Below are 222,001 nucleotides of genomic sequence, written 5' to 3' on the forward strand. Positions count from 1 at the left end.
CTGCTAGAGGCTGCATAGACTTGAAACTGGGGCACAAGTTCATCTTCCTGTATGACAACAACATCAAGCACACAACCACGGCTACGATGGAACAGTTTAAATCAAAGCATCTTGACGTTTTAAAATTCTTCAGTAAAAGTGTGGCGAGACTTCAAAGTTGTCTATCTATCCCTTACTATCTACCCAATCTTATTGAACTTGGGCTATTTCACAGAGAATAAGGAACATTTTAAATTACTAGACATGAAAAGCTTACAGTTATCCCCTCAATGACTTGCAAGTATAATTTCACCAAAATACATTTCTAAAAAAGTATTGAGTGAGAGGAGTACCTACATACTCTGAACTTTCCAGATTGGTTATTGACATCAAACATTCAAAAAAGGCATCTTCCCCATGAAGTCCCAGTAACTGACACTAACATTTCTAGTTTTAACAGTTAGCTCCAGGAGTACTTAAAAGCTACAGTAAATGTTTTTCCTAGAAAATGGACCAAAAACCTAAAATTACAAAAGTACACATAAAAATATTAAGAAAATAACAGCCTAAATGAAAAAAAAATATATATAACAAGTATTTAATGAAATACAGAGAAATTATACATGCATTGAAGTTTTAACCTTCTTGTACTCCTTATATTTACAGTTTTTCTGGCATTACTATTTTCGAATACTTGAGTTTGGCTTGCAGTACCTTCTCCCGGCCAACAGGATGCAGTGTCGGCGGGATGGGGACGTTTTCAACCTCCGGCATCCTACTGGTGTTCATTAAAAAAAGAAGGGAGGCTTTCCTGTTGAAGTGTACACATCATCTTCAGATGATAAGTGGAAAAAAACTGGTTTAAAGGCGGATATTCAGGGAGCAGAGACACAGATCCCAACATTTTAAAACATCTCGTCCTATCCGACCGGAGCGGCTTCATGCTGCGTGACCGCGAAGACGTTTGAAAGCTGCTGCCGGGTGTGGGGCCACTGAGAGTCGGGGGGAAAATGCCTTCTTTCTCATGGAGGTAACCTCTTTTTTATTTCAGCCGTGCAGGACCTGCGGAGGTGTGTTTCAGGTGTGGATAAGTTGAGCTGTCTCAACATAAGACTCTGTTTTTCAAAAACAAATATGAATAAATAAGGAAGCGTCGTAACATGTACGCTGTTTAACGATGTTGTGCATATTTGCGGTTAAATACTTTATCATAAATTACTGTATTTATGATGTTCGAGGTAATAGATGTTGCTTAGGTGAATGTCGGAGCCTCCAAATATGTGGGAAAACATTTACACACATTGATAAGCTTGAACTTGCAAATGAAAAACGTGAAGACAAAAACAAAAAACGTATTAAAGATATTATTCAGCTTTTTTGTGTTTTTCTCACTAACAAGTGTACACTGACAATAAATTCACAGCTAAGCAATTAAGTATGGCTTTCCACTGCAGGGTTTGGCAAAGTGTTAACTTTTTCCAAGCAGAAACATGCAAAATCTTTTATTCGTCTATTTGGGTCGATGACATCACAAGAGGCCCAATAATTGAGCTGCTCAATTAGCTTTAGCTAAAGTTATGCATAATTTAGCAATTTTAATAGATTGTGGCAAAAATTATGAAGTATTTGAGTCGCAAGGGGTCCCATTAGGGGTTTTTCCACGTTATATTTTTATGGAAACTATAACGTTAAGATAAAATCCAAGATTTCAAGGCATCATACAGGCTGCACATTATGTAATTGTGAAAATCTTGCTGAAAATTGCAATGACTAACCTGAATTTTGTGACATCTTGTGTGCTTTACTGCTACACAATTTGCCAACCAGTCATTGTGAGTTATATTATCACAGCTCTCTGAAATATTAAGTATAAACAACAAGAGGAGTTAGTAAATTCTACTATAATATCCTATCAAATTCTGATCCCAAGTAATCTTTTCCGATTTCTATGTTGGGCAGCAGTTCAACATCGAACATCAACAACTTCCTTATTAAGTACATCAGTCAGACTATACGAGTTTTAGCACAACTTGACCTAAATAAATTGCTGCAAATCTTCAATAAGAAAATCAGGTCATTGCAGTCTGCTCGGCTTCTGTGTTTTATTGGTGCCAAATTTTTCTGTGATCCATCTGGTGTTCCCACATTCAGCTCAGATGTTTTTCTGCAGCCATGCAGATCTCAAGTAAACGCCTAAGATAGGGGTAATTTAATTTTCAACAGGCAAATAGATGAAAAATACAAACAGATGTAGTCAAAAGAGCTCCAATCATTTGCCTTGTGCAGTGTGTGATTTCTCCGGAGGTGTACGGAAACATATTTTCCAAAAGTTTTATATTCATGAAATAATGATTTACATTGGGGGCGGGGGGAATGTAGATGTTGCTCTAAATGTGTGAAACTCTCTTTATTTCACAGAAAATCCCTTTAATTCGTCTCCCTCGGGAGCCAAGAAATCAGAGTTGTGTCTCGCATCACGTCTCCTGTCGCGCGTCCCTCACAGGACACATTTAACGCTCCTTCCCCTCTCAGGTGAAATTCGGCTGTGTTTTCTCTGGAGTGCAGCAGCTTGTGAGCTGCATTCCTCCATGTAATGGACTTCTTGTTCAGAGGCCGGGTCCTGGTGCAGTGGGCTGTTGGTTGACCAGAGCACAGCACACAAAGAGATCCTGTGTTCAGGTCAAGCCCCTGGGAGGCGAGGGCCCGCCTCTTTCTGAAGAGGATACTCTACACTCAGCAGCGAGAGGATCCACCTTTATGGGGGACGGAGCTGTTTTCTCTCGTGACTAGCTTGACAGCTCAATGATATTCTGATCAAACAGACTATAGCGTAGTCGGCCTACACACACACACACACACACGCCAAGTGTGGTTTTGCCTCATTCCGCCGCAGCTGTGAATTACAGCGTACACAGAAAGGAGGTTTTTGACGCAGCGAGTTGCGTCAACAACAAATCCAGAGGTTGAAGTTGAGGTGAAGACGTATCATTTCCTAGAGCTCAGTGCTGCTTCCTGTTACCAGTGCATCTAAAATTAGTTCTGCTTTTCCACCAAAACTGTGAATGCTTTTCTCATTGCCTTGTTAAATGTCGAGGTTGTTATTTCTATGATTATTGGCTCTTTGTAGTTTGCAGTTATCAGTGAGGAAAGTTAAAATACACGCAACAAGGGCATGTACTTAATTTAATTTAGTTTAAATTTCTTGGCAGAATTTTTAAATTGTTTCAAATTACTTCCTTTCCTTACAGGATCCTGGTTTTTATTTGTAGACTAGATATTTTCAGCACTTTAACTTGCTATCATTCCAGAAGCTTAATGTCAGCCATCTTTGTCCATCTGATACCTGTTTGTGATCACTGTCGATTAGGACACCTAGTTAGGTGTTGATTTGTACAATCCGGTAGTATCTCACTTTGAAATAGCCCCACAACATAATACTGCCACCACTGTGCTGGACAGTTGGTAAGATGAGCTGGTAAACTGCAACTTGTTCTCCCAGGGAATGAAACAAACGGAATGCTTACATGTTCATTTTAAAATCTGACGTATATTTTACAAATGGTCAGTCACACGGTTGATGTTTGGTATAATATATTCTTCTTTTAAAACATGACACTTTCCTTCACCCCCTTTTAGGGTTTGGCCTGCACTTGTGCACCTGTTGTTCCCCTGCGCAGTAATTGCAGAAGATCCCTCGTTGCTGAACAGCTGGCACGATGTCTGGTTCTTCCGTTTCCTCGTCAACATGCTGGGATACGCCACCATCATCGTCCCGGGATATTTCCTCATTAGCTACTTCAAACGCTCCAATTACCTGGACAGAGGTTTGAGACGTTTAGTTTCTCTGAACGGACTGTTTCTCACCTAATTCCTTCCTTGAAATATGTCTTTCTTTTTTTCTCTCCCTTAACGTCCAGGTAGTGGGCTTTGCTATCCGCTCATAAAGACCTGCGTGTTTGGCGGCGAGGACAAGAGCAGCCTGTTGGACGACGTGCCTGTCTCCAGCAGGAACGAGCCTGATTCAGGCTCAACAGTCAAACAGGCTTTAAAGTTAATGTTTTGCGCAGCCGGACTTCAGGTAGGGGGATCCTCCCAGAACCAACAGTCACTGTAAACATGGAGCTAACAATGAAACTACGTCATATTTCTTCTCGCACAGTGTACGGGCAAGAAATGGATTCACAGACTTAATTCTAAGCTGCACTTTGTGAAAAATAATTCTTAATCACTAAAACTAAATTGTCCAAACAATCAGAGCACTTTTCAGACTAAATATTAATTCAAGTTTTATTAGGCCAAGCTTCAAATTCGCCACACTTATCTATTCATTTTCTAATTAACATTTGGGTCTAGGTCTGATGAGCTAAAGTTTGCCATCTTCTTCTTAGGCTTCTTATCTGACGTGGGGAGTCCTCCAGGAGAGAGTGATGACTCGCTCCTACGGAGCCGTAGCTCCAGACCATGACGGCGAGAAGTTCAAGGATTCCCAGTTTTTAGTCTTCATGAACCGCATCCTGGCGCTGACCGTGTCTGGACTCTGGTGCATGTTGTTCAAGCAGCCCCGCCACGGCGCGCCCATGTACAAGTACTCTTTCGCTTCGCTCTCCAACATCCTGAGCAGCTGGTGTCAGTACGAGGCCCTGAAGTTCATCAGCTTCCCCACGCAAGTCCTGGCCAAGGCCTCCAAGGTCATTCCTGTCATGCTCATGGGGAAGCTCATTTCTCGTAAGAGCTACGAGTACTGGGAGTACTTCACCGCCGTGCTAATCTCCGTCGGCGTCAGCATGTTCCTGCTGTCCAGCACGACGAGCAAGCACCCATCCACCGTCACCACGTTCAGCGGCGTCGTCATCCTCATCGGCTACATCGTCTTCGACAGCTTCACGTCCAACTGGCAGGACAATCTGTTCAAGTACAAGATGTCGTCCGTGCAGATGATGTTCGGGGTCAACCTGTTCTCCTGCCTCTTCACCGTCGGCTCGCTGCTGGAGCAGGGTGCCTTCTTCGAGTCGCTGGCCTTCATGACGCGCCACTCGGAGTTTGCGTTCCACGCCGTGCTGCTGTCCGTGTGCTCGGCGTGCGGACAGCTCTTCATCTTCTACACCATCAGCCAGTTCGGCGCTGCCGTCTTCACCATCATCATGACGCTGCGCCAGGCCTTCGCCATCCTTCTCTCCTGTTTCCTCTACGGCCACTCCGTCACCATTGTCGGGGGCTTCGGCGTCGCTGTGGTTTTCGTCGCGCTTTTCCTGCGGGTGTACGCACGCAGCCGCATGAAGTCGAGCCGGCAGTCGTCACTGCCGCAGAAGGTGTAGCGCTCCGGAGGCGCGCCAAACTACGAAGTACGACCACGTTTTCTGTGGTGCTGTTTGTTTGTTTTGCATTTTGTTTCCTAGTTCTTTTAATGCTTTTACTTTGGATGGTTTGTTTTGCTTTTGTTGATATTGGTACAAAAAACGGGAGTTTTGACTGTCACAGATGCCCCTAAGGGGCCAACATAGCATAATTGGTCAGAGGTTTCGAGTGCCTATATGATTGTCTTGCATTTTAAACTCCAAACAGCCTCTGGAGCTCTGTCCCTCTTGAATTATGTCTTTGTTTTTGTACTTTTAACCACCATATGTGGCTTTTGCAGCCAATTTAAGGTAACTGTATGCCTCAGCATTAATCAACGCTATCCAAAAAACACAATAAAAGGGTTAACTTTTTCTTAAAGATGCTTTATTTATCTCTGGGCCACAGAAATACCATATAAACGGTTTAATGCTGAGAATAAACGTCTGTGACTTTATGTAGAATTTTATATTTTAAAACTGAAATCACAGTTTTGTAAACGCATTAGATGCATTTCTGTTAACTTGTCAAATATTTCAGCAGCCTCCGTTATCATATTTCGGGGGAAATAACAAATGGACTGTAAAAAGTACATAATTTTAATTAGACATCATAGTACCGATTGCATTTTTAATTTTAGTTTGGTTTTAAGTTTAAAAGACCTGGTCAAGAAAACAAAAAAAAAACATGTAAATATGTCCCTTATTTTCTTTCCAATGATCTTCTCTGTTTTTTTTTCTTTTCTAAAGGACTCACTGGTTTGTTTTTACGTGACTGTTTGGATGAACACTGTCACAAAGCTGTGAGCTTACTGTAGTTTTCAGATCAGAATGCACACAAGGGAAATGCAATGTTAGTGGTACTTGGTTTTTATCATTCTACTACTTTTCTTTGGTAAATGGATTAATAATAAAAACCTGTTAAATTAACGTGGCATTATCTGGTGAAGGTTTTTTTTTTTTTTTTTTTAAAGGGAACACACCGCTTACTGATGCAGAGCCTCGCAAAAGTATTCAGATCCCTTTTACTAATGAAAACCAACAATTACTGTCAGAAGTCTGTGATGGTGCAGTTGGGCCATTGTTGATGGGAGAAAAAAGAAGTACATATTCCAGAAAAAAAAAAACTCAAAAATTTTGAGTACTATCAGAAATTTTCTAGGAAAAAAAATAGGACATTTCTGATCTTAAGAAGTTGAAAATTTGATAGAAAAACTGTGAAAATTTTTAGACTTTCCAAGTTTTCTCCTCTTCCAGTCTTTGTTTTTAGATAAAGAGGATACAATGTGTTTTTCTGAAATACATTTTAGTATAAAATATATATATTTTTGGCTGGCAACCACTGTTGACTTTTATTCCCCAAAGACAAAAATGGTTAGACACATGAGACTAAATTTCAATTTCTTGTCTGAACACACCAGATCTACAGTAAAACATGGTGGCAGGATCATACTTTTCTTCAAGCGCAGCAGGAAGAGAACCTGGTTGAGGCTGTTAAGACTTGAGATGTCATTGAACACGTGCAAGCTAACATTTTGAGACGATTTCCCCTTCATACAGATGACCTGTGTGACGAGAAAAGGGCAATGTTTGGCACTGTAAAAGTCTCTGTATGCGCTGTCGTGATGTGGTGGGAGTTTAGTTTGCAGGGGTTGGATGGTCACACCAAATCAATGCAAAGCCCCTCAGATTGGTCAGCTTTAACTTTATGATTTGTTGGTGACTTTCTCTCCCAACAAGCATCACTGTAGTCTCAACCAGATGACGAACTGCTAGCTTAAACCCATAATCAAAGGTACAATTCATCTATTGGCGACTCAACACTTTCATTAAACACTTCATTTGTATTTTGACTTCAGGACACTTTAAATTAGTAATTTACTTATTTTTCCACATGCCAATTATTTTTTTTGTACTCATTTCCACTCTTTCTCATTCGGAGCGACGCCAACCAGAGCTGTTTTCGAAATACGTCTGAAGTGCTCTTTGCATGTTGCACGGATGCATTAACCAATCCATTCTTATGATTCACCGAAAATCAAACTGAAGACCGGGTTTGACTGTGAAGTGTGAGAAAACGTTTCCCCCTTGTTCATTAATCTGAAGATGCTAGCGGGGAATTCCCCTCCGGCTCCTCTTGTCTCAGAAGGTTTAATGTAACGCTGCTTCATCGTCACAGCATTTCCAGTGCTCTTTTCAATAATTCAAATGAGTTACCAAAAGACAAGAAAGGTCAGATGGAAGAGAAACCACAGACACATTGCCCTCTGATTTCAGCCCCTGGTGGACCAGTCACTTTGAACTCTGGCTTTGACTGCAGGGACAACCAAACCAAGAACTCTGACTCTTCATTGGCCACCATGAATTATACAGCTGTTTTAAATTAATCCGGAGATTCCCAAAATAATCTTTACATCTTCAACAGCACCTGCTCTGGAGGAGAGGTTAGAGGTCATACATCATCATCTTCACCACTTTCCCCTTTCAGTTGTCGCCAGGCTTGCATCTGAAGATAGTTACATTCATTTCCGTTTCTGAAAGTTGAAAATGATGTAAAAAAAAAAAAAAGTCACTGAAGAGTGGTATTATGTAGAGAGAGAGGTTGTTTGAAAGCAGTAGCGTGGAGACCAAATGGCACCCTACCTAGGGATTCAAAAGCCCTCCCTGCTGAGCCCAGTCAGCCTTTAATTTACTGTGCAGCCAAATGACTGGAAAAATAATAAAATTCAAGCACAATGCAGCTGATCGTCATACTTTTCTGTCTGGTCTGAGCAGCATTGCTACTTTGATTTAACTATCCAGTACCTATCCAGTTTCTCTCGCCACAACACTTCACTTTCGCCTTGCTGTGCTTGCATAAAAAATAAGCAACAGTGACTAGAATAAGCTGAAAATTGGATATTTTAAGGGCCCTATGGAATAATTTGTCCCCTAAACGTCATTCTGAGGACCCTGTCAGAATATTCTGACTGGCAGTCCAGTCAAACCAGCCAATCTGTGAATCCGTCTTTTCTTCCACTGTACCTTTTCCTCCTAAAATGCCCTAATCCTGTTTAGAACAAAGTAAAGGCAATGATGCACAAACTGTTGACACTGAAAAACCAATCCCAAGCACTGAAGCAGCTAATAAAAGTGGAACATTTACAAATAGGAGGTATAACCCCTTATACTTTAGCCTTGTGGACAGAAGAAAAATGAAATGTAAGAAACCCTTTTCATTCCACCAAGAATATTACAAACAAGATGACTTCCATTAAGCGTTTGCGCTAATTTCCTGGAAGTCTTTGCACCACCGTGAAGAAAATTTGTATAATTTCGCCACATTAGAGGGTTTCAAGCATAAACGACATATTTAAGATCACACCACTGCTTCTCAATTGTATTTAAAATCCATACTTTGACTGGGCTGTAGGAATCTTCGTAATGTTTTTGGTAATTATGAGACAAGCTTTTGTTTTCTTATTGGTCAGCTGTGCAACTGCACTTCATTTCTGCCCAGGTTTTTGTTGTATTGTTGGGTTATAACCGAGACAAGTGAGGCATGCAGTGCGTTAGATGTTATCCTTGGTTCTTTTGTTATGCTTGGTTCTGTTTTCTCCATTTGTAGATAATGGCTCTCACTGTGGTTCATTGGAGTCCCTCAGCCTTAGAAATCAGTTTCCAACCTTTTCCAGACCGATAGATGCCAGCGACTTTGTTTCTCTGCCCAGATATTGGGCCGGGGTGTGGATTGTGAAAGGAAACCAGTCCAAAATTGTGGTTAATTACAAGTTAATTCATGATTTAATAAGACTGGTTAATAGTTTTCACATATGGAGAATTTGGTTTGGATACACTTTCTTCCTCTTTGATGACAAAATCATAGTTTCACAACTTTTTTTTCTTAATGTACTCAGAACATTCTTGCTTGTCTTCTGATTTTAAAATGTGTTTGATTCTCTATAACATTTCAGTTATACAAACAAAAGTCAAAACAGATGAAATCTGTAGTTTTTCGCTGCTGTACATGGTAGTGAATGTTTTGTTTCAGACGGGTGCGGCTTTAAAGGCTATTTCTGTGCATTTTAAAATATTTTATCTGCTTTAAGAGCAATAAAAAGACTGTTGTGGTTTGACTGTATTTCACAATTTCAGGAAATCTGCCCTCTAAGGCTTTTGTAAGGCCACAGTCACAAAGAGCAACCTAAATTAATCAGGAATTTATTTTAGTCATCTGCTACATGAAAAGAAACCCAATTTGAGTGCTAAACAAAAAAATGTTCATTCACACAGTTTGAGTTATGTGTGTCTACGGACTTTTAAACCAGTTGGACCAGTTTCCAGTTTTGTTGAAATTCTTCTTGCTCACTGAATGTGTGGAAAGGAATCAAGTTGGTCTTGTTTTTTAATGACTGAGCCGTCAATGCACAGTTTTAAAAATGATCAACAAACATAAACTGTGCACAATGGCTAAATATGTACAGAACATCACACTCAAGGGTTAAAACTTTAGTCTTAAACAAAATACTGTGACAAAATAGATGTGTACATTTAACATATTTTTCTTTTTCTATGATATAATATACTGTGTTTTTAATTTGTAATATATTTAATATGCTTCAACACAACAACTAAGATAAATTACTGTGAATTGTACATATTTACAATAATGTAATTACTTCTTAAATCAGACATGATTTGCTCCAGGGTGTCTGCACATCCTTAAAAAGTCTTAAATTAATAAAATTCAGGTCTTAAACTATTTTCAATTAATTTAAAAATAAGTTAGCTTTTGTTACGTTCATTGTACGTCTTATTTTTTGTCTGGCAGGACTATTTAATCTAGTCTTTTTTTTCTCGCTGGATTTTATTATTACATGAAAGTCACCTGTGACTGGAGGCGGTTGCCGCTAGCGCTAGCTAACTGCTAAGATACCCTTGCTAGCTAGCTAGTTTTTTACTTCCATAATTGGTAAGAACGTTTAGTTTTTTCACCAACTAGCTGGACAATGTTCATCTTTGCCATTGGCTCACTTAACTACAGTTATCAGGACTCTCTGCTGTTGAACTTCTGTCATTCATGAAAATGTTTATAAGATGCAAATCTCACTTTTTCACATCAGGATTATTCCCATCATTCGCAGACAACTGCAAAACTTAAATAAGCAACTGAGAAAATAACATGGAATTAAATAAACAAATGACTCAAATGATTAGTTTTTACATTTTGTCAGACTTCTTTATTTTTCTGTTGAATTGTACATGTGTGCCACACTATATTTGGGAAACATTTTGTGATACTTTTTTCTGGTTTCATGTTTTCTGTTTTGCAAATACCTGGCATTTCAACAAGGGTGTGTAGAGTTTTCATATCCACTGTAGTTTCGTTGTTGTCGGGTAAAGTCTTTGAACCAGCCATTTTTGAATATTTCACACCAGTGCTAGCAGGTGTGTTACCCCACTCGTAATGGTGCTACTTTCCATTTTTGATATTGCACAGTGATTTTCTCACTTCCACATGTGTAACTTTTCTCCCCACATGGAAAGTGGAAGTGTTATTGGTCGTGAATGCTGAAAAATTCCTACACACTGGTTCTTTTAGCAGCAGTTGAACCACAGCATTTCCAACACCGCCACACAATGCTGTAGAGTGAGAGTGGAGAATAAACACTGAGTGACAGACCACATGTGATTGTTCGCTCCCTTTTAGCTCATCGTAAAGGTTACTGTGGGTGTTTGCATCTTATACCTCATGGGCTCAAATTCTCTTCTGCAGGCCATTTTTTTATCATCTCATCTAGCTTCCTTTCTTCTTGATGTGGGCGTCAACGCTGTTCCTGTCGAGTGTTTACGAGGTTCAGTCAAACCCACCACCCCCTGACGTAGCAGAAATGTTTCAGATCATGAGTAGTAGTTCTGTGTTTACGCTCACATTGAGCCTTTTAAATGTCAGTGAAACCTGATAGCACGCTGGCATGCCGGATATAATGTCAAATTTCACCTTATCTTCTTGAGACTGTATTTGTAACTCTGCTCATGACTGTAACTCTCTGCGGTCATCTGTTATCGTTGATTGTGAAACAGAGGTAACTAGTAATCGATGGCACCATGACACATGCCAAAGGCACACAGATGCGCTAAGCAAAATATGTCAGTTATTAATCATAGATACTGAAAGACTCGCCAACGAGAGGCATTTAGTTTGATGGTTGCCACATTTAAAGGTGATTTAGCTGCATTACCAGACACGTAGAGCTGCAAAGGTCACCAGATGCATTCATACCTCAAAGCCCACTGACACACCAGGACCCCCCACTCTGAAATATTTCAATTTGCATTTGTGGTTGAGAACAGATTTACACAAGAGACTCGAATATTTCCACAGGAAGCCTTTTGTTTTGAAAGGAGGAAAAAAAAAATCAGGTCTGAGCATTTCACCTTTGAACTGAATGAAAATGGAAGTACACGCTGACTCGTGATGACTTTCACTGGGATTGTTTCCAGTAGCACTCGAGAGATTTGATAAAACGTCCCTTTCATGTTGCGTGATTCATCGTTTTCAATCTTGACCCACTGCCAAGAACAGAAAGATTTCTTCACATTTGTCACCAAGCAAAAACTGATAACGTGAGATGCAATGATTTGAGAAATTCTCCACTGATCTGGTTTTTTTTTTTTTTTTTTTCCAGAAATGTTGAGACCACATATACGGACAGATACCAATAAAACCTTCACTGTGTGTCATCAGCTTGTATTGATTTTAAACCTGTTAAAGTTCAAAGCACAGGTTTAAATGAGTGTTGCTTATATGTCATCCAGTAAGCCGCCCGTTTTTTCAAAAAAGTAGGTTACTTTAAAGCTCATTTCCTGTAAAAGAAAACATTCAGGTAATGATACATACATGTTTCCCCTGAGATCTTAGATTTAGCAGCCTTCAAAGAACTTTCTGTAAAGTTGTTTGTTACATGCAGTGTTGGGAAAGCTTCACAGAAAGTACTGTAAAGGTTCCCAAATGCCTAGTTTGTAAAACCCTAGGACTTCCAGCTAACCTGGAAGCTTTTGGGAATTTCTTTAATTAGATATCTGGAAATAGAACCCATTCGGATAAATTGTGGGGACATTCCTCAATAGTTACCGGAAGGACACTGAGTAAAATCTTTAGAGAAATTGAGAGGCATTTTTATTAAAGTGGGTCTCTCCCCAGGGTGGGGAACAACTATTTGCAGGAGCCTTTTCACTTTTAATCTGTAAAATCAGATTTAATATTTCATAACGTCATCAGACAAACTAAAAATATAAATTGATGCTCAAATTCTGTTTTGATTAATTAATACTAATAACATTTTTGGTTTGTTCTTCATTCAGCGAAGTTACTCACAGTAGGTAGAGTATCCAGAAATTATACTCAAATAGGCTTAATGATGCTTCATAATAATATTACTAAAGCAACAGTAAAAAGTAAGGTGCAGTAAAACTACTAGTAAGAGTACTTACTCAGGTAAATGTAACTAGTTACAAAGTAAATGTAGTTACTAACCACCTCTGGTGTTAACATTATACTCAGGAACATTTTAAATGGAAATTTAATTGATAGAAAAGAACAAAACAAAGTAATGCACAACTGTAAAATGGAAGAAAATCATGGACTATTATGAACTTTTAAAAGAACAACTATTTGTTTTTGGTAACCTCTAAAGTGTTGCCTACATTTATATTCAGTTGCTGTGAATCAATACTGTGTAACATTTTTGCTGCAGTTACCGCTGCACGTCTTTCCAGAGCTATGCACATCTAGACACTGGAATATTTTTCAGGTATTCAAAAACCGGCTCAGTCTCAAACAGGTTGAGGAAAATTATAAGCATCGCTGCTAATTCTTGGCAGGATGGAGATCTGGACTTTGACTGGGCCATTCTGATTGATTTAATCTAAAACACTATAAAGTGTAAACTTTGAATATTATTTTGGATTTTAAGCCTGTTTTTAACTTTTCCTTAACTTTATCCATGAGCTATCTTCTTTGTTTCTCAGTCTTCTATGGCGAACCTCTGAAGGCTTCACAGAGGAGATCTAATTTTCAAATTAAACTCAAGAGGATTAGAGAGTTTTCTTTTTGCATCACTGCAGCTGCACATTAACGGTTTTTTTAATAGGCTCCAACATATTTTCCCCAATAGTCTTTTAAAACAATAGCTGTGAAATTTAATGTCAGTCACATGCAGCAAAAATCTTAGCTTGAGGAAGTGTAAAAATAGTCCTTTTTTTTTTTCTTTTAAATGACACAGATGAAGTTCCCCGCAGCTACTCTGACTGTGGCACATGTGAGCGTCAGTGTTGAGGAGGGAGAGACACCTACATGTCAGTTTTACTGACAATAGCAGAAAAGCTGCCGGTGCCACCCCCTCATACATTTGTAAGCACATGACTTCCAGGAAACCTGTACGTGATACATTTCCCCCTCAGCAGCGTAGCTTATGGCTCATACTTTCAAGATATCTGTGCTCTTGGTATACCTTTTTATGCTTTGCTTTTTCAGATTTCTCTAAAATCATAACTGATATTCCCTCCCCCCCCATTATAAGGTCAAGAGAAATGGTGCCATGTTATAAGAGTACAAAGGGGTGAAAATAAGCTAACCAGTGCATTTATTTATTTACAAATTTGCTAGTATTGTTTGCTACCAGAAAGAATTCACACCCTTTAACTTCCTTTCAGTTACAAATTTGCTAGTATTGTTTGCTACCAGAAAGAATTCACACCCTTTAACTTCCTTTCAAACAGTTACAAAGCAGATCTTAATGAATTTTCTTCTACAAAAAAAAAAGAAAAGAAAAATACAGTTGGGGTTGTCCTGCTGCATAACAACTGTGATTGAGGTTAAACTGGTCTTTTTATCTTAGATTTTATGTGCAAGTATAATTCATGGTTCCAATTGCACATCATCCAGGTCCCAAAGCAGTTAAGAAACCATAGCAAACACCATGTTAGAATGTGGGTATGCTGTTCTCAAATTTGTATAAAGTTAACAGGGCACAACTTCCACCCAGTACACAGTACTGGAAGGATTTTTAGCAGATAATCTTGTGGGGGATTTTGGTCAGTCACCTTTCCCCAATTCAGTTAAAAGAACAACTGATGAGAACTGAGGAAAGATGGGCTTGGGGTCTAGATATTGCACTTTTCAGCAAGTTGATATTTGTCAAACATTTGTTGGACTTGAGATAGAAACACATAAGGGGGGAAAAAAAATACAAGTCACTTCAATTTCTGTATAAAATCTTCACTCAATATCTGAGCAGTTTCCTCTTAGATGTGCAAGATGCTATGGAAACAGCTTTTGTAAACAGCTGAAGAGGTGGGACCAGCTGAGATGTACATCCTAGAGCTGCATCTCCCCCTAGTGGAGAGATGTGGGGTTAACAGTCAATATAGCCAAATAAGAATTTATAGTTTCAAAGTAAGTGCATGAAGCAATGCACCTTACCAATGAAGGAAGAGATACAAAGTAAGGTATTACATCTTTATTTTTTTTTGCAAAAAAAACAAGACTTGGAATACAGTCGAACCTGCAGTCGGGCAAAGGAATCATACAGTCTTCTCTCCATGCAGCATTGCACATAACATTACCCCTCCCCAAGAGACTCTGGACTTTGATCATGGAATGCAACAGTCCTATATTAGAACATTTACCATTAACATTTAAGTTGGAACATTACTTTAAAAAAAACAAAGGTCACCTTAAACTTTCACAGCAAAAATGAAAACTGCTTCTCTTTAAAGGTCTTGCAGTGTTTGGCTCCAGTAACGCCGGACCTACACTACAGGAATGTTTAATAATTTGCAGTTACTGCACTTTAAAAGGATGAACAACGGCAAAAGTGGGGCTAAAGTGTTTGGAATCTGAGTGAAGGGTCGGCTTAATCAACTTCTTCCATGCGTGAAGCATCGTCGTCTCCTTCTAGAGGCGGCATCTCTTCTGGGACAGATGTGGAGGTGGCCTCCTCTGTGGGAATATCCTCATCGTCGATACCTAGAAGACGAGTAGTTGTTGAATCATCTTTGAAGTACAAGAGATAAACGAAGCTAGATAAATTAATTTAAGTGTGCCCTTACCCAGGCCAAGTTTGATCATTCTGTAGATTCTGTTGGAGTGGGTCTGTGGATCATCCAGAGAGAATCCAGAGGACAGCAGGGCCGTTTCAAACAGCAGAACCACGAGGTCTTTGACAGCTTTGTCGTTCTTGTCAGCCTCGGCCTTCTGCCTCAGGGTCTCCATGATTGGGTGGTCTGGGTTGATCTCCAGGTGCTTCTTGGCCATCATGTAGCCCATGGTGGAGTTGTCCCTGAGCGCCTGGGCCTTCATGATCCTCTCCATGTTTGCCGTCCAGCCGTAGGTGCTTGTGACGATGCAGCAGGGGGACGACACCAACCTGTTGGACACGGTGACCTAAAGAAGGTGGGATGGAGCGTTAGAGGATGAAGTTAAACAATCCCAACACATTCAGTCTAGCCAAGCCTTCAAGTCGCCAAACCTTCTCCACTTTCTTGTCAAGGATCTCCTTCATGAGCTTGCACAAGTTCTCGTATTTGGCCTTGTCCTCCTCCATCTTTTTCTTCTCCTCCTCATCCTCCGGCAGCTCCAGACCCTCTTTGGTAACGGAGACCAAAGTCTTTCCGTCAAACTCCTTCAGCTGCTGCACGCAGTACTCGTCGATGGGCTCGGTCATGTACAGCACCTCGAAGCCACGCTTGCGGACGCGCTCAACGAAAGCAGAGTTTGCTACCTGATCTTTGCTCTCGCCTGGAAGACGGAATCCAGACATAATCAGCTGAGACATTTTTAAAACAAAGCCTAAACATCAAAGACTTTGTTCATGACTGAAGTTTACCTGTGATGTAGTAAATTGACTTTTGGTTCTCCTTCATGCGGGTGAGGTACTCTGTCAAGGAGGTCATCTCATCTCCAGACTGGGAGCTGTGGTAGCGCAGCAGCTCTGAAAGCTTCTTGCGGTTCTGGGAGTCTTCGTGGATTCCCAGCTACACAAAGGTGTGGAAAAAAATTAATTATTATTAGCTCCCTCGACTATCTAAACATGAAATACCAAGTATTGTTTGCAGAGTCTAGAAGTCATTTTTGTTGCAGTGTTGGGTACCTTGATGTTCTTGGAGAAGCCCTCGTAGAACTTCTTGTAGTTTTCTTTGTCCTCTGCCAGTTCTCCGAACAGCTCCAGACATTTCTTCACAATGTTCTTGCGAATGACCTTCAGGATTTTGCTCTGCTGCAGCATTTCTCTGGAGATGTTTAGGGGCAGGTCCTCAGAGTCCACCACACCACGGACGAAGTCTGATGGGACAAAAGTAATAGCTCTATCATTTTGTACTTTAATGTCATCACTGCTTTGGTTTACAGCCAGGACTATTCCAGAGTAAAGGAGACCTATAACTTACTCAGGTACTCTGGGATGAGCTCCTCGCAGTTGTCCATGATGAAGACTCTCCTCACATACAGCTTGATGTTATTTTTCTTTTTCTTGTTCTCAAAGAGGTCAAAAGGTGCACGGCGGGGAATGAAGAGCAGGGCCCGGAACTCCAGCTGGCCTTCCACTGAGAAGTGCTGTAAGAGAGTCAAAGTTCATTTTCACTCCAATTTAGTCTCTGATTCAGAGTCTGCCATCTTCAAGAGGTTCTACATACCTTGACAGCCAGATGATCCTCCCAGTCGTTGGTCAGACTCTTGTAGAACTCGCCGTATTCCTCATTTGTGATGTCGTCGGGGTTTCTGGTCCAGATGGGTTTGGTCTTGTTCAGCTCCTCCTGATCTATGTACTTCTCCTTGATCTTCTTTTTCTTCTTCTTGTCCTTGTCTTTGGAATCCTCTTCATCATCTGACCCTACGTCCTCGATCTTGGGCTTGTCCTCGCCTTCTTCCTTCTCCTCCTTCTCGGCTTTTTCCTCCTCTGCCTCGTCGTCGCTGATCTCCTTGTCACGTTCCTTCTCCACCTGCAATACGCAAAGTCTGTTTAAAACGTTTGCCAGTTAACAGTTTCCACCAATCAGAGGGGAGCACTTTCAGCGCTTACAAACAGGGTGATGGGGTAGCCGATGAACTGAGAGTGCTTCTTGACGATCTCCTTGACCCTCTTTTCTTCGATGTACTCAGTCTGGTCCTCCTTCAGGTACAGGATGATCTTTGTTCCACGGCCAATGGGCTCACCTGGAAAAGCACATATTTATTAAGAGGGGGAAACAAAAAAGCATCTGCAGATTTTAAGACTACAAAACCTTATTCAGGACACACACCGGTGTCAACCTTGACTGTGAAGGAACCTCCAGCAGACGACTCCCAGGCATACTGCTCATCATCATTGTGCTTTGTAATGACGACCACTTTCTCAGCAACAAGATAGGCAGAGTAGAAACCCACACCAAACTGTCCGATCATGGAGATGTCAGCACCAGCCTAGGAAAAAAGAAATAAAAATTCAGAATTAGTTATATCATTTACACCCATCAGGTTTTAAATAAAATTTAACAGCTAGGCTTTGTTTGAGTACCTGCAGGGCCTCCATGAAGGCCTTTGTTCCTGACTTTGCGATCGTTCCCAGGTTGTTAATGAGGTCGGCCTTGGTCATACCAATTCCAGTGTCGACCAGGGTCAGGGTTCGATCCGCTTTGTTTGGGATGATGTCGATTTTCAGATCCTTGCCACTGTCCAGCTTTGTCGGGTCGGTCAAGCTTTCATAGCGGATTTTGTCCAGAGCCTGCGGATGCAGAAAGTCAGATTTGTTATGCAAGGTGTGTATACTGCACATTCACTGACCTAAAAAGCTGGTACTCTCACTCAAGGTTGTACAGTGAGAACAGAAGACCTTGCTCACTCACATCAGATGAGTTAGAGATCAACTCCCTGAGGAAGATCTCTTTGTTGGAATAGAAGGTGTTGATGATCAGGGACATCAGCTGAGCAATCTCTGCCTGGAAGGCAAAGGTCTCAACCTCCTCCTCTTGGTGCATTTCTTCAGGCATCTGCACAGAATATTGAGATGTGAGAAATTCAAATAATTGCAAATGGACTCTGATTTAGTGAAGGTTACTAGTGATGTACCACAAGTATCTGAGTTGGGTGATAAAATTCATGATTAATCATGCATAAGTGACTGGGGGGGAGGGATTAATGAACAATCTTCATTAATGATTGCAATATATCTAGAACAGGACCCGAGTACAGTGAGGATGGAGCAAACTGTCAACAGTAAGTTAGGATGAAAAACAAGACTTCTTATTGGAAGATTCAAATTGAAAAACAGATTTTTGGGAGTCAGAGTTGTGTTCAGGGCCTCAGATATACAAAGTAAAATGCAAATTTGTATCAGCAAACTTTAAGCCCTTTGCTACTCTTCAATACCACCACAGTTATGCCGAGGCAACAAGTAATTCTATGAAACTCAATTTTTTTGGAGTAGAAAAACAAGATCAACTACTTTTAGGTGCTTCAGAAGACAATACTCCTAAGAAAGTCATTAAATTTCCACCTTTAAAATTCTATGATGTAGAATAGCTTAATAATGCACCGATTATGTGCTTAAAGTCTACAACTGTTTCAAAATCAGATCAAAAATGAACTTTGAAGAAAAACAAAAAAGCAAAACAATGTATTCCACAAGACCAAATTTATATAAAAAGTGTATATTTTAAAGGTGTAAACATTTGGAATACCTAATGGTTTTGGAACGTTTAACAGTAAGGATGGATAACCACATGATTCCTCCCAAATCATACCATATTGAATTTATTCAATTTGAAACTTTAAAGCTAAAACTAAATTTATAAAACTACATGGTCTATCATCCTTAACATGGCACATCAATTTCTTGAAGGAAAAGATAAGTAAAGCCGATCGCAGATTATAGTGTGTTTTTTATAACCGTCCCAACTTTATCAAGTTGGGACCGTTTCCAGCATTAGTTACTACACATTAGCGGAAGTGTCCATTAACAAACATGGCGTCTGTGCCTAGACAATGAAACCGAAAACACGTGCTTAGGAGCGGCAAAACGGCCAAGTTATTCCACTTTATTGTAGAAACGGAGTCGGGACTGCCTGAAACAACCCAACGCAACTCCATAAACATAATGACTAAAATCGGGACCCATCAACTCGGACAGCAAGAGCTCCCAAATCCCAACGGTTGGCGTAACAATCGACAGTTTGATAAACGGCCGTTTCAAAAACCGTTGGTACGCTCAACGTTTGATAAGTTTCCAGCACAAAATCTACGTCGAGTCTTCAATCACCTCATTTGTCCACTAGCTATTAAAGTAATTTAAAATTTAAGAAAACTGTAGTGTAGTTTAAGCTTGAATCACGGTCTGTGTTCAAAACGTATTCTTCGATTACATAACTGAAATTTACGTGTGCCTCGTAACTGAAATTTTCGTATTAATAAATTTAACGTAGAATCTCCCCCTTCCCAGTTTTGTGACCACATCCAGACATTGTGACCGTTAATAGTTTAACTGCAAGCCCACTGAAGTCCATTAATTCAGAGACGTAACCGCCACCCCACCTGCCTGACATCACAGTGCAGCAGTGCCGCATTCACGTTGCCCAGCATCACCGCTCAACAGACTGCATGTTTACAGGACAAATACGGGTATAAGCGAATTAAACATCGCTCATCAACTCCATGGGTATACAGTTAGCTCATACGAAGGCCTATAGCGGCTTCCAACGAAAAACTGCGTTTAACGGTTGACATGACTCATGAACTCTTAATCAGCGATGTATTACTACAAAACTACATAGATAGTTTAAAAAATATTTACATATATATTGTCTGCGTTAAAATTCGGAAACACTGGTGTGCGTACCTTGTTAATTTAGTTGACTTTTCTTGAATAAAATGCAACAAAAGCGTAGTCCCCTGCGCTCACTGATGGGAGAAAAAGGAAAGGAACTTTATGTTACAGCACAGGGAGTCTTTATACACGTGGGTTCCAGTGTATCCATCCGCGGCACCTCTTTTACTGCAGCCAGGCTTTCAAGTAAAGGCAAATGTAAATACAGCTGGAAATGGAATTAAATTTACTTTATACTTAAAGTAAGATTAACTGGGATTTTAAAATGATGAAAATTTACATTATTAATATTTTTTTAACTATATAGTTTACAATGAGTTGAGTGAGTTCAGTTAGCTGTAGTGAAATTATCTTGCTGAAGTACGAACAACAACAAAAACACACTCATTAACAACCAAACCTCCAAACGTTCTAATAAACAAAGTGTGCTTTAATAATTCAGTAAATTAAATCTTCTCATCTCGGCGTGCAATTATCTCCATCATGTGGCAGTTTGAGGAACAGCTAAACATTAAAAGAGACGACATTTCTGGACATTAAAGATTATGTCTTAAAATAGAACTGCAAAGCAATCTGCATATGACAAAAGAGGTCACAAAGTCGAAATTCAGAGTACGCCATTGCTTACTGTGTAATTTGACAAAGAACACAGATCTTTTTAATGTGATGGATGGATATTTCGAAACACGGAGGGTGTGCTTCGTTTGTTCTAGCGCTTTCCATCAAAAACCCGCCCGTGAGTGACGTCACGAAGTTGCGAAGGGGAAACGGAAATGAGTAACAGGAATTTATTATTATTATTATTATTATTATTATTATTATTATTATTATTATACCACATATCTAGCACTAATAATAATAATTAACAACAATTATTATTATTAGTGTTAGATATGTGGTCTTCTTCACTTGATGATTTATATTATTTCTTATTTTAAAATATTTGCTACGTTTTGTCTGGAAATAAAGTGAATATGTTATTACCGACATCTGGAATAAAAGATTATAGGACTTTCCTGTTTGTTAATAAGGGGCGAAACACTAGTATATTCAAAAGTTCTGACTCTGAACGTTTGTCTGTAAAAATAAAACAAGGCAGATTAATGAAAACCAGATCGTTTATTAATTAATTTAGATTTCTAAAGCTGAAGTTTGAAAATAAAAATACTTTTTATTCGCTAAGTCAGTAAGGTCAACGCTTGAGCAGAAAGAATGGAAATAGAAAATGTGACATTTTCCCACCATGATCTGAGATGAATATATATCACAAGCGACAGTTCACACACATTCTGTTTGATATCTCAAGATATAGCATGTGCTGCAAAGATTTTTTTATTTGGAACGTAAACAAATGCTTGCCAAATTAGTTGCCTCTGATAACCAGTCCTTTATTTAACAGCATTTTATTGTTATATGAAATTATTTGGAATGTATTGGATCAGAGTCTGATGGTTTGGATTGTATTGGAATTAATTTTACTGACTTTAAATGAACTTGGGATTCTATTATTTTTGAGATTTTTGACATTTTTATGCGTTGCGTGCTGAGGGACAAGAAGGGTTGGGACCGCTGCTTTGTAAGTGTCTTCCGCTGTGAATTCGTGTAATTTGGTAAGCTCTCCTTGTAAAACTGTTTGTTAAAAAATACAGTCCAATTAAATGTGTGGGTGACCTTTTGATGACTTTACCAAGCTGGAAACAAAATGTTGTCCACCACGGTGGATGTGGAATACCCTCCGCCTGAACAGCCACATCCTGATACACAAAACAAACGCACTTACCCCGGTGCGCAGAGCGCATGCGCGAAAGTGTTATTTGAAGGCCGCGGCTAGCAGCAGTGCTAATCTAACGTCCTAAACGTTGGCGGAATTATCACCGTAATTAAACTCTGTATAGTGGATTTTATCTTACTGCGCGCCACTTGGTTTTGTGGTATGTATACATTTACATTTGAGTTTTTTAAAACGTATTTTTAGCCGATTAAAAGCCAGTATTGTAAATTAGATAAGGGCGACTGAGGCTAATGTCAAGTTAGCATTATTTAGTTGTGCCGGGTGTAGGAACGTGCTCAGTGCTAGCTTTAGCCAACTTAGCTGCTTGTTTTTAGTTGTCACGCTCAAATTTACTTAGCAGTTTATGAAGCTTTGGACTTCACAGCATTAAATTAGTTGATACCCTCCAGATAAACTTACCTATTTTTAAGTAATTTTCCAATTGAGTCGAATAAAATTCATTGCCGATTTCTGGTTAAACATTGAAGATAATGTAGCAGGAAGTGTTTCTTCTTGTGTGCCCTAAACGTTAGAAACTAATGTAGACACAATTACTGTATAATATTGATATATTTATATATAAAGTCTAAATAATCACAATTGATAACATGATTAAAGGTGTTTGTTTGTGCTTATCAGGTCATAACCACATTCAGAATGTCATTCCTCCCTCATTTAAACCGGCCGCTGTTGCCCCCTCCTGGGATACCTCATCAGTATGCTGGCTTCCCCTCAGGTAATCAGCTACATTTATGTATGCAACGTTGATTTTTGTGTAATTCTTTTAAAACGAGTACAATAGATTGGTGCTACTGGAAAACGCAAAAAATAGTAATCGACCTCCTCTCGATATGGTACAAATAACAAACAAAAATTTTTATTAAGCCAGTTATTTTCATTTTTGCTTAGTTGAATCACAATGGTCACCCCTGATAAAATATTGTTCCTTAACCAACTTATAACTCAACCATGTGCCTTTCTACTTCCAGTTTATAGCAGTGTACTTACACTTAAGTATCTAAATTTATTTTTCTGTAGGAACAATGGAGTTAAATTGTCTTGAAACGGTTCTTCCTCGTTTTCACCAATCTCATGTATTACTAGTTGTCACATAACAGTTTCATTTCCTTACAGTAGACTAGAGCAAATTACTTAAAATCTTCAAATGACAGAAACTACAAGGCTGTTGTAAAGGAACAAAATGATCAGCAGCCAATTAATTTTTTTCAATTTATTGGGAAGGTTATCAAATAAACAATAAGAATATAAGTTTTACATGTTAGGATAACTATGGGGCTCTCCATTCAGACTAATTTAAAATTTTACCTACCTTTAAAGCAGGGGTGTCAAACTCCAGTCCTCGAGGGCCGATGTCCTGCAACTTTTAGATGTGCTTCTGCTGCACCACACCTGAATAGAATAATTAGGTCATTAGCAAGGCTCCGGAGAACATATCCACACACACACACACACACACACACACACACACACACACACACACACACACACACACACAATAATTTAAGAAATATAACAGTTTTAAAAAGCAATTAAAAATTTGCATTTTGTGTGTAGTTATGAGTCTGAGTTTCCAAATGTTATAATACAGATTTGTTTTTTGTTTAAACAGAGTTTTATCATGGAATGAATTGTTTTACTGCCCTTGCTGATAGCAAAAAAACTTGCATCCTGGTGGGTGTTGTAGGATTTGCATGTTCTCATGACCTTTCTTAAGATACATTTTGTTCTTGCAGCTTTGTTTCTGCTTTATTTATGCATTTCCTCTGCCTGTTTTAGGAACTCCAATGATCCCAGTTCACATGGGCATCATGGCCCCGGCCCCTGCAGTTATGGTTCCTTCTGTTCCGGTCGTCAGTAAGCCTCCTGTTCCAAAGAAAGACCTTTCTGCGATGCGAGCCAAGGACGAGGAGAGCAGCGGGCCCACAACCACAGTGTTTGTAGGGAACATATCGGAGAAAGCTTCAGACATGCTGATCAGGCAGTTGTTGGCGGTAAGACGAAGAAAAGAAATGAAACATTTAAGATGAGCTCAGCTTTTTATTCAATCTATCAGATAAATAGTAGTATTTATAAATATACAATATTTCTTATTTTGTGATACGGATTTTTCCTTTTGTCCCACTTTTGCAGAAATGTGGTATTGTTTTGAGCTGGAAACGAGTTCAAGGAGCTTCTGGAAAACTTCAAGGTAATTCAAGCATCATTATGTCTTGGAAAAGTAATTTTTTTGTTGTTGTTGTTGTTGTTGAGTAGTTCAGCCTTATTTTCTCGTACTGTGTATAACATGCCTGTAAGATATACATGTTCTCCAAGTCCAAATTCCAATTCTACTTTTAGCAACACAAAATGTGAATATTTAGTTCTCAGATGCCCAAAAGATATCCTAGAAACTTGATCCTAGATAAATATAAAATCTGGCAAAGATCTGTTGGAACTGTGGGTTAAACTGTTGCTTGTTGTAGTTTACAACATGTATTCCTGGTCACCTGGTTGTCCCAAACCTGCTCAGGTTCCCAAAGGAGTTTTACACCAGAAACAGTAAATTAGTAAAAAAGTACTGCAACCAGTTTAGGTTCAGTACAATTAACATTAAAATCCGTAGTTAATGGCTTTCTTTATAGAACGTCTTTGTTTCCTGAACACATTTTTACGACAGTACAACTAACCTGCCTTTGGTGTTGCTCGTTTCTTTGTTAGGATTTTGCTTTCAACCCCTAAACCTCTGTGTCTGTTCAGGCTTTCACGTCTCGTTTCATTAACTTATCTGTTGCAGCGTTTGGTTTTTGTGAATACAAAGAGCCGGAGTCCACCTTGCGAGCTCTGCGGCTGCTTCATGACCTGCAGATTGGAGACAAAAACCTGCTGGTGAAGGTGGACGCAAAGACTAAAGCTCAGCTGGATGAGTGGAAAGCCAAGAAGAAGACAGCAAATGGGGTGTGAATTAGTTGTGACATGTTAATAATAATAATAATAATAATAATAATAGCCATTCTTTACTCCAAGAATGTATCATGCACATGACTTCATATTTAACTTTTAAATGCATGCATACACGCTCAAAATAAAATAGTCTGTTGTAGTGTCTTAATTGGAGGGGGCCTCGATAATAAAGCTTGGATGATTTTGTGTTTCAGCAAAATAAAAAGGAAGAAGAAGAAGGAGGTGATGATGTGGAGGTTCTTGATGAGGAGACGAAGAAAAGAGATCAGGTAGTGAAAGACGCCATCGATGGATTGATGCGGGAATACGCCGCAGAACTCAACGCGCCTTCGCAGGATGACGACGCTCAGAGGCGAAAGAGAAAAAAGGAAAAGAAAGAAGAGGTAAACCCAAACTCTGTTCTGTTTGGCATGGGTTTTGAAATTAATTAATGAATCAGTTTAGGAATTGAGACTTTGTTTTTTTTTCCCCCCTCCTTCCGATAGGACGACATTAACACCATCGACATTGAGGAGGACAAGCGGGACCTGATTTCCAGAGAGATTAGTAAATTTCGCGACACTCACAAGGTAAAGTGGCTTCATTTATTTTGCAATTGACATTACAGGTTTTGGACAACAGTTTCTCACGTAGTTCACTTCTAGAGTTGGCATATTTTAATTAGAACTGATGTCTGTAACCCGCATCCACAAATTGGCTCCACCAAACATTTACACCATATGCATTACTGCACATTTAGCTTAGCAAAAAAATCCTTAGTGAAATTCTTAGGTGTGACCTTTTCTAGATCCATTTCTTCATTCATCACACAAAATGCATGGAGACGATGTAAAGTTACATTAAAGCTAATCTATTCATTAAACCCCACCATTATGATAGTGATCATATGGTGACTAAAGCAAGATGAATCTCAGAGCTTTGGAAAAAGTTGCCAGGATAGGATGTAAGTATCAGCCTTCTTTTCCTTTATACATATACTGGGCGTCCCCCTCTTGAGGACTTGCATTGGGGCAACTGCACACTTCCTTTGCGACCAGGGCTAAAATGGTTGAATTTAGTCTATCACGGCAATACAGATGACATATTGGCTACGTAATCATGAATGCATTGGCAGGTCCCTGGAAATGTCCAGAGTCAGTGAACCTGTGCAAGTTCTCCATAAATGATGGTCTGTCTTAATGGTGTTCATGTTGAAGCACAAGGACTCAGTAACCACTGCAGTGACTTTTGCTGTAACCTTTATTATGCTCGTGTGAGGTGGGGGCGCCCTCTCCACAGCAGTATGATGATCTGAAGACTGACGAGGTACGTGCTCTATGTGTGTGAGAGTGAGTGAGTGAGTGTGTGTGTCAAGAAATCTCTTCTTTCTCTCACCTACTCATCATATAAGGAAATAAATATAGCATTTATTTCCTTATACCAAATAAATGTTAGATTTATGAGCAAAGGGTTAAAAGAAGCACATGGTTCTTCATATAAATGAAAAATAAAAGCTCTTTAATTATAGCATGATCTCATCGATAGAAGTTAAAGAATATTTTTTCAACTATAATGTTTATGTAATGAAACAAAAACAAAAGACCTGGACATCAGTGTACTTCTTACAGAGGTAAGTAAGAAAAACAGGCTTTTATTGTGGAACATGGCATTGTTGAGCTTTTGTCTCCCTAAAGAGGAATAACAGTTAGTGTCATTAGTTAAAAAAGAAATACAAAAAACCTCAACACTGCAATAAGTTTTTCAAATTTTCCTGAAAAACATTCTTTTAAATATTATTTTACCTCTTCCTTTTGTTCAGTATTTAGTTAGATGAGTGATGTTGCATTTGGAATAGTTAGTAGTTGTTCTAGTTTGGTGAAAATAGGCCAGATGGCAAATGTTTTTGCTAATCTATGACTGGAGATGCACTGACCAGAGATGGTTTCTGTGGCTGATTTTGGTTCACAGATTCTTTTTTCCTTTAGTTTGCTATTTCAATTTATCTTTAAATTGAAATAACACAAATAACTTTTATGTTATTTGTACTTTTACAAATAGCATAAAAATACCTTTCTCTCCCCCGGCCCACAACTACTGGATAAATTGAACAGTCTTCACAACAATGCTTATTGTAAAATATAACAGGTTTCAGAGATGCTTCTCTTCATCGCTTAAAATCTGCAAATAGAGTCTTCCAGGTTTTGCCACAGAGGTATCTATAAATAAAACCCAACTAAAAATGGCTACAATAACTTTGTCTTGCTTAATATTATTTTTAGGAAAATGCTCACAATTTCTGGTGTTAAGTTTTTAGTCATTTCTAGTAAGATCGGAGGCAAAATAATGTGCATATGAGACATAGATGGTGAGCAGTCAACATTACACAGCTACGCAGCTCAACAAGTTTTAACTAATGTTTCCGAATAAAGAGGGCATAAGTTGAAATTTTATGTAGCCCGTCATCTTATGAGTAGGATTAGAGTAACCAGCCAATTTCTCTGTGCGTCTTTCGTCATGACTTTTTTTTTTTTTTGCTGTTATCTGGCAGGAATGCGAGAATCATTTAGGACCTTATGTCTTTTTTAAGGATTATGGAGACATGACTGTGTATTGCTGTAGGTAGGGGTGTTTGGGAAGCACCAAAGCTGGACAGAGACATCCAGAAAGTCATGGTTCTTTGGTAACAAATTTTGTATATAGAATAGACCAGTCTCATGTCTGGATGGAGAGTAGAGCACAGGACAAGTCAATGAAAGATGCAAATTAATGTCAGGATAGTAAAGTAATGCACTTTAAAAACAACACCTTTAGATGTTAAGGTCACAACTTTGTCACGTTTTCTTTTTCAACTTGTATTACACCCAAGGCTTTCTGTTAGTCTATTTGCTGCAGTTTGTCAGTTTCCTTTCTATAACAGCACAAAGTAAGATAAATGTTTTTTTTTTCCTGAAGTGCCTTCAAAGCCTTGTGTGTAATTCAGCTAAATTGTATGGTTGGTGTGTGTGTGTGTGTGTGAATAGTCAAGAAGAGCAGCTGAAGACTTCTGCAGGGGTAAGACTGCTTCTACAATTTCATATATCTGTGCAGAAATGTAACTAATGTTCATTTGTTGATGTAGAGTTACTCCAAATGCGGTGTTAGCCACTAAATGAAAGGCTATTGTTGATGATTATGTTGATGCTTAAGCAAGACAAAAATCCCATAATGTTTTTCCCTTATATACCGTGTGACCTGCTTTCCTCCCAGGCCTAACTTAAAAGGCTTGTAGGGGCAGCGAAGGCCTGAGTCCGTAGTTCAACACCTGTAAGTCACAAACAACTAGTTCAACCAAAGACTGATGCCTGTTTCTTGTTTTTTTTTTTGTTTTGTTTTCCTTTTTTTCCTGAAAGAAGGGATCTTAAGGAAGAAAAAGTATTTTTCATTTGCTGCATTTTGTTGTTACGAATGCCAAAAGTCAAATGTGTTCCACAGATCCTGCTATTTGAGTGGTTTCCAGTTACATTCTTGCTAAAATCTAGTTTTATCCTTCACCTTTTGAAGCAACAGAGCACACCATGTTGCTTTAGATACAGAAAGTCTCTCTGTGAGTGGGAGTCTTCTGTGCCATCAGATAGGATTGTGGCTTCATAGTTATTAGGGCATGTTTCTTGGAAACCTCTCAAACTCTGGAAACCACTTGATCTGTGTACATATGAGAGCTTACAGCAGATTCCTCCTGGATGTCAAGTGGCAAATCCTGAGCCTGTGTGTGTTTTGCTCTGCAGAAACTCGAAGAGGAGAAAGACAAGCGGGAGAAGGAGCGGCTGGAGTTCGAGCGCGAAAGGAGGGAGCGAGAAAAAGAGCGAGAGCGGGAAAGAGAGCGGCGGGATCGCGAAAGGGAGAAGGAGCGCGAGAGAGAAAGGAAGAGGGAACGGGAACAGGAGAGGGAGAGAGACCGCGACAAAGAGCGTGACCGCAGGAACAGGGAGATAGAACGAGAGCGAGACTGGGACAGAGACCGCAGCCGTGACCGGAGCACCAAGCGCAGCCGATCAAGGTGACGTAGATAGATGCACACCTGTTACAGCCAAGGACACTTTTGTGAAGTAAAACGTTCAGTATGAACCTTGAATACGTTGAGATTCTTATTTGAAGTAGTCTGATTTGTAGTCTGCATCTAAAAGTCTAATTATTTGTGTAAATGTGTTTTGTGCCATTTTAAAGTGTTGCTGTGTTGCTGCTTAAACTTGCCTATTACAGTATTTAATGGCTTTTATCAGTTTCTATTTATAGAACACATTTTGTACAGTTTTATCAGAGTTGATGGACAAAGAAACTATCAAGTAAATCATTAAGTCAGTGCAGACAATTCATTTTCTGAAGATTTTAACTTTTTTAACTTGTTTATTACACATGTTCATCTAAGGGGATATTAAAATCTAATGTATCGAAACCTTTTTTCTTTTTTTTTTTAAGGGAATTGAGCCGAGACAGAGAGAAGGAGAGAGAAAGAGAACGGGAGAGGGACAAGAAGCGTGACCAAGAAAATGAAGAGGACGCTTACGAACGTAGGAAGCTGGAACGAAAACTCAGAGACAAGGAGGCGGCATATCAGGAGGTAAAAAAAAAAAATGCATGATTAAAGGTTGTATATCAAAAGGTGTTCGATCTGTTAAGATATAATTTCTTTTTTTGACTGTAATTACATCAAAATCTAGTGACCCGCAAAAGGACCACTACAAAAAAGTTGTTTTTTTTTCCCAGTAAAATTGAAATGTCTTTACCTATAGTTTTTTCTAAAATATCAAATTTCTTGTGTCTGTATTTAACCCTAATTGTTTGTTGTAGCGTCTGAAAAACTGGGAGCTGAGGGAGCGGAAAAAGGCTCGGGATTATGCCAAGGAGTCGGAAAGAGAAGATGAGCGCAGACGAGAAATGGTGAGAGCAGGGTGAACATGTGCAGAACTCTCCGACTCTGAATTAATTTTTCAGGATTAAAATTCTGACTTTTTTCACTTGCGAAGTCAATTAGCACTTGATTATCCAACAAAGTATTCATTAACTTTAAAAATGCATCTCTTGTTACAGGAAATGTGTATATTACGCGTACATAAATCATAGTTTCTGCATTTTTCTAATTAGGTAAAAGAAGGCAAACGACTGAAGGAGTTTCTTGAAGACTACGATGATGACAGAGATGACCCCAAATACTACAGGTGAGCGAGAACATCAGAGCAAAGCTGCAGATGTCTGAACATAAGAGAGATTATACAGAAATGATTGCACAAATATTAACGTTAATGACCTGAAAATTTCCAGCTGGTAACAAATATAGATGAACCTTTAGCTTGTCACCTAATTATTCTGCATGGCTCCTATTTTCTAACCCTGGTTTGGACAAGTATGTGGGGGAAAAGACATGAGATATATCTATCTTCAGCATCCTCTGTTTCTGTTTGTCCTCACTTGTACTTTCTTCAGTTTAAGTCTTTTTCTCCCTTCAGCATTCCTTGTTTTTCTTATTTTTCCACCATCTGTCCTTCATTGTCTTTCTTTCATTCATTGCTGGTCTCTTCTTTCCTTTTATCTACTCCTTCTTACCTCTTCTTTTTGTCTTTCCTTCATCAGTTTCGTCCTTGTTCCAAATTTTCTTGTTCTTAGTGTGATTCTGTCCTTGCTTCAATTCCTTGTCATTTTTTTGTCCTTCTTGTCCTTATTCACTTTGTGTTTTGTTTTTCTTCCTGTCTTCTTTCTATTCTGACCTTCCTTGTCATTCCTTCCTCACTTTCATCCTTGGTATTCTTCCTTTTGTCATTCCTTCTCTGTGAGATGTGGTATCAAATTTAAGGCCCATTTACCAGAAATATATCTCTCTCTCGCTCTTTTCATGTCTATTAAAATGAGGGAACATGATTGAAAACAGTTTTTATAACATGAAAAACATGTAGAAAATCTGAGCATGTGTGACCCAGATCTACCTCAACCAATCATGCAATACTGCAGCTGTGGTCATTGTTCTGAGAGCTGCTGTTTTTCACTGCGACCACTAGGGGGAGTGCGCTGCAGAAGCGTCTCAGAGACAGAGAGAAGGAGATGGAGGCGGACGAGCGTGACAGGAAGAGGGAGAAGGAGGAGCTGGAGGAGATCAGACAGAGGCTGTTGGACGAGGGACATCCAGACCCGGACGCAGAGCTGCGCAGGGTATCGTTGTCTCTTTAACTCAGGTTCACTGTGTTTCTGTGGAGCGGTGGTGAGGAGGCATGCTGTCTGTTGTTGAAGGTCACTTTCTCCTCGAGAGTCTCTCTCTGCACATTAGCTTTCATATTCAGCTTTCCTTGTTTATTCTGCCATTGGTTGCGGCTTTCCTCTTACCTGCTTCTGATTGGTCTAGATGGAAGAAGAGGAGGAGGAGCGTCTGAGGCAGCCCCCCATCATCCAAGAGCCCGAACCCGAGGAGCAGCGTGAACGCCACAGAGGGTCTAGAGACCACAGGGAACGTAGACAAGAGCCGGAAAAGGCTAAACCCAGCGCACGGCCTCATCCTCATCCGCATCCTCATCACTCTGACCAGGAGGTAGAGGAAGGCGAGGAGGAAGATTATGACAATGATGAAGACAACGTTGAAGCAAAACCACAGCTGAAGCCCATGATGCGGCCCATCACAGCCGCTCCTTCGGTATCGTCGGCGAGCGGCAATGTGTCTCCCAACACCCCCGGAGAGGAGTCGCCGTGTGGCATCATCATCCCGCACGAAAACTCACCACCGGACGCTCTGCCGCAGGACGAGAACCGGCCCAAGATCGGCCTCAGCCTAAAACTGGGTGAGTGGAAAACATGTTTCTTTTGCTTTAGCGTGAATAAGCCTCAACTGATGAATGGAAACTAATGACCTTACTGCAACAACAAACAGTTAATCGACTTGCGGTTGTCAATTAATGGTTTATAAGATTAAAATTAGTTCAAAACGATTAATGTGTTGTTTGGCCTCCATCCAGAAGAGGGTGCGGCTGGTCATCCTTAAGCGGAGCCAGTTGATACAGAAACAAATATGGCGGGGCCATTCTAGAACGAGATAGAAAAACAGTCAAAACAGAGTCCGGTGTGAGATGCTTAAAAAACTCAAGCTTTTAAGAAAATGGCTGCTCATCAGTTGTTAGTCAGTCGATAAGATCAATCAACTTTAGATTAACTCAATCAATGATTTACATTTCAAGTTCATATAGCTGATTTGTTCAGATAAACCTCTAAACAGAAAAAAAAAAAATGAGATGGTGACAGATTTCCAGATTGTCCCACAGTAACCAGAACCAGATGTTTTCAGCTGGAGGGACTCAGTGATTAACCTGTGTCCACACCAGGTGCTACTGGGAGCCCCAGCCAGCATAATGCCGTCAAGAGGAAGAAGCTTCCAGTGGACAGCGTCTTCAACAAGTTCGACGATGAGGAGGCAGATGAACAGCCACGCAAGCGGAAGCTGGTGCCCCTGGATTACGACGACGACAAGAGCCTGGGCGTCGACGGCGCCGGACTGTCTAGCATAAAAGGAGCAAACACCGAGGAGAAACGCAAGCACATCAAGAGTCTGATAGAGAAGATACCGACAGCCAAACCAGAACTGTTCTCCTACCCTCTGGACTGGTCCATGGTTGACACGGTAACAAAGCTTTTCTTTACATTTTCTTTTCTTCCGATGACCTTTTGTTTTACTTTGGTAAATGGCATGGTGTGTTCACATCTTAATCCAGTTCCTGTGTTGTGATCTTGTTTCGCAGACGTTAATGGAGCGACGTGTTCGACCCTGGATCAATAAAAAAATCATTGAATACATCGGCGAGGAAGAGCCGACATTAGTGGACTTTGTGTGCTCAAAGGTAACAATGTAAAAAAAAAAAAGAAAATGTTTATGATTTTTGAGAAAAAGTGAAGTGATACGAAAAGGTTCGTACGAGTGAAAAATACCTTTCAATGTTTGGAAAGTGTGATGTAACATTTGGAAAGAGTTATTTGTAGTTGAAATCAGGTATTTAAATTAATAAAAATTATTTTTTTCCATCACAATCTGAAGTTAAACAAGACCAAACATTTCTTGTTTTAGGCTAATTGGAATCACCAAAATTATTTATATTTGCCAAATCCTAGAAAACCTGGGGAGAACATGTTTTAGATATTTTTGTAACTTTCTTAGATCAATCAACTGTATAGGGTGTAAGAGAAACCTTTCAAAATATAATATTTTAGTTTACCTTGTTGCTGCTGTAGAATTCCACTACAATGAATATCATAATTGGTTATGTATAATAGTTTTCTTTAGTTTATTTGTATTGTTTTTAACTACAGAGTCTGGTGCTGGAAATGCCCATGTACTGATATTTGTGTCTGCTCTCAGGTGATGGCTCACAGTATGCCCCAAAGCATCTTGGATGATGTTGCCATGGTGAGCAATATTCTCTTCACGTTGATACGTTTAATCCAAGTTTACCATTAAAACCAATGTTTTTTCCTCTCCTGCTCAGGTGCTTGATGAAGAGGCTGAAGTCTTCATTGTGAAAATGTGGCGGTTGCTCATTTATGAAACTGAAGCAAAGAAAATTGGACTGGTGAAGTAAGAAACAACCACTGAATGAAGATATTTCCTCCCCAAACCCCAAACTGTTTATACAAGTGTTGTGAAATCGTGTCATTCAGAACAAACTGCAACATTGACAAGAAATGTTTGTTTTTCCCTGTAAAACACACTCGGGCTCCGTGCAGCTGCTGACGTCCATGTTGCTTCTGTATATATAGAATCATTTGGCTGTAATGAAAGACTCCATAGAGTCGAGTCCTACACGGTCTCCATTGGTCCTGTGCTTTTACTTCCATACATGCAGTTAAGCTACAATTTTCCAATTTTAAGTTGAGGAAAATGGCTTGTTTGCATACCTGGACTTTGATGTATGCGTTCTTCAAAGAGTGCACTTTTTTTTTTTTACAGGGGTGTATTTATTAGGAGATTGATGCAACTTGAGCCTTTTTCTGTTTTACCACATTCCTGATAATTAGTTTCTCAACAAACCACCTCAGCAGGACAGAATTATGGGTGGCAACAATCTTGAGGAAAAAGCACATGTCACAACCACTATAAGAAATGGAGCTAAGAACAGGAAAAATTTCTTTTTGGAGTTGTGAAAATTTATTTTTTGTAATGGTGAACATTTGATTAAAACTTTTTTTTTTTTAATGCATGTGCAGTTTTCATTTTCACCCGAATTATGGTAATTACAGGTTATAAGTATGTTTAGTTTTAAATGATTTAATCCAAATGTTTGTTTGGGATTGGTCTCCTTGATTAAAGCATTTAGATCTAATTAAGACATAAGATTTTTAAAGACACATTAGCCAATAGGCACTATATTTACTCTTACCCACCAGATGCAAAAAGCTAGCCAGCTAGCAAAGATGTTAGCAGTAGCCTTATCAAAGAAGAAACTTTTGCCTGACAGAAAAAAGATACAAAAAATTTGAGAATAAGCAGTCCTGTCAAGATTGGGCTTTTCACTGAACAAGACTCATTGAGAAGAAAATTTCCAGAACTTTATTGATGTCATGTGAGCTACACACAGAGCAGATCTTGCTGGTAAAACACCTTGGAGCTGGAAGATAATATCACAACTGAATGCGGTCGATAGATGAGCTTCTTCTGTCCCTTCGGTCAGTCTCGTTCACTGACCACTCGGAGATTTGGAGCCATGGATACTGAAGAGGCTGAGCTCTGAAGCAAAAGGTAAGTGAAGGCCACTGAGCAGCTTCTGTTTATTCAGACTGAAACTATCCTGCTGTTAAACTTGCTTAGCCATCCTTGTGTTCACGTGGGGGTTGAGAAGATCCTTTGCTTTTGCCAATCGAGTAATAAAATGACTTAAATGTTTGCAACCTGAAAAGTTGAAACCGACTACCAGGCCTGTCCACAACTTCTTTGATTCTTCGTCTCTTTAGTCCTCAGTTTTGGCCTCCATCTCTTCAGCATCGTCGTCTCCGTCCACCTCAGCGTTCTCCCTTTCTAACCTCTCCAGCTGCCGGGCGAGCTCAGTCTCATCCGTGTCAGTCACCACCTTGGGCTGTCGGGAACAAAAATAATAAAGTCTTATTTAAGTGCACATCATGTAAACTTTTGAACATGTGACAACATTAAATAGGAGGAAAAAGGCAGTTTGGTTCAGAAAAAAAATTGATACAAAGCCTGATTTTTTTTTTCCACAGGTACTTCTACTATTAATGGGACAAAACAAATTTAATTCGCAGCAATACAAAAGTTGTGCAGAGCATGTCTGTAAAAAACAATAAAATTCAATCTGCTCAGCCACATCTTTAGAAATGTCCAGATGTCATGGACAATAAAAACCCATATGATTGGAGTTAATAATTTAGTCCAATCAGGGGATCCTTACAGGTCCACAAACCTCTAGTATTTTTTATTTATTACTTAGTGTAATGGACCAAGGCAAAGTAACATGTTATTGGGAAGTTGAAAGAAAGGGATTTTACAAAAATAAAGATCTGGTAAGTGCAGTGTGCATTTATATTCATCACCCTTTCTGCTGATGCCTCAGAAGGAATCAGAGATTTATTAGAAAACACAAAGAGCACAGCAGACGGACAAAGCCAGCCAGTAGATCATTAATCAGAGAAGCAGTCAAGAGGCCCATGGTAACTATGCAGGGTTGGTTGTCAAGGACAAGAGTTAATCATGTTTTCGCCTTACTTTACGGAAGTAAGGCGAGAAAAAAAAAAAAGCCTTAAAAGATCATTTTTTTCTAGTTTAAGCTGGGTAGGGGGGACACAGCAAACGTGGAACAAGATGATATTGTCAAATGAACTTTATGCCCTACATGTAAACCTTTGCTGAGGGAAAAAAAATTTTCAGTAGCAAAACCAAAGATTGTCAAGCTTTATGGGGGGGAATGGAGCCAATTACAAGGCAATTCAACGAGAAAACCATTTCGAGTCTCCAAAAACTACTTAGAACAGAGATTTATCTTCCAGCAGGACAAAAGTCACAACACTAGAAACAAGCTATTCATGTGCTAGAATGGCCTAGTCAAAGCCCAAGAAACTGTTGCCAGACTAGAAATTGATGTTCTATAGATGCTCTCCATCAAAGCTAACTCAGGTTGAGCTTCATTCGCAACAAAAATGTATAATTTAGTCTCAAGGTGTTTAAACTGGGTACAGATATCCGCTAAAAGACTTGCTGGATGTCTCTACCAAATGTATGTAAATTCATCTTGAATTTCCTACAATCTGCTGTTTTGATCACATTTCTTTACAAGGGTGAATTATCTGCTTTAGAGAAAAATCAAAGGTAGCATTTTTGCCTCCAAACTGCAGCAACTTAAAGAGAACATTGTGGAAACTTTGATAAATATTTGGTTCCTAAACGCAGCGGGAATTCCTCACCTCCATCTGGATGTTAAAGACGCCTCTCTTCTCTTCTATCTTCTCCTTGATCGCAGCCATGGCCTGGTTGAGGACAGACAGGCCTTCTGTCCGCTCCAGGGTGGTCGTGGTCATCACGTATCGAGGGGGGGCGATCAGGTTGATCTAAACCAAACAGAAACCACAGTTAGCCACGGTGGCGGTAATTAAACATTAATAACAGACAAGATGGAGGAGGTGGAGGCATCACCTTGATGGGCATGACCTCTGTGGAGCAGGCGAGTCCGGCCCTCAGAGCTTCTTTCACTGCATCGATGCCCTCGTAGCCGTAGCATGCAACCTCAATATCTGCAGAGGAAAACAAACTGATCATCCGTTCGTCTTCGTCCTGCGCGATTCATCCGAGAAATAACAAACCTGCTCTGATTTTGACAGCCTGCGGCGTTAGCCGCCTGTTGATGTTGTCGATCAGCACGCTGCGCTCCTCCTCCGTTAAATCCAAACCGTCCAGGATGGTGGGATCTCTGTCAAAATGGAGCATTTGCAGTTAAAAACAAAAACCAACAGGAAGCTGATCGAATTCAGACTCTGGGTGGAATCTTGCATGGGACTCACGACACGGCCTGTTTGAAGACGTCGTAAGCGCCGTATCCTGGCCGCTTGTATTTCTCGTCGAAGACCCAGGCGGTGCGCTGGTACAAGCTTTCTAGCTGCTCGTCCTTGGTGTACTCCAGAACCTCCGCCACGTGCCGCAGGATGCTGTAAACCTGCAGGAATCGGCGCAGTGCAAAGCGTCAGCCGACTCCCTACTTCTCCTCCTCCTCACATAAGTGAAGAAACAACTTAAAGCAGGAAAACGAGGATAAATTACACAACTCACAGTTTTAGATTTGGTAAATTTATCTTCGCACTTGATGGCCTCCTCTGGTGAAACTCTTCTTTTTGATAAGTCGATGTATCCTGGAGGGGAAAAGTTGATATGGTCATTCTGACGGAGAAACTTCATTTTCATAGAGCAAATCTTCTAAAACTTTGAAGTGATTTATTAGTGTGCATAAACTGTAGAAACCAGTAGCAATAGTTGAAAAGTAAATACATAAACAACATTCAGTTTAGTGAAGCCAGAGCTGGAGTTTCACATTTCCTGTTCTCTAGTTCCTGTTAACAGACCAACAGCAGGATGTGAATGGACGACTGATCTAAACCGACATAAATTTCAACCTGCAGGCTTAAAGGCAAACAACCAAAATTAATAGGATTAATTAAATGGTCAGTTGATGATGTCAAAGGTCAGATGTGCGTACAATTAGCATCCACGTGATTATTTGTAGATTTAAAATGCTGTTCATTTTCATTTCTCACCTTTCTCTTTGTCGACTCGGATCACGACGACGCACTCGTTGCGGCCGATGCGGATGAGCTTGTTGATGGAGCGGATACGTCGCCGCGACAACTCGCTCAGGAGGATCATGCCCTCGATGTTGTTGTACTCCAGGAGGCTGACGTAGGCCCCCATCTCGGCGATTGACCGCACGTTCACCATGACGACGTCCTCCACCTCTGGGAACCGGTGCTGGTAAAACCTACAGCTTAGACCCGGCATCGCTGCGAGGAAACAAACGGAAGAAATGCTTACAATTAGGTTACTGATGCAAAAAAAAAAAAGAACAGCAGGCAGTTTATCTAAATGGAAGCACAAAGGAGTTAAAGGCGGCAGTAATTCTTATCTAAGCTGAGCAGTTGCTTAGAAAAAAACAGGAAAAGACAACTTAGGCTCCATCTTCTTGATATTTAAAAGTTAACTGTGTCAAAAGCAAGGTACATACAAGCAGGTATGGGGATTAAATTAGCTTAAAGATATAATCACACTTGTGCAGGGATCTTGCTGATTTCAGCATCCAGTTTAAACTGTTTATAAGTTTCTTGGTTGCGCCACCAGACTGGTCAAAACTTTTGCACCTTTAAAAAGCCGCGTTAGTGGAGACATCTTTGGAACAAAACACACCTTTATTCATTGGCTTAAAATTCTAGTTTAGTACTACAATTTACCATTTATTTTCAATTAGGTTACCTGGGCATAAGTTAAGTTAAGTTGTTGACTTAATTACTGCTTCATTTGAGCTATAAAAATAAGTGGAGAGAGCCAGTAACCAATACCTTACAGAAAGATGTTTTCTAGTGTGACACAGCAAAAAGCCACATATATTAGTAGATTTGCATTAAACAACAAAAAAGAAGTGTGTATTTGACCCTACAATAAGAAATACTATAAAATATACTCCAAAATTCACGGGGGGCGTATGGAGGAAGTATGGAACCAATATTTGTGGCTACAGAAGACAGTCATCTCTACAATCTAACATAGAGAAAAAATATCCCTCATCTCTCAACCGTTTAGTGATGCGTTCACATGTAAAGACGGTAATCGGAATAATTGACTATTCTGATGCTCAGGCTCAAGTATTTTATTTTATACGTAGTTTTGTGTTTGAATGGGATGATGCAACGCTGGCAATTTTTTTTTTAAAGAAACTGACATGAACATTTACTGAGACGAAAAATAGCATTTCAAAACGATTCTATCAATCCCGGGGAGAGTTCACTCAAGCAGATTTTGTGATTAAAAAGTGGGAAAAGAACACCGGTGGCTCACTAAAGTGGAAAAAACGGCTACTTTAACATCTGTTAGCGGCGATGCTAACAACCCGGTTTCCAAATCACATGCGCCTCCTGCCCCTGCTAGCTGTTAGCAGCACACGTCTCCGAACGGCTCCGAACATCTTAGCCATCAATAGAAACTCACCTGTGTCATGTGGTTACACGACGATAAACTGGGAATTTCTGCGCTGGACGCGTTCAAATGTGCCGCTGAAGACGACTTCTTATGTTCTTAAGATGACAAATCGGGCCCGCTAGCTCACGTACATGGGTGTGCTTAGCTTCTTGCGACCCGGAAAGGATTCGAGGAGCTTCTCGACGCGCGCATGTGCAGAGCGAGTTGTGGTGTAGTCACATGACCAGAGGCCAGCTGATCATCACGGACGGACAAGATCACGACCATTAGCTTCATTTGTGCACTTATTCTTACATGAATGCGTTTTTGTCATAATTTACTAGTAGAATTGTGAATAGATACTAAAAGTATCTCGACAGGATCGAGTTCAAACCGAGGAAGTAAACAGAAGACAGCTGTAGTCGACTAAAAGACGAGAAGATGTCTGGAAAGGACAGGATCGACATATTCCCCTCCAGAATGTAAGCTCTCCGTCTCGTAGCTAGTCATTATAACATAAACTAAATAATTTCATTCTTTGTTTTTGCTTCTGCTCCACCGAGATCGGTGACTAAATGCACGTTTCTCCCAAAACGGGAGGACATTTTGTTTTTGCACTGTGACTCAAATGCAGTCATAGTTTATATACGAGCCAGATTGCTGTTTGAAAGAGGAAGAGTCCTTCTGTGGTCATGTGATGTTTCTAACATCACGTCTAAGTGTGAAGTGTCCATCTGAGATTTCCATCTGGACTGCGGTGTCGCCCTGCGGCTTCAGACGTCAATGTATTTTATATGAAAGACCAACACGGATCAGCACATAACTGTCTTTCTGTTCCATATTTTCATTTCACCCCGACTCTGGTGCTGAGCTGTGGAGTTGTGCACCTACTCCAGAGTTATCTTAAATAAATAAATAAGTATGACGCTTTGGATTTTTATGTGTAAAAAGAGAGAAAAAAATGAGACCCACCTTTTCCTTTCACTCCACAATTATGCATAAAATACACTGAAGGCTGTTACTGTCATGTGACAAATGTGGACAAGTTTAAGACACAAATACTTTAGCAAGACATTGTAATACTGAGGATAAATTTAAAGTTTAAATTGGCACATTTGATTCAGCACGGGAGTGTTGGTGTTCTCTCCAAAGAGCTTTGTAAGATTTCAAGAAAAAAAGAGCAAATCTTAAAACCGCTGGAAGACGTATCTCAATTCTTGGATGGATGATCATCAGACTTTCTTCTAAGACCCGTAGGAGTCCATGTTTAATTAATGTTGTCTGTAGATATGGACCACTAATCTCTGTTCATATTTGGACTGTTTAATCTTACCCTCCCTCAGAAAAGAAGGCAAATATATGTAATAACTTAAATGTTTAGGTGTGTTTTAAGAAGTGCTACAAGGCCTGTCATGTTAGCAAATTTTGCTGGATGATAAATTAATCATTACGATAAACCATAGTATTGTTATTTTTGAGACAATTTTCGAGTAATATATATATATAAAGGCAGAATTCTGCTAATTTGCCCTCTCAGAGACCAATAAACTTTAATTTTGCAAAGAAAACTTAACACTGGAACTGAAAGACATTTTAAATATCCAAAATCAAACACATAAAGCGGGGGGCGGGACTCATAACCACAACCATAAATGAAATTGATTATGGTGTCTCGATAAAAATTGCCCTTCAAAAAAAGATTAATCTTTAGAAATGATCGAGCTCATTTTTAATTTATCATAGCACATGGTTGAATGGTTTATTGCGACATCTGAAGGGCTATACAAAGCTTCAACAATGTTAATATCTCAGAAGACTTTCTGGAAACTACGTTCCAGGTTGTATGGATTCACACTAAAATACATTTTTATTTAGACTTCAAACAAGTAGAGAAAACCCAGAAGGATGAGACTGCAAAAACTACTTAAAATCCAAACTAAACTTTCTGTTCTCATCCTAGTTTTCCATCAAAATGTTGTTAGAAATCTGTGGGGAAAAATTACGAAATGACTCAAAATAGGAAGTGATTGAGCTACATTGAACATGGCATCAGTCTGGTATAAATTTGACAAGGAAACCATTCCTCTTCAGCAGCTGTAGTTGCTAAATTGAGCTATACGTCAGCCAGTCCATCATTATAGGTGTGTGTTGTCGTGGTGTGTGCAGGGCTCAGACCATCATGAAGGCCCGGCTGAAAGGAGCGCAGACCGGCCGCAGCCTGCTCAAGAAGAAATCCGACGCCCTCTCCATGCGCTTCCGTCAGATCCTCCGCAAAATTATCGAAGTGGGTCGAGTCTTGGATTCCGGTATCTCTGCTTCTTTCGGGTGAAGAGCCTCCAGTTCCTAAAATTCTTTTTGTCGCTTAGACCAAAACCAAGATGGGAGAGGTGATGAGAGAGGCGGCTTTCTCTTTGGCTGAGGCCAAATTTACAGCTGGAGACTTCAGGTAAGGATTGCGACGAGATTTCACGGTTGTGCTCAGTTCGGAGCAGATGTGTTGAGAAAGTGTCGCCTGTTCGCAGCACAACCGTCATCCAGAACGTCAACAAAGCCCAGGTGAAGGTGCGAGCCAAAAAGGACAACGTGGCAGGTCAGCTTCAGGAATGTTTCATTAAAATCGCCGCTGTGAGCGGGGACACACTCATCCATTCCGATTTCAATCCTTCCAGGTGTCACCCTCCCTGTTTTTGAACACTACCAAGAAGGCGGAGACAGTAAGTGGAGTCCGCTTTGTCAGTTCGGGTTTGTCACGATCAGCTTTCGGACGCTGATCCTTCCTGTGTGTCTCTGTCAGGTTATGAACTCACCGGTCTGGCCAGGGGAGGAGAGCAGCTGTCCAGGCTGAAGAGGAACTACGCCAGAGCGGTGGAGCTGCTGGTGGAGTTAGCATCCTTACAGGTAGAGGGCACTGTTGCAAATATAGAATCATATTGCCTCGGTTTCCTCCCCCCCCCATTTCTGTAATTGAAAAATTCCAGCTGCATTTTAAGAATGTTGATATTTGTGTTTGCAGACATCGTTTGTCACCCTGGATGAAGCCATAAAGATCACCAACCGCCGTGTGAATGCTATCGAGCACGGTAAGCTCAAACCCAATGTTCGCATCAGGGACGTTAGAAGAATATTAGATTATTTATTTGCTTTGTGTGACTTTACTTCCCACTCTGCAGTGATCATTCCGAGGATCGACCGCACTCTCACTTACATCATCACAGAGCTGGATGAGCGAGAAAGAGAGGAGTTCTACAGGTGAAACCATGTCATGTTTTTAAATATTCATTAAAGCATTTCAGAAGTGGAAAATCAGTTTGGTCAGACCTGAGGCACGCAAACTGTTCACGTCTCTTGAAACCTTCAAATATCATTATGTTGGAACCACAAACATGAACGTGTTTTATTGAGATTTTATGTAATAAAATAACACAAAGTAGTGGATCATTAAGTGGAAGCAAAACGATACATGGTTTCCAAAAGCATTAAAAATAAAAACCTGAAAAGTATGCCGTGGATTTGCATTCATACTTTGTCTACATTTCATAGCTGCCAGTGTTATGGGGCAAGTCTACTAAATTTTTTACCCCATATTCTCACCAAATATTTTATTTTGAAAACCATGTATCCCTTTCTTTCAGTTCACAGTTATCCACTCCTTTGTTAGTCTATCAGATGAATACATTAACGTTTGTGGTGGTTGTGTTGCCAGGTATTTCCCTTTTTCTATAAGATTTGTCCCCCAGCTTCCTACCAACCTGCACCTGATTCTAATTACCCGACAGGCTGAAGAAAATCCAAGAGAAGAAGAAGCAGCTGAGGGAAAGGACGGAGCTGGAGATCGCCGCCCGGCTGGCCGCCCTCGGACCCATCGCCGAGCCCGCCAACATGCTGACGGAGGAGACAGACGAGGACCTGCTGTTCGAGTGAATCCCCCATCCTCCCACTCCGCCCTGCAGTCCGACACTCATCATCATGCTATTTATTCTGTGCCTCTCTGGCTGTGTTTATGTCTTCTCAGAGAAGTGATGAAAGTATTTTTTTTTGTGTGTGTGTTCACATCTGTGATTATATGTTCCGCTGTTTTTGTGTTGGAAAATATGAGAAGTTTCCAAGCGTGTCTCTGTACAGGAGCCCTAGTGTTGCCCCTCCTCCTCCTCCTAAAAAAAAAAAATCCTTATCCACCAGAGAGTCCAACAACCGAAGCAAATATCATTAAGTATGTTTACATGAGGCAAGAAGCAACTGGACTGGATCAGCTGTAGATATGTTTTGAACCGCTGCATGCCGTAAGTCTTGTGGTGGTTGAAGGTTTCAGAGTGTCAGACTCTGTGTTGAGCTCCTGACCTCACGTCAGGGTGTTTATCATCACACAACGGATTCTCTGTAATGTAACACTGTAAAACATGCGTGTGTGTGTGTGTGTGAGTCAGCAAAGCCAGGCACTTCATATAATTAAAGATGTTGTAAACGGTCCAACGGTGTTCTGCACATTTCGCTTAGTAGAATAAAAATACAACAAAATATCTTTTCAAATCTTAATTTATTAACACTTTTAAAAAGTTGTGCTTAAGAATTACTCAATTTTTTTTAAAAGATTCAATAATATTAAGTCACGATTGTACAATACTGATGAAGAGCATCTCAACAATAATACCCAGCATTACACAGATAATGCAGTTGGGCACTATTAAAAGTATATGGTGCCATGCAAATGCATTTATACTAATTCAACTTTATATTTTGTCACGTTACCACACACATCAATGTATTTCACTGAGATCTTATGCATCACAAGGGGAACTCTTGTTTTAAAGCGTTCCCTTTAGGATTGAGACGACTTTTCTCTGGTCAGCTCAGACCAAAACAGAAGTTTTTGGGCTACAGAGAAATTGCTGCGTCTGGTAGAAAACTATCACCACACACTGTTGTTATGGAAAGCATGAGTGTGGCAGCATTATGATGTGGGAGTGATTTTATTTAGCTGGACCAGCCGCTAAATAGAACTCGGTCCCGAAGGACAACCCGGTACAGGCTGAGGAGCAGGTTCACCTTCCAAGAGGGGAAAAAAAGCTTAAAACATGCAGTCAAAGATACCACAGAATGTTTGATTAGGGATGAACCCATTAATCGGAATAATTGTGATGAATCGTTTACCAAAATAATAGTCAACTAATTTAGTAATTGATTACTTGTTTAATATACAAACTTAAAAAAATGCTATTAACTGGAAAAAAGAGAGCAGTAATTAAGCCAAAATTATATAAAAGAAATATAGATTTAGCAATTAAGATAAAAAAAATCCAGAACTCTTTGAATGGCATAGTCTTAGTTTCACCCGGTTCACATTCTCTGAAGGAATGCTGCATTTTAGGCAATAAAACGTTTATTTTCTTATTCTAAAAATTAGTTGAAATCTTAGGGGTTTTTTGGGGGGGGGTTTTTGCAGTAAAATGTCTAATATTGTATTAAAAGGTTTAAGTGGTTACATGGAAAATCGGCAGAATATGCCAATTTTTTTATTAGATTTATCGTCAGCATAATCGATAGAATAATCAATTACTAAAATAACTGTTAGTTGCAGCCTTACTTTAATCTAACGTATGCAGACCCAAATACAATTGAGAATCTGCGGCAAGACTTTAAAATTCATATTCACAGAGAATTAGATTTTTTTTTTGGCAAATGATAAATATCCCTTTTCATCTAACTCATGGTTATTTTCTAATCCGTGTTAATCTGTCTCATGAAATCCAAGGAAGTTACTTGACATTTAACGTGAAATGTGACAAGATGATAAAAAGCTCAAGAAGTATAAGTACCTTTGTAAGGCATGTGAGACACAATACTGATACTGAGACATCAACAGCAGGTGGGAGACTTCACACTAAATCCAATGAATCTGTTTCTACTCAGTTCTTTGCCTGATGATGTTTTGGCTCGATGTTTCACCAGAATGCCTTTAAAAACGTGTCAAATGTGCAATTTCTGGCGTAACAGTAAAATATTTCATCTCTCTGTCTAAAGAATATATATTTACAATTATAAATAAGTCAAAGAAATAGCACAGAAATGTATCTATCTGGAAAACAAAAGATTTTGCATAAAACTAAGACCTTGAACAGCCATCAGAAAAATAGAAGAAAACAATCTACAAAAGACAAACATCACATAGAACAGTGTCGTCTCTGCAGCATCCCGTAACAATAAAGCTCCAAAAATGGAAAAAAAAATGTGCAAGTGAAAATTCAGTGTCACTGTAATACTGTCCGTCTCCTCTTTACCTTCTCGTTCCCTGAGACTCTTCGTGTCTGAGACTCGTCATCTTAGCAGAGCCAAGACGACGGCACCCACTGCGGCTCGGTGTCCAGTTTGTCCACTAATCTCAGGAGCTCCTGGAACGCCTGGTCTGGATCAAAGTTAACGACGGTCACGTCGAAGAAGTGGCTATAATTCAGCTCCATCTCGCGGGCTTTTTCAGTGACCTCCTTCAACTCCTCCGGCTGGGAAAAGATGTCAGAAGTGACACTTCAAACGACTGGCGCGAACGTTGAAAGTGTGCATGAGATTTTCACTTTTTCTGCTCTGATAATGGTCTCCAGAGGCAACCAGGCATAAGTGTGTGAAGGTCAGCTTACTTTTAGTGTTTTCCCCTCTGTGGCCAGCAGGGTGCGTAGTCGCTCTTGAGAAGGAGGAGCAATGAAGACGACGTATGGCTTGAGGTTGGACGACCTCAGTACTCGCAAAGACTGGGAGGGAAAATTAAGGCAGAGAATATTAGATTAGATCTTACTAAAACACACAGATTTGAAATATATGAAGCTATCGCGACACTCAACAGTGATTGCTACATTAGAAACAAATATTCACCCTTGTGTGAAGGCAGAGCAGACAGATGCGTCCGGAGTTGACGACGTGTCGGACGGAGTCGGTGCTGGTGCCGTACAGGTTCTTCTCGTACTCCCCTGATTCGATGAACTTCCCTGCCGCCAAATCGGCCTCGAAGGACGAGCGACTGACAAAGTGGTACTCGCGTCCATTACGCTCATGTATCCTCGGGCTTCTGGTTGTGTCTAAGAGTTAAAAAAGTGAGAGATGTGTTAAAATTAAAAGTGGTTCCGGACTTTTCCAGGCTCAGCTTTTCAGATCTCTGTCCTAAGAAAAGAATTAAGAAGGATACAAAGAAAGAAAGGAGATAGAAAGAGTGAAGGAAGGAAAGAAGCAAGGAGGATGAGCGGAAACAAAACCCAGGAAGGGAATAAATAGGTAGTAAAGACGTATTTTCTTTTTTTTCTTCATACCTATCCAGACCTGGAAAATACTGAAATCTAATCCCATGCATTCCAGACGTTTTCCAAACTTTGTAGGAACACAATAAGCTTCGACACTAAATCTTGTTTTTGTTTAGTTTTTTTTCTTGCATGTGCGTTGCGTTTATCCTCTGAAATCAGAGAAAACTGTCCGTCTGAGCGTGGACTTACGTGGAACAGCAACGGCAAACTTGTCCGGCTCGAGGGACAAAAGTCTCCGCCGCAGCTCGTCGTGGCCGCTGTTGGCCGGGCCGACCAGAGCTACGGGGCGTTTCCGATTAGCGGGCTGGTGGTACAGGGACATTTCCTCGTAGGTCAGGACATCATCGTAGTCTGGGGAGACATTTCAGGAAGGCTTACAGAAGCACCACTGACCCAACATGCACCTTGTGCTTCTAACCCCCTTCTGCTCTGCAGCTACTTTCAACCTTGACCCTCTTTGCTGATGGCGGGAAAAACACAACAGAGTAAAGGTAAACAAAAAAAAAAGAAAAACGATCACATTGTTTACAATATTGTTATTCAATGAAAGTGTTCTATTTAAAGATGAGCAACTTCAGGTGTGTGTGTGTGTGTGTGTGTTTCCTTGTTTTAAAAGGTGTCTCTGCTGTGTGTGTGAACCCTAAAACTGCACGTCCCTCGAAGCCATTTAAGCTCCCACTGATCCGGTCTGTGAAGGCAAGTCTAATCTGACTTGTGACACGACAAGTCTGGACAAGATGCTGTAAGAAAGACGAGGTGTGTCAACTTCAGCTTATGTGTGGGCGTAATGCTAACAGCGGTGGATGTTTGGCTGCTGCCCAGAGCTGAAACCCTCTTTTATACGCGCTTAATGAGGACTGATAGTGAGCTAAGTGTGCAGATAGCGCTCGGTCCCAAGCGAGCTCACGCCTCAAACCGCTGAAAGAAATAAAGGACGTCTTACCAGTGTTTCTGGTCAAGGTCGATGTGTTCCTTCTTCTCAGTTTCTTGCTTTTCTTTGAACACCAAATCTTCCCTAACGCGGATAAGAACACACATTTTCGTTTCACATTGTTGGATTGCTGGAAATGTTTACGTTTGCAGTTGTTACCTTGAGGCTCTCGACTTTTGTCTGGCGTCGTTTTCTTTAAACTCTCTCTCTGTTGCTGGAAACTTTTACCTGAAGTAAGACGAGAAAGGAATCCACAGAAACTAAATATCCAATGAATTTGGAAAAGTTATTCATATATCTTGAATTTTTCCCACATCCTCGCAAAGGCCACAAACCTTTATTGTTTTTGTTTTATTTCGTAAACCAACACAGAGCTTTGCATAATTGTGACATGGAAGGAGAAAGGTTTATGTTTTCCTTTTTTTTTTTGCCAAAAATTTAAAACATATCTCTACCAGCTTTAACTGTCTGGAAAGTGAAGCTTCTGCTAGAAAAAATTACCCTCAAACTGGACATACATTGAGCATTAATCAAGTCCTGTAAATCTGTAAACTTTAAGGTTGTTGATGGTGAAGTGTTGCCCAGTCCCAAGCTTATTGCAACCTCTAACAGAGTTTCTAATAGGATTGCCCATCTTCCCATCAGCTTCCACGTTTCTGCTGAAGATAAACAACCCCACATCATGATGCTGAGACCACTGTTTACTACAGTCATATTGTTTTTAAATTTTCTACCCAAAGCTCCTCAAGTGGCATAGTTTTAGCTTCACCTGGTTCAAATTCACTAAAGGAATGTTACTTTATTGCATTTTAGGCATTAAAATGTGTATTTTCTTATTTTAAAAAGCAACTGAATTATTTGTTTTAACACATTTCTAATGGTAAGATGGTAAAAGAAAAATCTGAAGAAAAATCTTCAGAAATTTGCAACCAATAAAAAAGAAATCATATTAATCGATATAATAATTGAATACTAAAATAACTGTTAGGTGCAGCAACAAACAGTGCCATGTTTTATATTTTGAACAATGAACATTCCTCTTTCCCTTCACAATTACGCACAAAGTTTATTCTAGTCTGGTACATAAAATCCCAATAAAAGTTTGCGACTGTAATGTGAAAAACTGAAGGGGTATGAATAACTTTGGAAAACACTGCACTGAAAGTGAACAAGCTAACATTACAAGTTGTCTGGAAGGCTCCAGTTTGTACTGTCTAAACGTCCAAGTAAAGAAACAAAAACAAAAGATGGTGAACTTTCCATTTTTAGCACTGAACTTTGTTTACTTAGACCCCCAACAGTGTCTGGGTCAGAGTGCAATTACAATTAATTCCTAGGTGTTTATTTTAATCTGCTGGATGCGACAGATGGTAGACAAATCTTTCCAGGAAAGAAGAGCCAGGTTAACCATTTGTCTCTCATTTGGAGTGAATAACCAATACTCTAAAACAATCTGTCATTTGCAGCTCATGTATTGAGCTATTAGAATGTATATGTAGATATTATATCTATTTTATTTCAAGTAATAAATTGTGGTACTTTAGAAATCGACCACTTAAGTACAACTTTTAAAAGGCAAGTTTACTCCAGTAATTTGTACCAGTACTTTACAAACTAACCAACATGTTTCCCCGACAAAAAGGCAAAAACCAGTTTTTCACTGAACACATTATCCTGTGTTGCTAAAGGTGCCCTAAGTTAACATCTTGTCTTTACACGCCTACAGACAGAGAGATCTCCACTATCCTATTAGGTTCACAGCAAACCACCTGTGCGACACTGATCTAATAAAAGCTAATCATGTTTCATGTATTTCTCCCTGCTAAACACACTCTCTTGAACGTTCTCTGTTTTTCCCTCTGAGCTTTATTAGCATATTTACACGAGCAGGAGGATAAATATGAAGACATGCGGAAATGTACAGCCTACCAGCATCCAAAAGAGCTTTTATCGGTACCCTAGTTTACTACGCGAGAGTTAGATGTGATGTTATTCCTCTTTTTACTTTGGCACTAGCGTCAAGCTAACTTGTCATAATTCCATACAACCGTTTCATCATCTGGTCGGAGGATCAAGGTCAAAGCAGCACTCACACTGCCAGGTGATTGTCATGATTGTCAAGCACTCTCCATTGCAAAAAAAAAAACAACAGAAATTTTATTTTATTTTTTATACCAAGTACCAAGTATTTTTGGTCTAGTTTCTAGTGCAAATATCTTAGTACACTTGAAGGAAGACAAAACTTATAAATAACTTTGGTTTTTTTAAGTAAATAATTTCTCAATATTCATAAAGTTCTAGTTCCACTGTCAGATTATAGAACTTGTAACTTGGGAAAAATATCTTGCTATACATAAACTTCCAGTGGAACTAATACTTTTTCACCAATATCATGGAATTATTCAATCCTGAGAATTTAAATTTGTTATTATTGAAATACTAAGCAATGAATATGACCTTGTTAACTAAAAAAAAACAAAAAACATGTTTATTTCTGTTGTTTTTTTTCCATTATTATTTTTTATAAAGAATGCCAGAGAGAGATTACCAGGGATGAGGCCAGCCAGAGGCTGGTTGTCCTCGTCTCCATCCCTGTAGGCCTGCCACCAGTTGGGGTCATCCTGGCTAATGACATGGAGTATATCTCCTTTCTGGAAGGACAGACCCAGCTCCCGACATGGCACGAAGGGGTCATCAGAGGGATCGTAGTCAAAGTAAGAGCGCACATGCAGCTGAGGAGATGGTTTACAACAACAAGTTTAGTGTTTGTTTGCATGCCAGCGACAGTTCTCACGCACTCTCTCTCATCTTAATAGACTTACCACAGTTTGTCTGTGGGGAGCAGGTTTATTGTGAGAGCTCGGGATGAGGAGGAAGGTCAGAGTTCCCTGCATTTCTTGCTGTTGAGAGCATGAAGATGATTGAGTGATGCACAACTTTATAGTATTCACGCCCATAAAATGTCTCACATTTGTCATGTTGATATCATGGAGAGGTTAGTGGTTGTATTTTTTTTAGGTGGGTTAAAACATGGCATTGTAATGTGTGAATGATATGGGTGTAGTGATGGACTCAGACTTGAACTTTCAAAGACACATAAAGACAATTACAAAGTCAGTCTTCCATCACTTGAAGAACATTTCCAGAATTAAAGGACTAGTGTCTTATAAAGATATAGAAAAACTCATCCATTTGTTTATCTTTAGTCATCTTGTTGCCGAAATGTGCTAAATGAATAAACTGGACTTGACTTGCGAGTGCTTTTAATGATTCCATGGACTGAAGTAGGTGAAAAGTGCTTGTTACTTGACGTCAGTCTGACAGTAATGGTTACCAGTAAGTCGTGCACTTCGTTGATGTGTTTTCCACGAATAGGAATGCCGTTGATCTCCAGGATCTCGTCTCCCTCACTGAGGAGTCCGCTCCGTTCTGCTGCGCCGCCTTTCACTACACGACTCACCACCACGTTGTCCATGTCATTACGCACTGTTGCACCCTGACAGCAACACATCCGATCACAAAACTGCTGTTAGAGGACACTAATTGATTACTCCGTTCTAAACAGAACGGACGCACAGCAAACGTTTGACAGATACAGTACAGGGCACTAAGGAAATAAAAGCTCAAAAGCCAGACAGTAACAGGAACTCAAACACATCATGTCTCACCAGTGGAGTGTCTCTGGCCTTCTGCAGCCGCACTAATTTAACTGTCTCTCCGAGGTACTGGGTCACGCTTTCCTCTGCGATTTCCTGCACCGCTACGCTGTCATGAGCTTGCATCAGTGCCTGCCATACGAACACACAGACAGACAATGAAAGGTTCCCTTTAAAATATAAGAAAAGTCAGAAGCCAGCTTTAAAAGCAGTCGTCACACAAGCTGCAGGGAGTTTAAAGGAGTGATTCAATTCAACCTCAACCCTCGCCATCCTTTTTATACAAAGCTCTCCAAGCCAAGATCGGGACAGAGATTGCGCTTTTAGGTTATTTAATGTGACACACTTTTTTGTGCAGCACAATTAATACACGTCACAGAAAATTACGCAGTTTCTTTGTCTTGCAGCAGAGGGACACAGAGAGAGCAGCTGCAGGTTAAGTTTAGGCGTACGCACAATCCGTCTTAATCACCCTCAGCATAGGAGTCAAAAGGCAACACCACACATCAGTGAACACCGGTGATTTCATATGCTTAAAAACGAGGTGCTTCAGGTTTAGAAACCAAAGGAAAGAAGAGAAGTGGAAGGGGTAGTGGAGAACCTCCATCCTCCACTACATGGCTAAACTATTTTAGACGTGACGTTGTTCATGAAATTTTCTGCTTCCTGAAGAAACTGACATAATGCGTTCTAATTTCAACGCCATGAGAGGGTTTCACACCTCACCAGAGCGCCCTGCTGGCTGTGTGTTTCTGACTCAGTGGACAGGTTTATGGGACACTGGGAGGTTGGCAGTTCACACGGTCACATGGGTCAAATATCTGTCCTCTGGTGCTTCACTGGCTGAGCCTAAACATTACACCTGCGGACTTTCCTCACCTGGCTGTCTAACGGATGACGGTTGTTTTAAAATGGTACTTTATTTTCCCTACACAGGGATTGCCAAAGCCAAATACAGAATCTGAAGAAATACAATTCAAGCATCTGTTTAATTTTTTTTAGGTGCAAACAACTTTTAACAACATAACTCCTCAAACAAATTAGCTTTTAGCATTTTTAAGCATGGATAACATAAGTATGGAAGGAGAAAAACATTTCTGATTCTTCACAATGTTGTATTTTGTAGAATTAAAAACATTTTAGGTAACCAGGTTATCATGTAGTAGTTCTTGAGCATCACCCAGTTTTATTGTCCTTTATTCTCACAATGACCCTTTGGGATACTTCTATTAGTTTGAGATAATAAACTGATGGAAAATCAACCCAACAAAATAAAAAGAAAATGTTAAGCCAAGGAATTGGTTATTATTGAGATATGAGCTCAAATTTGTATATTTTAAAATAATATAATAAAACCAATGAAACAATTCAAAGTTGCATTCTTGTTTTTGCAATGCTGACAATATGTGCTTGAGATATAACTTTGAGACAACTGGTCATTCGGGCTCAATAATACGGATTTCTCTCTGCACATTTCTTGTCTGAATACAGCGAATAAAAGAAAATAGTGCCACAAAAATTGTAAAAATATATATTGTTATATAGCTCACAACATACTGAAATGAGAAATACAATCAACAAGATTAAGTCATCTTGCTACAAAGATGTGATCAAACTGCTGTCACAACATAAATTTTAGATTTTATTGTCTTAATGTAATGAGGCAGCATAACTACCATCACAACAAACAATCTCTAGCTCAGTTTAGTTTGAAATAATGACAAAAAATGTTTTTTTTGATATTGTTATCACGACTTGGTTAAGTTAAGGCTATAGAATAATGAAACTATTATGGCAAAATGAGTTCAATATCTCAATTTCAAAAGGTAGTAAGCAATATCTATATAATATAACTTTATATAAATAACATCTATGGATTACATTTTGGTTTATTAGTTACTGCCTGGAAACTCAGAAGGTGCAGAGATACATGCAGTTTTCATGTTTTGTGTGTAGTTTTGAAGCTTATTCTGCTGTGAATCCACTACAAAACGTCAAATACTATTTGAAATTAACAAAATTACAAGGGAAGTCCGAAAAGAAAAAAAAATGTGTGGCAACTCTGTGATCAATGCCAAACGTTTAATTGCACTAATGCAGCAAGTTGCATCAAGAGTAGAAATTTATTTCTCCATAGTTTTGCAAATAACAAAAGACATTTCACTGTGGATTCTTTACTAAACAGATAGCAGCAAAGTTAAAGCTCTTAATGTTCAACTTCAGGCACGTCCTGACGAGTAGGTAAAACGAAGTAAATCCAGTCCTCATGCAGATAAGCTATAACAACGCAAACTGCACACACCTGGGCACTTCTCTCAAGTGAAGATGAGGAAGTAGGACACAGATACTTTATAAACAGCTACAAAATATTGCCATAAATCTGGTTATCATAGTATTGTAATTCAAAATATAATACTATAACATGCAACACATACTTAACAAAGAATAACGAACAATTTAAATTAATATAAAAAAAAACACCCCTTTCTTGAAAAGCTACATCTGGGGGATGGATACGGTTTTGCGAAGATAAAAAAAAAAAAAAAAAAAAAGGTTGCATTTTCGTTTTGTAGTAGGAAAAACTTAGCAAAACATCTTTTGCAGAACTTGCCTTTTCTAAAACTAACTACAATCAACTCTCAAGCAAAATAATTTATGAGTGACAAAAGAAATCAAACAGTACAAATCAAATATACAAAATAATTATCCCGTATCTTTAAATGTTCTGGAGCACATGAATGAATTTCATCCTAACGATGATAAGCAGTATTACCTCATCACTGAACTTGTCAAGAACAAGAAGGGAGAGGACATTTAAAACTTCACAGCTGCCTTTCAGGCATCAAGACGTTAAATTGCGAAACCCTGACCTCTGCCTTCCCAGTGGAAGGTGCAGGAGAAACAATTACCCTTTTGGAGACAGCCACGTATAACATTAATTATATTTCCAGCAGTCTAATTACTAGAATATTAAGTAAATAAATGAGCTGGCCTACGAGGCTCTGCAGACGAGTGAGACACACTTATGTTGCCTTTTAATCGTATTATATGTCAAGAAAGGGCTGCTGATCTCTGACCTGGAGATGGGGATTGGTAAGCAGCGCGCTGAGCTCCAAACCCTCCTTTTGTTGACTTGTCTGGAGGATCTTTTGGACCTGAGCAAAGACACAGTACAGTGAGATAAATCTGCCACTGCCACTTTTTTAAGCATAAATTCATTTATTCTCTTTAATATTTCCTCTTTGCATTTTCTCCCCTTCTTCTGTTTTCGACGTTGTCCTTTTTTTTTTAGCAATAAAATGGATAATAAATGTAGCAATGTAAAATTAATACTGTTGAGTATGATAAACAAATACTAATTAATGCCTCAATGTACAATCAAATAAGTTGGGCAAATTATTTTATTTGGATAGAATATCTGACACATTAGTTATTTTATCAACTGTTACTTATTGCCAATTTTGGCAGGAGAAGTCTTCCGTACACCCCGCCTAAATATTTTTTTTTCACCAACTATTGATCTCACATCATTCGTTTAATTTGATTGGTCCTACCTAACATTCTTTATTCAATTTACAAATATTCAAAATTAAAAAGAAAAAATAATAACATCCATTCCTAGCCATTTTAGCCGTGTGCCGGTAACGCTTGTGGGAAACAGGTCTGTCTCACTGCTTTGTAAGAACATGTGCAGTCACAGATTATTCACTTGGCTACACTCTAACAGTTCACAGTAGAATTTCCACATTCCAGCTGCACCATAGCTGGATCTTTCTCTTGAATAAACAAAACAAACAAAAAAGATGTATCAATTCTTCTTGTTCATGTTTGTTCATGTATGAATGCTGCAAATATTAATGTTACAATCCCTTCTGAATTATATTATTTACCATTTTTAGCTTTAGATGTGTGTCCAGTGGATCTGGGATGTTTTTTATTTGTCCACTGTGCTGCGTGTTTCTATTTTAGATCACACGGTTCTTGTGTTGTCAGGCAAATTGGTCTTTTCTTACTCTGCCCTTCGGCCTCTTCATCTCTTGTTCAGAGCTTAGTTCATCCATTACACTAATCAAAGCTCTCACTAACAAGGTGACGCACTTCCCCCTCCCCCAGCAGCAGAGCTGCACCTCAGCCCGGCCTGCTGTAAGCTGCTGGAGTTTCTTTTTCTGGCTGCGCAGATCCTGGCCCTCATCCTGCGGTGTGCTCCACTGCTCAGCCAGCACAGAGGGCTGCTGGGAGATTAGTTTATGAAATGGCCAATGTGAGTATCACAGAACGCAGGCAGTTAGTTTAGTTTCACTGCAGCTGAAACACTCTGTGTCTGATGTGTGAGTTCATGCTTAGCCTCTGCATGTGTGTGTAAGCTGTTTGTCTTGAAATCAGTCCTGTGATGACTGAGCTAACAGTCATCTACCACTGCTGACTGCTCTGGATGACAGACTGTTTAGTCAAAACTACTACAAGTCTAGCTGGAAGCTGGAGATAAACTCCAACCAAGCTGGCTGTGTTGAAGACTCCGAATTATTATCATTCATATTTTTCATGTCAAGATGCCACACTTTTCCTCCAGACTTACAAGTGCCGTCTATGGATCACTTTTAAATTTTATTCAGCAATGGCAGCCGACGGGACTCTCACAAAATCATAACACGACGAACAAAGCTAATAGACAGAAAGAAAGTAGTGTCGTTTTGTAAAGCATTGACAGCAACGTCCTGTAGAGAAGTTTGTTTGGATGTGAAGTTAGAATCGGGAGTGGCGCAAATGTAACGTGATGTGGCTCAGTGGAACAGACGTCATTCATAATTCCATAATTATGGAATTGTTTACACCCGATCTGGATTCTCCTGGTGCAAAATTATGATACATGTCTCACGTCAATGACGTAAAAGTCAAATAAAACTTGATATGACTGTTCAGACTGCAGACTCTTTGAAAACAATCGGACACGTATCAGTTTTAGCATCACATAGTATTTTTTCGGGGTGAAAAAAAATATGAATTGGGAAGTTCCGATTGCCATAAATTAAGCATATGGACAAAACAAAAAATCTGATTTGTTTGGCACTGGCCTGCTGTGTCAACATAGCCATACGTAGCTGGAGCATAACATGGATCTGCTGTGTTACTCCTAACAACTCACATCATAATTTCTGTTTTTCAACAATAACTGTGCTGTGGTTATTTTTGAACATCTCCCATACAGCATGGCTCACTTCGCTGTCATTTTCTGTGCTAATGATGGAATCCGAAAAGAAAACGGCAACTGACAGCAATCGCAGTGAAACATATCTTCGTTCTTGCCATGTGGCTCCAATTTTCTTCCTATTTTCCTTCTTTTGCGTCACTTTTTCGCTAGTAGACACACTCACAAAAAAAAGCATCAAAGTCAAAGGTCCTAGACCAGATGCAGAATCGTTTCATCAGCTGAGACCCAGAACTTTTTAGAATCTACAAAACTGACAAGACAGAAATATAACATATTGTGATTTAATATTTTGAACCTAGTTACATTGAATTGCAAAGCCTAAATAAATCTGCAACATGGATAGTTGAATACCTCCTGGCAGAGATCCTGTGCTTGCACTGTCAGAGGTGAGGTGGGACTGATCCTGTTTGTCTGCTGGGACAGGACGCTGTAGATTGTGTAGGCATTCCTGAATTCCTCCTTAGCAAGGAGTTGCGTTACCGCCTCCACATCCTGCTGGCTCTGAGAGTCACTCAAGCTGTGCTGGACCCACTTCAGAACCTGTAATAGTTCCTCCAGTTCTGACAAACAGGTACAGAGAAAGGAACCAGATGATGTTTGGAGAAACAGAATAATAACAAAAAAAATCAGAAATAACGAGGTGTCTATACAAATATTTTCTACAAGTAAAATAATAATGACATCCAAGCTAACATTTCTCACATGTTTTCTGATAAAGCTTTAGTGCAAAATTAACAAACTTTAGCTTTAAAATTAGCTACTTTAGGAGCAAAGCAAGTTTATTTGAGTTTGCTTTAAGAGTCAGAGCAAATTAAAACTGCCAATGAATTGATCAATCAGCTTAAGATAGAAATTAGCCAGTTCTCTCCTATTTCAGTTTGAGCAATCAAATGAGCATGTGTCATTGTTATTCAATTTGAGGCAACTAGAAACTTCCCCCATTTTCAGTCTACAAGGGCATCAATTATCAGCATTTACTTTTTCCAGTTTAATAAAAAGTAGAAAAAAGTAATAAACAAACACAGGCAGTGTTCCTTCTGGATTTAAAAGTAGAATCTCTATGACAGAACCTGCAGCGGACTTGTTACTTTTATGGGTTAATGTCGTTGGGACCAAAAAACTGAGATTTTTCAAAATTTTGAGTAGCACGTTAGAAAAGCCTGTAAATCAGTAAAAGACAGGAGAAAAAAAAACTCATCTGTGTATCTCCAAAGAAAAGGGTTTTCTAGAAAGTAAGACGGTTATGTCATTATTTTCCAGTTCAGAAGCTCAAAAGACTTTACACCAGTGGTGCCCAAAGTCGATCCTCGAGGTCCGACATGCTGCATGTTTTGTTCTCTCCCTGGTTTAACGCACCTGGATCAAATGATGGCTCATTAGAAGCCCTAAGAAGAACACTGACAAGCTGAAAAGGTTGTTACTACCACCAGGGAGAGAACTAAAACGTGTGTAACGTCATGCAGGAAGCCGGCCGCTGAGGACTGACTTTGGGCACCACTGCTTTACACAGTTGAATATATGTTGAATGTTCTTCCAGTAAGTTTTTAGAATAAATTTTAGAATTTACACCAGATTCTGTCAAAACTTTTTTTTTAATTAACTAAATTGAAAAACAAACAAACACAAGTTTAGCTGTTAAATGACTTGATTATTCAGTGGGAATCTAAGCTGTTTCTCATCAAATTATCGCCTTATTAAAGAGACATTCATGAAAAAAAAGCATTGGAGTGGCTCAGCCTAAAAGGTTATTCCTAAATATATGACTCCTCCATCCTTGATTGTCCTAGAACAATGTAGTTTAAAAAAAAGGGTGGGATAGCCAATAAAACACACACCCCTCCCCCGCCTCCGCTCTGCCTTTTCACTGGTTATTGTTTTTGACTCCTTTTGTTTTCACCGATTTTTTTGTAAAGCCTCTATTCTTCCCTGACCTGCATGACTCTTTTCCTTTCAACCCTTCCTTCCTTCCTCCATTTAACCTCTACAACCCTCTCAAAAACATCTCAACAATCACTGCTGCAACTAGAGCAGCAGTGATAGAGCAGTGTGGGGGGTCGGTACTCACCCACCACAGGATCTAGGCAGGTCACTTTATTGGTAGCCTTTTCCTTCCCCTCGAAGGTGGGATTGTCAATGCCGATCTTTGGGTTCTGTGACAGCTTCTTGAGCCTCAGCGAAGCGTTGGGATCGATGTCATGCCTCCCCTTGCCCTCCTCCTCCCGCCGCTTCCTCAGCTCCTCCTGGTAATGCTGGATCCTCTCCATGTGGGAGCTGCAGTGTGGGGATTTGTTGAGGCTGCCTTCCTGCCCCGGACAGTCCACAGCCCGCTCCCTGTGGCTCACGGCCGGAGCGGAGGCCTCTTGCACATAACCATTCGTACGGGATGCAATCATCCCTGTTGCACCAGGGTACAGTTCAAACCACCCCAGCCTTTCCTGACGTCTGCTGGAGCTTTATGAGGAACTACTGCTGAACTTAAGAGTCACAAGACCCCCATTGTGGGATATTGTCCCTTGTTCTGTTCCTGGGATACAAACACAAAAAAAGATTTTCGCTTGAACACAGTTTACACAAAACACTCAGACCGAAACTTCAGGAATGCATTACTAAGTAAGTAACTAAGGTTTATTTGTAAAAGGCTGCGGCAACATCCTCTCTCCTCCTTAACCCCTAGAACCCGACGGACCCACCGGTGGGTCCAGCTGCCGGGACCTCGGCTCGCTCTGTAAACAAAGGCTCCACGTGCCTTTAAATTTTTTTTATTTTTTATTATCCGCTAAAAGAGGCTTTGATCTTTCAAAAACTATTCCGCAGAAAGGTTTTGCCCAAAATGTTAAGTTTAAATTTATTTATACCCACTGAGGGTGTAAGAGATATTGAAAACTTTTAGAAACAGGAATGGTTGGGCAGATATCGACTGTGTTTGAAGAGGATTCAATGTTTTCTAGAATGCTGTTGATGTCCTAAAAAGGGCACGTGTTAATTTTGATTAAATTTTAACACGTCATTTTTTTAAATGCAATAAATCACATTTTTATATACCTGCAAAAGTCTCGAGCCAAATCTTTGCATTCACGTGTTCATAGTACGCCTGTGGCGCACAAGCAACGTCCACAACAGCAATAAACAAAAATGATGCTCCTTTTGGTGCTGCAGGGGTTAAATTACAGACCCTCCAATTAACTTGATCAAAAATTTGAATAAAGTCCCACAACTAATTAAGATCAAGTATTACTCCTGTTTACTCTTATTTGTCCAGTAATCATGGTAAGAACAGACAGTACTTTCTGGCCTCCATCACATGTAACTCTCTCCTATGTAGCCTTATACAGTCATTTGTTTTGCCATGCTTGTTCCCAACTTTCCACCACATTGTAGTTATCACTACTTGGCTGACCACTGTTGTGGCTTTTATAGATTAGGGCCTATTTTGAGGGACACTACACACAAATCTGGATTTGAGAGTCTGACTAAGGCACTTTGATGTGAGGCGTCCGTTAGGTCAATTTGTGCAAAGAAGAAGAAAACAGAATTATCTTGTGATTGGTTAGCTTGTGTGCCAAAATTACTGACATTCCCCAAAATTAAATGGCCTTATTTTACACCACGTCTTTAGAGCTAATAACGTCGGGTACGTCTGTCACAGCGTCTACTAAACCCCTCCCCTACGGAGGCATTTAGCAGTATTTAGCGTGGCCAGGTACTGCTGACAAACAGCAGAGACTGCCAGGAGGCCATCTGTTCTCGTGGGCTTAATTAAGCTTGGGATTTCGGTGGCCACAGAAGGCCTGGGAGGGATGCTGTAAAGGGAGAGAGAGAGAGAGAGAGAGAGATCCACCAAGGTAGAAGAGTAGCACATGTGACACCGACATAAACACACACTGCGAAGAAAAATTTGGGCCAAAAGCAATGAGTCCTGTGCAGAATTTCAGAAATTACAATAATAAATGTTTGTGAAATATAATAAGAAATTGCTATGCTGTATAGTGAGTGGCCAAATAGTATCAAAAGGTGTATGGGATGAAATAACAAAAGCTAACAAAAATGTAAATAAAATTTGTTTGCATGACCTCATGCAAGACTACATATTTCAATCTTGTATGAGACTAAAATATCATATCAAGGCACGTTTCCCACATGCCTTTGGCATCAGGCATGTGGGAAACACGGCAAAACACATGGGAAAAGGTGCTCTCATTATCTGAGACCAGAATCAAATGACAAACATTTAAATTCCTAAATTAATTCAGTTTATATTCACCTTATTTACATGCACAAGAACAGCAAAAATGTCAAAACAAGCTATTTAGCTATTTATAGGTACTTAATTTGATCATATTTGTGATTACTTTAGATTATTTTGGAATTGTTACCCTTACTCTTTTTATAAATTTTTTTTAGAATACTAATTTCCAATGTTTTCCTCCTAAAATACAGATCTGTATACTCATCTGTTTTATGTTAATGTCTTTTTTTTGTTTAATCATCTCCAGTTTTTCTTTCCGTCTGCTTTCAATCTCTGTAAAACACTGTTACACGTTTTAATTGATTTAGTAAATAATGTTAATCTCATAGTAAAACATAAAGTAAATAAGAAACAGAATGACATACCAGCAGAGAGGTTAGAAATTAAAATCGATGGAGAAAATAATAGTTATAAAAAGATAACTGACATCACCTATAATATTATTAATTATATTAAAAAGTAGGCTGTTTAAACAATCATCACTATGAGAGAAGAAACTAAACTTTGACATCACAATAATTTTCAGTTTTTTATACTCTTTTATGCCCTTCCAGTTCTTGTGACAAACTTTCTGTTCTTGTAATATTGCTTCTTCTGAAATTGTTCTGTGATTTAAAAACTAGTTGCTTGTTGGAGTAATTGTTATAAAATACGACCTGAGGTAAACTTATGTTTTGGGGAGCATATAAAAAGCCTTTTTGAAAGAAGCTGAAAATAAGCTGTTTGTCTTAAGCGTATCTTTAGATTTATTTTTACTTTTCTGCGCCAACGTGGGACCTAGCATAGCGGAGGAGACTTAGCATTGTCCCGCTAACTCTGCACGACAGGACGGCAGTTGTCCCGTAAAGATGTTTTAAGATTGGGTTACTCACCTCCTGAATATCAGCGAACTTCTTGAGCTTGCAGTAAGACAAAGTCGTTGTTTAATTGTCCAGCTTTATTCATGCAGAGATAAACTGAAAAACTTCCTCAACTTCCTACTCGGTCTGAACGAGACGCGTCCGACAACTACGAGTACAAACAGGACATTTGTGACTGCTGCTGCCGTTGGTGGATCTGCGCCGGTTGTTGTGAGTCGTTTCCTTGGCAACAACCATAGCACCACAGCGCCTCCTCCAGGTCAACCACGTAATAACCCCGCTTTGTTAAAAAAAATGAATTGATATTACAATTTAAATGACAAATACGTCATACCATAACATTTCGCTTTTGAAAAATATAAGAAAATTAAACATAAACAAAAATAAATAATATGGTAGTTATATTGCAAATGCTTAGATAAAGCAAACACTCCTGAATATATAATATAATACATGGCATGGCACAGTTTTTATTAAAAGTGAATATATACATATATTCACTGAGGAAATATTTCACCAGTTAGATTAATTTCCTCAGGCCTGCTTTAACTAGTCACATCACTTCATTTATCTTTTTATCTCAATTGCTCAGTATATTCAAGAATATTAGACACACATGGTTTCCTTTAATACATAAAGACTTGGTTCACTTGGTAGTGTAAAAGTATTACTCTTCATTTCTGACTGTCATCATCTTATTGAACCTCTTGCATTTACCCCATTTTTATTCATCATCATAGTATGACATTAACAATCTCCACCTAATGGGATGTGCCGTCATTTAATCTTGCAAGGAAGAGGTGAGGTGAAATAGTCTAATCTTAGGCCACTTCTTGTGAAAAAAAAAAAGGAAGACGACCAGAGCTGCCTTTTCCCTAAGTTGCATTTTGTTGTTAGGATAATCTTTTCTGACAGCTCTGCTTTCAAGCTCTTTTCCTTGTGAGACTCATTCTTGCCAGTTTTTGATTCTTAAATACTTTCTTTTCTGAAAAGAAAGGTTCATGTGGTTTATAGCTATTGATTTCAGTGCAGCTCAATTATCTACTATCCAGCAAAAAAAAAAAAAAAAAAAAAGAGACAAAAATGTAATTTAGTCAATGTTTAAGAAAATGACTTTCAAAATTATTCACAGAACCTCTTAAGGTTGGCATCAGGCATGTGGAAAACACATCAAAACACATGGGAAAAGGTGCTGTCATTATCTGAGACCAAAATCAAATGTTCTGGCTAACATTACTTGTAGATGAAAGCCAAGACTGCATAGCAGTAATCAAAACTATAGCAAAATGTGGAGACCCTACAAGGAGCAAAGAGCTTGGTCCGAGTAGATGGGAGAATGCATCCAGAAAATACAGTACAGTTCTGAGAGAACAGCTGTCGAAGACTTCAGATTGGAGGAGAGGTTCACCTTCCAGCAAGACACCAACCATAAACAACACTGAACGGACAAACTTATCTACAGTGAGAATTTAATTACATAGAAAGCTCAATACAATTGGCTAGACTTCCTTTAATAGAATTTTTTTTACAAAATGGCATTATAAATAGAAATTTATAGAATTAAAAGGAACAGTCCACCAACTATTGACTTAAAAAGATGCATAATTTTCTTTTTACTAAACAATTATGAACTACTTTTGTGGGTGGTTTGCTGTTGGAAGGTCTAAGATGGTCCCTAGTATTAATTTCCACAGTTCCATTCCTTATGGTCAATATAGGTTTGCTCTTACTGGCTTCCAATTAAATCCTCTTCTGCAAAGTCGGCAGTACAATGTTTCTCAAGAAGCTGATACGAGACACACGGGCTTGCTGCATGTTCATTACCTTTGACAGACCCTTTCCACGTACAGGTGGTAACCCGTCTGATCCTGCCAGTACCATTAACTTGTCTTAAAAAGTAAGCCATTCAGTTCTAAGAACACATAATTGGGACAGTGAAGCTCCAAATGACAGTTTGTGGGCCATCTGATGACTATGTTCTTACTTCAACAACTATTACTGCTTACAATCTAGAGCTGACCTCATGTTATGGGTGGAGTCTGAATCAGACTGAAAACTGTGTGTGAACCTTCACTTTTTGCTGACTTTAAAAAGCCTTGAAACTAATCCTGGCCCTCATTTGTATGCCTTCCTTATTAATATGTATGTTACATGCCTGCCAAAGTAACAGATGGCATCAGGGTTTAATTCTGATAAGGCAGCCTTCAAAACAACAAACACTTTAATGGCAGGCACATAAAACATCATCCCGTCTCGGGGAGCAGTGACGGAAAATGTCCCTTTCACACACATTCCTTCACACAGCCACAACTTGCTCACACCAGGATCAACACTCTAGTATTATCTCAGCTTAAGAGTTTAGCCAAAGAGGATTCTTATCTTAACGTAAAAAGGTTTACATCTGGTTTAAGTATTGGGTGATACTTCAAGCTAAGAGGTTGTATGTTCTCACTACAAGGATGTTTTCCTGGCGCTTTGACGTCTTCTGGCAGTTCAAAAACAGATATCAACACTCCTCTCTCAAACCACCGTGTGCATTGCTGTCTTCAGACTAGTTAAAATGCACTGGGATATTATGCTTAGAAGGTAATCTTAATTTCTCAGATACTGCAGCCACTCAGTATTTCATTTCTCCATCTGTGGACTGAGTTGAGTGTTTTCTTGAAATTCAGGATGGCTTCAGTTAGGATCTCCACAGGTTTGATGTGCTTTCTGATGCATTTGTGTGCCCTGCCCTTCGCTTATGTCCCTTGGGGACCTGTTCGGTTTCATGCTGAATTCTGCAACATGGAAGCAAAAAGGTCCCTGCAGGAATATGGGCTTTAGCCAATGAATGAACGATGTCTCCCGTTAAGTCTATGCTCTTTTCTCTTGTCCAACCATGGGAAGTAGTTTGGGCCAAGGGTTTCTAAACTGTCTCACTTTCTTGAAAGGAATCATTGGTCAAGCTTCCACATAGAAAGTACTCTGTATCCAGTGTCACTATGGTTAACGTTACTCTTTCCTGGATGTTCTCTTAACTAGGTGCTTCTGTGTTTAGCTGCGTTTCTTTCTGGGATGGAGTCACGTCATGTTCTTTGTTTTTCTTTCAAAGAAAAAAGAAAAGAAAGTACTTTTGGTCCAGTAGCAGCTTTCCTGGTTGTGGTTATAGATGTATTTATTCATACTACATTTTCTTGGCATTTCTTTTTTATATAAAGTAGCCAAGACTCAATGCTTTGGTGCACAACTGTGTATGAGAATAGAGTCATTGATCAAGTTATTGATGCCATTATCACTGTGTTCTGTTTGCTTTTCTATCCTATGGAAAGTACTCCTAGCCAGTGGTTTTGCATCTCTTTCTTGGAATCATTGACCGAGCTGTTCATGTCATTAACTATGCGTTATCTTTGGTTTTAATTTCCCATTGAAAGTACTCCTTGCATGTTGCTCTATCTTCTTTGATAGAGCAACATGAAGGATTGCTTCAAAATCAACCACTTATTGCAGTCACATATGCTTTCTCAGATATATACCTTTTTACAAGTTTCATTAAAGATCAATTGCATCTTTGTTAGACTCTCCCTGTTGGATAACCCAAAGCGCATCAGCTGGAAAACCTTCGGCACCAATGACAAAAACCTCCCACATTTTCCAGAGATATATTTTATTAAAAAACGAAAGCCAACAAGAACCCTTTTTTACATAATGATCAAGGATTTTTATTATCTTAGTCTCTTTCATCAGTTTCATATCATTACAGAAAATGTTATTGTACAGCGTTGATCAATGTCTCCTCATTGCTTAATAATTTCCTTAGGAGTGCTGGTCACATATATCTGTACAATATGGTTATTTTTCTTTTTTCTGTACATTTCTTGTGAAGTTGGTTAAAAAGGCTGTCAGCACTTAAAGAAGCTGTTTCTTTTCTTTAATCTTTTTTTCTTAAATAGTTGATCAAAAAGAAAAAGAAAAAGAAAAACAAAAATGATAATTTCTCCCCGGTTCAGCTTGTCACCTTGGTGGGGGTTTGGAGTTTAAGTGAATATAAGGAAGCTTCAGGGTCTGGGCCTGGCTGGCGTGGGTGTGCCCCTAATACCCCCAAACCCACCCTCCACCCTCCTACCCACCCCACACACACACCTCACCCTCCCGATATCGCCTCCTTCCTGTCCAGGCATTTGGCACTGCGCACATAAACAAGACTCACAAGATAAACAACAAGCAAAGCTCTTTGTGAAGCCATTATGATGCATACTAATGAGGGAAAAAACAGAAGTGTCACCTTGATGGGCCCCCAGAGGAGGAGGTGGCCTTGATATGCAGCCTCTTTCCTCTAAACTGAGCACCGTAGGAAATCTGGAGCTTTCCATGTTTTCTTCACTTTCAAAAAACTGATTTTTTTTTTCCACTAAAGATGAGAAAATAATAATTTTATTTTTTTTGTCCTGGCAGGCACCTACAGCGGTCTATTAAAATGCTACTGCTATAGATAAGGTCTAGCATTGAACACACAAAGCAATTGCAATGAAAGGAACAAAGTTGCCTTAATATAATAATGATAAGAATAATGATAATAATAAGAATAATAATCATAATAATATATTACAGAATAAATCTCTTTATAATTAGATTTTTTTTCATTAAAAGTTATATTTTCTTTGTTTGAAATACTATAATCTTTTTAAATTATTTTTTTTTTTTAAATATGTATCTAGGTTGTGATCAAGATGTTGACTATACCTCAACGTTATCCAAATCAATAAAAACTAGCTGTGCCGTTGCATATTACAGAATAGTCAATGATATGTGGACATGCACCGTGAACCACCCATTCCAACGCTCGCTATATGTGACGTCGTCCGGCGTCCCCCTCTGATGACATCATAGCCGTCCGATGACCATGACATCGACCACCTCGCCCTTGTGCAGCTCCACGTATTGCTCTGTTTTTGGAGGTAGCATCAGGAGCCCGTTGGCACTGCGCATGCTCATCAGTCTGCTGCTCACCTGGTTCCCTGGGAGGAGATCACAAACGGAGAGCTTGTACTTATTTACATTTAGTTGTTTACACTGGTCGAGAAGGAAGCCATTGTTGAAGGAAAGCAAAAAAAGATGCACAGTTTGAGTTTGCCTTGGCTTTTTCCTTCACTTAACTTTACTTTTACTTTACTTGTTAGTACTTTAAGCCCTGGCAAGGTAGTTTCTCTGTTTCCGAAACGTTTCTGTCGCTCTTCAAAATAAATTTTTTGCTGCTTTACGTTGTTGTACCTGTGCTCTGTGCCCAAGGCAGAGGCTCCTGGTGATGCCACGTCAAAATGCAGCGGTGATATTCAGGACGAGGGTCCAGCTTCACATCACACGACAACTAAATAGTAAACAAACATATAATAAAGTTAAAGCTTTATTAAACCCCTCCAAACAGATACTTGTAGCGCATAATTTAAAATTCCTCTCTATTTTTCTTAAAGTGCTTTCTATTTTATCTTATGGAATGTATTTTTTAGGCAGTTTGCTAGAATCCAATGCTTTCATTCAATGCTCAAGCTTTATGACGCAGACAAAAAATAAAATGTCGGGATTTAGTGCAAATCCACCAGTGTGAATTGTCTCAATTTTTAACTGTCACAGATTAATTAACCAGCTAATATTAAATTGTTATACTTGTGTTGCTGAGTAAAGAGCACAGTGATAAATATTCTGCACAATAAAACCTTGACAATGACTGTTTATTCTAAAGTCCATATCAACATTAAAATAAAGCATAATTGCACCAATAAGAATCAATGTATTCTAAAAATTTTGGAGCAGTTTCTATTTAAGAAAGACCAATTACGTCATATATTCTTGTTTTAATTTTCTGTGCAAAAACAATATTGATATATTTTTATTATGATTAAAGATATATTTTTTTTGTTATTTGTGTCTTATTATGCCAGAGGAATCTCATCCTGGCTCATTAAAAAAATATATATATCCCTAAAATGTCATCTACAAGGTGTCTTGGCCAAGACAAGAACAGCTGAAGACGGCACTAAAATATGCCACATGGAGAAAAAACAGACCAGAGGTCAATAAAATATAGTTGCCTCGTTGAGTCTGTTTTGCAAGGGTAAAGATTTAATCTAAATCTGATGCTATCTGCTTGGGAAAATTGCCCGAGTGCAACTATGCTTTAAGACCATTAATTTCTTTACAAAGTGGCACTAATATATTCAACTTCATTTCTAACTGCGTTATAATTGCAATTGATGTAGAGGTGCATGCTGGATGGCGCCCATAATGGCAGGAAACCAAATCCTTTACTTGTTAATGCTTGATGGGGGGACATAAGCTTAGCCTGCTCTGGGTGCATGATATTCTAGTGATTTCTTTTACCCACTCTGTGGTTATGAATATTCAAGACAGAGGATCACGGCTTGGGGTTGCTGGTGTCTTTGCCAAGTCACAGCAAAATGTTGTGGTCATAAATATGCATCCAGAGGATGATGAAAACACAATTACTTGATGATTTAAGATGCAGCAAGGCTTGAGTAGTTTTGTGCAAACATTGATTTTTATTTCTTTCTTTCTTGTTTTTTTTTTTTCTTTTTTTTTTACAGTTTGATGCCTGTGGACTGAAAGCACAGCAATAAACCCAAGAGATTTTTTTTTTTTTTTGGCTTCCCTTATACGCTTTGTGAGTCCTACCCTCGCTTTGATGATGGTGGGCCTGGGGTCCAAAATACCCTGCATCTTCCTCAAAGCAGGGATGACAAACAGATTACAGGTGACAACAGCGGACACGGGATTTCCTAGGACAGACGGGCGGGACAGAGGGAGGAGGACGAGAGGAGAGAGCACAAAGAAAAATATCTGAGTAACGAGTCTGTGCGCATGGCTGGTAGAATCGCTCTTTCTCTCAACTTCACACACTACCTGGGAGGGCAAAGATTAGTTTGCGAGCACCGTCTATGTCCAAGGTGGCAAATGTTGTTGGGAGACTGAAAAAAAACAAAAAAACAACGAATAGTACAATAAAACAACAAATGTCATTGCAGAAAAATTAATTACAAAGAACACAAATGATTTAAGCAGTCTCAATAATTAATGACATTCTGTTTGCTTTACCCTGGTTTCATGAAAACACGACCAAAATGGATCTGAGCATGAAGATCAATATCCAACACCTGCTTGAGGTAATCCTGAAAAATACAATTGAAAGGCAAAATTATAAAATGCCCATTTCTTAAACTGAAAAATGACATTGAAATCCAATGTCATTCTCTGTGCTTTAAAAATAAAAAATGTCCAACCACTACTGAAATTTAATTTTTTTCTGCTATCTCGCCATCTACCACTAGGTGTCAGTAAAACAGCATTATTACCCCCTCATGTAACTGTACCTTCTCTCCCATGGACACTCCTCCTGAGGTGATGATGACATCAGCACGGCTGATGCCTTCATTCAGAGCGTTCAAAAGGTCATCTGGGCTGCAAGGCATAAAACAGAGAAACAAAACATACACAAAAGCATTAACTACCAATTTATTTCAGAGAAAAGAAATAAAGTTACATGGAAAAAAAAATCTGTAATGCATATTACTTTTATATTTCATTATGTTACAGCATTACTGCAGAATATTTTTATGTTCTAAACTATGTAGTAGAAGATAGGAGGTTTAGATAACTAGACATGTCGCTATTTATGTTGTCTTATCGCATTTTGTCTTCCTTTAACTTCACAATTATATGCATCTTTTTGCTGGTCTATCACACAGGATCAAAATTAAATATTTGCTTACATAAATTGACAAAATCTGGAAAAGTTTAAGGGGTATTTTATGAAAGAAGGCCTGGCACAGACTTAATGTGAACCTTACTTGTCCCCAACGATTCCCAGATTGATAGTGGGGTAGCCATGTTCCTGGATCGTGGCAAGCAGGGTGGAACGATTGCTGTCCCTAATTTTCCCAGGATGGAGGTCATCCTCTGGGTTCAGCAGCTACCAAGAAGCAATGCAGCACAACATGACAGGGATCATGTTTTGTAATGGAAATTAACAAAGTGGATAAAGAAGCAAGTAGTTAAGAGGGGGAGTATTTAACGACCCTTGCCGCGAATCCTTTTTGGTTACAAACATAAAGGCATGTTTTAGTATTTGCAATGTGTGAAAGATAATTAGGTTCTGACTGAATAAAATGCCACAGCTGGTGAAAAATGTCTCACATAAAACTATAATACCATGTTTGCAATGGTCATATGTCACGGGATAACGAGAATTACTCTACACTCTAGTCATAGAGTTGCAAGTCTTGTTGGGACACACACATTAGCTGCAGATAACATAATTTGGTTCTGATATGATGAAACATGGAAAGTTAGACACAGAAAAAGAACATTTATCTTTTTTTATGTAGAACACGGTGTCTGTTTCGATTAGATCAGCAAGACCCTTGTATGATATTTAATCAGTTAAAGTTTTCCCGTTTTAACACAATAAGGATGACCGAAATGTAATAAATGAAAAAGTGTACATATTGCTCTCTTCAAATTCAGAAATTAAAAAAATAAATTCTATTGTATTTTGCAGAATTACCTTTTAAACTGTATTACAGGGCCAAACATTTTGGGCATTCTTACTGGACATTTGGCCCATTCCTCCTCAAACCTGGGGTAACTGGATTAGATCTGTATGCCGGCTTTGCCAACAGAGTTTCTATGGAACTGAGATCAGAGTTTTGTGACGTCCACTCCAAAACCTTAAGACACATCGTAACTATTTTGGCAGTATGATTAGGCCGACTGTCTATTTGGAAGATCCATTTGGGCTAAATGTCTTGAAACGTTGCTTCAGTGTTTCCACTTAATGCTCTTTCTTCATGGTACAATCTATTTGTGAGAAGTGCACCAGTCCCTCCTGCAGAAACACCCACATAACATGTCGCACGTAGGGCTTTAAAAATAGGATGGCGTTTCAAGCTGCCTCTCTTATAATCTTTAATGTCTTAATCTGACATTAAGCAAATATAAATCATTTTAGTATTCCTAACTGACCTGAAACAAGAAAAGTTTAATCGGATTTAATGATAAATAGTGAGGAGGGGGAAAAAAAGCTATGTACCTCTTCATGCAGTGTGTCTATAAATATCAGCTTCACACGTCAGAATTAATTTTACTGCATTAATATTCAAGAATGTACTCAAAATATTGGTTGTAAAATTAGAATCGTTTTGTGAGTGAGTGCTGCAGAATAACATTAAATCTGAGCTCAACTTAATCCTCTTTTCTAACAGATAATCTGATGGGAAAAGCTGGTGAAGGAAATATGAAATCCATTTGCATAAAAATGTCAACATGGTTGTTTAATACCTGCTGATTTAAACCCAGAATGTGATTTTCTGTGAAGGTTGAAGGGCACACAAACTCTGGTCATAACTGAAACACCGATTATGCAGTTTTACCTCATTTCCCGTGGACATGACCGCCACAACAGGAAATTTCTGCACTTCCACCTCCGTGACCCCAACAGTGGCCAACAGGCCAATTTCAGAGGGCCCCATATGGGTGCCCTTCGCCAGCACGCACTCCCCACGCTTGATGTCGTGACCGATAGGCCTATGGAGATGCAAACACCGAATTAAAAAAAGCTGCAAAATCCCTGAATGATGTTGTAAGGCTGTTCTTACATTCTGTTAGAGACACGCTGTGCATTTTAAGCATTTCTTTGGCCTCTGGCCGTAATTAGAATTAATGGATGTAAAGTAACAAGCTAGCAAAATGAACAGAAATCTGAGTGGGACAAATTCAGAAAGAGTTTTCTATGTTACCAAGCACTGTTGAGGTGAAAATCACCCCGAGTAATGTTTATTAATATTCTGCGCAGAAGATGAGAATTTACGAAGTGAGACACTTTTGAACAGGTCAAAGTAGAGAAATCATAAACACTGAAAAATGTGTGCGACTGTCTGGGTCTTTGCTCCACCAGAAGTTATTTCTCCAGGGGAAAAATCTTGAGTGTTTCAGCTGACAAGTTTCCTCAATTAGACTTCATTCCCTATTTGATTATGATAAAGTCCAGGTTACATAATAATTACACTGTAAATCTTGTTTATTAGGGTGCACCTTAAGGTTGATAGGAATTCATTTTTTGTCGCATAGGCTTTTCTGTTTTAGGCAAACCCATAAATAAACAGCAAATGCAATCAGAACTTGAATTTTTTTCTGATTTTAACCAACCTGATGTCCTGTCCTGGACGGGCTTGTACTAGAATTCGAACCTCCAACTCCTCTGTTCCCTAAATAACAAATAAAATATCAGAAAAAAAATATACTGTTAAGCTACTGAAGCAGTAATGGGCACCACGGTTTTCTGCCCAAGAACTGTCACTCACTGCCTGTAAAACCAAAATCATCTCTAGGCTTGGTAACATCTAGTTCTACATTTCACTGTTGTTGGCCTTTAACTTTACGCTTACATCCTCAGACTCGCGGAGGAGCTCGGTGTCTTCCACCTGGACGACAGCATCAGCACCGCAGGGGATAGGGGCGCCCGTCGTCACCCTCATCACCTGCCCAGGCATCACTGTGTGGGTGGGCTTCACATGCAAAGAGAAAGCAAATGAAATCACAACATGGGCAAGCAGAAGAACTGGACAACGGACAGAAAAGAACTTCTGAATTCCAAAAATTGGCAAATCTTTATATCATATACATCACTACCGTCAACAGTTGCTAACACACAGTAAAAAAAAACAAAAAACATGAACTTTCCTTTTGATTACACCCTAAAACTTGTATTTTGAGTTATTTTACTCTGAGGAAAAAAAAGAAAAGAAAAAAAACTTTCACCCCAAGATAATAACTTTTTTTTTTTTTTTTTTTATAAATAAAAGCACCTAAAAACTGTTAATTAGTGATCTATTAGCACGGGCTCATTCAGGGAACCATTCACACAATAATTGCTCATGTTTGTATGCTTAAAATGTAATTTTACAGAGGAAAAGATTAGTGTGAAGTCTAGGAGTTTTAAAGTTTAAAGTGGTGGTATTTAATGCGACACCTAGCATGGAGAGCAAAATAGACAAGTTTCGAAAAAGAACACTCCTTGATTATGGAGAAAACAGATTATTTTAACCTGCTTTTATCCACTGATCACAAAAGTCTAAAATGCTGTCTAGTCTTAAAAATAAATATTAGAATGTGGAATACAGTTTTTGTTACTTTCATAAAAATGTGTGAGTGAAGCCATGAGGAGTCAACAAAAAGGTGCGACTGCTTTCATACTCTTATGAAGCTATTACTGTCACATTTGTTGTGGGGAAAAAAGTACAAGTGTTCTTACTGCCTGATCAAAACATGTCAAGTATGAAAAATAAATAAAGCTGATAAAATCCAAAATCTAGCACGTCTACGAGCACACATTGTGTTAATGTCTAAGGTTTAGGTGTGTTTAGAGTTTATCCTGCATTTAGAGGGAAAATGTCTTACTATGCAGAAAATACTGATATGAAATGACAGCAAAGGCAAGAAATACGCGACAGAAGTCCAATATTTTATGTCCATGGACAGAATGTGAGGATGTTGTTGTGAAAGCGTGACAAACCTGCTCTCCAGCTTGGGATTCTCCGATGATGAAGCGATCACCTGGGCCATCAGCCGCTGGCGAATACAAGGTTTAAATAAATTAGACATGAGAGGAGATGAAAATATTTGATTGGTTTAGTCACTGAAATTGACTTTTATGTCAAGAAAGCGAAAACTGACAAATAAAATATCACATTAGCATGCTAAAAAGAAAATATTCCCCGTGTGAATGGATGGATCTTTTGGTAAATATCTATGTTTAATTTCTCATTTGGTGCATTTCAGGTGATTCTTACATAACATATAAAATGAGCAAAGTTTGAAAAAGATAGAAGATTTTGTGTCAAGAGAAGAACAGCCCATCAGAAATAATTTAACGTCCCTACCTCTCACAGCATATCCATCCTTTACTGAAGCAGGAAAGGGTGGAAGGTTGTCTTTGGCATAAACGTCCTGAGCCAGGACTCGACCCATCCCATCTGCGGAGGAGACAAAAGCAGAACACAGATGAGAGGTGAGGAGGAGAGGAAGATGGTGTCAGCTGCAGAGAAGCAGATGCATAAAGGGTGAGACGGTGCATCCGATTTAGGTGAACGCACAGAGCGACGTGTGTGAGGTTTTCGCGCTTCGGTTTTGTTACGTTGCTTCTGGTTGGAAGTCGCTAACTTTAATGACAGAGGATCAGAGACTCTCAAAACAAAAACAGCTCAATGAAAGAAAGAAACGCAGGAAAAGAAATCACAGTATGAGCGGGCGGAGTAAAAAAGATATCCAACAAAAATACCTTGAGAGGCTCCGTGGATAAATATAGCTCTTGTTTGAGCTTTATCGCTGCGATGATGTGGGTGTTTAATATGAAAGATCTAAGCTTTGATATCAACCCAGGAAAAACAACAACAAAAAAAAAAAACATTATGCATGTACATGCAATGACGCCCACGGTCATGCAGATGCTAAACACCAGTTATAACACGGTGCTGTAAGTGATGCATCCCAGCTGCAGATGAGGACCTGCAAGGTTCTGTCCAAGTCTTTAGCAGCACTTCATCTGAGAAATTGTTTATTTTTTTCACATCTCCTTCCAAGCCGCCACTTAAACAGCCTGTTGGAAACATATGCCGAGGCTGAGCTGAGGTTAAAAATAGAACAGAGGTGACGTCGTGCTGCAGCAGTTTGATAAGATGCTCTTTCCCCCCCCCAAAAACATCTTTGATTGTGAGTCCATCTTGCTTTTTGGTCAGGTGACGGCGAAGCACAAAGCAGCAAGCCGGAAAGCTAGAGTGCATTTTCTTGATTTTAAATTACAAACATAAACGGCATCGATAAAACGGTAAAAGAATACATTTCACACATTCACTCAGGCTGCTCCATATTCAGCAGAGGAGCTTCTCCAGATGCTGTCTCTATAAATATTTCATTTTCCCGATGCTACCTCCCTGCTGTCCTGTTCTCCGCTCCGCTCATGCAAATCCTGTAACTGAGTCGCACCTCATCATGAAACGAAACATATTTTTTAAACTTTGGGGTTGGTTTTGTCATCATTTAAGTGTGTTGAGGTCATTACTGCCAGAGGTGCTCGTCTCTATATTGTGTTTTTTTAAAGGCTGAGTCTGTGTTCTGCCCTCTGGCCCTCAGCTTGGCTCCATGTCACCCTTCACCAGTGCTCGGCCCGTTCCGCCGGAAGGATTACACGACCTTGTGCAGCTAAATGTGGACATTTGTGCAAGATAAGTCAAACGCGCAGAATGCAAAATCACTCGTTATTAAAAACGTCTTTTACTTTATGAATAATATTCGTCTGCTTTATTTACACAGCCTCTGTTAAAGACGGGAAGACAAGCGTGCACAGTTGAAACCAGAAAAATACACAAAATAAAAAAGAAACATTTTTTTTCTCTCACTGTGAAGCTAAATCAGACCAAACTTCTCTTGTTTTAGCTTAGTTAGAATTAGCTAAATTATTTCTATTTGCTAAATGCTAAATTGTTCATTTTTTCCGAATTATACGTAGGTTATCAGACAGTATTCAATCAATAATGTTAACATTTATTTCATTCTTAAATTTTCTAAGTGTTAGTCCATTACAATTACCAAAAAAGATCTTTTACACATTGGCAGATCAACTTGTCATGCTGACTGTGTCCCACTGAAGTTTATGGCCCTGACGTTGCTGCTTGCAGCTATTTTTAGGTGAGGTTTGTTTGTTATGCACATGCCCTTGCAGCCAAGAAAATTTGTGTCATGGAGATTGACATTTTTCATGCATACAGAGACAGCTGATTCAGTGAGGTGTCCTCTCAGTGAAATGAGTTCGAGCTTAACATCCCAGCAGCCTTAAGGAACTGATGTTAACTAATGTGAAACAAAAAGAGGAGGATAATAGGAACAAAGTCTGACCTGGTTCAGAAGCGTCTGCCTCCTTACCTCTGTAGTTGATGATTTCAGTGCCCAGGACGGCGGTCATCTCCAGCACAGTAATGAAGGCCTTGTCCATGGAGGTAAGGGGGAAAGGGGACATGCGGTGCCTCCGGGCGACTTTTGTGATGTCCACTGCACTGTGACCTGCGGGTGAGACAAAGGTTGGACACACTGACATAAAGAAGTTGGCCAAAAAAAAAAAACAACTAAATATTCTTCTCCGGGTGTCACTCTACCATCACTTCTGTCATAACTTATAAACCTTTCCGAGGTCTTGTCTGCATTTTGGTCCAGCCTCAAACATACATGACAAGGTGTTCCTTCAAAGACATTAAGCTTAACCTTTTTAGCATTTCAGATCTTTATTTAGAAACTTTGAACGGTCTTTGGAAGTTGACAGCGCTCCGTTGGGACTCTGTCACACAAGAGTAAACGACGTCGGAAACAGGACCACTCCGGATCTCCAGAGGCAAACACACGCGTTACCTTTAAAAGTCTTCGCTTCCTTATTTTTAAAACAGACTTTTATCAGTTTGCGTAACTTGAGCTCGCAGCTGAAGCAGTACATGACAGATTGCAAAATGATTTGTGCATTTTGGGGGGCGGAGGGGAAGAAAGAGTCTGAAATATACAATTATATAAATAAATAAAAAAACAACAGTCACACTAACATAGGAGGATTGGATTAAGAAGATTTATTTTCTCCTCTGCGTGCAGGTGCATCTGTGCAAGAACACAATTTGAATGAGCAGAGGTTGGCAAGGCACACTGACATGTTTGTTTTCACATGCTGTGGAGCACAGCTGGATGATTCAGGTGCTCGATAGCAGCTGCGATGATCTAATAATACCTCTCTAATAATTCCAAACGTAAAACGGAACAAAGCTGTGTGTAACTAATGCGTAATCTGCTTTCTTTCCCTCTGTCTTTATGTCTTCCTACCTCTCTCACCCCCTCTGCTTCTCTGCCTCCCAGTGAAGAATAGCCGCCACGCTTTGATTTCCCTTGACCTAATTTTCCTTCCTTTAAACATACACTTACGCTTCTGCAGCATATTCTTAAAGCTTAACATGAAGCTTAACAACTGCTGGCACACACATGGATGCATAAGCATAAGACAGCAGCCACACACAGAAAAAAACACACGCACACACACACACACACACACACACACTTGAATCTATTTATGAGCTTGGCAGAGCAGACGGTAGAAGAAAGTAGTTAGAACTCACTTGATCTTAGGATATTTTCTTTGCTGCTGCATCGTGACTGCACCTGAAGGTGGATAGAGACAACGGGGGAGCGGAGAGAAAGAGAAACAACAAAGGTGGTAATTTTTGAAATGAAGTCACACGAAATAAACCAAAGTTGATCTTTTGAAACGGTCGAGGTGACAAGCTGGTCGTACAACATTCAGAAGCACTAGCAAAAGCTGCTTCACAAAACACTGTGCTCTTTGTTCAGCTTAGGGGAGATGGCTGCATCTCCTGCTTTACGCTTCAAACATTTAAACTAACAGCACAAGTGGTAGTCACAGATAAATGCGCTCACATGTCACGCTGTCGTTAGAGAGCAGAGGACTGTACGGACAAATGCGACGACATACAGAGTGACGATAATCACATCACACACAAAAATAAAATCATATCATAAAAGATGTTAGAACTGTGCTTGATTGACTTTGACATTGAATGCAGTGAAAATGCTGTGCCGAGTATTGATCAGCTGTTCAGATGTGGCGCGGGATGGAAAGATTCCTCTGGGAATCTTGGATGCTGAGTGGGAGCTGCTTCTCGTAACTCTATGGTGAAGTGGGGAGGGGAGCAGAGATGGATAAAATTAGGCGAGTGTCCAGCAAAACACACGAAACCATTTTTTTGTAGCAAATATCACGATGCCAATGTAATTATAACCCTGGTCTTATGGATTTGTTCTGGAAAATGGCAACTTTGGAGTTTTGTTGATCTGAACCGAAATGAAGAACATTCTCTTCGACTGTAGAAACTACATAGAAAGCAGATTTTAGCAACAGGTTTAAAAATATGACCCCTTATCTGGAAGAAGTTTGCTCTCAAGTATGATTAAATTGAAGGTTTTTTCCTAAAGAAGCACTGCTAGTGTGGAGGATTTAGAGACAACTAGTGGAAAGGTCACAGATGGCAGCTAAATAAGTACCTGCTTACACAATATTCTACGTGAATTATACGCCAAAACTGAGAAAGGATGTAGTTTTACTCTAAAACACGTTAGAGTCGCTTTTTAAAATTCCCGTGCTGCCACTAGACGCAAGGAGGTTCATTAAAGATACATGTTTAAATACACAGCATAAAAATGTATTTTTTCTCCACTCTCTAACATTTAGCATTAGTAAGATGATTTGTGAGAATTTTTAACTTCAGTTTTCCTCAAAGTCGCCACGCCTCCTTTGTATTTGGTAGGTTTGGCTTTGAACTATATGACTTGTATCAAACATGTTCTGCAGGCTGACTTGCTCACACACATTTGTTTGGCTCTGATCACAAATTTTCTATAGGGCTTCAATCGAGGGTTAGTGGTCGTCACTACAAAACATTGACTTTACCGTCTTTAGACAGTTTGTAAGTAAAGCAAACTAGTTTGTGATGTGCTCCAGTCCCTGAATGGCTGGAATAGAGTTCTCAGGACTGCAAGCCTTTTTCCTTTATGTGTAATAATGTTCATACTGACCTAAAATCTGATTTAATGTCATATACAGAAAAAAAAGGCAGCTTTTTGTACAGGATATCCTGTTACTGCATTTATTCTTGACTAGGTTTATTGACTAGTATTATTCAAACATGCTTTAAAGGGAAGGATTAAATCACATCACAGGTCTTCAATTAATGAAACCTATACAAAGAAAAAATGGTTTTATAAAATATTTGACTGTAATTCACTACCAGTTGTGTTCATAAGCAGATCACTGAAAACAAAAATGTAACAAATGTATTGAAATGTTTCTCATTATTAATATGTGGAGTGGTATTTGGACAGCACTCTGCAATGATACAACAGCAACCTTTTCTATTTCACAAGTAACCAATTCACATTTTGCAGAACTCATAAAATCTGTACTTAAGTGCAAAGAGAAAGACCACAGTTGCAAATGCCATCAATATTTCCAATCTTATTCTGCAAGTCCACCTTCAGAAAAAAGCAGTAAAAGCAGTGCAATGTTAAGATCCTGAAATACATTTCTTAAATTTGGTGCACTGGTAAGATTCTGAAATTGTATTTTTAAAATATTTTAAGATCTTATCAATGCAACAAAGTTTTAAAATGATCTGTAGTGGTTAACAAGTTTAAAAAATGTTGTGCATTGGTGGGATTTATTAAAACCCTGGAGCACAATTTGAAAAAAAGAAAAAAGAAAAAAAGGACAAGGTTTTGTTAATGCAACACTTTAAAAAAAATTATCTCTCCTAATTGTATGCGATAAGAATATCGTAAATGTGGTGAAGTGGTATCTTCCTCCAGCATCCTTTTAAAAATATTATGAACTCATAGGACTCTGATACACAACTTAAAATCTTGAGTTTATGAAATATATAAAAAGTGGTGCATGATCAGCATGTTGCTGCTTAATTCTGCATGTAGGATGTTTTCTTATGCTTTTGGGATCTCAGTCATGGGGGTAAAGAAATACAAGAAGAACAACGACAGAGTGCTCTTAATTGACCCACAGCATTCACATTTTTTGAGATTATCTTTTATTTTCCTTAATGAATGCAGGTCAAATTAAAGAACAAACTAAAGGCGCGTCAGTCTCAAACTTTAACATTCTGTTGCGTCAGCTGAAACTGCCTTGTTTGCAGTCATTATCCGTTTTGTCCCAACATGCCCTTCACTCACTCTGGGATCTCTCTAAGTCATCCCTTCCATCTCAATGGCTTCTGTGACCTTTAATCATTAAAAAAAAAAAAACAAGCTGGGTGCGGGTGGCGTGTGATGTATGGAGAACTGAGACACCCATGGCGAAGGTGAAGGTCTCTCTCTAATCACCTACCCGCCCCTTGCTGTTTCCTCCCCTCCCTAAGCTGATACTGCAACACCAAACAGCCAAGGTGAGAGGGTGGAGAATAGGTGGTGGGGAGTGATGGAGAGTGAAAAAGACAGGAAAGGTGAAGTTGATAGCCAAAGGAGGCGAGGAACGATGGCGATCAGCATGATGTGATCCCGCAGCCCGGAAACAAACAAACAATTTAAAAAATGGGACAGACTTTTCTAAATTACAGAGCTGCGACATAGCAGAGGGAAGAAAAAACAAAACAAAAAACAAAACTAAACAAAAACAGTAAAGACCAATAAAGCGGTCTCAATGGCAACTACTTAACAGACATCCAGCACACCAGACAAAAAACTACTGAAAGCAGACCACGTTAACCGGAGAGACAGAAACAGAGATAGCCAGGCAGATGAGGGAAGAGAGGGAGAGATGGGAGAGAAACGACAAAAGACGGAGAGGATAAGAATCCTGACAGAGTGAGTGAGGGAATAACGAGACAAAGAGTGACAGGAGTAAACGAAGGACAGGCCGAGAACAAGAAACAGACGATTTAGAAAGTGAGAACGGTGAGTGATAGCCAGAGAAACAGCTAGGCAAGCGAGGGGGAAAGAGGGAGGGAAAGAGGGCGGGGAGGAGGGTTGGGGGGGGCAAAGAGCGGGGCATTTGATTTGCACGCTCCTGCGAGGAGGGTTGAGGGAAGGGGAGAGAGGGGGGAACGGGGAGGGGGCGGGATAGTTACTCGAGAGCTGAAGGTCCTCCTGCGATCATCTTTAAGCACCTCCAACCTACAATGGAGCTATAGTGGAGATAAAGCATTGAATCACAGGCATCAGTGCATCTGTCCCAGCAACCACAACAGCACAGTCAGACATGGCAAACAGACGGACGGGAGGAACAAACACACAGACAGGTATCCACCACGACAAGCAACCCTGGCAGGTGCAGCAATGAGAGGGCTTAGAAAGAGAGAGAGGGGGTAAAAAAAAAAAAAGAAAGAAAAAAATTGGGGGGGGGTTTATATGGCCTCATTGAAGACTCTCCAATGGCGATCAGTAAAAGCTTGCAGAATTTGGACTTTATTAACCCTGCATCCTTTAAGTTATGTTTGTGCTGTTTTTTGTTTATTCCCACTTGGTTCATTCAAGTCTGAGAAGCTGTTAAGTGTAAATTACTCTCTGGTCTCCAAGTGTGTGTGTGTGTTTTTCTTTTCTTTTTTTTTGCGTGAGAACAAATTTGAGCTTAGTAAATTATTGCTCTGTAGTGATTTTATTCCTTGAAGGTCCATTAATCCAAATGAAGAGATTGCTATCAAGCTGACTAACTCTCTACTCAGCGTTCAGTTAATTGTAAATATATCAGTTTAGACCGTGATAATTGTGGGTTTGATTTTGGCCTTGCTCTTGAGAAGGATTTTAGTATTGCATTATTTATGTGGTTATGTATCAAAAATGGAAAGGTTTAAACTCAAATTACTACTTTTTAGTAATTTGAGTTTTCAGTGTACATAGCCTTTAAATAACTTTATCCCTTCTTAAGTAAGTATAGCTTTCAATTGTGATAAAAAAAAATTTTTGATTCAAAGACTCATTAAATCAGAAAAATATAGGTATCCAATATTCAACATTGAGCTTTATGCAACTTTATAGGTTTGATGCATTTCATATGTTTTGTATTCTGCTGCTGAATAACCTGGAAGCCAGTCGTCAGTAATGTAAATTTTTGGACGTCATTAAAGACATAATGACTAATTTTTTCTACCTTGTGTAAGAATGATCTAAAGTCACACTATCTTCTCACTTTTACTACCATCTGCTTTTCCTTTGACTTATATTTGGTCCTTTTTGTCAAGGAAGCATACAGTGTCAGCATTCTTCCTCTGGCACTCTATTTTGTAATTAATAAACTTGGATCTGGGTCATTTTGCTATTCCTGGTCGCCCTGTTTTTTTTTTAAATTGTCATGCAAATCACTAGCATTTTTGTATGAAGTGACTCTTGATGATGTCCATCAAATTTCAGGGTTTCAGATACCAGGGCCCTGATCTTTTTCTAACATCTTGTGTGAACACAAATAAACTGCAATCTTCCACACATGCAGATTTGCACAGCGACTTTGCAGATTATTGGCATCCCTAGCAAAACGTGTGCTTTAAATACATGCATATCTTATTACAAGACTATAATCTCAAACAGTTGCACAAAAAGCGTCTTTAGAGAAATTTTAAGATCATATATTAAGTCCTATTTTTTTGTGGGGTTTCTGGTCCTCATCAAGTGTCTCAAATCCAGTTCTAAACTTTAATAATTCTTCCTTTAGGTTAGTTTAGTGATGCATCTATGTTCTTATTGCATTTCCTGACTTATCAAATCAGCAAAAAATTTGTTTCTGCATTAATTACATCCTGTGCGAACTCCTGTTTTAGCTCCTTGTCCCATAAATCAGATACGACATCAGCATCACATCCATCCCTCATCCCTACACTGTGCACCGAACAGGGAGAACTCCATTCCCTATTGGATAAGCATGCAAAAAGCAATAGAAAATTAACTAAATTTTAACCTTTTATTTATGCACTATATCAAAATCTGCTACAACAAAAAACAAAAAAAAGATTCCTACTGCAATTAAAAAAATAGGTGTATTTTAAGGCAGACAATGCGATTGATGCATATTAATTTTACATCACTGACTGAAGATTGCATGCATTTAGAATTGTTTTATTAATGTTGAGCTCTTTTTGTGCTTGATTTCAAGTCCTTTTCAGGGGACTCATATTAGAAACCCATGGAAATTTGCAAGGCAATAGGATTTGTGCTAGAACTGCCCATATAATATACTAAAAAAGAGCAATAGGGAAATGCAAGAAAAAACGAAAAAACACAAGATCTATGGCAGCTAAAAGCAGCTACAGCAAGACACAGATCGAGCCTGAACACAGGTAAAAGCACAAACAATGTGACAATCAAAAACTAGGCCTAAAAGCAGTGAAAATGCAGAATTTAAAAAAAATATGTGATCGAAGATGAAGAATCGCATAAGAATCTCCCTACCTTGCTGGTCTCTTTAAGCACATCACAACAATAAGAATAAAAGCTACCTTCTATCTTCCAGTTTCGCATAAGCCTTATAGTAATAGACCATCTGATTTACAGAATACAACTAAAATCTTCACAGCAAGTTTAAAAAAAATAAAAGCTTATTATGGGGGTACAAAAACAAACCAAAACAACAAAAGTAGAACAAAACATTTTGGTGCAGAAGATGGCACCATCAGTAAGCCATAGGCAAAGACAGTTTGCAAATGGATATGAGTGCGCTGGAGGAGGGACAAGTAGATGTGTGGGGAAGTGAGGAGAATATGAGAAATGTGGGTGCAAAAGCAGATTTGTCTGTTTTTTTATATATATATAGTTATATATATAGTTAGAGGACTGTCAAACATTTCCACAATGACGTCTGGTCTGTCCATAGCTGCAATACCCCCCCTTAACTAATGAGAGACCACCAAGTGAAGATGGAAAAAAAAGGTTTATATGAGTATGAAGGATGCAAAAATGATTACAAATACTCAAATACACAAACACAAAAACAACAGCCTGAATATATATGTTTATTAAGTCCCCCCCCCCAAAAAAGTGAATAATATTTTTGCCGCTGGGAGGCATGTGCATGTTTGTGTGCATGTTTGTGTGCATGTCTAAAGATCTGAGTTGCAGAATCTCGACTCTAACTAACAGCGATATGCTAATAATGGAGATGTGTCAGGAAGATCAATGTGGCAGGGAGCAAGTGGCAGCAATGACTACAGACACAGAGCAGCAAGTGCGCTCAGGCTCGCAAGACACGTGGCTCAGAGCGGGTGAGCTGCAGCCGAGGGAGGGCGGGGGGTGGGGGGTCGATAAGCTCGATGATCAGCTGGCAAAGACGGATTTTAGCGAAATGATGGGATGCAACTGCTGTGGTGCTGAGATCAGCACAAAACAGAGAAGCTGTCAGAGAAATTATGCAAAAGGAGGAGAGGATTTTTAAAAAATATATATTCACTGTGAGAAGAAAGAGGAGAGGTGTTTTAGTTGGCTTTGGTCGCCTCTGCCCCCCTGGGATCAAGCTGAGGACTAAATGCTAAAAAGGGGGCATGGAGTCAGATTGGGAGAGGGTCTGGCAAAATGACACAAAGTTAATGCAAAAAAAGCTCCAGTCTGGAGAGAGGAGGAATGAGTAAAGGTGTAGTAATGATGCTTTTTACCACCCACATCGCTCCTCTGTTAATTCTAGTTCTTACAGTGTAGTGAAACAGTCATTGCCCAATTACAGATTTCTTCTCTTCTCACTACCCCCTCCTCACACTTAAATGTTTCAGATAATCAATCACATGTTGATATTGATTAAAGACAAAACAATTTTCAAAGCTGTCTGAACCAGTCTGGCCATCAGTGAAAAAGTAATTACCCCCGAAATCTAATAGTCTCTTTAAGGTCTTAGCACACTGTTTAAACTGGATTTAATTACAGACTTTGACTAGGATTTATATCGTTCTGTTTACATTTTTAGTGGAGTTGGTGCAGTGGGTCCAGTAGGAGGGGTTTTGATGTTCTTCACATGGTTTTGAATCAGTTATGCAAAGCAACTTTATCTGAAGCAGGAGTAACGCACAAATCCAGAGACTTGAAGATGGGGACCAGTTAGTGCAAGCTCTCAGACAAGATGGCGACACACAATCAGATCCTTGAGCTTTTCTGATTATCCGGTGCTAGAAGAGCTTATTTACATCTGTCTCAGAGATCTCTCGTCCAGGCAAGGGGTTCTGAGGAGAGTAAGGTAGGTGGTGCAGGTTGAGTTTTTGTGTCAGGATGAAATGCGGAGAAGTTTGAGGGATGTGTGGCTTTTCAGACCTACGGTAGAAGCCGCTGTGGTCGCATGCCAGGGTTCCGCTCCGGATGGGGGGAAGGGCTTCGTTAGTTGGTTTTAAAGTAATCCCATCCGAGGTCAGTGAACTGCAGGTGTATAAGCTAAAGTATGAGGATAAGCACCGCACAAATCCACAAGGTTACAAGCCAGAGGAAGATCAAGCAGCTCAGATCGTCTTTCCAAGATCAGGATGGCAGAAGATTGGGGAAAGCAGGCGTTTGCTCCCTGGAAGAACAATGAAGAAACTACAAGGGGATTTGCTTTCACATACACAAACAGCAATCATACAAGAGGTATGCTTTTAATTTGGAACCAATTTGGGTTAAAATTAGTGTTATCAGAGATTAAATTAATATTTTAAACATCTGTGGAAGAGTTTGTACAGTTTTACAATCTGCAGTGTAAGCAGAATAACATATGTTGTAATTTGTGCAGTGATATTTAAAGTGTCTGCTGGCACAAAGTAAACTTTAGTGAAGTGTTTGAAATTTTATTTATTAGTTGACTTTGATTTGAAGACAAACTAATTAATCTGCATTTACACAATATTTTCCTTGCATGCCAGTAAGTAATATGATTGTTGAAGACTCCAAGATGTGAACTTGTGCTTCCAGATCCTTTTGAGGGACCAAACTACCACATTGCTCCCCGATGGGTTTACAACATCACAACAGTCTGGATGTGTTTTGTGGTCGTCTTATCAGTCTTCACAAATGGTCTGGTCTTGGTAGCCACGGCAAGGTTCAAGAAACTCCGTCATCCCCTGAACTGGATCTTAGTCAACCTTGCCATTGCCGATCTCGGAGAGACGGTCTTTGCCAGCACCATCAGCGTGTGCAACCAGTTTTTTGGATATTTTATTTTGGGACATCCAATGTGCGTCTTTGAAGGCTACGTTGTCTCGACTTGTGGTATTGCTGCTCTTTGGTCCCTGACTGTCATCTCTTGGGAGAGATGGATTGTTGTATGCAAACCTTTTGGAAATACCAAGTTTGATGCCAAATGGGCGACAGCTGGGATCGTGTTCTCCTGGGTCTGGTCGGCAGTGTGGTGTGCTCCTCCCGTCTTTGGATGGAGCAGGTACTGGCCCCATGGGTTGAAAACGTCCTGTGGACCCGATGTGTTCAGTGGAAGTGAGGACCCCGATGTCAAGTCCTACATGATTGTCCTCATGATTACATGCTGCGTCACTCCTCTGGCTGTCATCGTCTTGTGCTACCTGGCAGTGTGGTTGGCCATCCGTGACATTGCTATGCAGCAGAAGGAATGCGAGTCGACCCAGAACGCCCAGAAGGAAGTATCTAGGATGGTTGTTGTCATGATCTTGGCTTTTTGTGTATGTTGGGGACCTTACGCCTTTTTTGCTTGCTTTGCCGCAGCCAACCCCGGATATACCTTCCACCCGTTAGCCGCTGCCATACCTGCATACTTTGCCAAAAGTGCCACCATCTACAACCCGGTCATCTATGTCTTCATGAACCGACAGTTCCGCACATGCATCATGCGGCTTTTTGGGAAAGAGGTGGACGATGGCTCTGAAGTGTCCACCTCAAAGACAGAGGTCTCCTCTGTGGCTCCTGAATAAACCTTCATATCCTGTTTTTTATATATATAATTTTACCTGTATGTAAAAATATAATTTGTTTTATTTTAAAAGCTTAAAAGTGAAGGTTTTGTGTGTCAATGCATGAAATGAACTTTAAGTAATTCTTTTAAGAACTCATGGATGTGTTAATGCAGTAATTTTGGTAAGTCAACTATTCACCAATACTCCCTGTTGTCTGTATTTGTGACTAACAGCTTTTAATGTGGTTCACTGGAGTCCTGAAGCCTTAGAAATGGTTTTGTAACCATTTTGATGGCACCTTTAGGGCGTCAATGACTACTTTGTTTCTCATCTGTGTTTGAATTTATTCCAGATCTGTGCTTTTTAAGAATTGCTTTGCCTGCTATGTGATGTCAGACAGGTTCTATCTGAGTGATTTATTTAAAACATTGGTCTTAATGGGCTGAAACATTTAAATGTGACAATACATCAACACAGAAGAAATCTGTAAGGTGGAAAATAACAGCACGGAATATCTCATGTACTTGGGACAAAAACACCCCCTACTCAAACAAAACAGCATCAGGCAATAATCAAGCCGTACAAAAGATCAGACGAACGATGAATGAAAAAGAATGAGTGCTGGTGCAGATCTGGAGAAAGAGGCAATGATTCAGAGAACTGTTGTTGATCAGAGGAGGTGGTAGCACAAATGTGGACTTTACAACTCAGTAATGACGAAATTAGATGTTGCTATGCGTCTCACCACAGTACATATTCCATTTACAGCTGAGTCAAATTATTGGGGTAGCAAGTTTTAGATGCTTTTGCTCCAAAAATTAAATCAAATCAATATATAATCATTGACAACACATTTATCTACCAGCCTTTGTACTTAGGCCGTGTTACTACATTGTAAGACAATTTAGTTATCCTAAATTTGACCAGATTGACAAAATTAATTCTTAGGAGTTGAAAACGGTAGTCAAATTACAGTTATATGCAATTACATAATTTGGAAATTTAACAAATTTTGTCTTGTTAAAACAACAGAATACAAAAGATTATATTAAAGTTTTATGTGATAGACCAACACAAGAATTGTGAAGTGGAAATTTTTTATTTTTTTTCTTTTCTTTAAACTTGATAAGTGTGGTGTGAATGTGTATTTAACCCCCTGGACTGTCCTGGCCCTAAATAAAACCCTTTGCCCTGCATGTACCTGCATGTAATTTAATGACGGTATAAACACAACTCTTTTACAAAGGCCTCAGAGTTCAGCTTTAGAAAATTAGTGAACAAAAACAGAGAGATGAAGCTGCAAAACTAGCAACATGGCTGTCCACCTAAACTGACATGCAGGGTAAGAACATCTCATTGACCCGTTGTAACTCTGGAGTAGTACTATCCTGGGGAAATGGATGGAAATAAATACAGGGCCCTACTGCAAGCAAGCATGTTAAGATACTGCGAAACACTTAGAGATTCACTTTACAGTACAACTCTGACGCTAACCATATAGACAGAGCTGCAATGGAATCGTTTAGATGAAATAAATCCAAATAAAAATCTTAAGCAAGCTTTAGAAACAGATATTTTTGATGCTCTCTATTTGATTTTAGTGAGATTTTACAGACGAGCAAAATTATACTTTGTGGAGGTCTATCACATATAATCTAATCTCACAGTTGTAGCATAAGAAGATAAAAGAGTTTTGTGTGTTTTTACAATGTGATCTAGGCCTCATCTGACTGTAAAATTAATACAACGCTCCCGTGAAACATGGTAAACCGAACTGAAGCCCAGTGGGATTAAAAAGCCCCTTTCTCTTACTGCCTCTCTGCCTGTGTGTGTGAGTGGCAATGCATGTCACTTGTGTTAGGTGGTCAGGTGCTCTGTGGGAAGCCAATGGCCTGCATGCCAGTAAATAAGAAGTTGCTAGAAGGTTAGCGGGTTTACCTGGTCCAAGGTAGAGTACCTTGACTTGAGCGTGATGACCTCATCCAGGTGAGCCCTGAATTCTCTCCGTGAGGCCTGGGGGAAGCCACAGGATAGTCACTCATCTTTCAAACCACACACACGCACACACACACACACACACACACACACACGCACACACGCACACACGCATACACTGCTAAGCTAGAAAAGGCATGCACACCCACTCGGACATAAAATATCAGTTAGTGGTGCCTTTGGATTATCCAGACATTTCCAGCCACAGTCTGGTCAAACGACGCACAAAACGGGCTGCATTGACTCTTCAGTCAGACCAAATAAAAATTCAAAGAGTCAAATATCTCACCTAAACCTCCAAAAACACAACAGAACCGCACCGGCTCAGTGGATTTAAAGCAGTTCTAGCAGAGAATGTGATCACATATCTCAGAGTATGCGATAAAACAGACACTAATCTATTATTAACATAGACACTACCAAAGACCTCTCTATGGAGAAATAAAGTAATTAAAAAATTATGGTTTTACTAAAATATCAGTCAAATTATGCTCGAGATTAAAAACGGAAGACAGGAAAGATCTCAGTTTTAGTGAGGCTTAGTGACTTTAACATAGTCATTTAAGTCCTGTCACATAAAATAAACAAAGGTACTTAAAATCAACCAGTTTCTATCTATGTGGGGCGACTGTTCAAATAAATGACTCAGTTCACTCAGCTGGACTTTCTCGGATAGGTTAACATTATAAATTCAACAAAATTGGATTATATGCTCATTTGAACTGATATGGGCTGCATTTAATTTAATCTGACTGTATTATAAGTTTGTGTTGGACTAAAAAAAAATTGGACTGAACTTTATTTGCTATAACTGGATCTGAATTGGACCAGTTTCTCTTGGCTCTATACAAATAAACTGCTTTCAACTGAACTGAATGACTGTATTCATTAACATCGCCCTTTTGACGTTGAGAAAGGTTCGTCAGTGCCATCACACTGGAGACAAGCGGGCAGATATATATAATTAATGTATGGCTAACTGCTAGCTGGCTAACATTAGGCTTCTGGAATTGCATATTGGAAATTCATGATCTTTCTACCCTTGAAAAAGATGTACTTGAATAAATAAATTTCTAAATTCATGACTAAGCTGTTAACTCTGAATGCATGTTTTTTTTAAATTAATATGAAAAAAATAAAGCTACATTTTTGGAGTTTGTGGGGATTTTTAAGGTAGTTTTGGTATTTCAGAAAAACTTGATATAAACGGGGCATCTTTAGCCACGTGTGGTGGAAACTAAATGTCTTGTTTTTTATTTGGAGCTTTCTCAGATACAATTATTTAATGAATTTATAACATCCTCCCTATTTTACTCCTTCCAACTGAGCTCATGTCTCTATTATTACATCTACAGACCAGAATCACTGGACTATTACCAAGGTAACAAAGGAAAACATCAGAACTGTGAAAGCTGTTAATCAGCCTTTTATGTGCTGATGTTTATGTGAAGCCCTGTATGTGCAGCAGAGGAAGAGAAATGCACACTGTGCAAGCAATATCACTTACATTCAGATACACAAAACAAGCATCTTTCAACTGTGCTGAGGTTGAAAGATCAGTTAAGCAAATGTATAGTGATGAAAGTTTAGTTATTTGGCTGCGTCTGAAAGGATGGAGACAAGTTAAGAGCTAGAAACAGAATGTTCACCAGAACACCAGAAGACAAGATCCACAATGAAACGACAACGACAGATGCACAAACACAGAGGGACAACCGAAAAGAAAAAGAAAAATGCAGAGGAGCAGCAGGCAGCACGAAACGGACACGCAGAAACACATGACGGAAACAACAGGGAGACGGGGATTCAAAGGTGCTGCAGAAGGAGGAGGAAGCATCGACTGATGCCACGGTTACGATGCATCACAACACATGCAGGAGTACCTCAGCAATGCTTAGGGTGGATGAACAGGAGGGAAGCCGCGCCTGGTGCCGCGAGAGAGAAAGGAGGGGAGAAGAGAAGAGGTTTAACAGAGCCAAAAGCCGGGCTGAGCAGGGGACAGAGGCAGACAGAGACTGACAGGGGGAGCCCTCTGTCATTCAGGACGTCTAGGTCACAGGTCTCTGTGTGACTGTCGTAGATGGGCCGAGGCAGCCAAGGACGGGGTGGACATGGGAGGACAAGACGGGACAGGAAAGCACAAGAAAGGTCAGGACAGCAGGTAGGAGTCTCACTGGGATTCATTCTTCACCAGATCAACTGGAGCAGAGGTTCCACACAGGATAGTCACACAGTTCAGACACCATCTCATTTCGTTTCCTGGCGTGAACAGATCAGCGCTTATGCTTCACATATTAAATAACAAGGTGGCCTGAATTACACGGAAGTTCCGGTTAAGTAATTTTTTGGGTTGTACTGAACAGTTAAATTGTAGAGCGGATCAGATCGTTTGCGTTTATCAGTTACAGTTATTTTCTTTCTCATCTGTTTCTAGGAAAATTCATCACTGAATCAAAGACAGCTGCTGTTCTGCTTTTTCTCCACATGCTAGTTTGTGAAAAAAGAAAAAAAAAAGAAACATCAAAACAAAAACGGCACAGGGACACTGTGCTGCCAGAGACACTGCTGTCGGTCTGAAAACCTCCCAGCATGGAAGGTGGAACTGTATTCACTGAGAAATACAGTTAAAGATGTCTCTCAGTAAAATAATGATAAACAATTAACAGAATAGATTACAGGTCCCTGCAAAAGCATCGCTATATTTTCAGATATATTAAGATTTTGAGTGAGAAGTCAATACAAACTGGGGTATAATTTAAAAATGGAAGCAAAGACAATGTTTGAATCTCAACATTTTTCTACAGTAAAAAGTCTGAGCACAATCTTAAATCTATTGCAAAATGCAAATTAATTGCTAGAACATTCATTTCTTTTGTTTTTGGAATTTGGAAAACATTTTTCCTTTATAATTGTATATTTTTACAAAGCGCATTATGCAGTAAGTTGTCAAAAAAAAAAATCACACTTTTGTGCTTTAAAGTACTCAGAAGGAACAAAGCGTTTCAAACCACTTCGAGACGAATACACAACTCGATGAATTGAGAATTTATGTTGAAAAAGCACACGGACGACGCTAACCACAACCACCAGCCGTCTTCATCGCAGCCCCCTCACGGCTCCCTCCACGTCCACATATATAGAAAAATAATGAGCCGAAATAATGAGTGAATTTCCCATGTAGCAGAGACTGAGAGCTGACACAGCTGATTCGACAGGCACATGTTCTGCTGCTCACCAGTCTCCCCCGCTTCCTCGCTGCCCACGTGGTGAGTGAGCATGCTCGGTAGAGCTGCTTGGACAGTCTAATCCCTTTCTCTCCCCCCAGCCCCCAAGGCTTTTCGTTTGTCTTCCCCCTCTTCTGTGTCTGACTGTTGCTCTCTCTTTCTCTCTCTGTCTGTCTTGCTGTCTGTCTATTCAAAGCTCTCTCGCTCTGGTTCCATCCTCCACTGCCCTCCAGGCAAACTCTCAGAGTCAGTGGGTATGAGTAAGTCGAGACAAATATAATATCACATACGGTGCACGCAAACTTTCACGTACACACACACACACGCACACCCACACACACACACACACACCCACACACACACACACACACACACACACACACTCGCATGCATGTTAAAAAGATGATTCCTAATCCTGACCTGTAAATACTGAATGTGAGCTGAAGAAGGTTTATGTTTAAACACCTGATGGGACGAGTCTTTAGAACAAAACCAGAATGTTTCCTGCACACATGAACAAACACAAAGGAGTGAAATTATTTTTGACTTGGAGTCCACAGCAGTTTGACCCATATGGTCAAAACACACTGCAAGGCAAAATAAGGAAGAAACAACTTCTGGCTGTAGCTACTTTCATCTGGTTTCTTCAGGCATACACCTCACATATTACTGGGTAATTCATTCAGTTTTATATAAACCCCCCTCCCCAAAATATTAAAACCAAACAATTGGATTTTGCATTAAAACATCCAATTAAGTATCCCTTTCCCTTCTATTTCTTATAACTTGTCGGTTCCTTTTTGTTAACACGATACCCAACAGCTTCCTTTAGGCAATGTAAAGGTTGGACTAGGCAGCTTTTTGAAAAAAGCAACAGAGAAGTGTCATTCTCACAACTGTGTTCCTGACCCTTTTGCTGATGATGCAATCGGCATTTATTTTGCAAGTTCTTTGCCCCTAAAACCACCCAGGAGACCCTTTAGACCACATATGTCAGAGTCAAGGCCCGCGGGCCACATCCGGCCCGCGAGAAGGTTTTTTGCGGCCCCTGGGATGATCTTGATTTATTATTAGAACCGGCCCGCAGACCGCAGCAAGACGGCACCCCGTCTGAAAAAAAAATATCTTCCTTATTTGAACTGTAAGTAGTTCTTTAAATGTTCTGTGAGATGATGTACTTACCCATGTATCCATAACAACCGGAACTTTCAATATCCACCAAGTTATTGCCGAAATATACCGTCTATTAAACGAGTGCCCCCCGGATTAATTACATTCTCTGCAGCTGCAGCTGCGAAGTTACCGTATTAACCCGATACTTGCTGGAAAGTGCAACGTCTCCTCTTTCAGAAACCGTTGGAATTTTTCCACTTAGCGCTACGTGTGGCGGAATTACGGTACTGCAAATTTAGATGTGTCGCCGGCGACACATCTAAATTTGCAGTACCGTAATTCGCCGGCGACACATCTAAATGCCTTGACTCTGACATATGTGGATTAATAGATTTTTGCACTTTATTTTATTGTATTTCAATCCAATTATATTTTAAAAATATTTCAGTTGTGTCTGTTGAAAATTAAAGGTTACTGACAGAGCCATAAGAAAATATTGCTTTATTTATCTGATCATATTGGAATATATTTGTTAGGTTTTCAGTAGGTTCAATTAGATTCACTAGACTATATGCGTCATTTAAAAAAATTTCAATGAACATTCGATCAGTCCGGCCCTCGGCTTGTAGCTAAATTTTTTATTTGGCCCTCCGTCCATTTGACTTTGACACCCCTGCTTTAGACTGAAAATGATACTTTTCAACTGTCTTCAACTCTCTGTTGCAAGGGCTTGTTTGCTTTCGAGTAGAGCTGCAGTGAAAAAAACTAAACAAACTGTGACGGAAAAGCAAGAATATAAATATATATATATGTAAAAAGTAGATCGGCTTGCTTGTTTTTTGGCCGGTGTCATAGTTAGTCTTCTTTGAGAGCACAGGCCTTGATGTTCCTCAAGATAAAAGGAGCAGTTTACTGGAGAGGCAAAACTGCAACTTTTTGGAAGAGATGTGTTTGATCTTAAATTAACTCGGCATTTCTGAAGAACGCCATGCGTCAGTCAAACATGGTGGATGGTAGTTTGATGGTCTGGGGCTGCTTTGCTGCAGAAGGACCTGGACGTCTTAATTTAATTGATGAGACCATCAATTCTGCACTCGATTGGAAAATCCTGGATTAGATTTGCCACCCATTAGTTTGTGCCCTTAAGCCTAAGCGCACTTGTGTTAAGCAGGACAACAATGATTCAAAGCATTTTGTATTTACTCAGATTACTTTTGTCAAATATAAAATTTGGCCTTTTTGCAAAATATTTAAAGTAATTTCCACAGCATCTGGCTGCATTTTGCAATTTTTTAAAATATATTTACCACTGCATAACATTAGCTGTACACGAGCAGAATGGAAATTATATGTTAAGATTGTGCCCTCGGCAAACCCTAATCTCTAAAGTGATGTGAAATCTGAACATGCACTTTGCACTCTGCATCTTCAAACACAGAACGGAAAAGAATAAAGTCTGATCACTGCAGCTCATAAGAAGCAGATTCCACCGTTTCCCCTGCAGCCATCTATCCGGTTTTCATCCTCATCCATACTGCCTTCTTTTCCATGTACAGTAGTGCTGCAGCTGAGCAACATAATGGTACCTTAAGGGACAAAAATCAAGATCAAGAGTTGTTTTTTGTTGTTGTTACCTTTTGTAAGGTTCAGTAGATTGCTCGGCTTTAACACTGACTAGAGTTGAGCTCTGTAAGATGTTGCCTTCCATATCCTCACTCCTCATCCTGCCGTTTTATGTAACCATGTCTGCCACTTTCCAACACTGCAGGAGCACAACAACAACTTCCTTCTCTTCATGACTCTGCAGCCCACTGATACTTTTAAGCTGGTCGACAACCTCGTTGCTCCATAACTGAGCCTCTTACCTCCTAACCCGTTCTGTGGGCCTGACGGTGTACCTTCTTCGGGCTCATCAGGAGCGTGTGCAAATTAGATTTCACTAAATATACACTCCATGCATCCAGGCCCGTGCCCACTCAGCTAAGAGCACTAAATCATTCACTCATTAAACACACAAACAGGAGCCTGTAAACATTCTCTCTGATATGCAGAAGGAACGACACTACTTACCATCCTCTGCCTGGAGTCGAAACAGAATGAAGCTCCTCGTCACATGCACACGCAAACACACTTGCGCGCAATTTTACACACTCGGCAACTGCGAGAGAGTCGCGAGGGTGAGGAAGACTGAGCAGAGAGCGCGAGGGAGAACAAGGAAAGGCTGGACTGGAAAGGATGCACGAGAGAGCGGGAGAGCAGCGAGGGAACAAAACAGCCGAAATGAGGAAGGGGGAGAGGAAGTGTAGGGGATGGCGGTGGCTGCACATGCTGTACGCCAAATCGTCCACGCATGACTGACTGAAGTCGGTGTTTGTGGCTCTCTGTGCATTTCCCATGAGTATTTCTGTCAGGGAAAATGTAATTCCCCCCCCCTCACATCTTCCATCCTCATTTATGCTACTTTTACAGTTCTATACGACTTGGTCAGAGACCAAGACTGAGGCACAACTCCTGAAAGTTGGACATACAGAAACCGATGGACAAAAAAAAGCAAACAGAGAGACAAATCATGCAGGAGAGGCTTGGCTAGTCACACAGTCCCTCTTTGCAGTTTCATCACCCATTCCCCACCTCCCACTCCCTCCCGGTCCCTTGTCTTCTCAAACTCATTAGCTCCCTTGTCCCTTTCGCGCTTCTCTTCACTCTCTCCCACACTTCTCTTCCTTCAGGCCCTCGGTTTTTCCTTACTCCCTCCATCATAAATTCTCCACACCTCCAGCAGGCATGGAGAGGAGAAGTCATTTTTATGAGCATTTTTACTGCACTGGAGGAGGACAATAACGGGTATCTGGAAGCCGCCGGAGTGCAGGAGACACGGACACACCTCGGCAATCAATCTGCAGTCGATACCGTCAGGTTCAAATCAAACTTGAATAATTTCGCGAGACGACAAAGTCATATAGCAAGTCTTATCTGTTGTTTCCGCTGAGCAGTAAAGCTCCCAGCGCAAAAAAAAAAAAAAAAAAATGCAGCGACACTGGGCTTTACTTGTGCACTGCAGCATACGGAGCCAGTGTCACAGTGTGTTCTTTGGAGACCCGTCTGCTCCAAGCCTGTGGTTTACATTAAATACATCAGTGTGAGCATAAAACCTGAGGTAAATCAGTATGCACGCTGTGCTGAGGCACCCATACAAGACGACTTCTGCCCAAATGGGAAAGAGAAGAGTGCTGTATCATTTAGCCTCAACCTGAGTGCGAGGTTTTTATTGATTTATTCATAAATTATTTATTTCTGGTATTAGACTGATAACACATGAAGCCCTTCATGTTATGGAAAGACAGGTCAGCCCTCTCACAAGAGAAAATGGCCGCTTATCCATATGTTGTTAGCTGATTGTTAAGATCAGTCAAGTATAGATTGACTCATTAATCAATAAATTGCATGCCTAGATGAGACATTAATAGCCCAACATCATGTCCACAATAACCACGTAAAATACGTCTAACAGGAGCTGCATGTCAGAGCTTATGGCTGCATTCATTCAGCAGGTCATGATGCTTAATTCCAATTTTTATGCTGAAATCTGATTTTTTTTGGATACATGTTCATTAATATTATTATTAATTAAACTCAACCACATTGAGGCTTCTGTGTGAACGATTTACGCCCCAAAGTGACCCGCATGTGCAAAAGAAGAACTTCGAGGTCACACAGTAGAGCTCTGTTTGCAAAAGTAATAATAGATGGAGCCGATAATGGATCAATTTTTAAGTTGATTCAGAAATGGATAGCCAACATGATCGTCACCAGATCATGACACGAAGAAAGGTAATAAAAAGAAGCACAACTAATAGCGATGGTCTTTTGTGGAGCATAGATTGCAATTTCTGTAGGTAAGTCTGATTACATGAAATGGGCACCAGCACAGATGTCCTTCATAATTTCATAATCAGAATTTTTAGTGATTGTTTACGTCCTACTTTACTGCGTTTGGCTTCTTCTGGTGCAGAACCATGATGCATAAATGACGTAAAAACCAGATGAACATGATCGACATGATCGTTCAGATTGCAGACGCTTTGAAAACAAACAGATACGTATCCAAATTAGTGTCACATATAGAAGTGGCACAGATCCCACATTTGGAAGGTGAAAATATTGGAATTGGGCCGTTCAGACTGCCATGAAAAAAAATGGACATATGTAGCTTAAGGAGAAAAAAAAAAGGCAGACTTGGATCACATCTGCCTGCCCTGTGACTAGATTTAAGACTATTGTCTCTTTTGGCTGAGAAACATCAACTTGTGTTTTTCCCAATTGTCTACAAAGATGTAAAATTAATTCCATCTGCGGGACAGAATGGACCTCAACTTGAGGAGAGCTTAAAGGCCACTGCTACCATCCATTTCCTCAAGCAGAAAGAGAGAAACCTCCCATGCTGGCTTTAAGATCACAGATCTGTCACACCACAGCTGGCTGCGCGACGTCGTAGGAGTGCTTTCGCTAACAGTCAGGGTATAAATCATTCATCTCCATCTGTCAGATCACCTCACTGTGTCAATGATCTTCTGTCACCATTCATTTGGAAGCGATGGTTCTGTGATCTGTGTGCAAACTGGGCCGGAGCCAAACAGCGCGAGCAGTTATTTTTCATCCTTGTCCCAGACAAACGTGACGTAGACCAACATGCGACCTCAGTTGTTTTGAATGCTGTCAAACTCAGTTTACTGTGATATTCTTTTATCAGCAGCAGGATTTTAATAGTCCGTCTAGATAAGGCGTCTCAAACTGCAGCTATGAAGGACTGGTTTCCTGGACTGTTTAGATGCGTTCCTGATTCAGCAAACCTGAATCAAACGGTTGAACTTCCTCCTATTAAGTTCTACAGAGATTTTTAAGCAGAGCTGTTGCAAAGGATGAGAAGAAAATATTTTAATGGACACAAACCATTCTCCTACAGCTTCAGAGATTGTAAGAAGCAGAGTAAAGACTTCTGGCCAAACTTTGCAAGTAGAAAACACCAAAATGTTTTGAGAGATTATCTTTTTTTATGAGTAAGTGCTCCAATAAGCAATAAAAAGGACTGATCATGACGGAACATTTGGAGGGCAATTAGAAATCAAACCTTTTTAAACTCAGAGTGTACCTTGAAACTTATAAGCAATGCATCACTATTTACAAAAATGACATTGTGAAAACTTTCAGGTCTGAAAAAAAAAGCCTAGTTGGTTTTCCAGTCTCAATAACAGACCAGAATAGTTTCTGGTTGTTTACCTTAAAACCTTAAGTTATTCCAAAATCCAACTTACTGGGAACCACCCAGCACATTTACACGACTCACAGAAGAAAGATAAATAAAAATACGTAACATTTTTCAACCACAAATTAAACTTAAACAGAATTCGTGTATGAGTTTTAACTCAAAAAAAAAATAAAAATAATAATAATAACACCTCACATTTTGCTCTTATTAAAACAGGAGGTACAACCTGAACCCCACATGTACATATACTGTCAGCTATCTTCTGAGTCAGAGCCCCATCTCCCATATGCTTCATTAATCCAAACTCTACATTACATAACCGCACTAAATGCTCACAGCAGTGTAAGGGTGCAGCGACTCCCTAAACCCTGCCTATGCGTGTGCTCCTGCTCGCATCAGTCTGCGTGTGCATGAATCACGAGACGTGTGTGACAGACGGAGAAAATTAGGTAGCGTGAATGGCTGCAGAGTTGCTCAGTTTGTAGTCTGCATTTATTGGGTTTCTCTGTACTGCATGTCAGATGGAGACACGTTTTCTCCTTTAAGGATGATTCTGAGTGCAGATTTGTTGTGTGTGCGCGTGCGTGGGCATGCATTCCCAGTTATTGCTGTGCAAACAGACAGGCAGGGTCGGACATCAGTTGTCAATTCTGTGCTCTTCTCTCTTCCATGTGAACAAACACAGGATTTAATCATGAACAGAATAAACTGCTGGGTTCATTTAACCCATGAAGCATACACAAACACTCTTCTTTGTGCAGTATGAAGCCGTGTGTAATGATAGCAGCAGCAGCAGCTAAGTGTAGGATTGAAATCTTCTACCACTCTTTCCCTCTTTAGACCACAAAGCATTGCTTAGACCCTGCTATCAAACAGCAAAACCTCAGTGACATTAAAATACATCAGTAAACAGAGCCATTTTGCTTCTCGCTCCGGGGACAATGTGCACACACCATCTGCAGCTGACTGCAGAGTGGGAATTTTAAACTGCATATGGCAGCTTGTCGCCGGGAAACAGTTTGTATCAGAAAAGCAAATACGTACACCTTGATGAGACATCAATCCTGGGTTATGTCTCGCTATGAACAAAGACACATGTGCCCAGAGACTCATGTAAATTACAAACTCTGGCCTTGATTGCTGACAGAAAAAGGCTTCACCAAACAAACATGTCGGCAGTCAGAAAGGGGGGGGGAGGCGAGAGCCTCAATGCACCACTGAAGCTAGCAGAAGTATTAAAGCTTCCCTCTTTCCAATTATTTAAAGCTGCACAATCATCTGGTCAAAACAACACAGCTGAGTTTGAAGCTCTTTTGCTGGATCACTGGAACAGGCTCTGATCACAACTAGAGGAATAAATATACAAGCCGGAAACTGACAATTTGAGAAAACGGCAAAGAAAAGCAGGAGGCACGGAACCTGAAATTTTACTTGCACGTTTTTGTAAAGTACAACAGACCAAGTTGTCAACCAGAAACAAACGACTGGACATGTATAAACAAATCTAGTGCAATTACAACGAAGACAAACAAAATGCACGAGCGATAAAATAACCCATTTCAAAAGTTAAGCTGTAATGGCAGCTGTGAGCAGTGGAAGAGCCTTGCTGCGAGTTGCTTATTCATAAAATAAATACATTTCTTGAAACCACAGATTCCATCTGTACAATTCATGTTATTTTGATCTCACTTTTGTCAGGAAAATGCTGAGTTTGGACATTTCCTACCCCTAGTTAGAAACATCTCTGCAATTTCCTAAATTTAAATAGAAAAATAAAAAAAAATGTTGAAGGCAAAATGCCCATTTTTTCCCCCGGTCCTTTTGTATGGTTTCCTACATACCTAAAGAAAACTGAACATCATTCTCCTTTTCTAATTGTTCCTATGAATCTCCTACTGTTGGGCGTGTTATGTACCAAAGATTCAATCAGGATTATCTAAGATTAAAACCTAAAATTTGGAAATTTTCGTTACATTCTGATGATAAATAACATTAAGACGACAACAAGATTGAACCAATATTTACCCTACTTTCACCTCTGTTCACACCAACAGGCAACTTTTCAATCAGACGTCTTGAATAACACATTATGGTGGTTTATTGTCTTTGACCTTTCACAACCCTGTAGGCACCTAAACGACCCAGCGATCTTTCAGGAGGGTCCCCATGCTGCGTGACCTATCTATGCACTCACTCCCCCACCCATCTTCTCATTTCCTCCGTCTCTAAAATCCCATCCCTCTTAGTTCCCATGGCAACCCCATCCTCCATTTCCATGACACCTGCCTGCTGTCCGAGAGACACGTGGAGAGTTGACACTGAGAGATGAAGTAAAAGAGAGCAGGAAGAAGAGTCAGAGAGGGAAGAAGAGAACTGATGCCATTTGATTTTTTTTTTTTTAAAAACCTGTAAGAGAGATCAGATAAAGCAAGACGGGATACTTGGACATTTTACACAGCAGTCTCTTCCAGTTCTGCTCAAGAGAACCAACCGGCTGTTAATCAACATCACAGGATGTCAGGAACATACATATGTTTAAGGATCCTTCCTGAGAGACAACAGGCAGAAAATACTGTGGCGATATTTTAAAAAAAAAGTTTTTTTTTTTTTTTTTTTTTGGGCATAACATTCACTGCCTGCTGTCTCTATGAATAAACAAAAATAAGGACCAACAGAATCAACAACAGGTTTTCACATAAAAACAACATGAACACATTTCAGGAGGAGACACTGAAACTTTGCAGTATACATGTGTAAAAGCTGTTATGAGGTGTAACTTTGCAGTCATTTAGACAGCAAAAGGAAAAACATGTAAACACAAGTAAGATAAAATAAAAGACAACAATCATGCGAAAAGAATATGACATGGTCCAGCGAAAAAGTTAAAGCTTAAAAAGAAAAAAGCCAGGATTAGGAAATAAACCGGTAATAAAGAACATGATAAACAAAACTGAGCAGAAAGAGAAAAGATGGGATTTTTTTTTCACCATCACAGTTATTCTATTTGAGTCCACATTTGTTCCCCAAAGAACAGAGAAATGGCTTCTTACTTAAGGTAGATATCACTGCAAATGCTTGGCTTCAAACTAAGTTAAGAACTAACTGAATTTTAGAAAACAGAGTCTTATTCTGGCTTAGACTTAAACCAGTAAAGTTTTTTTTTTTTAAGCTGGAAACAGTTTGTGTTGATATGCAAGCTCAGGGGCTGTTATGATTGAGACTCTTCATTTCTGGCTTGAGTTAAAAGAAAAGTTTGACTTTTTGGGGGGAAAATACTGCCATCTCGGCACATCAAAGACTGATGTTTTGCCAAAACCAGTGGAGTGATGTGGCAGCCAATGAAATTTGTATCAACAAGTTAAATAGAAAAGTAGAAGATGTGATGGTGTAAAGGACTAACAAGTTAAGAAGAAGAGAAGAAGATGTGATGGTGAACAACTCCTTGTATGTGACTGGCAGGTTGGGATTTTCCAAAAACTTCATGAGGTAAAGATTCAAAACACTTTGGTTGGGCATTGGAAAGGATCACAACTGCACTTTAAAAGCAACTTTTCACCTCCTTGGTATTGAGCATCTCAAAATTATGCTAAAGGTAGCCAAGAAGCCTGCAGAATATCAATGAGTGTATTTGAAACCACTAACCTCAATCATATACAGTAGTCCCTACACTACTGGATAATCTTAACACGTTTGGAAAAGATTTGTGAATAGACTTTTATTTCCTGACCTCTGAAGTGCAATGCAACATCTGCCTTACTTGAAAATTATGTTCTCCTGTCTTTCCCATATTAAACAATGGCTAAATTTTGGAAACAGGAAGTCATGGATTTCAAATTAAATGTTCTTAGAAACCCCAATCAGCTAAAAAAGAAAAGAAAAGCAGACTTAGAAAAAAAATAAAAACAACAGCAACATTTTTAGGACTTGTCAAGGGTTTACTAAATGTGATTGTAGGTGGCAAAGTTATCAAAAAATTTTTTTAAACTTCACTTTACTGCTACTAAATTTAATTTGGTCTAACGTGAAGATGGGTAGAGATAGAAAGCTGAAAATTTCAGGGATTGTTTTGAATATTTGTGTGGTGACGCAAGGAAATTTTCACTGAAATTAATATAACGTGCTATTGAAATATATTATTTTAAAGTGTGATGCATTTGTTGTTCTGGTTCACCATGTATAAGGTAAGGTCTGAGAACAGGAAGCCAAAACGCCACAGATTTACAAGTTTGTCATCTACAATTACATTTCTTCTGTTCTTATGTTTCCTACCTTTGCAATGTGAAGAAATTGTGACAGCTATTTAGCTTGCATGCCAACGGCTTCCCAGCACAACTCAAAGCAAGTAAAACATCTAAGAGGTTGTGCATTCAATTGAAAACTAAAATTATTTGACTATTAACCCAATTAAGTAAATATTGCAAAAATCTTCTGAATCAAACAGCCTGTTGGTAAAAAAAAAGCAAATGTTGAAAGAAAAGGTCATGGTAAAAATAGAGAAAGAAGACAAATAAAATTAAGATGTCAGAACTTAACAGAAGAAATAAACCTTTGGTGTTCCGATGAACACACACATGATAGTGACGTGTGTGTGTGTACATTCGAGGTTAGCGTACTTGTTTGTGTCAGAGTGTCCACTCACTTTGGGTGTGGGACAGGAAGCAGTAGAGAGGCGGGAGGTTGCCTGGGCGCGAGGCGACTCGGAGGGCGTGGTACTGAGGGAGGCTGCATCCCTGGGTAACACCTGCACACCCCGCGAGATGATGGAGTCTGGGATCTGAGATCAGACATGTATGCAGACACAGTCATCTAAACGACACACAGGCTTACGTAATCTCTTACACAGCCTAACTTTGTTGCCAAAACTTTTGCTTAGTAAAGCAAAGCACATTTTGTTGTTCAAGTTTAAAAAAAAAAAGATACAATAATAAGATTTGAAATCAATATGTGAACATTTCTTGAGGAAAAAAAAACTAATTGTATCCCATGGCTGCACATATAATCCACAAATTTGGACATAGACACATAAACGAGCCACAGCAAAACCATTTTTTAGCATTTTAAAGAGGAAACCGTCAGTCTGTGCTGATGAAGATGAAAACACAATCTTCTCACATTAGGACATGTTGATGAAAAGTGTTGATGACGATGGGTGAGCTTTTTGCATGGTGGAGTCTTACCAAAATGTATCTGTGACTGGACAATGAGGTGGGATGTTACCCTGACAACACAGCCATGAAGAAGGGTCCATGCTGCAGACAGGACAGGACAGGATGACGGGAATGGAGACATGCTCTCTCAGAACGTAGTTGTGTGAAAAATTCGCAGACTTCAGCCGTCAGGTGTGTCTTATGTAAGGTTAAACCAAAGCACCGGGATGCTAATCCATCCTGGCGTAGAGTTCACTGTCCAACAGGAAGTTATACAACTCAGGGTTAGTAAATGACATGATGACACATGATGATACAGATAAAAAAAAAAAAGCTGTATGCACACAAATTCATGTAGAAGTCGTCTTTTACATGGTTTAACATCAACTGGCAATGACTGATGTTTAGTGACTTTTAACACAACGCTTTGCATGAACGATGTGCGAAGATGTCAAAAACAATCGCTTAAACTGGATGCGATCAAGCTCAATGACAACCAAATAAAGTGAGAAATCCTCCCCTCTCATCTGTCCCGGTACCTTGGCAGTGATGGATGCAGAGGTGATGTGGGAGGAGGAGCTGTCCTCGGTGGATGCCACCCCGCTGTCCTTCTTCTCCTCGTCCTCCTCCTCGCACTGCACACCTTTGTCTTCTGTCTGGCGGCGCGGCGAACTGTTGGGAGGCGGCGAAAGGGGTGGCGGTGGCGAAGGCAAGTCCTCCAGCTCGTCTACCACCTCTTTTACCTTCACCACCGCGTCCCGAAGGAGGTCGATGGCGTGCGGCAGCGCTGGGAGGATGAACTGAAAGCATTCCTGGGGTGGATTGATATTAAACACACTTGTTTGCAGCTCTTTTCGAAAACAACACCAACAGTAGGAAACATAATGAAAGCTTAGAATTTTTTTTTTTCCATACATTTTAAACCCAACAACTATTTAAATATGTAATATCTTTCTTTCTAATGATAAAAAAAAAACATTCCCTGAAAACTAGCTTTGAACAGAAACGCTGTTATGCATCGTATTGTTGAGCTGTCGGAACACTTCCTCTGCATAAAACTAAAATGCAAATCCAAGACAGATAAAGAATTACACTTCATGCTGTGAAAAATCATACTTGTATAAAGGTAAGTCTGAGGAGAGAGATGACAAGGAGTCTGGGAATTTACAGGGAGATCCTTGTTTGCTTTTCTGGGAAACCCCAGCTCGTCACAGCGCCGACTAGAGGCCAAATCTCTAAAGTGCTTCTGTTTTCCAGGTCTTTCCAGCTCCGTTTTCCTCTCTGTGTCAGTGTGCCTGTGGGCTTCTCGGCAGTGCTAAACGCTCCATTCTCCTCACTCTCAAGACAAGAGCTAATCTGTGAAATTATTTATTGCTCTGTGTATTTTAAGCATTGAGTGGATACATTATTTATCCGCCACACACTTTACACTGGCTGCCAACGGGCTTTTCATTGCAAGCGTTCCTCTCCACAATCTGTTGTTATCTGAGATGGACTGAATCTGGCAGGATTAACCTTGATTTGAGGAAATTCCATATTCCCACACTGAAACTGATGCATGAGTGGAACAGCATTTTCCTCCTGTCTGCATGTAGACTATTGGACAACCAAGTGTAACAGAAAGAAATAGGTTAATCTCAGTAACAGAGTGTAATGTCTGCTAGGAAACCTTTGCACACATTTCTTTGTATTAAAAGGCAACATCTGCAAACAACTGCGCAAATATACAGCCGTACAACTTTGAAAAGCAGAATTGGAGCCTCCTGCACAACCAACAAGAATGCAGCAAGTAGTTTCTGGATGGTAAGTCAACAACAAAACACTCTTTTCCAGCAGCCATTGTACAACTCATACAACATAAAACCAGCTGTATGGTTTTATGCTGGAGCTCAGCCTCGGTTGCTAGGTGACAGGGCTAGGCTTCGCCGGGGTTGCTAGGTGATAGGAAGTGCCTCCTAATTTGTGACGTTATATTTGGAAGGTTTTTAAAATATTTTATTTTTCCAGACACCAAACAACATTAACTTATTGCCGAAAAAAAGCTTTCATTATTTAGACTGTTTCCAGAAGCTATAGAAACCCAAATAGACGTACAAAACTTCCTTGAAGACTGCTAATGGCTAATCATAATATGTTTCAAGCCTAATCTGAATCTGGAGATCTAAGTGGAGAGTTGAGATGGAGCAAAGATGATGTTAAGAGCCTGGAGATATTTTTTCTCTCCGAATTTGAGTTGTCACTGAGTCCTACGAACATTTTCAAGGTACATCAAGAGTGTTTATTTTTATTTTTATTCACCGTTTTGTCCTAGAGGAGAATAAATGTCAGGAACAATAAAGAGCATAGTCGCAGGCTAAACTGCCAATGGACAAAAGTGCAAGAGAAAAAGGAGTAGTGTTGTTGTCAGAGTGGGTCATGGGGGAGGGTAGAAAGATCTGAAGACCAAGGGAGAGACGGTTTAAGTGAGAGGTTAACAAAACCAAAGGATTGTAACGAAACCAACAAAATAAGTAGAAAATAAGACTCTTTCTATAGCCAAGATTTTGTCTTATGCAGGGCAGTATTAGAGTAATGTGCACATTCATAACGCTACATGTTTCCAAACCAGTGTTTGTATGTTTTTCTGATTCATAAACTACACCCAAAGGCAGAACTGCTTCTGCATTCACTCCACCAACAAAAAAAAACATCTTTGCTCTGGTGCAGTTGGTGCATATTGTGGCCCCATTCATGAATTTAGGCAAATATATATTTGGTAATTATAAAGCAATGTTTATATAAAGTACAGCCAGAGCAAATTGCATCACATTCATGAAGACCAGAGGAGTTTGCGTTAAAAATCTGTCGACATTTAAAATCTGCATAACCGCAATTTAAAGAAAAAGAAATCATCATTTGTGAAGCGATCCCAGGACAGAATTTATTATAGCTCTGAGTGGTTTTTCTTCCTTTTTGTAGTTTTTTTTTCCAATCTAGTTTATCACTTCTGCACCTGCTTTGTTTGTAGCTAAGGAGGATCATAGACATAAACAGATTATCATGTGAACTTATGAATAAAAAGGTATTGCAGTGTACCTCTGTTCTTTTTGTATGAACAGAGACATACATTTTCCAAACATTTGTAAGACGAGGTCTAATCATTGGATTTTATTCCTGCACAACAGTCAGATCATTTTCATCCTTTACTCATTTGATCTTCGTCTTTGAATTGACCAGAAGATAAATTGTATTAATCCATGTGAGCTTTTTCTTTTTAAAATTATTACCTTTATGGAAAAACTGTGTGACTGGCGCGTTTATTTTCCAAACCACAGACTCCAAACCAATGTTAAAATTATTCTAGTTTATACACATTTAATAAGACATGTCCCACAAATCCTAGTTGTTAAAAAATATTCACACAATCTCTAGGTGCCGTTTTGAACTTCTGCAGCTAAAATTTCACAATGAACACTTTGACATTAACAGGCTTCATCTGCCTAGCTCAAGTGGACTTCCTTGTTATCCTATGAGAAGAGATCAGCGTAATAAAAGCCTCCAATGAGCTGCCAGGGCCTTTAGGTTTACCTGGGGTTTGACGAGGGAGACACTAATATGGCAGCAGATGGGGGAGGAATGGGTATAACTGGTGGAACGGAAAATAAAACTGATGGAGTAAAGCCACCGTGTAACAAGACAGAGACGGATGTGTTGGACACCGATGCAAGGAGGGGGAACAACGGAGCGAGAGAGGAGACACTTGTGGACGCACATGGTTTGGATAATCATGTAGACAGAAGGTAAAGCAACAAAACCCCAAGAAAAATGTATTTAATGTATCTATTGATTAAAAATATTCTGGCAAATGCAAACGGAACTTCACTTTAAGTCAGAAATAATTAAATTTACACATATACAGTTTATGCATATCGACATATAAACTAATTTATGCAGCACGAATGCGTCTCATGTCTTGGAGCGAGGAGAATGCAAAGACAATGACGTCCAAACAGCTCAACAAATGAACTTTCATTCTTCTAATACATTTGTTATGAGTTTTGTGCTCAGACTTTAAGACACTTGTTATTTATCTACTTTAGGTGTGGGGAGAATTAATGGAAAATGAATTTAAAAAAGCAGCCAAAGTTAATCAAGAGGAATTTTACTACAATACATGCAAGTCTGGCTCCTTACACAAAGGAGCCACACCCAAAGAAATTAAAGGTGGTTAAGAAACCTCGGCAATGGTCTGTAAATTTGTTCCACAACTACAAGGGTAACTGCGTTCACTTTTCACAGACAAACTATAAATACAGTCAAAAAAACTCCAAGTATGCCCTTTTATACATCCATGTGCAGCCTCAGGGGCAACTGATGTTTAATGACTTCTTGTCACTGCATCAAAAATCCCAAATAAAAACTGGAGATGCAGCAAAAAGGTTCACGTTTCCACTTGACCAGTCATTGCACAGGACCAAAATCAGCCATATTCCAGCCTCCAGGTTGAAAACTCAACAATCGGATCTTCTTCCAGAACGCCACGAGGTTCAACTACCAGGTCCTGGTGACAAAACACTCTTTAGTGTGGATGGTGTTACTGGATGGAGAAGACTCAAAGTAAGACTTTCTGGTGAATTTGTGTTTTTCAGCTGATGATGGGAAGGCTGAGTAAAAGGGATTTTTAAAATTAATTCAGGCTTTCTGTAATGACAAATGTCAGACTTGAAAATATTGACAGCCTTTCAGAAATCTTGGATTTAAAGTAATTTCTCTAGTGTTGATCGAAGATTAGAAGTCACAATTTTCTGAGATTGTAAAAACCTTTTTTCAAATAATGGTTTTGCAGATTCACTCTTTTCCCTCATATGTTTTTTTTTTTGTTCTGCTCTACATGTTGAGACCTGTGGACAATCGTATGCGTCATGTGAACAACAGACAACTTTATCATTTCCTACCTGGGAGCCTTTCTTGCTTCCTGGTAAGTTGATGATGAGCGTCTTGCCTCGGATACCGCAAACAGGTCTGTGAACACCATGTGGATGAGACAACATGATTCAGAACTGCATGTTCAGTCAATGTGGAAAAAAAAAGCACACCAATATTGTGTTATTGTAATCAATTTCAACATCCTAATGCTGCAATATCATTTGCAAATGTCATCAACTTATGTCACCATTTAGGATTTGTCTTTAAATGTTGCGTTTGTGTTGTTGTGTTTGTCGGACCTGGAAAGCATGCCTAATGGTGTGACATTGAGGGATCCCATCAGCATCGCCAGAGACATCCCAGGAGCCTCCCGCTCTATCACCTCCTTAGTGGCCTGGAAAGAAACACACACACACACACACACACACACACACACACACACACACACACACACACACACACACACACACACACACACACACACACACTAGTGTGATTGTAGCCTAGCAAATTATGCTAGCTCTGCTATCAAAAGTATGAACCTGCAGAACTGTTCTCCAAAAGTTAGAATGGAATTAAAGAAATGAAAACTATTTTACAATGGTTCTTCGGTGTCATCCAACTCAGAGATACAAAAGATGTTTCTTATTGATATTTCTTGTTCAGATTTATTTGTTCGTTTAAAAAAAAACACAAAATATAACTTGGCAAAAATAGTTTGACATTTTCTGGCTGATCTATCCACAAACCAAAAAGTGCAAATAAGATACACTTCTTGAGTTTGGTGTGCTGGGCTATGCAGTCATTATAAAAATGTGTGTCCTAAGACTCAAATGACCTCGGTTCACAAAGTATTAAAAAAAAATCATTAAATCTAATCTTAAGTGGTAAAAAAAAAGACCCTAATAAAAGAAGCAAGCAAAATAAAATACTGCAAATGTTCTTATGTTGTAATCAATAACATATAGGACCTAAATGAAGAATCAATCAAATAACCGTACATATTTTTGCTATATTAGAACTTCATATACAGAAAGTTTAAAGAATACATTTCGAACATATAAGATCTAACAATGAAAACAAAAGAATATATAATAAGGTAATGTATTCTTACACACACAAAAACAATTGTAAAATGTTTAATAACCCCTCTAAAACAAATCTGGTAGACTGTGTTTATACCTAGTGACTGGCTTTAATTTTAGACAACTTACAAAATCAGTCCTTTAACTGCATAAAGAAAGGAGCTAAAACTAATTAAAATGTGCTTGGACAACAACAAAAAGAAAACAACAACTTTTGGACCATGTTAGGATCTGAATTCATTCAAGAAGAAGGTGTTTACTGTATTTGGCATTGAATGATAGGCAGCAGGAAATATGAGTCTTCCTTTAAAAACTATGTTGGATGACCTTGAGTGAAGTGAAGTGATTCTTGAAACTCAACAACAGGAATGCAGAGAAAATATTTAAAAGTAGAGGAGTCCCTTATATGCATCCTGTGAAAAGGGACCTAAAGAAGGGAGAAAAAAAGGAAACAGGAGACCAGAAGAAGAGTTGGGGTGGATTTGTTTTGAAGTAAATTCTAGTTTAACTAGTTTTTTTTTTCACATGTTTTAGGAACTTGTTCCTCTGCTTAGTGAGATAATAAATTAGATTTTTTCATTATGTTTGAAAAGGGCGTCGAGAATCTATCAACATGGAGATTAGTTGGACCCAGACTATGAGGTTATGAAATATTAGAAAATTAGATTTTAAGAAAGGCCTAAAGTGATGTCCTTTATCGCAGACAAATGACATTCTTCATAATCAGCAATTTAATGTAAATGAAAGCAAGACGGGGTTTTATTTTCCATTTTTAAATTCAATTAGCTCGGTCTGAAGATAAGAGTAATATTATTTGGTAGCACTTTGTAATACAGCATCCACTTTTCCAGAACTTAGAAAAAAAAAAAAAACAACCAAGATGAGGAAGCTTGCTTCCACACACACAAAAAAGATCAACTTTCAAAAGCAGAGGAGTTTAACATCCAAAGGTTTAATTGCATGGGTTTAATGGGAAGAGAAGATATTTCCCCAGTGATTTAAGAGACCAAATCAATATCGACTGCTAATGTAGACAAATGTAGATGTGGAAGAGACACTTAAGGCTTTTCTTTTCAACGTTCAGACAGCCGAGACGCAGACTGGGTAATTTGGTAATGGATTCGATAAAACACATGACATGCAAAAATTTAACAGCAGAAACAGACAATTTGGACGGATGCATGGAGAGTTTTGGAAACAATTTGACATTCGCAAATAGAATGTGACTATCTAGGTATTTTCTGTCCACAAAAAAGTACTTTGTAGTGGTTTTAGACATATATGTTGAACAACAGAGTTAAGTTACACAAAAAGAAATCTGTTGTATATCAAATAATAAAATGACTGATCTAAACCTGTCTTCCACTGAGGTTTAATAGCATTTTATCCATCTTGTGTCTGGGAAACAGGTATTGCAGCAAAGCTTTCTTATTAGAGCACTCTTTGAGGTGCACTTGTGTATCCCTACATGTGCTTCTGTTTACACATATACGCAGTAAAAACAAAAAGCAATATATAAAATGTAAACACAAAGCAGAACAACATCAGGAAAACTCATCAAAACAGCCATGAAATACAATATGTGGTCAAGAGGAGTGTTTCTATAATCCACAAAATTAATATTAGGCAACAGTAAATTTCCATTTTTACACAATAAGGTAACACAAAAATATTATACAGCAAAAATACCACCCGAATAGCTGCTTTGTATTAATACCCTTCATTTAATTTCTTCTGGAATACATTAGTAATCACAGAGCGTACAATGTCAATTATTTCACGAAAATGTTAGCATAAAACAACGGAGGGAACTTTTTAAAATATAAAAAAAAATATCGGGGGGATTATTAAAATAATAATAATAACTAGATATGAAATTAAGTGTGGTCTTTAAACCATCGTTCCTCTTACAGAAAAAGCTTTTGATAAAGGAAGCACTTCTACTCCTTTATTTCCCCTCTGACTACAGGACTAATTAGTGGTAATCAGTGTTGTAACACATGCGTGCGATCAGCAAAAAGCAAGCTGCTAAATGAAGCAAATGCAGCAGCAGGAGACATGTGCCTCTCAACACACATTCAAACATAATAAAAAAAACTCGTCTACTGCCCACATTAGAGATCGTCACACCTGTAGTTTGCAGAACTGTCTCATAAGCAAGACATTTTCTTGCAAAAGTGTGTATATATTACACTTTCTCATATGTTGTAATTTAAAACCACAAACATGACTGTGTTGTTTTTGGGATTTCAGACAAACACCAGAGAGTGATTTTTTTGGTCAAATGACAGAAATAGATTTATATGGCTTTCAAAAAGTATGATGTGCATCTCTGGTCACGCTTTTTGAGTCATAATTGTGAAACCCCCTTTCTTTGCAATTATTGCTACATGAAGTTCACTTTTCCTGTAAGCTTAGTGTTAATGAAAGTTTTGCAGCATCCAATAGATTTTCTATCAGGATAGGCCTATTTTTATTTTTATCCATTTCCCCCATCAGATCTGCCCGGTTCCCCTTTAGCTGATGAAGGAAAAACATCCCAGCAGCATGATACTGCCTCCACCATGCCTTACTATCCGGTTGGTGTGTTCATGGTGATGCGCAGCGTTTGGTTTCCTGACATAAAGTGTGTTGAATGTGGGCTATAAAGTTAATTTTGGCCTCCTGTAATCAGATCTGTGCATTTAATGTTCAATTTTGATTTTAGCTTTAAATAATCTGTTTTAAAAAAAAGCAAAACGACAACAACAAAAGTTTTTGTGTTGTTATTATTATGGCATTATCTGCTCATATTTTTTAACGTTTTAATGTTTCATGACAGCCCCTTACGTACAGCTCTGAGATTAAACCCACATTGTGCGGTTTTGTTTAGAAACATCAGAGTGAGTAAATGAATATAAAGTAAAGCGGGAGACCCGAACACATCAGCTTGATTGATAAAAATCGATGTATCAACAAGAAACGTCCAACATCCAGTGACACAGAAACGTTAATAAATTATTTGATCAAAAGAACTAGGTGTTTATTTTTTGTAATTGTAAAAAAAAAATCTTAATTTAATTTGACTTTTTAAATCCATCGATCTACTTTGTAATTTGGTTAGCTGCACTTTTATATATTGTCATTCTCTCCCCCCCCTAACCCTCCCCCATTTTTTGCTTACTAGGGTTTGCTAAAGTACAAAACATTGCTGTTTTTGATCAACAACAAGTCAAATTCTCGGGGAAACATTTAATACGAAAGCTCACCTCTGGTGTTACGTCTCTCGGGGCGAAGCCAGTGCCCCCGGTGGTGAGGATGAGGTTGAGCTCTTTCTCATCGCACCAATCCACCAGCGTTTCCTGTTGGGAAAGGCATGCACAAACTGCACATTTATGGAAATCTTATGTGAAGATATACACATCACTGTAATACAATGAGAGCAGCAGAGCGATTATGCGTACCTTGATTTCATCTATCTCATCTGGCACTATCTTGTAGGCTACGATCATGCCCCCCAGCCTTAGAGACAAAGAAGAACACAGTGTCTGAGAAAACATACGTGGCACAGAAAGAAAGTTATTTATCATTACAAACCCAGCACAGTTCTCATGGAAGAGGAGTTAAAACCCAAGGTGACAGACAATCTGTTTGGTCTCATGACACTTTAACAGAGACGGGGTCATTAATGGGATATATCTACGTAGACTCATAAACAATGTCAAATATGAAAGTAACAAGAAACACTGCAACTAAACAAGGGGCGAAATGCCCTTGAAAACTCCTTATAAGGATTTTCCCCAGGATGGCCCAGAGAGAGGAAGCTCTGAAAAGTGAACATTGGACCATGGCGCCCTCGTGTGGTCAGACACAGTATTACACTATCTAAAAAAAATACCCAGACTGAAGGTGAAGAATCTGCAGAAAACCCTTACGTAACAACTTTCTTTTTTTTAAAGAGATCTATTTTTGTGATTGTAGTGCATCATGTTTCCCCTCCATGACACTTAAATGTCATGTTACCCTCCTGCAGCCAACGCACTGTAACAGTTAGTTGTTGTTAATCCTCTGTCTTTTGGGATACTTTTAGAATATATAGTTGACAATTTTTTTCGCGGCAGGCATACATAAAGTCAAAATATTGAACTCTAACAGGTTTACTGATGATGTGTAAAAGTCAGAAATGGATCTTTGATAAAAGAGAGCAATTATTATAAAATAAAAAAAAATAAAAAATGCACCTTTAAGATGAAGGAGGCTATTCACAACGACCTGACATGCCGCCATGTCAGGTCGTCCCACCTGACATGGAGGCATGGGTGATTTACCCACGCTTGGCGCGCTTTGATGGGAAGGGAGCGGCTTTTGGCAGCTCTGTATGGATTAATGCATGTTTATATGGGTTTGTGCGCGTACGCTCGTTCGTTTATGTGTTTGCGTGTGTCTGCGTTAGACCTCGGGGAGAGGAAAGGAGCTGTCAGGACAAATCACCTCTTGTGTGCTCCAGGGGTTTTTCATGCCTCTCCGTTTCAGCCCAAATGAAAATACGCTCTTCCCAAATAACCGGAGTTCCTTCCCAGTGTTTCCTTGGCAGCTCTTCCTGTCTGGAGACTCTGGTTGCGGCGTCGTATAATGCTTGGGAGCATGTGAGAGCTCCTCTGTGCCTTTTTAAATAATTAACAGGGATCACATTTCTTTGTTTTGATGTATTTAAGATCTTCAGGCGCATTGTTTTACATTTGCTATGAACAAGTAAGCAATTTACAGATTTGGTGTAACGATAATGTGTATATTAAGAGACAAAACGGTACTAGTCAGACTTTTTGGTTCACATATGCAAGCATTGCTAATGTTTTCCCAAGCTGCACAGGTGGCCAAATTACAGTGAACTGACAACTTAAATGATGCCCAGATGAATAATAGCAATGCTAATAATAAACACAGACAACAATTTTAATAATGAGATGAAAAAAATAACATGTAGTTGTATTTAAATGCAAAAACACACAGATTACAGATGTTTATTTTTGAGGGAATACAATGGAAACCATATATTTAAATACATATAACCTCCCCCGAACAGCATTTAAAATAATAAAAAAAACAACCCTGAACTTTCTATTCTTTATGTCAGGCATCATCACAAACTTTACTTCTATTTGCAAATGTCAAAATAATGAGAAATATTTTAAGAGTTTTTTTCAGTCAGATATATATATATATTTTTTACATATGCTAGTAGTAATATGCTTGAACGTTTTGAGAAAGCCCAGATGATGAAATCCTGTCTTTGTAAGACTTTGATTCTTGTTCATTCCAGCGAACAAAGGCCACTCAGCAAGGAAGAAAACAAAATGATTATTTTTCTTCCTTTTTTTGTACATAATGGCCATTTTGGCGCTTGGAGAAAATAAGGGAAAACTTACGGGTTGAGAACCCCATCCAAACTGTAAATTATACGGACGGAAACATCATATTGTGTAAAAATTTAGCTGCAGAACGGATTAGTCCTGCTTACAAAATAATACAGCATCATGAGTTTGTAGCGTTCTGATAAAGAGTTTGACTTTATTAGTAGGAAAACGTAACATTTCATTTTTGTAATGCAGTTAGACATCTTTATGACAACAAAAATCCATTTGTCAAACGCTCGGCTAAAGGTAGTCAGCGCTGAAGATAGCATTTTGCCTTAGGTGTGGACAGATCCTAATGCAGCTGGGAAAAAAAAAGAAGAAGTAGTGACGCAAGAAGAAGGGGCAGACAGAGGAAAACGGGGGCGGATGGGTGAGAGAGTGGCAGTAGTATTGGCCTGAAAGCTTGGACATCTCGGCCAAATCTTACAATGAATAAAAGACGAGCACAGAATGAAGGATGAAGATGGGAAGCTTGAATAACAAAGAGAGGCACAAAGTGAAAAGAGTGCAAAAAAAAGAGAGGGAGAACTTGGAAGTGCGTGTGTGGATGTGTGTGCGTGCACAAAGGTCTGCTGCAAATCTCAGTGGTTGTGGGACACTTCCAAGAAGAGACCCATCTGCCAGGGTGATTTCATTAATAATACAAGCTCTTTGTAGAAAGCACTCAGTCTCACTCTCTGTATTTTTCTTGCATCCACACACACGCACGCACGCACGCGCACGCACACACACACTACATCCAGGGGGGGAGACAAAAGCCTCCTCGGTCATCTCCACATTCCCAGTAGTAACATAGAGTTGAGCCCATTAGAGGTAAGTTGTTGGTTCATCCATATGTAGGAAAGCTCTCAAGGGGTGACCTCTCAACATGTTTGCTGATAGTGGGGAAGGTGGAGGAAAAGGATGAGCTCACTCCTTTAAACCCCCACTGTGTTGAGAGCTGAGAGTGGCCACCACGGCGTTCCACTCACACACAAGCCCAGAGAAACAAACAATATTAAAAAGTGTGCAGAAACACTCCACCCTGCAAGGGTTATTTATGGAATAAATGCCACCGTGCTTCAGCTGCGCCGTTTCTGACAGTTTCTGGCTTTCAAGTTTAATTTCTTTCTTTCAAACCGCAGCAGCTACACCTCTAAATGCAAACGTCCGTGGCGAAAGTGAACAGGTCGTAGTGGATTCGTTTACGCTCTGCAATTCTTCCCTTGGATATTTTTGGAGCAAATCCAGACAAACAGTAGCCAAATATGTCAATTTCGCACAGAATATTTTGTCAAACAGAAAAGACAAATGTTCATCTTAAATAGACAGAGAAGAAGCGTGAAAATGTGTGTTTTTGTATTTAAATACAAGTATTACCAGGAGGTTTTCCAGTAACAGTAATGTTTTTGTAAACATGTTTTCGTTCTAAATTTAATTCTAAAAATCTAATTAGCACGACGTTGAGAGCTAGAAAATACTTTAAACTTTTGCCAATTGCTCAAATGCTGCAAGATAATATCACAAAGGCAGTAAATATACAACACACAATCCTGCTCCCACCGTCTTAAAATGATAGATTAATGAGCAGATGTACACGTTTTTTTGAGGGTGTTTATAGGAGATACACTAAAAATTGTAGAGCAACAAGTGTTCAGCAAAGAAGCTGACAGATCTGGTGCAGGGATTTTTCACTTTGTCCTCATTTAAAGCGTCTTCACCACAGGTCTGTCCCCGTGTCCTGGAAGCCTTCAGGTTCGTCTTCGTCCCTGATCAGACAGTGAAATTAGGTCTTGTGTCACACGTTTGATTTTTTTTTTTTCCCTGGTTATTTTTAGTCCTGGCAGTTTGCAACACTGAAGAAGATCTTTGCAGCCCAAGTCAGCGAAGGGTGCTGACAAACTGACAAAATTCACGCAGAGGCAAATATGTGAAGAAAACGGTTACATACACGCGCATATAGGAACACCCAGATGGATACACATCCACCACTTCCTCACCTCCATGTCCTTGAGTCTCATATTTGTTCATCTCCCCTCTGCTGCTAGGTCTAGCCTTCACTTCACTTCATTTGACTCCACTCACCATCCGGTACACCTCCAGATGCTCCCAAAAGTGAAACCAGACTGACTGATTCCACGTGCCAAAGTCTACTTTGAGAGATGTTGTGATTATAGTTTAAATGTCCTACTGTGGTGCCTCACTAAATCCCACCTTCCATTCCGTCTTCACTTCTTCCTTTTGTTCCCTCCTCCCCCCGCAAATGTTTTATTATTTCTGGCTGCTGTGACACACTGAACAAACGGTGTTCAAGCTGGTTATGATGGAGTCAGCAGCAACAAACGAGAGGTTTTATGTGAACCATCAGCTCAACGTCAAGACAGCAAGGCGTTCCAAATGAACAGTAACCAGTGCAGGACACAAATGACTGCTTCTAGTACAAAAACAGCCAGAGAGTCTAGTCTGTCCTAGCAAGGCCTACTAATTTATACACACTGTATTTTCTCCACAGTTTGTCATGTGTATCCATGAGCCAACTTGGGTCCTCTAGGAGTTTCTGCACATAACCAACGTTGAGCCACGATCTTTGTGTGCCAGTAGGGACAATGCATACAAATCTGATCTCGGTCAAATTGTTGCACTCCTCAAACACAAACTACCTGACTTCAGGTCTGCTGTAGTGATTTCAACTGAAGAAAGAAGACTTCATTAAAAAAATATATAACTAAATAAAAGAACAGACACTGTAAGTGATGTGATCATTTCACTACTTTGTTAGTTTGTACATTTGGAGTTTTGATCTTTTTACACCAATCTACTCTTTTTGGGTGTGAAAAAGCAGCTCTGTAACCACCTTCCTGCCTCTTCATTGGTGAAGAAGGCAGCAGTTACAGGGCGAGGGCAATAGCTTTTCATATAAAAATGTTAGGTAACACTTTATTTGAAGGGGGTTGAATAAGACTGTCATAACACCGTCATAAACATGACATAACACATGTCATAAACATGACATAACACCTGTCATAAACATGAATAAGCCTTCATGAATATTTATGACTGTTGTCATAAAGCGTCATTCGGTAAATTATGACACCTTTAATACAAAGTTGACATTATTCAAAATGTCTTTGTTATGACAACTTGACATTAACCAAGAAATCATTACTGATATAAATTTGTTATAAAAGTATTACTGATTGCACTTTAAAAATTAGGTATCTTTATGTTATTAAAGGTAAAGTTTAAATGACAGGTGTTATGTCAGTCTTATTCAACCCCCTTCAAATAAAGTGTTACCAAATGTTATTCTTCCAAATTTCTCCCCTCAATAAAACTTGGATTTGGAAACATTGGCAAAACCTATAGACTTTTCTAAGTTTAGGTACAAGTGCAGAAAGAGACTCGTGTTTAAGAATAATCACACTTATCATGGTATTTCCTAATATCAGATTATAGACAGAGTTAAAGTTGATTTCTTGAGTAATTTCCTTTTTTTAAAAAAGCTGCTTTTCTAACACAAAGGTTGTGATGTCACCTTCCCTAGTAACACAAATAATAATTGACTGCTAATCACAGAAAGGCTTCGATAAATATTTGGATCAACCTTCCAGGCCATTCAGATCTTCTGGTTCCAGTTTACTTTGCCTCCTCAGAGCCAGAACAAAACATGGCGCATTCAGCTTCTATGACCCACAAATCTGGAACAGATGTGGCATTGGGTCTATTTCTCAGGAACATGTTAATTTAATCTTACCACATCTATAAAAACTTAGTTAAAAACTAAACATACAAGCATTACAGAATTGCTAAATTATCTGTTGTTGATGAAAATATTTCATTTTTTTAAGATACCAAGGGTCATGTTTCGTTCTTGCATGGGAGGTATTTTTCTTCCACTGAAGAGATAATTTTAATCTATTAGTTGCAGTGTTTCACTAAAAGAATACACAAAGATGCAAGCACGAATCTTTGTGTGAGAGTGAAGTTTAGATTTTAAAAAAAAGGCCTTTCAGCTGGATTAAACAATTATGCGCATGAAGGTTTTGTTGTCTTTTCAGCTTGGGGATGAATTGTCAAAAAATAAATAAATAATGAGGTCAATACTCACAAGGAGGGGTCGTGGACGAGATCTTTGAGGTTGATGCCGCTGCGGTCCTCTGCTAGGTTCCGAAAACAGCTGTCGCTAACTGGAAAGAAAGCGATAGAAAACGTGACGAAAATTTATTTGGCATAAATTCAGTGCAATACATGGAAGAGCTTCAGAGTTTAGTCAGTGTTAACTGATGAGAAATGATTCATTCTCATGTCAAGCGACTCGTGACATGAGAAAACCTCATCCAGTCTAGAAAAAGCATCATCAACAGAACAATATGATTCAATTGAAATATGGGAAAACAACATTCCTGGCAAATATTCACCCATTAAAGAAAAAAAAATTCAATTTCAATAAAATTGTGTTGTTTAAATAGTTATAAGTCATTTTTGTTGGTAGAACTGATAGGGACTTTACAATGAAGACTTAATGTAGCCCAAGACAGCTTAGCCACGTTGACATATTTTATTTTTATTGTTTGGTCGGAAAAGAAAGACAGGATGAAAAAAAATCATTTGACAGACTTCAAATATTTTTTTCACCAAAAAAAAAAAAAAATTAAGAGAATGAGTCAAGAACTATTTATCAAATGTTTGGCATATCACAGCAAAGAAAAAAAACAACCCATGAGACTTTATGATTTTAATTGCAAAGAACTAGATAAGCAGTCAGACTTTATGCAACAAGGTCTTAAGAATTAGGAGAAAATCAAATACACCGGGAAGGAGGAAAACACTGGAATATACTGGTCTTTTTATTTGTTTTGTTTTTATTTTTAACAATTTTCTTTTTTCAGAATTTATGCGACAGGTAAATGCAGCAATGGTTAATTGGTTTGGCTTGCTTTTTGCTGGGATGATTTATACCAAGGTCCATTTCAAATAGATTCACAAACTAATTAGTTTAGCAGAGATACAAGGACTGTATTGAAAATAAGTAATAAATAAGTCAAGGTCAAGGGGGAAAAAAAACCATAAAGACCTTCAGAAAGTGTAAGTAAGTACTGTTTAAAACCATCCATCCATCCGTTCATCCATCCATCCATCCATCCATCCCGACCTCGAACAATTCCCAGCTCCCTCCAAGGGAATGCCGAGGCATTCCCCGGACGGCCAGGAGTTGTAATCTGTTCAGCAAATCCTTGGTCTGCCCTGAGGCCTTCCCCTGAGGGACTTTTCCACAACACGTCCCAATGGAACAAAGGCACACATCACTGTTCTTGTGCTCAAGACCACTTTAAAAATGTACAGGAAGTTTGACTCCTTGAAGGTAAAAGGAAAAGACACGAGGAGTGACTCGAGGCTTTTGCTCAGCAGCGAGTTCATCTATTAATCAGAAAACCGGTGCCCACGCAAAACAATCGAGTACTTATCAAGATCTTCTTGTACAGTTTTGCTGTGTTTGTCACATTACCGAACTGCAATTAGGTGAATGCGTCACCTCTGACTTACGGAGCATGTGCTGATATAAAACAAAAAGTTACGAGAGAGTTTCTACCTTCAACTAATCAAAACACAATGTGATGAGAGGATCTTTAGATATTTAGTACAGAAAATGGTGAAAACAAGTTCTCCACTAAACAAAATTATTAAATTAAATGACTCAGTGACACCAGCTTTTTTTTTTGAGTGTTCAAAACCATCTAATTTGCCCAACAAGACTAAAAAGATTTATGTGCAGATTATGAGCTACTATGTATCTACTTACTGGTATCAGATTGTGCCATTGCTATCAAACAATACTAAAAAGAAATTTGACTTCATAAATTGAAGTCTTAAAATTGGGGCTCTGTCTCTTTAAGAAGCTCCTGCTCTTTTCAACACTCCTTCAGCACATCATCACAACAGTGCTTCTCATTATGCCGTTGATTCATCAAATACTTTACCTGGTAACATAGAAGTAAAAAAAGAAAATTACATCATGCCATGTTTATTTTTTAAAGTTTGTTTTTTGGGATGACAAAAAATATGCTGAGGTTTTGGATTAAAACAAAAGTGATGGCTTTGACGTATTGGAGTCAACAAAGACTAATAATGCATGTTTTAACTTTATTCTAAGGAAGGTCACACATTTGTCTGCTTGAACATAGAAAAACAGTCACTCTAGCCGCAAAAGTTATAGGAATGAAACAAATATATCCCTTCAGGAGTAATGCTGGCTTGAAGATATAAAGTGAACACAGTAAAGCCTTTGGCCTCATGTCAACTTCCTGGTAAAATAATAGATGAATAAATACATTTTGTAAAATGTGCGCTCTAATCTAATGCAGAGACATCTTTGTGGAATTCAAAATAGTAAATAGGGCATTTGGTGTCACACTGAATAAGGAAATAAATGTATATGTTTATTTTTTATTTAATTGTATTACTATTACAAACCACAATTCACCAACAGCGGTCAGATAAAGTCCCCAAAATCACAACTGGCCAAAAACCGTTTTGCTTTTTAATACTGTACCACACATAAATGTCGTCACCACAGGAAACATACGATCCACCAATCCTGTCATTACCATGCACCTTTATCGTCTCCAAGCATTCCTTACAAAGCCACAGCTGCCCCTTGACTACAGAGCAGGTGTGAGTCATCATGGTGATCACAGTCATACAGAGTGACAAATAAGGTGAGAAGCCGAGGAAGACAAAGACAAGAAAAGGGCGACAGAGAGACAGTTAAGAAAGACGAAGAGAAAGACAATACATCCGGTTATCTGAGTTGGGTCACAACATGAGTGGACGTGGTTGTGTTCTAAAATAAAGTCAAAACCCGACGATTTAGAGGGCGATGGCGTTGATGTGGTGGATGTAAGCCAAAAAACTTGATGTGCTAGAAGTAGTCAAGACTGAAAATGTCATGATGTTGCTCAAATGAAGTGCTATGATCCATGAACGAGAGGAAAGGGGAGAAGGGGCCGAGCAAGGGAGGGGGGGGAAGCAAAAAGGGTGTACACGATGGAAGTAAGCTGTCCAGTAAGGCACGCACTCAGGATGGGGAAGACGGGGCTGAGAGATTTAGGGAAAGATGCAATAGAATATAAAGATGGGAGGAAGAAAAATTCGTTAAAACAGGAGGGTGATAAAAACGAGGCACTGCTGATGGGGCACCTTTGTGCAGAGAGAGGTAAACACAGGGAGCTGGACATAGCTCTGGGCTCTGGCAAATAAATCGGAAAGTGCTGACATTTGCACACCAAGTCAACTCGGGAAGAGAGGATGAAACAAGGGAGACAGAGAGAGACTGCTGGAAAAGGGTGGGGGTAAGCTAGCAAAAAAAAAAAAAGTAGTAAACGGGGATGCAAAAACATGGAGTACACCTTTGCTGTGGAGGGCCATAGCTGCACAAATCCACACGTGTGCATATGTTTGTGTGCGACGAGGAAACTTCTTTCAAGACTGCAGTATTCCTTACAAACACGCACACTCAGAGGCTTCCTCAGTCTTTCTCTCCCAGCTACCCCTTGATCTAAAAATAGCCGCTCCTCTCTCCTACAAGAGGCAGCAACCATTCTGAACCAATCAACACGGTCTGTCAAAGGCATCGGTATCCACCACCCCTCTGAGTGTGTGTGTGTGTGTGTGTGTGTGTGTGTGTGTGTGTGCACGCACGTATTCGCCCGCACATGTGCAACAAGAGGGAACTCCTAACTGAAGGTAATAAAACTGCCCTCCCCTGCTGCAAAAGCAATCCCTTCTACAAAACAATGGCTGGGAAATAAAACTGAAATTGAGAGGAGGAAAGGAGCAAGACAAAAAAAAAGAAGAGGGAAGAAAAGAGGAGAGGAGAGAGTGGAAGAGAGGGACAGGGAGATCTGGCTGCAGTGGAAACAGGCTTCAAAGGAATATTAATGTGATCCTGTGCAAGAGCTGAAGAAAGGGGAAGAGACGAAGGCGGGAGAAATGGAGGAGGGGAAAGCAGAGCAAAAGAATTTACGACGCTGCACCCTCCCACATCGCTCGCTCCGGCTGTGCACCTTTCTCCAGGTGAAGCTGCAGCTCATATAGATGTTCATTGCATCTTCTTGAGCACTGTAAAAAAAAAAAAAAAAAAAAACCTGGAGCAAATCAATAAAACTTAATCCCACTCAGATCTGCTTCCACTTGTAGAATCCTGATAAAAGACTACGTATCCTAAATTCAGGGGATTTTGACATCAAGTCTTTGACAGGTTCTAAAATTATTTAAGTTTAACCTGAAGCACATCAAACCACAAAGGATATTCGATATTGGGGATAGTTAATAAACAAAGACTAAAGTCTTAATCAGAAACATAAACCACACCTCTGGATTAGGACTGCAGCTAAAGATTATTTTAGTAATCAATTATTCTATTGATCATTCTGATGATTAATTAACGTGGTTAACTCTTAAGATTATTTCATACAATATTAGAAATACAAATAAACAAATAATTGACAAATAAAAGTCTCTATACTCTGAAGTCAGCAGGCAGTCTGGAATCTGTTCAGTTCCTCATGTCAATAATTCCAAGACAGGCTTCTTGTCTGTCTTGGAACAAAAATAATAATTATTTTTGTTATTCAAAAATAATTATAGAAAAAATGTTTACAAGGACCAGCTTCTTTCATGATATTTTTTGATTTGTTTGTAAGGAATGTTTTTGATGTTTGAATTCGATCACAATCTAAAAATAACATATTATAAGACCTACAAGTCGAGCAGCAAACTTTATTATCAAAATAAAATTCTTATTTCGTAGGGCATGTAGCACGTACCGTCTCTTATTATAAATTGTCTGCACCTGCGAGTGGGTGCGAGTTCAGAGGCCTGGATGTCCACAGGCCACAGGAGTGGGTGGAGATCAGGAGGCCAGTGCTTCAGAAGCATTAAGCCAGCCAACACCACTCGTGTATGTAATCCAGATTACCAAAGCCGAGCGCAAACAGGTTAATATGGCTTCTGGAAAGGGTTAGAGGCTAAACTGTGGCTGTGCAAAGAAGGTCAGGACATGAGAGAACAGAGAGGCCAAGAGACAGGGAGCGGATCCGGGAAGAAAAAACTAACATTTAGTCAGATTACAGGCTAAAGATTAAACATTCTTACACGAGGCAGATATTTATTTCAAATGATCGTCTTTTCCTGATCAAAATTTCAAGCTTAAACTTAGGAAACTGGCTTTGGCGTACAAGTCCAATAAAAAAGTGAAAGTTAGAAAGTAGAAGGAGGAAAATACACAGATGTGTTGTTCTTAAATCTGATCTTAATGCATTTTAAAAATAGATTAAAGGTTGAAGTTTAAAGCAGAATTTAAAAGATTTTCAAATAGAATGTTAACTTTTAATACTTTATAAAACGCATTAACAATGTTAGTTAAATTATCCTTTTATTGGAGGAAGAATTGCTCAAGACTGTTTCTTTATTTGACCAATCATCGTACCAGGAATTCCCTTGAGATAAGATCTCTCTTTCGAGGGAAACCTTTAAGGAACCACATAAAAATAAAGTTCACTGGGAAGGATGTGATTAACAAGACTTTTTCAGAGAACGTTATATCAGTAAAGCCTTTAAAGAAGCTCTACGAATTAAACTCTTTTCCCAAGGTGTGATGTTTAGAAATTCAATACATATGAACCTGGGATGTTTAAGGAATATTTGATACCAAGAAGTGAAAGTCAGGACCACATGCATTTTTTTTTTTTTTTTTTTTTTAGCTGAGCGCAAGAAAAATTTGGGGGACAGAATTGCTGGAACGTAGAAGTGACTTCACATTAGCAAGGGCAATGCAGTTTAGGTGTATTTTCTGAAACAGTTACTTTCGCTTACAGCCATGAGGCATCTCTAATTCAGTAGCTTGGCTGGCTAGCAGGCTGTGTGCTGTCAGTCTGTCAGCGACTGGCAGGGAGGGTTCATAAACTGCTAATATGTTCCACTCAATCATTTCCGGGACATAAAGCAGTCAGCACTCATTATCTCCCTGGGATCCCATACTAATGGGGTTTTCCCTTATAGGATGCCCTCATTCGCATGCATCCCTCACATCGAATGCGTCTGCATCTCCAGTTACATGTGTGGAAAGAAAAAAAATCCTCAAAAGCCTTATATTATCAGGTGCGGGCACCTATCACTACCTCGACATGCAGCCTCGAAGCATAGAAGGGCCTGAATCGTGGCTCATATCGCAGGCCAGAGCAACAGTTGCTAAAGTATTGCTAACAACTCTGATCTTAGAAATTGATGTTAGAAGTAGAACAGTTTTGACTTTGTGGCAGGCTGCATAGAACGAAAACCACTAGGGATTCAGTTTAATATAACTTCTTCCTAAGTCCTAACTCAAAGTTAAGGCCTAAACAAAGTAACATTCCTTTGAAATTATCTGGTAAAAAAAACAAAAAACTGCAAAAGTCTGAATAAATACTTTAAAAGCCCTTCACAAAGACATTGTATAACACGCATGATATTAAAAACTTTGCGCTTCACACAAATCTAAAACATCTTCTGACAATGACATCTCGACTTTTTGGATATTGTGTAAAGATCTCACAAAAAATCTAAGAGTCTCTTTCCTGTAAAGGTCTGGTTAAAAAACAAAAGCACATAAGCTCTGCAAGCTTGAAAGAGCCGTCTCAGTTCTTCAGAAAGCAGGTTATAGCAGCTGGTAAGAAATGTAAAGAGTTCTCAAAAGAAATGGAAATCAGCCATTCGTCTATATAGAAAGAGTTTTAAAAGTGGGGGACATTTAAGACATCTGACTCCATGCTCAAATCTGATTGTTCAGGCACATTCATTCTGGCAGGAGATCATAAAATGTAAAAAAAATAAAAAAAAGAAGTCTCAGAAAATTTAATTCAAATTGAATGACCGAGCTGAACCTTAACACGGCAACGCAACAAACAAACACGTCTGCACCCTAAATGGAAATATCTTGGAATAAAATCAATCACCGATGTATTTAATCGGCAAACAAAATACAAAAAGGCCAGTGAAAATTGGTGTGCACTAAGACAGTTTGCTCTCTGAAGAGCTGCTGCCCTTTAACGTCACTGGAAAGCCATCATTTCAAAAAAAGCTGCAAACATTTGACAAAACACAGTAGTAATTTTACACTTTTTTCACAAATTGACAGCATCTCCTGTTTCACCTGCCCAGCCCAATGATTATTATTCAGTTCCAGTGTTAAATGTTCTTTAGGAATTAGTTTATTGACCTTTGAGAGTGTGTACCTGCATTATTATGGCATTGTGATGCTGTTAATTAACAATGGTTTCAAAACTACAATGCCATCGTTCATCGTAATAATTTCTGGGACAATTAATTGCCCAGCAAAATGTGTTGTTGTGACAGACCTGCAACTGGAATTGTGTTCTTTTCTCAGATGAATCTTAAATAGATTTGTGTTGTACACCAGAACAGAAGACAGGTTTGACACACACCAGTTAAGATATTCCAGGAAAAACTGAAAATTACAAAGCATGATGATGCCACCACCATGCTTCATGGTGCGTTCAGCTTAATGTGGAAAAGCAGCATGATATGTGATCAACTTTAAACAAGACTTTTAACCCTCTCATAGATTATCAATAATTCAACAAGCTTAACCAAATAAAGTGCTAAACCTGGCTGCTCACTGCATCTGGATAGGTGCATTTGAGACAGAAGAACATCAACTCAGCGTCCCAGTAGCCCACTTTGCACCTTTGTTGTCCATTGTCTTTATTTGCTTGCAGCAGTGCAAATGACCCTTCAGTCCCACAGGAGCTCAATTGGAGGTCACACACAGGATTGGTCGGGCTTCTGCTGGTGGGAAGGACAACACCTTTCCCCACCAATAGGTCTCATCCAAAAAAAAAAAAAAAATACATCACTGCCACCAGTGTTGTATTTTATTAGCTTGTTCTGTGTCAAATGAAAACACTGGGCCTCGGGCTTCGGATTAACTGGGTTTAATGATGAACAGAGGGTTGGATCCTCCTCCAGATTGTAATGGGTTGGTGTAAACACATGACTTGGGGGGGCGGGGGGGCTTTCAGTTCTACACCCCTCCTATAAGCTAGAAGAGCAGAAAAGCAACGGTGCACAAATAACAGCATCTTCATTCCATGGCAGGATAAATTTCCAAATTAATAAAGGCTTCACGGTGCTAGGTAAAATATAGTAACAGCAATAACAGCAGATAACCTAATCTAATATAAGACCACTGTATCTTAGCAACCTTGTTAATTCTGAGGGGAGCGGTGGGGTAAGCAGCAGAGGCACAGTATTCATCATCAAAGACACACCCAGCAGCAACACACACACACACAAACACCAATTACTCACAAAACTCTCAAATCCACTACACGAGGCACACACACATGCTTTCTTAACATTAGCCACAATCTCAATCACACTGTGATGCCTGTGACAGCACACACACACACATATACACACAGAACTTGAGGCTTACTGTAAGCAGCTGGGAGAATGGAGGGGGTGTGAAGCGGAACAATGGGATCCTAATCGTTGGGCTGCATTTCAAAGCGTAGCCCCCTTTACAACACTGTTTCTCGATAAGATTAGAAAAAAGCTATTTATATCTAGAGGGAAAGAAGCCAACCAGTGGCTTCATTTTCAGTTATTTGAAGTCGGATCTAAATTGGGGTGGAGTTACATAATGCAAGGGAGCAACACTTTGCTGTTCTTGGGTGAGTGACTTGGCAGGAGCTGGTAAAAAGGGAATCGAACCAAAAGAAAAAAAAAAAGAAAAGAAATTGCACCAAACCGTTGCTGCTAATAATTCACCTTTGCAGTTCACTGATCACCACTATTACACCAAACGAGTCCAGCAGGTTTATGGGGACACAGCGGTGGGCCGGCTTTGCATTTGAATTCCAAAGATATTTCAGTGAAGCTCAGCCAAAATCCAGCATCCACGCTGAGCCAAGGACAAAACAACACAACATCGCCCGGTCCCTACACACCAGATGTGTGGAGGAAAAAAAAAAAAAAAAAGAAAAACACAGGAAGAGGGAAAGACCATTCAGTTCTTTGCAGCCGTGTCCCAGGAAAGCGTGCAGGCAAGGCCCACTCCTGGCATCGGCTCTGCGTCCCGGGAGAGCAGACAAAACTCCAACCCAGCCACAGTAGAGGTGGTGAAGGAGGAGAGGTTGTAAAGTTGGCACGTGGAGTTTAGAGTGGGAGAACTACCGTGTAACCTTGACAGGATTAAGAGAGCAAGAAGAAAGGAAGGGGTTGGGATGCAGGGAGAGGGAAGCAGTAGTGATGATACTATGATATTAAATAGGGAGACCAGTAAAGGGAGTAGTAAAGGAAAACAGGAAAATGAGTAAGTTATTGGTGAGGGCTGTGTCTGACATAAAGGTATTACTGTAAAGAGTGTGAGAATGATTCAGTGGTTGCATGAGAATTTGAGGTTTAAAGGTCTTGAAGCATAATAAATGAAACGCTGACCAACATGTTTGATGTGTATGGTTTTGGTGATGGCACTCCTCAAAATGTAATAAAGGTGTAAACTGTTTTTTCATGACTTTGTAATTTTCAGTTTTTATTGTGTAAAGCACCTTGAACCGCCTCGCTGTGTGCAGAAGGGTTCGTGTGTAAATCGGATTAGAAACTGTTAAGGGAACATGTGAATTGTAAGAAAAAACTAACAGTGCTCATCACTCTGAACAGACCATTTCCATGAAGAAACCAAAACATGGTGGGAGCAACATCATGCTGTGGGTTTAAGATTCTTCAGCAAGGGCAGAGAAGAGAGTTCAGAGTTGATGAGGAACTGATGGAGCTAAATCCAGGGGAGTCCTACAAAAAAGGTGATGAAGGCTGCAAACTGTTTTTTATTCTGGAATTAAAGTTCAAATTCCAGCAGGACAAATCAAACACAGAACTACAACTACAGTGGAACAGATTAGAATATTTATATGTTACATTGCCTAGTCAAAGTAAATATCTAAATCCAGATGAAAATCTGTGGACTTTAAAATTAAGCTTCACAGGTCAACTTAACTGCTTTATTTATCACCTTTATTTTTGACGAAAGCTGTGACTTTATGCAACCTACAACATTTTTCTTGAGGTCTTCTGATTTGGCTTCAATTTGATAAACATTCATGAGGATAAATCTACTTATGTGCAAAGTCAAAACACATTAATCGGATCTCATAGCATCTAAATTTAGACTTAGCATTGCGAAAATAAACTGGGGACATTTTTGTTCCCTGTCATTTGGAAAAAGTATTACCCCATTATAAATATCAATGTTTTTGTGGGACTTATATCACCTTATTTGTCAAGTAATCAAATGTTTTTTATTCATTGGTTCGTCAAACAAGGATGATTACTAAACACCAGACAAAAAAGTCAATCAACCTATCAACCAATGCCCTTCAATCTGAGGAGGAAGAAAACTTCTAAAAGCTCCTGTCCCCCCTGTGTATCCATTATAAGCCAGCTAGCAGACAACTTTTCACTTCTCAGTTTACATTCATATGAACTTTTCTTTCCCCTCTCAACATCAGCGAACAGCTCAAGACTGCAGCAGTGAAAGGCCTGCAGCTCCTCACAAAGGCTTGACGTACTGATATTTTATTAATGTGTCCATAAATATTGAAAGGACACATACTAATGAAGCCACGTTAAAAAGTGGACCATTTACAGCACCAGGGAACACACGCACTGACCTTGAGCATTTAGTCCTCCTTTCTGCCTTCTGTGCCCTTCGTCTCACTTGCCATGAAAGGAATGCCCCGGCAGCTTCAACATCATCTCGACACACATATACACACACACACACATTTTACCTCCTCAACAACCTCTGCCTTCTTCCCCCTCTATACTTTTCTATTTGAATGAAATCAATGGATTGGAGGTGCTTGACGATCTGCCACACCCTCCTGCGAATATTAATTATAAATCACTGGCGCAGGCGATAATGAGCCCTGTTTCTAATGACAGCAGGTATGATGAATGTGTTTGTGGCTTGACATCGCATTATCATGTACCCAAGCAGGAGTGTAAGCACGTGAGCTTGTGCAGTGCAACGACTAGGCAGCAGCGTGGCTGTTGGGCGATGAGGTATTGCAGACATTTCTCCAGGTCGCGTGACATTTTGATGGTAAAGGGCCTGCAGCATGCTAGCTCTCTGTGACATTTCAAACAGTTGTTGATACTCGCATCATGCAAACTCAATAGGATGTACAGAAATGCATCAAAGCAAGTAGTATTGGCAATTACGTGACTAAGTATTTAAATGGTGTAAAACACAAAATGGATGATTACCAGATGTGTTGTAAAGTTCCTATAAAGATAAAAAAATAGCTTTAACTATTTAGTCCTCACTAATTGAAAAATAGAAACATATGAAGACAAATACTTGCTAAAGTTACACTGAAATTTTTTTAATGATATTTCTATATTACTCAGAAATACAAATGATAGGGAATTCAATTAGGCTGTCATTTGCGGAGAGAGAGCAAGACCTGTATGTCTTTTTGTAGATAGCAGGAAGGCTAAACTGAGCACAGAAAGTTTGGTTTAATTTATCCCTTTGAGATTTCAGTGTTTCTCCATGGTGGATTTTGGAAATCCAAAATTAAAGGTTAGGATCTACACCCTTATAAACAAATATGGACAGCTGCTTTGCAATGTTAGTTACACTAACTGCAGTACTGCTCTATTTCATAAGATGGAGTTCTAGAGTTAGCCTAAAATACTTCCCGCCCATTTATTTTGTCTTTGATTTAAAATGAGTAATGCTCATTTGTATGGTTGCGTATCCTAGCATCAATATTATTCATAATTTCAATCTCAATCTTGCAATCCAAGGCTGGTGGACAGATAACCTGAGGTCACAACTGAAATAATAAACAGTTAATTCACACATCTGATAAAATGCATAACATTAATTTGGTCACATACAGTGTTGTACAACACAATTTGTTCATATATTTTTAATATGAGTATAATAAAATATTCAGCTCACCGAATGGGACAAGAAAAAGATGAGAAAAAATGTAAACAATACTTTTAGAAACTTAAAAATTCCTAATTTATTTATTTTTTTCACAAATCACAAATTTGATCTTATAAAACTGTCTAGATCAACCACTGTGGTTTATGTTTGTCCGTGGTGGTTCAAATGCTAATATTTGTGGTTTAGAACATAAAGTACGTTTCATTCAAGTAAATCAATGTAGTTTGTATTTTGAACTGCAGATGATCAAATGCTGGCCAAATTTCTTAAAAAAAAAACATGAAATAGAGGGACTTAAATAGACTTAAAGCATGTCAGACTTTCTCTAACAGCTAGGCAGTTGCAGTAATCTCTCGATGCTAATTAATTTGTGTCTTGTCCATCAGAGTTCTGCTTTTTTTTCCTGTAACGTCACGCCTCTGTTCTCTGCCATCATCCATCACCCTCATTTCGGAGGACTCCACCCCACAGCCTGGTTCCCCCACCACCATCTCGTCTCTTTCAACCCCACAGGTGATGAACAACCCGTGAACCGTCTGGATGGCATCAGCTCCAAGTCCAGAGGTACGGAGCTGATCAACTGTGTGGTGTCATGGGATTCATGTTTAACCTGAGCCTGAAGCTGGGGTTAATACCATGACTGTGGAAGACCAAACATCCAAAGGACCTCAGCACTATAACTTTGCATCTGGTAAAGATAATCAAGAGGTTGGTCTTCAACCATCTTTGCCTTCTGGTGTAGTTCATCTACCAGCTTGGCATCAGGAAGGATGATGCCATCATCTACCTCCTGAACCAAGCGATGGAGAAGACTGGAAGAACTGTGAGAATCCTGTTCAGGTTCTAGAGACCAGGCCCAAAACCAGGATGCAGTGCTGGATGCAGACCTGACCGTTTAGAGTCACATAAAGCCAGTTACAAAATCAGCCTTCTATTACCTGAATAACATTTCCAGGATAAAAGGACTAAGTTTGCAGAAAGATCTAGAGAAACTCATTCACATTTATCTTTAGTCACATTGATTACTGTAATAGTGTCTTCACAGGTTTGCCTAAAAAAAGTCGGATAGCTGCAGCTGATCCAGAACGCTGCTGCTCGCATTCTCACTAAAACCAGGAAAATGGAGCAAATCAGTACAGTTTTAAAGTCCTTACACCAGCTCCCTGTAGATCAGAGAAAAGACTTCAAAATACTCCACTTCGCCAATCAATGATTGAATGACTTAGCACCAAAATACGTTAAAGATCTGTTGCTGTTGTATCAACTCTGCAGACCACTCAGGTCTTCTGATTCTGGTCTGATCTTCATCCCCAGAACCAGAACCAAGCTTGCAGAAGCAGCATTCAGCTTCTATGCACCACAAATCTGGAAGCTGAAAGATTTTTTTTTTATGAAGCTTAAAATCCACCTGTTTAGAGTTGCCTTTGATTAGTAGACAGTGAAACATTGATCAAGATATTTGATGTGAATTTGCTTGATGACATTGATAATGACATTTGACAAAATTTAATGTTTATTGCTTGTTTCATAATTGATGACTGTATCATGTTTTATAATGTAAAGCACTTTGAGGTGCCTGGTTGCTGAAATGTGCCATACAAATTAGCTTGGCCAGACTTATTTGATCTCTCCAGTGCTTTCAACACCTTCCAGGCAGGACTGCTTAGGGACAAGATGGAGATGTCTGGAGTGGACAACCACTTGTTGCAGTGGATCCCGGACAACCTCACTGACCGTCCACACTCCACAGTCTGTGAGGACACAGGGAACTGTGGTGGCAACATACCTCTTCATCCTTTACACTGCAGACTTCTCCCCACGCTGCCATCTACACACTATGACTCTGTCATAGTGGGCCACATCACAGGTGAGAATGACTCACAGTATAGACAGTAAACACAAGACTTTGCAGACTGGTGCAAGCAGAACCACCTCCTGATCAACGCTGCTAAAACCAAGAGGCTGATAGTGGATTTCTGTAGATGCAGACCCACCTCCATGACACTGGCGAACATCCAGGGTGGGGACGTGCACAAGTAGACACTAGGAGGTGCTAGAGCACCTGCCTTTTCTTTTCTGATCAAAACATTGTCTTTCCGACATCTTTTTTTTAAAGGTTTTATTGGCTCTAGTGGCCTTTATTTGATAGTTAATTGACAGGAACGTTGGTAATGAGAGAGGGGGGAAAGACATGTGGCAAAGGTCGCCAGGCCAGGAATCAAACCTACAAAGGCCACGTCGAGGACTAAGGCCTCCATACATGGGTTGTGCTTAACCCCTGCGCCACCACAGCACACCCTCTGACATCTTTTTTTTTGACAATGTATTGTGTGTTGCCCAAGATAGCATATGGCTATTGATTTTAACATAGAAATCAATAGTATATAGACATCATCTCCAAGCTGTTCCTGTAAAAAGTCTAATTCTACTAAGGTAGTCGGTGGATCCATGTGCCGCACAAGATGCCCTTTTTTTCCCCCCCACACGAGCATGTCCCACAAAATGTCTGTGCACGGCACTGGTCCTGGGAGTGGACATTGAGACTGTGGACTCTTCTGGGCACCTGGGTGTTCACCTGAACAATAAACTGGACTGGACTCACAATGCTGATCCTCTTTACAGGACGGGTCAGAAGAGGCCGACTCTGAGAGGGGACACTGTGCAACGCAACAACTGACTGGAACATTTTGTCCCATATGCTAAGAAACACTGACTTGCCTTTCACATTTTCTCCTCGGGAAGCCCCCTCATTTACAAGTACATCAGTGTAAGCAAGTTTGTTTAGGATTTTGTAGCTGTTCAAGTGATCCGACACAGACGATGTGAACAACAACAGAACCGGCTATGCATACTGACTCTACTGCAAACTGCTGCTGCCACTTGCTGTCCTGCTTGGCAACACAAATCTCATTCAAGCATCACTGCAACTGCTCTGCAAGACTGCTACATTTCTTAATTTTCACTGGCCTGCAGAATTGTGCAGCTCAAAAACATTTTTAAAAGTCAAAATGACTGAAGTTGTTTTAGGCTCACTGAAAAACAAACAAATGAGTTTACCCAAATGTGTGTGTGTTGGGTGGGGGAGGGAATTAATAAGCTATACACCATTCTCGCATTTGAAGCAAATTTGGTTGAAAGCAGCTCTATTGATTTCAACAGAAATGCTTACATTAGCATCTATAGCTGCACATTTTTGACTCTTCCTTCCTTTCTCTCTCCTCTCTGCCTCCATTTCCCTTCTTTCCAAGCCTCTTCCACCCACCTTCTCCTCCTACTCCCGCATCCTTCCCTTCCAAGCTGCTGATGCAGGGAAACCCAGGGCTGCACCAGCTAGAGGTTCCAGTTAAACAAGCAGTGTAAATCTGCATGGTAACACAAAAGTCATTCGTTATGTGTCACTCAAAAAAAAACAAAAAACAAAACAAAACAAAAAAAAAAAGAGATGGAAGGTTGGAAACTGACCAGGGATTGTAAAGGATAGTTATTGGCTAATATTAACAATGTGTCTCTTTATCTTAGCCATTGCTGAGGTCTAATCAGATCTGGTATCAATTGTCTTTATAAAGAAAGTTATGGGTTATGGTGCAACTGCAGTCAGTGTTGCAGGTCAAGATTAGGCTGACAGATAGCGCTCCAGAATCAAAGTAAAGTCACACATTTATGCTGAGTTATTACATTATTTGATGGTCAGAAGAAAAAAAAAGCACATCTTGAGCCGAACCCTGATAGAGACAAACGCGTCTCAAGAGATTTACCTGTCAAACTGATTTCTAGGGCACCCGACAAGACCATATTGTAAGTGACACATTGTTCAGTAAGTGGAAAGTTAATTTAAACTGCATCCCCATGGGGTCCCCATGTGGCAAAGATGGCAGCCTCATCATCGTCTGGCCCACTGTCTGCCTCCCTCCCATGACTAGCCTCCATTCTCTGCCCACAAATCCCATTTTATTGCCAGGCCGACTTCTGAAAAGGCGAATCGAAAGCCTGATCAGCACAGCTGCGACTCCGGCAAATTGTGTCCACAATCATCGGGAAATCAGCGGACAAGCACAGTGGAGCCCAAAAAGTGTACAGCACCAAATTTTAAAGTAATAAGCTCAAGGTCCAGCGATCATTCAGCGGAGGGAAAGAAGATTTTGATACCAGTTCTAAAAAGGTGGAAAAAAAAATTCACAACAGAAAAAGACACCTAAACAAAAGTGATTGGATGCTGGCCAAACAGCCAAGTTTGTGATGACAACACTGAGTCAAGGCAAATATTTTTAGAGCTCTGCCTCAGTTGATGCTGAGATTATTATAGTCAAGTACAAATTTGAATTGCTTTTTCTACATAGCCCTAAGAAACAACTCAAAAAAGGCTGTGCAAATTAATTTAGCGCCAAGATTAACTCATTGATAGTTATTAGCTACTATTAGTTACTACTGCATGACGGCTCATGCAGTAGTATGACAAATCATGGAACCACTTAGCTTTTCAAATACTCACTTGTTCTGTAAACAAGTGAATATTTGAACATTATATTTAACATTATATTTACATGTTAAAAGTAAATATAGTGAGTTTATTTGGTTTACTGTGGACTCTTGAGTAGTGCAATATTTTAATGGCTAAAACCAGACAGATAAACTAATCAGTTGAAGTCTCCAATGTACTTTACTTCTATATACATTCACCATCATCACTACAAAGACAAAATAAATCTTGTTAAAAAGTCAAGACAATCACCACTGATCATTTGTAATTACGGTTTTTCTCGTTGACTTTTAAAAACACGGTCCAAGGAAAGCTGGTAGAACAACTTACTAAGGGGTAAATTAAAAAACAGCAATAGGATAAAAATGCAGACACACTTCCATTAATCCATGACTGATACCTGGCTCACATAAACAGAGATGCCCACTCACACATATGCAGGAAGGGCCCCATGCGGAGTTGTACTAATGATGAAGCCTGTAAGCAGCTGCCTTCATTACATTCAAACCTCTGGACGGTGTCTGCAATTACATTCCAGCTTCCCACTATCAGAGCTCGCCCATGTTCACACGCACACACACACACACACACACACGTTTGGTTAATATACGATGGCAACAAACACCCTTCTGACTCCATCTGTACATCCTCTGTAAAGTGCGATACAGAGCACACATGAGCATGCATCGTACATTTCTGCATTCAGGGATCCATTTTAGGAGCAGAAATTGAAGATACTTCTGAATCAAATCTAAAAATATTTTAGATTACCTTCAAATAATTTATGTTAATCTTTCAAGCTGCAAGGTCCGCAGTTGAAAATGATTCTCACTGTGGATTAATCTACTTGCTACATTAGTTACTACTCATTTTAGATGCCCACATCCCATCAGGCTCAGTGTGACCTTCAGCTCATGGAGCTTTTTTTTTCTTCCATTTTTAGGAACATTTTACTTCGTCTTGGAAAGAGCCACACAAACATACGTCTTTTCACCTTTCCTGTAATTTACGTGTCATTTTTTAAGTTCGAGAAGATGTAGTTTTTCTGTCTAATCAAATCTTCAATATGTTCCATCCGTGATCTTCACATTTAAAGAACTGCTGCCATTATTTGATCACTTTTTTCCCCCTGACAAATTCACTATAAGCTTGTGATATTTCCAAAGAGATGTTTTAGTTGGAATACAATTCTAGTTTTATTTAGGTGGCAGAAGGCGCAAAGTTACACCAGACTATTTTTATTGCTTGATGTTATCATGGACAATTTAATCATAAACATTATCTCGAATCAGCAGTGAAGACAGCCAAACCGTTATTGCATTTGCAGGTTTTTTTGCATATCAGTGAGATTAAGGCTATCGAATCTTATAATATCACTATTTGCAGGTCTTTGAGTTTGGAATAATCAGATAATTTGTTTTCTGGTTTTAGTTGTATGCACAGATTATTTGTGAGATTTGTGTGCCTGAACTCTGACTTTTGTTTTTTTATACTCCATTGTTTGCTATTATTTACACAAGCAATGTTTTAATCAATTCAGTCGTATGATTTTGGTGAATATTGTAGAGTTTAGTGCTGAACAAAAACTGAGCTACATGCATTTCTCCCAATATTTTTTTTTTATAAAGTTTGTGACATTTTGAACTATAACTAAAGATTAGGGTGATGTAAAGGAGGCTTTCCAATCTCAAAGGACAAATCACAGAAATAACATCCAAACGTCTGAATACAAAATCTCATTAGCATGACTACTGTAATCATGCTAATGATTAGTAGTCAGCTGAAAAAAGAAATTTTCCTGCTGATTACTAAGAAATATATTGACTTGTAATGTTTTAATTTAAATTGTAAACAAACATATTTCAAATATTTTCATTTTATTTTACTCCTTTTACATTTTTTGTTACCTTTTGGGAGGTAACGCATCTCACTTCCCAGTAAAAAGTCTACTTCTACTATTATTTTAAATTCAAAACTCCAAAGGGTATGAGTATTTAGTAGTAGTGGCCTCCTTAACTTGCTATAAGTTTAAGGAATGTTGATTTCTACAATAACTTTAGTACTTTTTTATTCACTTGTTTATAAAATGTAGAGCTGGAAGAAAACTTTGCTACAGTGAAAAACTCAGTCAAGACTAAACATTTTCTTGGATATAATTGTTTACACGATGAACAGTGTACATTTGTGACATGAACTGATCGTATATCTGTTTTCGTATTTAATTCATTTCATCTGAATATGTTTGAATTTGGAAATGTCGGATTATGAACATCTCAAATTGAACTGAAACGAGTCAAAAGTGCTCAGATTCATTTCATTGACCATTTTTGTTTAAATAAAAATAAGAACTGAACGGGTTATTTAGCTGAACAGAGTTAATGTTAAAGAAACTCCCTGACTCACTGTTACCAATGTTTGCAGCCATGTGCTTGGATTGAAAAACCACCTGTCAGCTCTGTTGTACGCTTATAAATGATGCAAAAAGCAATAAATCTATCAAGTCATGATAGTCAAGCAGGTTGTCTTGAGTGTGTGTGCAGATTGCTTTGAAATGTGCGAGTGTGTGGGTGGGTGTCAATTAACATTTGATTCCCAGCTACCATATTCTAAAAGGGTTTTGTAGTAGAAACAGAAAAGGTGTGATGCTAAATAATAGAGAAGCAGAATGAGAGAGAAGACTGAACAAACGCACAAATACACACACATTACCAGATTTGGCCATCAAGCACACCTTGTTAGAAAAAAGCTGGCCTCTTCAATTATTCACGTGCACATGGGCCTATAATACACCTCACTGTTTCTCCTGGTGAAATGGAGTGAGCTGACCAAAGAGAGACGGCAAAGGTATATAAAAAAAATGGCAAGAGAGAGAGGTGAGGAGACCCGGACAAATATAGAGTGTGAGAAGAGGAGATATGGTCTAAAAGGAAAATGTGATACAAGTGGGAGAGTGACTGAGCCTGTGATGTTTATTTCTGAAGCTCTGAGCCTTATAACACTTGCCAAGCGTCAGATATCACTGCCTTGCATCTGATTAACCACACTGCTAAATGAAAATACCGTGTTTCAAAAAAAAAAAACACTTGTCAAACTGCGGGTGTGGCCTGGTCTTCTTCTAAAATTGTGGGATTTGAACAGAGGAGACCAACATTTATCTTTACTCCAACAAACACTTCAGGTGGATTTCGGCCTGAGTGCAAGAAAAATCATCTCATGATGTCCGGTAAGTAAGGTGGACGATCTGTGAGGCTGGGGGACTGGAAATAAAAACGGGCCATCGATATGTCAGCAGAATAACATCTAAACACAAATTACAACTTTTTGTCCAAAGACCTAAAGCCATGTCGGGTCCGCAGAAGCAAGCATCTGCAAGCAACCTTGTGCAAAGAGAGACATGACCAAAGATCCTAATCTCTGTAAGCATGTTATGTATTATCCTATTGCTATTGCTAAGTGGACTCTATTCTAAATGTTTTACACTTGCATTGGTAATGTCAAAACCATGAAACAAATCAGATGACGAAGGGACCCCGAAGCAAAACACATCAATCAGTATATCACGCCTCAGCATGACTGGTCTTGTGGCCTTAGGAGGGGCAGAAGTGTGGGGGAAGGAGGGAGTTTTGTTCAAGCGACAAGTCAACGGCCATCCTAGAAGTCTGTCGAAGACGATGTGGAGGGGCAGTTTCCACAAGCGAGTGCCACAGCTTTCCGGTTTCACACCTTCACCTTGTTTTTGTCAACTGCAAAACATAATATGTATAATCAAGATTGTCAGAGGAAATCTCAATGTGTGCAGCATTGCAATTGCGACTGCTTGCTGGTATGCAATATTTATTAGACCTTTTCATTTTAAGCACCACACATTCACACTCTGGGCGTTAGGAATATCGCTTGACTTTTGGATGGACCTTCACTGCCCTTGATGTTCACAACTTGCATACAAATTTTAGGGGCAGAGCTGCTGAGCTTACAGACAGTAGTGGGACCATGGTGATAATGGAGAAAGAGAGAGAGACGGAGATTAGTGAGAAAAATATTTGACTAGTTATAATGAATCAAATATTAACAAATTTTGAAAATTGAAAGTTTACGCAATATTATGCAACCACATTCAGTTTATTTTCATGATGGTGTATGGCGCTGTTTCATAAGCAATTTTGATTTGATTGTTATTGCATTTCCCAAGACATCTCAAGCACTCTCCAGCATTACTGTAATTTCCTGAGTCTGTTTACCGATTCCAGGCAAAGGACAGTATTTATTTTATTTGATGAGAAATTATTTAACAAATTCAATCAGCAAACACTAAAATTGGGTTCGAACCCCTGCTCAGTCTCAGTTGTCGTGTTTTTGGGCAGGACACTTCACCAGCGTCTTGCCTGCTGGTGGTGGTCAGAGGGGCCCGGTGGCGCCGGTGCATGGCAGCCTCATTCCTGTCAGACTGGCCAGGGCAGCTGTGGCTACCATGTAGCATGCCATCATCAGCGTGTGAATGCGTGTGCACGAATGGGTCCGTGGACTAAATGTGGTGTGAAGTGTTTGGGGTGCTCTGACTTGATAAAGCACTACGCAAATACAGGCTATTTACCATTTAACTCAATCATGGAAACGACGGGACACCCTCCACACCCCAACTATGCTTAAAAATCCTGTTTATTTAGGTATAATCAGAGGCAGCCCAGGACATCAGCCTGACTTACTGTGGTGCAAATCAAGCTGCAACTCTGATTACACAGAATTACACTTGCCCAGATTTTGCTTTTAAATAATTAAAGCTAATCTTGCAATCTTATGAACATTCGATTGCTTATTTATAAAAACATAACTTTTCCACTTGCACTGAGATTCAGACTAACAGGGTGACGTGTGAGTAAGCATTACCTTGCATATCAGACAACTAAAATGGATATAATAAATCCAGTGCACAGAAACCACTTTCAAGTCAATAATCATTCCAGTAATGTTAATTATGCGAGTACTGCATTGCACAATATGTGCTTAGATCACAACAAGCAGAGCATTGAAAATTAGCTTGCACAATGAACTCAAACAGGCAAAAATGATAAGTGATGTCAAAAAGGTTAATGTCTGGTGCTAATGATTGGCTGCATCTGGTTTGTAGTGTTAGTTCTCTTGTTCTGTAGATGTAGCTCTGTGTAACCCAGTTGCAGACATGCGTTATATTTAATGATAAAAATGTTAAAGGACGGATGAAACGGTATTTTAGTAAAGTGCAGACAATGTAAGTTCCTGGATGTGAATTGAAAAGATTGCACCTAAAATTCCATGTATTTTGCCATGTTGTCTTCAATGTCTTTGTTTTGTTGGTTTGTTTTGTTCCGTTTCATTTTTATTAATTTTCTGTAAACTGTTTTAGAAATGTAACTCGTGTGTGTGTGTGTGGACCACTGTAAGAATAGTGGCAGCATTGCTGTGGCTAAACATGGATGATAAATAAACTAAACCCACAAATCGTATTATTAGTGCTATATTTAACCTAGCTGACATTGTGTTTGTTTCAGAGCCCTGTTAGACAAAAGCCAAAAATAAAATAAAAATGAATTTGTGGTGTTTTTTTTTTTTGTCTCACTTTTCTTTACTTGTGCATCTTTTTTTTTTCCTATGTCACTCTAACACCTGAAGCCAGGATCCAGGAGCTAGTGGACCTTTAGGGTGACTCATCAGTTAAAATCTCTACAGTATCTTTATCTCAATCTCTATCACCACCACTCAACGGTTTCTCTTTTGACACAGGTTATCACAAGGGACCTGCCAGAAAGGAGGGAGAAATTATGTGTTGCCATTTAATAGTTAAGTCAGTTATTTTGTATCCTAATTATAGGAAACTAAAAAACAGGCAAGAGGGATCTGGGATAACTTGTCCTTTAGCCAATTCATATCAAGATATTGCAATTTTAACCCAAGACAGGGTAATTTAATATCTTAAAGTCATCTTGGGTACATTTCTAAATTTACACACCTATATTTGCACTTGTTTGGCGTATTATTCCAGCAAATATTCCCACACAGTCTGGGAAGAGCTCTCCAGCCAGCCCTGATAGACCCCCATCACTGAACATTCGACAAGAGCCTGCAGGAGACTCCTCTACTTGTCCGTCACATACCCTCTGCCTCTTGTTCAATCTCGCAACTACAACCAAAGACCATTTAGTCCACAATGATCATTTCTATTAAAGCAGATAGAAAACTAGTGAAACACAGGGACAGAGATGGCATGTTAAAAAAAGGAATGACTCCTTTTAGCCAAACACACATTTACCCACTCCACTTCCCAGCTAAACACTGAAAATAATTCCTTTGCAGTCGGGGCTTAATTCACATTCTGTGTCCATGTCTCTGATCCCAGATTGTCTATTCTGGTCATGTGGTTCACATGCCTTACTGCTGTCCACTGTGACAGCTGTGAGTGAGTGTGTGTGCGTGTGTGTGTGTGTGTGTGTGTGTGTGTGTGTGTGTGTGTGTGTGTGTAGGAGTGCTTGATACAGAGAGGACGAAGGAATAAAGTTAAATTAAACGAGGGTCTGCTTGTGTTTTCATTTCAGCACACGCCCCACCCAAAAGAAAAATAAATCCCCCTACAGCTGCAGGCAAACAAAAGTCTGTAAGCAAGATGGTCCGTGATGAACTAAAATACAACGCCCTCTGGAAATCTTTGATATTTTCTCACATATAACACCAAACACTATTTTACTCTAATTTGATATAAAAGAGAAGTTTAAGATAACTGTAGTCAAAAAATTATGAAGAGGAAGAAACAAGATTTTGATAGTGGACAAGTTGGGCCATAAATTCTCAGCTGAATTTCAGTCTGGTCTTTGACTGGACCATTGTAATACACATATGGTCTAAAAATAAAACTACAATTCATTTGTAATACTGTAGTTAATGGGTGTCCTGCACCCTTCAAAATGTTTTCTACCACTACTTACTGTCCTGTGTTTAGCTCAGTTCTTCCCCAAAAATGTCAACCAGAAGAAACCCCTCAGCATGATACTACCACCTCCATGTTTTACCATAGTCTGCTTGTAAACCAATAAGTTGCATTTTGGTTTTGTCTGACTAGAGCACCCTCTCTACTGTCTATGGTGTTCCATAAATGGAATAATCTTTTATGGCTTTCTTTCAACAATAACTTTATCATAAAGCTGTCAACAGATTCTCCCACCTGAGCTGTGGATCTATGCAGATCCTCCAAAATTGCTATGGCTGTCTCTCTGACCCTCCCCATCACTTTTGATTGATGGTGAGTTCTTGGTTTCAGTCTGGTTTGGATGTCAGACTAAAGAGTACTATGTGAGATGTTCAAAACTTAAAAAAGGGAAACATGAGAAATAAGCGAATGCCTAGATTGTCATGTCTCTTTCCATTTTAGCGCCTCCGTTTCAAGCGTATCCCTCTCAAACTAGCATATTGCTGAGCAGATGCCCACAGATCATTACAAGACATCACCCAGTAGCGGCACAGCAAGGACTCCAACACACTTAGACACAGACAGTTGGGTCAAAGCAGGAAAACGAAGAGTAAAAATCGTGTTAGTGTGTAGTCACATGCCCAGGGCTCACTGATTCTCATCCAACAGCCATCACCAGTGAACCGAAAGGTAACATTTATATTCTTTTTTTTAATTTGTGATGTCACCTTTGTCAGCATGTTACATTTGTCCCTCTCAGAGTCAGCAGAGTAGAAAACAGGGAAGGATAATAATGCTTTGTTGCTAATGCAAGCAGAGACACACCAGTGGCCATGAGGGAGTAAGTCCTTACTTATTTTAATGTCTGCTTTGTAGTTTAGTGGTGTATTTTTGGCGTCCCCTGTGGAGGCGTGGGGAAAGTAGGCATTGTAACATAACAAATGCACTGAGATTGAGGAGAAAATGTTTTTTTTTAAATATATTTTTTATGACGAGGTACTTAAAATACTGTCGAACACAGAACATGAATTCCTCCAGAAAACGGTATGTAATGTCATCTCTTAAATGGGAGGGTGTATATTTCCCACTAGGGCTGGGAAATACATGTCCTCGTAATATCCCAGTATTAATAAAACTATTCTGCCTCTGCTGGTAACTTTATACGTCTTCCATCTATGCACTGGCAAATATTTTACCGCCCAAGAAGGATTCGGGAGGGCAAGCTGATCCAAGATGATGCTGGGAGAAAAAAAGTGAACCACCTATTGTAAACAACCAGTTTCCTAATTATGGGTAACTTAAAAGCGCCATCTAATTTAGGCATGTGGGCATTTAAAGCAAAGCCAGGGCATGGTGGGGAAAAAAATAACCATGCAAGTGTGGCAACAGCATGAATTTATTATTTTCTTTCCAGCAAATAATTGGAAAATCTCTCCAAAAATGACCATGAAAGTTCCTATTTAGTTGCAATGTAGTTGGAAAAAAAGTGTCAAAAAAAAAAGCTCAATTAATTTCAAAATGTAACTTTCAGTTTTTGTGATAGAAAAGTTTTTTTTTTACACCGTTCATTTGTCCCCCCCAGTTTAAAACGTCTAATTCTCATGACTTCTTATTTGTGTCATATTTTCAGGTACAAAAGGAAAATAGGAACGAATCCCTTTAAGACCACCTATAAGCCAAACTTTTATTTTCCCACTAATTCCAGTGTAAGAGAATAAAGAGATTTTAAATACTTTTAAGGGTAGCCCAGTAAGTTGGCAGAAGTAATTTGCAGCAAAAGGCACAAATGAAATGATGATTGCTAACAGATGGTCCTTCCTTTTATTTAATTTAGCCATTATTCTAGTACTCATTTACAGGATATAACAGCTTTTATATTTTACCATAAATCGGAAATATAGGATCTCCATGTTCACGCAAGACTTTGCGATGCAAAAGGCAAACACAGAAACAGAGCTGAAGTTTCGAAAAGGATACGATTGAAAAACACAACCACAAAGGTGTAAAATGTCCAAGAATTTGGAGAATTTTGCTTGCATCCGTTTTAACTTCATTATTTGCACCTTTCACAAGTGAAAGAGGTTTCAGTATCAAGCAGCTGATATTGAGTAAACCCTCAAAACTTCCAATTCATCAAGACTAAAGAGAAACAGAAATGCATTCCCATTCCTGTTGAAATATAAAATTTTTCTTTTCCCTAATTTGGGATTTCTGGGGAGAAGTCTGAGCTCACCCATAAATCCCATTGACACTGAAAGGTTATACACACCTTTACCTCCTACAGTACTTCCCATTATTCCTATCATTAATAATTTGGTCCCTCAAGCGAGTTTTAGGTCTGCCCTGGGGTCTCCTTCCAACATGTTCAGAACATTCCCCAAAGGAAGCATCCAGGGGGGCATCCTAACCTCAAAGGACTCTTTTAGCTGGCTTTGGTTACACTGGGACAGGAAGAGTGTCCAGATTCAAGATACTCTGCCTAGCAATCCAACTTTTAGCTTCTCCAGTCGGCTTCTTCCGTACACGTGCATTTTTAGTAATCTCAACACAAATCAAGGTGTTAAATTATATGAAAAATCAACCTGCAACAGAACACTCACGCGTGTAGTTTCACATACATGTTTGCAAGCTCATCTGTAAACAGACATACTTTGACACCGTATAACCGTATAAAGTGACAACATATTAGGGGGCGCGTGACTGCAAACAAAGAGGGACTGAATGCAGCTATTTTGGGAAGACTCAATGCCACAACTGACAGACGTATATGTTTGGGAAAACCATCCGCACATTCTCTGTCTCACTTGTTGCAAATAAGGGAGACGCATAAAAAATTGAGAAAGAGAGAGAGAAACAGAAATGAGGATGGACCTGATACAGAGAAAGAGAGAAAGAACAGAAAATGATCTGAACTGTTTGTCGCATGATCTAGTTCCCCTGTCCTCTTCAGAAGTTGGCTGGCGAGAGGATATCTGAGTCTCTTTGAGGAAAGCGTAAAGCTAACCCACACACACACTCAGCATTCGGCATCAATGGAGCTTTCTATGGTCAGTGAGTTACACCACACATTCTAGAGCAACCATAGCTGTGCATGGAGCGCTGCTGTTTTAATTTTGCCATATGGCATCATCCACATACAAGATGGAAATTAATATGCTCTTAAAAGCATATTAAGCTTAGAAAAAAAGAAAAAAATCTGTTGAGAACGTAGATCAGTTTCAAAGTTGTGGCTCAGTTTGTGTTTGGTAGAAACTAATCATTTTTGTTTAATTTATCCAGCAGTGAACAAAGAATTAGTTTGATTGTATCATCTTCAAAGAGTGGCCAATATAAAACTAAAGTGGAGATTTTTATTTATTTTTATTTTATTTTTGGTTAATCAAATATAAGCAGTGATAGCCAAATCCACGGATCATTTTCAGGGAATTTTGGAATAAGACTATGCTACTTTAGAATACAAAATATCTATATTGTTTGGGAGTTGTTACAGATAATGCAACATATGAGTAGTCCCTATCCGCTCTTTAAATGCTCAGTTGTTGGATTATCCTCTCTCTTCTCAGGGAGTGCCATCAACATGTCTGCTACCATGCAGCATTTTAGGCCCATTGAGTGATACGACACACAGCAGGATGTGGAACTTAGCAATTTTTTCTTCACTACCAGCGGTGTTTATATTCAGCTAAAGTTGTTTCTGTTGAGTAATTAAGTTAAGTGTTGAAAAAAGCTGACAAACTCTTGGTTCAGACCTGTCTTTTTTTTTTTTTTACTCAATCCTCACTCTAGCTGAATAAGGAACCTTAATGCTCCTCATAAAAAGATTTTCTAAGGAACAATTTGGTATTGCTTTCTGAAGCTGCACAATGAACAGTAGCACTAGTGGACTCGGTTCTGCACAAAAATGGTGGACCCGTTTAGCTTAAGCAATGCTGTATTCGTTCAGTACCAATCATTTCTGGTATATATTGTGTTTAGTGTCGCTCATAGAAGATGTGCATTTGTGGAACGCACAACAGGTGCTCATGCATCAAGTCTTAGACAAAAAGAAAAACAAAAACAAAACAAAAAAAACATGCATTTTACAAACAAGGTAAAATAAGAGGGGGCTGCACAGTGGCGCAGTTGGTAGAGCTATTGCCTTGCAGCAAGAAGGCTCTGGGTTCAATTCCCAGCCCTGGTCTTTCTGCATGCTCTCCTGCGTGGGTTTTCTCCAGGTACTCCGGTTTCCTCCCACAGTCCAAAAACATGTCAGGTTAATTGGCCTCTCCAAATTGCCCCTAGCTGTGAGTGTGTGTATGCATTGTTGTTTGTCTCTGTGTTGCCCTACGACAGACCGACAGACTGGCAACCTGTCCAGGGTGTACCCCGCCTCTCACCCGGAACAATAGCTGGAGATAGGCACCAGCAACCCTCCCGACCCCACTAAGAAAATGGATGGATGGTAAAATAAGAGATTTTTTTTTGTGCCCATCACCGACACATTCAAAATGTAAAATTGTCACATTAAAATAAATTTAACATCATTGCAAGTTCAAAATGATTTTCACCATCAGTTGCAATATTTTGCAGTAACGCAATGTGGAGCCCATAAAGAATTTTTCAAGAACTGCATCTAAAAATCAATATGCATAACTCAGTGACACTGTTGGCTGAATCCTCAGACTGCGTAGGAACACAGAGAGATATACACAACATTCAAAAACACACAAGGATTTAAATACACTTCCTAACATGTGGAGCACAGCGTGAGAAGCCTCCATCGCCTTTACAAGAGAAGATTTATATGACATCTCTGACAAGTGACAGCATGTTCACCCCTAATTATCCTACCTCACGTTTCCCCTCTCCTTTCCCCGATTAATAAGCCCCGCCTCTTCTCCAGGCAAGCCACAAAATACATGCACACGTTAAATCCAGCTCCTTCCCACAGTGTAAAAGGTCTAAACACAGGTGTCTGTCTCCTGTCTAAATGGATGTGGAGCTAAGCAATGGAGGAAGGTGAGCCAAGGTCGCAGTCTCACCTTTGACCCCGGAGAGACGGATGATTGATCCAATCCTCTGAAGTTCATCAACATTCTGCTCACACCAACTCCCTTAATCGTAAAGTGACACCCCAGAAGGCTGAGCTTTGCTGCAATAACCAAATCGTCTTATCAGAATTGTCATCGTTCAGTTTTTCATGGTAAAGGTCAGATAAAATGTGCGTTGTGCACAGTTTTCCCCGAGTTTATTCCCTTGCTCCTTTGAAGCCGTTTCCCTGCCAATGCGAGCCCTCCTTCTCTTGCACATAGATATACATCAAAAAGACAAATAAGCCTGTCAGTTGTGTCTCTACGCATCTTCAACGTCGGCATATGTATGCAGGAATTGTCAACATGGCACAGTGAGATCAAGCTGGCAATCTGTCACAACGCAGGGGATACAGTTGAGGATTCCAAGTGACTGATGACACATGGAGACATTAACCCCCTCTGATGTGGTGGTGGGCCCTAATAGAAATGACGGGACATGACACCAATATATTCTGACCTCTAGATTCCCAATCATGCAGGTTTTGTTACTGCTAACTGAGCTTTAGCATAAAAAAAGTGATTTGAAAATATTACAATGCAAAAAAAAAAAAAAATTAAAACTCAATATCCATGTAATTTTAAATATTGCCGAAGACCCGTTTTTGAAGGCAGTACTTTGCAATACTACGCCTTTTAAAAGAATAAATAGCAATTTTAATATTATTTAGTGCAACATCAATAAATGGTCAACATTCAGCTGTGACTTAAATATGACATTAATTCAGTTCAACAGGTAATAAAGAATACTTCTTTCTTAAGAATGTAAACAATGATATGGAAATGTATTAAACAAGCTCTGCTTCATATTTGTCGTTGGTGATCAAAAGGAGTCAGTGGGTTGGGTTGCAGGTTCTAACAAGTTTCCGGTCAACTTTCCTTAAATTTTGGATTCATTTTGTTTGCAAATGTTGAAATGTGCAGTAACTACAACACGTTTAATTTTCCCCCCCATTGTTTTTATGTCAGACAAGTGATGTTCATTTCACCCATTTCACACCTTTGTAAGTTTGGGCATTCGATATTAGTAACAAGTAGCTAATATTTAAATAGATAACTTCAGGTATTCAGGCCCGGTTTAATATACTACTAGACAGCGTCAGGGGGGTGGTGGTGTTTTTCTGTTGGTCACAGAGAATAAGCTGAGCTCTGGTGGGATAATAACATGCCATCCCCAGTGGGCTGATACCTGCCTGCCTTGGTGGAGGGGTCTCTCCTACTTGGTGCAGAGCGCTCTTTGCCTCATGCTGTGGCTCTTTGGGCAGGGGGCTGCTGCTCCTGTGCTTCCCTGACAACCTGCCTCTATGCATGGCGTAGGGCTGCCCTGGAACGGCGTCTTGTGTCCGTCTACCTGGAGCTGCTGACGCCTTCCAGAGCCGAGTCTGCATGTCCTTTTGGTGCTGCGTGTTGCCAACTTTCTACTGTTTGACACCAACAACTATACACTTCCATGTGACAAACTAGCTCATTTACATTAACCCACCCCAAACACACCAAGGCAAGGCAATGACACGTAAATAATCTGAATTTTTGAAGGTCATACAAACACGGTTTATTATTACAGCAATTTGGCCTTCGTCCTTTGATGTTGGATGCAGTCTAGATTTAAAAAGCCAATCATACAATTAGGTTTCTATATTGAGATATTTTTTTTTAGTAAAGCAAAATTGTCCAGGCACATGTAAGCAACCAGCTTGTCTAAATGCCAAGATGTGTCGTGACCCTGTCGACTACAAGAGCTACAGTTTTAGAGCTGGATACCCTATATATCCAGCCACCATAATGTGGTTCCTGTCAATATTAGAGAGAAATCAGAGTCATCCACATTACCAGACAGTGGTTATAAGGTGATGGACATACGAAAGGTAATTTGGTGATTTGAGCTGCTTAACTTTGTAACTCAGCAAGTATGATCCTTTTTGTCTGCACTGCAGTGGTTTGAGAAGGAAAACAATTCCTCCCCAAACCAAAACAGCATATTTAGTCTGAGTTAAACTTGTTGCTTATTAGGCTTCACATTAAAAAGAAAAAAGGGACAGCACACTCTCCGGCCTCTTTATCAAGTACATCTTGCTAGTGCCTCGTTTGATCCCGTTTTCCCTTCAAAACCCTAATTTGCCTTTAATTACCCCAAGTCTTCATGGTATGCATTCAACAGGTTGTTCTAAACATTCCCCAGAGATTTCGTTCTATAGGGACAAAGCAGCATTAAATAGTTGCTTCAGATTTGTTGGCTGAACATCTGTGATACAAATACACCATTTTACTACAGTCCAAAGGTGCGTGTTTCTACGGAAATCTGGGGTCTGTGGGGGCCACTGGAGTACAGTAAAAACATTGTCATGATCAGAAATCCAGCTTGAGATGATTTGAGCTTTGAAATACTGGAAATAGTCAGAAGATGGGAACAGTTTGGTCATAAAAGGATGAACGTGGTCACCAACAGTACTCAAGTGGGCTGTGGCATTTCAGCAATCCTCAATTAGTACTGAGACACCATAAGAGTGCCAAAAAATATCTTCCACACTGATGCAGCACCACCACAAGCCTATACAGATGATAAAAAGCAAGCTGAAACCACCATCTTGATGGCATAGCTGAAATTGAGACTTGTTGGAGTGGGCAATCTGATATATTCTAACTTTGGTGGATGTGTCCAGCAGCACCAGTTTCCTTTTTCTAAGCTAACAAAGAACGGTAGCTGGTTTGGTCTTCAGCTTCTGCAGGTTTGATGTGGCGTAGCGTTGTTTATTGTAACAAGTGATTATTGAACCTGCTGCTGTCTTTCATCTGAAGTAAGTCTGCCCATTCTCCTCTAGCAACAACAAAAAAAGGCAATTTCATCTGCACAACAACTCACTGGAAATTCTCTGAACAAGAGAAATGGTTTGGTGAAAACAGAGAGAGAAAAAAAGCATACTGTGTCAGCAGCTTCTGAAACTGCCTGCCTGGCAACAATAACCATTCCACATTCAAAGTCACTTTAATAACATTTTTCCCTAATTTGGCAGCCTCATTTGAACTTGCGCAAGTCATCTCCACAATGTATGGATTCCATGTAATGGGCTGAGTCGCCATGTGTGCTAAAAGCACAAACATGCCAAACGACTAAAGTGGATGGTAAGTGTAGTTTAAGTAAACAACTCTACAATTCTAGTCTGTCAGATCTGAGCCCTTTTGACTTCAACTTAATTGTAGAAGTAAATTTTTTTTAAAAGACTAAATGCAGATCAAATCCACCATTCTCTTGAAGTGAAAGTGAAAATACAGCACAATTTTGTCAGATAAAAACAATATCCTTTAACATAAAATTAAAACCGAGTATTTAGAAAAGTGAAAAATTGCCCCGGCACCCCCCCCCAGGAAGTTCTGCCCAGGTTCTCATAAAACCTTGAGCCGGCTCTGAGTGCCGCACTGATTTGTGAGCGGCGCTGGATTTCAGCACCGCGGACAGCGCGCTCCCTCCTTCCAACGCGGCGTAGAGGAAAGGAGGGGGGGGTGAGGAAGGAGACGAGTGGCTGTAGTGTTGACGGTAGTGGGGGTTTCCCTGGCAGATTTTAGTAGAGGGTCTTACACAGTGATTCCTACCACCTCCGCCTCCTCCTTTTGCGGATTTCCATATGGAGGGAATAGCCTACCGTATCCGTGTGTATGTGTGGAGGAGCAGAGAGGGGGAGGAGGGGGGGGGAGATCAGTGCGTGGCTTTCATGCAATATTGATCGACCCTGCCTCACACAGGATGGACAGAGAGGAAAGAAGCCGAGAGAAGAGGGAGAGGAGCGTATTTCTTTGGACAGCATTTATCATGTATCCACCCAAGCAGCACCATCACCTCCACCAAACCCCTCCCTCCTTACATTCCCCGCAAAATCTGTTTGATTTACTCGCCGATCATGACCGCAACCGCTGGATTCGCCTGATTGAGGCTCACGAGCATGACCAAGCAACACACACAAATGCACACACACACACACACACACACACACACACACACACACACACACACACACACACACACACACACACCACACACACACACACACACACACGTAAAGAATGGGAGACATGAAGGCCGGCGGCGACCAGCTCCAACACCATCCGCATAACGCTTCCAACATCGGAGACACGCCGTAAACTCGTTGGATTAAATAAGCATGCCAGGATTTACTGGCGTGCGGAACCTCATCAAGCCAAAGTTCTCCTTATTCACACAACATATGCAACATCCGATGTCTGTAAGCAGTTTTTTGTTTTTTTTTAAAAGAGAGATTTTCCTCCAAACATCACGTCCTGCTCTTTGAAAAAAAAAAAAAAAAAAAAAAAGGCCAAGGATGCGCTCATCATTTACCTAACGCGACTGTCGTGAGCAACACTTCAAAAAAAAAAAAAAAAAAAAAAAAAAATCGCTGTGGTCAGTTGAATGTCAATAACTCAAATTCGAGCATCTTTATCACAACAAACCGTGAGCTGTAATATTTTTTTCCAGCTCTGACAAGCTGATAGAGACATGAATTATTCAGTACACATAAACTGTGCGCCTTTTCCCCAAGCAGAGGGGATGGGGAGGGTGGGAGGGGGGAAGCACGGCTGGAAAAGACATTTACAGTGCAAAACGCACGTCTACCGATTTAAATGCATGGGTGTCATGTATACAGGAAATATGAGAGGGAAAGGAAACAATCCAGGCTGTAAGCCTGCGTCGCCTCCAAGAGGATGCAAAAAAAAAAAAAAAAAAAAACAGCGAGAGACGGAGACGCCGCCGCCGCGCAAAGTAGGGAGAGAAAAAAAAAATCAGCAGACATCTGTAAAGATCAAGACAGACAAGCCGGCGTAAAATCAACCCAACGAAAGATGAGAGCGATGTGAAGGAACAGATTGGCGGCTGTGCCGTTTACCTGTCAGGACTCCGACCCGGATTTGGTGGTCGTGGTTCGTTAAAATCATCCCGTCTGACGCCATGTTCAGCAGCGCTGTCGCCCGCACCGAGAACTCACGGCAGGGCCCAGAGCCGATCTCATCGAACTCGGAAGAGTCGAGGGGAGGGGAGGATGAGGAGGGAGAGGAGGAAGAGGAGGAGAGAGGGCTGGAATACAGCAAAAAAAAAAACAAAAAAAAAATCAGCCAGACGCGATGAGTAGAGAGCCGAGTGATCATTGGGCATTGGGACGCCAACAGAGAAGCAGGGCTGGATGCTGGGGCGGTTTAAAACCGCACGCATCACTCAGCTGGCCGGCTGCCATCATAGTAGTCTGTAGTTTTGATTAATTCTCATACCGACCACTCTTGCTTAAACTATTCCAGATTTTGTCACAGAACAACGCTAAACGTCAAGGCATTCTGTTGGAATGCGTTGACGCATGCATTTATTTTACATAATACATGCGGTACATAATTTCGAAGAAGCAAAACGTGTTTAGAAATTTACTCCGATATGCGTAAACAACAATTTTCCTTCAGAAGTGATCCAATATTTAGATATTGTCCACCTGTGCGCAGTTGCATCTCTGTGTGAAGGCAGCTGCTGTTTGAAGCCCCCGGAGGCTTGCAGGAGAATATTAGAAAAAAAAAAAATAAAAATCAGTATCATAACAACCTAGTAAGACAGCGGACAGGTCAGGGAAGAAGCCATGGAACATTTTAAAACATTTATGAGCCACTGTTCAGTCCTACAGTGTATGGAACTACAAACCTACCAAGACAAAGGCTGTCAACAAAGCAATCAAAATGTACTTCTACATTAGCCAGTAATATTTACTCAATTCTGCCTTTTATAGAAGAGTGGGAAAGAAATCAGCCCGTTGTGGAAAGAAAGTTATAAAAATCAAGTTTTGAAGTTTGTTACAAGCCAGGCAGGTGACGTAGCATGAAGATCGTCTGGTCACATGCCAAACATTTCGTGCGGCAGCATTGCACATTACCCAGAACAAACTAACCATCTTATTGTAAAATTATGAATGTGGAATCATGCTGTAGATATGGGGGAGGGAGGAGGGGGGCAGAAAAAAAGATTTATTCTAAGGGTTCCTGAAGCGAAATGAATCAGTTTAGCTTAAGAACCCAATGACACAGACATAACCTCCTCACTCAATCGCTTTCTCCTCAACAACCATTTTCTCCATTATAAAACAAATGGAACGGCTCTCTTTTTTTTTTTTGTTTCAATACAGAAGCATTACTTCGGTCTGACCCGTAAAAATGCAAGTTTGCATCCCTGGGCTAAACAAGCATCAAGGTGCTATTTATAGACTCCCTGCATGCTTCCATGGTGTATAATTTCTCTTGTTTATTTTCATGGAAAACGGGTCCATCCTCCAGCATCTGCTGGGAATCAATCAGTATGCATAATTCATTAAGCGAAGCACGCAGGCTCTGATAGAAACAGAGGAATAATGTTCAGAAATGAAAGAACTCCAAAATAGATCACCTCGGTAATGTAATTATGTTTGCGTCTTGCGACATGACAGCGAGAGATGGCACATTTTCTACCCTCTGTATACAAATAAGATACATTTTTTTAAAACATAACCTCTCCAAAGACACAAAAGAGACAAGCCAGGCTTTTATAAAGACTTAATTTCAAATAACTTCTCTTTTTTTCCCTTGCTACACATGGTTTAATAGTCAACATTCTTATGCTTATATAAATGTACGTGCTTCTGTCACAAACAAAATAAGTACATCTTCAAAGATTAGCCAAGAACGTATTTTAAACGTGGGGTTTTACAGGATTAAATAGTTTTTAAAAAAATCTAAAATATTACATTAATTACAACCTCGTGTTCCAATTTCAAACAGTAATCCGTTTTCACAAGGGCAAATTGTGTTAATGCATTGCTTGACACTTGCCTGGGACCGGCAGAGATAACTTAAAGGAATTAATGACTAACTTATGGGAAATGTTCCACATATTACAGCTGCACTTACTTGAAGAAAATTGCTCCATCATGTCATAGACCCTGAGGTGGAACAAACATGATTTTTGCCTCTGATTTTATTTAGACTTTGATTTTATTTAGACAAATTAGTTTTGTCCCCCTATAACAATGTTGTGTTTGGAAGTTTATAAATAATATGAATATTATTGTGCTACAATGAAAAAAAGAAACTGATTTTCCCACTTGAGCTAATAAAGTAAATAAAGCATATTGTAGGTACAGTTTTCCAAATGTACTTGCATTCAAACTAAAAATTTTAAAAGATTTTGTATGGGTTGTTGGAACCAAATCCCAATACGACTCCAATAAAACCCATTTACTTTGCTGATGTTTCATCTTGATATTAAAAATCTGTCATCTTGTCCATAGCTAAAAGACAAACATTAAACAAAAACATTCTAACACAGAGAATTAGGATTCCCGGAGGACTTGTTTTTAATATTTACCTCTGCAGTGCCAATGCAGGTGCAGATACTTCTTCAGACAGTCACAAACAAACACGCAGGCCACTTCATGGTCCAGAGGCTTCCATCAAAACTGGAAAATCCCCCGTTGGTGTCAAGCTTGAGAGCAGAGAAGAGAAAGTAAGACGTGTAGGAGGAGACGGGAAGCCACTGGGCTGGCAGACACCAGGAAAACCATGTTTATGTTGCGTGAGAGTGAATTTGCTTGTGCATGCGAGTATTTTGTAAAGATGGCGTAATCGCTTAATCCTCAGTAGAGCTGCACACTGGTCTCAGATGGGTTGATAATGTAGCCAGGGACTATCAGTCAAAAGACCCCACCACTGTGTCCATTGCCAGTGTTGAGGAGAGCCTCAGCAGAAAGAAGTTAACGTAAACGGTTCTGTAGTTTATGGTGAGCTCAGACAGGGAAGTCCCTTACTGCCAGATGAAGGAAGGGGGGAGAGAGTGGTGCTGGTCGGACTCATATTATGTAACGTCAGATCTGCTTATGCTACACTTTCAGGCAGGTGAGCAGTCTGGCGTGAGAACAGTGGGTTTCTGGGGTTTTTTTCTTTTCTTTACACATGCAGTCCCTTGCAAAACTATTTATATTCCACACTTTTTTTTTCCAAGTTACAGCCACAAACCTCAGTGCATTTTATAAGGATTTTTCTGACTGATCAACACAAAAAGAAAATAACAGAGAGGTAATAAAATAGCTTTGCTTTTTTTTTAATGAATAAAGTTCAGAAAAGAGAGTCTAAACAGAGTCTACCTTTGTGTAATTTGACCATTGCATAAATACAAGCTGTTGTGGAGAAGATATTTTAAAAAAGTTACACTTTTGTTTTATTCATCCGAGTCATCGGCGTAGATGTCTGGTAAGCTATTGTTGAAGATTGTAGTCAAGTCGGATGTGATTAACAAGTAAAAGTTTTGCTCAAATTCAGAGCATAAAGTGAAACAAGTCATTTAAACTGGACTTTCCCTGAACACCAGCCCCACTGTGAAGCATGGCAGTGGCAGAATCATGCTATGGGAATTCATAACACTAAACAGCCCGAAATCTGTGGTAGGACTTGAGCTTTGCAATGTGAACATTGCAAAGAATAATGGACAAAAAACAAAAGATAAAAGAAAAACATCATCTGTCTTTAGATGAGAAATGTTTGACACGTACCCTGAAAGATGGTGGGTGATGATGGTGTGGGAAAGCAAAGTGATCCCCCCCCCCCTTCCACTTCATAGTTATGAGCCGCCTCATTTGAATTTTATATAATAGGCCAGCATAACATTCAGTGACGTTTGTAGTTAGAACCTGATAAAAATGCAAAGACGTTGTAGGTGTATGTACTTTTGCAAGGTAATGTACGCCATATGCCATATTTTCAGATACCGTGTTATTCTTTATGCTACTGAAGATTATATTTGAAATGGCCAAACAAAAGTATTTAAAGAAATCTTGATGTAAACAATAAAAAAACAAAAAAAAAACAAACATGCAGCCACTTGACCCTAAAACTCTTCAATACTGATCCAGAGCCTGCTCCAGCCGCTCAACTGAAAAGTTTAAAGTTGTTTAACGCATGATAAAACATTCAGCTTTTAATTTTAAACAGTTCCGCAGAGTGAAACACATTTTACGATACCTGATCGCCTCATGCAGAAGACATCTTGTCAAACGTCAAATTGCACTTTATGTGCATCTGATTGGCCTACAGCATATTAGCTCTGTAAAAGGGAGTTGAGGCGTTTCTGTTGAGTTGAGGGTAATTTTTTTTTTTTTGGGGGGGGCGGGGGGGCTCATGCCGTTATTCCTGTATCCAGTCACAGCCTGTCTTGGAAACACACCCTGCAGTGGTTACTGAAATATCTCCCAAAGAAAAACACCAACATAGTCAAACTTACCTTCAGGCTTGTTCAGTGTTATCCCTTGATGTTTTTTTTTCCTTTCTAGAATACCTGTCTAAATCTGGCCCTAGCTGAAGAGGTAATGTCAGCCAGGAAGACAGAAAAAAAACAATTATCCATCTGTGAATGAGCTGCACAGAGTTAATTAAGGACTACTGGAGACAAAGTCCTTTCTTTAGAGGCAGTAATTTGGCAACAACATGACATGGAGGTTGGTTCGGGTCTAAGGCATGCTGGAGTACACATACGCTCATCCGAGGAAACAGATAAATGGAGGAAGAGGGAGAAGTAGAGGGGGAAAAAAAAAGAATGCATATGAGAATTAGGCAGCTTTCTTATGAGTGCAGGATCTCCGCCGACTCCCTCCGCCACCACCGCAGCAGCAGCAGCAGCGCTGAGCACTGCCCCGGGGGGCTTTGGAATCAAACCCATTACGTCTGATACCGGATTTCTTACCGCTCAGAATTAATGCAATGTGGACTTGCTTTCGCTAAAGCTGGCCAGTGTCGCATAGTATCGGCATGCACAGAGCCGGACCACAGGGGAAAAAAGAAAAGGAGGACAGGGGAGGAGACTGAAGGCCTGAGATGCGAAGAGGGATACCGACGGGGATGGAGGGGGGGGGGAGGCGGCTTGCTGCAGCTGAAAGGGCTATTTCATATTTCAAATTGTATCGATTTGAAACAAGGGCTGGCTGTCTTTATTAACTCTCAGGATATATGGCATTGTGCAAACAAGACAGGGGGGGCTGTACGTTTACACATGCTCCCTGTAGTCCATTTGCATAATTAAAAGACTGGCATTTGAAAAGCAGAATGTCATCATAAACAACCTCGGACACTACACTAACCGAGGTCATTTTTTAAGCTGTGTAATTGGCTCCTAATGCAGAGGAGACAAACATAGAAACCTTCTACACCCGCCCCCCGCCCCCCCTCAAAAAAAATACAAGAAAAAAATAATAATGAGTTTTCTTTTATTTGTTCTTTTACCAACTTCCTTTTATGATTTAAGGAAACCAAACTGTGGCACACAGAGTGAGATACAGTGGTGGTAACATATCTGTATTTGTAAGAAGTCATAAAAAAGCTGACTTTGCCAATTTTATTTGCGCTGTAGACCCCTAAAACACACGATCGGCATCTCTAGGCTGCCTCACAATCACATAATCAATAAATCAATAAATAAATAAATCTTTTTCTCTCTGGTTTTACTTTTATTACAAGGTTTACTTCAGATTCAGTATTCTGAATGAGTTTATGCTACCTGAAAAAAGCTTGTGTCTTATAAACTGCTTATAAATTGATTGATACTGTACATCTGAAGATCGTCAGGAATGCATGAGTTTAGGTTTCTTTACGCAAGTCAAATCAGAGTCAAACTATCTAAATTGCACTTTTTTTCCTTCAACTGTAATCTGACCTATGGGGAATGTATTTTATACATCTAGAAGCCATGGATCCAACATCTTTCTACCTGTCCGTGTTACATTATTCTCCTTTTCTCTTTGTACTTTCTTGTTCATTACCAGATAAATCAAGATTGATGATAACCCAAAGCCATAGTTCTGTGAAACGTATTAAAGAAGTTCAGGTTTTGTTGAAATAAGAAATGTCCGTTTCTATACAACCAGTAATAAGTCACTAAAATAAATTAATGGCACAAAATTTCAAAAGCAATTAAAGGTTGAGCACAAGAGAACCATATCCTCCAGGAGTGGACATGCACTGTTGATTCAGAACACTTGTGGCTGTCTCTAATCATCAGCTCTGACATGCAAGTCAGGTAGTGTGAACTGAATTATAGAGAAAGGAGGGAGGAAAAAAAAATAAAAAAATAACACGCCTCTGGCATCTGTCCCTCCAAGCCGTTCCCTGGAAAGAATTTAATTCTGGGATTTGCTCGACGCCGCGCAGCCTTTGGGATGTAATCTCACATCCACACACCTATTAACCTCTACTGGCAGAGAAGTTGGAATGACTTTCAAGCTCCAGTGGGTCCAGTGCAGGATAATGACTATGGTGAGTGCAGGTAATGTGGTTAGCGAGCTGTTGGGGCCAAGCTGTCAGCTCCGTGGCCGAGCTGGAGGTGGGCGGGCGGGCGTTTTGGAGTGGTGGGGGAGGTAAGGAAGTAGAAGGAGGCAGAGGAAGAGTGAAGCTGGACCTGACAAGGCCTGCGAGCGGATGCAGAAGCCAGGAATCAGCAGCGTGGCTTGAGTGGATTGGACACCTTCCTGCAGAGAGCTCCTCCCCCGAAGCTCCGACACAAAACATGCAAACCGTGTTGCAGCCAGTTGGAACGCCCATGTCTACACGCTTCTGCCCTTTACTCCCATGTCGCCTTATTAGTATAATTTCCAGCCTCTCCGCCTCGTCTTACGAGTAAAATTGCTGCGGGGACGGGAAAAGAGTCATGGCAGCTAGAGCTACATGTCGTCTTGGTCACCGAGGCCTTTGGTGGACCTCTGAGCATCATCCATGCCTCCTGGCACTTTACTGCAGCTGTATAACCACACAATCAATCTGACAGCCTGTCAATCAACTAGCCAAGCAGTCATCCTGACAGTCGGGGCAGAAGTCTCGCAGTTTGCCCCCCGCCCCTGGCCTGGGTAGTTCCCCGCTCCCATCGGCTGCTCCTATAATTGCACTCAGGGTACTTTCTTTGATTTTTTTTTTTTTTAGTTTGTTTTGCATGAAGACCCTTTGCTGTCACCCCAGGTGACCACTGCATGGTCTCCTATTTCACCGCAGGAGCCCTGACTCACATCCAGGCCAGTCAGAAAAAATGAGCCAGTCATGTGGAAAAGAGCCGATGTAGTGAAGGAAGGCACGCAACCTTTTATAAACACTTTCCAAAGTAAGTGATAAAGAAAGGAAAATGAGTGAAAGGAATAATATACAGTCTGTGTTTGTAAGACTAGCCGTTAACTCACAATTTAAAATGAACAAGAAGGGAATATTCAACCAAGTAGAGCTTAAAAGGTTTTTTTTTTTGTTTTGTTTTGTTTTCTGCCAAGACCAACAGATACAGGTAAATAATTTAACGTACCAGAACTGAAACTTGCATTTGCCTGGGAGTTACTTGTGTGTGTGTGTGGTTTTTTTTAAAAATCAATATTTCCACCAAAACACAGTTTAGGCTTTTGTTGGTGCATTTGAACTGGGTTTTCTGAGTGGAGGGATTACACAATACAGATCTGCATTTGGTATGAAAGAATGAATACATTTAGAATTTTCTAAACGCAAAAACATACAAAACTTCAAATAAATACAGGGTGAATGTCCCTCGTCAAGTTACAATTCAACCACTATTGTTTGATTTTCTAGTATCTGCTTTCATTTTCAATAAAGTTAAAGCGGTGGTCATTCTACAAGTCTGCGATTTCTACCAAGTGGTCAAAAACACAGACAGAATTAGGCCAGAACCTGGGGAAAAAAAATGTGCAGTTGTAGTGTCACTTAAGTGACACTAAGCCAACTTTATTATTTGCTAGGGAGAAAGAATGGACTTGGAGCTGCATGCATAATTTTGATTATTATGTTGGAAAATTCCAACTAAATGCGTGTGCACCCATTTGTTGGCTCAAAAATAATAAAATAGGGGGAAAAAAAATGATATTCATAAACTGTCTGTGATAAGTGTATGAAAAACTTCACGGAAAGGAATTACGGATTTTAGGTTATTTTGGACCGCACCTATAGGAAAAAGCATTTGCGCAGTTATTTTGTGATCTTTCATCTGCATGAAACTTTAATCCGTTTTTTTTAATCTGGGTAAAACTCTGAGATGCTGACAGAGCAGCTGGCAGTGTTTTATAAATATTTATATGATTTAAACAGGGTCACTTTCTCAAACTACATGCAACTGCTAATACTAACTGAATATGAAATGCATAAAAAAAATCTTAGCATATAGAAATATTTAGTATCAAGGAGACTGCTGAGAAATACTAATATTGAGCCACCTCTTCATCTTTGGCTCTCTAAACCCGTCGCAGTTTGGCCTATTTGTGTTGGTGTGCCCGTCACCCGGCCAGAGGATTTAAGCTTTAAGCCATATCACCAGCTGAAAAGGACTCTGCTCAGAAAATATACTGGCATGGATGTGGCAAATCTATTTCTGTAATGCCTTTTACATTTTGCAGGGGCTCAGAGATCAACAACAAAGCCAGGGAAGTTGAAACAGAGAGCTATGCCTCTGCATGAGGGTTCCTCATAGATCCTGGGTGGCAGTTTAGCTCATTCCCAACAGCAACATGCTCCATTCAACCTTGAATCACATTAAAGCAAAGGGCAGTGCTAGTTGCAAACGTCAAAAGTGAGGCTCTTGTGAGAATTATAAAAAAAAAAAAAAAATCTGCAAAGTGAAATGTACAAGGAACCCCAGGGATCAATTACATTTGTCTGGAACTGGTCTTCCTACACGAACAGCAAATCCTGCAGCACCTTTTAAATGGTTGCATTAAAAACAAAGAGTCACAATCACATATAGGTGCTCAAGGAAACTTATTCTAACAGAACAACATGATTTACCTTCTTTATATTTACTTACCTTTGTGAGAATATATTGTTTGCAAATGTGGGAAGTTCTACACTTGGTACTATTCCGGAATATTGTGTATATTTGCCCAGTGAAGCAGGCCATTTTCAACATTTGATTGATAATTCTTATTAAAATAAGTTACTTTCGACTGTTCTCTAAATTTAAGTTCAACAACCAGCGATTTTTTACAGAAATGCTTTTTGTCTGACATAAAAGTCTGCACAACTCGGACGTTGAACGCATCTTGAGCAAAGAGTCATTCTAAAATTGTTTTCTTACAATTTCTATAAATTAAAATGCCTTTTTTTCCCCACACACACAATCAGGTGATTCTCAAACAGTATATGTTAATATTTACTACGGTACCCAAAAATGAAAGAGATAATGCCAAAGCACAAATTCATGTTACCCATTTCAGATTCCAGGGAAGGAGAACAATTGGGAGATGCAGTGACTGTATCCATGGTAACTCTGGAGGAACCGCAGACATTCACAGCTCAGGTAGTCTGTTGAACGGCTGTATGAACGAAGAGCATGAGCGATGTAGGAGACACACAAGCAAACACATTTTTTTCTGGTTGGATAACACCAAAGCTAACCTTCCTTTGCATTCACACAAAAACCGATAAAAACTAACACATTCTTCAGCATTCTCACAATAAAACATATTGGTGCTGATTTTTAGAAGGGGAAAAGAAAGTTGATCACAAATGATGTTTGGAACATGTCTAGAGCCAAGACCTTTGCACCAAATTATATTGCTAGATTTCCGGTCAAAGTCCAGAATTCAAACTCAAACGAGAATTAGCTTGAAACACTTTAAAATTACAGTTGCTACATGCCATCTATCCAATCAAACTGAGCTTGACCTGTTTTGCAAAAAGACTGGGCAAAATTTCAGTCTCTGGTTGAGGAAAGCTGGTAGAGATAAAGCTCAGAGCACCTGCAACTGTAACTGCAGCAAAAAGTTGGCTTTATGAATTATTGACTGTGGGCAGCTGAATACAAATGCACTTCAGACTGTTCAGATTTCTATTTTTTTTTTCTTTTTTGAAAAAAAAAAAAGGATCCTTTACCTTGTATTATAGAGGTTCGCACTGCTTTATCCTAATTATATCGCACAGATGTTTGGGGTTGTTTACTGACAAAATGCGTAAGTTCAACATGCATCAATGTTTTTTTTTTAAAGCGCAGCATGGTCGCTTCTGTCTGCATGCAGTATGAATGTCATGGAGACATGCTTGTGTGCATCTCCAAACATTCTCCAACACAAGCCATTTCCAGACATGTTCCCACAACAAAGTCAATAGAAGTTTTAGGTCACGCAGCCTTTTTCCCCACCCACCGTCTCTTTTTTGCCACTCAAAACACTCAAAGGTCAAAACTAAAACGGGAGAAGCTTAACATTTATCAAAAGTCGCAGCATTGCGACCAAATAATTGCATGCACAACCCACAACCTGAACTCTGACCCCTGCATAACACCGTTATTGGATAACGACAACGGGGAGGTTTTCCAACAACGCAGCTGCTGCTGCTACGCTGTGACAAGTGAAGGGGGATTGTGACAAGGATGTTAAGAAGGAAAGCTCATTTAGAGCCCAGCGCATGTTGACGGTGTGCAGGCCCAGCATTCAACAACCGAACCTGACCTACCAAGGACACACTCAAGCATATTGAATGGGGGGAGGCATGCAACAGAGAGAGAGAGAAGGAGAGAGCGTCGCCCCTCTGGTTAAAACGCCTGATACCCTTTAGCGCAAGCTTTTATCTGGCAGACCTTAGTGGCCCACCTGAGAGCAAAGCCAGCTGGGAAGCAGAGTGTTAAGCTGTTGGCTGTTGCCGTGTCACGTCTGTGTGTTAACAGGAAGCCGATTCTGTGCCGCCGAAGCTGCTGTATCCGAGGGCTTCTGTGAGATGCGTGTTGCAGTTTGATGAGTGTTTCTTGCTGCAGTGCGAGAAAGAGGGAGAGGCAGAAAAAGCCCTTCACATCAGTGCTTCACGTTTGCAGCTGCTGCCGCCGGCGTGGCTAGATACACATCTGCACGTAAACAGGTACACGCACGTAGAAGACTTTCCCTCCAAAACGCATGCATATGTACTGAAGCGCTGCACCCGCAGAGGGGAGAAGTGCTTCAGTGACCCAGTGCTGCAAGGTAAGGCTGCTCTGCAATTCAGAAATATGCAACCTGCATGTTAACAACCCCTGGAGCGCAGCCTCCCCGGGGCACCGTGCCTCTTTCCATCAGCCTCCCCACCACCTTGCTCTCAGTGCACCTATCCTCATTCTATCCACCCATCACTCCGGTACCTCAACTCACCCCAACTGACTGCAAAATAAACGCAGATGAGAAAAAAAATAAAATGAAGAATGGATTCTCAAGTAAAATGTTTCTCCTGTGGGTGTGTGTGTGTGTTCGAGTACAATAATCGTACAGGAAGTGATGAGTGCTGGTCTGCAAGCATGCGCAAAGTCTCAATGAGCTGTTTAGTGCAAAGAAGGTGAAAAAAAAACACATGGCGTATTTACATCTACTACAAGAGTCTCTAAAAGCAAGTTGGAAGAGGCTGAGCATGAACGTGTAGGAGCTTGTTTAAAAAATGAAACAAATTAGACTGATTCCAGACAAGTTTTCATGGAAAATGCTGTTTGGTGAGAACAAGTGATGAAATAAAAAAAAAATAAAAAAAGGGGGGGGGGGGGAGAGAAAGGATATCGGCATGTATTACAGAAGAAACGAAAAGAAAGCTGACATATTTTTTTTTGCTTCCGAGGGGGAGATGGTCAGCCTTCACAGTGGAGATGCAATGGTAGGCGACGCGCCACGCGACGCATGAATAACACACCGGCTTTGATACTTATATCCGTCTTTTTAGTGGGAGGTTGATGAAATTTGCATTTAGATTGAAATGACTTGGGAATGGTCAGGAGACTACAGAGTGCCGCAGAAGGGAGGAGAGAAGGGAAGAAAGGCGGGATTGTGCGTTTGCTGTACAACAACCACTCCCCCCCCCCCCCAACTCCATCCAACTGATACACAAAAAGACACGCAGACGGACGTCGTTCCTGAACCTCTGTCCTGAAGGAGGCAAGTCGAGGCCCGTGCACCACACTTGTCTCTTCGCTCCGTTCACTCGCTAGCAGGACATGGCTGACATTTGCAGTGTCCAGAGACGAGGAGGAGGAGGAGGTGGGCACTGCGCTCAATTTGTGCCTTAACGACATTAAAATGGCCCTGGTCAAGTTTCTAAAAGTTTTAACACGGCCTGTGCCGAAGCAGACGGATCATGTGCCTTTTCACTGATGTCGTACCCTGCCGTCCGAATGGAAGTGAAAAACAAACCCTTAATTTCTCCTCACACAATATTGGTCCTGTATATTGAACAACACAATTGAACAACAATTGTGTTGTTCAACAATTTTATGTTTATATGTTTGGCCTTGTGTATGTATTGTAATGCAGAGCTTGTATGTCAAAGCCTTGTGAAATCATTCACACCTCACGGACATTTCTGTTATAATCTTCAAATTATTTTTGGAGGATTTTATGCGATACGCACAAAACAGTGTTTCACTTTAAAGTGGAAGGATGTTGTTGACATCTAATAGACATTTGAAGCCTTTGGAAAAATGTATTCAAATTGAGCAACTAAAATTCTGACATCCACTGCAACAAACGTCCAAAGTCCACCTGTGTGTAATTTCATCTCAGTCCAAAGATACTGAGATCCTAAATGGACCACTCCCACACTTAAAGAAGGTCATAGAAACATCATGTTGGTATTTTAGGAAATGAAAAGCCAATTAGACTTGTTGGGTATATTGATTAAGCTAAAACAGGGAAATCCTGGAGAAATTCTGTTAGAAGCTGAAAAAAAGATTTTTACTCATTTCCATCCTTTCTCAAATATTTCATTGAATTCATGTTATTCTTAGCTTTTTATATTTGGTTAGTTGGTCGTTTACAATGTCAAGAAATGCATCTGGCTGTTTGTAATAAAATTCATTTCCTTCACTAAACATGTAACTGTCACAAAAAACTAAAATAAATGAATAAATAAATTCCACCACTATCTCCATAGTCAAGGTCAGAATGTAATATTTATAAGTTAGGCTTAGTTGATAATGGTAAATTAAAGTTTTTCCCCTCAAACTATTCCTCTTTACTCTAAATTATTGCTCATGTCAACGTGTGACATGTTCATTTTAAACTGTAAATTAATAAAATAAATAGATAAAATAAAAAATGTTCCAAGTGACGCTGTCATAGATGTAATTAACATTTTCCAGTAAGCTTCAACTTTTATTTTAAGCCACATCTTTTAAGAGACGTTTTGCCGCCTCTTAAAGTCGCAGGACATTATGTAGTCACAAAACATAGTAAGCATTTTTCCCAGAGAGCAAGAGCACCACCTTGTGTTAATATTTGATAAATGCAGCAGGATCAACCTGAACTCTGGTAACGCAGACATAAATAACGGCTGACTAGAAGTTATTTGTCTGAACCTCATGTCCTAAAAAACCAGATGCGTTTTTAGGCAAACTATGACACCTTATTTATTTATTTACAAGTAATTTTAAATATGGATGTATCAATTTGAATGTTTAATATGACAAATCTGCATGCACAAGAGCAAACCACAGTGTAGGGAGCATTTCCACACAGTTTGTTGTCATTGAAAAATAATTTCCAAGGTAAATTCAAATAACAAAATCACATAAGTTCTCCATTCTGTCTCAGCGCGATCTCATTTCACTACAGCTGAACGTTCGGCATCACGAGCCAATCAAACACTAAATGTCATGTTTGTTATCCTGAATCCCTCTGAAATTGCAGATAGTGGATTTTTACAATCTCCAGGCATTAAATTATGCTAATGTGGGCTTGTGGAGGAGACGTGCATTAAAACAGAGATAAGATTGAATTAAGTGTTAATAGCAATTTACAAAGCCAGATACCCTAGGAGGATTTATAATCTCTCGTGTAAAATAATTTAATCCTCTGTGTCAATATAATCCTGCTGATTTTATTGAACAGACCCACGATGACAGGCAGATATTACTGCTTCGCCTCAAAGAGGCTAACTTAATATCACCTGGTGGGAGGATATGTGTGTGTGTGTGTGTGTGTGTGTGTGTGTGTGTGTGTGTGTGTGTGTACAAATGTATGAAGAGAGAGAGAAAATGAGTGCTTAAAGAGATGATGGGGGAGTGAAAAATCAAATGTAGCAATGAAGAGGCCCCAGGGGGGAAATAGCTCTAAACTACCTGCATACTTGCCTTGCCAGTCAAGGAATCAAACAGCACACACACTCATGTACACACATTATTATTGCATTTTCTCAACTATTAATATGACTCCAGCTGACAGTGAAGAGGTTGCCTAGGGACGATGTTTTAGAAGAGAAGGAAAACTTAAGTTTGAACAGGGAAAATGTTCCATGTTCAGAGTGAGGCCATTTTTCTTTTCTCTCTCCTTTTTTAAGTTTGAAAAATAAATTAGTACCAGTACTGGGAATCACCCTACCTCAAGCTTGTGATTCATTAAAAGCGTTGCTGGTTTTTCAAAGACAAATAACCGAAAGTAGGGCATGATTTAATACCTTGGGGTGAAATTTTAAACCACTCTTGGAGGCTCAGCTCTCCCCCCCCTCACAACCTCCATAATGGGGCTCCATTTGTCTAAAGTCATAGGCTAATGGTCAAATCATCATATGAACACATCCACTGTGGTGTGCAGTGTGAGCCGCGTTACATTTATATCATCAATTCAGCACGAGGATCATTGCACGGGTTAATGGGGAAAGAGATTAATCAACTGGAGGGGCTGAGTTGGTAACCAGCAGGTGTCAGTGTAGCCCTCAAACCGCTCTGCTGCTTTCAGAAGGCAACAATGAACCTTGAGTGAAATACAGAGGGGAGCGGCCTGCAGTGGACTGGCCAGCCAGAGCCGCACTGCATCAAACACAAGGTGGGCAAATTACTATTAATAAGCAAGAGCGGACTTGTGTGGGCAGTGGTGACATGGCCCGGTGCAGAATTTATGGAGCCTGTGGCCAGCAGGAGTCTCCTCAGTCATTAACTATAACTCATTTCTTCCTATCAGAGGGTGTCAGAAAGTGGGAACATAAATCTGCTCCACAGTCTGGGGTAGGAATTGGAAGAAAAAAAATTGGACTTTAAAAGTCACAAGCCTTCTTCTGCTTCAGAAGCCTTTAACTAAGAGACGAGAAATGAAAACATAACTAATTTGAGTTTGATGGTTCTCTTTTGTTAGGTTCCTTGTTCCTCCTGCAGGTCGTATACCACATGCAAACATTTAACTGCTCCTGGGACTTTGATCCGTTTCCACAGAGCAGAGTTTCTATTTTAACCAGATTACCTACCAGTGATCTAGTTAAATACGGTCCATGCTCCATAAAGGCCCTATGCAGCATGCATAATGCTCGTGTGAGATCGGCAATCTATCACAGTTACATGAGCTCTTATTTTTATATGTACAAACTGCAAGAATTTACAGGCACATTCAATAAATTAAAGTATTATTGAAAAGTCCATTTACTGTATTTTAGGAACTTTATCACTAAGTGAAACTCATTAATGGATTATTCACACAGATGGATGTTTGAAAGCCTATTTTGGGTTTTATTGGTATGTCACAACTCTTTGCAGTCGACAATATAATCATCCTTTTTCACCCTCTGGTCAATTTAATAGTAATACCTTGCTGGTACTGAGGCTGGATGCTCTTTTTTCCCTTAATTCTTTATGACAAGGTGTTGGAAACATACCTCTGAGATTTTGGTCCACATTTACATGGTAGCGTCACGCAGTTGTCGGAGATTGTTGCCTGAACATCCATAATGGGAATCTTCCGCTCAACTACATTCCAAAGGAGCGCTATTACACCAAGATATTGTCACTGTGGGGACAATTGTTGCACACTGAACACATTGCCATAATTGGAAAACCAATTTGAGATGAATACCACCACCTGCCAGAATCACTGAAACAAGGTATTATTGATGCATGCCTTTATTGCTCTTTATGCCAAATCTCTACCCTACCATCTGAATGAGATTCATTGGTCTGGGGAAGGTTTTGTCAATCATGGCCCACAATGGATGATTCTGCTGAAACTGAAACTGGAAGCCCAGTTTCAAGTTCTTTGCAGTCAGCAGTGGCACCATGTGCTTAATGGCTGGTGAATTTAAGACTGGCTTTAGACTTTGTAAGAAGTTATTTGAGAGTCTCGTGACTTGCTGTCATTTGAAACCAGTCCGCCTGTCCTACACTGACCTCTAAACTCTTCATCATCAACACAACAATATAATATGGTTGTGTGAAAAGTGAACAGTTTGAGATACGCAGCCGAGCCTGTCGGGCGCCAACATCCAAATTAGGTGCATCTTCATCAAATCTAGATGCCGAAAGGCGCAGAGAGTCACTCATTTGTTTGACCAATTTGTTACAGTTATCAACAAGCAATTGAACAGGTGTACCTAATTTAGTAGTTGGTGAGTGTATGTCTCTTCCGTTCGTTTGGGTTGTTAAATGTACGCTTCTGGTCACTTATCTTTTTCAAGGTCTTACTGGCAAGTAATTTTTTGGAAAAGAAAAGCTCTCTCTGAAAGACCTTGTGATTGTATTTTTCTGTAGTTTCAGTTGCATTCCTCTGTCACAACAAGACATTGTGATAAAACGGCAAACACTAAGTGAATTCCAGGTTCCTTCATCGATCCCCGTCGCAGCACACAAACTCGCACAAACCTTCGCAGACCTCGTTCATCAAGTGTCTCCTCAGCGCCACGTCCTCAAACTCTTCAACTCGTGTTATGCTGAACCTCGTGTGTTACTTTCACTGGAACAATCGTTCACCAATAAGTCAAGTAACGCAGCAGAAGTAGATGATTGGTCCCAGTGTATTTTCTGAAGTTTTGCTTTTCACTGATATCTGACTGCATGGCTAAAAATAATTTAATATAAAATAAAAATTCTAGTATTTTTGGTTGTTCATCTGCACATTCACCATGGAAACAAGTTTCACAAATTCCTCTTACGATGGGAGGTTATTCTTTCTCGTTACATTTTATGTCCCGTTTTACTACGAACTGTTAACTTCCACGACGGCTTATTGTGCAGAGCGTAGAGGTAACAAACAGTGAAAACATAGGAGAAAGTTGGACATTTTCTTTATGTAGAAGTTTAACAGAGAGAGCAGAAGAAGGAGACAACATATACAAATACTGCGTGAAGGTGGAGCGACGGATAGAGGCAGGGAAGAGGAGAGCAATTAGTGCGAGATAAAAAGCGTGGCAGGGAGGGTGAGACAACCTCCCATTACTTCAATTAATCCAATTTAAGAAAACACACACACACACACACACACAAATCCACGCATACATGCACAAAAGAGCTGAGCACATCAGTAAAGGCAGATCCATTTTCTGTGACAACAGCAAGTGTTTCAGGGTTGTGAGTGGGCAGCGAGATTAGACCTCCTGCAAGACTGAGCGGAGAACAGCATGCTGGCATTTCAGCCGGGTGCCCTGTTGGCTGGCACATTAGCCCTAATTCAACATGACTTGTTGATCTGTTTTCATGGTGGTAATGATGTAAATGGTAGTATTTTTAATGCCTTTCATGCACAGAAGTCAAAGGGAATAATGTTGCATCTGTCCAATAATTACGACAAAGCGCATTAGCACGGAGTCATTTAGACTCGTGTTTGTGGTTGGCTTGCATGTGTGAGAAACTACTTCAGTTTAATGTCTCCTTGCGCTGCACTCATTTTTGTTTTTATGTGAATTAGCTCAAAATCTTCATCATTGAGGACTTTTGCAACCTGTGGCTTAACAGCCCAGAACTGCGGCTCTTTACTGGTAACTGCACACGCACGACCGCTCCGACTCCCGTTTTGGTAGCTCGATCTCTGACGATTATGAAAACAGTTATTGTGACATCCTGCCAGCACAAAGTCATTCTCTGACCCAATTAATGTGTGGCTGCAGCCACAAGTAGGTGGAGTAAAGGACGTATGATGCATGCCGCTAATTAACTCAAAAGCGGTCGTATGTCTGTGGTCTAGCTCAAGGACTTGCTTGTTTGAAAGTTCATGTCAAATCAGGAAGATTCATGAGTCGAGATCCATGAGTAATATTCCCGCTGGAAAAAATGCATCACTCAAGCATAGACTTGCTGATAAAATGCAATTATTTTTCACTCATGTTTAGATTTTACTTTCTTGGACCCCAGCAAAAAAAAAAAAAAGTAATTTATTTCTTTTGTCAGGTTGCAGCTTCATTAGCCTTATCGCCAAAAGTTGTTTCGAGAAACACGCCACTTTCTGTCTCATCTAATCAAAATACCATTCTCTCCACTAAACATGTCCTGGGTAAACCTAGAAATAATCAGCTCCATTTGAGATCAGATTACTCTGGCATTTTCACCAGTGGCAGAAATGGATTAGACCTGCATGCACTAGCAAAATGAAACTGATTGCTGCCTTCTTTGTGATCTGGCGAGTCTTCCTCTAGCCCATTTGACAGCTGTATTTTCAAAAACAAAACAGCACGAAGGGAGGCTGTGAAATCCCACCCTGCAGGAGCCCTGCAAGCTGTTCACCAGCTTCACGCCTGAACCAGTCCAAGAGATGGGAGTGTGCGTCTTCAAAGGCAGTATGTTTTGTCGAGGCCGTGATCACGTTCCTGTTCTAGCACCTCGTTATCAAGACTGCCCTTCAAAAAAATAAGCTTGTTTTTGTACAAGAGGGGTTTTGTTCATTTACTGTGCCACACATGATGTAATTACTGATACTTAACCAGCTATAACTCATTGTTGTGGAAATACTTCAGGTTCAGAAGTGTACAGTGACTCACTTTTTGTGCTCTTAACTTATTTTAAGCTTTTTTTTTTTCTCCTAGGTGAAATTATTATAGAACTTCAATTATCTTTCATTAAAACAAATTGGGTGCTCAAGATTATTTTTAGTGTACACAATATATCCACATAACTTCTCAATTCTAACATTAAAAAGCATTCCTGGCCTGCCTTGTTTTTGTGTGCAGATGGCTGCTTACACCAAGTCCTGTCTTGCTGAAAGTTTCTCTTTCTTAAAAAAGGTCTTTCCTTTTCACACGCATGATTAGTATGAGGGACGGCTGTAAAGTAAACAACTTTACGTAATCGATGGTTCACTGCCACCACATACTCATTCAGGAAGAGGAGGATCTTATGCAAAGTCCTTGAAGCAATTAGCGGCGTATCCACAAATATATATATATAAAAACTTTACTAAAAGGCATAATAAAATGGACTTGACTAGGATGAAATTGGAATGTGTGTTATTGAATCTGTCCCTATAACTGGGTTGAGTATTGGGGGATGGACAACTTCATTCTTTAGAGTTGCCATTCTGCATGTTTCATTTAAACCACCTTTGTCAGGAACCCCATGGGTCAACAATAGATGCCTAGAGAAGTCAAAATAAAAGATGGACTGATTAGGAAGTTTATGCTGCATCACGGACACCAGAGTTTGGGTTTCTAACCTCTCTTCACCTTGATGCCTTCCCTCTTCTCTTCCTCCTTTTAGACCGAGATCCAAAAGGTGGATCCTCTCCTGTAATGAGTTTTGGGCAAACCGACACCCATATTTGCATCTTTTTTTTCTTTTTTTTGCTGTACATGAAGCGCGTCGCACTACATCTTCTTCTTCTAAACCTCACCACCAGCTTTTGATGTCGTTCCTCTTATCTGTCTCAGCTGCGCTCTGACTATGAAGTCCTTCACAATGTCATGTCCATCTGATGCCTTTCTGTTGTCTTCAGTCTCGTCGTATCTGTCAAATCTGTCTGCATGAGCCGCTGAAGGACACAGTGGGAAATGTCAGGAAAGATCATGTACTGCTCAAAGGAAGCAGCGGTTTACAGCTGAATCCAACATCACTACAAGCTGATTCAAGCCAACATTTTCTGATTTAGAATTAATTTGAGGAATTTGCTCTCTTGGCAATTCTAAGAATATTATTTAGTCAAGGTCGAAGTAAAAATATCTCGATGCCCTCCATTTTATGTGTTGTGGTAAATCCTCAACATTCCAATAAAGAAGACTGTATGTTATTTTTTCCAAGCTTTGATTTTTCTATTTCACTCTCTAGACTACAAGGCCTCCAGCCTATGCCCACATCCCTCTCATCTCTTGACATTTGTCTGCGTTGCAACATATGGAGCAAGTGTCTTTTATGAAATGTCAGCATCTCCTTTCTGCGGTTACTCGAGCTGCCGCCAAGTGCAGCCGCTTACTTGGATTCACTGTGCTTATTTCTCACTCTGGTTACAATTTGTGCCCACACCGAGTCAGCACAGCTTCAAATGTAGCGAGACAAACGCACCGACCATTACATTTAATTAGAACTGTCATCATCATGAGGCGAAATTAAATAAATAGACCACAATAGACTCAAGATCCGAACGAGAAAGTTCTCTCTCTTAAGAGTGATAGACGGCACAAGAACGCTACACGTTGAAGATCCATCTGTGAATTTCTAAACTTTTTTAGGTCTGTGATAGATACCAGGTATGCAGTAAATTAAATCTGTTTCCTTTTCTTACAGCATCTTGAAACGAGTTGTTGAAAAGTACCACCATCACAGTGAAAACAAACTGTGCTTTTCTCAGCTAATTACATCCAAATAAAGTTCCAACAGACACCGCAAATGTGTTAAAAGATGTAAAAATTGTGCTTAAAATTGTTACTTTTGCTTCGAATTGAACCGAGAAAATGATTTTTTCAGAGAACTTGACACCAACCGTGACCATGTCACACTAAGCTGCTAACTTTTGAATACTTTCTACCCAATTAGCATACCCAAAACTTTTTTTTTTTACAATAAGAAAATTGTGTAACCTGTAAAAGACCTAATGAAACACTATTTTGTTTGCATGAATACTTAGAAAGGTAATCTGGAAGTTGACACTTTGTACACAAAGGGTCAGATTATGTTAGAGGGACGGGGTTTAGAATGAAAGGTTGAAAAAAAAAAAAAAGGGCTGGCAGAGACACTTGCCTGTGGCAAGAATTCATAAAATAGCTGATGTCTACAACCAGGCACTCGACCAAATATCATTAAATTTGTGTTTGACCACAGGCCTCGTTCTGGTGCAGGTACGTGACAGCCTCCACTGCTGTGCTGCATTTTAAGATCACACTTGCTTTTTGCCAAGTGATCCAGCAAAGTCTCCAGGCTCTTGACGTCGAATGTCAAATGTGTGAACACCGGTTTGAATACCAGCCGTGATTCCTGAAGCACCATCTTGTGTCGGAGATGCAGGGGGGCAATGCCCGGGAGAGCAAATTACAGCAAGACCAATGAGCCGGAACAAGAACAATCTTGTTGATGTCAACGCTCTGCGCTTTTTGAGACAGAGATCCTCATTCCAGTCTCCATCTACTTATTCCATAATAAAACACAATGTGTGCACGGAGAGGAAATGGGCCACTGAATGTTTTTACATCAGAACAATCCCTTGTTTGCCATCCAAGAAGACCCTTCTTTCAAATGCGTTTGATTGGACAGGAGGGAGGTGAGGCTCTCCAGTCGCTCAATACCAACAATCTAATGTAGATCTGGACTGGAATTGATATAAATATTGCCTCAAGGTCAACTGCCAGCCATCTTCCTTTTAAGTGTACGGTGCAACTATTCTGCTCAGTGAAGCCTCTCTAAACGCACAATGAGAGTCGCTTCCATGCCATATGTCTCGGCACACAGCGAGTAAGAAATTAATTCCTGACGAGTTTAAGTTGCTCTCTGGCATTTCTCACAAAACTAATGGGCCGTGAGTGAATTATTGATGAGTGTTGATCAAGGAGAGAGCAGAAAATAGGCTACCTATGGGCTCACTCTCGTGCACGGTGACATGCCTGAATATTTCATCAAAAAGGGTAAATAGGCATTTCATAAGATGATAATATTTCGGTGCCTTCCATCTAATTGCTAATTTGAGAAATAAAATGAACCGCAGCTTTGCTATTGACTAGTGTTTTCTTCAGTTCACAAGACCTCATTTGACTGCAGAGCAGAGCTCAGCAGCATGCCTTATCTTTCTTTCCTTTAAGTCCTACGCCCCTCACTCTCGCTTTGTTGCCGCTGGCTGTGGGCAGTGGCAGCGAAAGAGTGATACGAGTGACCTTGGCCTAGTTCTATGGGCTCAAGAGGAAAACCATGTCTCGCAGCCATTCGTTCCTCCCCACCAATCCCGATTAGCAGTCAAGCAGCAGGCAAAAGAAATTCTGGAGTGTCGCAGTGCAGAGAGGGCCATCGAGGAGGTGGAGCCGGACATCCCGACCCAGAAGAGGTGTCAGGAGGGGGAGGAGTGGGACAGGGGGCATGGAAAGAACAAGCTAATGCGGTGGAGTGTGCGGGAAAATTCTTTAGGATAATAGTAGGATGCTTAGTCAAAGGGGAGGAAGAGTCAGCTGAGAGTTCAGTGGAAATGTTTGTGTGTCTCACAATAACTGATGCACGTTGGATTTTTAAAAAAAAAGTTAGTAAGTGTCCTTGCATCCAATGTTTTTGCATTTGTTTTGCATTTACCGGAGATGAGTCGATCCCATGTTTTGTAGGTCATAACCTTTCACAGGTTTTGGATACACTCTGCCCTGCTGATGCCTGCAGTGAGCAATCATTGTTCACATTGAAGGGCGTGACCTTCGTCTCCTACGTGGGGAAATGAAGCGTTGGTCGACTGTGTGGCGGTTTAGTTTATACATCGTGATCTTTCATTTACATTTCCTATTTCGATTTATTTCATTTTTGTTATTTTCCCCCCCATTGTGGTTGTGATTGCTGTTGTCGTTTCCCTGACTTTTTTAACTTTTAAGAATTGATTGCTTAAAGGCGATGCGATTTGTCAATAAAGTTAATCGTCTAAGGAATCTCCCACTCTCTCCTCTGTGGAGCAAATCTGTTCTGACACTGCAAGACAACCAGGCCCTCCATACTTTTACATACTTTCAATCTGACTCCATTACCCAAAACAATGGTAGCTCCTTAGTACCATCCTCTGTTATTAAATCAGTATTGATTGCTGAATATGTAATCCAATGCAGTGTTTCCCAACCGTGGCCCTCAAGGCACACCGTCCTGCGTGTTTTGCATTTTTCTCTGCTTCGGCACACCTGATTTCAATTGATGGCTGATTAACAGGCTTTTGCTGAATTACAATCATCTGAATTGGGTTTTGTTGCAGCGGGGAAGCATCTAAAACATGCAAGGCGGTGTGGCTCGAGGAGCGGGGCTGAAAGATACTGATGTAACGCACGCACGTGGAGAAAAATAAAATATAAATGCTTTAACCTGTTTTCCTTTGAAACGGCTGCATTTTTCAACAAGCCTCAAGGCCAAAATATTTCGTCGTCCTCGCACAGAGATACTTAATGTACACAAATAAATTGATACTCCTAACCCAGTTTATTAGATCCTCCACCTATACATTCTTATATAAAGTCCACCCAACTGACCCAAAAGGGGTTCCTATGCCCCAGTTAGTGAAAAATTCAGAGTATGAAAGATGGAGCTTAAAAAAGGCTCTTAACCTCAGAGGAACTAAATGAAAAACTACAAGAAACAGTGCAATAATGTGGATTTCTAGCTTTTAAAACCCTAAGACGACATACTCCTCAGCACTAACTTGGAAGCATTTATGCTTTAAATCCCCAGGCAATATTGATACAAGGAATGACAAAAAAAAAATGTATCCGTCTGCTCAGTCAATCAAAATGTGTGCAAGCTGTATCTACATTTCAGAGCCATAGCTATTACCAAAACAGTCACTTTCATGGTGAATGACGATTTGATTAAGACAAATCCATAGTGCACATTAAACAGAAATCAGAGACAAGGAATTGAACCCCCCCCCACACAGGATAAAAATAACAAGTTAATTTGAAATAAATGAAGAGCAAAAGCAGGCTGCGTGAGGCTGACATTTGAATCCATAAGCATAGATTTATCAGTTTGCTGGTGAAAATGTGCTGATAAGGAAAAGAAACAATTACATGCTAGGATTAACAGCTGGTGAATCTTCTGAAAGGATAAGCTTTTTGACATCTAAGCTTTTAATTCTTTAACATGGTCCAAAAAGAGAAACGAACAACCTTCGGCTTTATCCAGCCGAGTTTAAATGTTTCATAGCCCACTGAAAAAAAAAAAAAAACAGACAAGAGGTTACCTATGAGTGGCATGTGTGTTTAATAATAAAACGTGAAGCTGACAGTAATGTCAAAGTGAAATCGCCCTGATCCGAGATAGAAATGTTTGAAATAAGTTGTGGTTAGCATAACCAGAGTTGAGCAACATCAAGAAAACAGAGAAACCATCATTTTAGAACAAATAAAAAGCATAATGAGAAAAAAAAAAAAGTGTTTTTGTCTTGTTTACCACGTGAAATGTTATTGTGCTCGTTGTGTTATGTTCTTCATGGTCATTTAGTGGGCCACACCCGTACCAGCGACAGCTGGGATTTTCTCCAGACGTCACAATCCAAAGCACAAGAGTGATCTTAGAAAATGGATGGACTCACAGCGGGACTGCGACGTGCGAGTAAAACGTGAAGCGTCAGTTTTATGTGTTCTCGTTAAATCTCAGCCTGCCAGCGTCTGTGTTGACATGTTGAGGGACGCTGTATTTCTTAAAATCCATCAGATCAGCTTAATGGTTTTTATGCTTAAAGCAAGCCATTGGTTAGTACCATCAGTCGACTTCTCCTTGGGATTAGCATTTCCCTCTCGTTCTCGAAACAGGCAAAACCCTTCACATAAAAACAAAAACAAAAAAACAACAAAACATGTCAGCTATAAGTGCCTTCTGTGCTTTTTATGGATATCCCTATGGACCAACACAAAACAGTGCAGACATGTTAAGTGCAAGTAAAAGGAAAAGAAAACTAAAATGGAGGTACAATTTAACATTTATTAAAAATTCTAAAGTGTGGCATGCACTTATAGTCACATGACCACTTTATTCTGTTGCCCTGAAATATAATCAAGTTTGGTAAAACTGTAAATATAGGAATTTATTTGCACTTTGATTCCTATGTCTTACAAACCCTTTGTCTCCTGCTGTGATTTGATTTGTGGAGCTTCAAGCACTTTGAGCACAACTACATGTGAATGAATGATTTTCGTTATATATATATATATATATACATATATATATATATATATATATATATATATATATATATATATATATATGACTTTGTAGCTAAAGTGCATTGCTGTTATTGACTTCCAATAAAGTGTTGTCTGCCCCTTGCATGCACCGCCCTCAACCTGTTGATAAATCAGCACATGAGGAAGAAACGCAATATCAAGTGTTTTACAGCTTTACAATCTCAGTGTACCCAATGTCCTTGGGATTTATAACACGCAAAATGAAATATTGAACAATATATCTAATAGTAATGTGAACATAAAACATAACAGAGGCTAAATGTTAACAACCTCCCAGTCATTACTTTTTGACACCCAGAAATAACATCCACAACAGGACAAACTCCCAGCAGTTCTAGTACAGGTTTCAACAACCTGAACTAGAACTGAAGCAACCTCAAGGGACGTTTGTAGCAAATAATGCACTAGATTGATGCAAGCAACCTTTTTTTTTTCTTTTTTATATTTTTGTCCAAGGCTTCAATTTATTATTTCTAACTCTGAAACGGATCTGCAGGGATGATTCATAGCTGAAAGAAAAATTGCTTTCTGGTTTGACATGAAAGATGCAATCAGCAAGTGGGGAGCAGCACAAGCAAAATCTTGGGGTGTGTTTGACAAATGGCTGACAATGGAAGGCCAGTCCAATTGACAGCGAGGACTCTCCATGCTGAATTTTGATGGTCGGGCGTGAGCGCCGACATATGTTTGACTCCTTCAAGAGGACTGTGGAATTGGAAACTTTGACCCATGTGCAACAATTTGTGTGATAAGAAAAAATGTGAATCGTTCGTCATTCAGAAACAAAGAGAAAAGAGCCTTTGCTACAGTTTAAACAAAAGCAGATGTGGAATTACATAGACAACTTGAAAGTTTTGCTCTTTTCTCATAATTCAACTGGCAAATGAAAATACATATAAGAAATGATGTCAAAGCGTTAGTTCTGCTTCCTTCAGCTCTGAATTGGTTGACCTTTTGTAGCTCGTGTTGAACAGGTAATAGAGGTCCAACTCAACTCAGTTTATTTACTCAAGGGGTAAATGAACTGAATCTGACTTTTCAAATGATATAACAGTACTGCATCTAAGACAATATAGCAAAGTGAAGAGCTACTTTCAAATGCGATTAAATTTTACACCAAGTATTTTTTTTTCTAATTTGATCTTTAAAGTCTTTAAATGGACTTAATCAGCATATACATGAGCTAACAACATAACAAAATAGCTTCCTCAAATAATGAGAAATATGACATCCCACTTGACTGCCAGGAGCCGGACAGCCATTGTTCACATAAAGATCTCAGATTTTTCTTGATCTACTGTATAATATATTGTAAAAAAAAAAAAAAAAAAAAAAAATGTGTGTCATTTAGGTGAAGTGTGTTTCTGTAGAGGTGTCTGGGCTGATTAAACCTGCACCCTGAACTGGCAGTGCTTCACTGAGCAGAGAGATTGTTAAAGAAAAATATTTTGAGTTTTATGAAAAAAAAAAAATCATTGTTTTGGTAAAAATGCTAAATACAACCACATTTCATTTTTTTTAAACTATTGGGACAACCTTAGAATTAGACAAGTCAAAACTTAACAGTAGCATTTAAGTATCACTGTTAAACAGAGTGATGGCTTTTTTAAATGCTCTAGGTTTAATTTGGATGCCTAGAAACATTTTTATTTTACACACTGATGTAATATTACTCCATTTTTAGTTTAGAGTTGCTTGTCCTATGAGATGGATGCAACATAAAACACCTTACTTTAAAGTTTAACAGAACGGGTTGTCAATAAATATAGATGTTGGCGTCTGTTTTGAAACAGTTTCAAAATTAACAAAATGTATATCAATTTTTTTTTAGACAGATGAACAGTTGAGAGGATTAAAAGTGAAAAAACAAATAAACAGTGATTTAAGTTTCCTTTTCAATCTCAAGTCCAGTTTTTATTGATGGCCTGAAAGGGATTTACGTTTACAGAGAAGTCACCCCTCCCCGCCCCCCCCAAAAATAAAAAATAAGCCACAGACAATGACATTTTACCTGTGATCAGAGAACCTTCGAACAAGCAGTCTGAACTTTGCATGCCTCTGCACCACATGGGGATTTTGTGTTGCTCAAGGTTCATGCTTGACAGAGAACATACTTAAAAGTAATGATCCATTAGCTGTGTGTGTCTAATGGAGACACAGATTATGCATGGAAGCTTGCCAACTTCATTGGGTTGTTAATGAGAATACTTGTTTGCATGTATGAGGGAATTTATGTTGCGGTGTAGGTCTGTATGCCAGATACGGTGCATGGGGAGAGCGCAGTGCAGCCGGCTTGCAGAGGGGGAGTGGACGGGTGAGGGAAGTTAATTTCATACCTTTCATTCCATCATGAAAGGTATCAAAAGCTCAGACGAGCTCACTGGTCTCTCAGTCCGTCTGGTTCCGTTTCCTAGTCTTTTTATTTTTCCCCCCCCCCCAAACTCCATTCTACCCATTCCTCCCCTTCTTTCTCCCCTTTGAAAAGCCTCCATCTCTTGCTATGGCTTTCACACTCCCCACAGATTAGTGTTAACGAGGATATTAGCTGTGGCAGTAAACACCGTCCCTTTATGCAGTCCATTTGGCCCTCCTGCCTGCTGAGGCAAGCATTACTGGAGTCACAAAGAAGTGAGAGTTTGCGAGTTTGGATATGGATAGAGGAGTGGCAAAGTGGGAGAAAAAAAAAAAAGCAAGCAGATGAGATTATGCCACTAAGAGGGGTCAGGTCACAGTGGCACCGCTTCTGTTGGAGGTCACGCAATTTCAGCTCTCCGACAGACGGAAAAGGAAAGGCCTTTTATCGACTAAGGCACTCGTCAAGCCAAAACGGACTCCTTCAACTATTTGATGTTCTTCCTCTCCCCAGCAACAGGTGAAGTATTTTTGCACGCTGAAAACTGAACAGAATCCTCCAGAATTTTGTTTAAGAGCTTTACTCCCTCCGTCCCCCCACAGGAAGAAACAACAATTTTTTAAAGCGTTGTTAAAGCTCACCTTTGTACAACCCTTACAGAAATAAGCACAAGAATCCATTGTTTACACACACACACTCACAAAAATAGGAGGCAGTGTGTTAGAGTGGTGTTAGACCCCAAGGGGAGGTTGCATTGATTGAGGGGTTCGTGTCCCTTCCTGAGGGTTTGGAGCTCACAAAGCAGGCAAAAATCAATACCACTCACACCTGTTGGGAAGCGATTAAATTTCCCCGTTCCCTCCAACGCCGCGGCACGCAAACTCGGACGTATACAAATGTATACCCGTCGCTCGTCTTTGTGCTTCGCGTGGGTCAGATTAGAAGAGGCCTTTCACGATGTCTGCATGGATGACTAAGTTTACCCCGAGGTGCAAAAAGTCTTCAGGTTGTCCTCAAAAAAACAAAACTTCTCAATAAAGCTGAATGTGAAGAGGCCAATCTCTGCTGGCCTCGTTGTGAGGCTTTATGTAAAATGTATTCCTTTGGTTTTGTACCTTATGACTGCTGTGTCAAGGCTGCATGCAGATAAACAGATAGAAGCTGACCTAAATATCTAAATGTGTGTATTGCCCTTTTTTTTTTTTTTTTGCACAGAATGGACCTCTGCAGCTGAATTACCTAAGGACACAGGGGAAAGAAATTCATCAAAAAGCAATCATCAGCTCTGGGTTGTGACTGATCTAGCGTGGCATCCATTCATTATGTAAATCCTGCAACCTAGCTTTCTTTATCATCAAAGACCCTCATTGTAAAAAAAAAAAATTAGCCAGTGTATCTGAGGCTAAACAACAGATCACTAAAACTAGACTGTTTCTATGGAAACTATGCAGCAGAAACCATTTTAGGGAGAGCGGGCGGTACGGGGGTGTGCATGTGTGCAGCAACAGGCGGGTGCAAAGGCAGAGCAGTGCAGCAATCAACAGGTGCAGCTGGCAACAACAATGTTTGAGGTTCAAATGAAATGGTGAATTACATTCAGGATGACTTGATGGCGACTGCCGATTAATCTGGCAATATGATGTCGTCCGTGTCGACCGGTGTCGAGTATTAAAGTGCAGGTGCTGCGCTTATTGTCACTGCTGCAGACGGACCTCATTATTAGGAGATTAGCTCACGCCTCCACAGAAGTAAATCCCACTCCGTGATGCTCATCAACGCCACAGAACTGCAGTGCAAAACCACATCGCAGTTTCAAGCAAATGCGAGATTCGTTCTGATGTTTGATAAAAATAAGTAGTACAATTAAATACGATATGACTATTAGGAAAAAAAAAAAAGAAAAAAAAAACTGCCATGAAAAACCTTATCTAGGGTAAAACAAAGACCCAGAGAGGGGCTACCATATTAGTCTCTAAACACTATTTCACACTCATGAATCTGGATTAAATTGCTGGATGAAAGCAAAAGTCAAATTTTTACATTCATTTACCACATCATAGATGTTGAATTACCCTCGCTTTCAGCTACGTTACCTTATTTCTTTAGAATACTCTACAATAGGTTTATGTTTGCCATTAGCATAGCTACTTTCTCACCGTCTCCATCTCATGCCGTTAAGGTGGATAAAGTGGATTTATGATTAAATTGTCGGCTAAATTCTATTGTTTTTAGTAATCCCTTAATCATTTTAGCTTCAAAAGAGCAACCTTTCTTTTCTAGTCTTCTTTTATTCTCTTCTGAAATCTAAAACGGAGCATGCCAGAACTGCAAGCCTACCAAAACAAGGCTGTCTACCTAAACTTCCAAGCTGGGAAAAGATCATTATCAGAGAAGCAGCCAAGAGGTCCATGGTAAGTCGTGGTAGATCAGCAGCTCAGGAGGGGAAATCTTTTGGCTGTATGGCAAATACTAGTCATACATTCCTCAAATCCCACTGGCAATAAGCCACAGAGAGCTTACAGAAGAAGGTCCTCTAATTTAGATCGATGTGTGTGTATTACAAAATAACTGCCGCTGCATATTCGTAAAAGCATCGCGATAGTTGTCAGAAAGATGGACGGAGATAACGATCCTGCTTTAGGCTGCAAATGACATGCAGCCTAAAGCATTTCTTTCACCATAAACAGCAGGATAGCCGTTTAATTTCTGTAGTTTATTCTGCCCTATTTTGTACTACATGAAGTGATAGCAGTTGCAATAAATAAATTGAAATAAAAAAAGTTAAAAACTTATTTAAAGTGATGGAGGAGCTTGGTACCTGCACAGGTTGCCAGTACATCACAGGCCAGCTGTGCACACATTCCCTGAGGGGCAATTATTTAAAGTAATCTATGCGTAGAAGATATTGTAGAAAACATGCAAGCCCTATGCAGATCGAGCCCAGACTGGGATTCGAACCTGCAACCTTTTTGATGAAACTTTACAAACCACTTGTCCAAAAATAAAGATCCCCAGATAAGAAGTAGATTTGATCTAAAGACAACTCACCGTCAAGATCTTTGATCTTGTGAAGTTGTAGACATTTCCAAAAATATTAAAACTACTTTACTGTAGTTACTGTACATCTACCTGGGAGAAAAAAAAAAAAAAAAAAAAAACGTACTCTGCATATCTGTTCATATAGCGCCTTTTATTTAAATTACAATAAAAATGTACAGACATTCACCCTCTCATCATTATACCCTTGATCTCTTATGGATTTATAGCAAAGGGAGAAATTCAGTTATTCCTTATATCTCTGCCTCATCTGACCGTTTTGATTAACTTTTGAAGCCTCTGAGAGTAGGGCTCCATCAAAAAAGTTTGAACTGATTCAAAAAAAAAAAAAAAATCATTTCTAATGTTATTCCCTTCAGTGACATGTGACTGATTACCAAACCACGGTTGAAATTTTACCCTTCAATTTTATTGTCTCATTAACCATGGGTTACCCTCAATGGTTTAAAAAAAAGGAAAAAAAAGAAATAACTCAAGGGATTTTAGACAGAAAAAACCTTTTTGATGAATTTCAGTCAGCAGAAAAAGATGCGAGTTTCAGATGATAGTCTCCAGTTACAGTATTATGTACAAGACTATTCATAACCAGAATATTAACATGTTAAGAAAGAAAGACTTAGTCATTTTTCGTTCTTTGCAGGTTGTATTTATAGATTTTCTATGTTGTTTGAGTCATCTTTGCTCAGAGTTCTGTTTCCTTGGCACTGGACCAATTCTGTTTTGAATAATAAATGCTTGGACCTTAAATTTATTTTTATTTTCATATAATTAAGAAAAAAAAAAAAACCCACAATTTTCTCAAAATAAAGCATCAAAGAACAATAAACCTCAGTCGCAAAGTACTGGTTATTTCCAATAGAGTCGTGCTTCTTCAGTTCAGGATCATTTTTAATTCTCTGTCCTGGCGGGAAACGTCGTTTCTCATGTTTGATGTTTTTGTCCGATATAAAAAAAATATCTGTACCTTGGGCATGCATGTTATTGTGGGTTTTTTTTAAACTATGCCTTTTGCTGTCTCGTTACGTGCTGCAAGTAGCAAGAATGTACAACGACAACCATGCATGGCGTTTTACATTACATCTATGAAAGATAAGATTAATTCTTTTCATTTGTAAACAAAACAATAGTCCAGTACTGAATGTTGTTTTGCTGTATTATGTTCTGAATATTCCCAGCTAACACCAGGGCTGAACTGCCAGCTTATATGCAAACTATGAATCTAGTATGTGATCACATATACAGAATGAGTGCATACTTTTTCTCTCAACAATATAACTTTGCAAACAACCAACAGTCCTAACAGATGTGTATTTTCACCTCAAATGTACCAGGGCACAGAAAATCCTTAATGCATTGTGCCAGTACTGTAAATAACTGCACAGCTAATGGGCTCATTATTTACAAAATAATTTTAATTACCCAAATAGCAAATGATTTTTGATTTACTTTACTTCAGTGAATCAAAAATACACTCAAATACCCATTTGTGGAAGAGTTTGTGGCGTTAATGGGTTTTTTTGTTGTTTTTTTGCCCTTTGTAGAATGGAGTTTTAATTAGCATGAATTTCAGCCAAAAGTGGTTTACCAAAAATGTTTCTGTGGCAAAATGCTGATTTTAAAGAGACTGGAGAAATCCAGTCTTTGATCTGAATTCACTTAGAAATCTGAAAAACCTTTCACAAATTAAACAGAAATCAAATCTCAATTCTGATATTGCTTTGAATTTAATTTGTTAAACATGTTTTTTTTTTTTTTTGGTGTTTAGTATGTTTTTTTATTTTATAAGCATATCATTTCTGTTACCTGATGTTAGCTTAAAACACTTAAATCCTCCTTTCACCTCATTATTGGATGCATTGTGCATCTTGAAATCTGAATTCCTTGCATCGGTTCTGACAGTGAAACGGGGATGAATAGACCCATCAGGGTAGAGAGATACTGGAAAAACCGTGATGCAGAGTGCAACATGAGATCTGTGAACTTTGTTTCCAAACTGATCAGCTCCGTCGGGAGTGCTTTGACAGATATCTTCAGTTTATTAGCTCCACGGTCATGCTTCAACAACGCCGCGGTCAAAGTTCGCTGCTTACACAGGGATTGTTCAGCAGAATGCTGGAGTAACCAGAGAAAAACACACACATAATAACGTCCTCACAGAAAGGTCTGAAAATGTTTTTAGCTGAGAGAGGACAGTGTTAACTGCTGTACCTCTGCACTGAAGCTTACAACAACAACAACAAAAAAATGCCAGAAAGTCAGATTTTCCAAAATCTGAACCAGAAAAATAGTGGACAGAACCATAAAAAGTTGCAGTTGCATTTTCGAAAGACAAAAGGTTTTTCATAAACTTAAAAATCCAATACATTCGACATGCAAATAAAACATATGCTGAAGGTTTCAACAATAAACTGTATATGGACTTCTGACTGTCTCAAACCATTTAATCCATTGGCAATCAAAGCCCCCGGTGACTGCAGGGGCAAGGAAAAGTATTTTATGGTATTCATAAAATTCTGCCAGTCGCTTATTGAAGTCAAGTAATCAGCAAACATCCACACAGCAGGACTAAAAAAAAAATAAAAAAAAAGCATGTTGTGTGGATGCTTTTCTTAACGGACAGGGAAACAAAGAGGTGATGGGAAGATGGATACAACTTCACAGAAGCTGATCCTGCATGAGAACCTGCTAAGACTATTAAGATTATTTAGTTGTGTTTCCCACAGGACAACACGACACTCAACAAGAGCTACGATGGAAAAGTTTTATCAAGTCGACATCCAAATTTTAATCCCATCAAAAATTTGTGGCAAGTCTTTAAAAATCAGCTCTAACAGACGCCAATCAATCGCTGTGTCCAAGCTTGAGCTTTTTAGCAAGTAAGAATTCGTTACCCTGCAACCTTGGATGGCTGAGGGTAATGTATAAGATGATCTTCCCTCAACGTGTGATGCTGTGGTATGAGAAAGATGAGACACACGCTGAGCTTCCTTCACATTCAACCAGAAGATTTCTTCTTCTTCTGTGTTATAAACACACTTCCTATACAACATGCTTAAGATATTGCATACTTCAGGTAGAGAACCATTACATCAGAAATGATTGTAATACACCTTTAAACCAATCATTCTTTTAACATGCTCTATTTAGCATTATGAATTCTATCAATTTACAAAATTAATTAAGAAATAGCTTTTACTTCTCTAAACCATATTAATTTTGTAGTTAGAAAAGAAGACAAGGTATTGAATTTAAAACACTGAGACCTTTTGTATTTAAAACTATTAATATAAAATATATTTTAACATTTAAGCATTTTAGCTTTTAACAATATCCATTGTTTCAGTAGAACAATAATATTTTACATCTTGCATAAACAACTATTCTTTCAATATCAAACTGAAAAAGGCGCAATGCTCCTTTAATACTGTGCCTCGGTACTCAGTTTCACACGAAGATATAGTTTATCAGGTTTTTCAACAAACCCATCAAAAACAACACATTTATAAAATAAAGAAACCAGAATAATGTCCTTTGAGTGAGAACTCTTTCAAAAAGTGCGAAATACAAGTTCAAATGAACTCCGCTGTCCCTAAGCTACCTCACACACGTGTAGAGGCCCGCTAGCATTAGCTCCCATTAGCCTTCATGAACAAGTCTCATTTTATTAACAATTACAAAGCGAACTTCACGACTCATTAGTTGAGATTCGATTCAAGAACCTTTTCAATTCTTCCAAGAACTAATATATATGCATAACACATTTTTACTGACCTGTGGTATGAGAAAGATGAGACACACGTTGAGCTTCCTTCACATTCAACCGGAAGATTTATTCTTCTTGTGTGCTCAATCTTCTCTATGCCACCAACGCGGCAGCGCCCCTAGCGGTTGTGTGTGGACTTGCATAGGACCAACTAAAATCACACTAAAGAACTTAGTACAATGAGAAATTAAAGATACAAAAATAAAAATTATGTTGGGGTGCCTATTTTCTTACTTACTGTTTTTATTTACTAAGAACTCATTTTTCACCCCTCTACAAATACAAAAATATTTCTAAATGCTTCTAAATTGTCAAGACATATTCCATCCCAATTACGTACAAAGGAGTTTGTAGTCTGATCATTTAGTTACAAAACTTTGCAAGACGATTGTTCTTTGGGACTAAATTGACAATCATGTTAATTCCCTTCTCAGAAAATATTTAGTCATTCTCGTTTATAGAGGATGTGTCTTGCTGTATTATTGGCAATTTATTTGGCACTTGCAGAGATCAAAACTTCCCTGGGTTTTGAAAGAAAATTAAAATAGTAGATTTACCATTATAAATCTATGTTCAGACATAAAAAGTTTGGTTTCTGAAGCACAAGTGCTGTTTATTCAAAACACTGGGGAAAAAAAAGAAAAAAACATATAGCCTACATCAATATGACAAAAATATCCAAAGTCAGTCACTGTTGTTTGGCTAATAGAGAAAGAAGCCACTGTGCTTCTCTCAGTCAGTTCAATTTAGCAACTCTGTCATGGTGTTTTATATCCAGATGCAACAGTGAAGCAATCTGCGTTTCCTCCATCTTATATTCATGCCTCCAGGAAAAAAATCTTTGCCATAGCAACAGCTGCTGATGCTAATGGTTTCCATAGTACTTGGAGCAATTTGCCAGATGGATTGAAAACTTCTCGGGCATAGAATAAATAAATATTTTTGAACAGATAACAAATCAAAGGTATGACTTAAATCACTTGACATTCCCATGTTGCAGTGTTAAGGAACACTGCCTGTATTAGAATGGCTTTTTAAAAGCTCATTTACATTAAAAAAAAGAAGAAAAAAAAGCCTCTCTCCAGTTGAAAAACACCATACCATCCTCGTCTCATACGTCACCATCATACGTCTCAATCCACAGTTCAGTGATAAGTCACTCTGATGTGAAATTACTTAGCAGAATCTACAAATTACATTTTTACTTTCTTACCAATTTATGCATCCTAAAACAACATCAGCAGCTTAATCCGTGAAGCACATGTGAGCCTGCATAGGTGTGAAGTGATAAGGAGGATGATGGTGAAGTCAGAAATTGGAGAGGAGGGGGCAGGGGGGTCAAAAGAGGAAAAACATCGTATGGTGTACAGTGAGACGTAAAAAGAGGACAAGTACCCATGCGTTAATGTGTAAATAAAAGCCACAGATGAGAAAGTGATATGGTGTTGTGCTCCGTCCTCTGCTCAGACCCCACGACAATACCATTGTAAGCCACAGCCTGAGTGACTGTCACATAGGGTAGATGGAAGGCAGCCAAGTGGAAATACATGTTTACCCGTGAAATGAGCACCGCAGCCTTTCAGTCCCACATAAGTGGGCTAGTTAAAGGTTCACTCGGGTATTTCGCCGGCACCGCTTTCTGCCATAGTTCTGTGCAGAGCCGTAAACGTGTTGCATATGAAGATTGTCACAGGAAATGACAACCCTGCCTAATGTTTTAATTAACGCCACAGAGCACTGCCTTTAGTGCTCCAAAAACAGCCATTATATAGAATGGCTCTCTTCACAGCAATGAATACTGGAATTCCTAATATGTAAATGCAAGATTAATTTTACAGCATGTCCAGGAGGAGCTGGACATAAATGACTACAAGAAAATTTTTAACAACGTTATTTTCTAACCAGCTTATTCACCCGGTTATTCGCCACCAGCAGGTGGTTCAACCAGGCCATTTACATGATTTCTTAATGGTAAAAATGTGATTTTATTATGCTTTTGTTTTCAAAGTAGTTCTGAAATAGACACAAGAAGAAACGGGAAGATTCGGCAAGACAGGATTGGTTGCATGGAAACAAGAGCTTCCTAAAATGAAAAAAAAAAAAAAAAGTCAAGAAGTAGAAGCAGCAATTCATATGCATTGAACAAGCGGGTTTCTTTCTGCTTGTGCGTTCAGTCCTTACTATTGAGTTGACAGCAATCTCATGTTTGCACATGGTGTTGAATGGCAAAGCAACATTTACTTTTCACAATTTTTGAAAAGATCACCAGCAGGAAAAACTGGAATTGTAAAAGGAAATGGTGCATGCACACGCACACACACACACACACGCACGCGCACGCACACACACAGCTGAAATGTCAGCGTCAGACTGCTTGTGATTTTGGTGATCTGACAAGCACAGTGGCCCTGAGCCTTCACACGCCATGCAGAAACACTTCTGAAAGCCTCCGAGTTTTTCAGGGTAACAAACAAGATTTGGCCACAAACACATTTATTCTCTAGTTCTTGTTTATGATTCGGTTTTTGATCCCCTATCAAAAACTAAAACGATTAAACACTCCACCTGAGACTTCAGGTAAGTCTTTGAGGATTTTCAGATAAGAACTTTGGGAGAATAGATGCAGAGATCGTAGTGATAAGATAATGAATAAAAATCCTAAAAACTCGAGTGAATGCTATGTGCATTTTAAACCCAATGGTTTCTGAATTCCCCCTCTCCCCCCATCACTGAGGAGTTTTAAAAACTGTATTTTTATCTGTTTATTTCTGTGTCAGTTCCACAGTTTTTTTCCACAGGATGGAACGACGTGACCTGGTGATTCTGTGTATAACCATCTGTTTTCATGGACAAAATCCTTCAAGGATCGAAGCTGCCATGAATGTAAATGTCATCCTTTGGACAGTATTACTTGACAAGTATTTCTGTCTTTATCTTTGCTTTTCTGCAAGATCAACACTAGTCATGTTTCTATTACACTTGTGCACAAAACTGTCAATAATTAGCTAGAAAAACAAACAAAACAAACACAAAATTTCAGCATTGTGGTTTTTCTATTGAATGAAATTAAAATTACACGTGAATAAGTTCGTTCACGCAATTAGTCATTAAAAAATTATCCAACTACTTCCTGTCGTTTTCTTCATGGTTTTTGCCTGTTGGACTACATCCACTTGTTGATCGCGTGACTCACGTGACGTACTCCTCCCCGTCGAGACACCAGACTTGAATTATTTTTGCAGAACTCTGATGCGAGGTGTGATTGGTCAGAAGTTTGCTGTATCGGACGTGGTGAGGAATTATGTACATTTGTAAGATTCACCACAAAATGCCTTCAAAAGATTGCCAAGTTGCTAAGAACTCCTGGATGGAAATTACAGAGTCATCATTCACAAACGAGGCCGTCTGCAGGAAACCCGGCGCTCCCTTTGTGAACGTTTTGTTATAATAAAACAGAATAGACAGGGACGGAGTGGAGACTCCTGCATAATGTGTGCTAAAGTTGTTTTGGTTCTTTGAAAGAAGAGTAAAATTAGCAAATCCTGTCTATTAAATCTCTCTCTGAACTGTGAAACGAGGACCGACACAGTCTCATCTCCTTCTTTGGAGTACTGAATTTATTTTTCAATTACTTTCAGATTTTTATCCTTGCTGTCATTTTTCTTTGTATGATCGTGTTTATTATGTGGCAAAAAAAAAAAAAAAAAACTATCAGATTTGCTGCAGCTTAGTCCTCGGGTGGGTTTTTGAAGTTTAAAGAGATTGGACAAAGTGATTTGATTATCGCCTTCGCTGCTCTGAGATCTCTTAGTTTTGCGGGGAACGTCCTATCTGTCGATTTAAGGTTGATCTTTGGCTTATCTGCCTGTAAGATGTGGTCAAAGTCAAATAATTTTACTACACAAGAGGAGCAGAAGGAAAATGGGAGACAAATATAAAAAATAATAAAAAAAAAAAAAAAAATCAAGAAATAAAAAGTGGGGAAGGAAAATGATAAAAAAAAAAAGAATGGACTGGAAAGATATAAAAGCAGTCTGTGCGATGGGTTTGATTTTGATATTTTTAAGTCGGTTTCTACAGATTGATGATAGATTTTGAAAACGACTTAAATTTTTTATTTTGCAATAGCCACAATATTTTAAGTAGAAACTAAGTAAAAACAAGCTTATTTAAGGACAATGCCTTTTGTGGTGATTCATTACTTTCTTATAAAAAGAAAGACTCTTTTTATAAAAGTTCTTTTAAAAAGAACCTTTCTAACCTGGATTGATGGAGGCAAGTGGCTTTGTTTCTCATCGGTCCATGAATCAAGGCACAGTATGACGCTTTTTGAATTTTTTTTTCCCTACTTCATGTTGGCAAACAGGTTCTGAAACCTCAGGTACATCAACTTATGTGTGATCATTTGAAACGTGCTGCTTTAGCAAGACAGCAAAAAAAAAAAAAATAAATAAATCCATAATCTGGTAAATATTTTTCACACAGCACTGCATGAGGAAAGCAGAGAAATGTTCCTACTTAGAGTCCTTTAATTATTCATGAAATTAGGAAGTGGACAAAAATGAAGGAAGACTTGAATGGACAGAGAGGAAACGGCATTTGTAGAAAAAAAAATTATTACTCAACATACATGCAAAACAAATTTTAGGTTAGCTTTTATTTTCAAATGTTAAACATCAATTTTAAAAGGACATTTTTAGTAGAAGATGGATTCACAGGGTATTAGGAAAACTAACCGCAGACAGCTTTCAGATCCACACAAGCCTTCTTGGTAAAAATGTTTCCTCCAACAATTTTTGATTAATTCGAGTAATTACATGCACTAACAGATGCAACTCTTGGGGGAATGCCCCGAGCAGACGGACTTTCAGACCCATGGGCTTTGGAGACAACAGGCGCCTCTGTAAAGTCAGCACTTTAGCTTCAGATTAAATAATTGGATTCCCATTTGTCAGCTGAATACACATGTACCCCACACTGACGAGATTCAAGGAAAAAAAACACTGAAAATGTGAAAAAGACAGAGAGATAAAATAGCAACACACACAAAATCTATATTGTTTCGTGGGGAAATGTTAAAGAGCAATGGATTTTAGTCTTTAAAAGAGAATCTAGCTGTGCTGTCAGGGACGTTCAGAACCACACTTAGACAATGAAGCTTGATGTCAACTGAGGGAGCAGTTAAAACCTTGCATAAATCATCGTTTCAAATTCTCCCTCAGGTACAAAATCCAATATTAAACATCTGAACACTTAAATGGCTCAGTGACCCATCGCGGCTAAAGGGAAAATTTAGTCAAATGTGATATTGATACTGCAGAAAGGACAAACAACACATGGCAAGGATGAGGAAACTGTAGCTAAGTGCTGTGCAGAAACAACTCAGTATAAAAGACTTCACATTTTTCACAGTAATCTCATATTCCTAAAGACTGAAGTTCATCTGATTCATGTGATAAATAGATTTGTCTGTTCGCCTACAGGGCAGATCTTCACACCACAATACAGAGAAAAATATAGATTCATATGCTGGTTTTTATTGGATGTCATGTTTTTGAATTTATTTTGATTTTATGTTTCCTTTGGCAACATCACAGTTTTAGTGGGGTAAAAAAAACAAAACAAAAACAAATTCATTCTCTTTTATGTTCGACATCTCTTGCGAATGTGCTAGATGAAAAATAACGTGGGGCTAAGATATGCACTTTTAATTATGCTATTTGTTGTGTGTTGTGCATTTGACATTGCTCCCAGGCATTTGCATTAGCTTAAATAATAGGATTTTGTTTTCAATATATCGGTACAACTGCAATATTTCTGCGTTTGCTTCGGGTTTTATCCGACTGGAAGGCACGCTGTGGTAGTTATTAAAGGAAACCGTTTAACTTATAATGCAACACTGCTGTTCAGTTGAACTGAACTTTGACCAACTGGGTTAAAGCACATTAACCGTCCTCGTGGAGGGAGTTGGTGAGAAATTAAGAAGGGAAAAAAATATCTAGGGCTATAATGCATCTTCACTCTTGTCTGAGTCCTACAGCTATGCAAACTAAATTACTTTTTGCAATTGTTCTTATGGGGCCACCAAGTTTCTGGCTGTGAGGTTAAAATAAATAAATTTCCTACACCATTTATAAGAGGAAAGATTTTCCTGTGTTTACTGTTGTTGGACTGAAATACAAGGTACAAAGAGACTGGTATTAAAAAAAAAATATCCCAGAATGTACTGCATTAATCCTTAATTAAGCAAAACTAAGGTAACAACTGATGCTAAAGTTAGCCCTGTGCTACCTTTCGCAGTAAACAATAATTGGCATTTACAATGTTCAAAGCACACATTGAACGTAAAAGATTGTTTGAAACAGCAAAACGTGAGCTTCTGCAGGGACATCACACTCTAAATCTGCCTTCTTCGTGTCCTACGATACTTATTTAGATCCATCACCGGGGAAGACTAATCAATATTTAATTATCCAAAATCATGCAATTCATTATATTTAGTAAAACATTACCGTCTCAAAATAATGTTTTATCTTCACTCTTGCTTTGCATTGTGAACTAGTTGTTTTGAACACTGTTCTTAATCTATACTGTACTTAACCTAATCTTAATTATCTTGGAGCTATCTTGGCCTCATTTTCAAAACAAATCTTTTTACACGTTTGATGTGTGTGAGTAATAACAGCCTACGCTGACTACAGATGGAAACGAACTTGTCTTCATTTCCAAATGCCTCTCACATAAATCTGGTTTTTCACACTCAACGTGACATCATTGCACAATTTTTACTGGTAGTTTAGTGGTTTCCATTATTCTTTCATTTTTTACTTTGTAATAGTTTAATTGAGGATTGCTAGTGTAGTGACTTTGTTGATTGAAGTGTTTTAAGTGGGATGCTTAATTATTTTTGTTCAAAAACTCTTACTTCTGTATGCATGTGGAAAAAAAAACATCAGTGATGGACTTATCTCTTCATCTATTATTTTAATACCAAACCCTTATCAGGTAGGTATTTATTAACAACAACAGAGACTGACAACTATTCAGCTATTTCCTGATAATTTCTGGTAATTTTGATCTAAATTACTAGTTTTGTTAGTAATAGCCTTCTGCATTTATTTATTTATTTTTGTTATAGTTATTCATAGCGAAACCAAGCCTATTGTTGCACAACAACATTTTATCCCCTCATCGTTAGCTGTAATCCTTCCAGGCCGGCTCTCATCCATGAAAACTGCCATCTATCTTCACGCTGCAGAAACGTGTCGTAAAAACGTAATGAATCTGGAGAACAGAGATACTGAGGTTGACTCATTTCTATGAAAAAATAATCTTCTTGTTTTCCAGGTTAATCACAGCTAATAAGCCTCTCTATAAATTGCAGAAATGAAAATATACACCAACTTCTCGGTGTTTTTGTTTGAGTCACTTGCTGAATCATCGTCCCCGTCCAAAAAAAGCGCTTGGCAACAGCTACAAATTTAGCAGCAATTAAAACTTCTTCTGAAGCAGCAGACTTCCATCTTATTTTTCCATGAACATATTAATGAACCAGAAAATATGTGATTATCTTAAATTTTATCATGATAAATAGAAAGAGGGAGTAATTACCACAAATTATCTGACAAATCAAATGTGGGCATAACATTCTAACTTTACTTTTGACCCAAAAGATGAATATGTTTTAACTTTGTTCAAAATACACATTCATTTCCAGATTTTAAATAAAAAAAATATAAAAAAGTACTGGAAGATGTTCTCCAAAGTTGCAAAAGAATGATTAACTCAAATTTAGACATCAAGGCATACAGCAACAGCCACCAGAGAAGAATATTGATAAAGGCTCAAGATTGTAAACTCGCATCCAACATGTCAATATGCCAATTGTCCATTGGAGGGAAGGAAGTCATGGGAAATGTCTGAGATAAGTAATATGTACAAACTACTGCCCCTCAGCCGAGGATCTAAAAGCTCTCAGGGACTTTAATTTGGGTGTTGAATGGCGACCTGTGACCAAAGTTCAAATTCAAGAAACTAAAGTTATTGCGCTTTGCAGGTAGAAGTGACGTACGCTCCAGCTTTGACTTGGCGTTGTTACTCCAGTTCATACAGACATGCATTATTTCTATTTCTCCTAACAGCTATGCCACCTTAATACTTTATATTAGTGAGCTAAACAGTGGTCGTGTTAAAGAAATCACATCAAACATACCTTATTAGGACAGTCATAGATGCTTTACAAGGAAATCAGTCATTCCAATTCAGGTGTATGTTCACAGAGCTACTGGATAATAGAGCCAGGCTGCCATTTAAGCTTTTTTTTTTTTAACTAAATTAATCTGATCTGTTCATCAGTTTATACATCATAGAGAAGGTTCTGATTTCTAAATGCTTACCTCTATTACTTCTAAACAGTTCATTTTAAAATTATTCATCTGCTTTTGAAATACGGAGGAGAAGCCGATTCATTTACGTTAGCACTACTTAGATGATGAAACGGGCTCTTTAAAATAATAACGTGAAGCAACATGTGGGTTTACAATATTGTTTTATATTAATAAATATTTCTTCTGGCCCTGCTCCGTCTGTCCGTTAGTTAAAATATGAAAGTGAAGACAATTGCTGCATTTTCTGCTGCAAGTCAGACATTTACTAAACTAAAGCGCCAGCCTCAGCCTCACAAACACTGGGAAAACAAGCAGGAAGCAATTAAACATATGACTTGCTAGCTAACATATGGCTTAAATGTCTAAACAGAACCTAAACATTAAGAAACCCAAATGGTTCCAGCTTCGCTTATTCAACAACTGCTCACAGTCAAAGAACGTGCCGCCTCACCTGCTAGAGGCAAAAGTATCTGCAGCCTTCTGGCTCGTATAATACTTTATATTCAAATACAGCAGTGTTATTCGATTCTCCTGCAGTAATTAAGATTGGACCGCAATGATCTGTCACAGCTAATCAGCCTGTTGTATGTATAGCCCAACTCAAAACATGATTATTGTTTTAGTACGTTTCATATTGTAGCACTCATCTAGGAGAAGTGAAGTGGAGCAACCGACACCAGCATGGGTTTTCTGCCTCAATTACAAAGTCCATCAAGGCATTATTTGCGATAGCGACCAGGATGCTAATTATCATTCCTCCGCGCTTTCTGAGTGGGGAAACTACTGGAGCCGGAGGTGATGTGCAGCTCCGTTTCACCTAGCACAGCCAAGTCTTACATACAAATGAGGTTAATATAGTGCAGTTCAGAGTGATGAAAGTTGAGCTAAACTTGATGCTGTCGAGCTTCCTGAGAGTCTAAACCCATTAATAAATGCAGCATTTCCCCCCCAACAGAGCTCTTGCCAAAGTGATTTCTGTACCACTGATGGTGAAATCCCATTTTCGGTCTACAAAACACTTTTTTTTTTTTCCCTCCACGATGAGTGAAGAGCATTCCACCCTCATGGGACTGCTATCAGGAGACTGTTGGTGTTGTTCTATTTTTCCACAGCTTCAGCTTTGATTGCTCCATTTTATGGTCTGGTTGTTGTTGTTTATCTGAATAAGCTGAACATAGTGCTGAGGGTCTAGTGGAACAAGTATTATGTTCAAAGGGCCATTTTTAAATGTGCGCTGAAAAAAAACAACATGAAAATATGGTGTTAGTGATTTTTAAGGCACACTCCATCCTGAACTAAATTATTCCCTTCAGGCAAAACGATTCCCTTATGTCAACGCTGCATGAATATCAACCATAAAAACAGACATTTTCTTTACTCTAATGATGTCTTTGCTTCTAAATATTGGGTTTGAGTTGTAAATTTCAGGATATAGCTGAAGTTTAAATTACATTACTGATACCTTGTTTTTTTCTTGTTCTTAGGAAAATGTTTATTTGCTTTGATTGTTATATATGATACTGTTTTAGCTTTCTAAATTATGGATTGAAAGGGAGAATTAAATGTGCCTCGGTTGCTTTTTTGCATAGACTTTCTTGGAGGGTTTGCCACAGGGCATGGACTCTATTGATTGAAACAAACAATGGAAAATGGCCACTCTTTAACAGAGGGGCCTTTTTGAAACCCTAAATAGGACGAAAGAGATGGGAGGTGAGAAGGATTTCAAGGGAAGACGTAAGGGAAGTACGTCTTCTCTTATGTATCTGCCTCCAAGTTTGATTCCTGGCTTCCAAGAAACCATTCCAAGTTTTCATTTTCCTTAATAGTAGAGTAGTGATTGTGCCGTTTTAGTTTTATCAACAGCAAAATTTAGAGGGAATTTCCTTAGTAGCCAAATGAATCCAGATATAATTGGACTTGGGGAAACGGAGTGGGCAGAACAATTTATCTCAGAGGCTAGTTCTTGATTGACATATTTCTTCTAGAAATCTTCCTGTTGCCAAGATCCATTGTTCTCTCTACCAGGCATTTTAAAATAATCTGTATGAAACAAGTGATCTTACATGAAAACATGTGCCCCCCCCCCCAATTCTGCTTTATTTTAGATTGTCATTAATGACAATCTAAAGATTAATGACTTTCTAGATTTTGAACAGCTAAAAGTTATAGCCAAAGTTTAAGCTACAACCTTTATGATATTTATAAGAGTGACAGCCTTGCTGGATATTGAACTCAGGGTGGCTTGGGGAAAATACCAAATCTGGCTGCAGTGGACTCTCTAATTTTTTTCAATTTAAACTCAGAAGTTATACTTTCTGAATACAAATCGGATGCACCATAAATTCCCCCTCGGTAGGAGGATGTGTGTCCACAGTTGTTTTTCTTTGTGATGGATTGGCGACCTGTTCAGGGTCTACTCTGCTTCCAGCTTTTTGCCAGCTTAAGACGGCCATTAGAGACGGGTATTAGTCCACCATCCATTCCTCTGCCATCCTCAACAGGAAGAAAATGGATAAAGCAGGTAAAGAGACGGATCTCAGTGACTTTACACAAAGTATTTCAGTGACTTTCAGCTGTGGAACGTACAATCTGAGAAGTCAGGCTCAACTTTCAGGACATTTTTTAAAATGTCTCTTCAAGGTCCAAGTAATAAAGTTTTAGATGGCTGGAGGCCATTTGGTTGTAGTCTGATCCAATTCTTGTGAACATGCCTTAAAGGTCAGAACCAATGGTAAGAAATGTATGAGACTATAAAACTTGCCATTGGTTAAGACATTGAATTTTCACCTTGCAGGGTAAGCAGGAGTTGGCTTAGGGCCTTTATCTGCCTCAAGTGCATTTCATATCTTGAGTACAGAAGGGTAGGATGAAAGTCTTTAAACCTGAAGACCAAAATTCTGTAAAAGAACCTCCAAACCGACTTAAGAGTGTCATCCTACTTTGTAAACATGTACCAATCAGGGACTTTGTCTTATTTACCTCAAACCATTTTATTGTGTCTGTTCTTTGTTCTGAAACAACAGTCATAAAAGGACACATCCCTAATGCATCTAGGCAGCAGCCAGCTTGCATATAACATTGTAATGTGCTAAAGTTTAAATTGTATGTCCACTTTGTAGTCTTAGAGCCGTTTCTAATTGAGTGCAAACTGCAATTTGAGTCATTCTGTACATCCTGTCAAGACAAATTAGTCCGGGTAAATTCGCTGTTGAAAGATGCATGATCATTAACGAGTTATGAATGTCGCCGCAAATATTTCAGCTGACTAAAAAGGACCTGCATAAGCATCCCTGCACAAACTCTAACCCCTTCCTACGTTGTTTCCAAGCCTCAGAGGATTCCAGGAAACTCATCAGTCTGTAAGGAGCAAGAAAAGCTTTTTTGATTTTATTTTTGGTACATATAAATTATTCAGAGCGTATCCCCTTCCATTTATCTCTGATGGAGAATGGCTGTTCAGCTAATGTCGAACTCCCTCCATCCAACTCTTGTTTCAGCCGTCTTTCTCTTCGTCGTTCACCCTACGGCCCCTTCGTTTGAACACACAAAGCAGATAAGATCTGTCTTTAGCTCATCTCACAGGAGCCTTGGCAGCTTCTCCCTGGAATATTGATTATGACACCCTTGTGCTGCAAACCTTCTCCTCAGTACACAAGACAAAACTCTCTTTTAGGGCGGATTGACTAGAATTTTGGCTTTGTCTTGTAAACTCCCTCATGATGGTGCTCCACAAGACAAAGAAAGAAGAACTTTCATATAAAGATACCAAAAACAAACTTTTCTGGGACTTCTAGATCCCAATCAATGTCGGTGAATTATTAATTTGGAGGCAAGTTGAAACATACCCGCTGTTGCCTTGTTCAATTTATTAGACATAATTTTAGTTCTTCCAGGTCTGCTCGAAACAAGCCGTCAGGCGAGGAGGCTATATTTCTACGTTTTTTGTGGTGCTTTTCATCAACAAATCCAACACAGAATTGTTCGAGCAAACCTCCCCAGAGAGGATATGCGCTACAGGAATGGCGGCTGTAAAATAGAGCGGAGCAATAAAAGAGAATGTATGCAAAGGAAGTTGCCCACTCGGCAAAAACATTCCCAGGATGAATAAAAGCTCAGCTAAGTTAATCCTGTGACAATCTAAAGACACAGTGCTGCACATTACTGCTTTGCATGTCATTATTCAAGCTGGTCTGACAGATACAGTATGAACCCATCACAATCCGCTTTAGGCTTATGGTATATTTATGCAAATTGACAAATGTCAAAGTGAAGTTCATTAGACATTGTTCTCAAGTTTTTAAAAGATTGGATGCAACCAAGGTGACTTCACCACTGGGTGAATCATTCACGGTTTTATCTTACACCAACAAGAATAGATGTCTTCACAAGAATGAAGGTTGAATTTATGAAAAATATGTGTAAAATTACCCAGAAAGCTAGTAAGATGTTATTCATATTCAATAATGCTGGTATTTGATTTATTCAGATTAGCATCAGACTCACTTGTAGCTGGAGTTGATGGGGGGCGGGGACAAGTAGTTCAAAACCTAACAGTCATATTGTATATTTTTACTGTCTTTGAAGTAAACTGGTGACTTGTGGAACTGTGCCATTTTCTACTAGAGTCATCAAAAGCATCCGGCACATCTGACTTAGAACTATTCTGTCAGGTTTAGTTATTAAGTAGGAGGACTTGCATGAAGTAAACTGGGTGTCAGAATCGTACTGTAGCTACTTTCGTTAAATGTTCACTTGGAAAAACTGAACAGAAAGACGAGGGTTTTCCTGAGCAAACTGGTGAAGAAAAAAAAAACTGAATCCTGACAAGGCAGAACAACTGAACGATCTGACAAGGAGTGACTGAAAACTGGAGCTTTAACGACTGAGAGGGTGATTAGTGGAATGAAAGTCAGATGAGAACAATTTAACTGAATGCACTGCAGCTGTGTGGGGAAAATGACTAGGAGACAGAATAGATAAAGAACTGAGGAAACAAAACAAAACACAGGAAAAATAACTGAGCATGGATGATCATATACTTGGAAAAGTCAACACCAAATGTCACAAATGAAATCAAATTCCAATATCTTAAAAAAAATAAATAAATAGAGTAACAGAGAAATTGCATAAGGGGAACAGAATGCCTTTTAAATGAGGGACCAGTCAGGAACTTATCCAGCTGGTTGACACATGATCAGCTGAGGGAGACTATGGAGCTGTCAGATGAGAGACATGAGAGGAAACCAATTTATATCATGTCAGAAAAATAAATCATGTAACACCCAAGAAGTCTTGTTAGAGAATAAAGTTTCTGCCTGTCTATGCAGAGACTTTAAGAGCTAGCAGAAAAACAATAATGGCATGTATTAAAGCTTTTTGAATCTATAATCGTTTTCCTTAGCAGACATTTATAAGCTACTGGCTCAGATGGTTTAATATCATTACAAGAACATACATCTGATTAATAGGGATGTTTTCGTTTCAGAGTTGCAGTAATCATTGTGTCATAAAACATGCCTGTGCACAGACATGTTTTATGGAGTGTGTCCCTGTATTTTGTCTGTGTGCTTTATAAAGTGGTCTCTGTTGTTGTTTCTAGGTTGAAAAAAAATTTGATAAGAGCTGGCTTGTGATCAAGATGTATTGAAATAGTAATAAAGTTTTTATATTCATCCTGACAAGGCAGCATGCAGACACTTTCTCTGATAACCACAGAATAGAAGTTCTGTTCATTGAAAATGACCAAGGCTCAGTAACTCATCTTGGAAGCTTTCAAGCTCCTAAAAAGCTATTACAATTCATTTATTGTTGAGTATTGCATTTTAAAAAATTATGTTTTATCACAATTTAAATTATGTTAAAGGCTTTTTGATACGTCAAAAGCCATTTTGCCTTGAATATTGAGATAGTAAATAGTGTCCTTCAACAAAAGGTCTCTCAACATTAGTTTGGTTTGATCAGGGGTTATGCTCTCTGATATTTATTAAGAGTCAATTGGTCGAAACCAGGATTATCACCATGGAAACAGGATGTAATATAGTTTTCAGGAAATAAAGCAGTATGTCTGAATGTGAAGGAAGTTTGAGCCTTATGATTATTCATCCCATTAGAGCTGCAGAAGGTAAATTGTATAAAAATGTTTTGGTAAATTTTTTTAATTGTCACTATGTTGCAAAGGTATAACATGAGAGAGATAATCTCGTGGTGGGGGGAGCTCCGTATTCTCCTTATGGTCCTACTGCCATCTTCAGAAATCAGAAATTCACAGCTAATGGTCAGAAACGGTCACAGCGAGGAAGACGGGTTCCTTCTTTGTATGCACCGGTTTGCTGCAGTTGTTTGCTGTAATTATTGAAGCTACCTTCCTGTTTTAACTTCCGCACCAACAGTTTGTGTTGCATTTGTATTAAAAATCTATACAGTCAGATCATTTAAGTGACTAGTTGATCTTAAACCGATATGAAAGGGGTACAAAGTGCATATCGAATTGAGCAAATGTTGCAACTAAAGTGCAACACATGGATTTGAATACAGGGTTGTAGCTTGACAAAAGGCTTTTAAGTTGCATAAACAGAGTTCTATTAAAAGTCCAACAGAATTTTACAAGTTATAGAGATAAATGTGTTCTGATTGTACATAATTATAGGTCATTGTAACACAAATGTGTAATTATGTGTTAATTGCTCGAGTTTTTTTCCTCATAGGAAGCCACAGATTTAAAAGCTCATGAAGTGTTGAATTAACAGAAAGAAAAAAAAAAAAACAGACTAAAACCATGTGGAATCTCCGCAACTTACCCTGCAAACCAGAACCTGAACTGTAAGAAAACCTTTTGATGAAAGATCATCCAGTTTGTTAAACCATTACTCAACCTCCCCCTTTAGACATTAGATTGGTCTTCTAATATATGGACGCTGAGCAACCTAGAATTTCAGAGGGACAAAGTTAGCTCTGGAACAGTATAAGATATGCCATGGGTATAAACTAAATTAGCAAACATCTGAGAAGACGTGAATAAGTTAAATTTTCCACCAAACTTGGAAATGAGATTACCCCTGCTGTGCTGCTGATGAACAGCGTGCTTGTGCAGTCTAATAAATACTTTCACGTAATTTCAACCTGCCTCTCACGCTGAGAGGGGATGACAGTCGAGGTGACACTGCTTTTATTAGGGCCATGGGGATAAAATTGGCACGGGCACCATGTGCAAGGCTTTAGTTAATTAACTGTATAATTTGAAGTTCAAGCTGAAACTGCAATTAGAGTAGCATTGTTTAATGTTTCACTAACTAATAGAACATTTACTTTGAAAAGCTGTGATTTGGGAAACTTCAGGAAATGAGATCCAACACCAACTATAACGAGGGTCAAGACTGAAATTACACCTCGAAGAGAACATAGAAAGAACAGAAAGTTGTATCCTGTTTGTCCTCTCTCGTGTGTTTACGAGGGAGGAAAATGGAAGCACTTTAATCAGAGCCACGTTGAAATATAAACTACGGACAATCTGTGAGGCTAACAATAGAGAGCGTGGCGGGATCAAACGGGAGGGAACAAAGAAAACAGCAAAACGGACAATATTTTATTTTTCCAGGTCATAAGATATACTCATTCAAGCACCTTCGTACTTCACAACAAATGTATACGGCAGTACAAGAAGCTTTCCCTTATTGTACAGAAGAATGGAATCGAGTTGGTTCATAATGCAATGGGTAGAAGAAAAGTGTTGAAGGCTAATATGCATGTGCACAAACGCAACAGTAAACACTAATATATTTAATGTAGAAAAATCCATAAAAAAAGAATAAAGGAATATGACAAAAAAATGCATATATGGTGTGCTTCTGCATAATATATATGGATAAGCTTTTACAAATAAAAGCTTGACCATGAACCTAAAACTTGAAAGGCGTCACAATCGTTCTGTGGGATTTTACAACACAGAGGTGCATTTCAGCATTTTTACAACTAAACGTCAAACAACAAAGTATGGAAGGCAAATTCATCCCCACATATCCCAGTATTTTAGCTCTATCCATCCCATCAAACAAAAATCTTTTTGATTTCATCCGTTTAGAGCATCTTTCATTTGTTTTGCCGTTTCCCCCGTGTGGCTTGTCTCAAACTGCAAAATGAGATCACTTATGGATGCTGTCAATAACGGCTCTCTTCACGTTGCTGTAATGTTCCCTAAACAAAACTTTTGAGGCCTTCACTGAACATCTTATATTATGCACAGGTAAAGCCTACTCATTAGGTGAGTTCTGAGGGTAATTTAACTGGGTTTTATTTAGGTGTATCAGAATAACACAAGGTTGAAAAACACCCTATATTTTGCACTTTACATGTTTGATTGTTAAAAGAAAAAAAAAAAACTGAAACATTAAAGCATTTGTCATCATCTTTACATTTGGCATCTATGCCCTACTTAGCATTGGTCTTTCACACCTCAACAAATTTAAGTTGTGGCTGTCATAAAAAAAAAAGTGTTACAAAAAGTTAAATATTTATTTAGTGGGAATACCATAAAGAAAACTTATTCAAAACTCAAGAAAAGAGACAGTGCAGTAATGAGTCCAATGATGCTCAGTGCTGAAGTGTGAAGATCAGCGGGGTCACCGCCTTAGGGGAGAAGCTCCTTCTGAGCCTGTTGGAGAGAGGGGGTAAGCTTCTGCTATGGCTGCCAGATGGGAACAGACTGAAAAACATGTGGTTTTGGTGGGTGAGCCTTTGATAATGCTGTTTGCTCTGGCCAGGCGGCATTTATGGGCAAACTTTCTCAAAGGAGGAGATCTGTTTGACGGTTTAAACCGCCTGCTGAAGTGCTTTACAACTGTAGAGGCTCGTGCACAGCAACTTCCTTTACATGTTGAGATGCGGCTGGTTTTTAGGCTTTCAGTGATGGAGGGGAAAAAAAAAAAAAAAAAAAAAGTCCAAAAGGCAGCTGGGATCTCTTATGTGATTGCTTAAGGCTCTGTAAGTCTTCTTTTTGATCATGGGAGCAAAATTATTACAGGAGAAAAAAAAAAAACTGAAGGGTTTTTGATAAATCACATTATGCAATACTGGTATTACCAACCGCAAATCTTGATTTTTCATTTAGATGACATAGTGGCACGTTTTAAAGCTGTTACCGTTCATCATAAATGCATGAAAAACCAAATCGTGCTTGCAGCCGAGTGTTCAATCGGAACAAATATTCCTAACATTAAAACGGGTTTCATTTTGGATAAAGCAGGCAAACAAAAAGCTTGGAATGCGCTGAAAAGCTGGTTCCATGTAATCACGCCTAAACGAGCTCTTCCTATCCTGCCAAGAAAGGTGGTCAAAAAGCCAGCCAGACGTATGCTTCTGGCAACAGAAACCTGACTGTCAAAGTGCAAATTGCTGAAGGACTTTCATCCAAGTAATTTAGAAAAAAAAATATAAAGTTAAAAATGGGTTTCCATGTGATTTAATAAGTATTTGACCCTAAAGCAAAACAGGACTTGGAACATGATGAAGAGGCTTTAATTTGCAAAGCACAGCATAAAAGGTATTTTCTTCAGTTGGTCACAATATTTGCATATGTCTCAAGATTTTTAGCTACCCTTTCGTTGCCTTGATAAGATTGCGCACCTTTCTGTTCGACTCTGATCGAAGGATAAAAGGTTTTACCTCTCTGCATTAGCCTTTCAATAAGGTGAAGTCATTTTATGCTGGTAGAAAAACAGCCCAAAGTCATATTTTCTGCCACTACAGTTGAATTTGCAGATTGTGTCAGATCATACTCAACATTTCTCTACATCCAGACGTCGCAACATATTTTTGATGGCAGAGATTTTGATGTTGGTCTCATCTGACCGCTTTTCTCCCAAGGCGTCTATGAATCATTTAAATGTTCCCTGGCAAACTCATGAAAGTACAGTACATCTGTTCTCTATAGCAAGAGGCAGCAATGCATTTCATTCCAGCATGGTGTGCTGCCAATGGTACTTGTGGTGACTCCGGGTCAAACTATGACCCAATCCCTCACTTCCTTTTTTGATCCTCATGGGTTATTTTATATTCCTGTAATTCTCCTATAGTATTAGAAATCCGTTATCCAACAAGATGCTCCTAATCCCATCAGTGTTGTGCATTTAAATAAAGCTCAACTGAATGTTCCAAGAGTCAAATTTATGTGAACGTATTGGATTCATCTGTAAATTGAACAAAATCCAGAGTAGAGCAAGATTCCAGATATGTTAGAAACGGCGTCTCAAATTACTTTGGAGTGGTGAAGGCGAGTGCAGCATGAAATGCCACTTGGAGCTGTAACACATCAGTGGTTTGCAGCCATGGCTGCAGCCTGTAACCTTGTGGCAACAACAGCCTGGAGCGAAAGATTAAAAATGTCCATGTGTACCTTTGTCACACACACTCTAAACACACAGCCATGATTTCCTTTTAGGCTGCCTTTCTTCTGCTCATTCACCCCCCCTGCTCAGGGTAACGGAAAGGAGAAGGATGTAAAATGAGAAATTCAGTTTCACCAGGCTGGAGATCTGTTTTGAGGGTGACCGCTGCGGCGGAGTCGAAGTGAGCAACTGTGTCGATGCACAATGGTTCGACACCCAAGATGACAGAAGAGCTGGGTCAATGGCAAGGACATCATCACAGGGGGAATGCTGCTTAAGGCAGCAATCTAACAGCATGTCTAATTGTGTCTTCAGAGTTCAAGGCTCCACTCGTACGCACGGAAGAAATAAAGCTCAACTTGAAATACAAAAGCCTTACTGAGCAAAGTTTCTAAAGCCCAGACTTGCTGTTTAAATCCCGCAAGTCAGCATCGCATAAATCAACTGTTTAGGGATGAATCAACCGGAGGAATACGCTTTACCTAAAAAGACAGAGATCAAATACGGGAGTAACGTGAAAAATGGCCATAACCAGCCTCCTGTAATCTCCCCCAAAACGTGAACAAGGATAATTGACAGAGAAAGTATCCTCAGTCGAATTACTCTGATGACTAACATGCTCAGGAAAGTAAGGGCTTATCTGTAATAAGGCTTACAGGTAATGCTACTCATTCAAGCTCCTTAAACAGCTGCATCTTCAGATATGAGCTGGATAATGGAGAGGTTTTGTCAGATACATGTACCTGAATTAAAATATGATGAAAGCAGACATAATCAAACTGAAGCTGACATTTCTTTTGAATGCAGGCCAGCGCGAAGGTCTATTACAAAACGTGGCAGTAAATTTATCACAGCCGGAGAAATTTATTAAAACAGCCTTTCATTGGTTAGGAGCCAGCTGGCAAAACTTCCAGTCGAAATGGGACAAGCACAGTCCATCTCTTCCCTGGTTTTAATGGATTACATCTTGTGAAATTTTTCACAAGAGGACTGCAGTTTTGATACATTATGCAGAGCGAGAATTTAGCTTCTCTGTATGTTTTATTTCTATGTATAAAAAAAAAAAAAAAAAAATTCAAATATTTATATGCCTTGAACTTTTTTTTTTTTTTACATTTGTTTCATTACAACTGCAGACTTTAATGTATTATGCAAGACTTCTATGTTATGGACCAGAACAAAGTAGTTTATATTCATGAAGAAAATGGAAAATGATTTCACAAATAAAAAAAAAAAAAAATAAAAAAAATGTGTTAGCCTCACCACTAAGATGTTGCAGGACATTAGCCCTTAAAAGCCCTGCTTTAGATCCTTAACTTAATGTCATCCAATTTGCCAACAAAGATGTGAATGGCTTCAAAACGATATGCCATCCTGATAGTTGTCGACGACCTATTCATGGCTATTCAGCCATCCAATTGTGAGAATAAACTGGGCTCATCCACTACTGAGACTATATTCTTTACAGTTGCACTTCCAGTTGTGAGTTGACCTAAAGACCTGCAGCAAAGTCTCAAAGAAGACTGCATTAACCTGTTCAATGCAGTTCATTGTAATTCTCAACTTGTACTTGGCCCTCAGGTTTAGTTGGGACAAAGGTTAATGGAAGCGTTGGCACATAAAAGGCAGAGAGACGGAAGACGGCAAGAGGGAAGAAATGACATTCGAGAATAAAACAGAATCCACTCTTCTTTGAGTTTGTCAAGTTTGACACAAGAGAACTTTGTGTCCTTTTACTGCTGCCAAGGCTGTTCCACTGTCACACAATGACACCGTAATTGCAGAGCAGGGACCAAAGGAAGACAGCCACTGCCCACATAGCCTCCTCAGCGGGAAGCACAGAAAACACAGGGCAATTATACAGCCCTGAGCCTCAGCTGAATTTAACCGTCTCAGTTTTTACATCCAATCTCTGGATCTTCCGTGTTGTCCTCAAGATAACACGCATTTTTTTTCCCCCACTCACTCGTGCCCCAGAGATAGCAGATATTTCTCCGCATATGCACATCCGAGATGGATGGAGTAATCCTTTCCTTTCTGACTAGAGGCTGCCCAATATGTTATGGTATTAAGATTTAATCAGCACTCTATAGACATAGAAAAGCTGTCGGAGCAATCGGTACGAGTTATATTCCCATCATTGTCTTTGAGCTGTTCAGAGGTAGAAAGCCTTATGATGGTAAAGCTTTTTATTTTTATTTTTAAACTGTTCAGGCATGATAACATCTCAGCTTTTATCAGTTCTCCTGCTGTGACTGGTGTATATTGCACCAGTCTTGAATGGCTCATGCACTCCAAGCCAAAGGCAATTATCCCTCTACATTCATCTCAGCGAGATCATTGATTTGCAATTAGTCCAGGGGTGATGTTACACACAGGTCCACCTATCACCACCAGGAACTGTATCCTGCGCGTAACTGCGTGCTGCACTAAGCTATTGTTGTCGAGTCTCGCTGCGTCGCCCTAGGCTCCAAGTCACTGCAGATGAAGTATTCAGCCAGTTAGGTGTTGTCAGTTTCCACCTCTGAATTGTAGGCGCATAAGTATGCAGGTGGGGTAGTGGCGTGCGTCTCCCGCTCCTCCTCTTCGTAAAGAACGCTGGAGGTTTTATCAAACCCTGACTGGGAAGACAGATGGCTCTGAATAGGGGGAGCCTAATGTAAAAGTGTGTGGAGTACAGCAGAGGGGGAGATAAGCAGCAGCCGGCCATTTCTCTCTGGCTGTGTCGGGGTACAGGGCTTTAAATCACCTGTTATCTCCTGCTGCCTCAGCCAGACGCTAATGGTCATCACAGCGGGCTAAACCCCGCAGGCAGCAGTTCTCGGGGAGGAGGGAGAGAGGGCGGGGTTTGTTCTTTCCTATTGCTGCTGCAGCAAGCTTCATGACGGCACGCAGAGGGATAGCGGACGCTTCAGGAGGAACATTACTCCTCGCGCTGGACAGTAAAACCGACAGAACCACTGGCACACTGCCCATTATTTTTATTTCACAATGTGACATCACTATCCAGGAAACCTGTGGTATAAAAACACTTTAAAAAAAAAAAAAATGCAGCATCAGCACATTTCAGCTAAGGCCTAATCATTTTGAAGTGTTGGACTTTATTCCGTAGTTTAGTTGGTTGTGTTCTATACTTACAATAGAAGTGCATGAAGCATTAAACTCCAGATGTTCACAAGACTTTAATCCGTGTGACAACATAATCACCAAAAACGCAAGTCAGATTAGATCTCATATAGAATATGCAGAAAGAAGGAAAGAAACTCTACGGTCATGGGGAGATAATAAAGGAGACGACGTACGTTTTTCAGTGCCAGACAATAAATAACTCATGTCTGGTTGAACTTCCTTTTATATAAATGTTGACAAAACGTGGAAAGTCAAAAGGTGTTCTGTCAAAAGAGGTCACACCGTCTTCAAAAGAGCAGATATGAAAATGCTACAGGCATTGAAGTGCGTAGGTTTCTCTCCTGATCCTGTGTTTATTGATCGATGTGTGGCTTACTAATGCCGTTTCCTAGGCAGAACACGGCTCAGAAGTTAAGATCCATAACAATGTGAGGATGTAAAGAAGCTGGATGACTTTCATAATTTATAAGAAAATAGAACAGTGCCCCCCCCTTTCCTCAGGTCCATCTTACATCAATACAGGCCCAAGAGAGAATAAATAGATTTCAGAATATTGTTTAAAACAACCAAACCATTCTTGCAGTCACTGGTGCATAAAAATGTGTTTCATACAACCTTTGAGATGTGTTTGAGGCCATGCAACATTTTCAAATAAACGTGTCATTTTGTACATTGTGCTTGAAATACATGTCTGCATTATTACATGCCTTGCTAGTCTTTTGTTTATTATTCAATTGCATAATTAAAGTGCTCAAGTTTAAGATCACAAACTGATGATTAGATACTCCCCTTTAAAATGTTCTGCTCTCGAGCAGAAATCCTGATTCCATCAGGCAAGTCATGAAGGTCCCGAGGAAACAAAGCAAAGTTACACTACCACCCGCTCCATGTTCAACTGTTGGTATTCTTTTTTTTTTTTTTTTGTTCCTGGTTTAGTTTATGTCAAATTTACACGGAGGCCACATTTCAAAAACTGACACTTTGATTTCATCAGTCAACAGAATATTTCCCCCTAATCAAGGTGAGGCATGTGTTTGAGTTCTTCTTGGTTAGCAGTGGGTTTAACATTCGTACTGTGGTCTCTGTTGAACTATGAACACTGGCCTTAACGGAACCAAGTGCTGAATCTGCATTTATTATAAATATCTTTGATATTAAAGTTTGTTTGATTTGAAACGTTCTAGTGTGACAAAAAAGCAAAAAAAAAATCTAAGGATGAAGGAACTTCTCGGGAGCTTATTCATATGTTGAAGTCTGCCTTTCAGTTCATTTATACTATAGATGCGCTAGGAAACACTTTGTACATGTTCAAAATAAAAAATAAAAAACTGGTAGAAATGAAGTGATGACTGATTAATGAAGTGCATTTCTCTTGAATGAAAGTAGCTTTTGATGGGTTAGTAATGATAGTTCAGTGTGACTTCAAGGTCAGCCGTAGTGCTGTGTCTATTATCCAGATGTGCTTCTACAATGTTGCCAGTTAACCATGTTGCCTTTGACACACAATTTTATCTTTCCTGAAGCCCAGAATTCGCAGAAGAGACCTTTCAAGTTTTTTTTTTTTTTGGAAAAATCATTGTATGAGGAGAGGAATTGATTCTGTCAACAGCCAAAATGAAAAACCACTTTAGTTTTAAAAGAGAGAGTCACCTGAAATGTCTCCGCCATCAGATGTATATAGGCAAGGAAAAAGAATGAAGCGACTGTTTCAGACAGCTCATTTCAACCTATAAAATGACGATCAGCAGGGCCAAAGAAATTGGCAAAACTTTGACCCTAGCAAGAAATGATTGTTTTTTTAAACAGCCAAATATCAAAAATAAATTAGCTTGAAATGTTGGCCATTGGCTGCTTTTAATTAAAAACAAATTATCCCTCTACCAATGTCAAAAAATAAAAAAATAGTGACTTGCATTTCATCCACAATTACCAGATAAGCTTTGAAACAATGAAGCATTAAAATAAAATAAGTTGTATGGTTTTGTTGCACTACTGCATTGGAATCCACTCTTCCTTAGTGTCAATTCTCCTCTAGCATGTTGTTTACACTGTTGGAAGGAATAAGAGGAACCCTCTCCATTATGTTTCTTCCATTTTTGAAACGTCCATCTTACAAAGAGTAATAGTAAACCATTTCCTCTAATCATAGTGATAACGGTGCATTCCACCAAAACACGTCCATTATGCTGCTGATCCATGCACGAAGGGGGTCTAACAGCACAATGTTGCCTTTAGGTAACAAAAGCACAGATTTAAAACAATTCTTTAAAGTATCTGCATCCAATCAAACCTGCTCCTTCACATATAATGTTCTTTTGCTACAATTATTTGAATGAAAACATATTAAAAATGGCATTTCTTCTTTTTGAGCACTCTCTTCAACTCCAACCCCAGAGAAAAAGGAAACACCCACTTTCACCTCACATCCTATTGGTCACAGACTTGTCCAGTTAAAATGTGGAGTTTCATTTTATTTTTTAAAGGGGCATTGTGAGGGCAAAAAAAAAAAAAAAAGCAGTTTATTGGCTTAGCAAAGCGCTGTGCCACAGAGAGCTGAAATGTACTCTGTTTGCTCAGAGTGGTTCAATTCAGCACATTTGGGAACATTTGCGGAACTGCCCCTCAAGGTGTGTTTTGTGTGTGTGTGTGTGCGTGTAAAGATTTCTGAAATATTAGCAGCTTGGTGGAAGACTGGTTGGCACTGTTGCCCCACAGCAAAAATATCAAAAGGTTCAAATCTTGCTGGGGGGCCTTCCTGCACAGTTTCCACAAAATAAAACTCAACACTTCTTTTCTTGAGTTTTCATCTCTGATTCAGCACTGAAAATGTGCTGGTTAAGAGGTGCAACTTTTCGATACATTTATCTAGCAAAGAAAACAATTGCTAGTCATCCTCATACAGTCTATCGACTACAAAGCTGTAATTATTACCACAATATGTGAAAAAGCTTGAAATATTAGTATATATTAAGCTTTTTAATAGAATATTGCAGAAATTCTTGGCCATCAGCTGACCCCAAAACTAAAAAAGTTCAAATAAATCATAATTCTCCAAATCAATTGACAATTTTATTTGGCCTAATAGTTAGTGGCCTAGATTATCTAAATTAAGATACAAATTTGCTCGAAAACATTAGGCTTTATTGAATTTACTTCTCTCTGCACATAATATGCATTTAAAGTGCAACAATGATTATTTGGTCTTTAAACTGTAAAACATGTTACAGTTTCAAAATGGTCAATTATTTCACAAATTTCCTTATTTCTTTTACTAAATTACCAGACTATGTAAACACTGAAACCTAAACTGGGAGAGGCCACAATTATCTGACAATAAAACTGTTCTAAATTATAATAATATATCATCAGGCATTGATATGCCATTATTAAGAAACCACTGCTAATAACATGCTTGGCCTTTCATCAAAGCTGTTATTACCAAGAGCTTTGTCTGCTCCACAACAAAAAGGGAAGCTGCAGAGAGTCGAATAGCTGCAGCTCAATTATCTGTGACTCCAACCAGCTGTGTTCCATAAAGAAAACTGCCAACTCGGTGCAGAATGGCTCTGCTGATATTTAGGAAATCAGCACAGCGCTCCTGACAAAAGTCGTATGTTAACATGGCGTATTGTCACCCTTCAGGTTGACAAGAGGTGAGGAGAATTTTTATTTTTCGGAATCTGACCGAGATGCACACACTGACAGATTAGATCATAATCTTTTAAAGCTTGCTCTTACCATGGAGGGAAACTGCTTATCAGAGTTTAAATCTTAAGGCTCAATTAGGAAGACTGATTAAATGTTTATTCTATTGACTTGTATATTGATTCAAAGTTTGTCTCTCCAACCCGTCTCCTCGGATGACTAAAGTCATATTTTTCAAATTAAATAAATTATTTTTTGCAATTTACTTTCTAGCAGTTTTTTTTGTTGTCGTTGCTTGAAATAATGTCCTGACTTTTTTTTTTTTTTTAATCATGTTGGGCCAAAAAGTGCTATAAATCTAATCAGTGAAATCTTTTGAAACATTTTTTTTTATTTTCTGCTTATGTCAGCTGTTCTCAGTGTCAACGTCCCTCCAAGCCACTTGCATCCAATTTTCATCAGTAGAAGCACTCAGGGAGCTTATTGGGAATCCACTTTGCATGACTGTAGATCATAAGCTATATACATAAGATGAGTCAACATAAAATTCTCTAGTTTATATAACATAAGTTTGAAGCTTTAGTTTTTAATACTTGACCTTTGTGATTTTAGTTATTTTTACAATAACGAAACTGGGAAAATTCAGCAACACTTAGCTCTAATGGACTATAAGTTAGTGTCACTTTTTAAGTGTGCCATCTCAATCTTCAGATGCATGAGCAAAGACTTGATCGGTGGTCTTCCAACCCTCACCCTTGGTGCTCATTATTTTGCATACTTTAAATGTTTATCTGATGCAAAAATTAATAGTTCAGCGAATGTTGGAATTACACTAAACCTGATCTCAAAATCCAATATGGCTACCCTTTATATGAAACTTATCGATAGCTGCAATGAAAAAAAAATTGCATTTCTATTTTATTTACCATTAATCCTTTTGATTTGCCTCTCAAATATTTCACTTGTACAGCACCACACAACCTGTTTGGGTTAAACATAAATTAAGACAAATGCATTATTATGATTGCTTGGTGACCAAACATACTGACTGGTTTTTAATTTTGGGACTGGATTATTGTTGAATTGGTTTTGACATTATTCCTAAATCCAACTTCCGAGGTAAATGAAACACTCCATGAGTGGTCACCAGATCTTTTTTGGTTTCACAGCCATCTTGTTCCATTCATATGGGAGTTCTTGAAAATGTGTTCCTCTACACTCTCCTTTTGAGAAGTTTTTGATTAAACAAAATTTAGTGTGCTTGAAAAACTCATTTTTTTATGGCAGTTCGAGTTTATTAACTGTACATCTCAGTTAATTAACTATGCAGGACAGTGGGACTTAACGACTAGCTTAAGAGATGAACAAGTGCAGCTTCACAGCTTTGATCAAATACATGTTTCACATATTTGGATATGTGAAAAACTTGGATATTTCAACAGGCAAATGCCTTTTAGAAGCTTGTGAGTTTCATGCTCTTGCATGTCTGTTTATGTAAAATAGATCTGTAATATAGATTTGACACCAATCATGTCTACGAAGGTCACCTGCTTTGTAAACATGTCTTTCCTTTAATTTATAAAATGGGTCTACACATTATGAAATATTAAGCTCACAAGAAAATATGCAACACTGGGCTAATGAGAAGGAGACAAAGCATTAGTAGGAGTTTTTGGTTTTTAACCAACTATGGTCAAAATGTAGTCCAAAACACACGCACACAAAAAGTGAAAAAACGACTATGCAAATATTTATGTCGGTGGGATATGCTAACTTTAGAGGTAAAGGACTAGCCAGTCAGAATTTCCACAGTGCTAATAGCTAATTCATATTTTCTGTTGTCTTTCCCCCCAAAAAAATATTTGCCTACAAAGTGGTGAAAACTTAACCAACTCTTTCAACACAACAGGTCAATGCAATAATTACTTCCTTTACAACTTCAAAATAAGAGTCTTAAACCTTATTTCACTGGGCAAAATCACATAAGAGAGAAAGGGACTATTTTTGTCTTCCTTCATGCCCGTTTTCTTTGCTGCCATTTGACCTCTTAAATTCTCTGTGCCATCTCAAATAATCCTCATTACAGGCCTTAAAAATATATAATGGGCATATTCAAATTTCAGCTCATTAAACCAAAATGCTTAGAAGAAGGTAGACATCTGTTTACTTTGTCATGTCATACTGTAAGAAGATGAAAAACGCAGAACGTAGCACAGGAAATGTGAAGTATTTGGTGTTCTTTTGTCCACTCCTTCAGAAAGACTGATTTATGAGGGTAACTGCAGGGATCTTAGTTAAGTAGAGTGCATGAATTTGACTCAGAGCCTTTTTTTGCTCTGAGTCACAAGAGTTTTCCCACCTTAATTTGGACCGTATTGTTGCAAGAAATCAGCCCTGTAGAATAAGATTTCACAGAAGAGTTGAGTGGGACTTAAAAACACTGAGCCAATAAAACCCTAACTGCTGCCATTTTTTTTTTCCCCATTACGATAAAGAGGATCCAGACTGACATCTATAATCTTGTCTGAATTGCACAAAACTTCACAATTTCTAATTCAAATTGCTCCCTTTTTGCTTTGATGTGGGGGAGCTATCATGGGGCAGTTTTCACTTGTTACTTTCACGTCAGCAGAGGTCTGATTGCACCCGTCGAGGACTACAATCATTGCTCCCATTTCCTTTTCTCATTTTCATGACTCAGTCAGAATTAATTCAGCTGCCCTTTACAAGATTAGACTTCAACCAGGCAACACAGCACCCAACCATCTTTATATAATTTATATTTTGACAGATTTACACCCACACAAGAAACTTTCAGGCAGAAATCTCCAAGTATTAAGAGAACTTTCATATCCAAAGCTATTGATCACTCTTTATAGGTTTTTATGTGGCTAGCCCATTCAGGGTTTTGGAGTCCTCGGGATTGGTTCAAAACAAAGTCAATATGAGGCATTAGTTTCCATTTAAAGAGCCAATTCCCTCCAGGACTATACTCTAGCTAAATAGACCCACGCATGGCTTCCTGGCCCACCGTTGCATCTAATTGCTCAAATCTTAAATACAGCAACAACAACAACAAAAAAATTGTTTTACAGAATGATTATTTTGTATTTTAGGAATAGTTATTTTCACATCAGAAAAATTGATTTGCCACTGCAATGAGAACTTGTTGAGCAAGTTCTCATCATTTATCACAAAGTAAACTGAAAATATTGATGTGATGCGACTGTACAAGTGTACGACTTCCAACATTCTGAGATAAATTGATCCGCAACTTGAATTCACATTTGTCACAAATTAAATTTTTGCTTACATTAACTATGTTAATATGGCTGAACAATAAAAAAAAAAAGCTGCTTTCATTCATGCAATTTCCTTTTTTAGCTGTTGGCAAAATGAGTTTCTTTTAACAGTAAGTTGGTAAATTGAAACTATATTGTAATATCAAGTTTTAACATCTAAAAATACCCTTGCATCTGTTATAGTAGCCAACAAACATAAAAACTTACTCCCACAATCAGCAGGTTTGTTCAAGGTAACAGATGAACTACAGAACAACTTTGCATAATCCAGTTTTGATGAGGAGGATATAAGCCTTTGATTTATATCAGGTTGAAAGTGATGTTGTCCACAAAAAGATTAATCAAGAAATTAATTCCACTCCATAGAGTAGGAGGCTCGAGCATATGCAAACAGTAAGTGACATTTATTGCAAATGTATAACAAAGTAAAACTAGCTTATTAGTTAGTGACACTTGAATGTACCTGCACTCCAGCTCTTAGGCTTAGTTATTTATTAATATCCTGTTTGTTAAATTATCTCCTTTATAGTTGCATCTAAAAGTTATTTTAAAACGGCTGCAGTGTTACGGTCACAGTTTGTTCACACCACCAAGAGCTTGGCGGAGATTCCTGTGCTGCAAACTGAGTATTTGTGAGACATCAGTGTAACTTAATCAATATGCAGCAGCCCTAGAAAAAAAACAAAAAAAAAAACACTGTTGCCCTTGATGGTAATTGTTCCAGCTGTTTTCAAAATACAATACATAAAGTTTGAAAGGTTTCTCAATTTACATCTTGCATTCACTCTAAAAGGGAGCAGCTTAAGTTTGTCACAAACAAAAACTATTAAAAAACAAGCTAGAAAATGTTACCAAGATAAAGAAAGTTGCACTGTGGTGTTAAACACATTACTTGCTAAATATTAGAATGCTAGGATGCTGATGTGTGCATTTACTTCAGAGCACTACTGTGGCAAAGCTCAGCCTTTGCAGAACTGCTTGTTAGCACAACTTCCCACCAACATGACAATGAAAACTGGGACAATGTAGAACATTTCAGCTATAAGATATATAAACAGCTAAACTTTTTTTTGTTGTTTTGTTGACTTTTGTATCTACAAGATCCCAATTATTTCCAACCACATGAAATCTGAGTAAAGTGCACAGTAAGAGAAGAACACTCAGGAGGAAAACGGGCAAACAGCAAACCTGTCCTGCAGTTATGCGAAACTGAGGTAATACAAAGGTACATTCATACAATTCTGTGAAAAAGTATTAATATTCTTACTGTTTTTGCTTCCCCTCCCCCTAACCTGACCCATGCACATATTTTCTTAAGATTTGACAACACCAATTTCTGTCTTGGTAATGCAACAATGGCATTTGATTAAAAATATTTCACTGCAAGAACAGAAAAAAAACAATGTGCAATTAGGTAAATCCTGTTGCTCAGTGGTAAAGCAGGTAGACCATATGCTGAACCTACACTCAACCCAGCTGTCCTGGGTTCAATTCCCAGGCCCGGCATCTCTTACCTTGTTCTATTTAACCTCTTGTCCAGCTACTAATTTAAAAAGATCACTCCTGCCAAGAAAAGTGTAATAAAAACTTGTAATGGGAGAAATATGCTCTCACAGTACTACAATTATGTCAAGTCATCTGTAAATAATAAGGCTAATTCCAGCCATCTAGTTGTCAATACATTAAAGACTCATCTTGTCGTTTAATATCTTTAATCCACTTCAGTTTTCATAATGGCTATTTTCATTACACTCATTCAACTCAGTTCTGTTCATGTCACCTGATTTGTGAAATGCCTCGTAAAAAGACTTAAGAGTATAGTGCAAATATGATTACCTTGTTGATTCATCAAAAATATCCACCACCAACTCCCCACAAATTTTGATATACCAGTAAGTGAATGCAGTAGATCCTCACCTTATCCCCCAAAAGTACCTTCTAGATGGCATTCCTAACTCTACCTTTAGAGAAAATAACCCTGACTCCCCTTCTTCTCAGCTACCACTCATGGATTCATGGTCTGTGTTTAGCAACCACCTAAACACAGACCCACACCAGCACCACCATTTTTTTTAAAGCAATTGCGACTCTTTTTAATTATATATTTATGAGGCTAAAAAAGAAGCACTTCTCTCAACATGGGATTAAAAAAAAAAGTCTTGGTAATGTCCAGGTGTCTGACATGTTTTCATAAGCACCGCAGCTTCTCACTGTAGACGATTTACTACAATTCCGACAGTGAACGGGTAATTTACGGTGAGCGTGACACAGGATCCTCATTTAGCACCGCGTTAGCTTATGCTAACTGTCATAAGCTAACTGCCAAACAACAACATAAAACACATAACGCTATTATGTAGCCTACTTACAACGCTGTCCTCTGCTGATTTCTGATGAACAGTAGCAACAGAACCTTCTTTCGGTCCAAGTAGTTTTGGTAAACCCTGCCATGTTCTGTTGGTAGTTTTCAGAGGACTCCTTCCACAACGGATTAGCGTAAACTTGTTTGGCAACATCGCAGGGGCATAGCAAGCAAAACCAAAATTAAGCCGCGCAACTCTGTTCTTTATGACTCGGAGAAACTACATGGCACATGTTATGCATTACAACCCATAACAAAATATTTTCCTTCTCAAACAGCCATTGCAGCGGTCGTTTAACATTTTGAATGAAGTGGGTGGAGCTCCTCTTGGGTTGCCAGGTGAGGTGCTGGGCTTGGTTTGAGGTTGCTAGGTAACAAATTGTGACGCCAACAACTTACCGATTTTTAAACAAGCCGTTTCTCAGACACTAGCAGAACATTTACTTGTTCTCAAAAATTAACTGGGTGTCTTTCTTTCTTTCTTTCTTTCTTTCTGCCCTTGGACTGGAAGCAGGAGACATGCAAAAAGTGAAATTTTGCATATTAGTGGACCTTTAATTCTGGTTTAGGAATGGCTACACAACAGTTTGTTTACAGCCAGGGAATAAAAGTAGGGCTGAATCAAAACCAGTAATTTAAAGAATTGGTACAACTATGCTCATGGGTAAGCCAGAGCTCAAATCAAGAAATATTAGTTTGAGGGAGAAGACATCTTGAAGTTTCACCTGCCAAACACAGTGCAGCTTTAACTCTTATGCCCAGGTGGTTTCAGAATCATTTGCACCTTGAAACATGTGACTAAGACACTTCGTGAGCTCGTTAGGAAGCATCTTGCAAGTGACAACAGCCCAAACGTTTCACAGGATGGATGACTTGTGTCAAAAGCAAAGCGTGTGTTGATTACTAGAAGGATTTAAAAACCTGGAAAACCATCATTAGAACTGAGGAAGCCGTTTGAATGAGAAATGAAACTTAGACTCCAACTGCCTTGTTTTAAAGGTACTTATAGCACTGAATGGCAACATTTGGCTTATTTGGCACATTTCAAATTAGAGTAAAAGGGCATAAAATTAAATTGACAAAAATGCTATGAGTCAATCTGAAATACACTAGCCATGACAAAGCATATAAAATGTTTTGAACTATTGGAAGGAAACTTGTGGTGTAACCCAAGTGTGTTTGAGCTTAAGATCACATACTTATGGCCTAATGTAAGTGGAAACACTCCCTCCCAAAAGGTTTAAAATGTGAGAAAAATCTTTTGTTGTGTTGGATGACATTCCTCCACAAATTCTTATTACTGAATTGATAACACTGACCTTAACTGATGGAAGTGAGGGCTGTGATCCTAAGACCTCCAGGATGAGTCATTGCCACACTCTTAGCTTGGGATGATTATGGTAGGCCGTCCCCTCCTGTGAAAGTTCACCGCTGTTCCATGTTTCCCCAATTTGTGGATAATGACTCTTAATGTGATATGCTGGAGTTCCCAAAGGCTTTCAAGACTGATAGACGTAATAGATTTTGTTTCTCCCTCTGTTTTTGCATTTCATTAGATTGGGGCATGAGGTAATGCTTTCTGAGATCATTGAACCTACTTTGGGCTTTCCTGTTTGAGGGATTCTTCATTGGACAGGAATGAAGAATCATAAAACTGAACTCATCTGTGGTTAATTGGTTAAGTTCATCTATTTAAGTTCAGACAAACTCTTAAAGGGTAAATTTCTCTACACTACTGCATACTGTAAAATAATAATAAAACAATTGAAGAAAACCTTAAGCTAGGCAGCTAAACATAACTTTACAACTTTTGCTCTAAAATGTTCTCAACTTGCAATTTTATTCTTTAACTTAACTGTAAGCGGTAGAAAAAAAACCTCATTGTAACAAGTGACTTTAGAAGGGGAATTACAGTATAAGTTGCATTGACTTCAAACATGACATTACAACAACTTTTAATGCCACATACTGAAACCAGTTCTTGCCACTAAGGTGTATTCTCTGCAGATGTTGCACAGAATGTATTAGAATTTGGTTAAAAAAAAAAAAAAAAAAACCTTAGACGAAATAAAACTACATTTAAAGCACCATCAGTGCTTCATGATGAGCAAAGGTCATTTCGTGGTCATTTCCGGGCATCTGTGGCAATTATTGATTTAAGACAAACAATTGAAAAACAAGTGGAAAAATTGAACATTATGACACGTGTATGTAAGGAAAAGTTCCCCTTTTAAGCCACGACTCGGCGTGGGAGGCTCACAAATATCCTCTGTGCTCTTAATAAGCAACACTTTAATTAGACCAGAAACACAAAGAAAGAAATCTGCCTGTTGAAAACCTGAGTGTTCTCTATCAGAAGCGCTGGCCAATTAACAGAATAATTAACTGAACTAACGTCTCTCTTAAATGACTGTAACAGGCCGCTGTGACAGCGACGAGTGTATTTTAATTAAAGTGCCCTCCAGTTACTGGGTGCATTTATAAAGCCCGCGAGGGATGCTTTTCCAGTGAAAAGATGTGTTCGTTGCAGCATGTGCATTGTGAACGCTTTGTCAACGTGGGCTAAATTGGTCGCATATTGTTCGTCAAAGCTAAGTGGGAACAAAAAACATGAAAAAACCCCCAACTATTATTCTTCCTTGCTTACACCAAAAAGCTAATCTTCTCTGCCAGCTCTGTGACTTTCCTTATGGGCATCCAATGAAGCATGCAGATCAGTAGAAATTAAAGAGGGATCTGTAATGAAACTCCCCACAAAGCCCTCAAGAGTAACAAAGTAACAAGACAGCCCATAAATAAGACACACTGAACAAGATCACAAACGATCAAGACGTGCAGGAAGTAGGAAATGGGGTAATAAACGAGAGCAAGAAGTCTTTCTGGTACTTTATTGATGGGTCTACGTTGAGTCTCCATGGAGAGAAACGTTTCAGAGTGTAACGCAGAAATGTCATGTAGCTGTCACATGCTATATTTAAATTAAGGGATGGAATGTCTCTATTAAAGGCACTCAGTTTGAAATGCAAATCAATGACATCCTTAAGAGCCCTGGCTTTGAGATGATGGAAGACTGAGTTCACTTTCTTAACTGCATGATTTATAAGACCAACTAGTGATAGTTTTTGAAGTTAGCATGTAAAGCCTAATTCTTTGATGTTTAAATGGCAGATGTTTTCGATGCCAGTGTCCTCTTTTTTTTTGGGATGAAAATATCAAATGATTACGTTCGGAAAACATCTTTTTGCTCTTCAAAAATTGATGGACACCTTTGAGGGAGTCTCCAAATATAAGCAGCTGATTCTACAAATGGAGATCACCACCTGGACTTCCTCTTGCCTTATTCAAGTCATGGCTTTCAGTGCACACTAGGCCAATTTGTAGGCAAGTGCGAAGTGGCGAGGGTGTGAGCCAGTTCCTCCAAGTCCGTTGTCATGGTTTACAACTGGATTGCTCTGCCTCAAGCTAAAGAGCTCAAGTATCACCATGAGCGATATTAGGATAGAGAATCAGATGGACTGGCAGAGTGGAGCCCTATTTGCAGTAACTACTCTTCTGTTGTAGTGGAATACGAGCTCTGCCAAAAAGGTGCAGCTCTTAATTTGCTTCACTCACTCATTCTGGCAGCTCTGCTTGGCTTGACCAATGCCTGTCTGCTATTGAAAGAGTTATAATTTCGGGCAGTTATAGGAAAACTTTTCCACCACCATTAGAGTGCTTCTCTTCCTCACTTAAGTACTTATTACTCACTTGCATGCCTGAGGTAATCCTAAGAAGTAGAGGAAAAGAGGCTGGTATCAGCATAAGCTGAGACAAGCCTCCAGGTTGCAGATTCCCTGATTGGACTGGGGCTGTCCCTCGTTTTTGCCACAGGTTGCTCTTCAGGGTTGAGGATTCTGTTGATCACGGCCAGACTGTTCTGCTCTTGCCGCTTGCTCCACTAAACCAAAAGTTTGTCACAGTCTTTGACCCTATTGTTTTTTAAAACAAAAGTTTTTTGGAACCATTGAAAAAAAAGCCCCACCATGGATCCAACATTACATCTAAAAACAGGCCAATTCACAAACTTTGTTTTAGGTGAAAGGTTCTTAAGAAGGCATGAGCTACTAATCTTACAGTGTAACTGCAAAAAAACAACAAAAAAACTAACAATGTCCATCAGGTTTCCAATCCACTCCAGTGTTCTTACCTGCTTCATTGAAGCAGCAATTACCACTGATATATCGGTAGATTGTGGAGACTACACAGTCCTGGGTTTTCTGGATCTTTCATTTCCTAACTTTTAAACAGCTAGTCATAATCTGATAGTCAGAGACTGATTGGGATGTCTGGTTCTGTTCTAAAGGGGTTTTCATTTTGCATTTCAAGTAGAAGTTGATGTGGAACGTATCAGAGATTCAAATTCAGACAAACCAGAGGTTTGACTGAGTCTTTGGAGCTATGTGGAGTTCTTTCCGGCTCCATGTCGTTCTTAGCATGTATAATTCCTTTAGGCCATATAACTGAGCCGCTTAACAAACATTAAGTAGTGGTTGAATAATCTACTTACAGATGAAGCCAGATTTTGACACCGGGCAATGGCATGTATGACAATACACTGAGTGACTCAGGGCTATTGCTGAAACATAACCTCAAAAATGTAAATGAAAACGTATTTTTGATTAAGCTTTTTCTCTAGAACGTAATTTAAAATACATTGTGAGAACATCTCAAAACTTCTATCAAGAGTGTCAACAAGTGAACTTGAATGATGTGTTTACTTATTCCTACAAGAAGGCCCTTGGTTGTCTTCAGGTTGTCAAAAACTCTGCTGCAAGGATACCAGCTCGCTCAAAAAGATGAACTCGTATAACTTCTATTTTAAAGTTGCTGCATCGGGTGCCAATCAGATCGAGGTGTCATTTTAAATTTTTAGTCAGAGATATGAGGAGGAGACGATCCTTCCTATTTAGATGAATGGAATGTCTATAGAACAACAAGTCATGCTGGAAGTTACAGTCCTGCTCACCATTATTGGCACCCCTTCATGATTTGCGTACCCGAGTGAATATTTTCAGAAATAAATGGAAATGTTCAAAACTTATATCAGCAGGATCTTTCAATTTGAGGTCCAAAGTAATCTAACAAAGAATTACCATTTCAACATAAATATTTTAATTCCAAAGGACAAAACAGAAAACCAGCATGTGCACCTCTTTAATATTTGGTTGCACAGCCTTTGGCAGCAATGACAGCCTCCAAACGTTTCTTATATTCATCTAAAAGCTTCTTACACTTCTC

The 222,001-nt window shown here is 39.3% G+C and overlaps 8 protein-coding genes across 8 annotated transcripts; 4 read left to right on the plus strand and 4 right to left on the minus strand.

The window, feature by feature from the left end:
• The first annotated feature begins 748 nt into the window (after window positions 1–748).
• slc35b2 (solute carrier family 35 member B2) lies at window positions 749–6,242 on the plus strand. Its single transcript, XM_015011292.2, has 4 exons — window positions 749–1,009; window positions 3,616–3,803; window positions 3,897–4,057; window positions 4,368–6,242. The coding sequence occupies exons 1-4, from the start codon at window positions 990–992 to the stop codon at window positions 5,292–5,294; spliced, it is 1,296 nt and encodes a 431-aa protein (XP_014866778.2). The 5' UTR covers window positions 749–989; the 3' UTR covers window positions 5,295–6,242.
• An 8,555-nt stretch (window positions 6,243–14,797) lies between these two features.
• On the minus strand, window positions 14,798–20,283 carry hsp90ab1 (heat shock protein 90, alpha (cytosolic), class B member 1). The gene is made up of 12 exons (XM_015011291.2): window positions 20,162–20,283; window positions 18,174–18,317; window positions 17,846–18,052; window positions 17,592–17,751; window positions 17,372–17,505; window positions 16,986–17,291; window positions 16,740–16,905; window positions 16,445–16,635; window positions 16,181–16,328; window positions 15,824–16,092; window positions 15,405–15,738; window positions 14,798–15,321 (listed from the first exon to the last, which is right to left on the minus strand). Exons 2-12 carry the CDS (start codon window positions 18,315–18,317, stop codon window positions 15,209–15,211), a joined length of 2,172 nt encoding a protein of 723 aa, XP_014866777.1. The 5' UTR covers window positions 20,162–20,283; the 3' UTR covers window positions 14,798–15,208.
• A 1,652-nt stretch (window positions 20,284–21,935) lies between these two features.
• On the plus strand, window positions 21,936–34,059 carry rbm25b (RNA binding motif protein 25b). The gene is made up of 17 exons (XM_015011290.2): window positions 21,936–22,080; window positions 22,560–22,656; window positions 23,718–23,932; window positions 24,072–24,129; window positions 24,715–24,875; window positions 25,076–25,264; window positions 25,367–25,450; window positions 28,625–28,896; window positions 29,316–29,457; window positions 29,688–29,777; window positions 29,982–30,055; window positions 30,890–31,040; window positions 31,231–31,660; window positions 32,198–32,493; window positions 32,612–32,710; window positions 33,226–33,273; window positions 33,353–34,059. Exons 2-17 carry the CDS (start codon window positions 22,578–22,580, stop codon window positions 33,443–33,445), a joined length of 2,481 nt encoding a protein of 826 aa, XP_014866776.2. The 5' UTR covers window positions 21,936–22,080; window positions 22,560–22,577; the 3' UTR covers window positions 33,446–34,059.
• A 331-nt stretch (window positions 34,060–34,390) lies between these two features.
• Window positions 34,391–39,213, minus strand: eif2s1b (eukaryotic translation initiation factor 2, subunit 1 alpha b). The gene is made up of 8 exons (XM_015001989.2): window positions 39,058–39,213; window positions 37,617–37,859; window positions 37,135–37,214; window positions 36,870–37,021; window positions 36,672–36,778; window positions 36,505–36,602; window positions 36,276–36,419; window positions 34,391–34,936 (listed from the first exon to the last, which is right to left on the minus strand). The coding sequence occupies exons 2-8, from the start codon at window positions 37,855–37,857 to the stop codon at window positions 34,811–34,813; spliced, it is 948 nt and encodes a 315-aa protein (XP_014857475.1). The 5' UTR covers window positions 37,858–37,859; window positions 39,058–39,213; the 3' UTR covers window positions 34,391–34,810.
• A 59-nt stretch (window positions 39,214–39,272) lies between these two features.
• atp6v1d (ATPase H+ transporting V1 subunit D) lies at window positions 39,273–43,497 on the plus strand. Its single transcript, XM_015001990.2, has 9 exons — window positions 39,273–39,509; window positions 41,194–41,311; window positions 41,394–41,473; window positions 41,550–41,617; window positions 41,697–41,741; window positions 41,822–41,925; window positions 42,041–42,107; window positions 42,198–42,276; window positions 42,804–43,497. Exons 1-9 carry the CDS (start codon window positions 39,469–39,471, stop codon window positions 42,946–42,948), a joined length of 747 nt encoding a protein of 248 aa, XP_014857476.1. The 5' UTR covers window positions 39,273–39,468; the 3' UTR covers window positions 42,949–43,497.
• Window positions 43,498–43,542: 45 nt separating this feature from the next.
• Window positions 43,543–61,555, minus strand: pals1b (protein associated with LIN7 1, MAGUK p55 family member b). The gene is made up of 14 exons (XM_015001987.2): window positions 61,225–61,555; window positions 58,172–58,630; window positions 56,458–56,666; window positions 53,975–54,052; window positions 50,910–51,029; window positions 50,576–50,737; window positions 50,064–50,141; window positions 49,790–49,973; window positions 47,401–47,469; window positions 47,254–47,325; window positions 46,500–46,661; window positions 45,889–46,091; window positions 45,657–45,767; window positions 43,543–45,521 (listed from the first exon to the last, which is right to left on the minus strand). Exons 2-14 carry the CDS (start codon window positions 58,497–58,499, stop codon window positions 45,345–45,347), a joined length of 1,953 nt encoding a protein of 650 aa, XP_014857473.1. The 5' UTR covers window positions 58,500–58,630; window positions 61,225–61,555; the 3' UTR covers window positions 43,543–45,344.
• Window positions 61,556–64,841: 3,286 nt separating this feature from the next.
• On the minus strand, window positions 64,842–152,750 carry gphnb (gephyrin b). The gene is made up of 25 exons (XM_015001976.2): window positions 151,174–152,750; window positions 117,889–117,967; window positions 111,852–111,909; window positions 111,657–111,749; window positions 107,623–107,717; window positions 107,353–107,419; window positions 102,958–103,230; window positions 101,911–102,045; window positions 89,552–89,593; window positions 87,612–87,686; window positions 79,938–79,994; window positions 76,407–76,449; window positions 75,181–75,318; window positions 73,143–73,235; window positions 72,776–72,831; window positions 71,649–71,768; window positions 71,410–71,468; window positions 70,635–70,788; window positions 69,054–69,175; window positions 68,577–68,664; window positions 68,302–68,375; window positions 68,110–68,174; window positions 67,882–67,985; window positions 66,463–66,559; window positions 64,842–66,209 (listed from the first exon to the last, which is right to left on the minus strand). The coding sequence occupies exons 1-25, from the start codon at window positions 151,430–151,432 to the stop codon at window positions 66,076–66,078; spliced, it is 2,580 nt and encodes an 859-aa protein (XP_014857462.2). The 5' UTR covers window positions 151,433–152,750; the 3' UTR covers window positions 64,842–66,075.
• On the plus strand, window positions 84,286–85,700 carry LOC106926835 (red-sensitive opsin). The gene is made up of 2 exons (XM_015001985.2): window positions 84,286–84,399; window positions 84,721–85,700. The coding sequence occupies exons 1-2, from the start codon at window positions 84,297–84,299 to the stop codon at window positions 85,689–85,691; spliced, it is 1,074 nt and encodes a 357-aa protein (XP_014857471.2). The 5' UTR covers window positions 84,286–84,296; the 3' UTR covers window positions 85,692–85,700.
• Window positions 152,751–222,001: the final 69,251 nt, after the last annotated feature.

The sequence above is a fragment of the Poecilia mexicana genome, unplaced genomic scaffold, assembly GCF_051168715.1.
Source record: "Poecilia mexicana isolate PSO_F unplaced genomic scaffold, ASM5116871v1 scaffold_21, whole genome shotgun sequence".
In the NCBI taxonomy this organism is placed as follows: domain Eukaryota; kingdom Metazoa; phylum Chordata; class Actinopteri; order Cyprinodontiformes; family Poeciliidae; genus Poecilia; species Poecilia mexicana.

Coding starts and splice junctions, on each gene's coding strand:
- rbm25b (XM_015011290.2), top strand. CDS start 22,578: ATGTCATTCCTCCCTCATTTAAACCGGCCGCTGTTGCCCCCTCCTGGG. Junction 29,778..29,981: donor ATGAGCGCAGACGAGAAATG/GTGAGAGCAGGG, acceptor TTTTCTAATTAG/GTAAAAGAAGGCAAACGACT. Junction 32,711..33,225: donor TGGACTTTGTGTGCTCAAAG/GTAACAATGTAA, acceptor GTCTGCTCTCAG/GTGATGGCTCACAGTATGCC.
- LOC106926835 (XM_015001985.2), top strand. CDS start 84,297: ATGGCAGAAGATTGGGGAAAGCAGGCGTTTGCTCCCTGGAAGAACAAT. Junction 84,400..84,720: donor AAACAGCAATCATACAAGAG/GTATGCTTTTAA, acceptor TTGTGCTTCCAG/ATCCTTTTGAGGGACCAAAC.
- slc35b2 (XM_015011292.2), top strand. CDS start 990: ATGCCTTCTTTCTCATGGAG. Junction 3,804..3,896: donor CTCCAATTACCTGGACAGAG/GTTTGAGACGTT, acceptor CTTAACGTCCAG/GTAGTGGGCTTTGCTATCCG. Junction 4,058..4,367: donor TTTGCGCAGCCGGACTTCAG/GTAGGGGGATCC, acceptor TCTTCTTCTTAG/GCTTCTTATCTGACGTGGGG.
- gphnb (XM_015001976.2), bottom strand. CDS start 151,432: ATGATCACTCGGCTCTCTACTCATCGCGTCTGGCTGATTTTTTTTTTG. Junction 87,687..89,551: donor CCACCCTAAGCATTGCTGAG/GTACTCCTGCAT, acceptor GGCTTCCCCCAG/GCCTCACGGAGAGAATTCAG. Junction 72,832..73,142: donor GGATGGATATGCTGTGAGAG/GTAGGGACGTTA, acceptor TGTATTCGCCAG/CGGCTGATGGCCCAGGTGAT.
- pals1b (XM_015001987.2), bottom strand. CDS start 58,499: ATGATTGCATCCCGTACGAATGGTTATGTGCAAGAGGCCTCCGCTCCG. Junction 50,738..50,909: donor AGGCCAGAGACACTCCACTG/GTGAGACATGAT, acceptor TGTTGCTGTCAG/GGTGCAACAGTGCGTAATGA. Junction 46,662..47,253: donor GACCTTGACCAGAAACACTG/GTAAGACGTCCT, acceptor ATGTCTCCCCAG/ACTACGATGATGTCCTGACC.
- atp6v1d (XM_015001990.2), top strand. CDS start 39,469: ATGTCTGGAAAGGACAGGATCGACATATTCCCCTCCAGAAT. Junction 41,474..41,549: donor TTTACAGCTGGAGACTTCAG/GTAAGGATTGCG, acceptor GCCTGTTCGCAG/CACAACCGTCATCCAGAACG. Junction 41,742..41,821: donor CTACCAAGAAGGCGGAGACA/GTAAGTGGAGTC, acceptor TGTCTCTGTCAG/GTTATGAACTCACCGGTCTG.
- hsp90ab1 (XM_015011291.2), bottom strand. CDS start 18,317: ATGCCTGAAGAAATGCACCAAGAGGAGGAGGTTGAGACCTTTGCCTTC. Junction 18,053..18,173: donor TGATCTCTAACTCATCTGAT/GTGAGTGAGCAA, acceptor CTGCATCCGCAG/GCTCTGGACAAAATCCGCTA. Junction 15,739..15,823: donor TTGACAAGAAAGTGGAGAAG/GTTTGGCGACTT, acceptor CACCTTCTTTAG/GTCACCGTGTCCAACAGGTT.
- eif2s1b (XM_015001989.2), bottom strand. CDS start 37,857: ATGCCGGGTCTAAGCTGTAGGTTTTACCAGCACCGGTTCCCAGAGGTG. Junction 37,215..37,616: donor CCGAGTCGACAAAGAGAAAG/GTGAGAAATGAA, acceptor TTTCCCCTCCAG/GATACATCGACTTATCAAAA. Junction 36,603..36,671: donor GGCTGTCAAAATCAGAGCAG/GTTTGTTATTTC, acceptor TTTCCTCTGCAG/ATATTGAGGTTGCATGCTAC.